A 280,729-nucleotide genomic window follows, 5' to 3' on the forward strand; every position below is an offset into this window, starting at 1 on the left:
TGCCCCTGATCTAGGGCTGCCCCCCTCTCCCACAGCTAGGATTATCATCTCGAAGATGAGAAGCGCAGATGAAACAAGGAATTGGAGAGCATTTCGAGAACTCCAGATGAGATGCATGCTCTGCTCGCCTTTTCATCGCCTGGTCCACTCCTACCTGGCCACTCCTGCTCTGTCCTCTGAGTGCTGTACCGTTGGTTCCACTCACACCTACACATGAGGATCCCAAAGGGCTGTGAGTGTCATGGCGACTGCCTGGGGGGGGGCACAGGCAGAGATTGGCAGCCTGGCAGGGGGGAAGAACCCAGCCTGAGAGTGAGGAAGTCTGGGTGCCGCTACTCATTGAGTGACCTTGGAAAGTAGGCACCTCCTGTGCCTCAGTTTCCTCATCTGTAACATGGGGAGATGAGCAGCATCTAGAAAGATCTGAGGGATTTCATTTTAAACAGGAGGAAGCGCAGGCGCCTCGGTGGCGCAGTCCTTAAGCGTCTGCCATCCGCTCAGGGCGTGATCCCGGCGTTCTGGGATCGAGCCTCACATCAGGCTCCTCCACTATGAGCCTGCTTCTTCCTCTCCCACTCCCCCTGCTTGTGTTCCCTCTCTCGCTGGCTGTCTCTCTCTCTCTGTCAAATAAATAAATAAAGTCTTAAAAATAAATAAATAAATAAACAGGAAGAAGGGTTCTGGCAGAAGAAATGGGCACAGGCTTTCCAGAAGGCACTTTGCACTGGGAGCTTTAAAGACATGTTACTGACTAATTCCCTGCAATATTGTTTGTAATAGCAAACGTTGGAATCAACCCCTCTATTGGTAGGGAGTGGGAATACCGAGAAGCTAGGAAAAACAAGTAGGAGGTTCTCTATGTCCTGATACTGATGTGGAAGAGAGAAGTGAAGGAGAAGGTGCAGGGTACACAGCGGCTGTTCAGATCCACGCAGCAGCCCTGCAGGTGGGTGAGAAGCTTGTAACATTCCTCCCTGCAGGGAAAGGGCTGGAGGGAAGGGAGAAAGGGAGGGGTGAGGTTTATTTTTGGACTACAGCTGACCCAGAACAACTCTGGTTTGAACTGCATGGGTTCGCCTATATGTGGACTTTTTTTTTTGGATAAATACTGTACAACACTGTAAATGACTTTTCTTCCTTATGATGTTCTTTTTTTTTTTTTTTTAAGATTTTATTTATTTGACAGAGATAGAGACAGCCAGCGAGAGAGGGAACACGAGCAGGGGGAGTGGGAGAGGAAGAAGCAGGCTCATAGCGGAGGAGCCTGATGTGGGGCTCGATCCCAGAACGCCGGGATCACGCCCTGAGCCGAAGGCAGACGCTTAACCGCTGTGCCACCCAGGCGCCCCCCTTATGATGTTCTTTACAACATTTTCTTTTCTCTAGCTTACTTTATTGTAAGAATACAGTATATTAATACATGTCACGTCCAAAAGATGTGTAGCTGACTTTATGTTCTCAGTAAGGCTTCTGACCAACTGTCGGCTATTAGTAGTTAAGTTTTGAGGGAGTCAAAAGTTATACGTGGATTTTTTCACTGTGTAGGGGGTCAGCGCCCCAACCCCTGTGCTGTTCAAGGGTCAACTGTATACGAATGCATTACCTATTCGTACATTTTTTTCAATTTTAAATTATTTGTGTTCTTTTTGAAAAAATAAATCAGCTACTTGGAATTTAGCCGAAGGAAATTGTTTTTGAAAATATGAGCCTAGGTACGTGTACGAGGATGCTCATTACAGCCTCGATTGTAAGGGCCAAAAATTGGAGACAAAGTCAGTATGGGATGGACTCCTGGCAGCCATCATAAGGGGGGAGCTGTTTTAATCCTCAAGCAGAGAGAGACAGCTCAATGGATTCGGTGGATAAAAAATAGAGCAGCTTATAAAACAGCATATTTATGGAGGCACCTGGGCGGCGCAGTCCTTAAGCGTCTGCCTTCAGCTCAGGGCGTGATCCCGGCGTTCTGGGATCGAGCCCCACATCAGGCTCTTCTGCTGTGAGCCTGCTTCTTCCTCTCCCACTCCCCCTGCTTGTGTCCCCTCTCTCGCTGGCTGTCTCTCTCTCCATCAAACAAAAAAATATTAAAAAAAAAAACCCAAAAACAGCGTATTTATGAAAATTCTCTGCGCACAGGCACAGCTGTGTGGAGGTAGGTTCTCATTCCACCGAGAAGTCCACTCTTGGTATTAGATGATTTCCACTTAATTTTTAGAACGCTTCTGCTGTTCAAAGTTGTTTTATTTTTCTCATTTCCTTTATTTTTAAAGATTTTATTTTTTAAAGTAATGTCTATATCCAACGTGGGGCTCGAACTTACGACTCCAAAATCAAGAATCCCGTGCTCTACTGACTGAGTCAGCCAGGTGCCCCTCAAGTTGTTTTATTTTTTCAATGAATGTGTATTAATACAAAATATGAAGAAGTGTGTGTAATACTCATAGAAAAAGACCATAAGGAAATACTGTTAAATGGTTTAATACTGTTTCTCTTTGGAGAGGGAAATATACATGATTTCTATTTTCTTTTCTCTGCTTCTCTGAAATTTTTCAATAGCATATATTACTTCTAGAATCAGTTTTTAAAAATCAATAAAGTGAATAGGAGAGAAACATCCAGTGGGAGGTCAAGCCAGGCCTGAAGGCCACATCTGAGTGGGGGGCGGGGAAGCACGGGCCAATGGGGCCTGGGGCTCACGGTCCCTCATTGCAGCTCTGGGGAGGATGGGAGGACAGGAGGCTGGGGCTAGAGCTCTTCTGGCTAGGCCTGGCATTTTCCACTCCCCCCCACCCCCAAGCCTGCCGGCTTTAGGCCTCAGGCTAAAACGAGCTAGATCCTGACAGTATTTCATGGGAATCTGCCAGGACAAGGCAGGGAAGGTCCCGATAAAGGTCACCATGTGAGGGGTCAGGAGTGTGTGTGTAAAGCTGCAGAGGAAGATGGCCAGCCAGGGGTCTCCCAGGAGCTTGGGGGCGGGGAACTTGGAGCTTCCTCCTGAAGACAATTTAGCAGGGAACAAACAAGGTCACATTGGTGTTTTTAAAGATTTTATTTATTTATTTTAGAGAGCGGGGAGCGGAGAGGAGCAGAGGAACAAACAGACTTCCTGCTGAGCCCCCCTTCCTGCTGAGCCCCAAGCCGAGCTGGGGCTCAGTCTCAGGACCCTGAGATTGTGACCTGAGCCAAAACCAAGAGTCAGGTGCTTAACCAACTGAGCCACCCAGGCGTCCACCCCCCTTCTGAAAAAGATTTTATTTATTCATTTGTTTGAGAGCGAGCAAGAGAAAGAGGTGTTTTTAAACTAGTTCTCTGCCTGCTGAGTGGAGAGTGATAGAGGCCAGGAGGAGATGGTCAGAACAATCCAGAGCTAGATGCTAATGTCTGCCCCTGGGCAGGAACCAGAGGCCTAGAGGGCCAGGTGGCACACTGAGCATGGAGGGGCCGGGAGCAGCAGGAAGGAGGGCTCTGGGGGGTGCAGCCTGGGAGAATGGGTGGCCCATGGTCGGCTTCCTGAGATGGATCCTGGGAGGGAAGGTGTCGTCTGTGGCTTGGAGACATCTGGGAGGCGAGGCATCCATTAGTCTGGCACTCAGGAGAGAAGGCCAGGCTGGAGGGGACTGTTTGGGAGTCAGGGCACTGGAGAGTAAGGGACACCATGCGATGGAAGGTGTGGGTGAGGGCAGGGACAGAGCAAGAGAAGAACGGAGCCCAGGGAGAAACAGGCCCATTCCAGGCAGAGGGGGCACCCGTGCCCCCCTCAGGAGGGAGAATCAGGGCGCAGCTGGCAGGCCACCGGTGAGGCCGGGGCTAGAGGGACGCGGGCCCTGTGGGAGGTGGTGGCGAGATGGTGCCCCGTCCCTCCTCCCCGGCTGAGAATGCCGAGGGAGAACGGGGCTGCGCGGCATCCACAGCGGGTGGGGTGCGTGCGAGCCGAGCCGGGATCGGTACACTCGGCCGGACCCCATTGGCTGGCGGGCAGGAGCCGGCGCGGAGACAGGCCACGCTGATGCAACGTGGGCCTATCGTTGCAGGCCGGGCCAGGGGATGCAGCTGCGCCGGCCGCTGCCCAGCGGTTCCCGCAGGGAGGGGGGGCGGCTCTCCGGGGCGGGCGGGAGCTCTAGGCCTGCAGCCCGGCGGCCTCCAAGGCTGTCTGCTGTGCGTCTGTTCTGACTCACGAGGGAGGCACGCCTTTCATGGAAGCACCCAGAGCCCTCCGCTCGGTGCGTGTGCGTGCGGGCGCGGGTGGGCCCCGGGTGGGGGAGGGGCCGCGAGGGCTGCGCACGCTCAGCCCTGCCTTCCAAGCCCAGCAGCCTGAGGCCAGACCGGGGAGCGGGGAGCGGGAGCAGGGGTGGGGGAGGAGGGAGCTGAGCATCCCACCCTGGCTCTCCAACTGTGCTCAGCCTCTGACTCTGTACAGGACTTTGGGCAAATCCCTCATCCCTCCGAGCCTGTTTCGCCATGGCTTTGGCTGGGACAGAGAGTTGTGGAAAAGAGCTCGGAGATGGGGGGCTGGAGCCGGAAGGGGGTCACCGGGGGCACAGCTGGCCGGTCTGGGCCCCCACACCAGGCGCAGAGGAAAGGGAGGTGGCATTTATGAGGCCCGCTTGGTGCATTCTCTGTTAAGTCCCATAAGCCTGCTGTAAGGTAGGCATTTTTAATTCCCACTTTGCAGATGGGGAAACTGAGCCTCAAACAGCCCAGGAATGATAGAGCTTGGATGTGAAGCCCGGTTTCCCTTGCTTGGAGTCTGGGGTTCTGTCCACTGTAGCAACTGGGCCGTCCCTGAGAGCGTCAGGAGCCTGGCGCTGGCATCGCTGACGGACAGAACTCAGAGTTGCCCAAGTCTTGGACGCTTTCTGTTCTTAAGCAATGAGCCTCACATGGGATACTCAGAGGTATGACTGCAGAGAGCAGGGAGAGGGCATTTGAACCCAAAAGCACCTCACCCCATGCAGGGATGAGGGGCAGGGAAGACTTCCTGGAGGAGACTGCCTGGAGTTGAGAAGGTGCTCACAGCAAGCACAAAAGGCTTGGGGAGGGTGAGGAAAGTGAGGTGCTCTCCTCAGATGCACAATTAATGGCAACACCCAAACCCACAGTATTCAAGATAAGCAATGTTTTCAAAAATCAAAACCAATGCAAAAAAAAAAAAAATTCCTGATGAACAAAATCTCAAAGTTTTCAATAAAGCCAGGAACCAGGCCAACTTCCTGGTTGGGCAACCTGTGCAGTCTCCCAGGGCCCCACTCTTGGTTAAATGTTCTGCTGTGGCCATGTTGAAATTCTGGATAATTTTTGAGGAAGGCGCCGCACACATCACATAGCCAGTCCTGGGCTAGGTCGTTAAGATAGTACTGTGTCAACCCATGTTGGAGCCTGAGCCAAAAGAGAAAAAAAATGTTTAAGATTTTGGTATTTTGGGGGTGCCTGGGTGGCTCAGTCGTTAAGCGTCTGCCTTCAGCTCAGGGCTTGATCCCAGTCCTGGGATCAAGCCCCGCATCGGGCTCCCTGCTCCACTGGGAGCCTGCTTCTTCCTCTCCCACTCCCCCTGCTTGTGTTCCCTCTCTCACTGGCTGTCTCTCTCTCTGTCAAATAAATAAATAAAATCTTTAAAAAAAAAAAGATTTTGGTATTTTGTTCATCATGGATTTCTTTTTGCATTAACTTTGATTTTTTTAAAAAAATTGTTATTAAAAATATTGCAAATGGTATTTCTCTTGATTACTGAGGTTTCTGATGCCCCTTTTAATTTGCACCCAGGTGAGTGCCTCCTGGCCTCCCTCTAGTCCCAGCCCTGAGAGAAGTTGAGGAAGGGCAGCCAGCCCGGCCAGAGGGAGCAGCAGGGCAGTGGCCAGAAGCCGACCTGGCTAGCAGGACTAGCCTGTGAGAAGGTTCTGGCAAGGCTGGGGCCGGGGGCGGGGGGTGCAGGTGCACGAAGTCCTTGCAAGAGAGGCACCTGGAAGTCTCCCCGTCTTCCCATCAGTGTCCAGAGCCTTAGTGCCCTATCTGTGAACTGAGAACAAGGGTTTCCTTCACCAGCCCCTCTTCCAGGTTGTTCTGGGGACAAAAGGAAAAGAGAAAGTTGCTGAGTTTGAAACTGGAAAGCGCTGTAAATGGGAACGTGCGCGCACAAGTTCTGCGTTGGGTGCCACTCTGTTCCCACAGGCAAGCACATGACCGTCTCCCCACCCCCATGCCTCCGTCCCTCTGTCTCTCTGTCCCTCGGTCCCTCCATTCTGCTTTCTCACAGCCTGCCAAAGCCTCTCCCTTCCCTCGCCATCAGTGTGCACAGGACAGAGACCATATTAAGGCTTGCCTTCCTTCTTTCTTTCTTTCTTTCTTTCTTTCATGGAACAAATATTTACTGAGAGCCCATTACGTTCCAGGTACTGTTCTAAGTGAACAAAACAAGGCCTTTGCTCTCAAGGAGCAGCCTAGGGAGATAGGCTGTAGACTAAGAATCAAGTGTGATAACTTCGGGTAATGATAAGGGCTACAAAGAACTGAAAGCAGGTGGGGGGAGGCCAGGGAGGGGTGGGGGGCCAGCCTGAGACCTGAATGATAAGCTACATTTGTATCCTGTGGCTGCTGTAACAAGTCTCTGGGAACGCAGTGGCTCCTCACAAGGTAAGTTTATTACCTTACAGTCCTAATTGGAAGACTCAAATGGCTTGGCAGGGCTGTGTATCTTCTGGGGCCTCTAGGAGCAGATCTCCTTCCTGCCCTGCCGAGCTCCTGGAGGCCGCCTTCCTCCATCCGCAAAGATGGCAGCTCAGCAACATCCTGTCTCCCCCTCTCTCCGCCCCCTGTTGTGCTATCACACCTCTTTCTCTGACTCTGAACCCCTCTCACCGCCTCCCCCCCTACAAAGACCTTTGTGGTTGTGCGGGGCCACCAGGGTAATCTCCCTATCTTAAGAGCCATAATGTAATCCCCTCTATCATGTAAATGACCATATCCAAAATTAGGACAAAGACATCTTTGGGGGCCATTATTCTGCCTACCACAGAAGCCAACCTTGTGAAGGCCTTTGAGGGGAGGACGCAAGCACCCCAAGCAGAGGGAACTGCCTGTGCAAAGTCCTCAAGGTTAGGTATGTTCTCGGAATAGCAAGAAGGCCTCCCTTCTAGAAAGGAACGTTCCAGTTAGCGTGATTTTTATCAGCCTTATCCATGGGGCCAATCCCACCTCTGTAGTTGAATGTGGTGAGCTCCAGGAACCCTAAGCATCCAGAACAGCCCCTACAGAGCATCCCCTCGGCACTGAAGGTCATCTCCTCCATCTCCCCAGCTTCTAGCTGGCCAACCATTCACATGCTTAGAATGAGAGCCCTGGATGTTTGACGAAGGGGCCTGCCTGGGCAGTCCCCTAGAGCTGGAGGCCAGACTGACTCTGGTCAAGGAGTGGGCCCAGCTCCTGGTTCCTACGCATAATCCTGCTCTTTCTTCCTCGCTCAAGGCCAGGGCTGTGTGGCTAAGGGAGGATGGGAGCAGGAAAGGCTGGATCTCCAGCAGGGGCAGTGGCCTTCAATGACCGTATTGTTAGCTTCAGACTGTGGTGGGGAGGGTGCCAGGGTCTGGCTGAATGAGGCATCTGTGATCTCTAGGTCAGGGGCTCTCTTGGGGTATACCTCCCACCCCCCACCTCTGCCTGTACATTTGGCTTCCTCAGCCTCCCCTGTACATCCCACAGGGACCACAGCTGCCTCCCTGTGCCATTGGCTGTCGGATGGTGGTCTTTCCTGTCAGAACTGAAGCTCTGCGAAGGCCAGAAGCTGTCTGTCTTGAGCACGCCAGGGCCCAGCACCCAGCCCGGGGCTTGGCTCAGAGAAGGTGTTCCATAAATGTACGCAGTGAATGAATGAATGAATGAATGAATGAATGAGACTGTTGCCATCCTTGCTTCATCTAATCACCTCTTCCCTGGACCACTGCACCAGCTTCCTCACTAGTGTCCCTGCCTCTGGCCTCTCCTCCACACTGTTTCAGGGGGTGATGCTAACATGTTGTCTAGTTAAAACCCTGCAGAAGCTCCCTGAAACCCCCAGGATCCAGCCAAGCCGCTGCCAGCCTCACCCACCAATTCTCTTCCCTGCTCCTACACTACCCCTCGAGCACACCAAATACCTCCCAGCCTGTGTGCCCTTGCATTTGTGAGTTCCTAAGCCCAGAATGCCCTTCCTCCTCTTCTCCCCACCTGGGTGACTTGTACTCATGGTTTAGAAGACAAGCTCCTCCAGGAAGCCTGCCTGACTACCCCCAGCCTCCTCTGGGCTCCCACAGCCTCCCACTCCACTCCGCGCTTCCCGCCGTCTCAGCACCAACCCTGTCTCCCTCTCCAGACCCTAAGCTCCTCAAGGGCAGGCACTGAGTCTGACCCATGTTTTTGTCCTAGCAAGGGCCCTGGCCGTGGTCAGGCACAGAGCAGATGCTCAGCAAAGGTAGGAGCTCAGCCCCAAGAGAGTGGGCTGAGGCCTGCCTAGTGGGCACTTCTGCCCTCTGGTGGCCATTTTGGGTCACTGTGCTTTTCTGTGTCCTATTTATGAGCTTCACTAGGGTAACGGGCTGATTCCCAGAGCAGTGGTTTTCAGAATATACCGCCAGGGGGCGCCTGGGTGGCTCAGTCGGTTGGGCATCTGCCTTCGGCTCAGGTCATGATCTTGGGTTGGTCTTGGGATCTTAGGATCTTGGGATCGTGGGATTGAGTCCCGCGTTGAGCCCCACATTGGGCTCCCCACTCAGCCAGAAGTCTGCTTCTTCCTCTCCCTCTGCCCCTCCCCCCACTGCTCATGCACTCTCTCTCTCTAATAAATAAATAAAACGTTAAAAAAAAAAAAAGAATGTGGCCCCAGGACCACAACATCAGCATCGCCTTGGAACTTGTTAGAAATGAAAATTCTGGGGCGCCTGACTGGCTCAGTCAGTGGAGCAAGTGACTCTTGATCTCAGGGTCTTGAGTTCAAGCCCCAGGTTGGGCATAAAGCTTACTTAAAAAAAAAAAAAAAAGGAAAGAAAGAAAGGAAAATTCTTGGACTCCACCCCAGACCTATGAATCAGAAACTCTAGAGGTGGGGCCTAGAAATCTGTTTTAACAAGCCCTTCAGGGGATTCTGATGCAAGCTAGTTTGACAACCGCTTCCCAGGAGCCCCAGGCAATGGAGGAGACAGCAGGACCCACGTGGGAGGGCTGCCGGCTAAAACACAGGATCCCCAATTAAAGGGGCAATTCAGAGAAACAACAAAAGATTTTTATTGCAACTATTGCCCCAGACACATTTATACTAAATCATTGTTTGTCGTTTATCTGAAATTCCCCTTTAACTGGGTTTCCTTTTTCCCCCTTCTTAATCTGTCCGTCTTAAGCAAAGAACTCTTCTCTTGGTTTAATGCTCTGGTGTCACCATCTTGAAATTGTTTTTATTATTTTTTTAATTTATTTGAGAGAGCATGAGAGAGAGAGAGCGTACATGAGCAGGGGGGAGGGGCGGAGGTAAAGGGAGCAGCAGACTCCCCGATGAGCAGGGAACGGGATGTGGGACTGGATCCCAGGACCCCAGGATCACGGCCCCGAGCAGAAGGCAGATGCTTAACCGACTGAGCCATCCATCTTGCAGTTCTTAATAATTTTTGGACCAGGGGCCCTGCATTTTCATTTTGCACAAGTATTCAGTCATAGTAAGGACCCTTGCAAAGCCTTATCCAGAACATTCAGAACAGAGCTCAAAGTCTGACCCCCAGCAGCTGAGCCATGATACCCCCTCTTCCACATCCCTCATTGGTCCCCTGCTGGATGGGTCAAACCTTCATCTCCCCTCCCCAGAGATCACTACGTGTCTCCTCACTGTCTTGCTGCCCCCATCCTTACCCGTCCTCTTCCCCCTTCCACTCAGTGAAGTCTGCAAAATGTTTGCCATGTCACCCTTCCGCTCAAAACTTTTCTCAGGTGTCTTCTTGCCACTGTCTTTATTATAACAGCCATGGGCCATTACAGAGCAGCGGGCTGGGCGCTGGCCTCCTCGTTTCCTGTGTTCTGGGCAGGAATCCTGCCGGGCCGAGGCCTCGGGTGGGGGTGCTGTGGGCGGGACCTGCGGCAGCCTTGACTGGAAGGCTTCGGATCATCTGCAGCAGGGGCACGGCAGGAGAGCCGCTGCCCCGACTGCAAGAGGAGCGGGTGGACAGGCTGCAGAATGATTTACTGAGCACGTTCTCTGTGCCTGGCGCTGCCCTGGGTGGTGGGCATGATGCCGAAAGCAGCAGGTGTGAGCCCCACCTTCAGCGTAATGACTTCACGGGTCATGCCGGCTTCGATCTCAGGTTTATGCCCTAAAATGAGAGCCCTAACCAAACAGTAGAGGATGCTGACTTTTTTATTTTTTATTTTATTATTTATTTATTTATTTATTTTTAAAGATTTTATTTATTTATTTGACAGAGACAGCCAGTGAGAGAGGGAACACAAGCAGGGGGAGTGGGAGAGGAAGAAGCAGGCTCCCAGCAGAGGAGCCTGGTGTGGGGCTCTATCCCATAACGCCAGGATCACGCCCTGAGCCGAATGCAGATGCTTAACGACTGCGCCACCCAGGCGCCCCTGACTTTTTTATTTTTAATTTTTCAGAGGCAAGCAGGAAGTCGTTCTACTCTTTCTTGTAGATTTGATTCGAAATTACATGAAAGGGAGTGGGCTGGAGACAGATACAAAACAAGACGGGTGTGACCTATTGCTGCAGTGGGATGATGGGTGATGGGGGCTTATTATACTAATCTGTCTAATTTTATGTACCTCGTCCACATGTTTATTTTTTTCCTTTGGGGGAAGGCAGAAGGGAGGGAGAGAGAGAATCTTAAGCAGTCCACACCCAGTGCAGAGCCTGTGACAGGGCTCGATCCCACAACCTCAAGATCATGACCTGAGCCGAAATCAAGAGTCCGATGGCCAATTGACTGAGCCACCCAGGTGCCCTGCAAATGTTTATTTTTTTTAAACACAGTTCAAAGTAATATTAAAACACCAAAATCTTTCCAGTCTAGAATGAGACCTTTCTTTCAGGCTAGGCTTGCCTCAGAAACTGGAAACCTGGGGAGGGTGCTGCTCTCCCTCCATGACCATCTCTGGCTCCCGATGGCCCCTCCAGAGTGGAGTGCAGAGTGGGAGAGAGGGCAGAAAAGGTCCTCCTTGCCTGACAACAGTTGTAACCTGGCCTGCAGACCCTCTGGCCATGGTGGATGTCCCAAGTTGATCTTAACTCATGGGATTCTCCTGGAGATTTTTCTCCTCTGGGGACCTCTCACCTAGATTTCCCCTGATAAAGCAGGCCTCCTCTGGTTTCCCACTTCCCTGTCGGTTTCCAGCTGTCCCCACTCTGTAGGGTTCTCCTTCCCAAAGTGGTCCTCAGGCAGCAGGACACCAGCTTAGGCAGGTGGGCCCTCATCTGGTCCCCTTGAAAATCAGGTGTCCTCTGTCTGGTCTACCCGGGCAGTGAGCCATTCCCAGTAGGGCCCTAGCCCTCCCCACTCTGCTGCCACACATAGCCCCTTGCTGTTAGGCTGGGCAGTGTGTGAGATCCCTTCCGGTCCCGGTGCCTCCCAGAATCGAGGCACATATGTCAAGCTCTTTGAACAGTGCTCTGGAAGCCTTCCTCACTTGGCTTAAAGGAGGGAAGGGAAGCAGAGCAGAATGACAATTGTCTCTCAAACCACCCCTGTACCACGGGTGGGTGATGGCTGGAGGCTGGCAGGACAGGTCTGGGAGCACTCCCTCTGCTGGGCCCGCAGGAGGGGCTGACACTTCATTTAGGACTCTGGGTGCTGGGGCCCTCTTGTCCACAGTTTTTAGAGCTCCTGGTGAGACACCAGCCATCGGACAAGCCTTATTCCCGCCCCGCCCTATCACACGACTGGAGAACGCCAGACTTAAAAGACTTGCCAGAGGCTCCTTCATCACCTGGATTTGCCTGGCAAAAACTTGCTCCTCCACAAGCCTCCATTCAAGCTCTGCCTCCTCCAGGATGACCTCCCTGATTGCCCCCATGGAGCGCATTGAGACTCTCCTCTTCCCTGGTGTTCCCACCATAGCTCCTTCTGTCCTCCACTAGGACAGTTCTTGGTATTTTTGAAAATTGTCCGGTGTCCTGTTTCACCATCAGACTGTGAGTTTCTTTTTTGTTTGTTTGTTGTTGTTTTTTTTTAAAGATTTTATTTATTTATTTATTCGACAGAGAGAGACAGCCAGCGAGAGAGGGAACACAAGCAGGGGGAGTGGGAGAGGAAGAAGCAGGCTCATAGCGGAAGAGCCTGATGTGGGGCTCGATCCCGTAACGCCAGGATCACGCCCTGAGCCGAAGGCAGACGCTTAACCGCTGTGCCACCCAGGCGCTCCAGACTGTGAGTTTCTTGAAGAATCCCTGGATGGCTTCTGCTTTATCACTGGGTCCCTGTTATCCAGCACAACGGCTGCCGGACACAAAGGAAGAGTAATGCAAGAACAGCAATGATGACAACCTGCACTGAGTGTGAACTGTGTGCCAGGCCCTGTGCCAAGCGTCATGGTGCATTATCGCCTTCATCCTATTAGAGTCTTAGCTGGTATGTACTATTTTATGCCTGTTTTACAGGGGAGAAGACTGAGGCTCAGAAGGTGAAATCGCTGGCTTGAAGGCAGCAGAGCCGGGACGTGGCACAAGTCCTCCTGCGTGCGGGGCCCCTTGTGCTGTACTGAGCTGGGGCTCAGCCGTGCTTGATAGGCACCTGGGTGGGGGCAGGGATGGGTGGGCCCCCGTAGGTCAGCCTGATGGCCTCAGACCCCACCACACTAGGACTCTGTGCTTTCTTGGGGGTCGCAGGATATGCAGAGAGTCAGGGGCTACAGAAGGGTCAAGACAGGTGTGGGAGCTGCTGACTTTTGAGGCCAGTGCAAGGGCACTGCAGGATGTAATTGGGGCTGTCACTTCTTGCCAGCATTGATGAGCCCCATTTCCTTAATCTCTTAAGCCCTGCTCTGGCTCTTGAACAGACCCCAGGGGCTGGCAGCCAAGGCCCCAGCTCCCAGGGCTCCCGGAAGGGAAGGGAGAAAACCCATCCCTGGAAAGTGGCAGGTTGCAATGACTCATGGTATGGGTGCTCGCAGGGCAGCGACGGGTGCTGGCTGGGTCGCAGTTCTCTGACCACCTGTCCGGGTTTGCCCGTGACCGAGGGATGCGGGGCTTCCAGTGCTAAAAGCAGCTGTCACCTTGCAACATTAGAGGCTTCTGCTCATTAGCTGCTTCTGGGCCCTGGATGACACGCTCCTGGGAAGACCAGGTGGTGTGAGCACGCGCGGGGAGGTCGGCCTGGCTGGGGGTCCAGGGGCTGGTGGAGAGAGCGGGGCCAGCAGTTGGAGCCACCGGGCCTTGCACGCACTTCAGCCTTTCCCTGGCTGGGTGGCCTTAGGCCACTTGCCTAAATAACATCCCTGAGCCTCCTTTCCTCTCTCTACAATGAGGTGGGGAACATCCACTTGACCGGCTCTTGTGAGGATGAAAATGAGATAACCCAGCAAAAGGCAGGCATCATTGCAGGCTTAGGTTCACCTGTGAGCAACAGAGCCCCAGAACTGTTCCGGCTTAAACAAGAGTTTGTTTCTCTCTCATGCAAGTCTGGAAATAGGTGATTCAGGGGTGGTGGGGAGGCTCTGCTTCATTCAGTCCTTGGGCATTCAGGCTCCTTCTAGCTCGTGGCTCCTCCAACCCTAGGGTATGGCCCTTGTCTTCAAAGACCAAGATGGCACCTAGAGCACCAGCCATCACATCCATGTTCCAGGCAGCAGATGAGAGAAGGACCAAAGAAGTGCATGTCACTCCCCTTATAGGTACTTCCCAGACGTTGTACGCAGCAATTCTGCTTACATTCTGTTGGTCCTAACTTTAGTCCCAGGGTCATGGCAAGAGAGTCTGTGAAATGTACTTTTTATTCCAAGGGGCCCTGGTAAAAATCAGGAGTGTTATTATCGTGGAAGAAGGAGGGCACAGATATTGGGGAACTAGCAGAAGGGCCGGCCACGTGTACCTGGTACAGTGCCTGCCATACATCAGAAGCTTTAAGCGAATGTGAGCTCCTTCTTCCCAGCCTGAGAAAGCTTATGGCTCTAGCTTCCAAGCTGGCACAGGGCCTCCTGGGTGCCTCGATGGAAGCTGGGACCGGCTGGGATGTAAGAGGCAGGGACTTCCCTGGGTGGCCCTGGCCATCTGGTCCAGTACTGCAAGGCTCAGTGTGTTCCACCCCACATCTGAAGGCCAGCAGCCCAGGAACTCAGCAGTGGGGCTCTGGGTGGCGAGGAGCCCTCAGGAGCCAGTCCCGAAGCTGGGGGCCAGAGATGCTCCGGTAAGGGGAAAGGGCTTGACCAACGCCAGGCAGGACACCGGGGTCCACCCACATAGCAGAGATCAGGGCGGCAAGGCAGCGGGCGGGGCCCCTGAGAGCCAGGCCTTTGCAGATGGCCACCACAGAGGAGTCACACTTGTCCGGTTTTATTTTAGAAGCGAGCTAACAGATGTTAAGTAATCTAGGAAAAGCAGCCGTTGCCAAAAAACAGACCCAAAAACACAAGGACGATGAAATCAGGCAGGGCACCAGCTCTCGCCCAGGAGGTGGGAGCTTTTCCTAAGGACATGGCAGGGATAGTATCTGCTTCATGGCTACGTTAGGGTCGGTGGCTTAGGGGACCTCGTAAGACCACCCCAAAGCGAGGCTGCTGAAAGCCCCGCGCCCCACACACGCGGTTTGGGTATGGAGGCAGGGAAGCTTGCCTAAAGATGTCAGTCCAGTCTTGGAGGCTTGAGGTTTGCTGGGCACGTTCCTTCTCCCGGACCCTGATCCACAGCTGGCTATTCCGTCCCCGAGCTGCACGTCCATCCAAGCTGCATTGCCTGGCCCACTGGCCGGGGCCGAAAAGATGTTGCCCGGAGGCAGGTGGCTGGGCTCTGGGCCCTCCGGCTGCCTGATGCTTTCCACTGACCCCAGAGGCCTGCACATTCCATGCATGCATACCAGGACCTCCTCTCCTGCCCTCCCAGGCAACAGCCATGTGGCTTCTCCTCTGCCCTGCCATCTCCAAGACCCCTTCTCCACCCACATCCCAGCTGATGGTCTTGCCTCCTGAGTCACTGAGAGAATGAAAGAAAACAGAAAAGACTCCCCACAGGCTCCCTTCTCGCATCTTGTGGGTAATACTGTCCTCCTCCGGCTCAAGCCAGCCCCTCCCCCCAGGCAGTCTGCTCTCTCCCACTCCTTCAGCTCTTCTCTCCTCTAGATCCTTCTCTTGGGCATACACACATTCTAGTTCTAGCTCACAAAGGCCCCCTCTGTTTCCCTCCTTGGTCTTGTCTTCCCTTTCTTCCACAGCAGAACCCCTCAGAGGAATGGTGTGGACCACTGTCTCCAGTTCCAGCCTCCTGTAGTTCCATTTTTTTTTTTCTTAAGATTTTATTTATTTATTTGACAGCGGGAGAGGGAACACGAGCAGGGGCAGAGGGAGAGGGTGAAGCAGACTTCCCGCTGAGCAGGGAGCCTGATGCGGGGCTCGATCCCAGGACCCCAGGATCATGACCTGAGCTGAAGGGAGACGCTTAACAACTGAGCCACCCAGGCGCCCCCCAGCCTCCTGTAGTTTCTTATGCCCACCTTAACTAGTGTTTCTCCCGTCACTCCACCAGAGGTCTTTCCAAGGTCGCCACGACTTCCATGCTGTGGACCCAGTGGGTGACTCATTGCACACTGCTGCCTGACCGTCTTTGGGGTCCCTTTCCTCTCTTAAGTGCCAGGACCCCACACACCCTTGGGTTCCCTCCTATTTTCCTGACACCCCTCTCTGTCTCTGTTGCCCTTTCCTCCTCTTCCCCTGACATGGGAGCCTGGGGCTCAGTCCTTGACCTTCTCTTTAGCAGCCGCCATTTTCTTGCTGGTCTCATCCAACCTCGAGGCTTTAAATACCTTCTCTACGCCCCGACTCCCACGTTTCTGGACTCTCCCAGACTCCGGACACGTATCTCCAACTGTGCACCCACCATCTCCACTTGGATGTCCCGGGGACATCTGAGAATTAGCACATCCGGACCCGAATTCTGATGTGCCACTCCAAACCTACTGCTCCTGTCACCTTCCTCGTGACAGACCAGGGCCGCGCCATCCTTCTATATGCTCAGGCCAAGCACGCGGGGCCACCCTCGACTCCTCTCTCTCTGTCACAACCTATATTCAGTTCACCAGGAAGTCCTGTGGCTCCACCTGCCACAGACATCCCAGAATGTGACTCCCTCTCACGCGTCCCTGCCGCTGACCTCCCCTGAGCCACCACCACCTCTCCTTGGATTGCCGCATCTGCTCTCCCTGCTTCCACCCTACCCGCCTTGGTCTATTTAACTCAGGAGGCAAACACTGACGCCCTCTTGCTTTGAACTCGGTGGTGCCTTCCCAGTTCAACTGGAGCGAGACTTAAATTCCTTACCGTGGGCTCTAGGGCCTCCATGATCTGATCTCTGTGACCTCGTGGACCCATCTTTTCCCTCCCCGCCCCACCCCAGCCCCACCTCAGCCGCTCCATCACCCCCTTCTTCCAAGCCACGTTGGCCTCCTGGCTGGAACATCCTCACCTCAGGGCCTTTGCACCTGTGGTCTGCTTCAGGGTTTTTTTTACTCAAATGCCACATTTCCTGACCACTCCATTTAAAATGGTAACTCCCTTGCTGACCTTCCATGTTCTCCTCTGTCTATGGTGCTCTTTCTTTTCTCTATAGCACACATCTCATCTAATATCCCATTCTGTGCGTGTGTGTGTGTGCTTTCTGTCTATCTCCCTCCGCTAGAAAGTCAATTTCACGGTGGCAGAGATCTCTCACTGCTGTAATTGTGTAGAACAATGCTGAGCACGAGGTAATCACTCAATATGAATGTATTTAAAGAATGAAGAAAGGCGAGGCGCAATGACTACGTGAAGGAATCGCTCATCCCGCCCAGGAGGACTGGGCTGCCCAGAGAGGGCAGTAGAATGGGGCAACGATGACCATTGTGAGTACCAAGGTGTACCAGGTCCTGGGGGCTGGGGGGTGTGGCCTGGTCGAATCAGACACATACGCTGACAGTCACAGAGGCACGTGGTAAATGAGAGGACAGAGGGAAGCCCAGGGCCTGTGGCAGCCCAGAGGAGAGCTTACCCATGAAAGACTCTTGTCAGGAGGGGACACCTGAGCCCTGCCTGAAGTCCTACCTGGCCACTCTCTGTCCAGCTCCACTCTAAGCCCAGCAGAGATTTCGAGGCAGCCGTGAGATAGAGTAGCCTAGATGCGGGTGTCAGAACTACTTGGATTTGCATGTGGGTTTCCCGGCTGGGTGGCTTTCGGCAAAGCACTTCCCCTCACCAAGTCTCGGTTTTCTCATATGTAAAGCGTGCCAGCTGCTGAACCGAGCTTCTCCTAAGTTCCTTCCGACTTCAGGCCTCAGTCAGGGCATGGAAGCTTGCCACTCGGATCTCCTTTCATAAGAGCCTATGGCACAGAGTGGAGGGAAGCATGGGACCTCTGGGCCAGGGACAATAGCACCCATAAGACTGAATGACCATTCGCAAACCTTGATGTTTACAGTCAAAGAAACCAAGACCAAGTGTAGTTGTAGTAAACCATATCATTTGTTCTCCATTCTTCCTTCTACCATTGCCATGGTCCACCGAGGGTAGAGTGTGAACCTCCTTGCTCTGTTGAGGTTGGCTTGGTCGTGTGACTTGCTTTGACCCGCAGGATGTGACCAGAAGAGACTGTGTGATTGCTCGGAGCCCAGGCCTTAAGAGGCATCACGTGCTTCCACTCGCGCCCTGGGCATTTCTGTCATCCGCCTGGAGGAAAGCCTGCTCTGGGTAGCTAGTGATCCCAGGAGGGGAGGTATGTGGAGCAGACCTGAGCCTGAAAGACAGCCTGAAGTCTCCCCTGCCATCCCAGCCTGCCTGCAGACTGTGAGCAGGACAGAGGAGTATTGCTTCTAAGCCACTCAGATTTTTTTAGTTGTTTGTTATGCAACATCATCACAGCAGTAGCTGACCGATGCACCAACGTAAGAGAAGTCCTATCACAAAAGGTCACGTTAGAAGTCACAGTGTGTGAATCTTATCAATGCGATGTGCATAGAATTGTTTAGTAAAACAAGAAAAGTTCATCATATTATCGACAAACATCATCGTGACGGAAAAAAAGATACTTTTCTCTACTGATCGGTATGGGACAAACTGGGCAGATGGTCTGCCCAGCACCTGGTTTCCGAGAACTGCCTCTGCCCCTCCGTCCGCATTTACAAACATAGATACCACAGTCCTTTGCTCTCAACCTCCATGATGAGGAGTGAGGACATAGTCAATCTAGGCCACGTGCCTTCTTTTCAAGAATTTTGGAACCAGGACAGAGATAGAAAACTCAGTTTCTCTTTGGGTGCGTGGACCATAATATTAATCTGGGACCTGTTTGATGGCCCTGTTTTTGCCTCATCCTGAGGCCTGACTGCGCCCCTGCCCTTAGAGCTTGGGGGACTCCCCCATATCCTTCCACTGAATTGCCCTCAGTGCTGAAACTTGTTCTGTTACAGAAACTGAATCAGAAGAGAACTCTGTGGGAAGCAGTAGGTGGCATTTTGAGTTTATGAAATTTTGTTTGGCAAAGTTACTACCATGATGTGGCACATCTGTCTCCCCCCACTAAGCTGGACACTCCTCCAGGGCCGAAGATGGGGCCCGGTTCCATTCTGCATGTCCCCGTGCCGGCTTCAGGTCTGGCGTGGTCTGGGTGCTCAGCAAAGTTTCCTTGAACTGAGTCCTTATAGGAAGCCACAGTTAGCATCACCTTTCCCGCGGTGTTGGCTGGTCAGGGGTATTTCTAATCTTCTCTCCTGAAGAACAGCACCCATGTTGCCTCATTAGCACATGACACTGGAGACAGGACGTCACCTGAGTTACTCTCCTCTTTCTTCCCCCACCCCTGCTGCTCTCAGACCTAAAGGATACCCCTCTGTTCTTGGGCACACAGCCTAGTGAAAAAGAATACCAGATTATCTTAACTCTGGGTTTACCCCTTCCCAGCTGGGGGGCTGTGGGCATGCTACTTAGCCTCTGTGTTGGTTTCCTCATCTGCAGGTGGAAATAGTAATGGTCTACCCCACAGGGTTGTTACGAGGTTTAAGAGCAAAACGTTTGTCAACAACCAAAACAACCTGATTCAAAAAGGGGTAAGGGACTCGAGTAGAAGTTTCTTCAAAGAAGATATACGGATGGCCAATAAGCACATGAAAAGAGCTTGCCATCACTCATCATTAGGGAACTGCAAATCAAAACCACGAGATCATGCTTCACACCCATTGGGCTGGCTATTATCAAAAACCAGAAAGTAACGAGTGTGGGTGAGGATGTGGAGAAACGGGAACCCTGGTGCCCTGTTGGTGGGGCTAGAAAATGTTGCAGTCACTGTGGAAAACAGTATTTAATGCTTAGCAATACTTCATATTTAAAAGTTTAATTAGGGGCACCTGGGTGGCACAGCAGTTAAGCCTCTGCCTTCGGCTCAGGGCGTGATCCCGGCGTTATGGGATCGAGCCCCACATCAGGCTCCTCTGCTATGAGCCTGCTTCTTCCTCTCCCACGCCCCCTGCTTGTGTTCCCTCTCTCGCTGGCTGCCTCTATCTCTGTCGAATAAATAAATAAAATCTTTAAAAAAAAATTTAAAAAATAAAAGTTTAATTAAAAAATTACAAATAGAACTACTCCATGATCCGGCAATTCCACTTCTGGGTATATACCCGACTGAACTGAAAGCAGAGGGTCAGACAGGTACGTCTATTCCCACGTCCACAGAGCATGAGGTATGGCAGCCAAAAGGTAGAAGCAATGGATGAATGGAGAAAATTCATGCACTGGAGTAGTATTCAGCCCTCAACAGGAAGGACAGTCTGACCCACGTGACAGCATGGATGAGCCTTGAAGGCTTTAAGCTAAGGGAACAAGTCTGTATGGTTGCCCTTATATGAGGCAACTAAAGCAGTCAAATTCATAAAGACAGAAAGTAGAATGGTGGTGGGCAGGGGCGGGGGGATGAGGAATAGGGAGTCACTGTTTAACCGGTACTGACTTCAGTTTGGTAAGACGAGGAATGTTCTGGAGACGGATGGCGGTGATGGTTGCACAACATCGTGAATGGACTTCATGCCACTGAAATGGACACTGACAAATGGTGAAAACACACATTTTAAGTTATGTAAATTTTATCACAATTTTTTTTTTAAGTAAAATGCTTGGAACAGGGGCCTAGTACATAATACACGTTCCAAAGCAGACGCTGGACCCTTTCGGGTCCAAACTCCTTTGTAATGATCTTAAGGCATCTTTTGCCTTTTTTCACTGGGGTGATGTTTTGCAGATGGGGCGAAACAAGGGTGGTGCAACAGGGGTGCCCCTATACCCATCAGAGCTCCAAACTGTCCTAGAAATAGCCATATTCTTTGCTGCCATGCCCTCGCAGTAAAACACTGCCAACAGCACTCAAGAAAGCAATAAAATTATTGTATTGATGAAACAATAAAATGTATTCAACCCATTATATATTGACCCTTGAATATACACCTTTTTAATATTCTTTTTTTTAAAGATTTTACTTATTTATTTGACCGAGAGATAGAGAGCCAGAGAACACAAGTGGAGGGAATGGCAGAGAGAGAGGGAGAAGCAGGCTCCCCACTGAGCAAGGAGCCCAAATTGGGGCTGATCCCAGGACCCTGGGATCATGACCTGAGCCAAAGGCAGACGCTTAACCAACTGAGCCACCCAGGCGCCCTCCTTTTTAATATTCTGTGTGGCAAACGGGAAGCACCATAAAGGACTTGTGCTGTAGACAGAAGCACCATGACTGTCTCCAGGAAAAGCGTTTGTGCCATTGTTTGAATTGTGAGTTAAACTAGCCACTTTTTCTCATGGAACACCATTTTTATTTGAAAAAAAAATTGACAGGCAAATTATGGTTATGCAGACTTGAGTATCTGGCAGGCATTTTTCTCAAAAACGAATAAATGAACCTGTCATTTCAAGGTGGACTGACACTATTTGCTGCTCACGATAAAATTCAAGCTTTCAAGTGAAAATTAGAATCTTGGAAAACTTGTGTTCACCAGTGTAAGCTTGACAGCTTCTCAATATGTAAAGATTTCTCTAATGAGCTCTATAGTGATATTAATGAATTTGATTTTTTATATCATATGCTAAAATTTATCCGTATTTGAAAGATACCTTGGTGAACAATTTTTTTTTCCCTAAAGGCCAATGCATGCTGTTACAAAATCATGCATGGGTAAAAGATACGTTTAAAGTGCAAAAGAAGGGCACCCAGCTGGCTCAGCCGGTAGAGCATGTGACTTTTGATCTTGGGGTTGTGAGTTTGAGCCCCATGTTGGGTGGAGAGCTCCCTTAAAAAAATGCAAAAGAGACCAATGGATATTAATGTAATACGATTTCAGATTCTAATAGCAACTATCTGTCAAGAAATTTATAGAGTTTTGGTTAGTATCAAAGGAGAATATCCACAATTATTTGAAAAGGCCATGAAAATACCTTTTCTTTTCTAGATACAAGTCAGTATAAGCCTGTATTTTCTTTGTAAGTTTCAAACAAAACAACATATTGTGTCCAATTGAACGCAGAAACAGGAGAATCCAGCTGTCTTCTATTAAGCCAAGCATTAAAGAAATTTGTAAAGCTATGAAACAATGCCACTCTTCTCACGAGTTTTGTTGTTGTTGTTGTTTAGGAAAACACATTTTTCATAAAAATATGTTAAAATTTGGGGCGCCTGGGTGGCACAGCGGTTAAGCATCTGCCTTCGGCTCAGGGCGTGATCCTGGCGTTATGGGATCGAGCCCCACATCAGGCTCCTCTGCTATGAGCCTGCTTCTTCCTCTCCCAGTCCCCCTGCTTGTGTTCCCTCTCTCGCTGGCTGTCTCTATCTCTGTCGAATAAATGAATAAAATCTTTTAAAAAAATATGTTAAAATTTAATACGATTGTTATTTTAATGACGTAAATATTTTTAAATATCTGTTTTAACTTATAATACTGGAAATACCAATATAAACCATGTAAACAGAAGTTCTGTGGAGTCCTCAATAATTTTTAGGTGTGAAACAGTGTCCCAAGATCCACACGTTTGAGAGCGAGAGCTCTGGTGTTAGCGCTTTGAACTATTATTCTGCACCATCCCATATCAGACAGCAGGGGGAAGCAGAGGCAGTCAGATAAAGTTATCCCCGTGCCTTTCTTTGAAGCCATTAGGCACCTTTTGGGTGTGACCCGAGCCGCCGCGTGCTGCCGAAGACACCCAAGAAATCCAACATGGAGTTCATGGTCCCGTGATAACGCAGTTGACAATAGGGGAGCCGAGATCCCCCCTCTTGTGAGCATCGGGAGGTGCCGGTAAAGACAATGATCACTGTTGTTCCCACTGACAGGTAGCAAGGCCTGCTGGAGGGGAAGGAGCCCAGACGATCTGGGGTCAGAGAGGACCCCGAAGTTCCCCATCCTTTCAAGACTGGAGCCAAGGATCCATCAGCAGGAGAAGCAGGCCAGGTATGAATTTTTATTTACTCAACAGAGACATTTCCCAGCGCCATGCCCAATCCCTCCACCATGTGAAAGAGGCCAGTACAGATTTATGGCTCTCCCCTCTGTCTCCCTTCCACTTTCCAGGGCCACGCCTCCCAGCCTCCCCGCCTTGGCTCTTGCTTCACTGAGGCCTTCAGCCCTGACCTTCCTCACCTGCCCTGGCCCCACTCTAGCCCCCCCACCACCTGGAAGCGGGAAGTGCTGTCCGTCTTCAGTCTCTGGTCTCTCCGGCACACTGCTACCTTCTCTCCTTCCCATGGCTTTAGGCTTTAGGTCCTCCTCCAAATACAAAAACCCAAAGCCTCCACCTCTGCCTGCTGCCCCAGCTGCCACCTAAGTGTGCCCCCTTTGCCAGCGACCCTGGAAAAGGCCCCCCACACCGTGTCCACGTACACCCCTGCTCCTGTCTCCACCTCTCCCGGGAACCACCCTGTCCCCAGCGGCTGACCCCAATGATTCAGTCCTCAGGCTCCCGGCCTGTCCCCTTCTCCCCTTCTCTGACCAGTTTTTCTCTGACTCTGCCCAGGGCTCCATGCCCTGTGGGGTTTCCTGCTACACCCTTGTGAACCACATTCCCTCCCTGGCGCTGGTCCCCTCTTACCCCAAAGACAGGCCCAGACCCCACAAATTTTCTATCTCCCCTATCCCACATAGACACCATCAGTAGCTTGCCTCTTTCCCCCTTCCCCCTAAATGTTCTTGACCCCCCAACACCCAGCCCTGGGGCCCAGGCTCAGAGCCTCATCTCTCCTTGTCATCCGGGCTCTCAGAAGAGGCCCCAGCTGCTCTCCGTGCCTCAGTCTTCTCCAAAGGGCGACCAGGGCGAGCTCTGAGAAGCCAAGCTGACACTGTCCCCTGCTTAAACCCTCCCAACACGCCCCCCTGCTGGCAGCGCAGAAGCCAAACTCTGACAAAGACCTGAGGGACAGGTCTTCCTGCCTACCTCTCCAACCATGGGCTCTCTTGACCTTTCCGCCTAGGAGCTATGGGAGCCATGTGGCTCCCCCTCCACACGCCATGCTACCTCGGGCCTCGCTGACTGAGTGCTTTAGTCCTCACGGCCTTCCAGGGGCCGCCATTTTCATCTCCATCTTACTCACGAGGACACTGAGGCAGGGAGAGGGGAGGTGACTGGGCCAGCCCAAGCATCACGTCCCAAGTGCCCTACGCCCTACCGTGCCTCCAGAGCGGGTAAGTGACTCTGTTGCCACTCCTCCACCCCACCCGCTCCCCACTCAGCACACACTCTTACCCAGGGCCACCATGCTTTAAGGCCTGCCTCACCTGCTTCAGCGGACGATGCTGTGCTTCCCACAGGGGGAGTCGGGCAGGCTTCTCAGAGGGGCCTTGAAGGATGGAGGAAATTCCACGGCCAAGGATTCCAGGCTGGCAGGGCAGAGAGGTGGGCAAGCACCCCGTCTTGTGAGTTCCGCCGAGCCTCCCAGCCCCACCAGCAGGAGGCGGTGCGGCCTCCCCCTGAAGCTCCCCGTGTCCCCGCCAGCCCCAGAGCCACACCTGCTTGTGGTGGGTGCGCTGTCAGGATTTGTTGGAAGCAGAGCTCATGGGGTGTGAAGTCATAGACAATTTGGTGGCCCTACTTAAACAGAATGCAAGATTCTACTGGAGAGAATGTTAGCGTTAACGTGAATATTTATTTGCGTGGGAATACAGATGAGCAGTGTAATAGCGCGGTGGCTACGGCGGCTTCCCTGTTCCCCCTCCACTGGTCCGAAGGCTATGAGAAGGATGGGGGGCTCAGGGAGTGCCAGGGCACAAGGCCGACGAGGTCAGCCTCTTCGGTCAATCCCAGACGCCCAGGTTCAGAGCCCGCCTCTGAGCCCTCAATCACCCTCCCAGACAAGCTGCCACGACCGTGAATCTGTCCTGCTTTGTGGACCTCTCTGGTGGCAAAAAGGCCCGATTCTCCCAGCTCAGGAGACTTCCTCCCCTGGGAGGGTAGCCAGAGGGCGAATGTGGGTGTCTGAGAACTGTTTGCTGATCATCTCCTGGTGACCTTGGGCACTCTTCTCCTGGGCCTCAGGGGTGATGGCGGGGCTGTTCTGAAAGCCTCCTTTTCATTCTGGCATTCTGTTCATCTGACCGCCTAGGAAGCTTTCCCAGCAGGGGCGGCCAGAGAGCCGAGCTCTGAGAGCCTCTTTCATTCCCCAGGAGTTGAGGTCTTGCAGGGGCCTGCTCCTGCTGCTGGCTGCTGGTGGATGGGGGCCCACTGCCACGGAGGGGCTCCCAGCCCAGTGGGGCCAACTAGACATGAAATACGTAATTACAGAGCCTTCCAGCCAAGGGATCGCATACCAAAGGCAGACTCCCTGCGGGAGTCCAGGAAGGCTTCTCAGCCAGGAGACACTTGATTTGAGAGATGGAACATTCATTCAACAGTTATTTCCTGAGCACCTACTACGTGCCACGCTCTGTGCTAGGCTCTAAGGATACAGCCGGAAAGAGGATAGATGGCCATTTGCTCTAAAGTTCCTTCTCTTCGGTCCAGCAGGGAAGTAGAAATTACTCAGGAGAGAAAAGGAATATGGGATCCCAGGCAAGGGGAACAGTAAGAGCAACCCCATGGAAGGGACAGACTGCATCCTGCTTGTGGACAGAGGTGAGAGAAGTTTGGTACAAGGGGAGAAGGAAGTGATTGGGAGATGAGGCTGGTGACATTGGCAGAGAGCAATAATGGAGGGCCTGGACCACTAGACTGGGGATTTAGGACTTGATCATGCTGGCAACTGGGAGCCACGGAAGGTTCCCAGCAGAGGGAGAAGTCAAAGGTTTCTTAGTGAGATAGCCTCCTCCAGTCCTCTTGCCACAGCCACCAGTGTGAGCTTCCTGGAGCCAACCTCCCCACCCCAACCCCTGGACTTCGCTAAGAGAGGGCGCCCCCTCCCCCTAGCCTGGACTTCAGCCTCCAGCTCACCCTCTTCCTTGTTCTTCCAACCAGACTCTAAGGCTGGCGCACTCTCAAGAGGGGTTGAGGCAGGGCCTCTGGGTGCAGACCTCATTGAGGACTCCAGCCCTTCACTGTGTGGGCCCCAGAGCATTTGCCTCCTATGGGCTTTAAATGTTTTCATGCTACCTGGTTTCCCTACAAAGTCTTTCCCATATCAATGCCTGGCTTAAAAACTTCCAGGGCACCCCTCTGACAACCAGTGAGTCTAGGTTGGGGCCTCAGAATAACTCTGCTGGGTTTGGGATCATGAGCGAGACCCCAACAGAGTTCTTGGCCCTTAGAAGAAAGTCTGAACTCCCTCTCGTCTGGCCCCACCACACTGTTCTCTTCCCATCAGTTCTGCTGTTCCTTCCCTGGGTGCTCTAGCCACCCTGAACTTCTCTGGGTTCTTCAACAAAGGAATGCTCTCCCTCCCCTCCAGGGTTTTGCCCAGGCCGGCCTCTCCGTCCATTTCCTGAGGTACCCCCCTAACCTAGCTAAACCCGACTTCTGGCCTGAGCCAGCCTGTTACTCCCTCCTGGAAGCCTCCCCTAATCCTCCAGAATAGGCCAGGGGTCCCCAGGAGTGATTCCAGCCTTTGCATATGCTGTCTCCTCTGCTAGGAATACCCCTTCCTCCACCTTTTGAAGTCCCGTGCCTGCCCGGTCCCTGCCAAGTAGCAGCAGCTTTATATCCAGAGGCTCAGAAAGGTCAAGTAACCCAGTCAAAGCCACACAGCTCCGCCCTAGAAAGGGATAGTGATGAGTGGACAGAATCCTGTACCAGGTGTATGATCTTGGGAACATCACTTGGCCTCTCTGTGCTTTGGTGTCCTCATCAGTGAAATGGGGTACATACTCTGTAAGGTTGATGTGAGGCTTACAGAAAAGCTTACTGTGCGGCCTCCATTCCTTTGCTCCCCAGTCCAATTAGTGGCTTTCACATGGCCCCAGTGGCACATCAACACTCATTCATTCATACATCAAAACTCTCCGACGCCTGCCCTGTGCCCTGCCCTGTGCAGTCGACTGGGGACTCAGAGATGATCAGACGCAGCTTCTGCCCCAGGGCGCTGGGGGAGGGAAGGGAAGGGGAGGGGAGGGAAAGCGAGGGGAGGGGCTGGAGCAGACGGCAGATACGTCATTATTCAAGAAGAGCGTGTGTATGTATGTGTGTGTTACCCTCACACACTGCTTTTGACTTCGTATTTCTAAAACTGACAACGACTCTCCTTCCCGCGGATGGGAGCTGGGAAAGGGGAAATGTTGAAGAAAGATTCACTCTTTAAAAAGAAAGAAAAGATCTGCTCTTTATTTCCAAAAACTTGTTTTTCACCGCTTCCTGAAATCTGAGTATTTCACAGCTTCCAACGTTCACCTTCGCGCGCTGAGCCCTAGAAGTTGGGGGGAGAGGGAAGAGTACTGTGAGGGCGCTGTCCCACTACCCCGGAGAGCTCCCCTATCCCTGGGAGACTTCACTACCCCGGAATAACCCACCTCACCTCCATCCTGCTTCTTTTCCTACCCCAACCCCTGTTCTTACCTCCTGACTCCCCACTCCCCAACACACGGCAGCCCCACGCCCCCAAGCCCATACAAACCAGCCGTCATCGCCTCTCCCACCATCCGGGTCCCCAGGTGACCCTGTAGCCTGTTCCACTCTTTAAAAACCCCCACCCCTCCATTGTCCTCTCCCCAGCGGCAACCTCCTCTCTGTCTGCCCCGCCCTCTCCGGGGTAGAGTACACATTCCGCAGAGCGCCTCTCTTTTCCCACTCTCCCATTGGCTCCTGCTGCCGGACAGCGCGGGGCCGGAGGAGGGGATCTGGGCCGGGCCCGCCCCCTGCCCGTGGCTCTGGCGAGGGCGGGGCCTCGGGTGACCCCGCCCCTTTCGGTCTGGGCCGCGCCGGCTGGCGCTCAGGCGCTGGGCGGCGCTGCCTCGGCTGGGCTCGGCTCAGGCTCCGGCTGCAGCTCCTGTGGGGGTGGGCAGCGGGGATGACAGCAGCGGGGGTGGCAGCGGCTGCCGCGCGGGGCTGAGCGAGCCGCGAGCGAGCCGGGGGGAAGAGGAGGAAGTGGAGCCGCGGCCCGGAGCTCCGGAGTCAGCCGCCGCGCCAAAGTCCGCCCCGTTTTGCAGAGCGAGCCGAGTCCGGACCTGGGAAGACTTCCCCGCCGGGCTCCGGCCGCCGCGGCTGCGAGCGTCCTCGCCTGCGCCTTGCCGTGCCCCGCCTGCCCCAGCCAGGGGTTCTGCGCCGGGACGCTCCCAGCCCCGCGATCCCGGGCGTTGTGACCAGGACGCCCAGAGCCCCGACCCGATCCAGTGCACTGGGGCGGGACGCTCCTGGCCCACCATACGGGTCCATGGTTGCGGGCTTGTGCCCCACCTTTCTATAGTGTGTGTCGGAGCCCTCCGCCTGAGACCCGGTTAAGGCAGGTGCCCAACAGCCCCCCTCGACTGAGTGCAAAGAAGCCCAGAAGCCCCCAGCCTCGGGCTCCCGAGACCGAACCTTCAGCTGCCTTCGCCCGGGTGTTTCGGACTTGGGACCGTGCGAACGCCCAGGAAGCCCCGGCCCGGGTCCAGCGCCCCGCGAGGAGTCCCAGGCGGGTGGGCAGTCGGACTGAGCCCGACCGAGCTGGTGCTGCGAGCCGAAGCTGCCACCTTTTCTGCCGCCTCAGGCGAGGGGCTCAGCGCTTGCCCCGAAGAAGGGAGCACAGGACTCCCCCCTGGCCCCGCGGCCGGCGAGAGCTGAGAGCTGCAGGTGAGAGAGCCCCGGATGCCGGGCAAGGGCGGCCTTCGACCCCAGCCGGGCAGCGCCGGGGCCAGCTGCGGGCGTGTACCGGTCACTAGCTGGGGCTGGAGCTGGGTAGGAGAGGGCGCGGGAAAGGGCGGGGGAAGGGAGAAAACAGGCACTTATTGAGCGCCCATTGTGTGCGGGTCCGCGCCCCACCCTTGCGCAAATGGTCCCTCGTGTACGGCTCACTACTACTCCGTGAGATAGAAAGGTGTTGTGTATTGTTACGGGCTCTTACAGATGGGGAAGCTGAGGTTCAGCGGGGTTGAGTGGCCCTGCTCTTTCACTCTGGGTACGAGAGTGGGTAGGAGGGCTGGGGGGGAGAGGGAGAAAAGCGGAGAAGGGAGAAAGGAAGTGGAGAGCCGCCAGGCAGGAGGCCATGGGGAGGGGTCAAGGTGGGGCCACTGGGGCATCCAGGGCTGATCCTTGAGGCCCGGGAGGTAGCTTCCTCTGGCCTCCTTCCCTCCCACTCCATGGCCAAGTCACGTCCCAGGAAAGGTGACCCAGAGTTGAGGGCAGAGGTGGGAAGCTTCCCAGTTCCACAGCTTCCCTCCTTGTGGGCCCCTTGCCCCTGTGTGCCAGTCTCTAGGGTCCCTGAGACACCATGGCATCCTGAGATGCTGCTTACATGTTGGGAAAACTAACTCGAGGTCCCCGAGTCAGAGCATCTGAGCTGCGGGGGTGGGGGGGGGGGTGAGGCCTCTCAGCACTCACCAGCTCCCATCCTTCACATTATCAATGGGACATGGGAGGCTGGGGGGTGGGGGGTGCCAGTTGTCCTGGGGCCTAAAGTAAGTAAGTGGTTGAGGCAGAAGTACACTTTAGGAAACCTTCCCGAACATCCTTCAAGGTATCTACTCCCAGTTAGCATCTTCTGGGTGGGTGGCTGGGGTTTTCCCACCCGTGATGTGAGGTCAGGGTGACCACTTCTGAGGCTGTTTTGAGAGTCTGTGTGGTTGTCGCTGGGGCCTAAGACAAGCCAGTAACCCCATTGCCTTTGGCCCAGACTGAAGGTCCGACCTCAGCTTCTCCTGGACAGGGGAACCCGCCAGACACCTCTGGCCCCAGAGGGGAGGGGCTTGCTCAAGGTCTCAAGGCTGGGGCTGCCGGTCTGGGGCACAGTCCCATGAGTCTGGATTCCCAGGCAGGGGTTCCTTCTGTTGCCCCCTGGGCCTGTGCAAAAAGAGGGGTGTTGTGAAAGATAGCTTGGTGTGAACTCTGTGGGTTCTTGTTCTGAGTCGGGAGGGGGAGGGAATGTGGCCTTGGTCTGAGCCCTGTGGCCTTGGCTGGGACTAGTTAACCCCTGCTGTGCCCAGCTTCCTGGAGTCTAGGGGAAACCACCTTGGAAAGCCCCTGGGAGGTGGAGGACAGTGGAGAGGTCAGCTGAAGGCTGGAAGCTCAGTCTCAGGGGCTGGAGGGGTGGGGGGCACCAGAAGAGAAGGTAACTGAGGGGCTTGGGATTCCCCCCACTCCCATCGGTGAGGATTCAAATTCTCATAATAGTCCCTGGGTCTAAACAAAGCTCCTCTTTGGTGAGATAATTTCTCACCTGTGATCTCATTTCACGGTGTGGTGGAAAGAACCTGGAACCTGGAGTGAGGCAGAGTGGGGGTAGGGGAGGCACCTGGGACCTCTCCGACGCATCCATGGCGCCAAGTCTCACCTGTAAAATGGGGTCAAAGCAGGCTGTGTGTTACCTGCTCAGAGAATGGGGCCATCACATCTGGCAAACTGTCAAGTGCTCAAGAGATTTTCGTGTCTGCCAAGACTGGGCTTGTTACCAATCGCTACCACATGTGGGAAACTGAGGCTCAGAGGGATGAAGCCACTTGCCTAGGGCCTTTGAGTTTGCTTCAGGAACTGAGTGTCGACTCATGCCAGGTGCTCTGGAAGTTACCCAGATGGAAAAGGCAGTGGGGCGACTCGCTCCCGATTGGGTGGGCTAAACGGCCTCAGAGAGCGCTCAGTCAGACAGACCAGGTGGGCGTGCATCTGCTCGGCCTCCCACTCGCCATGTGGCGCTGGGCAGAGCACTTCACTCCTCAAGCCCCAGCTTCTCTGTAAAGGAGAATCTCTCCTTTACAAGGTGGTTATGAGGATGAAATGAGATATAAATATATAGTGCTTGGCCAAATACCTATTTCCTTCCCTATAAAGCAAGGAAGCTTGAATTTTGACCAGGAAATTCTCAGGCTTGCCTTAGATTAGAAGGCTCTGTTGCAGGCTCACAGACTGGGGTTTGCTCAGCTGGGACCCCTGTATGGGTCACGCTCCCCTGGCTGCTTCCCTGGTCCACAGTCCTCGAGAATCTGCTTGGGGACCCTGGCAAGGGGCTCTAGATTCTGACCCCCTCACCCCAGGGCTGTTGGCTGCTGGGGTTGGGGGGGAGCTAGTGCCCATTGTCTGGCCTCCCCAGGCACAAAGGTGCCGTGAATAATTTATGTCTCCCCTCAAGAGCTGGGAGGCAGGCTCAGGGAAATTGCTCTGTGCTCAGCCGAGCTTCTGAACCCCACCAGAGCAGGTGGGTGGTTCCCCTCAGTGGTATAAGAAGTCTTGGATATGGGGGGAGGGGGACAGGACAGGAAAAAAGTGGCCTATCATCAACCCTGGCTCTTTTCCTGTTGGGGGTGGGGGCAAGGTAGGCCCACAGGAAACAGTGGAAACCAGGCTAGATGAGCTAGGATCAAGCCGTGGGCCTCTGATTCCAAATGGGTGGTGGGGGCTGGCAGGGAGAGGCCCTTGAGGACTGGAGTAAGCCAGAGGGCTTCATCAAGGAGGAAGTGTCTGGGCTGGGACAAGAGGCAATTTGCTATAGAGAATAGGGGTCCCTACATCAGTTCAGGGCTGAATTCTGGCTATGCCACTGACCTACTGTGTGAGACGGTGAGCAAGACACCGACCCTGCCAGACCTCTGTTTCCTCCTCTGTAAAAGAAGTGTAGTTATGGGCCATATACATAAAGCACATGGCGTGATGGGTACTTGGTGAAAGGGTGTTTCATTGTGAACATGAAACATGGGGTGGGCTAGCAGTAGGACAGATGAGAAGGTGTAGTAAGCAGAGGGGCGGGGAGAACTCTGGGGTAGTCATACTGGGGTTTGTGGGCTCAGCGAGGGGTGTGGAGAAAAGGGGTGGGTGGCCAGGGCCTTGGATGTCAGACAGAATTCACATTTCAGAAAGTATTATGGAGTCCCCATCTTCATCTCGCCTGTAAGATGAAGACCAGGCCCGTTTGTTGTGCATCGAGGCCTTGCCCAGCGCAGCCACTGCACGGACCTCTGGCTTATTCCTCATCACTGTCTCCTAGACCTATCCCATGCAGCCCCCTCGCTGCCCCTTTGCTGCTGCTTTGCTCACCTCCCTGTCTCTCTAGGCCCAACTCAGGTCATGATTTCCCCCGGAAACATTCCTGGATTACCTAACCGTCTGGTCACATCTCCTCTGAATTTTTAACACTTCACGGGAATAATAATAAATAATGCCTCCCCCTGCATTACATCTTACAGTCAGTAGAACGTATCTCCATGCTCATAACACCACGCTGATGATATTAACAGTAGCTAATGCCCTTGAGTACTCACTATGAGCCACTGTGCTGAGCACTTTATAAAGATTATATTTATTTGTCAGAGAGCGCGCACACAAGCAGAGGGAGTGGCAGGTAGAGGGAGAAGCAGGCTTCCTGGAGCCCGATGCAGGACTCCATCCCAGGACTCTGGGATCAGGACCTGAGCCGAAGGCAGATGCTTAACCAACTGAGCCACCCAGGCGCCCCTGTGCTAAGCATTTTACAGACACTCTCATTCACAACTCTGGGCGGTAGCTACTGTTATCACCCAGAAACGGCTCAGAGAAGTCCATTGTCTTGTTCAAGGTCACACAGCTAGACAGCGGGGAGTGAGGAATCAAGCTCCTATCTGCCACTGAACAAACGTCCTGTCTCCTTAACTTTGCCCAAGTACCTCGAGAGGTCCTTTGCATGTAAAACACCTGGAAATGAGCCTTCTTCTCAAGGTCAGGTATCCAGGCCCCGGGCGTGTGACTGGGGGGGGTGAATTAGGCCCCCTCTGTGGTCCTGTTTGCCCATGTCTGTGGCGAGTGGGGTGGTGTGTGAGCCCCAAGAGCTGTAGCCTTCTGCAGTGTCCTCTGTGACTCTGGAAGGTAGAGGAGGAGACCACAGCAGCAGGGCCAGAGGATGTGGTGTGACAGGCAGCTGTGATTTTTGGCCTGGCTGCTGTCTGGGCCGGCAGGCTCTGTAGTTAGCTGCTGTCTCCCCTGAAGGAGGGTGGCGGCCTGGGCTGCTGCAGCCTGGTCATTAGCCGGGCCGAGAAGACCCTGTGATTGGGAGCCGACGGGGCCAGGCCAGGTTGGCAGGGCCGGGGCCAGGCTGGCTGGGCCACAGTGGGGTCACTGGCAGGGCAGCCAGCCGGGCAGCTCTTTCTCCTTCCTCCACGGCCTCCAAGGTGGTAATAAGTACTCACTGGGCACCAGGACTTTGGAGGCCAAGGCTTGCCTTTCTTCCTGTCGTGGTGGTCACGGGAGTCGAGCAGTGAGGATTCTAGGCATGCCCGAAGATGCCTCCTTCTAGAAGCTTCCACGACTCCTCCCAAGCAGGCGGAATCTGAGCCTCCTTCTCTGCAGATCCACAGCCCTCACTCACGGACTGTGGTCTGGGGAGGGGGGCCGTGTAGGTCTGTTTCCCTTGCCACCTGTTATAACTAGATTCTCTGCCCCTCCAGGTCTGCGCTCCTGACTGACCGCCTGGCACTGTGTAGCACCCCCCCGCCCCCGCGTCAGGGGAGGCAGTTCAAGCTGCCCTTTGGGCGAGCCACTCAACCCCTGTACCTCTGTTCCCTTCCCTGTAAAATGGGGCTGATAATAACAGTGTCGAGGGGCAGGGGCTAAATGAAATGACACAAGGGAGGGGCCCAGCCAGACCTGGCACACAGGAGGGTGTTCGTTCAGCCTGAGTCCACTCCCCTGTCCCCTTGGTAGCCCCGTGAGCGAAGTGACTCAGAAAGAAGCTGATTGAAGAGTCCAGGAGGACTTCCCAGAGGAGGACACTTTGCTGCCTGGGGGAAGACTCTGTGTCAGCGAGCTGGGGTTCCCATGCCTTCCCCAGGGGCAGGCAGCTGTCAGACATGGAGGGCCTGGAGCTAAATTTGGGACGCTGGCGGCACCGGAAGGGCTGGGGACCTGGTTCCTCTCAGGCGGTAGCAGCAGCAGGAGCCCAGTTCGGAGGGGCCCTCTGGGTCCTACAGGTAACAGAGGCTGGGCGAGAGTGAGTCCTTCCTTAAAGGGAAGTGGTGTTCATTTATTCTCTCTGTCCGTCTGTCTCTTTCAGGCTCACCCATGCACATCCAAGATGTAGTTCGAGAGGAGATTCTGGTCTGGGGGGAGGGTACAGACATTAAGCAAGTAAGCACTCATACACAGATCCAAGTTGTGAAGGGTGAGCTCCTGGGGCAGGGCCCGCCCCATCTCTGTTTGTGGATGGTCATAGAGTCATGCTCAAACCACAGCCTGAGTGCACGTACTTATTAACCATGTGACTGACTGGGGCAAGTGATTGAACCTCTCTGGGTCCCAGTATCCCTGTCTGTAAAATGGGGACAATAATAGCACCTGGTGCATAAGGTTGGGGTGAAGAGTAAATGAATTATACACATAAAGCTCTCGGAAAAATACCTAGTACGCAGCAAGCACTGGATGCCTGCTATTGCTAGCCCTACCCCCAGCACCCAGCAGGGACTTTTGCCAGAGCTCAGGAAAGGCCTAGGGAAGGAATCCCAGGCAAAGGGCAGCTGCTCTGTGGAATGAATGAATGACCTGGGAGGGAAGGGAGGACACAGGAGCAATGACAACACAGCATGGGACAGAATGTGGCAGGGAAGGCTGGCGGCTGGGGTTGTCCAGTGCTGGGTGGGGAGGGTGTCAGGAAAGGCTTCCTGGAGGTGGTGCCCCCAGAGCTGAGTGTGAACGTATCATTTAACACGCACGTGCACGCGAACGCTCCTAAGGACCGTGGTGCCATGCACTTCCCTGTGGGGTCAGCACTGGGGGTTAAATGAGCTCAGAGAGGAGAGGGTCCTGTCCCAGGGGAGCTGGCTGGGGCAGAGCTTGGGCAGAAGCCAGATCTGGACCCCACAGGCTTCCCCCTTCCCACCGCCACACGCTGTCTCTCCATCTGCGACATTCTGCTCTGAGGGCACGAAGAAGGCAGGAAGGCAGGTGGGGAGGAAGTGTGGGCTGTCTGAGAGTCTCAGCTCTTCCCAGGCCTGGGACAAATCTCCTACAGAAAAGAATAGACAGGCCTTGCTCAGAACTGTTTCATATTCTTGCTTCCACAGCACACCTGCTGGTAGAGGTGGTCTTCCAGCATTAATCCCGTGGCTGTTTAGTTTTTGAATAAGTGGACTCTATTAAAAGAAAAAAATGCCGTGAAGAATCTGTGTCACCCTCCCCCCACCAAGAGGCTCAAAGAGAAAGTTTTCTTCCCTGACAGGAGCCAGGATCCCCAGGTATCTTCGAGGAGTTCCTGGGATCCTGAAGTCAGGGGTCCCTCGTGCTGCCTGTGCTTGTGGTTGCCTATGGGGCCTTGAGGACACGACCTCACTCCTTATTGTAAAACGGGCTCTGAGTGATATAGCCTTTCCCTTCTTCAAGAGGCAGACGGGGAGCTTGTGGGGTGCGGAAGGCTCTAGTGGGTATCTGGGCCCATGACTCTCAAATTTTGCTGCACGCTAGAATCATTTAGGAAACTTTTAAAAGTCCTGCCTGGGCCAAAGAGCAAGACATTAGGAGTTTTTAAAGCTTCCCAGGTGATGTCAGCTCCCCAGGCTTGACGACCAGCCACCACCCTCTGTGGCCGGTGTTGTTCAGCATCTCATACCTTCACACCCCCCACAAGCAGGAGCTCAGTGCTTCCAGGCTGCGCCCTCCTTGGGGGCACTGTTCTCCCTGGGAGCTCCCTGCCTGGAGACACAGAGTGGGACGGCTTTACAGTCTGATAATCCTGGGTTCTAACCCTGCTCTGCTCCCTGCTTGGTATCTTCTCTGAGCCTCGGTGTCCTCATCTGAAAATAGGAATGCCAATAATCTTTCTCTGGAAGGGCTAGAGAGACCACAGGAGGCCACGCACAGAAAGCCCCAGGGTGGTGTCTGACGAGTCAGCAGTGTGCAGTAGGAGGTCACAGACGGTGGCGGAGCAGGGCTACAGCCAGACTCTGGACTCTCCCCTCCGGCCCCCCATCTCTCCCCACGTTCCCCCACCCCCATCCCAGTGCTGCTTCTCCTGCCCCAGCCACCTGAGGCTGGGTGTCTTAGATGGAGGTGTGAGGAGGGATCAGCCCCCTGTCTCGGAGCCTTTACCTGCCCCCCTTCTCTGAGAGATAAGACAAGGCAGCAAGCATTTTCTTTTGCTAGGATTTGTTTTAATGGCCAGAGCGTCAGGCCCTCCTTAACAATGAAGCCTTGTCTGAATCTGCTTGTTTTTCCAACCTGGACACCCAACTGCCCCGCCCGCTTGGGGCCCTGTCCCACCTGGGAGAACTGAAGAATGTCAGAAGGGTTTTTTTCTTTTTTGTTTTTTTGTTTTGTTTTGTTTTTTCATCTAGGGGAGGGTCATGGGGAGACATTGGAGGCCTCTGTCTGGCCCTCACCAATAATTGACCCCATTTAAGTCAGCTGCCTCTGTTGGAAGCCAGTTCAATGAGATTATTTCAAGGTAGTTACCAGCATGGGTTCTGTAGGCCGAAACACCTGCATTTGAGCCCCGTCTTTGGTCACTCACGGGCAATATGACCCTGGGTGCGTCATTTCAGCTTTTTGAGCACCGGTTTTCTCTTCTGGAAAAGACCTAGCTAGGATGTCCTTCTTGGGCTCTTGTGAGGAGTGAATGGAGCGCCAGGTGCCCCCTGTAGAGCGAGCACTCAGAAACTGTCCTCGATTGTCCTCCTTTGGAGCCGAACGCAGCCTCGTGGCCCTCCCTCCCCTGGCCTGGCGCCGCCCCTGCCTCCGGCTCACTGCATGTGCGGGCCGGGCCCAGGCTGAGACAGGGCAGGCCTGCGCGCTCAGTTAACAGTAACAGCATTCCCGTAGCTGCCCCGCTCTGCTCGTTTGTTCCGTGTGTGTTTAGAGACGACCCCAAGGGCTGTCCAGGGAGAAGGCTGCAGAAAGGGGGTCATCCGTGGTGGTGTTTGGTCTCCTCTGCTCTGGCCCCGCCGGAGAGGGTGTCTCAGCCCAGGGTGAACGGCTCAGGCGAGAAATAGGGGTGTGGCAAACCAATGAACAGTGGGCAGCACTCAGAGCTCACAGCCCCAGCTCCAGGCTCCGAGGCTGAAGTGGGCCGAAGTTGCCAGGGGAGGAGGTGTCCAGTGATAGGGACCGGGGCTGTGGCCCGCAGTAGAGGCAGTCAACCCAGGAGACCCTGGGGGGAAAAAGCTTCAACTGTCTCTCTTCCTTCCTCCAATCTCCCACCGGGGCTTCCCAGTGGCACGGAGCCCGGTGCCGCCCGTGAGGGTCCGCCTCCCCAGCTCCAGGCAGCCTGGGGAGTGGGCCTGGAGGGGCAAACGGAAAGTATTCCTCCCTCGCTCCGTCGAAAGCCACGGAGCCCAGGGGACCCTCCCTCCCCAGGATGCAGTTTAAAGATCATGTGTTATCACTCGAGCACCTCCCTTCTGAAGGGGATCTCAGCCCCCCACCAAAGACGCACCAAACCTTTCCAACTGCCACAATCCTCCCAGAGCGAGGAGCTCTGGGGGGGCCTATCTTTCCATTTCTGCCTTCCCAGAGAGGCCTTAGTCCCCCTTTGAGAGTGGCACCTGGGCCCCTGCCTACCGTGCCTCCCTCTCTGTCCAGCTCCACACACACGGGTGCTTGCAGGACCCGGCCCTGAGTTTTCTCTAACCTGATCACCCGAACAGCCTGTGGCTCTGTCCCTCTTTGTCAGGCAGGGTGGAGTCGTGGTTAGAACACAGGCTCTGAAACCAGACTTTTGCAGAAATCCTGACTCCACCATGAAAGCCTCGAGAACTACACAGTGTGCCCCTTAATCTCTTATGCCTTGCTTTCCTCAGCTGTGAAATGGGGGTAACAGAGAGTACTCAGGGTTGCCGTGAAGACCAGACGAGTGAATAAACATGTAGTACTTGGGACCTGGCGAGCAGGGAGTGCCCAGGAAATGACAGCCTTTACCCTGGTCACAAATAATACAGTGGGAGCCCAGAGCTCACCGTGTGGCTGGACCATTAGTGGGAGGACGGGGACTGTCACCGCCCTCAGTCTAGACTCTGCTCCAGTGACAAGGCTATCATAGTGTCATGCAGCCTGGCCACACTGTGGACACTCACCTGCCGGCTCTCCGCCCCTCCCCCCAGTCCTCGGCTGCAAACCATGTCCCGTGAGAAATGGCTTCTCATTCTATCAAGGCTCAGTTTCCCCATCTGTGACAGAAAGCAGTTGGACTGGATGTTCCCAGGTTGTGCCCCCAGGTCCATCTGTGCCAGAAGAAGGGTTGGGTCGTCCCTGCGATGGAGGAGCCTTTGGGGAGCGGGGTAGAGGCCAGTGGTCAGGACACAGGCCAGTTCTGTTCCTCACGGGCAGGCTGGGCAGCCATGAGCAGGAGGCAGAGGTGAGAACAGGAGCTCGGAGGAGAATGAGAGAAATCAGGGAGGCTTCATGGCAAAGCGGGTGTTTGAAATGAGTCCTAAGGGTAGGCTAGGACCTCCGCTGGGCCAAATTGGATGGGAAAGAAGGCATGGCCCCAGGGGAGCAGCGAATGGGACCTGTAGCTAGCAGGGCACCCAGCAGGAACTCAAAGGGAGAATCGTGTGGTGGGGAATCATTTGGCTTCTGGATTCAGGCAAATGTGGGTTTGAATCCTGGCTCAGTTTCATATCGGTTCTTTGACGGCAGGCGGGTGGCTTGGCTTCTCTGACCCTCCATTCCCCGTCTGTGGAATGGGGCAGTGCTTACAGGGCTGGGGCAGTGCCGTGCAAAGTGCCGAGTGCGGCCGGGGGGAGTCAGCCTTCTCCTCCACCCCGTTGCTGTAGAGAAGTCAGGGAGCGTCAGGGAGCCGAGGGGCCTGCCTCGGTCCACGCCTCATCCCCCGAATCAGGCTGCAGGTGGCTTCCGGGGTGGCCTTGCCAGGGACAGCCTCATCTCTGGGGTGAGGCAAAGGTTGTGGGTAGTCTGGCGTCAGGTGAGTTCGGGTGGCCTGCCCTCCGTAGAGCCGGGCAGCCAGGGGTGGCCCAGGGGCCAGTCCTGGCCCTCACCAGCCTCTAACACCCAGAACGGGCCATGCCACTCGGAGCTTAGGTGGCTCTAGGGGGCCTCTAAAGACCAGGTGAAGGGAGTGTGGGGCCAGGCAGGCCTGGGACGCGCTATGCAGGGGTGATGGGGTGCCCAGGTGTGGGATTTGGGGAGAACATGGGGCTCCTGCCAAGCAGGGAGCTGGAGGCATGGTCAGAAGGAAGATGTGTTGGGGTGCATGGCATGGAAAGCACCCGTGAGGCCCCCCGCGCACGGCGTCTTGGGGGTAGCTGGGCAGGCCTAGGACGCGGAGCCCTTTCTTTGCAGCCCGCCTCCGCTGAGCACTCCCTCCCCCTCCTCCCACCCCCGACAGGAGCACCATGCATCTGCCACGGCTCGCCCTGGGCACCTGAGGAGGGGCAGTGAGCTGCCCATGGTGGGTGTGGTGGGGCCTTGATCCTCAGAGGCCTTCCTGAGAAGGGAGGGTGCGGGCCTCCAAGTCTGTGCTGGCTGCGAGGGCCAGCCCTGCCGCTTTTGATCAGAACTTGGAAGACACCGGGCAGGTCACTCCAGCTCTCGGAGCCTCGGTTACTCACCTACGAAACGAGGGCAGCGGCTCTTACCTTGCAGGCCTGTCTCGCAGCTAAAATGACCCAGGATGAGATCATACCTCCTGTGTTAGAGGAGACTCCACAGTCATCCTCGTCCTGCTCCCTCGGACCATTCTTCATGCTGCCTCAGGAAGTTCTTTCTTGTGTTTAGCTTAGATCCATTGTGCTGTAACTGGAACCTCCTTCCTCTCGTTGAGGGCTCCGCAGAGGCGGACTGCATCCTTCCTCTCTATCAATGTGCCCCGTCAGTATCTGCAGTGAGGGAAGCAGGGGGTGGGGCGGCTGGGGGGTGGTTCTCACCTTGGGGCTTGGGGGCCTACCGGCCCGTGGCGAGCACCTCCTGACCACCGGGGAGTGGGGGTGGGTGCATCATCTTGACTGTTCACACTGTTCTTCCTTTCTGTGCTCAATCCATGTTCCAAGAGGGATGACTCTGGGGCAGTGGAGAGAGCCCTGAGCTGGACCTAGAAGGCCTGGGCCTGGTACCCACTTGACCTGTCTTGCTGTGTGGCCCGAAGCCAGTTACCGACCTCTCTGGGCCATGGTGAGGATGTCTGTGCCTGGGGTTCAGCTCTCCCCCGTGAAGATGTATGCAGTTCTGCCGAAAGACCATTTTCCTACTTCCCCCCACCTGGGCCCCAGTCTGCCTGGGAAGCCAGCAGATTAGGGTCCTGCTGGTGCTGGTGAAGGCTGAGTCCACTCTCAGACCAGGGCTCCCAAGGGCAGCCAGGGAGTCCAAGTTTAGATGGGGGATTCCTGGTGGGTCGGGTAGCACTCTCCTCTTCAAAACCAGGGATTTTGAGAGCCTGGAGCACCCCCTACCCACCCAGCTAAACTCACCCACCCAAGGAGTTCCTCCTTGGAGAACATCTTTCCCCTCATGAAGCCTGTTTTAATCCCTCATGTTGTGGGGGGAGCCTGAGGCTCAGAGAGATGAGAAGACTGGCCCGAGGCCCCACAGCCTGTCCGTGGGGAGTGGTGAGGGAGCCCAGGGCTCCTGATTCTGCCTGGCCGCCCGTGGCACCTGGGCCACGCTGTGCCCTCTAGGTCCTTGACTGGGTGGAGCACAGGGGAGCCAGGTGGTCATGAGCAGGGCTGTTTCTGGTCTGGGGTGGGGGTGCTGGGTAGAAGTTGGCCAAGGAACGGAGGAGGCAGCGGGGTCAAGAGCCCAGGAGACCCGAGCCGCGGCCGGTCCTGAACGCCCCTGTGAGCTTCGGTGTTTGGTTTCACGGAGGAATCAAGATTTGTTTCTTGTTGGCTTTGGATACCTAATAGTTTACCTTTTTTAAAGCACTTTGATATCCATGGTGTCACCAAATCCTCACGGCAATCAGTGAGAGGCAGCCCGGGGCTCATCTGGGAGGGCCGGAGCGGGTGAGCTCTGGAATCTGACAAACCCGGGCTTAAATTCCAGCTCCCACCAATCTCTCCAGCAAGTGAGTACCCGCTGAGTCTCGGTTTGTTTATCTGTGAAAGGGACAATCATTCCCTATAACAAACAGCGACAGCTGTCTCGCTGGCTGTGCTCACCAGGTGGGAGAAGGTCTGCAACCACCGGTCCAGTGCCAGGGCAACATAGTATCACCCCACTTTATAGAGGGGAAGATGGAGGCTCGGGGAAGGAAGGTGACTTGCCTGAGGTCACGAGGTCATTTGGCTTGGTCCTCCAGACTTCCCGTCTGTGGCTTTTTCCTCCAACATTTCCCTTTCTGTCCTCAGGTGACCTCACACCTCATTTATCCAGCCTTCAATGTGTGATGCTATCTTATGAGGCCCTGAGTCCACCCTCCCCCACCCAAGCACCTAACAGCACTTGCCTGGCACACAGTAGGCACTTTAAAAATGTTTGTCCCGGGGCGCCTGGGTGGCACAGCGGTTGAGCGTCTGCCTTCGGCTCAGGGCGTGATCCCGGCGTTCCGGGATCGAGCCCCACATCGGGCTCCTCTGCTATGAGCCTGCTTCTTCCTCTCCCACTCCCCCTGCTTGTGTTCCCTCTCTCGCTGGCTGTCTCTATCTCTGTCAAATAAATAAATAAAATCTTTAAAAAAATAAAATAAAATAAAAATAAAAATAAATAAAAATAAAAATAAAAATGTTTGTCCCGCGCACAAATATGTTGATAAGTTAGTAGAAAAATGTAAGACATTTTTCCAGGCAGCTAAGCTTGTGTCCCCGAAGTTTCCTTCTGCTCCCTTATCCCCTTTAAAAACAACCCTTTAATAGTTTGGGTTGGAAACCTTTGTGAAAAGGATAGATCACTTCCTTTCCCTGCACAATGCCGACTGACATGGTTAACCTCTCAGGGACGGGCCTGGGGAACGCGGACTGCGTGGCTGGGAGTGCCGAGTGGCCCAGTGGCCCCGGGCTGCCGCGCCCGCTCCGCAAGAGTGTCTGCTTTTGCAGGTTTCTGGCTCTTCTCACCCTGACCTTCATTCTGCTGCCCACGGACCTGCCTCCAGCAGTCCAGTACCTTTCTTCCCTTTCGCGCACGCGCGCGCATGTGTGTCTGTGTCCTTTCTGATTTACTGCTTCTACCAGTTGGGGACTAAGAAATGGGACAATTGAATTTATTGGAATTGGTTTGTTCGTTCATTCGTTCATTCATATCTATTCAAATAGACCCATTGTGGGTCTTACTAGGGATTCATTCCATCCATCCATCCAAACACCCACCCACCCTCCTTCCCTCCCTGATTGAGGACTTCTGCAGTGGCTTGGGATCAATCCAGCCATGACCACAGCCTCCAGGCAGTGCACACAGGGCAAGAATGATGTACATAGCAAATGCTGGTCCAGGACCTACGGTTTATAATCTGCCTCTGCGTGCATTACCACGCTGCGTCTTTACAACAGCCCTGAGAATAGCATTAGCCCCGTTTTGTGGATGATTAAAGCAGAGCTCAGCAAGATGAGGTCTCCTGCCCAGTGGCCAGCCGTGAGCACAGAATTGCGATGGGAACTCAGGTCTCCAGCCTGGCCTGTCACCTGTTCCTTCTGCTCTGTGCTCCACTCGTAAGCTGTACGATGCCCCTTTCATTTTCTGCTTCTGTCACAAAAGATCGGTGGTGGCGGTTTAGGTCAGACCTGTGCCTCTGTAAAAAGGCCAGCTCAAGGAAGTGTGGCCTTGGCACCAACGCCCTTCGTGCACATCCCTCGTCTGGCAGGGGATCTGTGCACAGCATCTAGTCCTCATTTCCCAAACTGTGCTCTGAGGAGCCCTAGTTCCCTGGGATGGTCAGGGTCCTAGGACGCATGTGCGTACAAATTCGGGAAATGCTAGGTCACATCCATGGAAACAGGACTTCTCAGGGCTTTTAACGTGTTGATGTAAATTAGGGATCCCAACAGGAGGTACAGTGTACAGCCAGCCTTTCCCAAGCTTGCTTTAGCCCGCAACTCCTTCGTCACAGAGCAGAGTCTGGGACCCGTCACCTCGAGGGAACACTTTGGGAATGGCTGATGTACTAGTGCTCACTTCTCTGTTTTGTACCGGAGGCCTCCAGCTAGAGCGTCTTTCCTGCCCGGGGCTGTTTGCATTTTGACGGAGGATCACAGGGAGCAGGGTTTAGCCCCAGGAAGGAATTGGTAATAATGGTGGAGTTGCGGGCATCGGGAGGAAGTGCAAGGTGGAGATCCTCTTATTCTTTCATCCACCACGGCACATATGTCAGACATCTCCTACATGCCAGGCACAGAGCCAGCATTTGGAAATGCCAAGACGAGTCTGACTAAGAACGTTCCATTTCATGTCCCCGTAGCCATCAAGGGTTTTTAAAGAAAGACAAATACAAGCCCTAAAATGAATAAGTGATTCTTCTCATTTTGGGGGGTGCTTTGTGGTGGGTGGGCTTTAGTCCCAGGTCTTGAAGGGTGTGAATGAGCCGCTTCCAGGAGCAGTTACCCTGGGCAGAGTGCACAGACGTTGTCGGGGAGGGCAGGAGTGGGGGGAGGCTCAGAAGGGGGAAGGAGGGAGGGAGGAACATTTCCCCTGGGACTGGCAGCCTGAGCTGGGGAGAGGACAAGGGCAGGCTGTGGGGATCTCCGCTGAGGCTCTGCAAAGAAGCACAGAGGTTATAGTGGGAGTTGTGGGGGTGGCAGGCTCTGGCCAGCTGGGAAGAGCATTCTTAGGAAACAAGAGCCTGACCTGAGCAAAGGTAGAAAGGTGGCAACAGGTGTGGTACGTCCTCAGGACCTTGTAAGGAGCTAGGGTGGTGGGGGAAGAGGGAGGAAAGGGGGTTCGTTGGAGATGGGGCTGAAGAAGCTGCCTAGGGCGGGATCAGGAGGGTCTGAACACCAGCTGAGTGGGAGCATCTGGAAGGGACAGACCGCGTCACACTCATCCCTGTGTCCCCAGCACCTGGCGGTGCCCAGTTTGTGGACTGCCTGGATGGACTCTTCCACGGTGGGAACTTGAGCAAGTCCTTCTCGCCTCTGGACCTTGAGTTGCTCACGCTCATGTCAGGCAAAGTCACCTAGCACTTCCCCTCCACCTCTGAAGGACTCTCAGGAATTCTTGACGTGTGTGCAGGGCAAGACCAGAGCATTTCTCCCTCCCCCGCCTGAGGTCCGCTGGGCTGCCCCAGTTGGGCAGGGGCCAGAGGCTCCCTGGGTGGGGGGCAGCCTATTTGCTGGGGCGGAGGTCAGGCTGGCTCTGCTGTGGAATTCGCTCGTCTCTCTCCCTTCAGCAGTTGGGCACTGGGCTCGGGATGAAGTGTCTTGGCGTCCTCACTGCTGGCTCTTCTAAGGCCCCAGACTGTGATCCGGGGGGAAGGGGAGTTGAGCCAGCCTAGGGTTGAGGCTTGTGTACGTGAAGCAGTTTGGTGCAGGGTAGGAAGTTCTACTTCTTCCTTCTTTGGAAAAATGGGTAAGTTACGTAACTTAACCTCTGAGCCTCGGTTTCCTCATCTGTAAAATGGGAACAGTAGTAATTCCCACTGTGGCCTTTTGTGAAGATTCCATGAGATGAAGTGTATGAAAGTGTGGAGGAAATTCACTTACCCCACACATGTGTAAGCCATTCTTGTTGTTAATAACATGTATTTGTCCAATTTGCACGATAGCCCAGGCCTCTGGCCCACTCACTTCTTTCCCGGAAGTGCCCCCCGGTAGCTGCTTACTGTTCACTGTGTGGCTGTCTCGTGCTGAGTACATTTTATCCAGGCCAAAGCGATAGGAGCCCATGAATTATGTACAAGCAACACACGCCGGCCAGGGCTGTGTTTGCACTCCTGTGTCTGCGTGCATTCCAATAGGAGGAGAAACAGCCCTGCCCTTCCTGTATGCTGGGCCCTGGACCAGATACTGCCCCCTGTCCCGCTGCTTCCCAGAGGTCTGCAGCGTGTTGGGTCCTGGTCTCCGGGGAAGGGTAGGAGCACATGTAAGGAACTCCTCCTCCCCAGCGTACCTGTCCTGTTCGCGAGGCTGGGTCCAACAGGGCCTGCCCACCTACAGGACACTCTGGCCTGGGTCCCTGGGTAGGCCGGGGGGAGGGGAGTGGTTGGGGCCCATGGGCAGAACAGGACAGTCACCCCTCCCTCCCCTCCAATTCCCGGTTGGTGCCAGGAGGTGTCAGTCAGGGCGACTCAGATCTCTGGCGTGGGTGCTGCTTTATTTCAGCGGGGCCTAGGTGCCCGCTCTGGGGTGGGGGCTGGGGGGCTTCAGCTTGTCACACAGAGTGCTTGGTCAGAGCCACTCTGCCCACGTGGAGGTGCAGGGGGATAGGACTGGGCTATGCCCAGCATCCCTTCCCGCAGAGTTCCGAGGGTCCTTCTCAATGCCCTTTGTTCCTGGGAGGCTCCCAGATGGTGTCCTGGCTCCAGCAGGGCTGGGGTCTCCGCAGACAGCTGGACTCAGCGAGCACCCAGAGGCATCGCAGATGCACCCTCTGCTGAGGTTGGCATGGGGGCAGGGTGGAGGGGACAGGCAGGGGGAGGGGTATAATGGCATAGGAACCTAAACTTCAGCAGTTTATTGAAAGAAGAGCCAGGAACCATAAGCATCAATTCTCCCCCATCCACAAGGCCTGACGCGCCCCACTTCCTGTCCAGCTCTGTCCAGGCCTGTGCAACCTTGGATTTGTGACACAGCCTCATCTGGAAAATGCTCATGACAAGGCCACCTCACAAGGCTACTGTAAGGTCAGATCACACCACCCAGTAGGTGGGACATTCAGTAAGGTGCCGGGCACATAGTAGGCTACCGATTCGCAGGGAGGATCTAATTATAGCCCAGAGCAAAGAAATCGGGTTTTTAGATACTCCCCGTGGTCTTTCCGCAGGAGAGAGAACATTTCCGTTAAGCGCCTTGAAAAGGTCAGTGCAGCTTAGCCATGTTCTCGCACCTGTGACCCCAGCAGAAGAGCTTCTAAGTCACCAGGTGTCGGGGAACTTCCTTCTGGGACCAGGCCAGACTCTGCAGCCAGGCCACCCAGGGTGCGAGGCGTGGCTCTGCACGTCTGCCCGTGGCCCAGGGAGAGTCCCTGGTGTCCGCATCCCCGTAGAAGGGAGGGAACGGGCACCTCTCAGCGCGGTGAGATTCAGGTGAGAAATGACCTGTAAAACTCTACTGGGGGGGGGGAAAAAGCACAGCTGACACATAGTGGGTGCTTGGGGGGGATGGTTCTGCAGGAGGGTGGCCCGGGGTGCAGGCCAGTGGCTCAGGGCAGAGAACCCAGCCTCCCCTTCCCTCCCGGCCTTATGGCTGTGCGCTGCAGCCCCCTCGCGCGCGGGCTCTGGTCGGGTCAGGGGCCTCCGGCACCTCCTCGTGGTTATGATTGACCCCCAGGCCTGCACCACGGGGCTGGCAGCGCTGATGGCAGCTGGCCAGGCACTAGGCCCCTGCTCAGCTAAGAATAGAAGGCTTTGTGTGAGTTAAGTAGCAGCCGGAACCTATCCGTCCTCCCAGCCCGGCCCACGGGGCTTATTAAGCAGGATCTGGGGCCATCGTCGGTCCCCCCGGGTAGAGGAGGGAGAGGGTGGGTGAAGGGTGCTTGGGCCTCCACGGGCTTCCCCGGGACTCCTCTCGTGTTTCCACGTGATGATGATTTGATTTTTTTCCATAAGTAAGGCTCATTGCTCCTCCCTTCTCGTCCCTGGGGCTGGCTAGGAGCATCACCCAGTGTTCCTGGGGGAAATCTCTCCGAGAAATGTTCAAACAAACAAGCTGGCCTCTAAGAGGAACGAACAGATCAATGGAGATGGCTTTGTCTTCAAGGAGAGAGCTGATGAGGGCGGTCATTCATTGAGTGTCTACTGTATGCCGGACCCTGGGCTCGGTGCTTGTGGCCTTGCCTCATCTAACCCTCACAGGGGTGCTGCGGGGAGGTGTCCTCCTCCCCACCATGTGCGTGAGGACACCGAGGACCAGCGAGTACTTGGCAGAGCTGAGACTAGAACCAAGGACTGTCCCACCTCGTTCCTTCTGGGGGCAAAAGATTCGTGAGTCGGGGGAGAGGCGAGAGTCCCAATTCCTGGCGAGAGCCCTGGGCACGGAGGACTTGGTCTTGGCACAACAAACTGTGCTTTAGGTTACTCCAGAACCGGATTGGGAGGACTTAGGGTCCCATCACAAACAGAGGAGGTGTGGGCACCTGTTTGTGGAGTTGGAATGAACCCACATCCCCTTGGGTCTCAGACTCCTCTTCTGTAAAGTGGACAGAAGCTGCTTGGGACAGCATCATGAGGCCAGAGCTCCAGATTCCTGGTCTTTTGAACAGTGAGTGTCCTGGTCCGTCCTCTCTGCAGGTCCCTGGGCCCTCCCACCACTCCCTCCCCTCAGAGACTATTCCCAGGGTGAGAACTGGAAGGAATCCTGGGTCATCCTCTGGTTGTACACGTGGGAAGAATAGGGGCTGGCCTGAGGTCATGAGGTAGGTGGGCTGGGAGCACATAGTGGGCATTTAATTCTTTCTTCCAATGCCTGCTCCCCTTTGGGCACTGCTCTTGTGTGCCGATCTGGAGGGCTGGGGTGGGCTGGGGATGGAGTCAGCCTGATCCTAGGAGGGACGGAGGGAGGCAGGGGCCAAAGCTGTGAGCCTATAATGCCCCAGACCTGTCTGTGCTTGCCCAAACCCCGCCCAACTCAAAGCCCCCTCTTCTGTGAAGCCTGCCTGGACTCCCCTCCCTAATTGCCCTTCTAACCTCCCTCTCTACCCCAAGAGTGGGAATTTTTTTAAACTGTAGTAACAAACATATAACTTAAAATTTACCATCTTAATAATTTTTTTCCTAAAGATTTTATTTATTTATTTGTCAGAGAGGGAGAGAGAGTACAAGCAAGGGGAGCAGCAGGCAGAGGGAGAGGGAGAAGCAGCCTCCCCACTGAGCAGGGAGCCTGATGTGGGGCTCTATCCCAAGACCCTGGGATCATTCAGCAGATACTTAACCGCCCGAGCCACCCAGGCGTCTCCCATCTTAATAATTTTTAAGTGTACATTTCAGTAGTGTTAACTTCATTCACATTGTTGCACAATGCATCTCCAGAACTTTCCAACTGGCAAAACTTGAAATTCCCAGGGCCCTTGGGGGGCTCGGTCAGTTAGGCTTCGGCTCAGGTCATGATCTCAAGGTCCTGGGATGTAGCCCCTCGTTGGGCTCCCTGCTCAGCGGGGAGTCTGCTTCTCCCTCTCCCTCTGCCCCTGCCCCCACTCATGCTCTCTCGCTCTCTCAAATGAATAAATAAAATCCTTAAAAAAAAAAAAAAACCCAGAAATACCCACTAAATTACAACTCCCCTTTCCCCCCACCCCCCAGCCCCTGGCAACATCCATTCCATTATGAATCTGACTGTTCTAAATGCTTCATATCTGTGGAATCATACCGTATTTGTCTTTCTGTGACTGACTGACTTCGCTGGTGTAATGTCGTCATGGTCTGTCCATGTTGTAACGTGTGACAAGATGTCTTTCTTTTTTTATGGCTGACTAATATTCAGCTATATGCACATACCATGTGTTTACCCATTTGTCACTGCACATATGGCTGCGTCGCCTCTCGCTACTGTGAAGCGTGGGAGTTTTGCGGGTGAACAGGCCGGTTTGGACCCTGGCTTCCAGCGTCACTTGAGCTGGGAGTCTCAGTCCTTCGTCACTTACTGCTGAGCCTGGCGGGGTTGCAAGGATTAGAAATTGTGCACGTAAAAATGCCCGGCAAGGCGGGTTTCCAGTGAGGGGGGAGGGCATTCATCCTCGTTATGCACTTTCCATCTTGGGATGGATCCCTTTTGGGATTTATGGGACCCACATACCCAAGCTCACCTTAACCCTCCTCCACGAGGCCAGCTCAGCATCTGGTGACTCTTAGAGCGGTGGAGCTGGAGAGCACCTGGGCCCAAAGAGGGGCAGGGACTTGCCCAAGTTCGCACAGCCTGTCAGCAGCCGTGCCAGCCTTCCTGCTTGGGGACCTTCTGGCTTCACTCTCCAGGATCCACAGGCCTTGTGCTCCAGTGGGACCGGCTCTCCAGGGGCCTGTGTATAATCCTGCAGCGTGCAGGCTAGGGAAGGCCGGGAGCAGGGCGATGAGCATCTCAGGCTCCTCTGCGTGGGGCCACAGGCAGGTGGCATCTGCCAGGCGCCTCTGATGGCCTCCTTGTCCCGGGGTTGTGGATGGCAGCGCCGCCCAGCGATGAGGGGATCGGGTCAGATTCATCCGCGGGGCTCAGGCTTGCCCGAGGTCCTGCCTCACACCTGGGAGCTCATGCTCTGCTTTCACTTACCTGTGTTTGCTTATTCCTTCCCTCGGTCGTTTCTTCAGTAGATACTCCCTGAGGCCTGCTGGGGGCCTGGGGGCCAAGCAGACCTGGAAGACAGTCAGCGTGGCGTAGCAGTGAATATTGTGCATTCTGGGGCTGACCTGCCTCGGTTCAGATCCTGACCCTGCCAATTACCAGCTCTGTGACCTTGGCCAAATTGCTTACCCTCTCTGTGTTTCTTCCCTAAAGCGGAGATAATGATGTTCCGGTTACGATTATTACAAAACAAATCACCTCAAAATTTCGTGACTTTATAGAAGAACACCCATTTTATTATCTCCGTGTGTAGAGGTCAGGAATCTGAGGTGGGCTTAGCTGAGCGGTTGTGGCTCAGGGTTCTGACATGGTTATAGTCGGATGGCAGCTAGAGCAGCGACGAGCTGGGGCCGCTGGAGGTTGGCTGGGCCTCTCGCGCTGTTCGTGTCATTGCAGGGCTCCGTTGCTGGCTGTGGGCTCATCTGGGCTTCCCCACAGAATGGCAGGCTCGGAGCAATCAGGTTGACTCCCCGGCGGCCCAGTGCTCCAGCAGGAATATCCCAGTGAGCACAGCAGAAGCTGCGCGACATTCGATGAGCTGGCCTGGGAAGCCTCGTGGTGTCACTTCTGCCATTAGCCCCAAGCGCCCCTGCCCAGATTCAAGTGGGGGTAGCATAGACCCTACCTCTCCCCGGGAACATTGTAGAAAGAGCATGTGGGATGAAAGATACTGCTGCAGGTGTCTCTGAAAATACAGTCTGCCACAGTTGTGAGACTTAGGCGGGTCAAAACGTGGGAGCAGTCTAGGACAGTGATTAGGCATTGTAGAGAAGTGATAGCTGTATGTAGTTTGGGTGATTTTGACCATATGCAACTTACTCATGGTGTGCTGACTTTAAGATCTGATTCCCAATGCAGAAGCCAATTCACTGAACTGCAGCATTTCCCATTTGGGTACTGAGGGATCTATAGGAGTTCAGTGTGCAGAGGGAGCTAGCTGTGTAAAGGTATGGCATGAGAAGTTCCTGGGGCAGAGACTTAGCTCCAAGTGGCTGGGGCTCCCCTGAGATGAAATGGGGAGGTGCTGGGAAGGTGAATTGAGACCAGGTGGAGAAAAGCTTTGCATATGGGGTTTCTCCCAAGGGGTTCTTGGCTGTTTCTCAGGCAGAGATACGAAGGGCTAGAGAAGGGGCCTGGCCAATGAGGGAGCCACTTCTGAGGTGCGATCAGCAGGATTTGGGAAGGTGCTGGCCTTAGGGGGTGTAGGGAGAGGACAGGAATGATGGGACGCACGCATGCCCCGGTGTTTGCCCAGGGCATTTGCACTGGTTTTGCACGTGACATGCATATCCACCCTCACTTGGCTTTTCTTCCCTTAAGTATATCGGATATTAAGCAGTTTTCCTCTGCTGCAAGGGAAGGTAGAAGGGTGGGAGGGTGCCTGGGTGGCAGAGAGGGCTGGGGAGCCTAGCAGCTACCGGAGAGAAGCTGGCAGGGCCAGAGAACACCCAGTGGCCTCCTCCTCTGGCCTCGGCCCCATCTGTGCGGAACGGCCCCCCGCACCTCTCCTGGCCTCTCCTTCCAGCACCCCTTCCTACTCTGCAGCCTCGCCGGCTCCGAATGGAACAGATTCCGAGGGTTTGTAGTGTCCACCTCCCACTCATATCACAGATGGGGATACTGAGGCCCGGTGACTTGCTTCAAATCCCAGAGCAAGTTAATAAAGGAGCCAGCTCAGTCCGTCCACGTGGCTACAGCCAAGCACCGCGGCACTCAGGGCTGCCTCGGATTCCGTTCGGAACAGGTGCTCTGCAGGTAGAGAGAGGTTCCTGCCTGCGACGCCCTCCAGCCCCCGCTCCTGCAGCTTCCCCGCAGCCACTCTGAGGCCAGTGCTCCCTCCGGAGGGGCATGGTGGCTGGGAACAGGATTTCAGTGGACGAGAAGAAGGGGTTAGCAGCCGTGTGGCCCGGGAAAGTCATCTGTCTCTCACCTGTAAAGGACCAGCACCCCAGCAGGACTGTCCTGAGGGCCAGATGGACTCGTCAGGGCTGGGTTCTACCTCTGATGTTAGTGTTGCCTCTGGGAAAGGGAAGGGCCTAGGGTTACTCGGAGGGGCATTTGAGCCACCCTGGGGAGGCAAGGCTGGACCAGGGCTGGGGAAGGGGACTTAGTCTTGATCCTAAAAGCTCTGAGCTGGCCTGGTCCAGCCCTTCCCTTACCTGAGAAGGGGCCCAAGGCAAAGATCAGGGTGGGATCTGGGCGGGATCCCCTCTAGGCGCCACCTCCCCACCTAGCACTGAGAGGGTGGGCTTCCTGGAGGAAGAGGTTATGGAAACTGAGGGGGAAAGAAGGGCTGAAGCCACAGAGCTGTGTGCTGTTGCTGCTGCCCCTTGCCCCAAGCCCCTGCCCTGCAGCGGTGAGAGCCAGCCCCGAGCCCCCACCAAGCCAGCCTTGACTCCTGGCGCCCATGGTGCCCATGACGGAAACAGAGGCCCAAGTCCACGCTGCCTCCAGGTTGCTGCGTCCGTGGGCCTGTCTATGTCTCCATGAGCGTGTGTTTGCGCCCGTGCGTCCGTGTGCATTTGCCCGGGCTGCCTGTGAACGTGTGCTCTGTATCTGTGCGTGTCTGCCTGTGTGTGTTTGTGCACGTGCTCGCACACGTGTGAGAGAGGCGCCTTGCTTTCCTGCAGGCCCCGTGGGGTCTCTCCTTATATGCCAGACAGGTTAGAATGTGTCTGCATGGGGCTGAGAGCGCGTGTGTTTCAAGCCCTGAGGAGGGGCGGAGCAGAGACAACCCTTGCCCTGGGAGGTATGTGGGCAGAGGGGAGATCCAGATCTCACCAATGGGGCAAACTCAGCAGAAAGCCAAGTTCCTCAGATTTGGGGACTCCCTCCCAGGGACTCTTGTGTGCAGAACTTGGGCTGGGTGCTGGGACCCACAGTCAGATCAGGCACTGCCCCTGCCCTTCCAGAGCCAGCGAGGGGCATCAGTATGCAGCTGGACACAAGCATGGCTGCCCAATCGGGCTATGCAGGGCTCAGCAAAACAGGAAAAGGCATGCCTGATCTCCCAGGAGAGTCAAGGAAGGCTTCCTGCAGGAGGAGTTCGAACCAAGACCTGAGGGCTTTGTGGTGGGAGGTTGCGGGGGAAAAGGGTGGAGAACAGGTCTCAGGGAGGCTGAGGGGGCTAGAGGAAGGTGGGTGGGAAGGGTGATTCTCATCTGCCAGGCCTGGAAGCCTGGAGAATGGAGGTGCCTTGAGATAGGGCACGGGCGGAGGAGGTTTAGGGGAATGCGATAAGTTCCCATTGGGCCACCGCAGGTATGAGGTTCCTGTGGGGTGTCCAGGCCAGGATGACCAGGGGTCACTGGATACTGGGGCTTTGAGCTTGGTCCAGGAAGAGACAGCCGTGCTGGCTGATTTTGCACAAGGCGTACGAAGGGCAAGGGAGGACAAAGGGCTTGGGAGAAAGTGCTGCATAAAGCCCAGGCGGGGGCGGGGGGGGGGGCTGCCGAGACAAGGAGGGCAACCAGAGCAAGTGGTGTCCTGTATGCCAGTGATGGAAGATGTTTCCAGAAGGAGGGTGAAGCCCACTGTGTCAGGGAGGACTGAGAGCTGCCCAGTGGGCTCACTCGCATGGAGGTCATGGTTGAACTTGGCAGGAACAGAGGGCCATGGGTTTAGCAGCAGGTGGGAGGGAGGAAGTGGAGACATGGGTGTAGACAACTCTTTTGGAGGTTTGGGTGAGAGGGAAGAAAGGAAAGAGAGTGCAGGCTGGAAAGGGGTGGAGGAGAAGCACAACTGGGTGAGACTCAGGCCAGTTCATTGCCTTCTGGAAGGACCCAGCCCAGAGGAGGTGCGAGGGAGGAGCAGGGTGAGACCATCTATGAACACCTGCTCTAGGTCTCTGCAGGGGCCGCGGTGTGTGTGTGTGTGTGTGTGTGTGTGTGTGTGTAGGGTGTCCTGGGGGGGGTGCGATTTTCCTGGAAGGATGGTTGTGCAGAGCAGGGGGGAAGGAGGTGGCACGATGGCAGCCCTCAGTCCTGCCCTGAGCTCTGCCAGGCTCCAGGGCTTCGGTCCACCTGGTGGGTGGGAAGATCGGGGACCCTTTCCTGTGGAGACTTTTGGCCTCCTAGGAGGCAGAAGCCCCACAAACTCTGAGCATCCTCATAAAGCAGGTTCCAAGTGAGTGGTAGAAGCTCAGAGCTGGGTGGAGTTGGCCTCCGGTGTTTTTCTGTCTCCGGGGCTCTAGGGGTGGCTTCGGAGCTGCTTCCAACAAGAAAAGCCTGGGAAGGTCAGGGCATGGATCCTCCTGCTTCCAAGGAGGACACACCCAGCTCCCTGCAGGGCAGGGGGTGTTGGGCCGCAGGGAACTAGAGGTGTTCACAGCCCGAGTCACCCTCCTCCTCCTCCCCGGAACCTCTTCGGGGCTGGCTCCTTCCAGGCGGCAATGGACAGACCTGAGTCTCACCCAGTTTGTCCCCCTCCACCCCTTTCCAGCAAGCACTCCCTTTCTTCCCAATTACTGGGAAGTTCTTCCTCTGGGTCTAGCCGAAGTCCATCCTGCTGTGTGTTCCCTTCTGGTGAACTTGTTCAACCCTGCTCCGTGGAGCCAAGCTGATCAGCCGGCCGCTTTGAGTGGCGGCCAGTGTTTTTACAACTTGTTTTCATAAAGTTGGTTTGAAGTCTCCCTGCATTCCCAGAATGTCAGACCCGCCCTGATTCACAAGGATTGACCAAAACAGGATCTGAGCCAACCAGAAGAATCTGAGGACTTAGTCATCCCCCTTGGATCATCTACAGATCCTCCTGCTTTCCTTCTAATAAAAAAAATGAAAGTTAGCTCAGATGGCCAGGAGGGGACAGCGTTGAGGGCTGTAAACAGATCAGATGATGCTGGCAGACAGAGGGGTCAGGGCTGAGGCTTTGCACAGGGGCCACCTCAATTTGAGTCTGTTCTGCTGCTTGCCACTTGGGGGAGCTTTAACAACTCGAAGTCTGAGCCTCAGTTTCCTTGTCTCTGAAATGGGAAAATTAATGGCACGGACCTCATAGCTGTCTGAGGTTGGGTGATCTGGAAGCAGACCCTGAGACAAGGCTTGAGGTGAGAGTGGTTTATGAGGAAGTTTTCCAGAAAAGAAGCTGCTAAGGGCATAGGGAAAGTAGAACCAGAGAGAGAAGAAGCAAGAGTGGAAGGGCGCTTGGCTCGGTCTGCACAGGAGCTCTGAGGACATGGGGCCAGAGCGGACTGCCAGAGCAAGGGTGCTAGAGAGCTTAGACCTTTCAGGGGCTCACTGGTAAAGGGGCCCCAGGGAATGGCCATGCCCACACACCTCCACAGATGTTGGCTGCTGGGAGGGCCCACGCAAGCCGGTATGCCCCGGAACAGCAAAGTGATCCCAGGGGACGTGGGTGGAACATGACAGAGGCCCCTCCTGAGAATTAGTCCACGGATTATATTCCGATAAAGCGTATGTGGTGCTGATTATGTGGGGCCCGGCCCAGAGGAAGTTCCGGTAAGTGACAGCTCTTCGCACCTGTTAGAAAGGGGGTGCAGAAGAGGTGCCCCAGGACTGTGTGGTCCGCAAGAAGCAGGACCTTCTGAGAGCTTCCTTGTGCTCCCCCTGTTCCCTCAGGCCCACATGCTCTCTCGCAGCTTCCAGAAGCAGAATCCCACAGAGCTCCCCAGCTGGGAGGCCTGGCTCCAGCCCCCAAGGTTCTCCCTGATGACTTGGCTTTGTGCAGCCTCTCCAACCTCGCCCGAGTTGCCCTGCCATAGTCCCTTCCTGAGAGGTGTGCCACCTCCAGCCCTGCCTGCACGGAAGCGCGGGACCCGGCAGAGGGCCGGGGCAGCAGTTAGCTCAGGGCCGTGGAAGCAGTGAGCAGCACAGAGGAAACAGGCTCCTGGGGCCCATCCCCACCTGAAGTGAATTTCGCTTTTCTTCTAAGCCCACCCCACTCCACCCCTCTGTGTTTACTGGGCTTTTTCCCGTAGAAGGTGTTCAGGGATTGCTTGGGGGACTCACATTGGTCAGCGTGTCCCAGGAACGAACCAGCAGAAGTTGTGCTTCCAAGAGGCTTGATGGCTTTCAGGGGTGACGTCAGCTGGGGTTGGCCCCGATGGCCCCAATGGAATCTGCCCCAAGCCCTCTCCCACCTCTGTGACAGCACGAGGGATGGCACCCACAGTCTGGTCTCCCCACTTACTAAGGCTTGTAGGAGTCTAGCTCCACAGTGCGTGACAGGCCCGGGTCCTAGTTCAGACCCTGTCACCTGCTGTGTGACATTGGCCAAGTCAGCTCCTGTCTCTGAGCCTCAGTGCCCTATGTGTCTAACCAAAGTGTTGTACCCACCCACCTCAAGTCGGCTGATTTCAGCATGGTGTTAAGTCCTGTTTGGCTGATACCCAGAGAGGCAAGGTGACTTGCCCAGATCACACAGTGAAAGGGTGGAGTGAGAGGGCCAGGACCTGCTCCCTGCCCCCTGGCTGGTTAGGTGAGCACCTTACCCTTTACCAGCTCTGCTCTGGCCCCCAGCGCTGTCTAATTTGGAGCCTGAACTAAATTCTCCATGATCAGGGTGGACCGAGCTAGGTATCCGAGCGGTCAGTCACTGCTGCTCATTGCTAGCACGTCGGACAGCCATCTGCGGAGCACGTACTGTGGAAAGGGTCCTGCTTTCACCAGGCTTAATGACGAGTACCCCGCAAGACCTATCCTGAGGCCCGGGCCCCCCTGCCTGCCCTGCCGAGGAGTGGGGGTAGACAGGCCCACTGCGAGGTGTGCAGGGTCCCGAGCAAAACTACAAGTAGAGGCCCATATAGCTCTATCGGACAGTTGAAGGTTATAAAAGAAACCCAGAAAATAATTTGATTTTCTCGCCTAGACAATTGTATCTTCGTAATATAAATTGAAACGTACGTGTAAAGTCATGAATTTATACAACTAAAAGTGACAAAATAGCAAAGAAGACTGAATATAATTATGAGTACACATCTGGATGTTTCATTGGTGGGCCGGTGATGTTCTGATGAGTGATAAGACAGGGTTCATACATTACTCCCTATTTCTTTCATAAAATATATTGTGTTCATTTTAGCGAGAACACCATAGTTATAGTGTTTTAGTCAAGATTTGCACATCCTTTGGAAGTTGGTATCGATAGTAAGAATCTGAAGGATCAAAAATAAAATGCAGTTATAGTTACGGTGCACGGAATTTGAGTGTATTTCCATCAAAAATGTAAATGAATAACTACAAAGAAATGAAAACGCGTATCTTCCAAAAATTGTCGTTATGCCTTGAAATTATCCATGGAAATCAAATTATGCACGTGATAATCGATGAGTATCAGATTTTAAACTAAAATCATTTGAATGAGATGAAATATTCATATTTTTGAACATTTATAAACTTGAAATTATTCAGTCCCAGCCTTTCTTGTCCCCCTAGTTGCCAATGCAAAGAATTAGTGTCACATTTCGTGTTCCATTAATTGGAGTAATATGAACTCTAAGATACTGTAAGACGTTCTTCGGCTCCTTTATGCATTTATGGGGGATACCACACTAAGTCATGAGTACTCTTAGAACCACACATTGGAATAGGGAGAAAACCCAAAACATAATAATAATAACGTTGCTCGGCATTCCTGGGAAACAGATACTTGAAGCTATGCTCATTGCTGTCCGAGAAAGGATTTGACAAGTTGAATTTGCCCCTAAACATTCCTGCCTCTTTGTCCCCCCTCCCCCGCCACGACCACCTAGTGTCCCTCTCCCCCATCAGCAACAAAGCGACCCCCAGTTCTTCATCTGGACAGAATCACCTTTTGTTCTTCATGCCGAAGGAATGGAGGAGGATTTTAGCGGGGCCTGAGTGGCGTTAGGGGAGCAGATGACACTCACGGGTCCCACGGATGTCCTGTGCAGAGGCTCCCGTATGTTCTCCACTACGTTCGCTTGTGAGCGTGTGTCTGTGATGTGTGGGCTCCGGGCGGTGGCCCTTCTTCTCTGTGCCTCAGGGTGATTCAGTGGGTGGGAGGAGATCTCATCGGTGAGATCTCTATCATCCAGCTACAACAGATGAATGATGGAGCCTGTCCTAAGGCTGGTGTTTAAATCTGTGTGTCTGCATCCACTCATGCCTTTCCTTCATGCAAGCATTTGCTCATTTATTTAAAACCCACATTTGCTTCCTCCAACCCTTCATTTCATTGTGGAATGCCAGGCCATAGGGCTCCTGGGTTTTTTTTGGTGTGGTTTGGTTTGGTTTTTTTACAATTTTATTTATTTGTCAGAGAGAGCGCGCGCGCGCGTGCACGCTTCCTACAAGGAACCTGATGTGGGACTCGATCCCAGGGCCCTGGGATCATGACCTGAGCTGAAGGCAGACGCTTAACCCTTCAGGCAGTCTTGTAGTGTAGCCCCACATCCTGCTGAAGAGGGAATAAAGGCTCAGAGAAGGGGACTGATGTACTAAGATCACACAGCAGAAAAGCCCCCGGCCATGTTTCACAGTCCAGAAGATGGACGCCATGTTCGAGCTTCAGGTAAAAATCCGAATAGGAGTTACTATATCCCCGTCGGCTTCGTCAGGCTCTGCTCCCCCAGCCACCTGCCGCAGGGCCCTGGGGATCCTGGAGGGGTTTTCAGCTTGAAGAGCCACTTCCTGTTTGGGGCCAAGCACTTCCTCCCAGTGACTCAGAGGCTCCCACTGGCCCCGTGCTGGGAAACCAAGGTGGGGGTGGAGCCAGGCCCAGGCCATGTCACCTTCTGCCTGGCACCCCAGCTGGGTGACCCCGAGACCAAGCAGTGCCACAGACTGGAGGTAGGAGATGGAGATGGAAGGAGGCCTCCAGACTGTTCTCACCCAGCCTGCGGGGCAGGGGTCTGAGAGCGGCCATGGTGGACAGGGGGGTGGCCTCCACATCCCGCCATTCCCACTTCTGCCTTCCAGGCTGGCTACCGCCCATGTACGGGCTGACAGCTGAGGCCGGGACGCCTCAGAGAGAATGGGCGACACTTTCTCTTCGGTGCAGAAGGGCAGTTAGGTGGAAAGAACAGGAGGCTGGGAGTCATGAGCCTGAATTTCTGACACCAACTTTCTCATGACCTTGCCAGCTCCCCACCCTTCTCTGGGCCTCAATCTCCACGTGCGGGGGAGGGCTTGCTGCCTGTGACATTTCGTGGTGGCTTGGTATCAGGATGTACATGAAGAGATTTGGGGCTGAATTCTGGGTTTGGCAACTTGCTGGCTGCGTCCGTCTCTCAGAGTCTCCATTTTTAAATTTGAAATAATAATCACTTTAAGCATTTTACATAATTTAATCCTCACGTCAGCCCTATGAGTCAGGTTTAATACTGTTGTTGTCATTGTTACTATTTTATAATAAGGAGATGGAGGCACAGAGAGGTTAGGTAACTTGCCCAAGTTTACACAGTAAGAGTCAAGATTCAAACTGGGACAGGTTGACCCCTGTGCCCATGCTGTTAACAACTGTGTTCCTGCTACTCAAATTGTGGCCCTTGGACCCGCAGCACCAGCATCAGCTGGGGGTTGGTCAGAAATGAAGAATCTCAGGCCCCGGTCTAGACCTCCTAGAAAACACAGTGTCAGACTATGTTTTAACAAGGTCTCCAGGTGATATGTTTGCACACGGAAGTTTGAGAAGCCCTGCTCTATTTATATTCCATCTGTCACTTAGGGTCATAACAGGAGACTTAGGAAGTAAGTATGCTTCGTAGACGGAAAAGTGCAGGGCTCTCGGAGCACTGGGAGAAAGCTGGGGACTGCAGGAAGACGGAGGCAGGGTTGGGGTGCCCCGGGGGGTCTGTGTCTCACGAGCTGGGTGTCACTTCAAAGCTGTCTCTGCATCCAGGTCGTCCGCCCTCTGGTGTGAGGCTGAGTCTTGGCCGTGTGTCTCTTGCCGGCGTGTGGTTCCAGGGCCCAATCGGGTTAGAGAGTTCTCCTGTTGGCATGGGCTCGGGCAGCGGCACTGAGCCACCGCTGTCATGGGTCTGCAGGGCAGCCGGAGGCCCCCAGCCATGCCAGCCTCGGTGTGCCCTGGTGGGCAATGTGGCAGCATCCTCGCAAGCCTACAGCCCTGCCTCAGAGCTGCCTCCCCTCTGCTTTTCTCCCCAAGGCCTGTTGGTGTCATCTCGCCTCCCAGTTCCTGGGCAGGAGGGCTGCCCTGCTGGCTGTAGGAGCTGGGGATGGGGGAGGCAGTGCGTGAGTCAGAAGTTAGCCACATAATTGCCGTGCCCCAGACGCCGCCTCCAGCCCCCTGGCCCTCCCTCAGTGGCTGCCTCAGAAGAGCAGCTGGTTTGGCGGCTACCTCCAGAGAAGCAGGTCTCTGGGCTGCACAGAAGGGCCTCAGCCCCCCAGGAGCCACACGCAGCCCCATTTCTCTCCAGGGCGGCTGGGACTTGGATTGCGTTTCCGTGGGTTCCAGAGGGGGCAGGAGGGGTTCGGGGTACAGGTTGTCCCGGGTTTGGGGTTGGGGCCAGTTTGCGGGCAGCTCGCATGGAGGTAGGATTGCTCGTGCGGGGTCTGGTGGCCCACAGCTGGACCACCCGCCGGCTCGGCAGCTTCCCGGGGCAGCGACAAGGTGTGACCCATCCCTGGGGCCCATACCCAGCACAGGGTGGGCACCGCGTGGGGACTCAGGAAGGGTCAGGTGGGAGAGGAGAAGGCAGCGTGGACTGATGAGTGATCTGATTGGGTTTGTCCCCTTGTCCCCTCAGCTGTCCCAGGGAAGTGACATCGCCACCTCCGTGGACCGGACATCCTCAGGAGCCCCGCTCACAGCCACTGATACCTTCTTCCAGGTAAAGAAAAGAGAAGGGAAGGGTGGGGGGAGAAAGGAGTCAGAGGCAAGGGACGGAGGACAGCACACTGGCTGCTAACGGTGCTTGCCTCTCCCAGGGGGACAGTGCCTTACAGTTTACAAAACAAAACAAAGCAATAATAGTAATAATCATCAGAAGCCCTCAGTAGAGGGGCGCCTGGGTAGCGCAGTCGTTAAAGCGTCTGCCTTCGGCTCAGGGCGTGATCCCGGCGTTCCGGGATCGAGTCCCACATCGGGCTCCTCCGCTGGGAGCCTGCTTCCTCCTCTCCCACTCCCCCTGCTTGTGTTCCCTCTCTCGCTGGCTGTCTCTCTGTCACATAAATAAATAAAATCTTAAAAAAAAAAAAAAAAAAAGAAGCCCTCAGTAGAGCCCTCTGGTAGACCACTCATTCCCAAGTACCAGGGACTTACCTAAGCCCCCAACAAGTATTAGCTTGTTTCATCCTCACGACAGCCCATGAGGTGGGTACTGTTATTATCCCCACTTTATAGATAAGGAGACTGAGGTCTGGTGGTATTATACCAATTAGTAGGTGGTAGGACTGGGTCTCAAACCCAGGCAGACTGGCTTTCGTTGCACATTCTCAGCCCCTGTGATTTCCTGCCTCTAGAGCCATGTATTAAACTAAGGTTCCTTGACCTCCAATTTGGAGGTTTAAAGAGCTCCCATTTCCAGGGGAGATCGGTATTTTAAAAGATAATCCTAGAAAAAGTGATGCTTCAGCCAAAGGAATGAATAGCAAATGGTGAAATTGGAGGTCTTGAATCACAGAATTGGCATGAACCTTCAAGGCCTACTGGGCCAGCAAATTCCTGCGGCTTTCTTCCTCAGCATGCGAGTAAGTCCAGTTTTCTTTGGTTACGGAAGGGAGACTAAGACATTTGAAAGGAGGGAAGAAAAGGTTAGGCCCCAGGTTCTCAGACGTGCCTGGAAGGAGAGAGGCCCCTGTCCTTCACAGGACACCACGATGAAAGAGACGGAGTGACAGGAAGTCAGTGTTCTGTGCTTACGCTGAGGTCATCTTATACGGGACCTGGAGCAGATGTGTGCAAACAGATATCAGGGGGTTAAGCAAAAATTGTGGGAGAAAATACTTAATTGAGACTTTTTTTAGTAACTTTTTTTCCCTGTAAATTGGGAGAGGCTAATTATCATTCAGGAGCAGAAGTGGAAACGGGCTCAGAAACGGCTCTGCAGTCGCATGGTTTAAGAGGCTCTGATCTCTTTCCTTCCACCGCACGTTTCACCAGCTTTTCTGACTGACAAATAAACCAGGGCCTCCTTGGTGCCAGGCCCAGTGCAGAGACACAGGCCCCCTGCACAGTGACTCCTCGAGCAGAGATGGGGCCTGGGGTATCTTCTGTCCCCATCACCCGGTACAGGGCCACAGACACTGGGGCTCTTCAGAAAAGCTTGGCCAGATGGCTCTGAAGTCTGCCTGCAGAAGCTCCCAGCCTGGTGGGCAAGGCAGCTACGGAAGCAGATAATTACCGGGCACAGAGGCCTGCGATCATGTCTCGAGAGTTCTGCCGGATGACGGGAACACAGAGACAGGAGGTGGTGGGCTTCTGGGGGGTGGGGGGATCAGACCAAGCTTTGCACAGGGTCCATTTGTCAAGATGGATAGGACTTGAATTGGGGTGGCGGGGAGGGCTTTCCTGGCAGAGGGCCCAGCATGAGCAAAGGCATGGAGGGGGCAGACTGGGTATGGGTGTGCTTGGAGCAGAGTGGAGAGAGGAGGGGCAGGGGGAGGTGAGGCTACACAGGTAGGTGTGAGGGAAAGGAAGCAAGAGAAAGAGTCCTTAAATGGTAGGCCTTGCTTCTCTTCCCATCCCCCGCCTGCTTGGGAAGCCCGTGTGTCTGATAAGTCTGCTGTTTTACGTAAGTAAATAAAATAAATCATTGCTCTCCATTCCCTCCAGGGGTAAAAACTGGGCAGGGACAGGTTTGCTCAGTGCAAGTCTCTGCCAGACTCAGCTTTCTCTTTTTCCTCCCATTCGGGTCCCCCCCTCCCACCCCCCACTTCACGGAACCCAGGGAGAGGCCTCAGAAAAAGTCAGCCTGGTCCCTGTGACTGAATCACCATGCTCCTGGGAGGGACTGGGGTGTCAACCGAGGTAAGAGGTTGATGAGAGGCTCCTCCTCTCCAGGGCCCCTGGCTGACCCCTGAGGCCCCGCCAGAAACCCTGAGAATATTTGGCTCATTGCCTGCTCCGGGGGAGAACCAGTGCCAGTCGGGGAGGAGGAGTAGGGGTCCGGGCAGCTTCAAGGGGGGAAGCACTCAGCCCTGCAGGGAGGGAGGAGCCTGTCACAGGATGTATGCAAGCCTACTCAGGCCACCCCTAAGAGCTGTACCAGGGGTTTCTGCATGAGAATCGTGGCTGGATGGAATGGCTCCAGATCTTTCTCAGTGCTGACATTTGAAATAGTCTGAAATCCAAGGATAGTCTGAAAATCCAAGGATAGTTCTTAGATCCCTGTTGGACTGCACCAGGATTCCGTGATTGTGTAAGTCTTGACTGGGGTGATTCCAGTTTAGAGAGCTTGTAGTAGAGATTTTGAGTTCTGAGATGCTAAGCTCCGCATTCTGGGCAAGACCAGGTCACTCCCGGGGACTGCTCAGCCCACACTTATAGTCCCGACTTGGGAAACAGTGGTCCTGCCTATGCCAAGAGAAGCCAGGTCTCCTGGGCAGGGTCCATTCCCGGCTCCTGTCCAGTCTGTAGCCCCAAACACGCCCTAGACACGCGGGTCTGTCCCCGTAGGGCCTTCACTGAAGCTCAAAACACCTATGCTGACCTCCCCCAGCCTCTCTTCCCCGTTGGTCAGTAAACCCGGGGATCCGCTTTCCTGTGGAGCTGGCCAGATGCTTCAGTGAGCGGATGCGCGGGGGCCTGCATGCACCAGAAGGCCCTGTGCGCGGGGTGTCGTTGACGCTGCCGTTGTACTGTGAGCTTGTCTCCTTGAAAGGAAGGTTTGTGCCTGATTCCCTGTGAATCACTCTTGGCTCCCAGCAGGGCCTGCTACAGAGAGCGGATTCTTCTTAAACATTGACTGAGGCTGCTCAGGAGCTTTAGGTAGGGGAGAAGTCGTCCCAGAGGCCACAGTTCCAAGAAAGCCGTCCCTTCCCGAGGGAGGAGCAGAGAGCCCTTTCTGCAGGAGGATGGCCAAGAGGGGCAGAAGAACTGGGGAGCCCACCGCTGGGGTCGGGAGCCAAGCCGCCCGGAAGATTGGTCCAGCTTGGCCTGCTCGGAGGGGAAGGGAAATCAGAGGTCTCCTGGCATGGAAGTATGGGATACACAGGCAGCCCTGGCACCACTGTGGGAAGAGACTCATAATGACCCTAATTATGGCCTGATTGATTCTTTGAGCGCCCCTGCAGAGCCCAAGCCTTGGCCACTGAGCTGCTTTTCTCCAAAGAGCGAACAGGCGCACCAGGGCCCCGGGCTGCCGACCCGCCTTCTCGTTTTACCTCCCCTGGCCTCTCCCCACCGGCCGCTGCCTCCGTGACAGATTCCGTCCTGCCGGGTATCTGTCTACCTTCTCTGCTGGCTTCATTAAATCTCGGGCTTTGCGTGAGGCCCAGAGAAGCGGACTGACTTGCCCGGGGCCACACAGCGAGATGGTGGCAGCCAGATCTCTCCATCCTAGCCATCTGATGAGGCCCACAGCCGGGAACAGGGTAAATGCGGGAGTGCCCCCCCAGAAGCTAACTGCAGAAAGCTAGGCCTCAGGGCAGTGGGGCTGGGGCTGGGTTTGGCTGGTCCCATTATCAGCCCTGTCCACCCTGGCCCCTGCCGGCCCCAGCCCTGGGGTTTGGTGGCTTGATGAGATGCCTGGAGGTGTCCTGCTGCCCCTGGGCTCCCAGAGGGCGAGGAGTCTCCTATTGGGAACAGGCATCCCATCACTCCCACTTGGAGCCCCCATGAGGCTTAAACTTGCTGGCTGGAGTCTGGGGCTGCCCTCAGCTCGGCAAGAGGCCCTGCTGAGGCCTCCCTGCCGCCAGGCTTTCCTTGTGCTGCCCCCCAGCCAGAGCCCCCCATGTTCCCCCACTTTGCCACAAATCCTTCCTTATTTCTGAATTCCCCTTAGAACCCCCTCTCCTAGAAGCCACCCTGCTGTGATCAGTGCTGGCACCCAAGGAGGCACAGAAGTTAATGGGACCCAGAAGAGACCCTGACCCGGGCAGGGAATGTTTCCTGGAGGAAGGGTTGTTGAGCTGAGCCCAGCCGGAGTTTTCCAGGCCTTGAAGATGGGCAGAGGGGCCCAGAACGAAGACCATTCACAGGCACACCCGCACTGGGCACAGGGGATGGGCAGGGCAATGAGGAGGAACCACAGGGAGGCCTGGTCTACCTCCAAGGCCATGATCCCTGAGCACAGTGGGGAGGCATCCTCATAGCTCCGTGCCTTTCATGCCTTGGGTTTTACTCTAGGGGAATGTTGGGATCATCACTGTGAGTTCCCAAGCCTGGGACTACCTATACCCTGGTCCCCATCAAAGATGGTGGAGGCACCTTGGCAGGGGCAGCCCTGGCCTGGGGCTCAGGGCGACTGGGCCTCTAACCATGGCACAGGCCTTCCGGCAGCTGTCATCCTCGTTTTGACTGTTCTAGGCAGCAGCAGGCTCAGGGTTCCCAGCCCTGGGAAGGGAGGGGTCTTTTCTCCTCAGACTGGGCAAGGACAGTGGGGTTTGTCCTTCCCTCCTTCCTGTCCTGCCCCGTCTCTGCTTTTCTCCTGAGGATGAAGAGAGAGCAGGGGGTTGAAAGGTTTTAGGGTGTATGCCAGAAAGGCCCTGGGGGATCATCTGGTGGCATGCATCCCATGATACAGACAAGAAAGCCAAGGCCAGAGCCTTGCAGGGTCACCCAGCTTGCTGGTCACCCAAGGCTGGGCTGGGGTTGAGGCCCGTGAGGGCAGCTGTAGCCAAGGAGAAAGGGGGCTGTTCCTCGTGCACGTGTGTGCCCTGCCTCCCTCCCTGGGGCCCTGGCAGGCTGCTGGAGAAGCTCAGGTCTCCTCGTCCTCCAGCTCTGCACTCATCAGGGGTTTCCCTTTTCCTCCCTGGGTTCTCAGCCCCATTCCCTGCCCCTGCTCCCCGGTGCCAACCAAAATATTGGGCTTGGCCCTTTGTTGTGCAGTTTGCAGGGGTATGGGCGTTGTGGCCGGCACAGACGTTTAAGGCAGCGGGAATGTGGGCTGACCTTCCCTCTGGGGCTGGTGCCACGGAAAGACTCGGCAGTCCTAGGTTCAGATCTTCCCTTCTCCCCAGTTAGCTGTTTGGCCTTGGCTGAATCACTTAGTCTCTCCCTCCTGCCTGTCTCTCTATTTATCAATCGATCGATATAGGTATCTAAATTGAATACATAGATATTTAATTAATAGCCTTTGGGGAACATTTTTAGGTTTACAGAAGAATCAATCAGAAAGCAGAGAGCTGTTATCTACCCTCGCTCCCCCCTCACAGCTGCCCTCGTTAACACCCTATGTGGGGTGCTACGTTCATTGCAGCTGATGAGACAATGTGGACACAGGATTATTAACCGAAGTCACAGTTTCCACCAGGGTTCACTCATGGTGTGGGACATTCTGTGGGGTTTGACAAATGTCTGATGACATGCGCCCATTATTACAGCATCGTACGGAATCGCGTCATTGCCCTAAAAATCTCTGCGCTCCTCCCGCCCCCGACCCCTGGCAACCACTGATCTCTTTACAGCTCCCATGGCTTTGTCTCTTCCAGTGCGTCATGGAGCTGGAACCATACAGCATGTAGCCTTCTCAGACTGGCTTCTGTCATGGAACAATAGGCCCTTAAAGTCTCTTCATGTGTTTATGTGGCCGAATCACACATTTCTCTTTGCCGCAGAGAGCTCTTCCGTCGTCTGGGTGGGCCGGTTGGTTCATCCATTCACCTGGGGCCCATGTTTCTAATGCGTGAAAGAAGGCAGTGGAGCTCGACTTTGGAAGATTGTCATCAGGAGATGACGGAAGTATAATCCATGTCACTCTCTGTGACTGGCTTCTTCCACTCTGCACCGTGTTTTCAAGATTTATTCCTGTGTAGCATTTATCCATGTTTTATTCCTTTTTATTGTAGCCCTGGGTCGTTTTTAAAAAAAAATTAATTTTTTAAAAGATTTTATTTGTTTCGAGAAAGAGCATGGGAGGAGGGGCAGAGGGAGACGGAGAGAGAGAATCTCAAGCTGACTCCGCGCCAAGTGTAGAGATCGATATGGGGCTCGATCTCACAACCCCGAGATCATGACCTGAGCTGACAGCAAGAGTCGGATTCTTAACGGACTGAGCTGGGTCCTTTTTTGTGTCACTCCATCTCGTCCCCATTTCTCAGGCTAGTAAAGTAAATGTCAGAGAGAGCCAGTGAGCCATCTGAGGTTACACAGCAAGTCAGTTGAAGACCAGGCTGGAACCCGGGCACTGACACCTGGCCTGAAATTCTTTCCACTCTCAGGAAAGAGAACAGACGTGGGGGCCACAGGCAGTATGGTCCAGGGCAGTGAGGGTGGTCACTTGAGGGAGGAGCAGGGACATTGGTCAGGTCCGTGCCCAGGATGTCAGGATGGGAGAGGACCCTAGAGGTGCCAGTATCCTGCTCTGTAGCAGGTGTTCACGCCACCCCAGGCCCAACCCCTTGCAGGCCCTTCCGTGTATAAAACAGGAGGCTGTGAAAGTTCAGAGCAGGGGCCCAGAATTCGGACAGAAAATGAACCTTTGGATTGAGGGGCACTCTTGAATATCAGGCTTAAAGGTGAGGGCTTTCTCTTATCCCAGAGCCCGGAGAAGCTCCTGGCTAGGGATTTCTGGGGAACTTGGCTGATATCAGCAGTTCTGGAGGTGGCTTGGAGAAATCGATCAATCCTAAGTAATGTCATTAGCCCTGGCAGGAAGAGGAGGTGTCGGGGGAGGCTGGGGAGAGTCTGGTCTCTGGGAGCTTGTCTGCTCAGTGTTGCAACAGCACATCTCTTTAGCAGAACTTCAGGCCTCCACACAAGTCCAGTCAGGCAAGTCCCCAGTGCCCCCACTGCTTGTGGCTGGTCACTGGGGACATGGGAATAACCCAGGCATTCCAGGGGGAGGCAGGGCCATCCACCGTGCTCACACGCAGTGCCTGGGAAAGACGGGGACACTGAGGGCTGTGGGAAGCTGGGAAACCTTCTAACCCACCTGGAGCTCAGGGGAGGCTGCCTGGAGGGGTAACATCTGAGGTGAGACTCAAAGCATGGGGAGGTGTTCATCGGCAGAGGGACAGCGGTTTCTGGAGGGTGGAGGCTAGGAGGGTCAGAGGCCAGATCGTGGCCATGTGCCTGTTAAAGAGCTCACTGTGGCCACAGGCAAGGGCTCGGATCGGTGGGCTGTGACCTCCGTAGGGAGGCCAGAGGATTTTCTATCTAGAGGAGAGGTGAGACCTGGGCCAGGCCAGTGGCCCAGGGGCTGGTGAGAAGATGCTATGAGGGATGTTAGAAGCAGACTGGGGTGGTAAGGAGGTCAGGGTGGCCTGTGCTGGGTCTGTAGGGCCTGGGGGACACCCCTGGAGGCAGCTAGGAGCCGCTGGCTGTCTCAGTCGGGAGGCAGCGATTGCGTGGGCTTGGCCACACCTGGTAACTGAAGCCCCCAGGAGAGCATGCAGAGGAGAGAGAAGAGGTTTGCCTCCCCATGCGGCCCCCGCAGTTACGAATAGTGTGAAAATTCACCAGGCAGGGGTGTGGGGAGGGGAGGCGATTCCCAGAGCCACCATCAGCGAAGCCTGGGCTGAGGCCTAGTGCAGGCAGTTCTGCTTCCTTGATGTGAAGTGGAATCCATTCCTGGTGCCTTGTAATGATCAGTTTTTTTGTGGCGGGGGGAGAAAGGGGGAGGGCAGAGGACATGTGGGAATCAGTCCTGGGCTCAGCGAGTCCCGGGAAAGAAGTGAGCACAGGGGAACCTGGGTGTTGTCTTCTGTTCACAGATGCCCACCTGCCGTACCTGGGTCTCTGCAGCAGTGTTGCCCTCCTGGCACCCTCCCCCCCAGTCTGGTCTATAGGAGTCAAGGCAAAGGCTGTTACCCATTTTACAGATTGAGAAACCAAGGCTCAGGGAAGAACCTTGGAGGCCCCAGCCACAGAGCAAAGGTGGGACAGATGTGATCGATCTGACCAGTAGAGGCCCTAATCTGGGGGTAAGGTTTGGCTCCCTGGCTGTGTAAGATCTGGCCTTCTACCCCCTCTGGAAGGCTGCAAATGTGGGAGTACACGTGTGAGCACACACTCCTTCTGGATGGAATAAAGTAAAGCTGAGAGCATCCCCCCCAAAGCCCCTCCTCTCTCCCCAACCCCATGGGACCTAAGCCACCAGCACAGCATGCCATACTGCCCCTAAGCCCGGGGCTGGCTTGGCTCAGAGAGCCCCCAGCAGCTGCCTCCCCAGGGAGCCAAGGGCATAGAGGCTACACCAGACAATTCCCAGCAATTAGGAGTCAGTCGATATTCCCAGCAAGGCCCTAATGCATCTCCTCCCTCCTCTTACCGACCAGAGGCTGTAATCCCTGTGCTGATGTGACTGTTTGGTGGGGGATGGGGTGGGGGATGAGTGTAGGTAGAGGCCCTGAATGAGGCCAAGGTGAAAGTAGTGGGTGGGCCTGAGGCCCAGCCTGCCCCTGTGGAGCGGCCCCCGGGGCACTTAGAGACAGGCCTCAGGTCCGGGCTGCCTTCTGGAAACACGGGACCCTCCATGCACAATGCTAAGTGCCCACAGCCCACTTCTACTCTCTCCAGAATACCAGCTCATGAGCCACTGTGACCAGCCCGGTGGCTGCAGGGGTCAGCCGACTGCCCCTGTCGAGGGCTGGGCAGTAAGTTCTAGGCTTTGCGGACCGTTCGGTCTCTGTTATAATCACCCCCCTCTGCAGTTCCTGTTACAGCAGCCGTAGACAACACATAAACAAGCGATCGTGGCTGCAGCCAATAAAGCTTTATTTAAGGACACCGAAACTGGACTCTCCTATAATTTCCGTGTGTCACAAAATATTCTTGTTTGGACTTTTTGCCCCCGAACTGTAAAAATATAGAAAAGCCATTCTTAGCTTGTGGGCCATATAAAAATAGGTGGCCGGTCGGATTTGGTGCCTGAGTTACAATTTGCCAACCCCGGGGTTAGAGCAAGGCCCCTGGAGCCGGACCGACAGGCTCTGCTGTGTGACCTTTGGCAAATGGCTGAACCTTTCTGTGCTTCAGATTTCCTTCGCATCTGGAGAATGGGGGTGATAATGATAATACATGGGGAATGTAGAATGGCGAGCTGCTGTGCTGTTTTTATGAAACGGCTCTCAGCCCGTTCTTCAAAAGGTTAAACACGGAGTCGCCCTGTGACCCGGCACTTGCGTTCCAAAGCATGTCTGCACGAGAAATGAAAACACGCTCACGCGAAAGCTTGTTCATTAGTAGTGTTATTCCTAACGGCGAGAAAGCGGTAACAACCTAGATGTCCCTCAGCTGACGAATGGATAGAATGGGCTGTCCGTACAGTTGAGCGCCATTCAGCCCTACGGAGGAACGCGGTACTGACTCCTGCTACGACAGGGTGAGCCTCGAGAACTAGTGAGTGAACGAAGCCGGCCGCAGAAGGCTGCACATCGTGTGATTGTAATGACAGGAGATGTCCGGAATGGGCAAATCCATAGATCCAGAAGGTACATTAGTGGTCTCTGGGGAGGGGGTGGGGGAGGGGTGCGGCGGTGAGTGCTAATGGGTCTGGGTGTTTTGCTGGATGATGGAGATGCTTTGGAACGAGCGGTGACGGTTGCACAACTTTGTGACGACACTGAAAACGGAATAGGCTCAATACTGAATTGTACCCTTTGTGAATTTGATCTCGATAAAAAATAATACCTCACAGGGTCGCCGTAAGAGTTAGTACACAGTAGGTGACCGGTTTTGTCCCCCGCTGGTCCTGTGGAGCCCTGAGGGCATCAGTGTGCCTGTCCCATTCACGTTGTCTCCGAGAGTGAGGACAGGACCCCATACGTAACATGTGGCTTTGAGTCTCTGGAGTCCCACAGACCCGGGGTTGAGTCCTGACTCCTTGGGCCAATCACTGGGCTGCTCTGAGCCCCAGGCTCCTCGTCCTGTAAAATGGGGTGATAAGAACAGCAACGACAGGGATCAGAGGATGCTTGACGTCAGGGTGTGTGAGGCGCCCGAGCCAGGGGCCGTTTGGCCGATGTTAGCCCCGAGCGGCTCTGCCCCCAGCAGGCATCTGCAGGGTGCCGCGCAGGGCCGGGCCCGTTGCTCCTGGGGCAGCAGCTCAGCCCACAGGACACCTCTCATGGTCCAGCCACCACGGCAGGACCCCCTGAGCCCAAAGCCGTGAGGACTTTGGGGCACGAGAGCAGATTCTCAGATTGGCTGCACCCAGGTATTGGACTGCGTGCTGGGCACTGTCCCTTTCTCTCCCTGACCCTCAGTTTATCCAGTTATCAAACGGCTTCGGGACATAATACCTGCCACGCGAGGTATACAGTGTTCACACCGTGCCTGGTCTATTTTAAACCAAGTACATTGGGACATGATAGAGAAAATAAGGCTGAGAACGGCTGAGGGCGAATGGGAAGGGTTGCAGTTTTATAGGAGGTGGCCTGGGAAAGCATGGTCGAGAAAAGAACATTTGAGCAAAGGCCTGAACAGAGGAGGGGAAGGCAGGTGCCCTGTGGGGCTCGAAGGGAAAAGCATTCCGGGCAGAGGAAGCGGCGGCAGGTGTGGCTGGGGGTGACTGGGTCGGGGGTGAGGGGCAGGAGACTGGCCCGGGGGGAGCTGCAGGTGTGCGGGCCTCTGGCTGTGTCAGCCTCCCTGCAGGGCCCCGGGAGGGGACTGGCACCTAACTGGGCGACAGTGACTCTTGCCGTGTGTGGGGCTGAGTCCCTGTGCCTCCGCGGCCTCACAGGCCTGTGCTTCCTCCTGCAGGACCAGCCGGGGGCCTCCATGGGAGCCTGAGGGCCGGGCGCCAGGGCGGCGGGCGAGAGCATGGTGAGACACCAGCCGCTGCAGTACTATGAGCCCCAGCTCTGCCTCTCCTGCCTCACAGGCATCTACGGCTGCCGCTGGAAGCGCTACCAGCGGTCCCACGATGACACCACGCCGGTGAGCCGTGCTGGGATGGGGGCGGGCAACCTAGGGAGCCCCAGGGCCTGGGGGCCAGGTCTCAGCTCCGTCACTCTGCTGTGTGGCTCTGGACAGGCCAGTGCCCCTCTGGGTTGCAGTTTCTCCTTCTGTAAAATGGGCCCATGGTCATTCCTGAATCTGCCTCACTAGATGGGCAGGGAAGTAGGCCATCCTGTCCTGGATGGAGCTGGTGAACTTTCCTCTGACACATGGGACCTGGGCTACTCCTGAGGTCTGGGCAGAAAGGAGTGCTCCGGGGGGGACACTCCAAGAGGAAGGGCTCGCCCCCGAGGTGAGCAGACGTTTTCAGCTTCCTGGCAGCTAGGCAGGCAGGTGCTGGAAGGGAGGGTGAGGAGGGGGGCCAGGCCATCCTGGAGCCTGGGAGCTGGCAGGGCTGTGGCCTGGCACCAGGGTCCCGTCACCTGAGCCCCAGCCCTGTCAGAGCTGGCAGCAGGTGCTCAGCCGGATAAAGAAAGCCTCCCTCAGTGTCCGGTACCCCAGGCCAGACCCAGAGCCGAGCCGAGCCCGTGCTTCCATCCCTGGGGCACTCTTAGCTGCTGGATCTAGTTTCTTCTCTGAAGGAACCCAACGCCTTCAGGAGGGAAGGGAGGGAGATAAATAGTGTTTATCTAAAAGCTTTGCTGCCTGGAAAACAGCTCTCCTCCTCTCTCCTGCTTGTCTAAACAAAGAAGCCAGCCTCCAAATTGAGCCAGCCTTGAAACAGGATGGAGTGGCCAAGGGTGCGGGTGGCAGCCGAGGTCAGAGGCCAAGTGTCACCAGGCTCTCCGGATGGGGAGGATGGGGAAGCCCGTCCACCTTCCCGCCCTCCTTCTCTGCCTGTGCTGGGGACCAACAGAGCACTAGCCTGAGTCAGGAGCCTGGGTTCATGACCCCAAGTGGTGAGAAGCAGGTGTCACCTGGTGAGTACACGGTCTGACATATTACCAAGTCCCCACTCCCAGCACAGAGAAGGGGACAGGCCAGACCGAGGCAAGGGAGAGGGAGGGGCCTGCCCCAGGCCACCGCCTGGGTCCCTGCAGTGCTGGGATGGTAGCCCTCATCCCTCCTCAGGGACAGGGGCCATCGGCAGGGCCTCCCCGTGTCGGGAAATGCAGGAACTCAGCAGGCAGCTGGCACCGGGTACAGTGCTGAGCACTGACATGGCCACTCTCATTTCTCCCACTGAGCCCACGAGTGAGATGCCATCGCCACCACATCACACGGGGAAACGGAAGCCAGGGATGGCAGTGAGGGGACAGAGCTGTGATCAGGCCCCCGGGGCAGTGTGGGTCCAACAGCTCTGGGAGGGAAGACCGCTGACGCTGAGGGAGGAGGATGGCTGAGCTCCCCAGCAGGAAGCCCCTTGGCCGTCGGGTAGCTGCGGGAGGAAGGCATAGCTCCCGGGACATCAACGTAGCACAGCCCTCCGTTGGCCCCGGGCAGGCCCATCCCAGCCTTCAGAGTCAGGAAGTGCTAGGCCTTAGCTGCGGCCCGCACAGGGCCCAGGGTGGAGGAAGTGGTGGGCTGAGGCCGGTTTTGAGCTGACTGGGAGCCCAAGTGGTGCAGTCTCTGCAAATGCCGAGGCCTGGGTGCCAGGTATGGAGCAAAGGTGGGAGGGCTGCCGGAGGCCGCAGGCCAGCTTGGCTGGGAGGGGGTTTTGCAGCAGCTCTGGGTGTCAGGGCCTCTGTGCAACAGGCTGAGCTCACCTCAGGCGACCCTCCGAGACTCCCAGCTGAAGACGAGCTTCCTCCCCCTTCCCTGTCACTCACCTCGTTCCACTTCCCCGCCCACTTCCTGGGTGCCGGCCTCAGCCTGCTCACCCCTTCTCTCTCTCTCTCTCTCTCTCTCTCTCTCTCTCTCTCTCTTCTCTTCTTTTTTCTCCCCAGTCCCTCCTGAGATGGCCGGGTGAGGACCATGGTGGGGGCTGGGCTCTCTGGCCTGACACAGGGAGGGGAATAGTGATCGGCGTTTCAGAGTCGGGGCTGCTGCAGAGTGGGTGCTCCGTAGCTTTGCTGGACAGGCCCCGGTGAGCTCCGGGGGCACAGGTGGGGTGTGAAGGAGCATTGCCAAGGCAGTAGAGGAAAGGCCCCCAAAAGGGCAGGGGCTCCAACTTTGGGCCCGTGCCTCTTCTCATCCCGACCTTCCCCTCTGACTTTGGGGACCCCTCCCCTCCCCCTGCCCAGGCACTGCCTCCCCTAGCACCTCCCAACTCAGACAAGCCCTGGGTCAAGTTCTTCTGTGAAGCCAGACCTCTCTGATCCTCTTCTGTGAAATGGGGTGACAGACTGGTGAGTCACAGAAGCCTTTCATCACGATCCTGCTCAGGTTGGGAAATAAAGCATGAGAGCAACAGTTCACATTTATCGAGCACCTGTTGTATGCCAGGAACTGAGAACTTACACGCGTCACCCTGTTAGGTCGCCGCTGTGGGGCGGGTTTCACCGTGATACCCACGGAGAACTTGAGGCTTCCAGCCACGTCACACCTGGAGTCCAGGATAGATTTACAAAAGGAGCCGCAGGAGGATGAAGGCTGGAGGGGAGGACACGCGTGTTTTGAGTATGTGATTACATGAGAACTTGCCAGAAGGGGAAGAAAGGAGAAGGATTTGGGAAGTTGCCGGCTGGAGGAAAAGCGTGAGACCAGGAGCGTGCCGGACAGGAGTGGGCGTGGCTTGAATGCCAGCGTCGGAGCCCTCCAAGGTTCTGGGATGAACAGTGGGCCCACAGTACTGGAGTGGATCCTGGGGAGCAGGGAGAGCCCCCTCCTCTACATCAGAGCTGGCAGCCTCCTTCCTGCCCCCCCCCAGCCCAATCCTTCCTGTCCCCCCAGCCCGACGCATTCCCAGCTCCTCCAAGCCTTTGCTCTTACTGTCCGCCGGCCCCAGGACACACACCGGACACATAAGGAAACAGGAAACTGAGGACCAGACCGGAGAGGTGAAATGCCCTCTTCTGCCCCCAGCCCCCAGGGAGTGCGGGAGCCTGGCAGCAGGAGGCTGGCTCACTCGACAGCTAGGAAGGGGAAGTGCAGCTTTTTATAACTGGAGATAATTAATTGGTTGTTGTCTGTGACTCATTACTCTAATACTGCCAATTAAGGACTGGGTAGGACAGAAGACAGTTCTCAGGCTGTCCCCCAGGGCCCCCTGAAGACTGCGTGTCTGTGGGAGGCAGCACAGTGTCAAAACCAGCTTCTCGTGGAGCAAGAGGCATACAGGTCAAACACGTGGGGCAGCTTCCCAGCCCAAGACCCTGAAGGAGACAGGTGGCGACTGTCAACTCTCTTGTATTTCTGTAGTACGTTTGCCTTTCGAGGGCTGTTTTAAGCTCGTTTGACACCCCCCCCCCTCCGTCTCACAGAGAGAGGGCTCCAGGAAGAATAAGTGATTTATTCAAACCACGGAGTTGGAGGCCCGGTGTGCGTTGCCCTCTCTGCTCACCTCCCCAGTCCTGTGCCCCTCGTCTGCTCCACACCAACGATCTTGTCTGGGATGCACGATTCCTTACTTCCTCAGCAAGAACCAACACACCCAGGCCACCCAGGGTGATCCCTGCCGGGGCTCAGGAAAAGCCCAGACAGGAGAGCTGGCCCGAGAGCTGATGTCTGAGAGTTAGTCCTGTCTAGCCAGATGGGGAAGTGTTCTAGGCACGGGGAGCTGTGGGTGCCCGAGCTTCTTGTGTTTGGGAACTGAAAGCAATCTGGCCTCAGCCTGGCTCCTCCGGTGTGAGAAGGGGAGGCTGTTGCTAGGCGGCCTGAGCCTGAGGTGTGCTGGGGAGCCTGCTTGCCATCCTGGGCGGAGGGAGCGCAGGCAGACCCGGGCTGTGTGAGGACCAGTCTGGTTACGTTGTGGGGAGTGCACGGAGACGCTGGAGTGGAGAAGACGGAGGCCTCCCCTGCGGGAGGTGTATGCAGGTTCCTGGCAAAGGGGGGGATTCTAGAGACACTTGGAAGGTGTAATCAACAGACTGGCTGTGGAAGAGATGGAGGGAGTCCCCATCACCCCATGATTTCTAGCCTAGCTGGATGAGGGCATTCCAGAGATGGAAATGGGAAAGCATGCTGTGTCCGGGGGTGGGTGGGAGGGGAGAGTGGTCCCCATAGAGTCCAGGAGGAGCACAGTGGGGGTGGGACACAGACAACAAAGTCTCCCCACCCCCAGTGGCCTAGCTCCTATGACCGGAGCCCCTGCAGCCAGCACCCCCTGCTGGGGGAAGTCCACCATTTCCCCACCCCACCCCCTCCCAGGATAGCCTCACCTGTCATAGCCCCGGGCCTGTGGTCAGGCTCTCCCCTGCTCGGAATGCCCCTGCTCTCCTTACCTCTCAAGGCTCATGGCAAATGCCTACTCCTCTAGGAATTATCCCCCTTAAACAGAAAAAGATCCAGGCTCCCTCCCCTAGGTTCCCATAGCACCTCCGGTCTGGGCTGCCCCTGTGGACTGTGACTTTCTGTGTCTCCCAAGGGACTCAGCGTGGTGAGAGCAGGGCCTGGGGCTCGGGGGAAAGCCGGCAGGGTGACTGAGGCAGGGAGCTAAAGAGTAGCGAGGAAGCCAGTTAGGGATCGGGCCTGCTGTCCTACTGATTGCGCTCAGAGGGGTAAGACCTCCGATGAGCTCTTGGGTATTGGCTGGTCTGGGAGGGGCAGGCATACATGTGTGGACAGGTGCATGCTGTCCTCTGGCGCTCTGGGCTGTGGTTAGCAGATGAGGGTGCGGGCTTTGCCACGGGACCTCCCAGGCCACCCTGGGAGCTGAGATCGGCCTCGGCCGGTGGGTGCGCAGGAGCACGGGGGTGGAGACTTTCCCAGCCCAGTCCCCACCTCACTGTCTTATCACCACCAGGTGGGCTTCCAGGGGAGAGTGGATCCCACTCAGAAATCAAGGTGGGCTCCCTGGATAAAGCAGCCTTTGCCATGGGCTCCAGGGTATCACTGGAGTCAGCCGAAAGTGCCAGGGCATCCCTGGCCGGGGGACAGCGACCTGAACTCTCCCCCGCCTGCATCAGTGACTTAGTGTGTGACCCTGTAGGCAAGGCCAGACCCTCTCTGGGCCTCAGCTTGCTTATGGGTTAGCTGGACATACAGAGTCATGCCCCAAGGGACACCAGTGCACTTCACGTCTTGTACAAGAGAGACCGCTGTCCCAACCTTGGGGAAAACGTGTTCACCCTATAAACTTTCAAAAGGGTGGCTGTCCCCTTCTCTGGTACTTTGGCAGGAAGGGGCCCAGCAGGTCAGAGGGGCGCCTTCTGATCTCCAGTTTTCCCGCTCCTAAAGTGGGGATTAAAAAAATAAAATAATAAGACAAATAAAGTGGGGATAAGACCTCGCGTTATCCTATAAGCGTGGCAGGGTTGCCATGATGATAGCAAATGCGAGATGATATTAGTGCGTCCGTGAGAGAGAGGGGAGACCGGCAGAGCCCCAGTTTTTTGCAGCGCAGGGAGCTGAGAATTTATCACTGCAATAAAGCCATGCCGTCTCGGCTTTCAGGAACCCCGACGCTCCACCCAGCTCCTCCCTGACTGATGCCGAGGGCGCCTGGCGTGGCCATGCCACACTCCAGGAGAACCTTCTGTGATCGCCTTGAGTGTCTGCTTAGAGAGTGTGCATGGGGCAGGAGATGATAGGGTAGCCGCAGGGGGCACAGGCACCCATCACCCTGTGACCCTGGCAGGGCCCCCTGAGGGCCCAGGGTAACCCTCCTAAGGTCCCCCCCCCTCTTCCACTCCTGCCTCCCTGTGAGCTGATATAACCCACAGGATGCGTGCAGAGAGGCGGGGCGCTCCGGGCTGGGCCTGGTTTCATCCTACCGCCTAATGAGCCGCTCTCGGTGCACCCCCAGCAAAAGCAAGGGCAGACAGAGGCCTAATTGCCTGGCGCTCTGTAGCCCAGAAAAATCAATCCGGCCTCTTAGGCTGTCAGGAGCTGGCTGGGGGTGGGGACTCTAATCCCTTTCCCTGCTTGACCCTAATGCTCTAGTACATCTCAAACTCCCCAGGCCACCCCCTCCCCCAAATCTCCTGGGTCAGGGCCAGAGTAATCCTGCCAGGGCCTGTCTCTCCCCTGGGTGGAGGGGGGAGCTCCCTGCACCCTTCCCAGCTGACATATCCCAGGCCTTTCTGGCTCATCAGTCCCCCCACTTGGCACGTGGCAAGGGTAAAACAGGCTGATGACAGGAGGAGCTGGCGTGCCTGAGACGTAGCGCGCACGAGGGCACACTCCGTGGGGAGGCACCCCTCAATCTGTCTCCTGTCTCTGCTGAGAACCTTAAAGCGCAGTGGGGACCCCACAGGCGGCGCGGGGCGCGGAGCTCAGCCGCGAGGGAGGCGCGCCGGGCAGCGCCCACCCACAGGGAAGGGCTGCTGTGGGACAGACGAGAAAGCCCAGAAACATCTGAGGATGTGCCGTGCGCTGCACGAACACGGAAACGATGGCAGACTTCACAGACCGTGCAGGGACAGCTGAGGTGCCCATTTGGTGGAAGTAAAATTAGATCTCTGCCTCTTACCTCACACCCAAATACATTCCAGATGGATTAAAATGTATTTTTTCCCCTATTTTTAAACTCCTCTTTTCTATTTAGGAAGCACACATTTGTTGAGAAAATTCGAACAACTTGGAAAGATGTGAACTAGAAGGAATTCTAATCTTAACGCTTGAGAGAAATGGCTTTCTAGCCTCTCTCCGCTCACGCCTCTGTCCACGTGGAGCCACAGACGTGGCGGCCAGAGAGCTGGGCCGATTACAGATTTGAATGTAAACAACGAAGCCAAGAAATTATCAGTATAAAATAGGGGTCAGATATATAACCTTGGGCTACCTTTCTTAAACACAATACCAAAGGCAAAACCTATAAAGGAAAAGGGGTAGATTTGACTACATGAAAATTAAAAAGAATTTTAAAAAAATTTTTTTATTTGTGAGAGAGAGAAAGTGTGTAAGAGAGCACAAGTGTGGGGGGAGGGGCAGAGGGACAAGCAGGCTTCCCACTGAGCGTGGAGCCCAGTGCGGGGCTCGATCCCAGGACCCTGAGATCCTGACCTGAGCTGAAGTCAGACACTTAATCGACTGAGCCACCTAGGCACCCCGAAAATTTAAATTTTTATACAAAAAGCATAGTAAATAAAAGTAAAATGATCAAATAAGAGAAAATATACAGTATAGATGAAGGTAAATACTCTTACATAGAGAAAGCTTTTATACGCCCACAGGAAAAGAAGCCAGGTCCCCCAAAAAAAGCTGCCCAGCTCTGTGCCTTCATACTTCTGCTCCCTCCCACTGCCCCAGTCCAGGCTCCCTGACCTGTCATCCCAGCAGGCCCATTCCTTCCAACTTTGCTGCAGGTGTCGCCTCCTCCAGGAAGCCCTCCAGACTGTCCCTCCTCCTGTAATTGGCTGTGGGCTTCCGAGCAGCCCATGCTTGCTCCATTCACCACACTGATTCCTAGGATTGGAGTTGCCTGCTGTCTGCTCAGTCTTCTGTGGGGGTTGCTCAGAGGGGATTCCAGGCCTCACTCACCTCCCACTGTGCAGGGCTTCGTACATGTGTCTGGGGTGACTGAGGAGAGTGGTGGCAAAGACACGGAGGGGAGCTGCTGGGATTTGGTTTGGTATAGGATGTAAGGTAGGGGTCTAACTCTTTACCAAATGGATGTCCAGATGTTCCAGCACCATCTGTTGGATTCTCCATCCTTTCTGTACTAATTTACCGTGTCTTCATCTTGCGGCCCTGTTTCCAGTCTATCCCCCTTCTTTGGGTCTCAGTTTCTCCATTTCGGAATTGGATCTGTAGAGGATGAGGCGAGACGATCTCTGAATTCTTCTCTAACTGAAATTCCAGGGTTCCTGGCCTGGCACTGCCTATGACTCACTTGCTGACCTTGGGCCAGGCCTTGCCCTCTGAGCCAGTTTCCTCCTTGGTCGGACAAAGGTAGTTACCTGTCCTGGTTACTGTTGCTCTGGGATAGTTGGCGCTGCTGAAGGCACTCAGACCTGGGTGCGAATGCTGGCTCCACTATTTAGGTTGCCCTTTGTGGCCTTGCCAAGTCACTTCCCCTCTCTGAGCCCCGCTTGCCCCCAACTGTAGCGCCCGCTTTGCTGAGAGAGCTGAGAGAAGAGAGGATGAGAGGCCATGGAGCAGGTGGGGGGCCTCAGAGCGCCCTGCCCCCACTCTGAAGAGCTCATGCAGGGCTCTGTCCTCCCGCAGCCAGCAGTGCAGGGCTGGGAGCGGGCACGGGCAGTGGCTGTACCAGGGTCTCCTTCCTTCATCTGTGCCAGCTCCTAGGACAGCAGCCCGCAGACCTGGGCCGGCCCTTTGCACCCCGCCGACCCTGGCACCCACCCTGGGCGGGGGCGGGGGGGGCAGGTGAGCTACCAGCTGTCCTCAGCAGCCCAAGAAATTTGGCATAGAGCAGGGGGCGGGGGACGTCTTGATCACTGTCTTCGCATAATTAAAGGGCTGTCAGATGCAAAATGATAATTATAGGAACGACCATGGATTTGGCGACTTACAGCTTACATCTGTAATCACATGCGGGCCTGGCAGCCCTCCCATGAGGTAGAGGTGATGTCATCCCTCTGAACAGAGGAGGAAGCTGGGCCTTGGTCCTGAGTGAGTGGCCCACAGCCCTGGGGCTCATGGGGAGGAGGGCTGAGAATTACCACCCAGCTCTTGCTTGTATTCCCCCACGCCCCGGTCATTTGACCCCAATATTTCTTGCGCTTTGGCCAGACCTGTTCTGCATGGTATCAGCCCTCTTCACGGTGGCTCCCGGGGAGGCAGATGTCAGCGGCACCTCAGGGAGGGACGGAGGGACACGCAGGTCCTGCTGGTCTGCGCTGCCTGCCACCCCGCTGTCCCCATTTTACAGAGCGGGAAGCTGGCGCTCAGGAAGATAAACACGTGTCTTGTCCAAAGCCACCCATTTGGTAGGTGGCCAGCCTGGGGTCCGAAGCCAGTGTCGCTGAGCTCCCAAAGGCAGCATGTCGCTATCTGGCTGCCGTCTTCGAAGGAAGGACGTTCAGTCCAGAGGGAGAGTGCCAGTCCCTGGAGCTGCAGGAGCGAGGCGGGCTGGGCTCCTCTCCTGGGGGCTGCAGAGGCCATCTCTGCCCCGGGGTGACAGGGGGGAGCAGGAGGCCGGCAAACCAGCGCTGGCTCTGCAGTCCTGTGACTCCGCAGTCTGTGGCCCAGCCGAGACAGGAAGGCGGGCGTCTGGACCCTTCGGGGCCCCAGGGGTGGGAGTGGGGTCTGTGTGCCTCCTGGCCTGGGGCTGTGGTGCGGGGCGGGCCCACGCGTCCTGTGTAGGGCTGGGTGTGTGGCTATGAGAGCCCCCCCCCCCCCCCCCCCCCCCGCTGCTTATAAGCTCCTGCTGCACGTTTTTTTCTCTGAATGCAGAAGGCTCTGGGGTGGGCGGGACAGACGAAGAGGGGTGAGGAGAAGACGTGACAATCAGCAGGAGACAGTGAGGAGGAGCTGTGGCCTCTGGGAAATTGGCACACTGTTGCTTGGCACGGGATGGAGGGACCAGTCTTTCTGGAGGGTGGGGACAAGCATGGGAGGGGATGAGGCAGGGGGCGAAGGGCTTGGGCCTTGGGGCTGGGGCCTCTGGGGTTCTCTCTCACCCCCTGCTGCCGGCACAGGGATGGAGCAGCCTGCCCAGCTCACAGCCAGGGCCTGTCCCCTTCCCCCAGCTGCTCTCCGCCTCCCCTCGCGCCCGCTGCTGCCCAGTCAGCTCGGGGACTGACTACCTGACCTTTGCTCCACTCCGGGCGGCTAGAAGGCTCTGAAAGGAAGGAGGCTGCATATCACAGGAGCTCCTTCCCTTGGTTCCTTGAGGCCCGAGGGTTCAGCCTGAGGCTGTGTCTGGGTTGGACGATGGCCTTGTCCGCTGGTGGCCTGAAGCCTCCCTGGGTCAGTCATACTGGCTTCTTCGGTTCTTCACAGCATATCCGAGCACGGCCTTGTGCTCTGCAGGACGTGGGCCCAGGGCACGCAGACCTAGTTCAGCCATGCCTGCCCTGAAGGAGTCCACAGCCCAGTGAACGGTCCCCTTCTATGCACCGACTGTGTGCCACTAGACAGACATCATCTCATTTAATACCAACTCTCCAAGGTAGGGGGTTATTTTTCCCATTTTACAGGTAAGGAAACTGAGGCTCAGAGGGGTTAACTTGCCCAAGGGGCAGAGACTGGTCCATCTGCCTCCTGAGCCCAGGCTCTTTCCATCTCCAAACTTCAGAATATGATTGAGGGCTAAGTTGCTGGGTACCGAGAGTCTGTGCAGAAGTGCTCTGGGAAAGGAGGTCTTCACAGGCTGGAGGGATGGGGGGCTCGCTGAAGGAGAAGGAGGTTTGGCCCGGGGTGGAGTCCAGGGAGAGAGGAGCAAGGAATCGCAGGGGGCCAGGCTGGGCCTGGGACTTCTATACTGGGTCCCAGCTGGCAGGGATGGGTCTGGGGGAGAGCTGTGCAGGGCTGGCTCTCAAGGGGACCTGCAGAGGACTGGCTCATGGTCAGGACACCTGGGTCCAATCCCACCTCCCTCTTCCCCTACTAGGTGACCTTGGGCATGTGGTTCAGCCTCTGACTCCCACACATACTTGAGCCTTTGTGCGAATTAGAGAAAGGCTCCCCTCCTCCAGAACTATGTCCAGCATCTGCTGGAAAGGGGCTGTGAAAAATACACATACGGACGGTAACCATGACATGAGTGCCGCTTCTTAGTGGTGGGGTCCAAGCTCGCTCGGCTGAATGTGCTGGCCCTCCTCTGAGGCTTGGGGTCTTCATTTGCTCTTGGATGGGGATAAAAACCCACAAATAGCCCCAGGCCCCGTGCAGACTGGGAGAGGTGAGGGAGGGCCGGGGGTCCACCATCCCTCGCAGCTGGCCGTGACCTCGGAGCCTGGACCTCCTGGGAGCGGGCCCGGGCCTCTTTCCTGTAGTGGCCCCGACAAAGGACCCTTAGTGCTGTTTGGAGCCTCCTTGTTGGTGGAGCTGCAGCCCGCCACTTCCTCCACCAGTTCCTGGCCTTCCCCTCCCCTTTCTTCCAGCCCCTGCCATCCAGATTTTTCCTCCAATTGTTCTTACAGTGACCTGCCACCTCCCCACTGGGGTCGGGCCTCTTCGTCCCCATCTATGGGCTCCCTGGTGCCTTGGGGCCCCCAGCTTCTAGCATCCAAGATTTTCATCTCTAGGTGGCCCCCAGCCCCAGCTCATGGCTGGTTCTGGTAATGGGGTTCCCAGTTCCTTGTTGCTTAGGCCTGGCCCCCATCTCTGCCGTGCCCTGGGTTCTCACCCACCTGCCATCTCTAGTTTTCTCATCCGGGCCAGTGTCCAGGCCTGGGGCAGGGTAGCGCTTCAGTCTTGCCCTGTCCTTCCTGCCCCACTGTCAGGATCTGGCCAAGTGGGGACAGTGGCCCTTAGTGCACAGGACCCCTGTCTGCTGTGGGCCCCCCAACACCCGTGGTCTTCCTGGCCACCTGTCAGAATTGCCCCTGGGTCCTGCATCGTACCTCACCCTAGGACCCCTCCCCAGCCCCTGAAACAGGTTCTCTAACCTGCCACGGTCCCTGAATTCCAGGCTGCTTGCCTGGGACAGGACCCATCATCAGCTGAGGCTCACCCCTCACCCAGAGCCCTCTCGGAACCTTGTCTACGGGCCCCCGGTGCAGCAGCCTTGCCCGTGCTGACCTAGAGCAATCTCGTGGACAGGTGGCTGCCCGCCGCTGCCAGCCGGGCCCGCACGGAAGCCCACGGACCCCTCCGTGGGGGTGGGGCGGGAAGCCCCCAGTGAAATCTCTCTTGGGTGGGCATCCTCATGCTGGAGCAGGAGAAAGGGTCTTTTCTCACCTACCGTCTCATTATCAAATCTTCTTTGAGTTCCCACTCCCCCCCCCCCACCCAGATCTTGAAGGCGCTTCCAGTATAGCGGAGGAGACCGACACGCAGAACTGCGGGGTCCCTGCCCCAACAGACATGGGGTCCAGGGCTCTGGAAGCTCTGTGGAGAGGAGATCCTCCCTGGGACAGGGAAGGCCTCGGGGAGGAAGAGGGTCACCACATGGACTAACCAGAGAGGGACTGCCTTCTAAATGGAGGGCGTGGCTTGCGCGGGGGCGGGGCTTGAAAGAGCCGGTTTGAGGAACTGCGGGCGATTTGGGGGCGTCGTGCCTGGGTGAGGGCACAGGTGAGGGCTGAAGCCAGGGAGACTCTTGAGCTGGGGCATGACATGAGCAGAGGGGGCTCGGTCTTGGAAGACCGATGTTTAAGCTGGCCCGGGACCAGCCGGCTGCACTCTGCAGGAAATGGGGGGCCAGTGAATTCTTATGTGTGAGCAAATAAGCACTGGAGGCAGCAAGAGGGACTCTGAGAAAGTCGAGGCCCGGGGGGTGCTGGCTCTGACGGGGCATCCCACAGCCCTCAGCCCCATGGCTGAAGCATGGCCCTTCTCTGCTCCCCGAGCAGTCACGGCCATTCGTTGGTGGCTGTCAGGGTTCCAAGGCTCCAGGAAGGCCCAAGGCTTGCCCTGCTCCCATCTGGGGTGTCTCCATTCCTGAGCGAGGCTGAGCCTCGCGGGCCTGGAGCTGGGGCTCGTGCCATTCTCTGTCTGGGCGGGACAGACACAAGTGGGCGACCGTCTGAGAAGCCACCCACCACCACCTGCTGGAAAGATGGTTTCAGGGAGCTGTCACCTCCTTGGCTCTGTTTAGATACAAAGTGGGGCGAAGCAAGGCCGCCTGGCCCTGTACTTGGCTGTGAGTGGAGGAGGCTACTTTCACTGTCACCTAAGCTCGGACCCTCTTGCCCAGGGCGAGGCAGGGAGTGGGTGCTCTGTGTGGAGCTTCCTGGCTCCCCGGCTCTGAGGGCCTTTCCCGCGTGCCGGGTGAGGCGGAGCGTGCTTGCAGACATGCTGCTGGGGCGCTGACTGCTCGCGGGCCTGGTTCTGAGCACTGGCTCGTATTATCTCATTTATTCCTCACAGCGACCCCATGGTGTACGTACTCTTACTGTCCTCACCGCACACACGAATAAACTGAGGCACAGAGGGGTTATGCCAGTTTCTAATGCCTGAGGTGTGCGGCTTGGTAGACAGGGAGTCTGGCTCAGACACTGTCTGCATCAGCGCCCCACGGTGGTGTCTCTTGGTGGCACAGGATGGAGGCGTCCTGGGCAGTGAACGAAAGTTCCCTCCTCTTGTACGTGTGTTCCTGCCTGAAGTCTAAATTATAAGGGGGTGTCCTTGCAGACCCCGCAGTAGTTTGGGAGACACCGTCCCATGAGCAGATCACGGTGCACAGGGTGTGAATTTAAAGACGGGGCACTGGTGCTGGGGGAGCAGCGTGGGTGGCGGAGGTGGAGTCCAGGAAGACTTCACAGAGGAGGTGACATTGGAGCTGACTTGAAAGGTGAATGGGAATGTTAGGCAAATAAGCCAGGGGGCAGCAGCTCTAACAGGGTGAGGGAGCTGGTGGGGGAAGGGGATGAAGCTAGAGAGGTGGGGGCAACACCCCCAGAGGGGCCTCCCTGCTTGGCTAAGCAGTGAGGAACCATCGAGAGGTTACACAGGGGTTAGAACCATGCCTCTGGGCTGGAAGGGTCAAAGAAGCCCAGGGGAGCTGCAGGGAGCCCGCAAGGGTTCTGGGCGGTGTCCAGGCAAGAGATGCCGGGGCCACCCGAGCCCTGCAGCCCCTCAAGGTGGGGGTGGTCTTGGTTCTTTTCTGCACCGACTTCCCTCGCGCACTGTTGGATTGTTCGGACGATCTCAGCAGTTTCCCGGAAAGCAGGGTGTTCCCAGCTTGCTGTGCTTCGGAGAAAAGGGGACAGAGGAAAGCAGGGATCAACCTGAGGGCCCAGCCGGAAGTGCCTGCAGACCTCTCCGGAAGTAGCAGTGTCGGGGGAGCCCTACCTGCATCCCTGCAGGAGACAGGGGGCCTATGTGGCCCAGCCCTGAGGGGCTAGTGCCTGGTACGGGGCGGGGGGGGTGCAGAACACTGTGCGTCAAGTCCAGAGACTGGGGCGCTGGTCTTTAATCCTCTGCTAACTTGCTGTGTGACTAGGGCAAGTCGCTTCACCTCTCTGGGCCTCGGTGCGTCTCTGAGTAGCATGGGGCAGAGGTGAGAAGGAACACCTGCCCTGCAGGTGTGTGTGAGAAGGGAAGGAGGTGAGGGATGTGACCTCACAGACTACAGAGGCCATGCCAGTGTGAAGACTTAGGACAGACGTGGCCTTTGCTTCTGGGGGCCATCACCGGAATGGGGAGACTGGTGCACCTGGAAAGGCCTCAGCCAAAGGGGCAGAGAAGACCCCTGGGGTGGACCCCTGAATCCGCTCCTATTCCCTACCACTTTGTGGCTTTGGGCTCTGTGGTGTTGGGCAGGTGGCTTCCCTCTCTGAACCTCAGGTCCCCACCAGGATGGACCTGCCTGGCAGGTCCAGCTATAAAGGGGGAGGGGGAGGAACATTCTAGGTGGGAGGTGGCCCAGGGGTCCAGCCCCTGACCTCACTGTCCCCTCCTTTCCTTGCTCTGCTCTTCCAGTGGGAACGCCTCTGGTTCGTGCTTCTCAGCTTCACCTTCGGCCTCACACTCACCTGGCTCTACTTCTGGTGGGAAGTCCGCAACGACTACGATGAATTCAACTGGTGAGTGGGGGGGGCGGGACACGGGGGCCTGGGCCCTGCTGGGCTGGCACTGGGGGGCTTTGGTTTGAACTGTCTCCCAGGCTGGCCCTCAGAGCTCTCTGTGTGGCTTTTGGGGACAGAGTCCTCTGGAAAGCACAAAGGCCCAGCGGGAGCTGAGACCGGCTGGGGAGAGCAGGGGACTCCTTCCTGGTGTGCTGTCATGGAAAACAGGAAAGGAGGACCTGGGCAGGGCTCAGCCGGGGTCTGGGGCCTCTGGACCTCATCGTAGACAAGAACCCCAAGGCCCAGAAAGACCAGGGCCTTGGCAGAGAAGGTGACCCCAGATCCCAGGTGTCCGAAATCCCTGAGCAAGACCTTGGGCAGCTGGCAGATGCTATGGTTCTAGGATAGCTCAGGGTCCTTTATGGGTACCAGCCTCGGGTCCAAGGGCAGGGCCATCCGCGGCTGGTACCTGGTACACACGGGTACCTGCTTCCTCACCCCCTCCATGGCCTGCCTTTGTCAGACAGTGAAAGGCATGGGAAGGGGAGCAAGTTCCCTGGGTTCTAGTGTGGAACTCCTCCATTGACAGGTGAGGAAACTGAGGCCCGGGTCACACAGGCAGTGGGAGCAGAGGTGGGGCTTGGAAGCCAGGCCTCTTCGCTCCCCATCCAGTGCTGTTTTCCTTCTGGTTAAAAGTTCAGCTCAGTTCAGTGTGACCGTGAGCACACTCAGTCGAGCCCCTGTTAGGCTCAGTTTCGTCCTCCAGAAAAGGGTAACTCCCCCCGCATCGGGTCTTTCTGAGGATGGAAGGAGATGATGGCCGTGGGAGGGCTCAGAGCTCCGCGGCACCCTCAGGGCTGCTTCCTGAGCTGGAGAGAGGCCATGAGGTGAGCATGTGGGATTTCAAGGACTCTGGGCTTCTGATGGGCTGTGGTTCTAGGATTCTGGGACGGTCCTGAGATGCCGTTAATGCGGTCTGGGCATCCACTCCCCTCTGCACGGCGAGCGGCTGTGGCCCCGCTATTAATGAGCACAATAAAGGATGTGCTGCTGTCCCCCGGCAGCCCGGCAAGATGAGCCTGAGTCCCAGAGGTGGCCTCTGGCCTTTATTAAATGCCATCAATCAGTCATTCATCCTCCCATGTATCCGAAGCACGGCACTGTAGAGAGTGAATGGAAACACTGCGTGCTGGCCCTCCACTGCAGACCTCGGACAGCTCTGCAGAACTGGAGCGCTGCTGCCTGGGAGATCATCGCGTCCACCCCCATCACATATGGATGGGGAAACTAAGGCCCAGAGAGGGCAGGACTCACCCACGGCCAAAGCCACTTAGTGCCAAAACAGTTTGAGGACCGTCTGAGGAGACTGAAGCTCAGAGAGGTTAAGTAGACTTTCTAAAGTCACACAGCAAGATGCAGGCTGATCTGGGACAGGGACTTGAACACGGCTGACCGTATCACGCTGTCCACAGAACGACCTCAGAGAGTGAGCGCCCTGTCACTGGGCCATTCAAGCAGAGTGCCTGCCCTGTTAGAAAGGCTGCAGGGGGAAGGCCTGCCTGGGACTTAGGGATGGCCTGAAGACCCGTAGCTCCCTCAGCCTGTTACTGCAGTTTCTTGGAGTCCGTGCTGGGATTCAGGAGACCCTGGCCCGGCCCTCCTGGTCTCGACAGTGTCTGCGGATCGTTCACGCAGTGAGAGGACGTGAGTGAGAAGCCGGTGGTTGGGGCTGGGTACGGAGAGCCAGGGAGGGGCTGTATGAGCTGTTGCTATCCAGAAGGGCTCCCTGCCAAAAGTGAGAGACAAGTGTCACCAAAACATCTTTCGGAAGTCCTTCCCAAGGAGCGGGTCCTGCCCCTCTTTGGGCCTCAGCGTTTCCAGCTGTACGGTGAGAGGAGTGCATTCAGTTGTCTTCTAAGCAGATTTTCCCCTGGAATCTGAGGATGAGGGCCAAGGGAGGGTGCAGGAGAGGGCAGGTGCCCCAGAGTGTCCTCCTGGCGTCCCCGCCCAGCCCCCTGCCCAGGCCTGGTGCTGGCTCCCATTCTCTCATTACCCTGAGCCTCAGTGTCCCCAGCTGTCCAGGGAGGATGCGGGTGTTTCACGTCTTTCTGGAGACCAATTAAGCGGCAGCTATCGGGAGCCTTAAAAAGTTCATTTCCTTTGGCCCTGTAATTCTATTTGTAGGAGCCTATCCTAAGAAAATAATAACACAGAAAGCTATGTGCAAAATTTCCTTTTTTGTGTTCATTTATAAGAGTGAATCATTGGAAACTGTTTTCATTAGTAGAAAGTTGGCTACATATGGCACATTAATTCAGCAGACCACATGGCTGTTCGAAAGGCCCGTTTCCTTGGGATTTTTACTGACATCAGTAAATTCTTGCGTTAATAACGAGAACAGAATTGATTGAGTGCTTACCATGTGCCTTGTCTCACTTCGTGCTCAGCAAGCCCTGTGAAGGGCACTTTGTTCTCTCTGTCCTATAGAAGAAGAAATGGAGGCTCAGAGAAGTCAGGGATGACAGCTGATCAATCCTAGGACCCCCAAATTTTCACATTTTAGCATCGAAATGGAGATGAATGTCAGAGTCAGTGGCATCCTGGACTCAGGGAAGCCTGTCCCCTCTGCAGGGTCCTGCAGGCCAGTAAGAGGCAGAGTGGGGATTGGAACCCTCTGCGCCCCCCTCCGAAACCAAGCTGAGCACGTGCTGGACGTGGCAGGCTCCTGGCTTTGCTGGTCTACAAATACATAAAACCAGGAGAAACCCACCGGAAGGACCACCTGCAGAGTCTTGGTGATGGTTCCTTCTGGGCTGTAGAATTACGGTGAATTGTTGTTTTCTTCTTTATGCCTCGTGGCCTGCCCGGGTGTCCGCCGTGAGCCCCGGACAGGCCTGCCTGGGGAGCATGGAAACCGTGACGGCGTTGCTGAGCGGTGCCGGGCCTGGTCGCTGAGTCTGGCTGTGAGAGCGGACGGCCCGTGGGCCCCGGGGAAGCTCCGGGTGCGGGTCTGACGTCTTCCCCTCCCGGCAGGTACCTCTACAACCACATGGGCTACTGGAGCGACTGGTCCGTGCCCATCCTCGTGACCACCGCTGCGGCCTTCACCTACATCGCGGGCCTCCTGGTACGTGGGGCTGTCCCGGAGGGCGGGCGGCCCTGCTCCGAGGGGGAGGGAGAGCCACCCTGGTCGAAAAGGGGGAAGCTGGCTTTTCCCAGGGCCGCTCAGCCTCCTGCACCGTTATGGCTTGGTCTCCTTTAAGGTGGGAGGTCATCTTGCTCTTGCCCCATCCTGGAACGTTTTCCTCCTGACCCAGTGAGAGCCATCTTGCTGTTAGGGCCCACTGTAGACTGTCTCTTCCAGAAGCTTCTGCTTTGGTTCCTGCTCCCAATTCTCTACTCCCTCAGACGGGTCAGTCCCCATGCTGGACTGGGGGCTCTCAGGGGACTGGGCCCAAGTTGGCTTCAGAATCCTAGGGCCTCGAACCCCCAACACACTCACTGGGCAACCCAAGTGCAGCAGGGCCCAGTGAGCTCTCGAGGGAGAAATAGAGGAGGAGGAGCCTAGAGGCCTAGAATCATCTGGGAGGTGGCCAGGCTTGGGCCGGGGCATTCCCATGGAGGGTTTGTTGACGGCTCCGAGCCAGGCCCAGAGCAGCAGTGGGCAGCAGGGTGTCTGGGAACGAGCAGAAACCTTCAGGTCACACGTGGCCCCTGACCGTCCCCTGCGGGTCCCTGCTGCAGGTCCTGGCACTATGTCACATCGCCGTGGGGCAGCAGATGAGCCTGCACTGGCTGCACAAGGTAAGGCGCCTCCGCGGGGCTGGGGGGAGGGAGACGGGGCTGCAGGCCCAGCAGCAGGGGAAGAGCTTGGACGCCCCGTCCCTGCTCCTCGGAAGGAGGCCATTCTCCCTCTGGGTCACCGCGACAGTTGTTCCAGCAGCTACCGGAGTACTCGCTCCGCACCCGCTCTCATACGCTGGCCTCTGCTAACCCGTTGGACCCTCACGGTAGCCCTGTGATGTGGGTAGTGCTATCATCCCATCTTGCAATTGGGAAAACTGAGGTTCAGCGAGGTTAAGAAAGTTGCCCAGGGTCTCCCACTTAATAAGATCCTAGCTCCGTAGCCGCTGACTGGCCAGCACAGGTCACAGCCGCAGCCCCCTCCCCTCCTCGTTCTTCCATGAGCCCCCATTGTGAAACTCAGCCCGCTGATGTGACTCCCAACTCAGAGCCCTTCCCACCACTCCCCTTGCTCCCAGGGTGACCCCACCTCCCCGACGCCAACACCTCCCAACTGCTGTATGGGACGGTCACCTCAGCTGCTGCAGTACGAGACAGCCCAGGCCCTCCCAGCACCGCTGCCTCTTCTCCGCCTTACCTCTTCGCTCTGGCCCTCCCTTTCTTCTCCTTGGGACTCCTTCCTTGGTTCGCCTCCCCTACCACAGGCTATTCAAGATCCCCCGGCCCTGGCGGGCTCCCCCGCCACAGTCCTGAGCGGCTGTGCTGTCCTCTTCCGCCTGGCTCCCCCACCCGTTTCCCCATCTGGGAGCTCCTTGCAGGCCAGATTGGCTTTGCCCACCTCCGTGCCCCCAGCGCCCCGCTCAGGACTGGGCCCCTACACACATTCCGAGCCTCAGCGCTTGCGTGGTTCATTGCACGCGTGGTTGCTGAATGTATGTGGCCGATGCCTGCCCTTGCTGGGGTGTCAGTGGGCATGGGGTGTGGCACAAAGCGGATCGAGAGCCCCTGGTTCCCCAGAGCACGTGGGCCTTGGAGGGAGGCTGGGCATTTCTTTTTTCCCAGAGGTCGGAGTGAGCATGCTGTTTTGGAAGGGGCAGAAATGTACAGAAGTACCCATGAGCCCGTGAGAAGGGTGCAGAGTGACAAGGGGAGGGGCTCACTTCCTGCTAGAAGGGGGACGAGGGGCAGGAACCAGAAGAAGGGTGGGGGGCAAGGAGCTGGGGCTGGGCAGAGTGGCAGGGGCCAGTGGGCATCCAGGGGCCCTCCAAGGTCAGGTGCTGGGGAGTCAGACCCAGGGGACTGAAGTCTGAGAGGAGTGAAGACCTACCGGCAGCCTTCCCCCCTTCCTCCTGCCTGTCACTCTATCCTGAGGTCTCCTCCGGGCTTCTGAAGTCCCCCCACGAGGCACTTTCTTCTCCCGGCCGGGCAGCTGACACTTGAAAGAACGGTCCCAGCCGGTGCGCCAGATGGGGCCACTGTGGTCACCTCCTTGGGCTCATGCCTGCTTCTCAGCAGGCCAGGTCGCACCTGCTTGATCCTGGTGGAGAGGCCTTCGGAGGCACGGAGCCAGCCCGGGTAGCAGATCAGTACAGGGAGTCGTCCCCTGGGGCTGGAAGGATCAGATCCCTTCAGGCGCACCACGGCCAGCTCCGGGGGCGCCAGTCCTGCCTTCCTCTCCCTTCGGTCCCCTCCCGCGAGATCTCAGCGTGAGCAAGGTCTTTCTAGGCAGAGCTGATCTGTAGCTGGACCTGCTGCACGGGGAGGGAGGGAGTTCCTGGGGGCTGGGAGGATTGAAGCAGGGGCGGGAAATTCTGCTGTTCTGCTGCAAAGATTCTGTCACTTGATTCTAAGATTCTAAAGACTCCTATTCTTTCTGTTTTAACCAATGTTTGACCATCTGATACATTGACACGGTTCAAAATTAAAAAGGAACTACAAAGTATGCAATGTAAATCTCCCTGCTATCTTCCCAGAGATATTTTAAGTGCGTGCAAATATACATGCACATTTCCTATTCGCCTCCTTTCCCCACAAGTACTAGCCTGCTCCCTCTTCTGCACCTTGGCAAAACCAGGGCTCCTTGCCCTTCGTGCACTGAGAGCGTCGCCATCGGCGTCCACCCCTCGCCCCGGCCCCACCCGCTCATCCCTGGTCCCCGTGGCTGATGGGGCTCCCTGACATCCCCGCGTGCTCATTTCGTTGCCAGCACAGCGTGGCGGCGGGCTGGGCGGGGAAGTGTGCGGTAAAGAGCGTCACTTTCACTCGTTCTTGCCACGTAGCCTCCTTGACCAGTGCCACCGATCCACGCCCCACAGTCTGGGCATAAGTAACGCCCTCGCCAGAAAGCGGTCACCGATTTCTTGACTTTGGCCAATCCGACGGGGGAAGATGCCGCTAGTTTAAGGCACATTTCCCTCTCGATGAGTTCGACTCGGAGTTCGACTCACCGTCTTCCACGTGCTGGAGTCCTTTACATTTTCTTTTTTGTAAACGGTCTCGTCCTCTTTTTTTGTCCTTTTTGCAATGGGATTTGCTTTTTGCTTATTAATGTGCAGGAGTGCTTTAGAGATTCGGAAAATTAGCCCTTTGGCTGATGAGCTGCAAATAATTCTTCCTAATTCATCTCTCAACTGGGCTTGTATTTTTGCCATAAGAACTTTTTTATTCCTCAGGGTGTGAATGTGTCAACTCTTTGATGTCTCCCGGGGTTTGTGTCAGACTTAGAAAAGTCTTTCCCAGAAAAAATCTCTCTGCCGTTATCACTTGGTAACTGTAGGTTTTTACTTTTTTTTTTTTTTAACATTTACCTTTTTTGTCTTTCTAGAATTTATGTGGGGGCATAGTGTGATCTTTGTTCTTTTTTAGATGGCTTCCCAGGTCCCGACTCTCTGTTCAGTAATCCATTCCTTCCCTCTAATTTGAGATGACACTTTTTATATTAGACTAATTTTTTTAGTGTATTTAGATCTGGGGGCGCCTGGGTGGCTCAGTCAGCTAAGCACCTGACTCTTGATCTTGGCTCAGGTCTTGGTCTCAGGGTCGTGAGTTCAGGCCCCACAATGGGCTCCACGCTGGGCAAGGAGCCTACTTAAAAAAAAAAAAAAAAAAAAAAAAAAAGATCTGTTTCTGAGCTTTTTACTTCCTTCCACTTATCTCTCTGATCTCATGCCAGTGTTGTACTGCTTTACCTACAACAGTTTGAGGTTTTAATCAGTATCTTTATTTTGAGAGTCTCTGGTTCCCCGGGGTCATGAGTAGGGCGGGCCACAGGACAGAGGCGCCCAGGATGGTGCGGAGAGGGAGCCATTTGGGGCGGGCAGGGTACTGTGAGCAAATCTGGGTGTCCACTTGGGGACCTTCCCCCTTCCTCCCCGGTCCTCCCAAAGGTTCTGTTTCCCAGAAACAGGAGCCAAGTCCAGGGGCCCAGAAGGTAAGAAGGTCGAAGTGTGCTTGGGGCTTGCCAGTAAGCAGGAGGCCCTTTCCCTGAGGTGCCCCCCTTCTCACCCCACCCACCACTCCAGAGTCGGCTCGGCCCACTGCTGTGAGGGGCTTGGATCACAGATCCCACCTCCTCAGGCTGTTCCCCGTCCTGGCACCGGTCAGACCCCACTGCCCCCATCTGTGGCCTCGCCTGACTCCTCTGCGCACAGCGGCAGCAGCCCCCAGCCCGGGGCCTGCCTGGAGGAGGCATCCGCTAGTGACCTGAGCTGCGGCCCAGGGAGGAGGATGGGGCACCGCACACCCCACCACCAGTTACCGAGTGAGCTGGGGCCGGTTCTGTGCTTCTGCCCCCAGCGAGGCCCCCGCAGCGCCTCTGGGTGCCATCCCACCACGTTCCCTCCAGCAGCACTCCCTGGGGATTCGGACTTCCCCACACACAACCAGCCCGGGCTCCCCGGTGCTTCCTGGTGTCTGGCCCCGTCCGTCCAGCTGCAGCTCAGGAAGGCACACTCGTGCCAGGCGCGGCTCATTGCGGTCGCCGTGGCCATCGTGTCCTCGGCACTGTCCACACGGCATGTCGTTTACTGCTGGTCATAGTCGCGTTCATTCGGGATTCTGGCCGCTTTTTCAAACTCTACCACTAACATCCAGGAGGCGTTTACTACCTGGGTGCCAACCACCGTGCTTACTAGCACGCCACCTCTCTCCCCCTCGGCCCCACACCCCTTTCAGGCGGACACTCACTCTTCCCGTTGCGCAGCCCAGCAGACTAGCCTCTCCCATAGGGCCGCAGAGCTGGGGTCTGACGGAAGGGTGGGACGTCTGGGGCCCCGCACCCTGGCCAACCATGGGCCATGTGGACTGCAGAGCCCCGCAGAGCCCCGCATGCAGCCGCCCCGTGAGGCCGCCGCGCGGCCCCTCCGCAAGGCTGTCTTGCAGCCCCTCGCTGCACGGACGGGCTGCCTGTGCCCTCCGTCCCTCCCGCTGTCCCCGCAAGCCACAGCCACCTGTGCAGAACACCCAAGACCACTTTCACAGGAGCAGAACGGGCCGTCGCCGGGCCTTCTGGGTGGGCTCTATCCTTTCCGGTCAGATTTGAGCAACAGTGGTCATGCTGGGCATCGGTGCTGTTATTGTGGCTTCAGGAGACGGGGTGGGGGGACCCCACAGACACTGAATGCCGCAGTAACACTGCTGAGAGCCATGGTTGCCACGACAGCAACGGCAAGACTCGGAGAGAATAACAATTTCAACTGCGTTAGGATTATGGGAAATTGGTGTTATTGCACGTCTTTCCACTAGCAGTTAAATGTAGTAAGACTGTCAGAAGCAACCCTTCAGAGACCTTTGCTGTGCCCAGGGCCTGCCTGGAGGGGGCAGCGGTGGGAGGGGGGGCAGGGAGCCCGTGTGTGGAGGGGGGATTCTCAGGGACAGGGACGGCGAGCACACTCCTTGGCCCCCCTCCACTGCCGGGTGACGTCCCAGAAAGAGCAGGACCTCTGAGACAGGCAGGAGGGAGCTTGCTTCGGGATCTGCCCCCCCCCCCAGAGCTGCACGGCAAGCAAGCCCTTCTGCTGAGCCGTTTCCCGGCGTGTCAAATCAAGCTGATCATGTCCTCACCTGGGACGTTTGAAGAATAAACACGAGGAAAGCCGAACATCTCTCCCCTGCCCCGGGCACACAGGCCCTCTGTCTACCCGTGTCTCTCCCCTTCTCGTGTCCCCCCCGCCAGTCTGTTACAGCCCATGAAGGCCCCCACCATCTCAGCCTTATTACTGCCTCGTATTACGGGAACACTCTTTTCCAGGCTGATGGGCTGGAATGACAAACCTCCAAAGGAAAACTTGATCCCAGGCAAGAACGAATCTTCCCTGCCTGGCAGGGAACGAAGGGGGACCGAGCGCTTGCTGCCCTCACCACCCGAGCCCGTTCAGCTGGGTGGGGGGGGGGCTCGCAGAAGGCTGCTGCCTCTAGAAAAGGCACCGCAGGAAGAGAAGGGGGGCAGTGGGGAGACAGCTTGCAGCAGCAGCGGGGCAGGGCGTGGTGGCCTTGACTGGCCCCTTACGGAGGGGGGCGGTTGGGGGGAGAGGTGTGACCTGAGCATTAAGGTGCCAGGCTTGGCAGTGAGGGGAAGGTGGCTGGAGTGGGGGAGGCGTTGAGGTGGGGGGCTGGGGGCTGAGTAGTCAGAAACCAGGCTTCACTTAGTTTTGGGGGAGCACCTTGCATCGCATCTACCCCGAAGCTGTCTGTCCTGTAGAGGTTCTATCTCGTCTCCCTGGGAGTCACGCTCCTTGCTTTCTCCAGGAGGCAGCTCAGTAGGAACCCCCCCCCCCACACACACACAGTAGAAGCTGGAAGCTCGGAGGGGGGTGCTGGGAGCAGGCCTGGGTAGCGGGACGGTGGGGCAGAACCCCCCCTCGCTTCTGCTTGCTTCAACCTTGGGGGCTACCCGCTCTTGCAGGGGACCTGGCTCCGCAGCCTTCTGCCCCCGTGGCCTGGACAAGGCACCCTTCACCCCAAGGGCTGCTGGCAGGGCTAGGAGAGGCCTTTAACGTGACCAGGTGGGCCCGGGAGAGGTCCCCACTGGCCGAGTGTCTTCCTTCCTCACGCCCTCGGTGGGGCTGAACCCTGGGCCACCTCCCCCGGCTTCCTCCCACCTTCTCTCCAGCCTCCTTTCTATTCTCTTGAGGTCCGCCTGCCTCCTCCTGCCTCTGTCCCTCACTGTCCCTTTCCAGCCATCTCTGGCTCTCTTTCAGTCGTGCCTCTTTCCCGCTTCCCCACCTCCCTGCTTCGTGGGTCTCTCCTGCACTCTCCATTCCTCCCTGTGTCCGTCTGTCAGCCTCTCCCGCTGCCTCTGCCCCCCTCTCTCTGACATAGCGGGGACACTCGGGCTGTCTGGGCACATCCGCTCTGACCCTCTGTCTGCTGACTCTTCCCCTTCCAGATAGGGCTGGTGGTCATCCTGGTGTCCACGGTGGTGGCCATGTCGGCCGTGGCCCAGCTGTGGGAGGACGAGTGGGAGGTGCTGCTGATCTCCCTGCAGGTGAGTGGTGGGGGACGTGGGGTGCTGGGCAGCTGCCTCCGCAGCACCTTCCAGACCAGGCAGGCTTTTTGTCGCTCACGTCTCTCCAAAGGCCCAGAGGGGGCAGAGAGCGGTCTAGGTCACTTAGCCAGTCAGAGCCGGGTGGGGGGCTACAGCTCGGGGTTTCTGCACCCCAAGTTTCCTCCATGGAAAAATGGAGACAGAGTTGCCTGCTCCATGGGTAGAGACAGGCTGTCAGGATGTTGGTGACCAGAGGGTGTGGGCGTGGCTGGGAGCCAATGGTCCCTCTCGCCCCTTCCCACACACAAGGGCACAGCACCATTCCTGCACGTGGGGGCCCTGGCCGCCATCACCGCGCTCTCCTGGATCGTGGCGGGACAGTTCGCCCGGGCTGAACGGTCCTGTAAGTATGACTGCCTTCCGAGTACCCAAACCGGCTTGTCCTGCCCTCACTTGGACCTCACCTAGATGGCCTGGGGATAAGGTGTCGCTCTCAGCGTGGGGGTTCCACTGAGGGCTGCAGCCCCGGTCAGCCCTGCATGTTTCCTCCTCTGTGCACCTGTCTGTGTGGGAGTTTGAAGTCAAGCTCACCTTCCCAGCGAGAATGGGGGCTGCCCGTGGTGCAGAGTCCCCGCAGAGCATCTGGGTCCTGACAGGTGGAGGGAAGAGAGGTCCAGCACCCCCCCACCCCCAACCTGCCAAGGGTTCATGGGTGGGCATCTGGGAGCCACAGGGCTCACCAGGCAGCCTCACTCACGGCCCATGTCTGCAGCCTCCCAGATGGCCATTCTCTGTACCTTCTTCGCCATGGTGTTTGCCTTCTACCTGGCGCCTCTCACCATCTCCTCTCCCTGCATCATGGACAAAAAGGACCTGGGCCCCAAGCCAGCCCTCATCGGCCACCGCGGCGCCCCCATGGTGAGTGCCACCTGAGGGTCCTAACAGCAGGGTGGGGTGGAACTGCCATTCTGGGAGAGACAGGCCAAGACCTATCTCCTTGTAGAGAGGACCTTGTAGGGAAAGGGATATAATAAGCATAGTGTAGTAATAGCAATAATCTTTAGCCATTTTGGAGGGTATCTGGGAAGAACTGGTGGAAACACTGGGGAGCTTAGATGGGACTGAATCCTGAAGTGTCCTGAAGGCATCTTGCTAAAAAGATTTAACTTTTATCCTGAGGGCCCTAGAAAGATGCAGGAGGGCTTCAGGCCGGGACCAGACCCGGCCAGTTGTGGGTTGGGAAAGCCCAGGAGAGAGAGGTGCCAGGTGTGGGGAGAACAGCAGGGCCCTGGGATGCAAGAGGCAGCAGAAGCACCTTCCAGACTGTGGGGGGCGGAGGGGACTGGTGCGGCTCAGAGCCCACTGCTAAAGGGAAGGTAGCTGAATGGGGTTGAACTGGAGAAGAAGAAGTCAGAGTCCTGTGACCCCACAGGAGACCTTCCACTTGAGAAGATGGCTTCAGAGCCATGCTCCCTCGGCCTTTTGGCGGCTGTGGGAGCCTGGACCAATCCCTGTCTGCTCTGTGCTGGTTTCCTCATCTTGTGTCCTGGGCTAATGAGTGTCTGCGCCGGTGGGCCATGTGAAGCAGGACTTAGCACGTGTGAAGTGCCCAGATATGAGCCTGGTGCACAGAAAGTAAGAGGTAGACATTCCTGCTTTCTGGGGCAGGCCCTCTCCCTTCTCTGGACCAGAGGTTCCTTCTCCAAGAACCCCTTGAACTTGTGTTCTTAGCAGAGGCAGTACCACTTCCAACCTCCAGGGGGCGCTCGAGGACTTCGTGAGAGCTTTTTCTTGGTTTCTGTAGTGATTAAGAGTGCCATGATGGCATTGAATTTCAGGGTAGTCAAGGTGGCCTCACAAAGTAACTTGTAAAAGGAGGTGTTGAGTCTGATGGGGCTGTGAATCACCGTTAGGTTCTTCCCTACTCCCTGTGCCCATTTTCTAGATAAGATTCAGACACCTGTGCCCAAGCTGGACCCTGGTGCCCTCCCAACATACCCTTTGCTAGTCCCAGCACCTCCTGGAGGAAACCAACTGGAAAGGCCATGGCTTTGGAGTCTGGAATCTGGATTTGGGGTCCAGTTTTACCCAATGTTGCCTGTGTGTCTCGGGGGGTCACCAGTCCCCTCTGAGCCTTATGCCGCAAACTCTCATGAGTATAACTTAGAAATACAGCCTCTGCAGGTGGGTGGGGCCCAAGATGACAGCACCTCGTCCGTCCAGGACCCAGATTACCCACCCCGCCTGCCCTGGAGGCCAGGGGACAAACTTGTGCGCTGAAGGGGTGGTGCTAAGCCAAGGGTGGCCCCAGCATGGATCATTTTTTAGTAGGAAAAATTTCGATTATTCATAGAAGTTGCAAGAATGGTATAAGGAATCCTAGAACGAAGAATAGTATAATGACTCCAAGACCACCTTCAACATGTCAGTACTCTTGCCGTTCTTGTTTCATCTGTCTCCTTTTCTTTTCTGCTGCAATATTTTATTTTTAAGATTTTTAAAAAAGATTTATTTATTTTAGAGAGAGAGCACAAGGAAGAGGGACAGAGGGAGAGAGAATCCCAAACAGACACGGCACTGAATGTGGAGCCAGATGCGGGGCTCGATCCCACAACCCCAAGATCACGACCTGAGCTGAAACCAAGAGTCAGATGCTCAACTGACTGCACCACCCAGGCGCTCCTATTTTAAGATTTTTTTAAAAGTTTATTTATTTAAGCAATCTCTACACCCAACATTAGGTTCAAACTCTGGACCCGAGATCAAGAGCTGCATGCCTAGGGCACCTGGGCGGCTCAGTCGGTTGAGCACCGGACTCTCGGTTTTGGCTCAGGTCATGATCTCATGCGTCGCGGGATCAAGCCCCAGGCTGGGCTACCCTCTACCCTCGGCATGGAGTCTGCTTGGGGTTCTCTCCCTCTTTCTCTCCCTCTGTTCCTCCCTCACAATGCTCTGGTGCACGCATTCTCTCTCTCTCTCAAAAATAAATAAAATCTTAAAAAAAAAAAAAAAGCTGCATGCTCCATAGACTGAGGCAGCCAGGCACCCCTCTGCTGTGGTATTTTAAAGCAAATCCCAGACGTCCAGACATCATATCGTTTTGCCCACACATATTTCAGGATATATCTCTAATCCATAAGACTTTTTTTGTTCTAATATAATGACATCTACAATGCTGCTGTTACACCCAACCAAATTAATAATTTTTTAATATTATCTAATGTTGAATCCATGTTTAGTCTTCCTTTGTTATCTCAAAGATACCTTTTTATAGTTGAGTTGTTAAAAATCAGGATCCGAATGGGGTCCACTTGGTGCATCTGGCTGACATGTCTTCCAAGCATCTTTCGGTATATAGCAGTCCCCCTCCCTTTTTCCCATATGCTGTTTATTTGTCAAAGAAACTGAGTCATTTGTCCTGCAGAATGTCCCACGTTGTGCATCTGGCTGATTGCGTCCTCGAGGTGGCTGCTGAGGGGCTGGCCCGCGTGTCTGGCACAGCCCCCGGGTGTCACGGTGGCTGCACGTGTATCGGTGTCCACACCTGCGTGTATCACGGCCTCTGGAGCCACACATGTGTGTGCGACAAGCCCAAGTGCACACTGCTGTCTCGGAGACGGTGTCCGTGTGCCCTTGGGGATATGGCTCCTATATGGGTGCACCTGTGTGTGTGTGTGTGTGTGTGTGTGTGCTCTTTAACGTTTGGTCAGACTAACGCCAGCGCTGGAACTCTGAACCACAGTGGCCTGCCCTTGTGACAGCCGTCCCTCCCATACACACTCAGAATGCCACTTGGGCTTAGGCCTGAGGCAGGTAGGGATTAAGAATTCGCCCTGAGATCCTCTGTGCTTCCTGGAGCCCTCCTGGGGTCCCCAGGCTGGCCAGGGAGGGCTAGGTTTCCATGGCTCTTTCTCCAAGAGGCCAGCACCTACCCCAGGGAGACCTGCGTTTATAAAGCCTCTGCCCTTCCCCATCACTTCTCGGCTCCCCAAGGGTCTTTGTAGCCCCTGCTGTGCTCCTTTGTGTCTCCCCACAGTCTACGTTCTGCAGCCTCAGCCCACAAGGGAGCTGTGGCACCTCTTAGGTGGTCACCTGTGAGAGGCCTGGCCACAGGACATGTAGAGGCGAGACAGGCAGGAACCCCACTGAGTCTTCGCCTGTCTCTAATCCCTCTGTGGCCCTGTCCTGCCTCTGGGTGGGGCCTCACACCGCCCACCTGACTGGGAGAAGGGAGCCACGTCCCCCAAAGCACTCTGCCCCAGGGCAAGGGGAAGAAAGGAACTCAGTTATAGAGACTGCTGCTGTCTCTTATCTCACCTATGAGCTTGATACCACTAGCCTGTTCATAGCTAGAGAAGCCAGGGTGCAGAGGAGGTGAGCAGGACATGGGAATCGTTTCTTCTCAGCCCCACAGCCCTTGCCGTGCCAGGCTGCCTCCCAGAGGAAGGGGATGTGTGGGAGCGGCATGGCCAGAGGGAGAGACGATGGGCACGAGTGTGAGGGAATGAGATCAGCCATAGGAATCCCTCGCAGCCCATCCCTTCACTGCCAGACCTCCCTTCCTCTTCCAGCCCACACTGCGCTGAGTCCTAGCCCAACCCTTGGTGTGGTGGTGACCCCCAGTGGTGGCAGAGGGTATGACAGAGTCTTCAGACCAGAGAGCAAGGGAGGGAGACTTGGAACTCTGACTCTCCCAACTGGAAGGACCCAGTGAATTTGGAAAACACTGAATATGCAGCCCCCAAAGGGAAAATGGGGAAATGGAGTTTCATGGGAGAAAAAGATGCTCTGATGGTCACAGAGCTAGTTTATGGCAGGGCCAAGACTAGAAGCAGGACCTGATGTGTATGCGATAGGATTAATAGTTACTTATTAAGCACTTCCTGCGTATCAGGCAACATGTTGGGGGCTTTTAATCCATGTAACAGTCTAGGGGATGGTCTCATGTCTGTATAGATGAGAAAACTGGGCTCCCTGTGGAAACTCTGCCGTCCTGCATACCTTCTCCTCTCCCTCGGGGATCTCACCCAGACCCAGGGTATAACGAGCTTGCAGCCCCAGCCCAAGACTGCCACAAGGCAGAGGACTGTATAAAAGCCCTCGCTTTTATATACATCAACGCTAACCACCCCTGCCTCCCCACCCCCTCCCCAAAAAAACCTGTAAGGCAGGCATGATTAACAGATGAGGAAACCGAGCCTCAGGGGAGCTGTGTGGGTGCCCAGGGTCCCAAAGCTACTGCCTGGAAGAGTGGGAACTAGAACCAGGCCTACTGCAGCCTCCCAACACGGAAGGTTCTACACTGGCTGGGGAGGTATACATCAGCTAAATCTTGGCTCTCCCCTCCTGCCCAGCTGGCCCCAGAGCACACGCTGATGTCCTTCCGGAAGGCCCTGGAACAGAAGCTGTATGGGCTACAGGCTGATGTCACCATCAGGTAGGTGTGGGGGTTGGGAGGACCACGACACCCCTCACCCCTGCCACATCCACATCCGGGACTCTGCTGGAGGAACCCTGGGTCCCAGAGCCTCAGACATGGGAGGGCCAAAGCTTGGATTATCCACTGCAGGGCCCACACCCTGTCTGTGCCAAATGCCAGGCTATAAAATAGGGAAATGACTAGATGCTCTTGGTTCAAGCAGGGGTGGGGGAGCGGGACCTGGAGGCCTGCCACAGCTCCAGGTGAAGGAAAGACTAGATCTACATGGCTCAGCAAGACGGGGCTCGAACACGGATAAGTGAAATACGCACACTGCAGAGCGACAGAGTCACTGTGATGTCAATTATCTTTTAATTCGAAGGCCACATAAAATGATTTCTGTGTTCTCAACATGTAGATTTTAAAAGTATCTATTCGTACCAATCTCACAACAGATTACCTCTGAGAAGGGGAAAGAGGCGGGGCCGTGACGTCTGTTTACACAGGCGGTGTAGTGCGTGAATACGGGCACCACGCATGGGAGGTTCCAAGTGTAGACATCACTGTTAGATAACCCATCATTCCCAGGGTAGCTATCACAGAACCGTGTGTTCGTCACTTTCTAGCAGATGGTGGTAAAATGCCTTGAGGAAGGGGCACATGGGCCCCTTAACGTTTCACATGATACCACATGGGCTACTAGCAGCCCCAGTGGGGTAGACCAGGATGGTGGTAAGGGGAATGTGTCCAAGGGGCCTGCATTTGTCCTGTCCTATTATGGCGTCACATGAACTGGGTTCTAAGGTTCTACCACTTCCTGGGTTAGTGGGCTTGAGCTAGGTACTTCCCTCTCCCAGCCTCAGTTTCCCCATTATCAAATGAAGCAGCACCTATCTGCTATGGTTGCTAACAGGCCCAGCCCTCCCTCTTCAGCAGTCCCTACCCCCTCTCACCCTCACAGAGAGCCAGGCGGAGTCCCCCTTTGTCCTCCCCGTGCACACAGGGAGCCTGCGGCCCAGAGAGGAGCAAAGCCTGCTTGGGTCCCATGGGGGTCGGTGTAAGTGGGTGGGAAGGAGTGTATGGGTGTTGGGGGCGGGATCCTTGGCAGGCAGGTGAGGGACCTGGGTGGACAGTGACTTGGGGGTCCCACTTTCCCGCAGCCTGGATGGCGTGCCCTTCCTCATGCATGACAACACCCTGCGGCGAACCACCAACGTGGAGGAGGAGTTCCCGGAGCTGGCCCGCAGGCCCGCCTCCATGCTGAACTGGACCGCCCTGCAGAGGCTCAACGCCGGCCGGTGGTTTCTGAAGGTCTGGCTGCACCCGTCCCAGCCCGAGGCACGGCAAACACAGGCAGGGACCGCACGGAGTGAGACGGGGTGGCCAGCAGCTCAGAGGGCCCCCAGTCCCCTAGCATCAGTGACCCACAGCCACTAGTGGCTAGCGGCCACTTAGTGGCCTGCGCCGGCTCCTGCCACTGGAGCCGGATGTTGCGGCCGCCACTGCTTATTCTGGCTCTGTTCTCCCCATCGGGAGGAGGTGACGGTGATGATAATAGTGAACAGGTAAAAACTGAACTCTGTCAAGCTCTAGACGGACATCGATTCCTGGTCTGAAATGCTACTAAAGGAGAAATGTGCTGGAGTCTGGGAGAAGTTCCAAGCAAATGACCTTCAGGAAACGGGTGGCATGGGGAAGTTGGGGTTGGGGTCCCCGAGACTGCCCACGGGGCCGCAGCCGTCAGTCGGCCTGCCCCGCACACCAGCGGGCGCTGGCAGCTGGGGGCTCTGGGCTCGGTGGCTGGTGAGGTAGCCGTGCGTACCCTCTCGCTACAGACGGATCCCTTCTGGACGGCCAGCTCCTTGTCGCCCTCCGACCGCAGGGAAGCGCAGAACCAGTCCATCTGCAGCCTGGCAGAGCTCCTGGAGCTGGCCAAGGGCAACGCCACGCTGCTGCTCAACCTGCGGGACCCGCCTCGGGAGCACCCATACCGCGGCAGCTTCCTCAACGTCACGCTCGAGGCCCTGCTGCGCTCCGGCTTCCCCCAGCACCAGGTGAGGGCCCGCCTGCCGGTCCAGAGCCGGCCCCCAGCACGGACGCGCCACACCTGCCCGTGGGGACCTCAGCCTCCGCACGCGGAGGGAGGCGGTGGCGTGACCCTCGCCTTCCTGACGGCAGCGTCATCCTGGGGGCGAGAGGGAAACAAGAAAGTCCTTTAAAATGGACAGAGGGCGGCAGCAGGTTCTCTGAACGCTGCTATTTCCGCACCCTTGTGGTGTAATACTTGGAGATCAGAGAAATTCGAAACCACTTGACGGCAGCACACGGACCGGTGGCCAGCTACGGAGTAACGTGGGTTATCAGTCTTGTGACGGGAGAGCAATTTCATAGCCTTGGCCGGACCACGTTGTCCCCTGTCGGTGATTATCACACGCAGGCCTGTGTGCCCTGTCCCATCGCTTTTAACCCTTCCAGGGGCTTTGGGGAGCTAGACATGTAACCCCAGGTGACCGAAGAGAAATCTGAGGCTGCCCCCTCCTGCCCGCAGGTCATGTGGCTGCCTAACCGGCAGAGGCCCTTCGTGCGCAAGGTGGCTCCTGGCTTCCAGCAGACGTCGGGCTCCAAGGAGGCGGCCGCCAGCCTGCGGAGAGGCCACATCCAGAGGCTGAACCTGCGTTACACTCAGCTGTCCCGCCAGGAGCTCAGGTGCCCGGCCCGGCTCACGCGGGGGCCGGACGCGCTGGCTCGGGGGTCAAAGAGTAGAGGCTGAGAGCACCGGGCAGATGTGGGTTTCGTCTGAGCTTGGTCCTCTGGGATGGAGAGTCCTTTCTCCAGGGACCGTTGGAGGAGAGCAGTTTCTAAAGGGGGACATGCTCCAGACGCGTCCCAGCTGGGCCCGAGGCCCCACTCCGAGGGCTGACAGCCTCTGTCCGCCTGCCCTGCAGGGACTACGCGTCCTGGAACCTGAGCGTGAACCTCTACACGGTCAACACGCCGTGGCTCTTCTCCCTGCTGTGGTGCGCAGGGGTCCCCTCTGTCACCTCCGACAACTCCCACGCCCTGTCCCAGGTGCCTTCCCCCCTCTGGATCATGGTGAGTTGGGGAATTATTGGGGGGCAGACGGTACCTGGGGGTGTGCAGAGAGAGCCTTGGCACAGGGTGGGGGGCAGGCTCCGTGCTCGGGACTCTGTGAGGTCTCAAGGGTGGGGAGCAGTGCCTGAGGCGGCTTTTCGTGGCCTCTGGGGTCTGCATGAAGGTGCTGGGGGGTGGGAAGAACCTGGGCCAGCCCAAGTGAGAAACATCACTTAAGGGCCCCAGAGGAGTAAAGTACTACTTGGGGTTTGTGTTTTGGGGGTTATGTTTTGTTTTAAAGAAGCGGAAGGCCTTAGAAAAAGAGTAACAACAGAACAAGGATAGGGGACATTAAATGCTGTTCTGAGAATAGAGCAAATAAAACCAGTTTTTACCTGGCTGATCACGGACCTGCTGGCCGGCCTGAGCTCCAGTCCCAGCTCTGCTACTTGGGGCTCAGGGCGCCCTTGAGCACCCCGCTGAGGATGTGACAGCCAGTCCAGGGGTCTTGTTATGGCTGCAACAGTGTCAGGGTCACTGAATCGGATCTAGGTTTTGGATGGTGTGTCCGGCCACCTGCCCGCTGTCCTTGCACAGCTGCAAGGGCTGTGCTTGGAACAAGGTGAAGTGACCTACTGACCAGCAGCAGCAGCAATGAGCACACTCGAATTTTCGGGTCACAGGAGCTGACCGACAGCAAGGACTCCTGGCGCAGCCCTGTCCCTCCTCCAGTTTCCCTGAGGTCCAGGGCCCCGGAGGCCTGGCCACACTAGAGGCTTTGTCCTCCCTGGCCCCTGGAGGGGGAGCCCTTGCGCTCCACACCCTACGGTGACACGCGTACTTTTACACCCACACAGCTGCTGTACGCCTCTCCACACACACCCCTGCATACCTGCTCGTGGATTACACCTTCACATTCAGCTGTGTGCCTTCCATTTACTCACCTTCTGCTCGGAGCCCGCTTAGCACACAAACCCTCCCTCCAGGCTTATTAACACACGCCACCTCTACCCTGACTGCCCCATCTTTTATCCTACACACACAGGCCCACAGTGCTGAGCCTCTACTCCTATAACATACAGTGTCAAGGCCCCGAGCCCCGAAGCCCCCTCTAGGTCGTCCCTAGCCCTTCCCTGATGGTGACGTGGGGTCCTCCTGCCCACGGACCCTCAGTCTGCAGCTCCGATATGGACCGGCCATGACTGAAAACTGGCCACGGGCCATCTGTCCACAGCCCCCAAACGAGTACTGTCTCATGTGGGTCACCGCGGACCTGATCTCCTTCACACTCATCACTGGCATCTTCGTGCTACAGAAGTGAGTAGGCTCTGACCCCCTTGCGCGCCCCACAAGCCCAGCCCCTGCCCCAGCCAGTCGAACCTCCTCCTGAGCCCTGGGCCAGGAGAAGCCCTGACGAGGCAGCCTGTTCAGGGTAGAAGGACTGCCCGGCAGGCCCCCCAGCCCATCGTCCTCAGCCAGAGCTCAGTGGCTTCTGGAACGAGCACCCAGCCGGGAGCCCAGAGCCAGGCTCTGCCATGACTTGCTGTGTGGACTCTGGCGGGTTTGGGCTCCTCTCCGGCTTGTGCCCTCACCCGTTCCCCAAGGCCTGGGCTGTCACCAACACTCGGCACTCGGGTGTGCCATGCTGGAGCCCTCCTACCTGTCAGGGTAGCAGCTGGGACGGCGGTGCAGTGGGGAAGTGGGGTTGGTCCGGGGGAGGGTTTAGGGCCAGCTAGGGGCCCCGATGCAGCCACAAACAACGGGCTGTTTGATTCCTGACTGACGTTCTCTCTCTGTCACTCACCGCTCTGATCCGGCGCATGTCCCTCCTCTCTCTCCCCACCCCCCTCTCTGCTGCACTCTGGCATCTCACAGCTATCACTTGATCAGGTAATTCTGGTGTGGTCTTCCTCTCCTGTTCCTCTTTCTCCCTCTTCCTCGCCATCGCTTTCTCCAGTTCCATCCGAAAACCTGCCGTGCACCACGCCTGTGCCTGGGTCAGGGTCCCTCGCGGGTCACCCTCCCAGACACCTCCCCTCGCCTGATGCCCCCTGCTGCCCCCGCTCTCCTTCTCTCCCCATCTCGCCATGTGTGCGCCCCGCCCTCTGGTCCTCCTCGCTGTTTCTGTGGACGGAAGCCCGTGCTTCCTCGCAGGTTGCTGACCTGGCCTCTCAGCACCAAAGCGGCTCCCTCTGGGAAGGGACTGTGCCTGGCCACCCCTCCCAAGGCCGGCACTCGCAGGGGCCTTCACCACTGCCCCGTGCAACCCCACCAAGTTCTGTCTCTCCCTTCCCATCTCTTGGTGTCTCCTCCTGGCCTCTGCCTCTCAAATCGCTGCTTATCTTTCTGTGTGGCTCTCATGTCTCTCACTCTTTGTTTCTGACTCCCACCTACCCCTCCGGCCTTACACAGCCTCCCTGCTTTCCCCTGGGGGAACCCCACAGGGGTTGAGCTTCCTGTCCTAGATGTACCTGGCTGCACAGACCCTGGCCTGACTCCTTCCTCTTGGGTTTACTGTGAATTTCCAGCATGAGTCCCAAGTCCTGTGGACCCAAGCCCCACCTTGGGCCCTTCTGTTTAGACAGCTTCACAAACTGCTCCCTGGCAGAGGGACGGAGCCCAGCGAAGGGACATGTACCGGTCCTTCCTTCATCCTCTCCATCAGCAGACGCCTCCATGCGCTGCTGCTGGGCTAGGCCCCCAGCAAGGAGCCAGGCCTTCACCCTCGGAGCTCCAGGGTGCTGAGGGGCAGCTGAGGTGGCAGCTGAGGTGGCCCAGATACTGGGATGGACACGCCAGGCCCGTGACATGGTCTCCCTGGGGGTCAGGAGAGGACTGACAGAGGAGGGGACCCTGAGGGAGACCATTCCCTGCAGGCCCCCTCCCTCCACTCCTACACTCAACAAATGCTCTGGGCACCTGCCCCACAGCAGGCACTGAGGTTGGTGCCAGGGACACTGTGACAAATCAGAGACCCAGTCGCTGTCCTCGAGCGCATGTAGGGCAGCCAACCCAGCCAGAGCACAGGCTGCCTTCCCCTCTGCTTCTTGCTTTCCCCTGTCTGCTTTTTTCATCCACCCACCTGCCTGTCCATCCGTCTGTCCATTTCTGCTGTGCTGACGCCATCTGGAAACAACTGATTTCTCATGGTGTCTGGGCTCCCCGCCCCCCACCCCAGCAGGGCTCAGTGCCTGGGGGGTTGGGTTCTTGTTTCCAAGCTGACCCCTGCTTTTCTCGGTGGGAGTGGGGGTGGGGTCCAGTGAATCCGTCTAGTTCGTAGGAAAAGTGTTAAGTTCGGAGACCAGGGACTTGAGGCTGGGTGAGGGGACTGCAGTAGCAAACACTGCCCTGGGCTGGGCACAGGACCCCAGGTCCCCAGCTCTGCTGGCCCTTGACCGCCCTGGACAGCCCCACCTCTTGCTCAGCCGTTTCCCTTTGTTCCCTGCCTCCCCACAAGCAAAGAGGCCACTCTTCCAGGGCTGTGGGAGCAGAGCAGCCTCTGGCCTGCCCACGTCACTCTGACACCCTTGCCTCTGACCCTGCGAAGACAAGGCCCCCACAGGCTCCCCCGCCCTCCCTCCCCTCTTTCACTTCCCCTCTGGGCTCTCCCCACTGGTTTCACTCAGCCTGGCCCCAATGTGGGAAATGGAGGATACAACAGCTGGGACTCTCTGAGATTGGGGTGTACCCCACAGTGGGTGTCAGAGTCATGCCTAAGCTCCCCCCCAATTTGTCCCATTCAGAGTCCGTGTGCAACTGTGGGCACCTGAAACACAACTCACCAACCCCAAACAAACCATCTCCGGGGCAGAGGGACCTGAGCTCAGATTCCGGGGACAAGAGGGAGGCCGGAGAGCCTGGCTGAGAGTCAGGAGGCTCCGATTCAAGCCCTAGCTCTGCCTTTGTCTGGGCCTCTGCTTCCCCATCTGTAGTCAGACAAGAGTCCTGCTGGTCCCTCAGGCCAAATCCAGACAGGCTCTGGGACTGGGCAGGATCCCTGCTCCAAGGAAGGGTGGGAAAGGACCTGTGCCCGTGGGCCATCTCTGCAGGTGGCGCCTGGGTGGCATTCGGAGCTACAACCCCGAGCAGATCATGCTGAGTGCTGCGGTGCACCGGACCAGCCGGGATGTCAGCATCATGAAGGAGAAGCTCATCTTCTCAGGTGGGCAGCGCTGCAAGTTGAGGCAGGCCGTGGGCTCAGTTATCTCTACCCTCACGTGCACGCGAGGGTGTGTACACGCATCTGCAAGCAACGCATACAGGCAGGGACACAGCACGGACATACATCTACCCACCCAGTTTCACATGCGCCCTCCACATGCTGTCATCAACTCCAGATCAGCTGTCAGCCCCATGGGTGGTGGACAGGGGTGACATGCGGGGGGGGGGCTGCTTTTAAGGCTCACCTCCCTTTGCCTAGTTTATACACCATAAATATAGATCTTTCACTCCCGCTGGCTGCCAGCCCCTGTTGGCATTCCCAGTCTGATGGAGGAGGCCGCTGTATAAACAAACGCATAGACAACCCGGTGCCGCTAGAGCTCTAGCAGGCGTGCTGAGCCAGAGTGGGGTGCAGAGAAGAGTGGTCAGCAGTGAGGGTCCTGGGGCCCACTTTGCAAGGTGACCTAGCTGGAATGGGAAAGATGCATAGGAGGGGCCTGGGTGATGGGTTTGAGGTGAGGGCTGACCAAGCAGAGGAAAGGAAGGGAATTCAGGCAGGGAGAGCAGGTGTTCAGATAGTGAGGGGGCATGGCTTACTGGGGTACCAAGAACTATCCGTCATTCCATATGGCATGAGGGGTGGCCTTGCGCTCGCTCACCCCAGGATGGCACTAGGGAGGCACTCGGGCCTCGAGTGTATGGTCAGGAACTTGGGCTTCACTTTGAAAACAGGGTAGGGTCATGGGCAGACTTGTCCTTGTTACAGTAGGGCTGTAACAAGCACCACAAACCGGGTCGCTTAAACAACAGAAATTTCTTGTCTCAGTTCTGGAGGCTAGAGGTCCCAAATCAAGGTATTAGCAGGGTTGGTTTATTCTGAGGGCCATGGGAGAAGGATCTGGTCAGGCAGGCCTCTCTCCTTGACCTGCAGATGGCCATCTTTGTGTTGACGTGGCATTCTCCCAGTTAGCATCTCCGGTCCAAATTTCCCCTCTTTATAAGGACACCAGGCATATTGGACTAGGGCTCACCTTAATGACTTCGTCTTAACCAATTAACATCCGCAACAACCTTATTCTCAAAGTCACATTCTGCAAGTACTGGAGGTTAGGACTTCAACCTATGAATTTGGGGGACAGCACAATTCCATCTATAACAAGTGTGGACGGTGACGAGAGGGGGAAGCTGGAGGCAAAGAAACCAGTAACTCAGGGGAGAGACTGGATATGGGAACACAGAGGAGAGGAGAGATTTGAGGGATATCTAGGAGCCAGATGGGCTGGGGTTCAAATCCCAGCTCTATCCCCAACTAGATATGTGACCCAGAGCACATCGGGGTCAGACTCCTCGCGTGTAAAAGGGACTGGCCCCCTTCACAGGGTGCTTGAGGGCTAGCCCCACGCCTGGCCCGGAGGGACGCTCGGTGAGCACTGTCTGAATGAACAAGACCCCCGTGGGGGTGACTGGTTTGGGGGCTGGTTCTCAGGATTCTGTGAACAGCCACTCATTCATTCTCTCCTTTATTTAACTCGTCCCTTCAACAGCTGAACGCCAGGCACTGTTTTAGGTGCTTAGGATTCAGAGATTCTTGCCTGTGGGGCCCTCGCATTCCTCCTGCCTTGGCTCAAAGGGAGCCTTCCCTGAGCGCCGGGGGCTGGGTTGGAGCGCCTCCCCTGGTGCCCGCAGCCCTTGAGCCACACTGGGGAGCTCCTGGAAGGAGGGGCCAATCGAAGGCACCTGGGGTGCCCAGGCTCCTACAGCCTGGCCCAGAGAAGTCAGAAGAGGCAGGGAGAATGAATGGAAAGGAAGAGGGCAGCCCCTAGGCCCGGCAGGTTCTGCGCCTCCAGGCTCCCACCTCTCCTTCAGTGCCAAATGCCATTCATCGAGCACCTTCTGAGTACGGACTCTGAGGAGCCAGCCACAGTCCTCACCCCAACCTGCCCACTCCAGGTTGGAAAGTCCTTTCCAGAGACCCTCAGCCTCACCAAGGCACCCCGAGTCCCCTCGGGGTGGGCTCAGCTCCACTCAGCAGACCTTTTCTGAGCCTCTGGTGTACGTCCAGTGCTGTGCCAGAGAGTGGGACACAGATGCCCGGACCTCACCCCTGTGCTTGAAGTATTCCAGCTGGTGGGGGCCACAGATAGTGACAGAACAGGAGGTGATGGGGCGGGGGGAAGCAGGGGCTAGGGTGGCCACGAGGAGTCCCCATCCCAGCTTGGGGGGCTGGGAGGTGCAAGGTCAGGGGAGGCTTTTAGGAGTCGGTAATAACAGAGATAAGAAAAATGGAGCCAGATTTTAAGGAAAGGAAGTGTTGATAGGGTGGTCACTCCCAGGAGAGGGGCCAGTGTGTACAAAGGCCCTGAGTACAGTAAACGCATGGGCACCAAGATTAGGAGGGTGCAGATGGTTTTCTGTGGCTGGAAGGTAGAATTCCAGGGGAGAGTAGACTGAGGTGCGGCCAGAGTGTTTGCAGAGTCCAAGGAGGGCCTTGAATGCCAACCTCAACAGCAAACCTGAACCCAGTGATTTCATCAGCCTCTAAGTGCCTGACCAGGACTTGCTGCTGGCTACCCTTCCCACTGCGTCTGCCAGCCATCCGCATTGACCCCTCTTCTCCCCACTCACACTCTGCCTCCCTCTGGCCCCACAGAGATCAGCGATGGCATGGAGGTCTCCGATGAGCTCTCTGTATGTTCAGACAACAGTTATGACACGTACGCCAACAACGCTCCCACCCCTATGGATAACCGAGGCGGTGGCCGCCGCACCAGGACTCTCGCAGACCGGAGCGGGCGCTAGCTGAAGACTGGTCTGGCCCAGCCTGTGCCCGATGTGGAGGCCAGGGAACCCGAGAGAGCTGGCAGAAGCATGTCTGGACTGGGAGTGCGCTGGGAGCTGGCTCCACAGCCACCTTGTTCGCTCCAGCCCTCTGTCAGCCACGGCCTCCCTTGAAGGGGGCTCCCCTCTCTCCTGAGGCCCACTTAGGTCAGAACTCCAGCCTCGCAGATGCCCCTGCAGGCCTGGGGCTCCTTCTGGAAAGTTTGGGGCCCAGGGCCTGGTCTTCCTCTGGAGGCCTTCCCTTATATCCTGATCTGGAAGCTTTGCTGAGTCACTGGGCTATGCCATGCCCCCTGTGGCAGCCAAGAATGTGGATGTCCACGTGTGCCCGTGTGTGTCCATCCTCCTGTCTATTCTCAGAGGCAACCGACTTCTCTGCATGTCTCCTGCCTTGAGGGCCTGGGCTGGGCCTCTGCCCCCAGCAGCTCTGTTCTTCATGTCAGTCTCAAAAGCACAAGGATTTTCAGCCCAGGAGGAAAGCCTGCTGCAGTGGTGGAGACACTCCTCTCCGACCGGCCTCCTACCACCACTGGCCCTGCCCCAGGAGCAGCTGGAGGTGCCGGAAGAGCAGGCTTAAGGCTGCTTCTACCCCTTACCTAAGTGTCCAGCAGGCCTGCAGGGCAGAGTGGTGCAGAGGCCCGGCAGATCCACAGACTGATACAACCTCAGGTTTCCACATCAGTGGCCACAGCACAGTGGCCACGTGGGAAGAGTGTTCTAGGCAAAGCCAAGGGGGGGCATATGGCCAAGGAGGCCTACGGCAGAGTGAGCCTGAGGGCCTTGGCCAATACGATTAAAGCTGCCATCTTGACGTGTGTTGTCTCTGAATGGTCTGTGGGAGGGTAGGGAGAGAGTTTGCTGGGTTTGGGATTCAATTTTGGGCCAATGATTTGAGGAGGAAGCATTCTCAGAAATGAATGGAAGAGCGCAGGGTGCTTGGGCCCCTAGCCAGCATCACCAGGACACTGGGACTTCCTTAACAGCCCTAGGGTTGGGGACCAGTACCCCCATATTGTGGTGGGGGGAGGTGGTCCTGGAGTGGTAAGATGACATCCAAAGCTACACAGCTTAGAACGGACAAAGCCAGAAGCCCGGCCAAGCTCTGACCCCGGAGTGTATGCATGCCTCCATAACCAGCCAGAGTGGCAAGGCCGATGGGGAGGCCGCCTGGGTCTGATGCAGGGCTGGGTGGTGGAACTGGCAGGTCCCCTCACAGCCATATGGAGGCTTTCTGAGGTTTTTCCTAGGAGCCAAGGGATATATCTCTTCTACAAACAGGGGTCTTCTGGATAGAATTCTTGGGGTCTGAGCAACTCTGGCACCTTCTTGGAGGAAAGGAAAAGAAACCCCTCTCAAATACTGGAATCCAGACTGGGCCCCCCACATTAACCTTCTGGACTGCCCTCTGGGAACTGAGGGGATTCACCCTCCTTTCCTCCTACTGAACATCTGTCAAGTGCATCCCTTCCTGGGGCAGAGGTCAACTCCCACCTCTCCCTGGGCATGAAGTGTAAGGGAAATCCTGAATGGCCGGATCAGCGATGGGGCACACTGCTCTACCCAAAATGCCCCAGTAACCTCTCCAGCCTCTGGCAGACCCATCCAGGAAAGTGGATTTGACCTTTCATTGCAGCGCTTCCCTGTCCCATCAGTGGCCCAGGCCAGAATATTCCAGGCTCGTGGCCACACCTGGGCAATGTGAGACATCCCAGAGCCTTCAGGAGCAGGCAGAGGGGGCTGGGAGTTCTGAGTGGGACAGCTAGTTAGCATCCCACTCTACCAGGGCCCTAGACCGTACCCACCAGTCTAGCTGCCTCCCCTCACCCCAAACAATGGAGGGAGGATGGAGGCCATCCCCTAGCTGGGCAGGCAGGGAGCCAGTCCTCTCTCCACCCTCAGCGGAGCTTGCAACCTGTGGTCAGTGCTGGCTCCTGTCCCTTGACCTGAAGAGTTACTGAGAACCCCGCCTTCCTGATGCCATCCCCACATTCTCCCCTTGTCTGTGGAGGACAGACAGACTGCCCTGTTCATAGGAAAACCAGAGACAGGGCCCCTTCCCTTCCCACTTCTTCCCTCCTTCCGTGGACCTCAGGGGTGCCGCCCCCGCCCTCCACCTGCTCCAGGGCCTTCCTTCCCAAGTACAGAAATAAAGGGGCCCAAACCTTTCCTGTCCTTTGACAGCAACACACACTCCTTTTTTAGGGAGAAGAGACATATACCATCCCCTGGCGTGGGGTACACGAAACAGAACCTGCCCCCAGACCTCAGGACACACACTTGGCCAGCATCACAGTGACCCCATCACAGCTCCTTCCACAAACTCAGCCTGCCCGAGCTGGCCAGGCCACGTTCCTGCAGCGCCCAGGCCTCATGGACTCCACACGGCACATGGCTTTCACTGCCAAACCTCTGAGTGTCACAGCAGCCCAATAAGATGAGGCAGGGCAGGAACTGCGAGCCTGGGTTCTGCCGAGACGGAGAGCGGGGCCAAGGGATGGGCAGTGATCTGTCTAGGGCTGCATGCCGAGTCGTGGCGGTTCCGGGACAAGACCCCAAGTGCCTGGGCCTATCTGGGCTCTTGTCAAAGCAACCTCCTCCCAACAACTGTCCTATTCTGTGAAAGCAAATCTCCTCACTGGCCTCTCAAATACCAGGCCTTGTGGCCCTTGTGGAGGCAGCAAATGATCTGGGACCAGCCTGTGGCGTGGTCTCCTCTGGCTCCAGGAGGCCAGGCCGGCCCAAGCTGCCTCCTCTCATCTACCCCAACCAGGCCTGCTCAGTACCAGCAAGGCCCACCTCACTGAGTCCCCTCCAATGTGGGTCCGTTGCTGAAAACCACCTCAACTCATACCATGCCACGGGCGTAGGACACGCACGGGCCACAAGACACAGCCCCCTGTCCTGCACAGACAGACCCACGTCACACACAGGATCACACAGATACAAAGAGGGACACACTAGGCAGACAACCAGACACATGAAGTCCTACGATGACAATGTCTGCTGTCAAACAGGAACACAGATAGGCTGAGTCACACAGAGGCAGGAGGGAATCCGAGACCCCTAAGCTATGCAGCCACAGTGTTAGTCACACCCACCACGTCCCCGTGTGCTCCCACACTCACATACGGGTACCCTGGAACACCTGTACCCTCACAGCCACCCGGATACACCCCGGCTCCTTAGGGCAGTCCCCCCACACACCTTCAAGTCCATGCATTTACTCAGGGGCGCAGCCAGTACCAGATCACCCCCAATCCAGGTACAAGGATCCCCGAGATGCACGCACAGTCAATGCCACGCTTACTCGCGCCTCCTTCCTTCCTTCCCTCCCAGGGCTGGTCCAAGAATGGAACAAAAGCCCAACGTCCCCTCCTCCCCTTCTCCCCCTCTCCTCTCCCCTCCCCCCTGGCGTCCAGCCCCTTTGTCCTCCTGCAGCTGAGCCGGAGCTCGAGTCCAGGCAGAGCGGCAAGGACACTGGAGCCCGGACGGCCAGGGGTGCAGCAGCAGGACAGACAGCAGTGGTCACTATGAGAGCAGCAGCTGCAGAGCACCCGGGTGAGGCCATGGCCAGGTAAGTGTCAGGTACATCCGGGGACTTAGCCCCTCAACCAGCAGGGCTATGTGGTGTCTTACAAGGCTGAGTGTGTGTGTGTGTGAGTGCGTGTGTGTGAGTGAGGGTATGAACAAGAAACAGGGGGGCATGTCAACTTCTAGGGGCTAGACCCCTTAGTATGCATCAGAACTCTTGGCTGGAGGCACCTAGATTCTTCGCTAGGACGGGAGAACGTCCAGTAGAGCCCTCCCTGGGAATCCCTACCATCCACGTCGCAACTGGGTCTTCTGGCCCCCAGACTGGGAATTCCCAGGGTGGAAACGGAGTCTGATATCCCAGTGTGACCACAGTGCCTGGCACAGGAGACAGCAGTAGAAAGAATGAAAAAGTACTGGTGCACTTCCCGGGAGGAGACCCTCTCTCCGCCCCCAGGCAGCCCCTTGTGCTGCAGGGAGAGGTCCCTCCTTACCCTGAAGAGACCTGCCCTCCTGGATCTCAGCTCAGGGACCTGCTTGCTAAGAAAGCAGCCAGCAGAGAATGGAATGGGGACAGCACGCTCCGATGACCTCTCTCACCTCCCTCTGCTGGTCCTGGGCTGCTCCTTAGGACATGCCCTGACCCTGGCAGGTGTGGCCGAGCAGCTAGGCATGCAGAGTCTGGAGCCAGGTGGGTTCAGGGCCCAGCCCCTCTACTTGGGCATAGTTAGCCTCCTGGGACCCTGCCCACCAGGGAGCTCATTTCTGTAACCCTGACATGGGGATCCACCACCCAGGATGACCGGGGCGTGAGCAGTGAAAGCCAGACTAACAATGGTCAAGATCTGACCTCCAGGGCAAAGCAGTCTCAGAGGAGGCAGAGCACGTGGGATCAGGAGCATGGAGGGAGAGGCAAGAGGTAGAGGGCAGAGTTGTGCTCCCCTGGAGTAAGTTGCCACATACAGAAGTGAGCTCCCTGTCCCTGGAGGTATGCAAGCAGAGACTGTGTGTTTATAATGCCAAATCACAACCAGCCCAGTACCGCCCCCTAGTCTGTAGAGTGCCTTCACAAACACCCTTCCTTTGATTCTCAGCACAACCTCCGAAGGGCGGGTTTCCTTTTGTGCTTCTTTCCTTAGGACAAACTGAAAGAAGGGCGGGGGCATCTAAAGAAAGGCTCAGGGTTGTGAGGATCAAATGCAATTCCGTACATAAAAGCAGCCAGCGCACTGGTGTGCTCCCTTCCTCTTGTGTTAGCTGAGGCTGTGCTATGTCCCTAGCATTTTCATATTCCACTTCATAAGCACAATGTCACAATCCTACGAGGTGGGCATTAGGATCCCATTTCAGAAGAGGAGCCTGAAGGGGAGTGACTTGCACAGCTCCTGCAGTGGGTCAATGACAGAGGCAGGTTTAGAACCCGGATCAGTCCTTAGAGCCAGTTGTTTCCATCTCCCCACAGCACTTCCTTGAGAACACGGGGAGAACATACTAGAGAGAGGGCTAACTAACTTCCCTCTCAGCCTGGGTTCTAGTCTCCTGCCCTCCTTCCCTCTGGGCCTTCGCAAAGATTGTTCTCTAAATGGAGACATCCTCCCTGCACTCCCTTCCCTTCTCCTGGCTAAGTCCCCCTATGCTTCTCAGTCTGATGATCCGTCAGGGGGTACCTTCCCTGACGCCCCTGCAACAGGGTCTAGTGCCCCTTCGATCGGCTCCCACACTCCCCTCTGGGACCCCCACCAAGCTGTGAGAGCCAGGAGAGCAGGGTCTATGCCTGTCTTGCTCACTGCCTGACACAGAAAAGGCTCTAAATACATGCTAGCTTAACACATGCACTCAACCTCAAACAGATATTAACTGAGCACTTGCTGTAGGAGAGGCAGGTATTAAATAATCAGGGGGCGCCTGGGTGGCTCAGTCGTTAAGCATCTGACTTCAGCTCAGGTCATGATCTTGGGTCCTGGGACCGTGCCCAGTGTCTGGCTCCACACTCAGCGGGGAGTCTGCTTGTCCCTCTCCCTCTCCCTATGTCCTTCCCCCCACTCCTGTGCGTCCACTCTAATAAATAAAATATAAATAGATAAAATCATTAGGGTTTGGTCAGTGGGGAGCACCTACAGGAGATCCGGAGACAGACTAGGGTGACAAGAGGGAGCAGAGCTGTTCCTCCCCACACCACACTAGGTCTCTGTGGGGCAGCCTGAATCCCTTCCACAGCTCCTGTCAGGGGGCCTTCCTATACAGATATTTTGCGCAGGTTCCTGTAACCTCCCAGCCCTCCCATTCCGGACGTTGGAGAGGTAAAGTCTCCATGCTGTTGGCGGCCACGGGCACTGCTTTACCCCTTGTGGGAGGCCCTAAACAACGTCCACGTGTTTGTAAATCATCCCCTTATTAGACAATCCGCAAATTAGCCCATTTGAGAGCTTGCCATCTGTCTCCTGCTGATACTGATGAAAGTTTAACGAGTCTGAAGGACAGAAGGAGTAATATGGCTGCAGTGGGTAAGCGAGGAAGAAGATGATAGAGCTAAGGCAGGGACCACCTGCAGGTAGGCAGGGACTAGATCCCTGCAGCCATTACGCCTCTGGATGAGGGATGGAAGGCAGAGCAGCTGAGTAAATGAAAGCACCTGCGTTACATGCATGCTTGCCGGCTTGAGTAAACCAGGGAACGAACAACAACGGAATCGACGGATGAGGGGTCTCCTGCCCTCTCGCCGACCCAGCCAGGTGGTTTTCCGACGCTGTTTGTGTTCTTTACCTGGCAGGATGCTGGAGGGCCCAGCGCTGGAGGAGTCGGAGCCCGGCTCCCTGGCGCCGTGCGCGGGGTCCTGCCACGCGCAGCGCGTTCTGCAGACTCTCAACGCGTACCGGCGGAGCGGCACTCTCACCGACGTGGTGCTGCGCGCCGGCGGCCACGACTTCCCGTGCCACCGCGCGGCGCTCAGCGCGGGCAGCGCTTACTTCCGCAGCCTGTTCGCGGCCGGACGGCCAGAGCGCGCCCTGGCGGTGGTGCCCGTGGCGCCCGTGGCCTCGGAGGCGGGGCCGGGCGCGGCGGCGGCGCTGGCCGTGGTGCTCGACTACGTGTATGGCGCGGGCGTGCGGCTGCGCGCTGAGGACGAGGCGGCGGCCGTGCTGGCGCTGGCCGAGCGGCTGGGCGTGGCGGGCCTGCGCGAGGCCTGCGCCAGCTTCCTCGAGGGCCGCCTGCGCGCCGCCAACAGCCTGGCGCTTCGCCGCGTGGCCGCCGCCTTCTCGCTCGCCTCGCTGGCCGAGCGCTGCGGCCGCGTGCTGCGCCAGGCCTTCGTCGAGGTGGCTCGCCACGCCGACTTCCTGGAGCTGGCGCCCGACGAGGTGGCCGCGCTGCTGGCCGACCCGGCGCTGGGCGTGGCGCGCGAGGAGGCCGTGTTCGAGGCGGCCATGCGCTGGGTGCGCCACGACGCGCCGGCCCGCCGCGGGCAGCTGCGACGCCTGCTGGAGCACGTGCGCCTGCCCCTGCTGGCGCCCGCCTACTTCCTGGAGAAGGTGGAGGCCGACGAGCTGCTGCAGGCCAGCCGCGAGTGCCGCCCGCTGCTGCTCGAGGCCCGCGCCTGCTTCATCCTGGGCCGCGAGGCCGGCGCGCTGCGGGCCCAGCCGCGGAGGTACGGCCCCCTGCCCCCTTGCCTTCCAGCCGCCCTCATCCCCGATTGTGCAACCACTCATACCTGCGGTGTCCTTTCATTCAATCACTTAATCGAGCCTCTGGAATGAGATTTGCTCATTCATTCAGCACATACTTCACGGGCTTAGTATTGGGAATTCTGCCCTTGAAGAATTCACAGTCCAGTGGCGGAGGGGCAGGGGTCTCACACCTAGCACACATCCTTCCTCTTGCCCATCCATCCATAATTCTGAGTGCTGCTTCTGTGCAGATCTTGTGCTGGGTGTCTGGGACTTGGAAGTAATTGGAAATACCCTTTACCGTCCAAGAGCTCAGTCTAGTAAGGGATAAAAATAGGGCCTGGAAAAAAAATGCAAGAGGCTTACTCTGGAACAACAGACCAGGAGACTTTGGGTGGAGTAGTCCAAGATGGTCTGTCCCCCTCCCGGGGATAGAAGACAGGACACCTCTGTATAACCACACTGTGTCTCCAAAACTAAGCTCAGGGCCTGGTATGAAGAAGATGCTCAATATTTGTCAAAGGAATTAGGTAGGAAGCCGGTGGCTTGGTTTGGAAATTCTGGTGGGGTCAGAAGCCTGAGGGGTTGGTTAGTGGGAGGGGAGAATGTTTTACTGAAAGAGTGTGTATCCTGGTCCAATGGAATTACTAATTAAGGAATGGGTTTAGGAGATGGTTATAGTAGGAGGTAGGCAGCAGAATTAGCAGTCGGGGATGAAGGACAGAAAAGGGTAAAGAGAATGGGTTAGTGGCAGCCAACCTGGGCTTGAATTCCAACTGTCTCACTTATTGGCTCCATGACTTACAGCAAGACAGAGTCTGTGAGCCTCTGTTTCCTCCTCTGCAAAAGGAATTGTAATCCCTGCCTAATAGAACTATCATAAGAATTAAACGAGGTGACTTTTCTAGGTAAGGGCTCTGTAAAGATCCTTTCCCTGTAATTTAGATGTCAGTAGACTGGGGTTAAGGATTGGTGACTCTCTTCCCATCGATACTAGGAAAGGAGGTTGGAGGTGGCAGAGTCCCGCATGGGACGGGGAGGCACGGAGTACAAAAGGGCATGTCCAGCATGGGACTGGGAGGCAGGGAGTACACAAGGGCATGAGGGCATGGAAGGGCAGCAGGACGGTACAGTGTGGTCAACAAAGGGATGAGAGAGGGCCAGAACTTGGGTGTGGGTCAGCAGGCATTGGGCTTATCCCCACGCCAGATTCATGGACCTAGCTGAAGTGATCGTGGTCATCGGCGGTTGCGACCGCAAGGGGCTCCTGAAGCTGCCCTTCACCGACGCCTACCATCCAGAGAGCCGGCGCTGGACCCCACTGCCCAGCCTCCCAGGCTACACGCGCTCCGAGTTCGCTGCCTGTGCTCTCCGCAATGACGTCTATGTCTCTGGTGAGGGCAGGGCTGCAGCGGGAGCCCCACAAGATTGGCTCTTGGCCTCCTTCTCACGCCTCTCTTTTCTCCCCAGCCTTGAGGTGGGGGTGGGATTTCCCCCGATAACCTACAGCTATTGGCTGAAGTGGTATGTCGTCCTGCAGGGCCAGTCGCTGGTATGACTCTGACCTTCGTTCAGCAATGTCCACTTCGATTCGTATTACTATTAATCACTTCTCTTTATTTAACCAACTATGTGCAGAACAGAGTGCTACACAGCTCGCATTAGTTCATCAATTTTCCCTACAACCCCATTTTATGGGGAGGTTAAGAATTTTACCATTATCTCAAAAAATGGTAAAGCTAGGGGAAACACAGATCGATTTGATACCAACGGATTGTGCCCTCCCTGAGGTCCAGGCCCTAGATAGCGAATAAAACAGTTCCTGCTCCCCTGGAGAAGGGGAGACAGACTTCACTTTACCACCAGACTTTTCAGCTGGACCTTGAAAATCTGGAGGGAACAGCACAGGCAAAGGCATGAAGACAGGAATGTGCAGAAAGGAATCCCAGGTACCCGGGTCTCTAAAGGGTAGGTTGAATGCACCTGGGAGAGGGGGGGAGGTATTGTAGATGAGGCAGGAAAGGGAGTCAAGTCAGATCAGGGAGGCTTTGACTCCAGGCCTAGGTAGACTGCACTTGTTGTAGGGAGCTGTGGGTGTCTGGGAAGGATAAAGAGCAGAAGAATGAGCCAGAAAGGCCTCAGGGAACATCCAGGCCACACTTAATTACTGGACAACTTATCCAATGCTACTGATGGCCTGTGAACAACACGTAGGGCCTCTGCTGGGTGCTGGTGGGAATACACAGAGTCAAGGGCTACAAAACAGAGCTGGGGCTTGAGTCATGGGCTCAGGCTGAGGGATGCTGTCATGGTTGTCCCTGGGAAGGCTGCTCCTGAGAGGTAAGTCCCTGGTCAGTAATCCCAGAAGGAACGGGGAAGAAGAGTCCACAGTCTGCATTCCAGGGCCTAGCCCCACTGGGCGTACCAGTGCTCAGCCTGGGAGACTAGATGTTCTAGTTCTGGTCATTGATCTAGAGTAAAAGGCCATGGAGCCTTCAGCAGGGCCTTCCTGGTCTCTAAGCCACATCTGAATTTCCTGTCTGTAAACATGTCCAATAATCCTAACACTTCCTGGAGGGACGAGAACAGACATGAAATCATAACCCTGAACGAGGCAGGGTTACTGAGTCACTCTCTACCTTTGCCCATCGCAGTGCAGGTGGCCCTGCTTTGCCTCTGTCCCCCACACATTCCTGATGCTTGTCTTGGGCACACTTTGCACTCTAATCTCCAGCTGAATTCTAAGTGACCCCCTCTTTGCTTCCCAGAGTACAGAGCCTGGCATAACACCATAAGGCACCCAGTGAAGATCAGCTCCTCCCTAAATCTCTCAGGCCTCTCCCCTCAAAACTCCCTGCCCCTTGTCCTAACTCACACCTTCCCACCATTTGTTCAAAACACATGGTCTACCCTTAACTCTTCCTTGGATCTGGGGACCCTTGTTTCTAGGTCTTTAGGGGTGCTGTTGACCCCAAGAGGGCCTGGAGTCAACAGCTGCTTCTCTTTCCCTAGGAGGCCACATCAACAGCCGTGATGTGTGGATGTTTAGTACCCCTCTGCACACCTGGATCAAGGTGGCCTCGCTGCTCAAGGGCAGGTGGAGGCACAAGATGGCAGTCATGCAGGGGCAGGTAGGGACATACAGCAGATGCTGTCCTGTGGCTCAAGGTACAGATCAGTGGACTTCCTGGGGGAAGGTCCAAAACACAGTCTCTCTGAAAGATGGGATCTTAAGCACCAAAAAGGAAAGATACTTGCCCAAAGTTACATGATAATGCTAATAATAATACTAATTATGGTAATAGTACAGTCTAGTGGTCAGGGGTCAAAAGTGTGGGCTCTGGGACCAAACAGACTAGGTGTAAACTTTGACCCTGCCACTTAAAAAAAAAAAAAATCTATCTTTGTAAGCTACATCCCGAATTCAGAAAAGAAAAGTGCTTCTTCAGATCACTTAAGTAAGGTGATAAACCCTCGATAAATTACTAGCTATTATTAAGCATCAGCTTGGTGCTAGATATTTGACAGGTCTAATACCCATCCCAGAGATGCATATCATTATCCCCCGTTAATAGAGAAAACCCGCCGAGGGAGGCCGCCCGGGCGCTGGCGGTGCTGGGATGTACCCCCTGTGTGTCTGGGTTTCTCCACACGTAGCGGAGACGGTGGGGCTGAGACGCAGAGAAGGCCTTGAGCCCCCGCGGAGGCTCCTTCGGCACCCCACCCGTGCTTGTCCTCATCCGCAGCTGTTCGCGGTGGGCGGCTTCGACGGCCTTCGGCGCCTGCGCAGTGTAGAACGCTACGACCCCTTCTCCAACACGTGGGCGGCGGCGGCGCCCCTCCCCGAGGCCGTGAGCTCCGCGGCAGTGGTGTCCTGCGCGGGCAGCATCTACGTGATCGGGGGCGCCGGGCAGGACGGCGTCAGCACCAACAAGGTGGGCGCGGACAGGGCGCTGGAGGCCTGCCGTGTGCCGGGCGCAGAGCTGGCACTTTCACGTCCTCGTGCGCTTTCCGCTCAGCAGCCCTGAGGAGTGACCCCATGTTTCAGCAAGGAAGTGACGTCAGAGAGATGACCCCTAGGCCCCACAGCGGGTCCGGACCCGAATATTTGAGCTGGTGCCATATGGGTTTCACAGATTTAAAAAATGAAGTTAGGGCAGGGGTGGGATCAAGTAAAATGTTTTTCCTTCGTTCAAAACAAACCCACACACTATGGAAAATTTAGAAAACACAGAGAAAGAAAAAAAAAATCACCCATGATCCCACCACCAAAGGATAACTACTCTTAATATTTTGGTGCATTGCCTTGCAGGCCTCTTCTGAATCTACTTTTGTGTTTTCGTTTTGTGTTACTGTTAGTAAAATTTTGCAATCTGCTTTTTATTCTCATTTAAAGGTAAGCATTTTCCACATATTTAGAAACTCTTCACAGCCATCATTTCAATGTGTAATAGTCTTTGGGGTGGATGAACCGTAGTCCATCAACCAAACTTTCTGTTGCTGGACATTTAGGCTTTCTGTGAATAAAAATCCGTCTTCTTGACAGCAGCTTCCTCCCTCCCCTGATGGCCTCGCAAGTCTGTGGTCCTAGGATCTGCATCTTTAAACTGGGATCCCTCACCCCTCCTTATTCCGCACCCCCCTGCCACACACACACCTACCCCTTCCTGGGGCTGGCGGGGGGCTGCCCTCTGGCGCATTACTGATTCATTATGGGCCACTCCAGGAGCCTCCAAAGAAACAACTGAGCAGACGAAATAAAGGTGAACGGGAGGGTAGTATAAGCTCTCCGAGACTCGAAGGTGTAGACACCCGTGCATCTGGGAAGCCTGTGGACAGCTGTAGGGATTCCAGCTGCAAGACACCCCAGCTGGAATCTTGGCATGAGCTCAGAGCACCAGGGGGAGGGAAGAGGGCTGACAATGTGTGCAATAAGAAATGCATCTCTATGGAGGGCCTGCTCTCTGAGGACTTTCTACAGCACTAGTGCAGCTGGTACTTCCACCTCCTGGGATGCAGACCTTGCTTGAAAGATGAGGCGGCTTTGGACAAAGGAAGTCCAGGGCTGGGGCCAGAATGTGGAACCAGACCGAGCACACTTGAGGGCAGGGATGGTAGGTCTCTGCCCCCCGCCCCCCCATGCTAGCTCAGGTGTGGTAGACACAAGCGAATGTGTTGAATGAATCCCCCTGCTGGGGAGGTGGGAGGATGTGGGCAGCAGGGAGGCTGGGGGGTGAGGCTTCACCACAGCCCCTCCTCCTGCCCCTCAGGTGCAGTGCTTTGACCCCAAGGAGGACCGGTGGAGCCTGCGATCGCCGGCACCTTTCTCACAGCGGTGTCTCGAGGCTGTCTCCCTTGAGGGCAGCATCTATGTGGTGGGGGGCCTCATGAACAAAATCTTCACCTATGACCCTGGCGCAGATGTCTGGCGGGAGGCAGCTGTCCTCCCCAGCCCTGTGGTAAGTAGAGGCTCCCGGCCCAGCCTTGGTACTGGTTCCATTCGGGAGCACAAAGTCCCACGTCTAAGGACGTGGAACTCAGGTTGTGCGTGTGTCTGGCTCCATGCTAGGCAGTTACACACAGTTCCCTAGCTTTGTCCTCATTCGGAGAATCAGCCTTGTGTTCCGCAGATGAAGAGACCAGCCTGAGGGAGACTGAAGCCTCGCCCAAGGCCACCAGTTAAGCCGTGTTAAGGCAGAGCATGGAACCCCAGTTCCAAGTGCGTTAGCCTTGGATGAAGGTCTTGGTCTGAATGACCCTGCAGTCTCTTGTCCTGAAGGCCACCAGCTGGCAGCCTGTTGTGGGGAGGTCAGGGTAGGGAAGGGACGTGGTAAGTTCCCCTGCCCTAGTAATATTGGAGCAGGGAGGTCGAGGCCCAGGAGGCTCTGGCCCCTGCATTCCTGGCCTCCCCCCCTCTTGTCCCCTTCCCTGAAACTCCAAAGAGACTACATAAGGGTGTGGTTGGACTGGTGGTCCCTGCCAGTTCTGACCTTCAGTGATCCTAAGAGCTTGAGATTTCTGGCATCTCTGAGTCTTAGGGCAGTGGCAGTGGTGGTGGTGGCGGTGATTGTGGTCACTGTTCCTGGAGTGCTTACTGTCTTCCTGGCACTATGTAAAATGCTTTACATGCTTACCCCCATTAACTGTTAGGCAACCTTATGAAGAAGGTACTATATTCTTACTCTGCAGGGGAGGAAACTGAGGCCCAGAGAGCTTGAGTGACTTGTCTAAGGCCATTTAGTAAGCTCAAGCTCCACCAGAGCTTGAACTCAAATCCACCCAGTTCTTGCCTTTCTGCCTGCCTTGCCAGACTGCCTGCTCATATTCTGTGGGTCAAGGTTTTAGTGTCTGGCCTGGCCAGCTAGGGACAGAGGGAGCCCCACACTGGACCCCATAGCTTATTATCTGTTTGTCTCCCCAGGAGAGCTGTGGCGTGACTGTGTGTGACGGGAAGATCCACATCCTTGGTGGGCGGGATGATCTCGGGGAGAGCACCGACAAAGTCTTCACCTTTGACCCCAACAATGGGCAGGTGGAGGCCCAGCCATCCCTACAGCGCTGCACCAGCTCCCATGGCTGCCTCACCATTATTCAGAGCCTGGGCAGGTAACTCAGACTTGAACAGCCTGAGCCAGGAAGCAGAGAAAGGAGGGTTTCAGGCTCACCACGGCTCCCCTCATGGTACCTCCATGTAAATAGCCCCTTAACTTATTGCCCCCCTTTCTTATAGAAATAAAACCTTTAAGATTGGGTCTGTGTTCCAGCTCAAGCCTCCTTTGTCTGGAGAAGTAATGCCCAGTGTCTGCTCCCTGCTTTGACTCTTTACAAAGCTCCCTCATATATTACCTTGTTTACCTTCAAAATGGCAGTGTGGGTATGTTTTAAAAATTATGAAATATTTCATGCATAAAAAGTATATATTTTTGTACAGTTTAAGAATTACAATAAAATCTGTTTCCACCATCTAGCTTAAGAAATAGATTGTTACAAATGCCTTTGTAGGTACCTCCATTTCCAAACCCACTCCTTCCCACATTCCTCCCAGAAGTAATCAGTCCTTAAATTTGAGGTTACTGCATTTTTTTTAACTTTTAATAAGCTAGTTATTAAGATTTGTATCTTACAGCAAAGGAACTGCCTTAAAAGACGAGGAGACTTGCCCAAGATCACATACTTAGTAACTGGCAGAGTCCATGACTCATGAGATTCCGTGAAGCTTCAGAATCTATGAAGCACTTCTGGTCAGGATGTTTCTAAACCACCCTCTCCAATTCAAACACTTAGCAATAACAGATAAAATTAAAAGCCAAACAACTAAAAAGATAGAGGCTTGGGCTTACAAGTAAGCAAACATGTCCAAGGACCAGAAACAGTGGAATTATAAAACCATGAGAAAGGGTGAAGCTCCAGCTCTGGGGTTCAGACTCTAGGATAAAGCTTTAAAAAAAGGGGATTACAAACCAGCCTCACTGCTAGAAGCCAGGGCCAAGGTAGGGCTCCCCACCTCATCAAAGAACTAGAAACAAAACCGAAAACAGTTGTGGGATGCTGAGCAGCCCTGAGGCCAAGGCTCGCAGCAAACTGCAGGCCCAGGGTAGCAGGCACCGGAGCCCCAGGCCTGAGAACCCAGCCAGCCCAGCTCTGCACCTGGACCTGTGAGATCCCCCACATCGCCAGCGGGCCTGAGCCCCTCGTGCCATCATAAGCACCCAGGTGGCCTGAGGCTCTACAGGCAGCAACAGAAAACTGCTAGAGGGGGAGGGATGAGCTCAGAGGAAAGAGGGGACAAAAGATGTCACATATTCTGTGAGGCAGAGACCCAGTGGGTTCAGGTCCTATGCCTGTGTTTCTGAGGCCCAGAGGAGCTGGCCAGGTTCCATCTGGGGCTCCCCATCATGTGCACTCAGATTGCCTTTTGAAGAGCTATCATCTGCTCCTCGCATCCCCTCCGGCATAGGGCCAGCTCCATGCCCCTCCCTGTCTTCCAAAGCCCCAGGGTCCTATCTGTGGGGTCTCTCCAGCTGGGGCTGGCCCATCACAGCCCAGCACAAAGGCCTGGGTCCCAGCTGAGCTGCTACCCTCTGATTATCTCAGATTAGGAAGCCTGTGACCATCTGGACACAGCTGATAATGGCAGGAGGGGAGGGGAGTGGTGGGGATGCCCAGCCCCTCAGAGCCTGCCTGTCCCCACCCCACAGATAACACCCAGGACAAAGCAAAAAAGGTGCTGTATTGTTTGACCACCCAAGCAAAAGCCTGAGTGGTAAAGGGGCAAATTCAGGGTAAGATCTTGAGAACGTGGGTACCTCACCCGGGCCGGGCACTTCCTGTGTGCCAAGCAGACCACCCCATTTCCCCACCAATGACCATTTATGCTCTCCCATCCAAGTGCCAGTGCCCTTTCCTGCTTTGTGCCTGGGCAGATCCTGCAGCCTCTGCTTCAGAGCTGACTCCTCTCTCCTTACGCCCTTCCTTATCTGCCCCTCTTTCACCACCAGGCATGTGGCCAGGCCTTATACGTGACATGTCTTCCCTGACATACCCATAGAATGCTTCCTGAGGAAGGAAAGGTGTTAGCTTTATTTCTCTATCCCCCAGTGCCCGGAAAAAGAGCCCACCCCGCTCCCACCTCAGTATGCTGTATCAAAGCTTCCTGGATTTCTATTTTATACCCAGGAGGTAGGTACTATTGCCCCACTTACCAATAAGGAAATAAGAGACTCAGGGTTGTGAAGTGATTTGTCCACTAATGTCACTGGTCTGGTGAGTGGTGGCAGAGCCAGGATTCTACCCTGGGTCCAGCCACCTCCAAGGCCTGCTCTCTCCATGCAGCCTCGCCCAGGCTCTGCTAATCTGAGAAAGCTAATCTGAGAAAACAGCGTTGAGGGCTGCACATGAGTTATTTAGAAGTAGAAAAGACAGTAGTCCTCCCTTCTCTGTGGGGGATACATCCCAAGACCCCCAGTGGATGCCTGAAACCACAGATGGTAGCAAACCCTGCACACTGTTTTTCCTACATATACATACATAACTAGGATAAAGTTTAATTTGTAAATTAGGCACAGTAATAATAGATTTAAAGTAACTAATAATTAACATATAAAAGTTGTAATACACTATAATAAAGGTTATATGAATGTGGGCTCCCTCAAAATACCTTTTGTGCTATACTTATCCTTCTTCCTGTGATGATGTGAGATAAAATGCCTACAGGGTGAGATGACATGAGGTGAATGACATAGCCATCATGATGCGGCATTAGGCTACTACTGACCTGACCTAAGTCAGAAGGAGGATCGTCTGCTTCCAGAATGCGGCTGATCTCGGGTAGCTGAAATCGCAGAATGTGAAACCACGGATGAGGGGGTGGGGGGGAACTACTGTACATCATTTCCACCGTGGGAAATCCCAGCCTCTTGGGATTTGGTCCCTGCCCTTAGGGGCTTCCAGTTGGATGAGTGGGGAGACATGGTTCATCTCCCCGGTGAGTGAGGCTCACAGAACACAATACAAAGCAAAAGGTTACACACCCATGTGTCCTCATTTCCTAGGACTGTGGGTTTGACCCAAAACCAAATATGGTCGGCCTCCCTGGCTCCTAGCCCACTGCTCCTTCAGCCCACCTGGGCTGCCTGCTGAATGGGAGGGACTGTCACTATCCAATAGGAAACGAGACCACAAGTTCTGAGTATATGACTCCCTAGCCACGTGGATTTGCCATACTCTCCCCAGCTGAGAACAATTAACTCTTCATATGCCATCAGAAGCCATGGGACCCAAATTTAGTTTTTAGTTTCTTTTTTGAGAAGTTCTAACTCTTTGTAAGGATTGTTATTTTATCAGTTATTCTTAGTGGGCTTCTAAAAAACAATGAGGAATTTACTTACCTTTCAAAAAAGACATAAAACTCATTCTCTCTTACAATCACCATATGGATTCATTAGGTGCTTTTATAAATCTAAAGTATATTATGTGATCATGATGAATTTATTTTTCCTATGTCTTTAAAAATTTTGCTATTTCTTTCATCCTAAAAATTATTTCATGTTCCTCATCAGTTATTCCCAAACAAGACTACAATGACAAAATGGAGGATGGTACTGCCCAGAAGATGGACTAGTAAATATACCATCACTATTACATCATCCTTCAGTTTCCATACTGTATTCCCTAAAGTACTATAGATCATCTTTCAAGAAGGTATGAGTCCAGAGATGTTGGCTGAGAATTCAAGATTTTCATTTTCCACCCATAATGACAGAAGAAAACGGACAGAGGATCTTTCACACTTAATACAGACAAATCAGAAAATGAATGCAGCCACACACGGGAGCACTCTTAGTCTCTGAGGATGGGGACATTGTTCATATAAGCAAAATCTTTCCTACATGAATTTTCTTAAACTCAAGAATTGGTGAGTGAACAACGTATTTCTAAAAACAGAAAGGAAATACAGCACTTTAAGTCATTCGACAGGAAGGATTTCATCGCACAATATTTTCTGACAAAGACCTGTACCATCCTGTTTTGTACAGTATTCATCTTTTATGATGCCTATGCCCCCAAATTTACTTGATATAGTTTGTTACAGTTCGTAAGTGGAAACATGCTGAGGCAGCTGTGTACTAGGGTGACTGCGGGGAAACAGTTGCTGCAGAGATTTTAAAAATTCATTAGATTTGTCATTCAAATTGATCTTTATAAATCCAAAATCAAAAATGTTTTAAAATTATGGAACAGAGAAAATGACTGTCCTCTCTTCAACATTATGAGCCATCCAAAATTTTTCAAGTGTTCCATGTTGACAAGGCAAGTGCAAAACTAAAGAAAACCGAAACCAAAATCCCAGAAGGAAAAAGCTAGAGCCTACTAGAGATATATTTGAAACCTGGGACCAGTAGTTATAAGATCAATACATTCCAGCTTCACACATAGTGGCTGATGAGCATTTAACTGCATTCAAGGGACCGTGCTCTTTTTGGGTATACAGGTCTTCCGGGCAAGGAAAATACGAAATCGTTTGCTGTTTTAATTCATATACATATGTACGTATATACACATTTACAAGTATCTATTTGCATGAACATATGAATGGCAGTTTTATTGAGATGTAATCCATATCTCATAAAACCCACCCATTCAGTGTTTTTTAGTATATTCAGAATGATGCTGTTACTGCTTGCTAAAATTTTATTATTTTTTCTTTAAAGATTTTATTTATTTACTTGACACAGAGAAAGCGCACAAGCAGCGGGAGCAGGAGAGGGAGAAGGAGGCTCCCTGCCAAGCAGAGAGCCCGATGTGGGACTCAATCCCAGGACCCTGGTATCATGACCAGAGCCGAAAGCAGTCGCTTAACTGACTGAGCCACCCAGGTGTCCCAAAATTTTAGTATTTTTAAATACTTATCTGAATACTTGTAAAATTTATAAAATGGTTTTCCACTTTCCCTTTATTCTCACTTCTGTAAATTATCTGTAAAGTGACTTAAAATATAAAAGGGAGTGTGTCTATTAGACTCAGATGGTAAATAGCGACAGCTATTTTTCCTGTTGTATTGAGGGAAAACCAGTGAGCAAAGCTCCATCACCTCTGGTCTCCCATCCCTGAAGGGAAAGCGGCCTTATTGCTGGGTCTCTGCTTTCTCTCCTCCCTCTAAAAAGCAAAAATATTCTTAAAGGCCAGGGGAGCCCTATCCTCTCTCAGCAATTTGGGATTCAAAGGGTCCAGCTCCTCTGGCTCACCAAAGGACTGGCGGGAGCAGGCTGGTCATGGAGGGTGGGATGAACCCATCACAGCAGCCCTCCCCCATCAGTGGTCGGAGGCCCAGCTGCACCTGGCTGGCCAAGCTGCTAGTACAACACTGGACTGAGAAGCAGAGGCATGGTCTCATTTGAATTTGAGCCACGGGGACTCTTATTTGTAAAAATGAGGGTTTAGAATCAGGTAAGTTGTTCTCAATCTAGGGCTCCATATTGGTTCTCAAACTGGAAGTAGGGATCTTGACATAGTCTAAATATTTTCCAAAGCCTAAGAGAAATCACACATTCCCCTAAGATGTATGATGTGGGTTAAAGTTCATATAAAATGTAGTAATGCAACTGGCCCATTACAGGGATGTTCAGAAGATTAATGAAGTGTTTACAGCAAGCTCAGGGAGGTAACAGTTATTTCTCACCAAGATCACGTTGCTTATCAAGTTATAAATGTAGTTTCGATCAGTAACAACTAGGGAAATGGTTTGTTTCATAGATAAAGTAACATCAAAGTCTCATGTTCCTGAGGAAGAAAAAAGTAGTAAGAAAACCTATCTTTTGAGGTTGAAAATGTTGACTCTCAAAGATCCTTGAATGCTTTCCTGCCCTGGTGTTGGCAAGCCCTAACACGTAGCAGCTACATTAATACACAGCAACACCGGAGCTCAGGAACATTCACAGGTGGAACATGGCATGGTAAAAGGCCAAATTCACCACCTGTAAAATGGGGTAGTGAGACCTGACCAGCGATGCCCACTTCACAATACAAGCAGAAACCACGGTTTCTACGGTCAGAGCCCTTACAGTTAGGATGGGGAGAATCCAATACCATGAAGTTAAGCTATTGATTCCCAAGAGGACATGCTTAAGTACTCAATAGTAACAACATCTAACATTGACTGAGGACTTCCTATGGGTCAGGCACTGTGCTATGAAATCACAGGCAGATGAGAAGAGGCTCAGAGATGTTAACTGATGTCCCCATGATCATTCTGCTATGAGACTGTGAACCTGGTTTTGAACTCAAGAGTCTGGCTGGAAGGCCTGGGCTCTTAGCTGTTGTCTCCAGAGATAATACGCTAGATGATAAACACTACAGACAGGTATTGATAGTTAGGTCTTCTTTAACTCCCAACAGCCCTGTTGAGATGCTGAGGATCGGGAAGATTCACCCTCGGCAGATCAGTGCTGCTGTCACATTTGAACCCAGGTCTGATTGCAAAGCTTAGCTTCTCCCCACCTTTCCAATCTTTTTAAAACACTCTGCAGAGAAAGGTATCCTCCACTCCACCAGGCTTGAACATTTCCATAGCCTTTGCTGATTTCCCAGCTAGAGGGTTGGCTGATTTGAGGTGAGGAGCAGACCCCACACATCACCCTGCTGTAGGCTCCAGAAGAAGATTCTGTCTGGAGGCAGATCCCCAGACCCCCAAGACACCCTCTACCCATTGTCCTCCGATGCCACCAGCTTCTGTACTTCTCCTGGTTCTCCATATTAACAGTGCTATCCATTGGTCCTGGACCCTTGCTTGCCCCCTGGGCCTCTTTCCAAGTTCTTACATCCTACCAGCTATTCTGTCCTTGCCTGATCGACAAGCTAATCAACCAGCTCCTGCTTGAAGCCCCTGTCCTGGTGCCGGGAATCCTAATGACTAGAACTTAACTCTTTAGAGCTGGACGGTAACCTTTTGGTGAAAAGTCCACGAAAGGATGTCATTTGCTTCCATGTTGCCATCAGCCAGATTTCCACCAGTGGGTTCCAAGGGCCATTCCACAAGTTTTAGCTGCTCAGCGTCAACACCTTGCTATTGAGGGGAGTGCAAATCTGGGCCCCACCTCTATATGGAAACCAAGGGGCTAGCTATCTTTCTCCCCAGCTCAGGCAGCTGGATTGGACACAGGACTAACCAGTCAGATATTCACACCAGGAACTCTCAACTTTAAAGGGACTGACACAAAGGAGGCAGTGGAAGAACTTACTGGAAGTCCAGGGGTGGTGGTAACATCCTTTAAGGTAATGTGCATTTCTTCATGGGCTGTGGTTAGTGCTTACCTAAGCTCTGCATTTCGTATGGTTTTTTGAAATGGCTAAATACCCCAAAGCCTCTCCCTTTCTTTACCCGAGTAATGGCTATCCAGGGGCGTTCATACTGTTAATTCAAACTTTACCCGTGCACACTAATTTGCATAGTTTTCCACAGGGGTACACAATTCAATGAGTTTTACTTTCCTTCCCCAAGCTACTACCTTGGCGCCTATGTCCTGCTACAGCACCCCCTGGTGGGACATTAACAGCACTTCTGAATCCAACACACCAACTTCCAGTTTTAAGTAGATTGAAAGTAAGGGATTTAAACAATCACATAATGTGATACACGAAGACCTGTGACTGGCTGTGCTAGTACCAGCCGCTGAGGTCCTACAGGACCACGACTGCCTTAACCGGTTTCCAGCACCCAGTATTCTGGATGCTCATACTAGCTGAACTACCTTCATAACAGAAAATCCCCTCGCAACTGAACTACAGAAGTCCAGCAGTACAAGAATTAAGAAGCCTAGCTCAAACGCTTTTTAGTAAAATCGCAAAATGCTGTTCGTTTTACCCAGAAGGGATAAATAAAACCTTATGATAGCTGCCTGTATTGCATCAGACTTGGGGGTGGGCACAGAATCATTTATTCAAGGCACTCAAATCTCTTTACGCATGTGCAGTACTGAGGCCGCCCAACACCAGCTTGTCTACTCAAAACCACCTCACCTTCAGCCCTTCCTAGAAAACTTTCATCAGCCTGAGAGACTGTCACCTCAAGGTGAGGGCAAGCATAGGGAAATACAGAATATTTCCATCTTCTTATTCAGGCTCTAGTTCTTAATAATACAATAACTACAATATACAGTCCATTCCCTAAAACACAGCAAATGTACATTAACAGATTAGCTATGCCAGAGGCTAGACTTCTGAAGGGGAGTGTCTCTACTAATGATACGTGGTCTCAGTTCCATTAACACTGACAAAAACAGTAAGAAGTTCCAGTCTAGATACAGTATAAACATCAAAGGTCCTGGAAGGAGAGGGGCAGAGATACAATTTGTCACTGTGCTCCCAACAGAACTCATTCGCTATACAGTCACGTAGGATTTTCATGCCACCTTGTCCCGCACTAGTTTCACCTGAACAAACGAGGATGACCCAATTTCTTATAGCTAGCAATAGAAAACACTTCAACATGACAAACTGTAGACAATGTAAATGCTCTTTACACTCTTCTCGAGTAAATGGCTAAGAGGACTAACAGCTCTACACTGCTTAGGAAAATGTACTTCTGTTTCAGGCTCTTCAGAGGAACAAGCAAATTCCCTTCATGCTTCAGAGATGCTCAGGATGAAATGGAGAATTATGTAAAAACTACCTATATAGCGTAGAATGACCCAAAATATAGTGGACACTGTAATTTTTTTTCTATGCACAGTAACATTTCCTTATGGGCTCCTGGGTGGCTCAGTGGATTAAGCGTCTGCCTTCGGCTCAGGTCATGATCCCAGCGTCCTGGGATCCAGTCCTGAGTCAGGCTCCTTGCTCAGCAGGGAGCCTGCTTCTCCCTCTGCCTGTGCATGTGCTCTGACAAATAAATAAAATCTTAAAAAAAAAAAAAAAAAGATTTCCTTATGCACCAGGAAAAGAAAACCATCTTAAACATATATATCTATCCCTCTTCTAAACCTACAACCCCAAACTGCAGGTGAATTAATCAAGGTGCTGTGCTGTTAGCAATCAGCCTTCGCTTTCACCAGATTTACAGGATATTGCTCTGGTTAGCTCTCTTTGGTCCTCCTGTTCTGGCTCTGGCCTCACAAGCACAGCTAAAACCAAGGATTTCAGGGAAAGCAGGCAGGGAAAGTGAGCCAGGCAGCCCTGAAAAATCAATCAAGTAATGTTCCCTTGGGGCAATAGAATTCTCAGACCAAATAGTGCACATTACAATCTTATTCACGCCATGTTGTCTTTCTCGAACATTTTATTAAAGGTCTTTATAGATTAAAATCCAGCCTCCAGATCCAGCTGCCAAAGAGACCCTGAAACCAAATAAAGCAAAATAAGAACAGAATCTTCACCTAAATATTGGATTCTTTCATTTCCCATTTAGGGTTTGCATGAAGAATACATACACACGGAACACCTAGGAACAAAGGTACTGGGCATACAAGAGGCTTGGTGTTACTGTTTTAGCTGCTTAAGGGGCTGATGAAAACCAGATAACGTATTACTAACAAGAGTGCCTTGACTTTAAGCAAATACAAAGAAAAATCTTGTTTCAAACACAGTGGTCAACATAGGAACTTCTTAGGAGACCAAGACAAATACCCCTCCCTACAGAATCCCTGGTTAAATGGGCCCCTGGCTCCAATCTGTGTTGTAAAGCAGTATAGTCCAATGTTTATGTATCAAGTGCTTGCCACAGTACGGGATATACTATCAGTAGGAAGACAAGGGAAAAGGGTCCTACCCCACCCCAGGAAGCCCCTAGAGACACACCTGTTATGCTGTGGGTACCGGCTGTGGCATCGCAGGTGGCTCTGGCTTCCCACCCTTCTGTTCCGAGATGGGGGTGGTGGGCAGTATCTCATCTTTGGGCTCCACGATGCTCACGTGATCCGGCAGGGGCTTCTTAGGGCCAATCTTACCACTCGGGTCCCAGGGAAGCATGATCTTCACTTTGATGCCCAGCACACCTAGAAGACGCCGTGATTAGTGTCTAGCTGCGGCTGCGCTGGTCCCACGATTGGACAGGGCAGAAGGAAGACAACAGCAGGTTACTCAACACCCCTGGGTCTGGTCCCTTCTCAGACAAATGCCTCTAATCAATCAATGAACAGGACACTTTTGCAAAGGAACCCATGCACAGCACCACAGAACGTGGCACTGACAAGGACCAAGAGCAGGACGTGACCTTTCTGACTCGTCATCGTGTCATCACTGAAGGGTACACAGGTGGCTGAGACAAGAGCAAACCAACTCTCAGATCTGACTGATCTCAGCACTCTGCTTCTCACAGTGCAATACAGCTCACCAATAACCCCAACTGGAGTATAAACATGCTCCGCTACTCCCAGAATGAATTCCCCAACACGGAGCTGTGCGTGAAAAACCGCATCTGTGCTAGAGGCCCTTTGCCTCCAGCGCTCCCAGCTGCTCACCCTGTCTGAGCAGCACGTGGCGCACAGCAGTGTCAACGTAGTAGTTAACAGGGTCCCCACTGTGAATCATCAGGCCATCCACAAACTTCATGGACTTAGCCCTCTGTCCTCGGAGTTTCCCAGACACCACGACCTCACAGCCTTTGGCCCCACTCTCCATGATGAACCGCAGCACACCGTAGCAGGCCCTTCAGGAGAACGAGAGACAGATATCCACCTGTTATCACCAAAACAAGACTGTTCAAGCCTACCCACACCACGTTAAAAAGAACAAAAACACAAGACTCACTAGTCTGCACGAACTTCAATGTTCCTTTAATGGAGAATAAATTTGACCATAGCCTGGCAATTCTCCTTCACTCCCATCACACCTCATCTTAAGATGATTCCTTAGGGAATACATGCCTATTCCTTCTAACCAAGTGCTTCCCAACCTTGGTTGCACATTAGAATCACCTCAAGATTAAAATAAAACAAAAAACACCTGTAAAGTCAAGGCCTCACACCAGGCCAATTAAATAGGCAATTATAGACTCAAGAATATACTGTTATTTTTACTTATTTTTTATTTGGGAAAGGCGGCATGCACGAATTGGGGAGGGGGGGTCTTAAGTAGGCTCCACACTTAGCACAGAACTGGATGTGGGTCTCAACCTAATGGTTCTTAGATCATAACCTGAACTGAAACCAAAAGTCGGACTTTAAGCCGCAGCATTTCACAATCAGGTAAGCAATCAGTAAGAACCCAGAAGTACCCCAGTCACTAAGTGGCCCCTTTATGGTTTACTAAATATTCCTCAACCTCCAGAATTTATGTTCATTAGGAACTCTACTAACGTAGGCTCCTAGCTCTCTTGACTAGAGTGCCGGAAAAAGGTATTTCTAGGCCTAAAAAAGTGACAGTAAGCCTTAAAATATCATCTCCCCCCAACTCATTTATTACTGTATACCCTAGGACATACTAAGAGCTAGCTGCCATCTTCAACAAGGAAGGTAAAGCAGGTCCCACCACTCTAGGCTCCTTCACATCATTTAATCAGCACAAAAAGGTGAGGTGGATATAATGACCCCCATTTACAAATAGGAGATCCAAGGGCCAGAAGTTCAGTAAGTGGCTCAGGTCTCAGAACTTCCAAATCAAAAACCACCTGGACCAGGTTGCTGGGCCACACCCCCACTTTCCATTTTAGTAGGTGGAGACTGAGAATTTTTATTTCTAACAAGTCCTTCGATGATGGCAGTGATGCTGGCCCAGGAACCAAGCTTTTGAGGACCGTGGTTCTAACTGATGTAGCTGGCATTCACAGCAGACAGCCAGTCTTTCTTGTATGTCCCTACCTACAGCCTTTCCTGCCACCCATCTCCCCACCAGGTCAACCTTCCTAAAGCACAGCTCTCATGTCCTTCCCCTGCTGAAAAACCTCCCAGGACTCTGCAGGAAGTACCATCTAAATTTCATACACCCAGGCAAAGCATTCCAATTACTTCACAATAGTGAAATTGCACAAATAACTCCTACTGAAATCTCATCAGTAGGCCCACCTCCAGAGCCAATCTAGCTACCTCATGCCCTTTATAGTCACCCCTGTTCACATCACTACCTACATACTGCTCATAGATAAGCTCCCCCCCTCAGGACTAGGTCTCACCTCTTTATAATCCCCACACTTAATGGAGCCGAGTAACTTCAACAGGAATCGTAACCTCCCCTCCCTGGAGTTGTTTCTGTTCTATTCCCAAAGCACCAAGAAGAGTACTACCTTTACAGCGCTGACCACTCTTTAAAACATAATTATTAAAAGTCTCAGAACACTTACCTCCGCACAGCAAGGCCTCCTAGGAGTTTGTAACGCAGAGACTCTGCCTGGGCAATAGCACACAGACCTCTTGTGGCCACCTTTTCGGCATAAAGCTTTAAGAAGGAAACAGGGCACACCCTTAAACCTGTTAACTTTCCCCACTGTTTTCAGTAAAGAAATCACTGCATTCATCATACAAGCATGTTATCACTGTGGCATCCCTCAAGTACTAAAACACTTCAACTACCCCCACGTAGCCTGCACTTTGTGACATAGTCTGAATCTCTCCTTATTGTCCTCCCACCCCCAGGCTCTTTCTACAGCTACACCAACTGATGTGGTAGCCAATCCCTCATTTGTACCATTACTATTACCAAGTTGAATGCAAAAAATCCCTTACCCACCAGAAATGAGCAGAAAAGGACTATAAAAGGAAGTCCACTGCTTATTAAAGTAACTTCAACAAAATACCAATCCATTTACAATACTCAGTGATCATAACTAAGGTCTTCATGACAGTACGGGTTTGTAAACATACCATCCTAAATAACCATTTCCAGGACCACAGTAATCTCTGGCATAAACCACAATCACTCACCTCTACACTGCCCTCAGGGAAACCAAACCTCTTCTGAACCACTGCAGTCAATTCCCGGATCCGCCGGCCCTTCTCACCAAGAACATTCTGCGTCCTGAAAAAATACAAATCAACAATTTAAAGCTCTCATAAAATTCCAAACATGGCTTTAAATTTTACATATATGTGAGAGTAAAATCTCATTCATCTAACATAGAATATATAAATTTTGGATGACAAGAACTAGATAGAGTCAGATTTAAAAAGCAGTTAAGAAAATTTACATTTGCAGGGCGCCTGGGTGGCTCAGTCGGTTAAGTGTCTGCCTTCTGCTCAGGTCACAATCCCAGGGCTCTGGGACAGATCCCAGCATCGGGCTCCCTGCTCCCTCGACAGGGAGTCCGCCTCTCTCTCGGTCCCTCCACCCCCCCCAACTTGTGCTCTCGAATAAATAAAAATCTTCAAAAAAAAGAGAAAATTTACATTTGCGAAGGCCAATACACTGGTTGTCCCCTTAAGTTTACAGAATACACCATTCTAGTATATACAACAATTACACATGACAGCCAAGAAAATGAGTTTTCACCTGGTGGCCAAGATAATGATTTCTGTCCTGGTTGGTGTAACTCGAACCTCAACCCCGGAGTAGCCATCTTCAGCAAGCTCCCGAGTGAGGAACTCGTTCAGTTCAGCTTTGAAGATGCCGTCAGCGACAAACTAACCAAAAGGGAAAATTCAAAATTAGAACATGGACGCAGGGTCCTTTTCCTGCCTAGTCCTTCTGCCAATCCAACTCTCATCAAAATTCGACACCTTGAACAAACAACCCACTCTATTACCCTTGTTCCAATATTAATGTAGGAACCCTTCTCAGACAAATGCCTCGAGGTCGTCTTTTGGAAGTTACTTTAACCCAGGGGCCCTTAAAACCGCCACAGAACGCAGCAAGGAGTAGGGGCCACATGGCAAAGATAAGACCTCCAGTCAGACTCGTCATCGTCTCTTCATTGAAGGGTTTTCAAGACTTGTTCATGTGTACGTACACACGCTAAGCAAAAAGCTGCTCTTAAAATGGCACATCCACAACTCATTCATTCAGTACAGCAGAGATGCTACCCTTGTAACTAAGAAAAATACACTGACTTAAGTAGTCTCACTGGTAGACACAACTTGGACCATCAGGAGGCTCCCAGCCATGTTATCTTGCCTTAAAGTACGTCTGTCTTGCAAAACTGGTAAATCCTGCCTCGAGAAAGGACGTGGAGTAACACAGTATCATGTACATACAAAGTGACAAGTTAGCTGCCCGTTTCTAACGCAAACTGACTTTACACAGTTCTCGCCCACGGAAAAGCGAAAAGTTAAATCTCGATGAAGCAAGCGCTCTTTCCAGGTCTCCTCCATTAGCCCGAGTTTCCTTGGGGTCCAGACGGACCAAGAAATCGTCAGCAGCCTTCCCAAACCGAGGTCTTTGGGGTCAGAAGGCCGCACCCTGACACGCAGAAGGCAGGAACACGCTGCTACCTCCCCGTCCCAAAGTCACGACGTGAGACGTGAGGGGAAATGGCTCAACCTCTCAAAATACCGCATGTTTACTAAAGCTATTTGTTGACCAAGAAATGCTCACAAGCGCTTTGTCCCGGGCAGGAGGGGCGCCCGGCGTTCATCTCTGCTCTTCGCGCAGAAGCGGCAGAAATCACTCGCTCCTCTCCGCCGTCAAACTGCGCTCGCCCGGCTCGGGCCCCGCGTTCAATCCGCCCCCATCCGCGGCTCGCGGGAATGCCACGCGGCCCAAGCCGCTTCCCGAGGCACGGCACGGAGCTGCAGGTCTCGCGACGGCATCTCCACAAGCCCCAGCCCGCGCGCCGCCAGAGTTCCCCGGACCTGGGCCCCAGGGTCTCACCTTCCTCTTCTTGGAAATTTGCACCGCCATCTTGCCGCCGCGCGCCCCGGAAAGGAAAGGAAGTAGCTCGTGGGCGGAAGTAGGTATAAAGGGCGCGAGCGACGACAAAGAACTGCGCGACGTCGACGCCTGTAGGCGCTCCTGGGAGTTGTAGTTTTTAGGAAGGCATTAAAGCAAAAAAGAAGGGTAATGGAGACACCTATAGGCAGAAACAGGAAAGGGAGCACATCAGTCAGAACTCGAGAACTGCAGGGGAACCTGCTGTCCAATTTCTACTAGCTTAAAAGTGAGCAACGTGAGGCACAGAGATGGAAATTACAGGTATAAGCTCACACAGTAACAGCGCGGAATCCTGCTCCCTACACTCTACACTCAATGAAGTTCGTTTAGGTCCAGCCCTTCTAATCTGTGTCCATTTTCTCCGTTCCAAATCATGGCAATATTAATATCTAATTTTTATTAAATATTCTAGGGACTGTTCTATACCCTTTATATTAACTCATTTACCTCTACCTCACTTTCATAAAGTCCGTTAAAACACGTAACGGCGGACACAAAGTAGTGGTTCGCAATTATTTTTCCATTAAAAAAATTACTTTTCCAGGGTGCCTGGGTGGTTCAGTCGGTTGAGCTTCTGCCTTCGGCTCAGGTCATGATCGCAGGGTCCTGGAATCAAGCCCTGAGTCAGGCTCTCTACTCAGCAGGGAGCCTGCTTCTCCCTCTCCCTCTGCCCCTCCACCTGCTTGTGCTCGCTCTCTCACTCTCTCTCTCTCAAATAAATAAAATCTTAATTAAAAAAAAAAAAAGAAGTGGATGGACCAAAGAAAGAGGTAGGCTATGGACCTATGTATCTTTTTTTTTTTTTAAGATTTTATTTATTTATTTGACAGAGAGGCAGCGAGAGAGGGAACACAAGCAGGGGAGTGGGAGAGGGAGAAGCAGGCTTCCCCTGCAGGGAGCCCGGTGCGGGGATCGATCCCAGGATTCTGGGATCATGACCTGAGCCAAAGGCAGACGTGTAATGACTGAGCCACCCAGGCGCCCCTGGACCTATGTATCTCGGTGATGGATTGAGGTTGAGGGGAATTGAGAAGGACACCCCAGTTTCTGACTTCAGTGGTGGGCACTTGGTAACACTGAGATGAGGAACCCAGGATCAGGCTTTTTTCTCCATGTGTTGTCTCCCTGTGCTCTTCACTCCCTTCCTCATCCAGCTCCATGCTCTGTTAATTCCATCGTGCCAGGCTGATAAAGTCTCCACCCTGGTGAGTCTGACTTCTCTGTGCCCTCACTAGGCATGTGGGTGCTGTGGGACAGCAGCACCTGGCGTGCTAGGGTCAGCATATTTCCTCATTCAGGTATGCCCCTCATTCTCCCACAGTTCCTGTTCTAATCTTTGCCAAATCAGAACCTCTTCCTCACTCTCAACAATGAACTTGCCTCCTAGCTCTTTGCCCCCAGGTAGATTTGTATAATCTACCTGGGCACAGAACCAGGCAAGAACCTACCAGGCAAGAACTGGTACCATCCTAGAATTGTGTGTGTCCTTGGCCATCCCTCCCTGCTCAGGCAAGAAGAGATTCTTGCCCAAGGTCAACCTCCCCTGTGTGTTCTGCTTTCTCTTCTTTTGAGACCTTGCTCTAACAGTCATACCTTCTCTATCCTGTGATACTATTCTTTTACTGGCTCTTTCCTTCCCCGTGCTAGATATGTCACTTCCTCTTAGTTGCTCCCATAACTGTAACCCCTCATCTCACTGGGTCGGATTGGCCTGCTGATGTCCCACTAGACCACCAAGACCAAACACATTTTGTTCATTATATCCAGAGCCTAGGATGTGGCCTGGCTCAAGCTCAATGTCAGTAAAAGTTTGATGAGCAAATAAATCAATGCATGGATTCTGGTTTTAGACCATTTCCTAATAGCATCATTCATATGAATTTGCTTGCAAGTGCCATTTCTGAACCAAGCTCTGGAGACTCAAAGCTAAGCGTTAGGCCATGGCACGTAAATCCTGCTGGAGGCTCCATGGTCGCTCATCTGCTCCTCCCCAATGACACTAAGACGTTGCCCACCTGGGTATTGCCCTCTGGTTCCAGAAGGAAGCCCACAAAGGAAGTCTTTGTCTTTATCAGGATGCCTTACATTTCATCTAAGACTGTTATAAGGAGATACTGTATTACTCAAACTAACGCCATAAAAATAATAGTGGTCACAATACACTGAACTCTAATCCAAGCAGGGACTGTGAGAGTGACTTAATCTCCCCCTGGGTATCTGAAGTGTAGACAGGGCTCACTGTGTTGAGCCCACGGTGCCGCAGAAGTGCCCCCAGAACTGGGAAAAGGGAGCCGTGTGTGTGAGAACACATATGGCCTCGTGGCCCCACGCTGGCCATGCCTGGGCTCTGTGATCGCCACACGGGTACTGTCCTGAAATTCCTCAGAACTGAAGGTGAGATTTGCCCTGGTGAAACAAATACACCTCACGGTTTTGGAAGACAGTTTAGTCCCTTGAAGACCAGGACAGTGGAATCTCATAGAAAGCTTTGAACTTCCTGGGCTCCCACTAGAGGAGTTCAGCAAGAAAAAAGTGCAAGTGGGGGCACCTGGGTGGCTCAGTTGGTTAGGCGGCCAACTCTTGGTTTTGGCTCTGGTTGTGGGATCGAGCCCCGCCTTGGCCTCTGGGCTCAGATGGAGCCTGCTTGAGAGTCTCTCTCTGCCCCTCTCCCCTTCCACTGCTCACACAAGTGTGTGCGCTCTCTTTCTCAATGAATAAATAAAATCTTTCAAAAAACCAAATAAATAGTGCAAGTGAGGGGGGAGTGCCTGCCTCCCTGTTCCATGAGCACACGGCTCTGAATGAGGTGGGCTGAGGGCAACTCCGTTCTCACAGGTGGTCTAGGTCTCACTTCCCTGAGGGCCTCTCAGGGGGTGAACCCCTAGGTGGGCTGAGTGTTCAAAGATTTATGGGGTTCTTTTCCTATAAGACCTCCGAATAAGCTTACAACTTCATCTAGTGTTTGACCAAAGAACTGGAGATCCTTGCCAGTCCCGGAGGAAAAATGGAATTCACCGAGAGAAGGTGCATCGGTCTCCAATAGGGCACTTCTTGAGGGATCGTTGTGCGGGGGCAACAGCCACCACATTTGGTCATCACTCACTTTAGATGCCAACACCCCACAACAGGACATGATGATGCTGTCACATTCTCGGTGATTTCATTAAAATTCATCAGTGACTCACTCTGGGCCTGGAATTGAGTCTCCGGATACGAACAGAAGAATACTGTAGAATAAATCTCCAAATAATTTTTTTTACTGCTTTTGTATTACTAAAATCTGATACCCCTCCTTATAATAAAAATCCGATCCAGTGTATGACCGAAGGGTGTGAGAAACCCCGGCACTGAGGGGAGGAGGGGGTATGAACCGAGGTTCTTTGTGGGGGGGCAGTTGATGGCACCTGCTATCACTTAAGACGTGGATGTCCCAGCAAATACACCCCTTTTTACCTACTCCAGAAAAACACCTACACAAACGTACGTGGACGGAAGGGCAAGAACGCTCATGATAGCTGTATTACCAATAGTGGAAAAATACATTAAAAACAGCCAAGAGTCCTTCAGTAGGGAAATGGCTATGGAATATCATCTGGTTATTAAAAAGAGTGAGGTGATTCAACATATGCAGATGAAAAGAGCACCAAGAAATACTGCTACATCAGAAAACCAAGTTGCAGAACAAAATGGACTGTGTAATATCTTTGTACAATGAAATAAAACATATGCATATAAATACGTGGAAGGATCTACAGCAAAGTGCTAGTTGGCTGGGCCTACCTCTGGGAATGGAACAGTATTGAGGGAGGTTAAGGGGCAATTTACTTCATTACTTCCCTTATAATAAAAATGTATTCATTACTTGTGAACTTAAAAACAAACACAAAAGAAAACAAATGCAAGGGCCACATATGTTCTGGATTTCTGATCACTTGTGAAACAATGTGAATGTTCTAGCCTCCAGCACCAAGTGCCCTCATCCTTTCTTCTGAAAGCTTAAGGCAAAGACGAGTTTATTTTCTTAGATTATAAATCTGTACTGTCCCATACAGTAGCCACTGGGCTCACGGAGCTACTGAGCACTTGAGATGTGGCTGGTCAGAGTGGAAAGTGCTGGAAGTGTGCAATACACACCAGATTTCAAAGTGTTAAAAAAAAGAACATCTCATTAATATTTTTTATATTGATTACATGTTGAGACAATAACATTTTAGATATATTGGGTTAAAAATAGGCTATTGAAATTAAGCTCACCTGTTTCTTTTGCTGGTTTTTTTTTCATGTGGCTCTTAGAAAAACTAGAATTCCATATGTGGCTCCCATCTGCGGCGCTTACAATTCCGTTGGACGGTGCTGCTGGAGTCCTTTTGACTGCAGAGGTCAATGGTGTCTGATTCCTTTTGGTTCCCCTGGGGTTGGGCACGGTGATTGGCAGAGCATGGCACTCAGTAACTGCTCACAGACCTAACGAACACAAGATAGCTGACGTGAAGTGTTACATGCCAGCCTTGTTTCTCTGTCTGGGGCCTTGGGAAACTCAAAGCTAAATTTCATGCTTGGTTGAGATCCGAGGACCCCACTCTGTCCCAGATCCACTCGAGACAGGTGGAAGAGACCCATCGGGGAAATTCAGGATTGTTCCTGCTGTCCTCGAGCCAGGAAAGTCAGACTGTCACAGCCCCCTTCCACATTCACACATCCTTTGTCTTCTTTCTATAAACTGCGGCCCATGTGGTCCAGGGAATGAGTGGAGATGAACTCAGTGAGCTCAGTGAGAGCAACCATTTAACCTCATTCATGTTTTTCTGAGCAAACTGCCTGTGTGGTCACTAGATCCACACGGCAGGCCGGGGTATCGATTTAAATCCCTGCCTTTGGGGTCAGCCAAAACACTTTTCACATGGAAGGACACTTTGGAGAAACTCCAGGTCTCCTCGTCCAGCAAAACTTTCCCAAGCTGTCTTTTCAGTGTAGCATACTGTTTAAGGTCACGGACTAGAGCCGATCAGCCCGGGTACACACCCCTGGTCTGGCTGTTTACTAGCTCCGTGACCTCAACCAAGTTCTCTCTGCATAAATTTCCTCATCTGTAAAATGAATGAAAATAAAAGTAAACCCACCTCACGGGACAATTGTGAGAATAAATAAATTAATACAGGCAAAATGCTTAGCACATAGCAAAGCACCTAGAACATAGGAAGTGCTCAATTAGCATTAGCTATTACAAGGGTCCACAGCTTATGCCAGATCCTGGGGAAACTGATGAATCGGACTGAGCCCCTGCTCAGATCTGGGGGTGAGGGGGGGATACAGATAAATAAGCATCATAAATGTCATGATGGGGACAGTGGAGTACTGAGGGGGCAGAGTGTTTGAAAGGACGTCACAGAGACCCAATCCTTGAGCTAAGGCTCACAAGACACTCAGGTGTTTGCTAGACCAGTGGATACCTCCGGCAGAATGAATGGGCTGAACGCTTTGGGAGCAAAAGAGGGACCGCTCCCATTATGCAAATAGTTTTCTGATTCAAAAAACAAAGTACATTAAGGAAAAAAACCTTTGAAAAGAATAAAGAAAATAAAAAGGACACTGTTCCCTGTTCTGGTTAAGCAGTGTAAACATTTTGGGGCACATTTCCTCAGATCTCTCCTTAGGCAGTGGGATATATTGTGATGGACAGATGTGCACCTGCAACGTGGCGCAAATAGTGTCACCGCGATGCACGCATTCCAAGAAGGATGCGGGTGCTGCGCCAGGAGGGTGCCGAGGGAGGGGTAGCTGGATCAGAGGTGGGGCACTGGGGAAATAATGAAGCCGCCTCAATCTGTTCCATATCCCAGTTCTGCCGCTTACAAGCTCTGCAATCTCAGGCAAGCCACTTAACCTTCCCGAAGCTCACATTCTTCATCTGGAGAGAGGAGAAATTATCATTACCCTCACAGGATCTCTGTGAAAGGCACTCAGTATAGTTCCCAGCACGTGGAAAGTGTGTGTTAAGTGGGGCAGAGTATCATTGCTTTTAGCACAGATAAAGAACTTGGCGTTTCGGTTTGCCTTAATCTTCAGTGCTTTTGGTTAAGGTGGGTTATCTGGCCAAATACTTCCCAACAATAGCAGGTGGGCTCACACTTCTTTGCAGAAGACCAGAACAGACTAGCACCTTTCTTTTCTTTTTTTAAAGACTTATTTATTTGAAAGAGCCAGAGAGCAAGAGTGCTCGTGCAAGCTGGAGGGGAGGTGGAAGCGGCAGAGGGAAAGAATCTCAATCAGTCAACAGCAGACTAGGCGCTGAGCACAGAGCCAGATGCGGGGCTTGATCCCAGGACCCTGAGATCATGACCTGAGCTGAAACGAAGAGTCGGGAGCTCAAGCGACTGTGCTACCCAGGCGCCCCCACACTGGTACTTTTCTTTCTCCCACATGTCAGGCACAATTTGACTATTGGTAAAAAGACCATACTACTATAATGTATAGGGCAGAGAAAAGTCCCTTAAAGGGAAGATGTGGAAATAATTGGGCCAAAGCTAAGACTGCTGAAGCAGAAAAATGGGGCCATGGGACAGAAAAAGGCCAAGGAAGCCTCATCCCATCGGGTTCCTCCAAGGGCATGGGATCAGCATCTGGTCTGGAGAGGCGGGACCCAAGGTCAGCTGTAACAGGGACCAGTAAGGGTGGGGCAAGCAGGTAAGAAAGACTGGCTAGACCCTTCCTGAGAGGGTGTTACCAAACCCAGCTAGGGGAAACATAACTGAAGTATCCAGAGACACTGTCGAGTTTGACTTTAGGAAGTGGAAATTCCACCTTTCTGAAACTAGCTCTCCCAAAGCTTTGCTTACTTTGCCCTCTGGTGGCCACAGTCTGCAACTACAGCACTTTGGTCAACGTCTTTCCCAGAAAGGAGTGGGGCCGGTCGGTTGGTCTTCCCAGCGGGTACTTCTTACCTCTTCAATTGGTAGGCTAACCAAGTGGGCATCTTTGGTAGTCAAATTCCGGGGGCTGAGAACGTGGGGAAGCACACAGCTTTAGGTGGGCATGCTCCACAAACAAGAGGCAGGAGGCTGGCTCCCCCGGATTTGACTAGTGAAACCCACACATCAGGGACTGAATTTACTCTGACTCCACCGGGGTGACTGGAGGACAGGAATGAGATGGTAACAAGCCAGTGCTGCCAACCGCCCAGTTTCCTGCCCACAGCAAGGCTGTGTGAACAGGCGGCTGGTTAGCTTGGAGACAAAGGAGGAAGGCAAGAGCCAAGAGCTGGCATGTAGCCATCACTGCTCAGAGGCCGGAGCCAGGCCTAGGGTATGACAGAGCTAGCTGTGAGCAGAGAAGGCTCCTTCTCAGAGGTGGGTGCTTTGGGCTTTTGCAGAGAGAAACCATTAGAACCGTTTGATCTAGTTCTCCAAACCCTGATCCTATAGGCTCGTTTGATCTAGTTCTCCAAACCCTGATCCTATAGGCTCGGGAGGCCTGGAGTTCTGGCTGCAAGTCCCCTCTGCTTAGCCTTTTGCACTTTCCCAGAGAGACATGGACATATCTGCTTCCTGAATGTTGCAGACCTCCACACAGTCATGGAGCACCGGGGAGGATTCGCAGCAATGGATTTCGCCTCCGTGCTGGGGGCCGGGGGGAGGGGGTGGGGAATGTCATTTAGCATAGCTGCTTTGGAAAGTTTGGGATCCTTAAGGAATGTCATTGTGCATCCCCAAACCTCAGCCATTCCACTCCTGAGTGTGCAGCCTAGACCCCGGTCTTCAAAATTTTGTGCTCACATCCTCCCTACAAGAATTTGAAGGATGCGGTTGTCCTTTGTACATTCCAAGTTGTGTAGAACTTTACATAGGTAGAACTTTTCACCATAAGTTTAAATAAGCTTCCAGAGACTATAATTTCCAGCACTCTCATAATGTCAACACCTTAAAATACAGCAGTTAGTCACTCTTTTAAATGTATCCATAGGAATATAAATGCCACAGCGATTTGATACCCACAATTATCCACTTTAAAAATACACAAAGAAGTTTTTCTCGAACGGCTGCACATTTTATATTGTTTCAATCTCTCCTTGAACTTATATTTTTATTGTGCACAACCCTGGGAATGCCTTCCAGAGGTCCCTTGGAGTGGATCCATGACCCCTTCCCGTTAACTCTCCTGTCCTTAGTTGGCCAAGCTGACTCAGGTTTGATTTAGCTTGGTGGTTTTCCAGGAAGACCCCACACCAGCTGGGTGCTTTCCTAGTAGCTCAGTGACCTGCTGAAATCCTTCCTTCCCATTACCCCTTGTTTACTCATCAAAAAGGGCCTGCAAAAAAAGGAAAGAAAGAGAGAAAGAAAGAAAGAAAGAAAGAAAGAAAGAAAGAAAGAAAGAGAAGGGTCTGAACCAAAGTCCTACATGCAGGGGCACAATCTTCTAGCCACAATACTCGTAAAAGATCTCCGCTTATGTAAACAGCAAGTAATTTTTTAAAAAAAGATTTTATTTATTATTCATTCGACAGAGATGGAAACAGCCAGCGAGAGAGGGAACACAAGCAGGGGGAGTGGGAGAGGAAGAAGCAGGCTCATAGCGGAGGAGCCTGATGTGAGGCTCGATCCCATCACGCCGGGATCACGCCCTGAGCCGAAGGCAGACGCTTAACCGCTGTGCCACCCAGGCGCCTCAACAGCAAGTAATTTTATATACTAACAGCTGCACGTATTGAGAGCTTATAATGTACCAGGCACTAAGTACTAAGTGCTAAGTACTTCGTATACATTTTTGCCCCATAATCCTCATGATGCGGTTTAACCTGTTTATCATGCTATCAACCCATTTTGCCAACCAAAGGAAACTGCCTTCTAAGGCCAGACCAAAAATCTAGCCCCCTAAAGAAAATTACTTATTAGCATCCAGGAATTTAAAGGGTTACAAAAATAGTGATAATTTCCCCCCAACCAGGAGCCACAGTTGGAGAAGAGCTTACCTAATACATCTTAATTGTATTGAGACCTGTTGAGAAGATAGTAACTGGGGACCAGGACATTCCTTAAATTCTTTCTGTAAAGTGACTTTGAATTAAAACAAAACTAAAATCAAAACAGGATAGTACATGAATGGAATAAATGGTTTGGGACCATAAAGTGTTTCAGGATACCAAGTCCAGTCCAGTCCAGTCCCACCTCCAACGATGAAAGGTCACCGAAGAGCAGGACAGCTTGGAAGAGGAGCCAGTAGAGGGCGGCAGAGCACAGCGGACCCGACAGGTGGGGGGGGAGCCTCAGCCTCTGTGCTGTTGCCTCAGATTAAAGAGCATGGAGGTGGGCACCTCTGGCTGCCCAGTCCTCACCAGACACCGCCACAGCTTCTCATGAAGGGGAGCAGAGGCAGGTGCCTGGAGGAAGACTAGGGACCAGCCCTGTCCAGTAGAAATGTAATGTGAGCGCATACATAATTTCAAGTTTGCTGGTAGCCATTTAAAACAAGGGGGAAAAAGGAACAGGTGATGTTAATTTTAATATTTTTAATTTACCCCATATATGTAATTCATATGAAAATTATTGAGATGTCTTACTTTTCTAATTAAGCCTTTGAAATCCAACACGTATTTTCTATTTACAGCGCTTGGATGAGCCGCATTTCAAGGGTTCAATAGCCGCTTAGGACTATAGACTATAGACATTTCCATCACATAAGTAAGTACCTCTTGCAGGGTAAGAGCCCTACGAGGATTCCAGTAGTCCCAAGAGAGACTGGTCCAAGGACGTTTCCCCGGCTCTGCCTACAGCCTTGACCTACAGCCCCACCCCTCCCCCCACACACCTGCCACAAATATTTCCCCTAGGGCACTGTGGTCTCTCTCCCCACCTGTCAAGGGCATTCTTGCTACTTCCTAAAATGTAAGCAATTGTCATGCCCCAGGTTAGGAACCCTCCATGGCTCCCCGTCCCTTCTGCTCCCCTCTGGTCTGAGACCAAGGCTGGTCAGGCCTGAGGATTTCCATAGACTGACGTCAAAAGAGCTCAGTGACTGAGAAGACAATAACTTGATTCTAGATCCGGTTGCCCATTGAGAGAGGCAGATCTTCAGAGAGGGGAACCGGCTCTGGCTCGCCGAGCCTGGTGAAGATATCCGATGTGATGGCCTTGGGCAAATGGCTTAAAGGTCTGTCGGGGTTTCCTCAACTATAGAACAGGGATCATACTAGTACTTATGCGATAGGCTTGTGAGGATTCCACGATAGTCTTCTAACAGTGCTTGGCACATAGCAAGAGCCAAGTCAATGTTAACTCTGAAAAACCTCCGTTTGCATGACAGCATTTCAACACTTTTAAACAATTGTTTTTTGGCAAAATATGTAAACTTCTGGGAACTCTCTCAGCTGCTGTGCTGCCAGATGGGCCTGGCATTGCTCTGATCAAACCCTTACATGTGGTCTCTGTGAATCAGGCTGTTATGACGTTACCTCCTGTCGCCTTCAGCTAAATGGATCCCATCAATGCCAGGGGGACCCAACTACAATGTGTAAACAACAGAAAGACAAAGATTACCAGTTAAAATACCTTTAAACACAATTTAGTTATTTGCTAATACATGGCTAATGCTTTCAAATGCTTGCAGAGTTTCAGGTGTTTTTCTTTTTTTTAACATGCTTTAAGGCATTTAATTTTCACACCAACCTTATGAACTTGAGTCTATATTTTGCGTATGAAAGGGCAGGTCACACAGCTAGGAAGTGGCTGAAGTAAGATTCAAACCCAGATGTTCTGGCTCCAGAGTCTGAGCATGGGACATCCTTTCTGCTTTTCGCCAGCAAAATTTATTCCTTCTGCACACACCCCCCCCCCCTTTGACTTGCCCTGTGCTCCCGGGCCTATGTTCCCAGGCGCTGGGTCAGGCCTCCAGCTGGACACCTGTGAGCCATGCTAGAATGTAGTTCCTCATTCCAGGGTGTCAGCCTCCTGCCTGGTGACAAGGCCCAGGCCCAGGGGAGGGAGCCCGACAGGCCAAGGTTTGATTTCTGGCTCCGCCACTTACGTCATGGGTGCCTTAAACAAAAGGCTTACTTCACTATTCCTCATAGGTGTCATGAAAGCTTTTGGCACTATGTGTAAAGGTCCTGACATGGAGTAGGTGTTTTCTAAATCATGGTTTCTTATCATCAGAGACAATGATTATGCTACATTTTTTTTTGTGAATTAAAAAATAAGTTTCTTTACAATCACAAAATGACATAATCAGCAAACTGATATGGCATGCAATTTGGTTACAAACTTAAAGGTTTTTTTTTTAAAGATTTTATTTATTTATTTGACAGAGAGACAGACGGCCAGCAAGAGAGGGAACGCAAGCAGGGGGAGTGGGAGAGGAAGAAGCAGGCTCCCAGCCGAGGAGCCTGACGTGGGGCTTGATCCCAGAACGCCGGGATCACGCCCTGAGCCGAAAGCAGACGCTTAACGACTGAGCCACCCAGGTGCCCCAAACTTAAAGGTTTTAAATACACTTGCCCTAGCTATACGCACTTCTGGCAAATTACCTGCAAATATATTCCTCTAAGTGCGAAACTGCATGTGCACAAGAACACACTTTGTAGCAAAAGATTGGACGCCACCAAAGTGTCCAACACTAGGGAACTGTTTAAAAATTTTATTTATTTATTTGAGAGAGAGAGAGAGAGATCAAGCATGAGTGACGAGGGGTGGAGGGAGAAGGAGAAGCAGACTCCCCGCTGAGCAGGGAGTCCAACACCGGATCCCAGGACTCCAGGAGCATGACCTGAGCCGAAAGCAGACGCTTAACCGACTGAGCCACCCAGGCGCCCCCAATGCTAGGGAATTGTTTAAATGAATTGTAATTTATCCATCGGATTGGCTACTATGAAATCATGAACAAGAAAGAAATGGCCCTATGTATAGGGGAGTGAATCACTTTCCAGATTAAAAAAGAAAAGAGCAGAACGGTGTGGAAAATGTTATGTTTTGAGTAGAAACTAAAGAAGGTTATATATGTGAGCACTTACACATGCACTGAATATTTCTGGAAGAAAATCCCAGACACCGCTTCTGGATGCGGTCTCTGGATGGGAGACTGCAGAGCAGGGCTGCAGACACGGAAAGGAGGCTGGCTTTTCACTGACCACTCTTTTTGAATGCTGTAAGATGTGCATGCATATTGATGAAATTTTTCATTAATTTAAAAATAAAGATGAACACCCAAAGATATTCGATCTTGGTTGTAACATTTTTTTCAAAGACGATAAACAAACGGCCCACAGACACGTGAAAAGATGCTGGGCATCACACATCATCAGAGAAATGCAAATCAAAACCACAGTGACATAAAAGCAGCACCTCACACCTGTTAGAATGGCTATTATCAAAAAGACAAGAAATATGTGCTGGCGAGGATGTGGAGAAAAGGGAACCACTTCTGGAAATAGATCCAAAGGAAGTGAAATCACTGTCTCAAAGACATATCCTTAGCCCGGTGTTTATTGCAACATTATTTACAATAGCCAAGCAAGCCATGGAAGCAACCCAAGTGGTGGTTGATGAATGAATGGGTAAGGAAGTGTGATATACATTTGTATATATCATGTGTATATTGATATATGTGTATATTTCAACACAAGGAAGGAAATGCTGCCGTTTGCAACATGGATGGACCTTGCGGGCATTATGCTAAGTAAAGGAGGACAGAGGGGGGAAAAATACTGCATGATCTGATTTTTTTAAGATTTTATTTTTAAGTAATCTCTTAACCGAAAGTGGGCCTTGAACTCACAACCCCGAGATCAAGAGTCACATGCCAGCCAGGCATCGTCTATTGTGTGACCTTCCTTCTATGTAGAATCTTCAAAAAAAAAAAAAGAAAAAAGAAAGCACCCCAAACTCGTAGAAGTGGAGAGTAGATGGGTGGTTGTCAGAAGCTCAGGGCTGGGGGAAATGGGTGAAGGTGACCAAACGCTCAGTTGTAAGATGAGTAAGTCCAGCGCGGTGACTGTAGTTAACAAGACTGTGTTGTACACGTGCAGATTGCTAAGCGCAGATCTCTAAGGTTCTCACCACACACATACACACTCACAGGGTAACTATATGAGGTGATGGATGTGTTAACAAACCTTATAGTGGTGATCATTTCACAATATATACACGTATCAAATCATGCCGCTGTGTACCTTATACTTACACACTGTTATATGTCGATTTTATCTCGATAAAGCTGAAAAAAAATAGTTGTAATAAGGGAAATGCAAAATAAAACAATGAAATTATAATTTTTGCCCATCAGATTGGCCAGCATTTTCTTTTCTTTTCTTTTCTTTTTAAGATTTTATTTATTTGTCAGAGAGCGAGCACAAGCGGGGGAGGGGCACGCAGAGGGAGAAGCAGGCTCCCCCCTGAGCAGGGAGCCCGATGTGGGGCTCGATCCCAGGACCCCAGGATCATGATCTGAGCCGAAGGCAGACGCTTGACCGGCTGAGCCACCCAGGCGTCCGGGGCCCGCGTTTTCAAGCGTGGCGTCGGGTGTTGGCTCACACTGGCTCTGTCAGACCTTGTTGGTGGCAGAATAAAACAACACGGCTACCTCTAAAACAACCTGGCCGTACCTAGTACGGTGCATTTGCCCTATGACTGTGTGATCGCATCTTCCAGTGTCGGTTCAAAGCCAAGGGCAGAGCCAGGTCCCTGCCAAGGCTCCGCGTTGGCCCTGCAGGAGTGGTGATCCCCGCGGGCGCTGGGCCCGGACTGGAGTTGCCGGTCAGAGGACACTGGCCTTGCTGTACTCTTGCCAGTGTTTTCTAACACAAGGAGAATGTACTCTTGCATTACTTATGTAATGAAAGTTTAAAACATGTGAAGTATTTTATGAACAAGACTCTCAAGAGAAGTGTGGGAGAAGAAAAAGAGAAAACGAGAAAAGGAGAGAGGAAAGAATGTCTAGGCCTAAGGTAACCACCTCGACATTTTACATTTTCCTTTCATTGAATCTTCTGGTGCATAGTTTCCCCCTGTGTGGTGCTAAGAGGGAACACAAGTTCATGTCCTGTTGTTCCCATTAACCTTATAACTTCACACTGGTTGTATGACAGGGCCATGAGTCTCTCTCCGCTTCTCTTAATGGCCTGAGGGGGAAGGCAGGTGCTTAGGGGTAAAGAGGGGGAGGTGGGCCCTGGGTATGGCTCGGCAGAGGTTCATTTGGGTCTGGATAATTCTTGGTTGTGGGGACCTCTCCTACACACTGCAGGATGTCTGACACCATCCCCGGCCTCTGCCCACTAAAGACCAGCAGTACCTCCCTTCCAGTTGTGACAACTGAAAATGTCTTCAGACATTGCCAAATGTTACCTGGGGCTAGGGTTGCCAGATTTAGCGAGCAGAAATAAAGGATGCCCTGTGAAATTCGGATTTCAGATAAACAAGAAATAATTTTCTACTATAAGTATACCCCAGAGACACACTGGGTAGGGGACATACTTATACTGAAAAACTACTTGTTTATCTGAATCTGAAATTTAACGGGCGGCATATATTTTATCTGGCAACCTGGGGGTGCGGATGGAGGGCTCACCCTCTGCTGAGGGCCCTTGCCACAGGGGGCCAGACATAGGGAGCGGACAGACGAGACCCTTGTTCTGTGGGGCTTACGATCTCATTCAAGATGCTGTGTTGAGGGGGCCGTTAAGGTTCCTCAGGTGCCTGACTGGACTGGGCCCTTCAACTCCTGCTTCTGCTTCTCTCTCCTCCTACTCAAACAGCTCTCTGCAAAGCCTTCCATGACCCATTCACGCTCTGTCTCCCACAGGCAGAAATCACTGAGACCCAAAGAACAACACCGAACCTCCAGTGGGCAAGTGCAAAGGCCCCGTGCCTCCTGCAGTCTGCGCCCCCGCCCCCAGGAAGCACACCTGGGAGTCTGGGAGAGCTTTGAGGCAGGCTCCCAGGGCCTCCCACACCCAGGGTCTGGAGAGGTGGGGGCCTGGGGGGTAACCCGCTGAGCCTGGCGGGGGTCACTGTGAGAGGGGAGCAGAAGCAGAACGTGGAAACAGTGGATGAGACTGTCCCGTCATCTGCTGAAGTTTATTTATTGAGTGCTCACTGCGTGCCAGGAGCCGTGCTAGAGCGAGGGAGGCAGCAGCTGACAGGCCGAGCTGGTCCCTGCTCAGGTGGGCATGGATGGAAGGTGTAGGCAGGGAGCGCGCTTGGTGCTGTCTGGGAGGAGGCGTCCAGAGGACCAGCTTGAACTGGTCTGGGGGGCAGAGGGGTGATCAGTGGGTGGTGAGTCGGGCTCTGGACATTTGTGGAGTCCAAGGTGCCTGAGACATCTGGGGTCCAGGGAGCAAGAGAACTGTGGATCTGGGCTCCAGAGAGAAATGTGCTCAGAAGCCCTGGGGAAGGATGGCAAGAGCTGGTAGGAAAGAGAGAAGAGGGTGGGGACAGAGCCTGGGAGCCTCTGTACGCAGGGGCAGTGATGGGGACTTAGAAGAAACAGTCAGAGAGCCAGGTAGGGCTTGAGTCCCGAGGGCCAGCAGAGAAGAGAGGTCCCAGGATGGAGCGGTGGGCAGCCAGCAGCACTGCAGAGAGGGCAGGTGGGCTGGGGGTGGCAGTGGGGGGCACTGAGGACACAAGCCAGCACAGTTCTGGGCATCCCATTTCTGGACAAATATTCATGAGAAGAGAAGATTCGGGGAAGGGCCGGGTGTCATTTGGGGAAATGTTTGAATGAACTGGGGAGGCCAGCTGAGAAGAGAGCCTCCCAGGGTCATGAGGGCCCCATAGCTGCAGCCCTTCACACTCAGAGTGTCTGGAGTGGTAACACTGGTACCGCCTCTGCCCCTGGCTCACTCTGCTCCAACCCAGCTGGCCTCCTCACTGTTCCTCAGATACACCAGATGGGCTCTCACCCCAGGGCCTTTGCACCCGCTGTTCCCTCTGCCTGGAACACTTCCCCAATACATCCTCATCTCCTTCAGGTTTTTACTCAGATGTTAACTTCCCTGTTGGACCTTCCCTGACAATCAATTTAAAATAGTAACATCCCCCCCTGTATTACCTAATTCCCTTCCCTACTTTATTTTTCTCCATAACACATTTATCACCACCTAATAAAACCAACATTACATTTTAACAGTTGTTTTGTTTTGGTTTGAATGGATAATATGCTCCCACAGTTCAGATTCAAAGTTGTGTCCAGTCTTTTACTAGCACAACTAGTACTGCAATGGATAACCTCATGCCTAGTTCATCTTACTGTGTGGGTGAAGTTCTAGGCTACAGTCCCAGAAGGGGGGTTGCTGGGTCAAGGAGTAAACGCACTTCTAATTTTATCTTACTTATTAATATTTTTCCTGCTCTCCCAACTAGAATATAAGTTTCAGTATCCCCAGTGCTTTAAACAAGGTCCGAGGCATCGTAGGTGGTCAATAAGTACATATTGAATGAATGAGGAACCCATTGGAAGCCTGAAGATACGCTCCTGATGACCATCCCAGCATCTGCTGCCTTCCCAACCTCAGCACTACGGATCCTTAGAGAGCCTTGTGTGTACGGTACATAGTCTGTAGGGGTCCCATACACCCTTCAGAAATCAAAAGCCTTTTCCTCAGCAGATCCCTAAGTCTGCTTGTTTTCCCCCTCTCTTTCCCCTACTTCATCCAGGAAGGCATTGAAAAAAATATGTCTACAAAGCAACATGCATTATTTTACCTGTAAATTCCCTTTCCTGGCTACAGTCTTCCCTTCTCTAATAATTTACAAAATCGCTGAATATTGGAAGAATTGTCAGGTGGCCGAGAAAGTGGGCTCGTTTTCAAAAATGGGATTCACCCATAGTGTTTATGTTGTGCCCAACCCTGTACTGGCAATGAGAGTGGACAAGGAGAACTTGACGGAAATCATGCCTGCCAGCCTGGGTTCAACATTCACAGGCAGAGAACATTCAGGAAGTTTCCTTGAGGGCAGGGACTCGGTGTCTGGCTTATTCAAGATGGACAGCCCCCTCCACACACACACACACACACACACACAGATTAGCTGGTTAATGTTTAAGTTCCCCATGCCTCTGGCACAAGAGTGAAGAAATTGACCTGAATAATTCTCCGATTTTTCCTCACCTGTCGAAAAGACCGTTTTGTTGTTGTTGTTGCTGTTGGACGGTCGGGTGACTGTGGTTTCATGTTTCCGGGAGTGTCTGTTTGTATTTGTCTGTGTCAACGGTTTAACTTCAGGAAACTTGGCCATTCTAATTCCAGGCGATCCCCTTTGAACTCCTCAGGTCCCATTAGGATTTTCCCTTTGGCTCCCAGGTGTTTTAGGATTGGGGAAGGAGAAAAAGTGGGTAACATACGGAGCCAGACTAACCTGGGTTCAAAGCCTGGCCCAACCCATTGGTAGCTGTGAGGTCTTAGGCAACTGAGATCCAAACTCCCTTCATCTCGTGTTCCAGCCCCACCTATCCTTCCTGCCCTTCCTAGAATCAACCACCTGATAAAGAGGAGGGAGGGGGTAAAGTCCAGCACGGATGACCCAGGCAGGGTTGGGCTGGAGGCAGAAGGTTCCAGGATGGCAATCCTCCTGGTCAAGTGAGCAATTTATAACAAAAACTGGGACCCATGGGATCATTCCTGGGGGGTCTTTTGTGGTTACAGCTCCAAACACCTTTTGGCTCCTAACCTAGACTTTCTGGATTTTCTGAGAAGCCCAGATATAAATTATAGCATTGTTCGGATCTCTTTACTCTCATCCGGCACTCGAGTATCCATAGCATGTTTAACCAGGGGAGCTTTTAATAAACTTCAGTAAACAGAGAAGTCCAGAAGATTTCTGGACATTAGACACCTGCTTCAGTGTTTATAATGGAATGAGGAATCCCAAATTTCTGCATGGACTGGGTCACCAAGAAAAGGTCCTTTAGAACCTCAAGATAAAGCACCTGGAAATTCTTTTGAATCCAAAGAAACTGAGGACTTGAGAGAGCTTGAAGCAGCCTGAACTTGAAGATGACCCAGTGGTTATTCCAGGAGATGATATTGATTAAGACAAAGGATTTGGCCTTAAAGCAAGAGCAAAGCAACCCCTGCAGATCGTAGATGGTGACTGGATCAGGAGAGAAGGAAATGTCATTTCAATCCCTAAACTGGTACTGTCCAAAGTGGAGTAGCCCAGGGCAGGTGCAGAAGACAGAGCAACTAAATGCCATATGCAGACCTTGTTTGGATCCTCATTCAGACAAATCAACTATAACAGAGAAAACTGACTGGGTATTTGAGATGGAGCAGATCTTGATAACCATTGAAACTGAGGGATGGGTACATGCAACTGAAACTGCTATTCTTTCTACCTCTGCATATGTTTGCATTTTTTCATAATAAAAGTGAAAGAAAATAAGACCAAAAAAAAAAAAAAAGACTATTTCAAATGTTAACACCAAATGCTTCTCTTTCCTTACATATCAGTCATTAAAATCATGCCACATTTTTGTTTACTTCATCCTGGAATCACAATTTTCTGGTACAGTTTTGTGTTTTTCCTAGAGTTTCTTGGCATCTTTCCCATTCCTTTCTGAGAGACGAAACATGTTCCTTCTTTATCGTATGACTAAGAGCTTCTAACTTCTTAATTGTACAATCTATTAACTGGAATTCAATTTATTCTTGAAGACATTTTTAAGACGCTGTTATCAGAGCCTATGTTTTCCTGTTCTAATTTAAATGAAATACTTCTAGGCAAATAGTTATTACCCTGGAGGTTCTTTTCAATGCGCATTGGGGTTGGTTCTATTGTTTCTTGGCTATTAGGTCAGGCTAGCCAGAAGCAGAGCCTGAGGCAAGGATTCTGGTGTAAGACCACTCCCCCAGTAGATCACCATATCCAGAATAAAGCAGGGGAAGAAAGCTAAGCAAGGAAGTATTCTTGGTTGGAGTGTAGCTTCAGCGGGGTTCCATGAAGACTCTGGACACTGTCTCCCCTTGAGACTGGGTTGGGGGAGAGAGGGCAGTTTCATTTTATGCGGCAACTCACAGCAGCCAGGCAGTGGGGGCATCAGACAGCTGGAGGAGATTCGAGAGCACCATCCACAGCTCCAGTGGTTCTCAAACTTGTTAAAACACAGATCGCTGAGCCCACATCCAGAGTTTCTGATTCAGTAGGTCAGGGGTGGGACCTGAGAATGCGCATTTCTAACACCTTACCAGGTGCTGCCCCTGGAACTATACTTGCAGAATGAAAGCACTACATTATGTCTTCCTTTTTTTCTGTTTTCCTGGAGCACGAGCTCAAGTAACTTTTTCCAGCAAGATTGCATGGGAGGTAAGCTTTCTTCATTCTCACAAGTCTATTTGGCCCCTACACTTGTTTTTTAGTTTGGCTGGTTCAAAAATTTGCCCTGATTTTGCAGTCCATTGTTTCCTAGCTCCTAGCTCCGGAGAAGCCTGATGCTAATTTGATCTTTATACCTTTACAGATCATCTGTTTATTTGTTTTCAATTTCCGGGAACTGTTAGGCTTTCTGAGACCTCAGAAGACCCTAGGTATGCATGTTTTTTGTTTGTTTTTTATTCTGCTCCGTATTCAGTGTGTACTTTTAGTCTAAAGACTTGTTGTCCTTTCTCTGGGGAAATTTTCTTCTATTATTTCTAACTATTTTCCTTCCTCTATTTTTCTTTTTCTCTGGAAATTTCATTACACAAATATTAGGCCTCTTGAATTGATTCTTTGTGATTCGATTTTTGCCCCCTCTGAAAAAAAAATTTTTTTCTCTATAGTCCTGAAGAATTCCATGACTTTTGTTTCTAGATTTATTTTATTTATTTATTTTTTAAGGTAGACTCCATGCCAAGCATGGAGCCCAACACGTGGCTCGAACTCACAACCCTGAGATCAAGGCCGGAGCTGAGATCAAGAGTCATCTGACTGAGCCACCCAGGTGCCCCTGCTTCTAGACATTTTTTAGGTAATTCTTCTGTTTGGGAGTAATTTTAGATTTATAGAGAAGTTGCCAGGATAATACAGAGAGTTTCCATTGCCCTTCACCCAATTTCCTCTAATATTAGCATCTTACATTCCCACAGTACATCAAACTAAGAAATGAACACTCATCCGTTACTATTACCGAAACTCCAGATTTTTTATTCAAATTTCAACAGTTTTTCCACTAATATCTTTTTTCTCTTCCAGGACCCAATTCAGGATAGCATATTGTGTGTAGTCATGTCTCCTGAGTCTCCCCTGTGATAATTCCTCAGTGTTTCCATGGTTTTTGTCTTTTTTCTCTTTTTTAATCACTCTGGTAGTTTTGAAGAGTATGAGGTATTTCGTAGAACATCCCTCCATGTGGGCTTTTTTTCCCATGACTAGACCGGGGCGGGTTGCTTTGGGGGAGAATACCACCAAGGTGAAGCGCCTCTTCCATCACGTTGCTATCAGCTGGTGACAATACCCTTGATCACTTGATTAAAGCAGCGTTTGTGTGTCACATTTGTCCCCTGTAAAGTTACTATTTTTCCCCTTTCCATACTCTATTCTTTGGAAGTGAGTCACTCGGGACAGCCACGTTCAAGCGAGAAGAGACAATTAAGCTCCATCTGGAGAAGAGAATAGCTACATATGTTACTTGGAATAATTCTGCAAGAAAGATTTATCCTTTCCCTGCAGTTATTTATTTATGCAATCATGTAGGTCAGCCTAGACTCATGTATATTTGTTTTATACTCTGGGTTACCTTTCAGTACTCCACTATTTATTTTATTGCTCAGAGCGTTCAAGCTTTGGTCATCGAGACGCTCTTTCAGGTTGGCTCCCGTGCTCTGCGGACACGCCCTGTCGTGATTTATTTAAGCACTTCCTTACTTTCTGGCACTAGCTTCCAGACTTTTAAATTACATTTTTTACTTGGGCAATCATACTTTTCATTTCCCAGAACTCTCCCTGGTTTTTTTTTAAGACATGGATTTCTTGTTTTATGAACCCACAATAATCTTCAATTCGAATTTATTTCTAATCATAAGGTTGTAGGTGCTGTTTCCTGGGTTTACATGATCAGAATCACTCTTTAGATAAAGCATGAAAGACTTAATTATGGTTACAGGACACATGTAACTGTAACTCTCGGCAATGTAAAAGTAATGGTCTAACTGTCAGAGTCAGAACAGGGTGGCAGAGGGGCGAAACGGTGTACGGATGCTAACAACGTCTTCATTTTACGTAGTAAAAAGTATGAGATTTAGCTAACATGGATGGAACTGGAAATAAAGATTATAAATGATCATTGAGCTTGAGGAAATAATCAATAGAAGATAAACTAACATTATAACCAATACAATGTAGGAAGGTTTGGAAAATGAGCAGACTGTAAGGGGGCAGATTTCATCATTTTTTTCCTGAAGGGAATCACTAGCTATTAATTAGTTGATAAATCAAGAGATGAAGGTATCTGCCTATGAATCAGATTTGTGGCGAAAGTCACCACATCTAAAGGCAGAAGAGGTTGCTGGTTTCCTTAGAGAGGGGACATCGGGCAGGGTGAGGTACGGTGGTAGAGCAAAACTGAGTTTTTCCTTAGTAGCGTTCTATATTGAAACACTTAAAAAATGTATTACTTTCAGGTGCACCTGGGTGGCACAGCGGTTAAGCGCCTGCCTTCGGCTCAGGGCGTGATCCCGGCGTTGTGGGATCGAGCCCCACATCAGGCTCCTCTGCTCTGAGCCTGCTTCTTCCTCTCCCGCTCCCCCTGCTTGTGTTTCCTCTCTCACTGGCTGTCTCTCTCTCTGTTGAATAAATAAAATCTTTAAAAAAAAATGTATTACTTTTATTAAAATAATTTAAATGTATGTAAATGGTAGTGCATATTTCCATATAAATATCTATTAAAAAATTAAAAAGTGTATTAGGGTTGTATTGACCGATTTGGGGAGAATAGCAGACGAATATTGAGTCTTCCAAAACTATGAACTTGGTGTATTTCCTCGTTTGTTTAGATCTCCTTTGACTTCTCTCAGCAATGTTTTATAATTTTTAGTGTAAGGGATAAGGTCTTGCGTGTCTTTTGTTAAATTTATCCCCAAGTATTTTATGTTTTTTGATGCCCTGTAATAGAGTTTTTAATTTCATTTTCAGTTCTTCCCTGCTAGTATAAAGAAACACAATTGATTTTTTTTTTAAGATTTTATTTATTTATTTAACAGAGATAGAGACAGCCAGCGAGAGAGGGAACACAAGCAGGGGGAGTGGGAGAGGAAGAAGCAGGCTCATAGCAGAGGAGCCTGATGTGGGGCTCGAACCCAGAACGCCGGGATCACGCCCTGAGCCAAAGGCAGATGCTTAACCGCTGTGCCACCCAGGCGCCCCGAAACACAATCGATTTTATATATTGACTTCATTATTAATTCTAGCAGTTGTACATTTCTTAGCATTTTCTGTATTAACAATCATGTCATTTGCAGTTACAGGGCGGCTGTACTTTCTTCCCAATGTTTCCCTTTTATTTCTTTGTATTCCTTATTGCAATGGCTGGGATTCCTGCTATCCCATTCAACGGAAATGGCGAGAGCTATCTTTGCCTTATTCCTGATCTTAAGGGGAAAGTATTTAGTCTTTCAAGTTTAAGGATCATGTTAGCTGTAGGCTTTTCATAGTTTCTTTTTATTAATTTGAGGACGTTCCCTTCAATAGCTAATTTACTGAGTGAGGGTTTTTATCATGAATGGATGTTGAACTTCGCCAAATGCTTTTCTGTGCATCTATTGAGAGGGTCATATGGCTTTTCTCTGTTAATCCATTAATGCAGTAAATTACATTGACTTTAAAATGTTAAGCCAACCTTATGTCCTGAGATAAATCCCACTTGGTCATGATATATTGTATCTTTCATTTGCAGCTGGATTCAACTTGCTAATACTTCCAGATATTTTTTTTGAGCCCCTACTATGTACTACCCTCTGATAATTAAGCTACATTGCCCTCGTGTATAGTGAGGCTTATGTGGAATATTTATCTACAGTTTTTATTTTTCTCATAATGTCTTTCGGGTTTTGGTATCACGATGATTCAAGTGGTTAAAACAAGTTGGGGGGCGCCTGGGTGGCACAGTGGTTCAGCGTCTGCCTTCGGCTCAGGGCGTGATCCCGGCGTTAAGGGATCGAGCCCCACATCAGGCTCCTCCGCTGGGAGCCTGCTTCTTCCTCTCCCACTCCCCCTGCTTGTGTTCCCTCTCTCGCTGGCTGTCTCTATCTCTGCCGAATAAATAAAATCTTTAAAAAAAAAAAAAAACAAGTTGGGAAGTGTTCCTTCCTTTATTTTCTGCATCTGTCTGTATAAAATTAGTATTATTTCTTCCTTAACTATTTTTTTGGTAATTCACCACTGAAATCTTTTAGCCCTAGAGTTGTTTTGTGACAAAGTTTTTGATAATAAAACTAGATTTGGTTAGAATTCACATCTTCTTCTTTTTTTTTTAATTAAAAAAATTCTTTTTGAGAGAGAGAGCACAGGCATTCATGGAGGAGGGTGTGCAGGGGGGAGAAGGAGAGAATCTTAAGCAGGCTCCACGCCCAGAGAGCCCAACCTGGGGCTCAGTCCTGCAACTCCTAGATCAGGACCTGAACCAAAATCAAGAGTTGGACACAACCGACTGAACCACCCAGGCGCCCCTCATCTCCTTGATTTTTATTCTTATATTCTCATGTTTATTGTTTCCTTTCTTCCACTTGCTTGGGGTTTAATCTGTTCTTTGTGTTCTTGATTCCTAAGGTAGACCTTTAGGCGATTGATTCTAATCCTTTCTTCCTTTGTACTATAAGCATATAAAAATACACATTTCCCACAAACTGCTACTTTAACTGCATCCCGCAAGTGTTTATATGTTGCATTTTCTTTACCATTTAGCTCAAAATAATTTCTAATTTTTCTGGTGATTTCTTCTTTGACCCATGTCTATTTAGAAGTCTGTCATTTAATTTTTAAATGTGTAAAGCCCTAGATATCTTAATTTTATTAATTTCTAATTGAATTCTGTTGTGTTCAGATAATGTAGTCTGTAAGATACCAATCTTTTGAAATGTATTACGTTGTTTTGTTTTGTTTTGTTTTCTGGGGTCTTTTTGTAGCCCAGCGTAAAGTTTACCTTGGTGAATATTCTATGTGCATTTGAAAAAAAAAAAAAGTGTATTCTGCAATTGTTGGCTGCACTTCTACAAATGTCAATTAGGTGGAGGTAGTTGACGGTATTGTTCAAATCTTTTTGAATTTTGTTTACGCTTCTCTAGATGTTCTTACTACTGGCAGAGGAATGTTAAGAATCGCCAACACAGGGGTGCCTGGGTGGCTCAGTCGTTAAGCGTCTGCCTTCAGCTCAGGTCATGATCCCAGCATCAGGCTCCCTGCTCAGCGGGAAGCCTGCTTCTCCCTCCCCACTCCCCCTGCTTGTGTTCCCTCTCTCCCTGGCTGTCTCTCTCTCTCTGTCAAATAAATAAATAAAATCTTAAAAAAAAAAAAAAAAAAGAAGAATTGCCAACACAGGAGTGCCTGGGTGGCTCAGTCGGTTAAGGGTCTGCCTTCAGCTCAGGTCTTGATCCCAGGGTCCTGAGATAGGGCCCCTCCCTCATTCAGATTCCCTGCTCAGTCTGCTTCTCCCTCACCCCTTGCCCTCCTACCCTACCCCACCCCCTCCCCCTGCCCCTGCTCTTGCTCTCTCTCTCAAATAAATAAAATTGAAAAAAAAAAATCACCAACACAATTGTAGGTTTATCTATTTTTAAGTTCTGTGAATTTTTACTTTATGTATCTCAAAATTCTTTTATTGTGTACCCGTTTATGATTATGTCTTGAGCAGTTGAGCCTTTTATAGTTATGAAATATACCTCTTTAATCTCAGATAATAATCTTATCTTGAAGTCTCTTTTCTCTGGCGTGGATGTAACTAAATTAGCTTTCTTGTGTTCACAGCTTTCTTCTTATGCTTTCATGGTATATCTGTCCCCACCCCTTTATTTTCTATCCATCTGTGTCTTTATATTTAAAGTACAGCTCTTAAAAGCAGCATATAGTTGGAGCTCACCTTTTTTTCTTTTCCTTAAAATGTTGATTCCATTTTTGATTTAATGTAATTTTTTATATGATTGGATTAGGTTTACCATTTGGCTATTTGTTTTCTTCTTTTGTTCCATCTCTGTTCTGCTCCTCTGTTTCTCCTTTCCTGTCTCCATTTGGGTTAGTCCAATACTTTTAATACTTTAGCTCCATTCTCCATGTCCTATTGTCCCAATGTTGTCGTATATTTTACTTCTACATGCATTAAAAATCCCATAATAAAATCTTATTTTGGTGTTTAGCTGTCAGTTAAAAGTAAAGGGGAAAAAAGCCTTCTGTTTGTCCATATATTTACCATTTCTTTTTTTTTAAAAAAAGATTTTATTTATTTATTCGACAGAGATAGAGACAGCCAGCGAGAGAGGGAACACAAGCAGGGGGAGTGGGAGAGGAAGAAGCAGGCTCATAGCGGAGGATCCTGATGTGGGGCTCGATCCCATAACGCCGGGATCACGCCCTGAGCCGAAGGCAGATGCTTAAGGACTGAGCCACCCGGGCGCCCCTCTAGCACTTCAAAGATGTTACTCCATTCTCTCCTGGCCTCTGCTGTTTCTGATGAGAAGTCAACCCCCATTTGTATTTGCTTCACTGTATATAATAGTGTTTGCAACATGTTTTCTCTCCTTTGGTCACTTTCAAGATTGTCTCTTTATGTTTGGTTTTGGGTAGTTTCATTATGATGTACTTAGATGTTAGTTCTTTGTATCGATCTTACTTGGGTTTTGCTGAGCTCCTAGGATCTATAAGCTGATTTTTTCATCAAATTTGTGAAATTCCCAGTCATTATTTATTTGGCTCAGGGCGTGATCCCGGAGTCCTGGGATCCAGCCCCGCTTCAGGCTCCCTGCTCCCACTCCCCCTGCTTGTGTTCCCTCTCTTTTTTCCATATACCTCCCAACCTCAGACATGCATACCTTCCCCCACTATCGATTCCCCACCAGAGTGGCACATTTGTTACAACTGATGAACCTACATCGACACATTATAATTACAAGTCCACAGTTTACATTAGGGTTCCCTCTGAGTGTCTTACATTCTAAGAGTCTGGGCAAATTTGTAACAGTCTGTATCCACCATTATAGTATCATGCAGAGTATTTTCTTTTCCTTTTTTTTTTTTTTAAATTATTTATTTATTTGAGAGAGAGAGAGGGAGGGAGGGAGAGAGAGGATGAGCAGGGGGAGGGACAGAGGGAGAGGGAGAAGCACACTCCTTGCTGAGCCAGGAACCCAACGTGGGGCTTGATCCCAGGAACCTGGGATCACAACCTGAGCCGAAGGCTGAAGGCAGAGGCTTAATTGACTGAGCCATGCAGGTACCCTCAGAGTATTTTCACTGACCTAAAAATCATCTGTGCTCACCTCCATTCTTCCTTTCCCCCTCAATGCCTGGCAACCACTGATCTTTTTACTGTCTCCATAGTTTTGCCTTTTTCATGCCTGGCAACCACTGATCTTTTTTTGTCTCCATAGTTTTGCCTTTTTCAGAAGGTCATATAGTTGGAATCCTACAGCATGTAGCTTTTTCAGATTGGCTTCTTTCACTTAGTAATAGACATTTAAGGTTTCTCCAGACCTTTTCATGGCTTGGTAGCTCATTTGTCTTTAGCACTGAATAATAATTCATCGTACCCCAGTTTATTTATCCATTCATCTACTGAAAGACATTTTGGTTGTTTCCAAATCTTGGCAATTATGAATAAACTTGCTATAAACACCAATTCAGGTCCTCGTGTGGACGTACGTTTTCAACTTATTTGGGTAAATCTCAAGAAGTCCGATTGCTGGATCGTATGGTAAAAGTATGTCTAGTTTTGTAAGAAACCATCAAACTTGACTTCCAAAGTTGCATTCCTACCAGCAATGGATGAGAGTTCCTGTTTCTCCACATCCTCGCCTGCATTTGATGTCTGTATTTCAAATGTTGTCCATCCTAAGGGGTTCATAGCAATATCTTATTGCTGTTTTAACGTGCATTTCCCTAAAGACATAAGACATAGATCGTCTTTTCATTTGCTTATTTGCCATCTGTATATTTGCTTTGATGACATGTTACTTCTTTTTCTGTGGCCAAAACTACGTGATTTTGTCCAGGCCTCAGAGAGGACTTGAGGACAGTCTATATGCAGATTTGGAGTCTTAGCCCCTCTGTAGCTCCCTCCTTCCCAGGATATCCTCCCTTCGATTTCTAGCCATTCTAGCAGCCCCAAATTCCTTCTTCTAATACCTCAAACAGCTTTCAGCTCCCTCAAGGTTTCTGCTTGAGTTCTAGCTTCCCTAGAGGGGAAGTGCCCTCAGGGGAAGAGCATATAAAAGCAGATTTCCCCCAGCGTGGTTCCCATCTTTCAAGAGTAAAATCCCCTCCGGTTTTGGACTGTTTTTGTTTGCTCTCCATTGCCTTCAAATTCTTAGGGGTTTTTTTGTTTTGTTTTGTTTGTTTCTTTTCTTTTCTTTTTTTTTTTTTTTTTTTAAGATTTTACTTATGCATTTGACAGAGAAAGCCAGAGACCACTAGCAGGGTAAGGGGCAGAGGGAGAGGGAGAAGCAAGCTCCCTGCTAAGCAAGGAGCCTGACGCGGGGGCTCGATCCCAGGACCCCGGGACCACGACCTGATCCGAAGGCAGACGCTAAGGGCTAACCGACTGAGCCACCCAAGCACCCCAAAATTCTTGTTTTTATATTTTGTTCAAAGTTTATATTGCTCTCTACAGGGGTTTAGCCTGCTAGAAGATACTTCACCATTACGAGAATCCTCTCTGCTGTCTCTCTTCTTTAGAAAGCTAACAACACCACGACAACCTGGCAAAGGCCTCTCTGTTAGCAAGGGTATCTGCCCCCTCCTGTCGTGTTCTGGCTCTGAGATGTTCTTGTAACTCACTCAGCTGCATTTCACAGTAGAGAGGGTATTTGTATTTTTTGGCTACTCAGCCTCTAAATTCCCTTCTCACGTTTGCCCTACAAGTCTTGGAGTAAGTTAAAGGCTGCCTCCCAGTGTGGAAATCACAAAGGCCAATAACAGGTTCTCAGTGTCCTTGCAGCAAAAGCAGGATCACGTGACCAGGCTCAGCCAATCAGGGGGGATTTTGAAGCATGGAGGCCTTTGACTCCGAGACATAAGGCCAGTGAAGAATCATTTATGGTGACAGAGGTGGCAGTGGCCATACCTACTTTCTGGGGCCAGGCTTGATGCTGGCAGGAGCTGGTATGAGTCGTGCTGTCCCTTCCTCGGCAGTAGCAGCTATCTGAATATCCTGCCAATAAGTTCTTCGTCATGTTTAAGTCGGCCAGAATGGGTTTTGTCGATTACAAATGAGAGCCTTGAGTTATCCCCTTGGTGATAGTTAGATACCAACAATCCCACCATAAAGAAATCTTGTAAAACAAACTGGAGGTCTTCTTAGACCTGCCACACTGGGGAGCTGAGCCAGCTATGAGCCTGCTTCCTCAAGATACGGCCCCATCCTCCTTTCCAGTCCCACTCCTCCCCTCTCTGTGCTTTGGCCCCAGATCCGTCGGAATTCTTTCAAAGTGCTGTACCCTTTCCTTCCTGCCCGGTTCTGCAGCGGTTGAATGTCCTCTCCCTGGAATGCGGTTATCATCCTTCCCCTAAACTGCTGACGGGGTCCCTCCCCTCTGCAACCCCTCTGGCTCACATCCAATCCATCCTTTACACAACGGCCAGAGCCATCTTCTCCAAATACATGTCTGAGCATGTCACTGCGCTGCGTAAAATCTTTCAAAGCTTAAAATCTTCATTGATCTTCGGATAAAGACCAAATTCCTTAGCATGACCCTCCAGGCCCAGCATGGTCTGGCTCCTGCCGACCTGTTCAGCTCTATTGGGAGACACTTAGGAGATAGATGTCTGGGACCAGCTTGATAGGGATCAAGAGAGGAAAAGGAGAAGTCAAAGATGACACCTAGATTTCTGGTTGGGACAGAAGTAGGGAAGCTCCCTAGTGTATTCATCTTTAACATCTCAAAGGCATGGGTCCGTCACATCCTTGCTAAACAGGCAGCTAACCCCCGCCCCCATCCACTCACTCCTTCTTCAGTCTGACATTCAACTACCTGACCAGCTAAGCAGAGGCTTTAGGCTTGAGCTACAGCTCTACGTTCTATTTGCTTTGGCCTTGGCTTAGGCACGTTTCCGCTTAGAGGTTTTGTGTTCTCATCTATAAAGCAGGAATAATACCTCATTTCTCTCCTTCTCTTTGGGTGAGGGATTATTATTGTAAGTGGTGAACTTCAGGCCTGTGACTGGCCCAGGCTGGGCCATGGTTGGACATGACCATCTCCTCTGAGTAGTAGAATCTAGCTGCCTTTTAGAAAGACTAGTCTGGTTTGCAGATGAAGGATGTATGATACATGGGTTGAGACTGGAAGGAGGGAACGTCCAGGACTCTCAACCCTCAGTGCCCTTGAAGAAATGTGTGGGGAGGTGGCCTGCATGAAGGGTGGAATAAACAGACCTGCCCCAAACCTCAGAATAATCTTGGATCTTCTGCTGTCCACAGTTGGTTGCCCAGCAGGTGCCTTACCTCCAAATCTACATGAACCCCTTTACTTCTCATTTCTGCTGCCACCATCGTAGCCCAAACTACCATCCACTCTCTCTTGCCTACTGTGGTAACGGGAAGCCCTGCCTCTGGTTGTTTGGACCAAGACACCTCCAACCAACAGCCAGAGTGACTTTTGAAAATATAAGTGGTGGTGGGGGGGCACCTGGGTGGCTCAGTCAGTTAAACGTCTGCCTTTGGCTCAGGTCATGATCCCAGGGTCCTGGGATGGAGCCCTGCATCGGGCTCCCTGCTCAGCGGGGAGCCTGCTTCTCCCATTCCCGCTCCCCCCGCTTGTGCTTTCTCTCTCTGTGTCATATAAATAAATAAAATCTTTAAAATATACATATAAGTGGGTACTGTTTCTCATCTCCTACGTCCTCCACTGTCACGCCAAACTCCTCAGCTCAGCCACAAGCGCTGCTTGATCTGCACCACTGCCTCCCTGTTCACCAAAACCCAGGCACCCTGACCTTGTTCCTGGGCTTCAGAAGGGCCCAGCTTCTGTATTTGCTGCTCCCTGTGCCTGGGCAGCTGTCCTTCCCGCCACCCCCCACCCCCCCCCCCCCCCCCCGCAGTCCTTGCACCCCGCCCATCCCTGGGTCCTTACCTGCAGGTTTTACCCCGAGGTCAAGAGCCCATTTCTGAGTACACTTGCCGCCATCACTCTTTGTTTCTTCACTGTTTTATTTCCTTCCTAATTCTTAGTACTGCTTGAAATTAGATCATTTATGTTTATAGAGCTCTCTTCAACATACCGCTTTAACATTGTTAATTTTAATTTTGCTAAGAATACATTATACTGTCTGAAGGACCTGAGAGGTAAAGCAAAAATACCCCTCACCTCCTCTTCCCCCAACCCAGATCCCTCACTGGAATGACAGCTCTGTTTGTCCTACTGATCGCTGATTTTTAAGTTCCCAGAACCATGCATGGCATATTTGATGAACAGTTATTGCATGAAGAGTGAATCAAAGGCCAGCTTCTGGCTCTTCTTTATACCAGCTTCCCTTGGTGGTAGTGGGGGAGCTGGAGAAGGGGAGCTCAGAGGCCAAGGTCCACGGGGGACTATGGATTTGGCCAAACTACTTAGCTTCTCCAAGCATCAGCTTGCTTATTTATAAAACAGGGAAAAGAGAATTTATCGCACAGAATTGTGAACATCGAGCAGTGCCAGGCATACCGTTAACTCCCTCGTGAAGTTTACGGGCTAAGGAGGATGTACTTGAAATCATGCGTGCTGACCGCACAGCCCACCGATCTGTTCACTGTCCCCAGAACATGAGAGCCGTGCTTCCCAAAATGGGCTGGGAAATGTTGTGTGGGGGCAAGGGTTACCCAAAACCATCCGATGCATCTTCCTGGACCGCTTGTTTTACTTGGAAGTAATACACAACGTTACGTCTTATAGTAAACTAAACCCAAGTATTTCCTGAGTCAAAGGAAGAATTTGTCTGAAATTTAAAATCCAGGTGCTTTGGGCGTCACCCTGAGGAGAGCCGTTATAGATCACGTGGTTGGGCTGACCCCGTGTTTTCTAGGTGGGGAAACCGATGCAGAGAGTGGCAGAACCTGGTCTCTCCAGGCCAGTAAGGGTCCTCTCCAGGTCACATGAAGAGCCTGCTGTCATCACACAGGACTCTGGTGTGCTCCTCTCAAATTTCTGGCCTCAGCAGAAACAGCAGGTGGCTTCTCTCCTACGGGTGAAGCCCAGAGGCCAAGGCCAAGAGGAAGGTCCTGGGCCCTAATCCACACTGTCTTCATTCCCAACATTGCCCAGACCCTGGACTACCCTGTCTGCCCATCAGCACACCCCCTCCTCAACCACCTGTTGATCTGGACATAATTACAGTAATTTTTATTGGGATGTCCTTACCCAACGATATAGAAGCAACACAGGTAACCGCTTCTGAGCATAATTACAGGAGATGTTTACAGACCCACAATCACGTAAGAGTAAATGATAGCTTCTTTCCTCCCATTAACATGCCAGTATTAGAGATCTGCTGGTCTAATTAGCCAAATCCCAGCAGTGAGGGGCTGAGAAAGACATCATACTCTCCCACCACATGGACAGGAGGAAGGGGACTCCGACAAAGCAGGGTCCCAGCCAGGGTCTTACAGGACACCAGGAACTCTGCAGAGGGATGGGCTAACATCTACTGGGCTCCTACCATGTGACGGGCACTAGGGGAGGCCAGCAATCACCTGTGAACAATTCTGCAAGCTGTATTAAGTATCTCACCTTATGTGCTTGGAGCCTTTTTGAGAGGGATAGTGTCCAGTGTCACCCATAAAAAAGCCATGAAGCTTGGTAGGGGCCTGTCCATTGTGCTACCCTGCCAGGTCAGACTCCCAGGCCATAGCAGGCCAGCTCTAAGCTTCTTCCTTATCTCCTGTGCTCACTGCTTCCTCTTCCTGGGCAGCCACCGCCACCCCCCTGCTGGTCTCCGGCACCCCCCCCCCCAACAGCTCCCCAGCGATGATGGCTGCCTTCTCCTCCCCACCCCCCACCCCGCCCCTTCTTCCTGTCCCTGTAGGGTTGTTGGGTGTTATCTCTCCAGAAGGGCGGGGAGTTGGGGTGGAGGAGGGTGGGGCATAGGGCTAAGGCCGTGCCCGGCACCCGGGGTCTCCTAAAGGCCCCACCCCCACCCTACCAGGGGCGCCGCTGGGAGGGAGCTCGGCCTTGCGGTGGGCAGACCTTGGGTTTCCACCCTCCCGCACACACAAAAGGTTGCTCCGGGCTAGCGGGGGGAGCGCTCCTGCACACACGCACAACTGCACAAAGACGTGCACACCGTTCCATCACACGAACACACTCCCGAATCGGCCGGAGCACACGGCCGTGCACACGCACCGGCACACTCGCGTGCACACACGCGCACGTATAGACACCCCAGCGTGCGTCCTCACGTACACCACACACACAGCGGGGTGCACGGCGGTGTGAACCCCCAAATGCCGACCTCGGGGCCCTGACGCGCCCGCCGCCCTGCCCTGGCGCGCACACGCAGGCACACGCGCAGGCACACGCACCCTCCCGCACTGCTCCACGCCCCTGGCCGCGGCCCGGGCGCTGTGCGGCGCGGCGGGCGGGCCCGGGGCGGGGGCGGCGGCGGCGGCGGCGGCGGCGGCGGCGGGGAGAGCTGAGGAGGCGGAGCAGGGAGCCGGGAGCCGGCTGGCCCGCGCTCCTCCTGCCGGCCGGGGATTTTCCAGCCTGGGCGCTGTCGCCTCGGACCTCCTGCGGCCGCGGCGGACCATGGGCGACAAAGGGACGCGGTGAGTGCCGGCGGCGGCCCGGCCGGGTGCCCGTGGGGGCGACCCGGGCGAGGGCACGGGCGGGGGTTCCACTCGGTCACCCCGGGAGCGCCGACGCCTGGCTCCGCGGCACGCAGCTGTCCTGTGCCCGAGGTCTCCTGTGTGTGGTCGCTGGCGGGGCCGTGGGGGCCGTGGGGCCGTGGGTGGGGGTACCGAGAGCGAGGACCCAGCCGCCCCATCTGGCTCGCAGCTCCTCGCCGTCGCCGACACACACGCACACACACTCACTCGCTGCTGACACCCAGCACTGGCCAGCAGACGCGGAGACGCAAGGGGGCAGGTTACACACAATGGCACACACGCTCCCGGAGACACACAGGCACACTCATGCTGGCACACACACGGACATTCACTGCTACACGCTCATCACGTACAATGACACACCATCACACACTCACTGGTACACACTCGTGAACACATGCTTGCTGACAGTCATGTTGTCATACACAGGTCACACTCCAACACACATCAGTGCTACCACACCTTCAGGCTGGCACACACATGTTGGCCTACACTGATACACACATACACTGTCACTTGCACTCACTGTCACAAACACTCTGAGCCCCTCACACACTCATGCTGGCCCATAGCTCCCCGACGCGGTGTTTGGGAGACCCCACCAGCACTGACTCCCACAGACACTCAGACTAATGCCCACACAGACTGGCGCCCCATGGTCACAAGCCAGCAGACCCTGGGACTGCTGACACACTCACTCCGGTCCCCACATGGCAAGAAGTGGAAACACACACATCACACAGGGTGGCAGGCCCCCCAGAGCCTGGGAAAAATGCATTCCATCCACTCGGTTTCCTCTCCCTCTGACCTCCAGAGGCCTGGAGTGGCTGGCCACCATCTGTCTGAAGCTGGGTGGGGAGAGGGGTTCCTATCTTCTTAGGAGCTTGCCCTGGCTCAGAAAGGGAGAGGCTTCGCCTCTGAGATGGAAAACTGGGACAAAACAGGGGAGGAAGCTGGGGCAGGGCAGCCCCTGGGGACAAACCCCTCCTGTCCACGGGATCAGGCACTCTGGTTTGTCACCCGGTCATACCCCTTCACTCTGCCTGCTCCTTTAGGTGCCAGTAGAGGCTTCTCCCTCTGTCCTCCCCCTGCCTGTTCTACGAGCCCCTTTTTCATTTTTTTCTTTCTTTACCTTCTATCTTTGTGCCCCACTTCTCTCTCCTCTCTTCCCTCCCTGTCTCTCTTCTTGCCTCTAATAATTATTTATTGAGTGCCTGCTGTGTACTAGGCATAGTGTGGGGATCAAAGATGTGCAAGACCTAGTCCTTCCCCAAAGGAGCAGATAGACCAGGGAGAATGACCCCAGTGGTCATCGCGTTTTGTGACCACAACAAAGCAATTTCACACTGACTGCCGTCTGACACTCTTTTCTCAACAGCGTTAGAAAGATCCTCCAGAGATTATTTTCATTGTTCAGAAGAAGAAACTGAGGCTTGGAGGTAATTTAGAAACCGCTTCCCAGCCATCCTCCTGACAGCTCTTCAAGGAGGTTAATTTCCTCTTCCTGTTTTCCAGAAGAGGAACCAGAGTGTTAAAGGTTACCTGACTTGCTTAAGGTCAGGGGGCGTCAGAAGCAGGGCAGAGGCTGGAGCCCACTTGGTCCATTTCTCTGTGGCTTGCCCTTGGGCGCTGCCAAGCCCTTCATGGGCCCTGGGTAGAAGGCCAGGGTGGGGTGCCCTGCTCTGTGTGAGGGGGCCCGGGCTTCTGCATTCACCTTGATGACTAGTCCTTGTTGCAGCTGGCCGGCACTGTGACCAGGTCTTTGTCCTCAGTAGGAGGATGTGTGACTCTCTCTTCTGCTATGTCCATGTCCCCCAAAGCCGAGATCCTCCTGACCATTGAGATGAGACTTTTCTCCCCGTGAGAGGTAGGAGCCCTTGCTCTTCTCGTTTATTCCTCCTGTGCTGCTTCGCCATCAGGGTGACTCAGCCCCTCTTGGGCCTTGGTTTGCCTGTCTGTGACTCGAGGAGGAGTGTCATTGCTCCCCATGCTGGCTTAGGGTGGCAGCAGGATGGGGACCCTGTGAGCAGCCAGGAACCTGTTGGAGACCCCATCTTTGGGGTCAGGATCTTTTCCACGACTCCCCCTGCTTGCCTCTAACTCACTGGGGGCCTTGGACATTTGTCTCTTCTGGATCTTAGTTTTCCTGTTGGAAATTGGAGGAAATTGGAGTTGTCAATACTTAAACATTTCAAGGCTCTCTTGTGTTTATTGAATTTGCTGGACGGGGGAAGAGGTGCTGCCCGAAGCTTAGAGCCCAGGCTTGGCTAAAGTCCGTGTGATGGACGGTGGCCCTGCTGTTCCCCTCTCTCTCCCCTGTTACCCCAGGAGGCCTCCCTTCCCCTTCCAGACAGGTTTCCTGAGTAATTTGGAAGAGAAGGGCAAAAGCAATAATGGGCTGTACTGTGCCTCATTCCGTAGGCCATGGGTTTCTTGCTCCAACCTAGAAGAGGAAACTGCAAATACCCAATACTCTAGGGGTCCTGGCATCCATCTCTGCACTTGGACTCACCCCCCCCATGTGAAAATGACAGTGAGAATTAATCAGAAACTGTCACTGTCCTCCGGGAAGTCTCGGGGTCCAGGGGAAGAAGGGGTGAGACATGCCTAGGTGGGATTAATTACAGGGCAGGCGGTATGATGCCTGCTCTAACAAGGTGCTCTGGGAGCAATCATACATCCATTCAACAAATGTTGACTGAGTCCGGGGCTGGGGCTTCAGAGGAAGGGCCCAACTCTGTCCCCCAGGATTCAGAGCAGAGCGGGTGATGATACCGCAGGGTGACAGGTGCTGTGGAAGGCCGAAGGAGGAGTCCCCACCCCAGTCCCAGCAGGGGGCATGGTGAGGGACACTTTCCTGGGAAGGAGGTGGCTTTGGAGCTATTGAGCTTCATCTGGAAGGACGAGAAGGCCAAGGCGGTGGCCCTGGGGATGTCAGTCCTGGCCAAGGGCGCAGAACGTGCAAAGGCCGGGAGGCGTGAAGCAGCCCGCGAAGCCTGTGGGTTGGGCTGGTGATGATGGGTGAGCCTCAGGAGAGAAACACAGGCTAGTCGGCAGCAGCCTGGAGTGTCAGGCTAAGGAGAGAGTCCGTGGTGGTTCAGGGGGGCGTGTTGGGGGGGGAGGGGAGCAGATTTCCCTTGCAGAGGGATGCCTTGGGCAGCAGCAGGGGGCGGAGGGCAGAAGCAGGGAGCCCAGTGAGGAGGCTGAGGGGGAGCCTGGGAGAAGGCAGAATCTGAGCCAAGGCTGGGGAGAGGACACAACTGAGAAATGTGAATGAGGACGTGGTGTCCATCAGCCCGGCTGCTCGGGGTTCTGGTATGTGTCAGGAGACCTACATGCATGATCTCATTTGGTTCTCCCAGAGATCGTGTTAATGGAGGGATTGTTATTCCCTTTCACAGCTGAGGAAACAGACTAGGAGAGAGTAAGTAACTTGTCCGCTGCCATTCAGCCAGGAAGCTTCTGAAGCCAGCCTGTGTGGTCACAAAGCCCTCTGCGGCACCGTGCTTTCACCCGGAGGGACGGGGCTGAATGGCCCACGCAGCTGGCCTCCCCCACCCCCCTGGCAGCTCCACTCTCGAGCCGCGCCTCCCTTCTGGTCCTTGCTGTTCTTCCTAACTCAGCTGCCCACACGAACGATTGGAGTTCGGTAACAGGAGGGACTTCCCGAGTGGCAATGGGATGAAATGGAATTCTCGTGCCTACAGATGTTTATGAAGTTTTCTTTGTTGGAAGGGGAGGAGGGCGGGTGTGATGGGGACACGTCATCGCCAGCTCTCTGAACCTTGGCTGTCATCTCTCTTGGCGGTGAAGCCCTGTGTGACCTATCTTGGCTGGAGCATGGGGAAGTCTTGTGGCTTTGTGCAGGGATGCTTCTGGGGTTGCTGGGAGTGGCAGCATTGAACCTCACTTACCATCTCTGGTCCCCAACCTAGGCTGGCTTCTGGGCTTCAGACTTCGCCACAGCTCTCTCCCTTCCAAGTTTGGGCATCCTTGCCCGAGGCCGAAGTTTTCCATTGGCATGGGTTCAGGGGGCTTGTCACACCTCGGAGCCACGACAATGGAAAAACAACAGGCGGAGAGTCAACACCACCCCAGTGGCCCCCTGGCCTCAGCCAGGCCACCGTCTGCTGCTGCCAGAGTGACCATGCTGGCCATCTCGCTCTCTGAGGCCTGCAGGGAGGGGGCAGCTTGGCAGGGAGCCAGACTGGAAGTTGAGGAAGAGGTAGGCAGCCTTCTGTCTGCATGGATGGGTCAGGATCCTGGGGTAGGGATGGAGGAGGGAGGTAGGGATTGGAAAGTCTTGGGTTTAGAAGTGGCGGTTGCCTCGGGGAGTGAGGATACTGTGGTCAGGAAAGAGGTCTGGTGTGTGCAGAGAGAAGGGTTAGGGACAGCTGGGGCCTCAGAGAGCACTGATACCTGAGGGGGGAAGAGGGGACCGGCTTGGGCGAGACTCCTGGGAGTTAGCCAGCAGGCAGTGGCTGGTGACTTGGTGAGAGGGTTTTGATGGGGTGGTAAGGGCAAAGCTGGACCACAGGGCACAGGGGAGAGGGGAGGACTCTGCTTTTCCCTGTGCTTGGAGCTGAGGTGGGCCTCGTGGAGGAAGGGTGTGAGGCCCTGGGCGTGGGGTGGTGGGGACTGGGGCTTTGGGAACCTGGGGGGTCAGGCTCAGCTCGGGGTGGGAAGGACAGTGCAGAAATGTGAGCTGATCACAGGAGAGGCTGTCTGTGCTGGCTTCTGGAAGAGGGGCATCTGATTCAGGCCGGGGGTCTTGGGGAGGCTTTTCATGAGGAAGTGCCTTCTGAGCTAGGGCCTGGGGCACGGGGAAGGCCAAGCTGGCTGGACAGAAAATGCAGACTGTTGAGCAGGTGCAAGAGTGTGTGGCGTGTGGCTGCTGAGGGACACGGCAGCCCTGGAAAGTAGGCCTTGGGTGCTGGGTGGGTGAATTTCGTGGCCGTTTCTCACGCATTTATTCATACCCCAGGTGTTTTTATTCCCCAATTGGTGAGCTCCTTGTGGTTTGGGGGCTATTCCTTTTTCTGTTTCCTGGTCCATTATCCACCTCTGGGTCTGATTCATTGGAGATGCCTGGTAAGGGTAGTTGACTAGACCGAATCCTTTCTCCCCTCTAGCCTCTGCTATCAACCCAGGGGCATCCTAAGGGCTAATATTAGGTCTTTCGCATTAGGGAATTCTAAGAATGAAAGCCATGTTTCCCACATTAGACTAGGTTTGGTGAGGGGGGAACAGGGAGCCGGTTTCCTCCATCAGACTGTGAAGTCCTGAGGGAGGGGGAGGTACCATCCCTATCAGAATGGGGTTCCTGGGAGTGAAGCCGGTTTCTCCCCATTTCAGACAGGCTTCTGCAAGAGGAAGGCCTGTCTCCCACATCAGACTGAAGGCTTCTGAGGGTGGGGCATGTCTCAGTACTAATAGGTATTATCTCTGACGGTTTCATGCACCATCCCTGTCTCCTGTGTGTAGGATGGGTCCTGCCCCAGGAGTGGCTGGAGTCCTCGTAGGGGGGGTGTCCGGCGGAGGGGGTGGGGCAGGACAGGGTGGCTGCTTTGAGCGGGGAACAAAGGAGTCTGTTGTCCCAGCCCCCTCCCTCCCTCCCCAAGGGGCCCTGGCAGGGTCATCTCTCTGGAGACGCCTCCTCCTTCCTGGGACTGGCCCCATCTTTAGTCCACTTTAGAGGAACTGCTTGTTCCTTCCCAGGAGACCTGGTGCCAGATGAGGCCAGGCTCCAGCGACTGGACCAGACAGGTCCTGGACTTCTGTGTGGCTGAAGTCACCGCAGCGACTCCGTGGTTTTCCCTCTGCCCAGGACGGAGCTGGGCCTGGCTGGGACCACAGCTGATTCCATGGGGCCCCTTTGTACTTGGAGAGGGATCCCTCTGTTGGTTCGAAGAGCCTAGAACACGGTGGGGCTCTGTGGCTGATGTCAGGCCCGCAGGAGACATACTCCTCGCTCAAGGTCTGAGCGGTCAGTGATGGCACGGTGCACACCCACAGGTCCAGAAACGGAATGGGTAGGGGCCTGAGGGACACCAAAGGGCCCTCCCATAGTGGTTGTCGGGCTCCGGCCCCACAGCTGGTCCTCCTGGTCCTTTTGCAGCTTCATTCTCCTCTCTTCTCCTGTGCCATTAGTGGGCATGGCTGTGTTTTGACAAAGGGGCAGCGGCAGGGGTGGGGAGCAGACAGCTGGGATGTGCCATTGCAGGAGGGTCCCAGAGGTATGCTCTAATGCTTAATCATTGCTGTGTGACCTTGGGCACCACATTCACCCTCTCTGGGTCTTAATGTCCCTGTGGAAGTTAGATCAGCTATCATGTGCAAGGAGGTCACTCTCCTCGAGTTAGCCCTTTCCCATGTTCTGCTAGCGGGTTGGGGGGTGACCTCTCTTCCAGAGGGTGCCTGTCCAGGGCGATAGGGCAAAGTTCAGGCCTCTGTCACAGGCCAGTGGGACTGAGACTACAGGGGAGCTGGGCCTGGGTGACTGTGGATTGTGCCCTCAGCCCACTCCGTGATCTGATTACCACAGAATGATTAGTATAGTGGGTAGGCTTTAGGAAGAACCAGATTTCCTGGTTTCAGATGCCAGCTCTGCCACTTACCAGCTCTGTGACTTCTCCTACTATTTAACCCCTTCTCTGCTGTAGCACCCTCGTCTGCAAAATGGGGTAGTGATAGCGCCTGCAGAGTCAGTCGCCTCGAGGAGTAACTGAGTTGGAATAGATAAAGCTCGGGGACAAGTCCCTGGCCAAAGGGTAGTGTTATTTGAGGTCAGCTCCCTCACCAGGCTGTGAGCTCCCCCAGAGAGGGACCTGTTTGATTCACTCTTGAGGCCTCAAAGGTCTCGACACAAGCCTGGGTCATCATTGGCCCTTAGTACACAGGTGGTGACCTGACCCAACACAGTGCCCTTCTTGTCTGCCCTTCAAGGCCTGGATCACATATAGCCTCCTCCTCCAGGAAGCCCTCACTAATCACCAAGTACCTTGTGACTTTTTTTGCCATTCTTTCTTTCTGTCTCTCATTCTTGGCATTGATCCTGTCCCCCACGCCCCCTCACGTGTCCTGGTTATTTACCTACTTGTGATGTCCTCTGTGTGAGACCAAGGACACCTGTCCCGAGTCTGTTGTCCCTGTACTTCTGCAGACCTGGCGTGGCACGCTGAACTCCATAACGATTTGTTCAGTGAATGAGGCTGAGTGTAGGTGTTTCACTGGGAAAAGGCGTACTCCGGGGAGGGGGGGGCGGTATGGTTGGTGAGGACAGTGGGACATCTTTGCTGACTTTGAAATATCTACAAGTGATTATGTGCATGTGTGTGACCCAAAGGGCGGAGGTCATCGGATGAGGGGCTTTACCTCCCTAGGAGAATGTGTTTTCTGATAACCAGAGCTACCGGGCGTGGGGATTGGTGGCTCATTCCAGCCTTCTTGCTTTGTTTCTGCTGCTGCCCCCATTTAGCATGCTGCTTGTTCGCATCCTGCTTCCTCAGTAAGCGCCCCAGCCGTGGAGCCATCCCTTGCTGGCCCCCAGAGTGTGGGTTCCATTCATCAACCCCATCCGCAGACATTTCCTGAGCCTTCCTGGGTCTGGACTGTGGCATGGGCGAGTATGGAGTCTCTCTTTAGAATGGACATCTGGATCTGGCTACAGTATATCCAGTGTGGTTTGACCTGGCCTGAGGAGGGGACCACGGCTTCCGATGACCCACCGGTGATCAAGGAGCTCTTTATGCAGCTGGCGAGATCTCCCCATTGGCTTCCCCCTGGGCAAGTACTCAGAATCCACTAGTTACTGGGGACAGGGTTCTGGGCACAGAGTCCAGCAGGCTGCGGTCATGATCAGCTAATTAAACCACCCAAGAATTGCTCATTGGCCCTTAGGAGTGGAAGGAAGAAAGTGGGGGTAGTGGGGCCCAGAAGAGCGTGAGAAGGAGAGCAATGCTGTGAAGGAGGCTGCAGACATGGGGCCTGCAGGCAGAGCTGGGAAAAGAAAGCAGGAGGTGGGGAGAGAGGGTGAGGGAGCGGGGAAAGAGGCAGACAGACAAACGGATGAGAGAGAGTGCTATCTGGGGACAGCACCCAAGTGAGATAAATCAAGGACAGGGGCTCTGACCTGGGATACAGGGACCCCACTTCTTCACTGTCCCTCTGATACCATGGACAAGCTGCTTTTCCTCTTTGGGCCTCAGTTTCTCCATGTGTCAAGAAGGAAGGAGAAAGGGCTTTGGCCTAGGAGGGCTCTAGGTCGCTTTCCTTCTCAGTTATACAGCTAGAAGGGGAGAGGGCTAGATAGCAGGCTGTGCTCCTGCTGGATAGCTTGGCACTAGCCGCCCTGTCTTCTGGAAGGGCAGGCAGCACGTGGGTGTGATCCAGCCTGAGATTGCCTGCCTGTAGTTTAATCAGAAGGGAAGACTGTGGGTGGCAGCAGGCAAGCCCTCGGCCTCTGTCATGCCCTGTCCCTGTCCTCATGGCCATCCTGTGGCTCCCAAGCTAGCGTCCTCAGTGGTGGCCAGTGAGGGCTGCACAGCGCCTCCCAACAGTAGCACCCCCAGGTGTGTGGGGCTCCCCAAAGGTAGAGCCACGTGGTCTGGAGTGTGGATTTTAGAGTCACACAAACTCGGGCGGCTTTGCTGTCCCGCAGTACTGTACACCAGCTCCATGACCGTGGGGAAGGGTCTCAGGCTCTCTGGGTGCCAGTTTTCTTGTTTGTGCGGTAGGTGTGATAATATCACCTACTGCCTATGGTTGCTGTGGCCCGGAGGGTAAGGATTTGATGAAGCCCTCGCTGTCATTCAAGACCAGGAGCGGATCTCAGCTCTTCTGTCTGCTCCCCTGTCTCCCGCATCCCCTCCCTCCTGTCCTGTCTGGTGCTGTGCACACAGCTGAGTATGCGGGGGTGGGGGGTTGCACCGGGCTAGAGAAGAAGTTCAGATGATGGCAGGAAAGAGAAGTGAGATTGCCCAGGGCCAGGGAGAGGAAGAGCAGGGTGCTGCTGGGGCAGCCTGAGCCCCCAGCCTTTTGGCTCCTCATCCGTGGCAGATTGTCTAGGAGGAAGTGGGGAGAACCTTGGGGGGCAAGAAGCCAGGGGCAGGGGTGGGCCCTGTGGAGGGCCCCAGACCTGTCTCCCGTAGCTCAAGCCCCCAGGTGCAGCGGGGGGGGGGGTCTAGAGCCAGGTTTTCTGCCCGGGAAGCCGGCAAGCCACTGTTTCACACACTCTGATGACAACAGCCCTTCCTGGTCCCCAACCCCTAGCGGGGGGGTGGGGGGGTGCCTGCTTGGAGCTGAGAGACTTGGAAAGCAGCGCCTGCCTCCGAGGTCTGCTGAGGTCTGGAGAAGAGGCAGCAAAGGAGGGAAGAAAGCCGCCTCCCCCTCCCCCAGCCTCTCGCTGCAGTGCTGGGCTGTGACATGCCAGGGCCTCTGACTCCAAGGAAGCTGGTTACATAACTCGGCCCAACTCCCTGCTTCCTTCTTCTCTTCCTCCCCAGAGGGGCCCAGGAGGCCGGAGCTGCTTTGCTCAGGATTCCTAGGCCAGAGAGGTCAATGTGTCGAGCCCTCCTGCCTGGGCTGGGGGTACGTGGCGCCCACACCCTTTTGGGAGGAGAGCTGTATGTGCGGCCTTAGTGCTGGCCCCCGGGCTTGGCTCTGGGCTCTGCCCCCCTTCCCACACTCCTGGGAGCAGAGCTGCAAAGGGGAGAAGCCCTCATTAGAGGAAACAGGCTGTGTCCTGAGATAATTTGCCTGCGAAGTACCCCCAGAGGGGACCTGGCCTCTTTGCAGCCGGAGGAACAAATAGCCAGCATTTTTCAGTTTGTTCCACTCAGTTCCACAAACATTCTCAAGCGCTTGCTGGGTGCCAGGCCCAGACCTCCACTCAACACATGTCCCCACACCGCCTGGCCCAGCCCAGGGCCTTTCTCTCCTAGTGGGAGGCTGACCTGGGGAGCAGCTCTGCTCCTGTCTCCCACCTAAGACCCTTTCTCCTAGGCCTAGCCCTCGGATGCTGGGGTGGCGGGAACTTCATGATAGAGAACACCAGGGGAGTTCCTCCGGCCCGGGTGTTTACAGGGTCGGCTTATACCCGTTCTGTTCTGCCACCCCGGTCCTCCCAAGAAGGGACCTGTGAACGAACACTTCTGTGGATCTGCCACGTGGCGGGCCCTGGGCTGGGCGTCTGACGCCGGAAGAGGAGGAAACGCGCAAGTCTCAGCCCTGCTGCTGCTCCTGTCTTTTGGGGGGAGAGGAAATAGATCATCATAACACACTAGAAGAAGTGGGTAATGTGCGGTGGTTTATATTGGGGGCAGAGCCAGCTGAGTGGCTAAGGGTCAGAGGCAGCTCCTCAGAAGTGGGGGGCCGCTGGACCAGGCTCTGCGTGGTGAGTCTCAGGTGAGCCACAGGTGAAGCTTGTCTGGGTGGGGTCTGGGACAGGTGTTTTCAGCCGGGACTGACTTCCTTCATCAGATACTGGAGAACCTACTATGTACCAGGCACAGTGTCAGACGCTCACCTCAGCTGCTGTCAGTTAGGGGTAAGCTGCGGCTACAGATTGTTTTTAAACAAAAACAATTTTTAAAGATTTTATTCATTTGAGAGAGAGAGACAAACAGACAGAGGCCTCATGGGGGGTGCAGTGGGAGAGGGACAAGCAGACTCCCCGCTGAGCAGGGAGCCCAATCCTAGGACTCCAGGATCATGGCCTGAGCCGAAGGCAGGGGCTGCAAACTGTTTGAGGACACAAAATCTAGAGTGAAAGTCGAAGTTCTGCCCCATGGCATCACACTGAGTGTTTGGGTCTGGACAGAAGAAACGGGACGGGTATAGGTGGAGACGCCAGGTCCAGCAAACCCACCATCGGAAACGAGGTAGTTTGGGGGTCTGGCCCGGTCTTTTCAGGCCACCAGCGCAAAGGCTTTCTTCCAGGGGAGGAGACCCTGCAGAGGGTCTGATGACCTCCTGGATGGGCGGTGGACATGAAATAGGAAACCATGTCTTATGGGCAACAGCTCTAAGCTTTGGGGCTGTGGGGTGGCAGTGGAGGTGGGGACACTGCAGCTCTGAGGGTCTCTGCGAACACAAAGCCTGCAGGCCAGGGGCTGCATGGCAGAGAAACCCAGCGGGCTGGGCTTCTCACCTTCCCTCTACTGGTAGCTGCTTAGCGGCTCCAGTCGCTCCACGTCTGTAGTAGGGCTTTTCAGCCTCTGGGCATAAAGTTTCCGTTCTCTCTGTTGTATCTGTGCTAATGAAAGCACCCTGCACATTACCACGGTGATTTTATTATGGGGCTTTATAGCCCCAGGGCAGTGGAAGAAACCTGGAAGCATTTTTTTAAACTCCTTCTGGAGAACTTTTCCTTTGCAAGGGATTTTTTTAATACCCTAAAAATGACAAAGATGATCACATGGCGTAATGGAGTAGTTAATATGCACATATTCTTTTCTCATTTAGAGGGCTGACGTCAGCAGCAAGGCTCAGTATGCATTCTTGAGACAATCTGGTCAGTTCTGAGTTTCGCTCTTTTGCAGTCAATTTTGCCAAAAAAAAAAAAAAAAAAAAAAAGTAAAGGTTTTTGGTAAGAAGAACTTTCAACCAAAGAACCATGACCCAGTCCCAGATGGAGTCCTGTCCCGGGCCACACAGCAACCTGGCTCCCTCCAGCCTCGGCTTCTGTTGGAGTGTTTGGGGGCAGGGGTGTGCCAAGTTCCTAACCCTGACATCCAGGGCACCCAACCTGATGGTGGGGGATACACGTCCCTGTCACCAAAGTGCTTGTCCTCCCCGCATTCCACTGCCACTGGCTCAGGCCAAGCCCCGCTTCTGGCCTGGCCTGTTACAGTAATCATCTGGCTCAGTCCTGGTCCCTTTGCGCAGTCTCGTCGCCCCCCAAACCGTCCTCTTATTCTGAAATTCACATCGGACTCCGTTTTTCTCCTCTGGCTTCAAAACTGGCTGGTTACTCCCCATTTCCTGTAGGACAGTCCACATTCTCCAGGGGGCATTGGAGGCCCTCCACGGTCTATGGGCAAACTTCCTTCCCATGCTCTTTTCCCAGCTCTCCCCACCCCGCGGCCGACACCCTGGCTGCACTGACGTTTTTGGATGTTCCTCCACAGTGCCTTTGCACTGTGGCTTTGTTCAAGCCGGCCTCTCTGTCTGGAATGCCTTCTTCCTCTAACTGGTGACATCTCCCTTGTATTTTAAGGTTGAACCTCACCTCAGTATGGTTTAGTTGATCTGTCGTACTGAGCACCTGCTGCATACTTAATCATGACACCTCTCCGTGACCGCCCCCCCCGCCATGCCGCCAGTGCCCTCCTGCTTGCTCCCTTGCACCTTGCAGGCTTCCAGGTGGGCGCGTGCCATCGTAGTTAGCTGCTGACATGTCCGTTTCCTGGGCTAGCGGGCACCCCTGTGTCTGGAACTTCTGGGCCCCCCAGCTCCTGACCAGGCTGGCCTAGCCGCGAGGGGTCTGGGTTTGCAGAAGTCAACTGAAGCAAGAGTATAAGCCCCACACGCCATGCAAACACACACACACAGACACACACAGACACACACACACACACTTCTGACACACATGGCTGTGGAACTCAAATATGTAGGGGCCAGAATTGGGTGGGAGTGTGAGTCAGGGAAGATTCCCTGGAGGAAGTGAGCCCTGAGCTGCTGAACCCAAAGGGGAAGCACTCTTTCCCTCTTCTCACTTCCTTTCGGGCCAGCCCGGCCCTGGAGCTGAGAGAAAACAGCTGACACTGGCTGTGGAAGGGAAACGTCCTATTGTGAATTGGGGGTTGGGATCTCCTAGCCTGGAGGTGATTAAATCAGGCACGTGCCTCCCTCCCTTCCTTCCCTGCCCTCTCTCTCTCTCTCTCTGTCCTCCTCCCTCCTCGTAGTCCCTCCCCTCCCCTCCCCTCCCTCCCTCCTTTCCCAGTGTCCTTTATCTCCTCCCTTCCTCCTTCTTCTCCCTGCCTCCTGCCCTCCTCCTTCCCTCCCTCTTCCCTTCCCTCCCTGCCTCCTGCTCCTCTCCTTCCCTCCCTCTCCTTCCCTGCCTCCTTCCCTCCCTCCCCCTCCCTGCCTCCTCCCCCCCCTTCTCCCTTCCACATACATTTTCTGAACCTCTAGCACATGCCAAATACTGGGGGCTACAAAACTGATTAAATAAAACATACCTTTGTATTTTTCTGTCTTCTTAATGTTCATGTTGGAACCTGCCCTTTCCTTTATTTGTCTCAATGGATCCGAGTTCAAGTGTTGGCATGTCACTGATAGCCCTGTGACTCCAGGCAGGTCAAGTCACTTGTCTGAGCTTTAGTTTTCTTCTGTCTCCCGTGGAGAGGATAACACCCTGCTCCGAAGACGGCAGTGGATAATGTGTGTGAGGTGCAGAGCACGTGCCTTTGATATGGTTCCTCACTGAGTGAGAGCCGCTGTGCAGCTGGAAGCCACGTCCAGTGTTTCCTCAGTGACCAGCATGGGGCCAGGCACCCAGAACAGCAGCGCGATCAGTCATCCCGGTTTCCCTGGGACTGTCGCAGTGCATCTTGGGAAACTCCTGTGTCCCGGGTGAATGTGGACGGTTGGTCACCTGACACTGCATTCTCCATAAGGGTTTGGAGAATGCATGTATGAGTGACTGAATCACGAGGGAAGGAAGAGCTGGGACTTGGGCGAGCAAGGGCAAGCACTGGGCAGCGGCTTGGCGGGCGCGAGGTGGTCTCGTGATGGGTCTGGATGGCTGAGCAGATGCAAGGTGGGAGGTGGGCATGAGGCCTTCGCCGCTTGGCCCTGAGTCTGGGAGGCTGTCGCTTTTGACCGGGTTTCAGGCTTCCGAGGTCTATGCACTCTTCTCTGACACATCCAGAGAGGGGAAGGCGATCACCGATCTGCTTTTTCTAGGCAGGCCCGTAGTAAGCCAGCAGCTCCTCCTCTGCCTCAGGAACTGGAGGCCTCTTGTTCCTCACACGACACACTGTGTTCCGGCATGTCTGCCTCCTGAGCTGTGCGCCCCAGGCTACGCAGAGACTGGGCAGAGGTCTGGGCTGGGAGAGGGGAGAGCGGCCCCGTTCCCTGGTCCTGCTCCAGAGCCTGAGCGAGACCTTAGTTCCCCACCTGTTTCCTGAGGATCCAGCCCTTCCCGCCAGGGTGTCTGTGAGATGTCACTTGTGCAGGTCCCTTGGCATGTCTAGCCCCGAGCAGGCACACAATGAGTGTCCTCTTTGTCCCTGTCTGTAAATGGGAACAATACAGCTGGCTCTGCATACCCTCCAGGGCTGACGTGTGGGCCACATGGGATGCGGGATGTGGGAACACTTGGCAAACACTGTCATATCCTTCAAATATTTGGGGCTGGGGTTCTTGGTAGGGCTGTTTCTGCCGGCCCAGGGTTCCAGGCACAGGTGGGGATGACCCTGCCCATCCAGGCACAGAAAATCCTCCTGGGCAAGGGGTCCGGGCTCACAGAGAAACGCAGCGGCGCTGTCCACGTGAGCGTGCACACTCTGGGGGCCGGTCCTGCGCTCAGATGAGCTCTGCTCCTTCTGAAACCATGGCAGGAGGGAGACAGACACACAGACTTGGTCCAGTTGCAGGGAGGGTTTAGTCGCAGCAGGACGCCTGACGAGAAGAAGGAATGTCCTCCGGAGCCTCCTCTGTCTGTTGGGCTGGAGGCAGGGCCTTTGTGAAGGCGGGTGGTGTTCGGATCGCCTCTGGGCCCTTCCTCCAGCCCAGGGGCGGACTCACCACGAGGCTGGGGCGGCTTCAGCTTCAGGCCCTTTGTGCTGCCCCAGGACCCCTTCCGAGACCTAGCACTGTGTCCCCGTGCTCAGAGGGTTCGTGAAAGGTGCAAAAGGAAGATATTTTTGTACTCTTCTTCTTCTTCTTCTGTTTTTGTTTTTTTTAAAGAGGGCTTCCAAACTCTATGAACTCATTCAAGCCTGGATCTACCCCCCTGCTCAGGCCAGGTGGCCCTTTGTGCCAGGATGTTGGCGCCACGTCCCTGCGTGTGCTCAGGGAGGTCTCATCCCACACATGCGGACCTGGTCATCGGTTACAGCCCTCCCTGCTGAGGCAGGACCTGGAAGCCATCTGGGGGAGCCAGTTCCAGGCCAGGCCCAGCTGCGGGTCTCACTGGCTGTGTAAAGAAAAGACTGGAAAAGTCCTTCTGCCCTCAGTCATACTCATCTGTAACATGGACATCGTACCCACCTGAAAAGACTGGGAAAAGGTTTAAATAACGTACCATGGGTGCAAGCGCCTGGGAGAGCCCTAGCTTGTTGTGGGACCTCGGTAAAAGTCGGTGGAACCTGGATGGAGATGGGCAGGAGGTGGGGTGGGGAGGTGTGGGGGCACCCCTTCCATTGGGGTGGAGGAAGCCTGCTGTCTGTTGGATTCACCTGCACTGTGCTGTGCCTGGTGCTGGGTGCTGGGTGCTGGGATACGGACAGCTGGGCTGGGGTGCTGGTGGTCTGATGAGCTAAGAGGGTGAAGAGGGCATGTAGGCTGTGAAGTACAGTTTCCTGGGACGGGGCTGTTGTAAACTGAGGGGCCCTTTGGTGGGGGAGGGCAGAGTGGAAATCTGGACCGACCTTTCCTGCTCCTGGGGGGTGAGAGGTCACCAGCCTGACCGATTTTGTTTGAGAGAAGCACCCCAGGCAGGCAAGCCTGACCTTTCCTGCTTAGAAGGGAAACCAGGCCGGCAGGGAGCGCTGTTTCCCACATCCTGCACCTGGAGCCGAGTTGGGGAAAGGGGGAGGTAGCTTGATGGTGCTTCAGTACCCCCTTCAGGGAGGGGAGGGAAGGGCAGTGGGGTGGAGGCTAGGAGGAAGGAACAGAAGCTTGGGTGTGAGGGTATGTTTCAAATCGCACCACTATTGCTTACGTCTGTGACCTTGAGACAGTTATGTAATCTTTCTGAACCTCTGTTTTCCTGTCTTTAAAATGGGAGTGATAATATTCTCTCCCCACTGCCTGGGTTGTAGTAAGGCCTACAGGAGGTAATGGAGGGCTTAGCACAGTGCCTGGCACACAGTGGGTGCTCAATAAATACTGATTATCTGTCTCTCCTCCCTCATGACCCTCACCGAGCTGTCTTGCATTCTACTCCGTTATCTGTTTGTGCATACCCTCAGTTGGACGGGGCTCACGGGGAGCAAAGGTTATGTTTTATTCATCCATCATTACACCCCCAGCCCTGGCAGAGTATCTTCGAGACGCCTTGAACTGGTTGGTGAGAAGCTGCACTGGCTCAGAGAAAAGAGTAGTACGTTTTAGCCGGAAACTCACGTATTGCACACCTACTATGCGCTCCTGCCAGAGGCCTACTGGGTGGGCTGTGCCCTGCAGAGCTTGAATGGCCACTTGTAACTTGCTGTCACCTTCTGTACCAGTGACTTTGTTTTCTCTTCTTCTGGTCCCGGTAGCTGGCACAGGGGGTATCCATACATTTTTGTTGAATGAATGGCTGCCTTCCTCCCCATCCCCCCCCCCCCCGCCCCTTCTCTGAAGTCAGGCTTGGTGTCCTCCCAGCCCAGCCACTTTCCAGCTGTGGCAAGTCACCCTGCCTTATCCAGCTTCAGTTTCAGCTTCTTCCTCTTTAAAATGGGGAAAATAGTGCTATCAGATATCCAAGGGCTCAACCTTGCCTAAAACAAGGTAAGCACTCCAGAATGTCAGCTGCTGTTTTTCACATGATCTCCAAGGGTCTTCATCGTCTGGTGGGGGGAACATTCCATTCCTGCAGACCCTCTCTGCTGGCCTCACAATGGATTTGGAGCTCTGTGCAAACTGTTTATGTTTCCCCGGCAGAGTTTATTACCCAGACGGGCCTACTGCAATTAATTACAAGTAGAGCAAATAACTTGTCCCTGGGAGGCTGGGCTTGGCATAAACATTTACATCCAGCCAGGGGCCAGCCCAGGGGCTAGGCTCTTTCCTCCAGCCTCTGGAACAGAGGGAGATCCGAGGATGAGGGCCGAGGGAGAGGCGTGGGATGGGGTGGGGTGCGAAAGAGAAACAGCTTTCCTTCAATTGCTTTTCCTGGAAGACTCCTTAGCCCTTGAGGTGAGGGGCCTCTGCTTTCTCTTTCATCTCCCTCATTACCCCACAAGGGGAGTCCCTGTGTGCAGCTGGGGAAATCGAGGCTCAGCTAAATTAAGCAGTCTGCTTAAAGCCACACAGCTTGCAGGGGAGGCAGGAGCTGAAGGTTCAAGTGGTAGCCTTGTGGAAAAATAGACTAGAAAAGAGAGGCTAGAAGCTGGGATATCACCGAGGGATTGTTTTCTCGTTTGCTCGTTCACTCGTTCATTCACCACGTATTTGTCGGGCCCCTGGTGAAGGGAGTCTGAAGACTAGTGACCACGGAGACCGATTGCCTCCATACTGAATGCCAGAAACTCCCTCAGGATGATCCCATTAACGGTCAAGTGTGTGGCAGAGGTGGTTTCTTGGAGGGCGGGGAGGAAGTGGCCTCTCTGGATCTCTAGTGCTCAGAGCCACACCATCTCTCACACAGAGAGGTGGCCTCAAGGGGAGTAGTCTTCAAAAAAAAAAAAAAAAAAAAAAGGAAGGGTCCCTGGGTGGCTCAGTCGGTTAAGCATCTCACTCTTGGTTTTGGCTCAGGTCATGATTTCAGGGTCGTGAGATCGAGCCCCACGTCCAGCTCTGGGGTGGGCATGGAGCCTGCTTAAAATTTTTGCTCTCCCTGCCCCTCTCTTTCTGCCCCTCTCTCCACCTCTCTCTCTCTCTCACTTTCTCTCTCTCTCATTACCAAAAGCCCCCAAACCAAAAAAACCAAAAGGAAGGGCCCTCTGAAGTCAGCTCACTCCTCCCAACCTAAAATCTAGAATTCTAGAGTCCTGAGCCCCTACTTTTGGGCAGAGAAGGTTCAGAGAAGGTTTGGCTCAAAGTTCTAGAGCAGGAAGACATAGTGGGCATTCCAGGCAAACGGCTTTTTCTCATGCATTTATGTCTTACGGGTGAAATGACGGATCGGGAGGGGAAACTCTCATGGCTGTCCTGACCCCATGCCCCCTCCCCACTCCGTGGCTGGGAGGCCTGTGTTTTCTGGAGGCCCCTCTAGCTCGGCAGTTCCTGCTCTGCTTGGCAGTCTTGCTGTGGAACTTTCTAGAGCCTTCTGCTGGGGGCTGTCTTCCCTCGATGCTGGAGGAAAGCTGAGACTTAGGGAGGAAAAGGAGCAGGGTCCTCCTGCCCTGTACTCATTGTGGATGTGGTGTGCCTGGATTCTGGAACCTCTGGGGGTGGGCAAGAGCTCGTCTTTGCAGCTTCAGGCCCTGGGGGACCCTGGGGCCTCGCCTGAGCCATCCACTCTGTGTTGTCAGCACCCGGCCCAGAGCCTGGAGTGTGGTGATGTCCAGGAAAGGTGTGACTTGCAGGGTGAGTGAATGGCTGGTGGGAGACGAGGATATCTAGGGAAGGACACTCTAGTTTGGCAGGCAGGGGGCTCCACTCAAGTCACCACTTGACCACGGATGAACGTCAGTGTTGCTTCCAGAAAGGAGACAGGGCAATAGTCCTCACTGGAAGGGTCGTGGTGAGGATCAAAAGGCAGCCGAAAGTGGAAACAGATGGTCCAAATGTGCATCAGTGGATGATGTCTAAACCAGTTGTGGTCAGTCCAGACCATGGAGGAGTATTGAGTCATAACAGGGAATGACATAGTGGTGCTTGCTACGACAGGGACGAGCTTTGAAGACATTGCTCTGAGTGAAGGAAGCCAGTCGCCCAGGTCACGCGTTGTAGGATTCCATTTATATGAAATGTCCAGAATAGATCCATCCGTAGATGCCAGGGGCCGAGGCAAGGGGAGGATGGGGAGAAGAGACTACCTATGGGTGAGGCATTTTACTGTGGAGCCATGAAAATATTTTGGGGGGCGCCTGGGTGGCACAGCGGTTAAGCATCTGCCTTCGGCTCAGGGCGTGATCCCGGCGTTATGGGATCGAGCCCCACATCAGGCTCCTCCGCTATGAGCCTGCTTCTTCCTCTCCCACCCCCCTGCTTGTGTTCCCTCTCTCGCTGGCTGTCTCTATCTCTGTCGAATAAATAAATAAAATCTTAAAAAAAAAAAAAAAGAAAATATTTTGGAAATGGAGGAGGTAGGGTTTTTTTTACATATGGTGAATGTACTAAATGCCACTAATTGTTCACTTTGAAATGGTAACTTTTATGTTATGTGAATTTCACCTCAATACAGTATTTTTTTTTTTTAATGGCTTAAAAAAAAAAAGGCCACATCTGTTAGGAAGGGATTCTGGAGGTGAGACATGGGTGTAGGGGTGAGGCTCCTGGAGGAAGAAGGTGTGGGATTGAAGCCGAGAAGGGTGCAGGTGTCAAGTGGGAAGCAGTTGGGCAGACTGGTAGGACCAAGGGTTCTAGAACAAGACTGACAGGATTCAGAGCTATGTGGCGTGGGGCAGGTTATTTCACCCTTCTGTTTCGGTTTTCTCATCTGTGAGATGGGAATAATGACGTTTTTATTATGGGACTCATAATCTTTTATTATGGAAGTTATAAAATTTTCCCGAGGATTAAATGAGTTAGTATTTGCAAAGTGCTGAGAAGGGCACTTGGCATAAAGTAAGTGCTGTGTAAGTGATAGCTGCTGTTGTTTTTGCTCATTCACATTTTTATTTATTTGCTCACTTACTGAGCAACCAGGCCCGGGCTGTGCCCTGAGGGCCGGGCTGGGAGCGGACCGGGGTCTGCTCTCAGGGGCGCCCTCCCATCTTGGTGCCGGAGTCCGGCCCCGCAGTACCTCCTCCCCGCGCCACGCCCGTACCTCCAGCTGTTGATGAAAATCGTGCATCACCTCCTGAGTCTCGGAGCTGTCTGAGCCGGCACCGTTTCCCCTAGGACCTGGCAGGCTGCTTTCATGGCTTTTGAAAACACCCAGGTCTTGGGGGCTGGTGCCTTGGGCTTTCGGGAACGTGAGTAAGTCCCTGGGCCTTGGTTTCCCTGCTTGTCTTGGGAGAGGTCAGGCTGGCTGTGCTCTGGGGTTCTCAGTGTTTGTTAACCTCCAGACCTCTGAGCCTACGCTTGGGACGGGCCCGAGGTGTCACATCTGTTGAGATTTCATTTATAAAAAGTGGACGGTCTTTTTTGGGCTGGCATTCTGGACAACCAAGGTAGGGGGTTGGAGTGGGAGTCAGGGGTTCCTTCTGAGCGTCAGCCTTCAAGCTTCTGCCTCCTTTTGGGCCTGACCAGCCCCTGTCAGCCTCCCCGACCCTTCTAGCAGTCATTCGGGCTCAGAGTCTCGTGCACTGCAACAGTCTGATTAGAGCGGCCGCCCATCCCTGCTCTGTCAGCCCTCTGTGTCGCCGCCCCTCCCGCTGCCGTCCTCAGTCTGTTGCTCCAGCACCCAGCACAGTCATATGCCCCATCTGCTCAGCGTGGCATTCAGTCCACACACAATCTCCAGGTCATGGTCACTCCCGTTCACCCCCCGCAGAGTCTTGCTCAGCTCCTGTATGTACCCCCTTGCTACCACCTGCCTCCCTCAGCTCACCGCCAACCACCTGCCCTCCTCCCACCCAGAGGTCTGTCTCCACCTGCTGGCCTCCCTGCCAGATGCTTGTCACAGAGCTTGTCCCAGGGCGAAGGAGCAGAAAAGACATTCCAGGAAGGAGCTTGCTTTCTCTCTTCTTGTAAAAGCAAAGCTACATTTTAAGTAGCTTGAGTCAGGCTTCCAGAACTCCTCCCTGGTGGTGGGAGGATGGATAAAACAGTCGCCACTGAGCTGGAGAGCCTCCGGAAGAAGGTAGAACCAGAGTCGGGCCAGGCGGAGTTCTCTGGGTTCTCAGAAAGGGCTGAAATGTTTGTATCCCCTCTTCTCTCTCCCAGACACAGGCAGCGCTCCTACACACGTGCACCCTGGCCCTCAAGGGTTTGGCACGCTGTGATCAGGGAAGGTTTCTTGGGTAGAATACTCATTTATTCAGCCTTTCATTCATCCATGGGCCTTTGCTCAGTGCCAGGCCCTGTGCTGAACCCTGGGCACATAGAGTGGGGGCCAGACCAGGTGGTGAGGGAGAGTGCTGGGCACCCAGAAGGATACAGGGCAGTCTGATAAGTGCCATGGGTTCGTTTGCTCATTCAACAAAGGCTTGCTAAACACCTGCCACGTACCAGGCACCAATCTAGCACTGGGGCACCAGCCTGGAACAAAGTGGGCGAGAACCTTTACCTTCACCAGGCTAGCCTTCTGGTGCTGTGTCATCCTAGAGACAGAGTGACCAGCGTTCTGAGGGCACGTTGAAAAAGAACTAATATTTATCTTTCGATAACTACTTTTTTTAAAAAAATTTAAAGATTTTATTTATTTATATGACAGAGAAAGAGAGAGAGCACAAGCAGGGGAGAGGCAGAGGGAGAAGCAGGCTCCCTGATGAGCAAGGAGCCTGGTGTGGGACTCGAACCCAGGACCCTGGGATCATGAGCTGAGCCGAAGGCAAACATTCCGACTGAGCCACCCAGGCATCCCTCAATAACTATTTTTAAAAACACAAAACCTTCACATTTGGACAAGAAGATAGCAATCATCCATAATTTCATCACTTTGGAAGAACATTAAAAAGATTTTTTTTTCGTGTTGCCCTCGTTGCTATGCATGTGTGCATACGTGTATGTGTGCAGGTCCCTGTGTGTTCAGACGCGTTGTGTTTAAACTGTGTGTGACATCTGGACTAATGCTTTTTTTTCCTGCAGCATTTCCCCTGCCATTAACCCAGCATTAATAAATCCATATTTATTAATGACACATAGAGTTCCTCACGCAAGTGCTTGCAGTTTATGGAACCCTCCCCTTATTTGGCATGGACATTATTTCTAGTTTTTTGCTACTACAGATAATGCCGAAACAATGAGCTTCGAAACTATCCAGTGACTCTCTGAAGGCAGGATCCTGGAAGTTGCAAAGGTCGCAGGCTCTGCAGCTGCCGGTCCTCCCTCTCCCCTGCGCACCTTTCTTCTTGTGAAGGTGCAGCTTCTTGCCTGCGGGGGAGAGGAGGTTCCCGCCAGGCCAGGTCGGTCTCAAGACCAGTGGTTGCCTTTCTCTTTTGCTGCATGAACAATCAGCTGATAACTTAGTAGCTGGAAACGACAGCATTCATTTTTTTCTCTCTCCGGGGCTCTGGGTCAGGATGTGGGAAGGGCTCAGCTGGGCATGTCTGGCTCAGGGTCTGATGCGGTCGCCGCTGGGTGCTTGCAGCGGGACCTTGTTGATATTACCCCTGGGGTCTGGCCCTGTCTCACTCTCTCTCATGGCTGCCTCTCTCGTGCGGCCACCTCCGTGTCTCCCGTGGACGAGTGACACCAGCTGAACAGACAGCGCTCTCTGCGGGTCCGGGGTGCTTGCCGGCTCTTTACGTATGTGAAGTTGCTCATTGAACCCTTACCGCGACCCAAGGAGGCAGGCGCTGTGGTGATCTCGCTTCCAGCTCAGGAAGTGCAAATGTGGGATTTGAACCCAGAGCAGCCTTTTTACTGATCCTGCCCCCAACTGGCCTCCCTGCGTCTACTCGAGCCTCTCTGCCCTTCCATTTCCACCCGGTGGCCAAAGTGAACATACTAAAGGGTCATCACGTTGTTTGCGTCCATCCCCTGCTGACACCCTGCCAGCGTCTTATCATGGTGATGATATTATCCCGACTGCTGACCAAGGCCACCTGGTGACCGGGTGCTGCTGCCACCCCGGCCCCTGCTGGCCTTGCCCACCCGTCTCCCTCAGTACCTTCCATGAGGCTTGCCCCGGCCTCCGAGCCTTCCTGCCGCAGCTTCTGTGTAACGTGCCCACCCCTTGCCTCTGTCAGAGTTGTTCCAGCTGCTTCTTCAGCTCCTAGCTCAGATCTCACTCCCTGCAGAGGCCTTCTCGACGTTTCCGGCTGGTCCGTCACCTCTCCTGTGCTCTGGGAGCACTGTATTTGGAGCTGCTGTCTCCCCTGCTAGAAGGGAAACTTTGTGTAGAAAGGCCGTTGCACAAATCTGCCCTAGTCGCCATTTGTCCCTGGTGGTCAACAGTGTCTGACCTGGAAAAGGTACTCAGTAAATATGTGTGGAATATTATTGATAATAATAAGAGCTAATAGGTATTACCAAGCATTTAGTTAATCCTCAGAACAACCTTATGGGGTAGGCCCTCTTGCCATCCCCTCGTTTTAGATGAAGAAACAGGCTGAGGAAGGGGAGTCACTTGACTGATGTCCTCTAGCGAGTAGAAGGTTCACCCAAGGCAAACTGGTTTACTATGAGAAAAGAGGCAATGAGAGAAGGATCCCTCAATGCTAGCAGCTTAGAGCTGGTCAGATGAGGGAAAGCCCAGACGCACGTCATTGCAGTAAAGCTTCTCACACGGTGGTGAGGACCTATGTGTGGGGAGGGTTGTTTTCCTCCAGTAGGGAGAGAGGAAGGAGAGAAAGGGCCCCTGGACAGGAAGTGGATTTGCTCTGGGGCCACTCTCCCACTTGGACGCCAGGCCTGGCCACACTCTCCTGGCCACAGCCTCTGTCTCCCCAGCTCGCTGTCCCGAAAGGAAGGCCTGAGGAAAGAAGGTACCAGCCGGGACAGGGATGGGGTGGGACTCCCCCATGTGCTGAAGTCATACCAGAGGCCTCAGTTCTTACTTACGTGGAGTCCTGTCCTTAACCTGGTGCCTCTCCTAAGAGGAAAGGGGATAGGAGAATTTCCATTATACAGGTGAGGGAATGGAATGATCCAGAAAAGTCAAGGGAATGGTCTAAGTCCCAGAGCCCGGACCAGAACCCAGATCCCTGGAAGCCCCCAGGACTGTGTGCGTGTGTGTGTGTGCGTGTGTGTGTGTGTGTGTGTGTGTTTGTGTCTATGAGTGTGGAGTGGGGGTGGGGGACAAAGATGATGGCCTCCCCCTTCGTCAGTCCCCCAGCTCCTCCTGACTCCTTATCCCAGCAGCGTGTCCTACCAGAGGAAAAGGCCCCCATTAAGGCTCTGTGGACTGTCCCACAGTGCCTGCCAGTCCTGTTTGTCTGGGAGTCCAGAGTCGCCTCGGTGCCCACACTCCATCCGTTGAATTCCTTGGCTTTCCCACCTGACTGTGGGCTTTCTAAGGGCTAAGCCTTGACTCAGGTCAGATTTTCTGAGTTTCTGCTAAATCCTGTGCAGCCCAGCCCAGCCCAGCCCAGCCCAGAGGTTGGTTCAGGGGCTTGGGGCAAAGTTGGTACCCGAGTGGGTCTTGAAGGAGCAGTAGGAGTGACCAGGTAGAGTCCGTATCGCCTTCCTCTCTGAGCCCCGGCCCCTGTGGGTACAGAGCTGGGCGAGTGCTGGTGATTGATGGGGCCTCCTCCTGCCACCGCCCCCCCCCCCCCCCCCCCCCAGTTCCAGACCCTGAAGCTTCCAGAGACTCCAGCCCTGGGCGCCTGCCCTGCCACCGCCCCTCTGAGGCCCCAGCTTCTTTCCCTGTCTCCTTCCTCACAGGTCTGTCTTCTGGGGATTCTGTTTTGGTTGGAAAGAGGAGGCGGAGGTGTTTGCGTGTCTGGCTCTTTCCTCCTTTCTCATTCCTCCTCCCTTCCTCCCTCTTGCCTCTCAAGATGTCTCCTCTGCCAGCCTGGCCGCACTCCAGCCTCCCTGCTCTTCAGTAGCCGTCCTCTCCCGCCTGGGGCTCCTGTGGGCTGTGGCTTTCCCTTAATGCCTTCTGTCTCCAGACAAGGGGTCCAGGGGGCACATCCTTCAGGGTGGGGGCACACTGCCTCCTCCTTCCCCTACTGTTTAAAACCCACATGTCCTGGGAGAGGAGGCTGTAGGCCCGTTCTAGCACTGCCTCCTGCCCCGAGTATCCCTTTCCCCTCTGGGTCTTGGTTTCCTGCGGAGCCCACGGCATAGGCAGCCCCTTGGCATGGGAGCACATAACAGGCCTTGACTTCATTTCATAGTAGTTTTGTGCTGCTTTGCCAAGGATCTGTACCCCAGGCATGGGACCCTGGGGAGCTGCTCCCTCCTGCATGCCGGTGGCCTGGAATATAGAATTTGCACTACCCCCCCCAGCCCCAACCACTTTGTCATATCCCCAGCTGAGGTCCCCTCGTTCCCTGAGGACCCTCATGGACCCCTTCTCTGCTTCTCCTGGTGAGGTTCACAGGGTGAAGCAGACCCACACCCTGGCCTGCCAGAGCTAGGCCTGAGCTCTGTATCCTCAGCACCTTGCACCGTGTCTGGAGCAGGGCTGATAACTCAATAAATATTTGTCGAATGATCTTTGGAGGAGCAGCCAGCGAAGCAGAGAGGGGCATGACAGGGGGTGAGGAGGGATGAGGTGCTGAGGGGGCACTTCCTAATAGAGGTGACGTATGGTGTTTAAGAATGGGCCAGAGTTGGACGGAGAGCAGGGTGGGAAGGGCCTTCCAAGCAGAAGGAACCGATGGTGTGTGATCTGGGGCTTAGGGTATATGCGAGTAAGTAGAAAGAAGGGAGGCTGGAAAGAAGGGCCTGGATGTGGGAGGACCTCTGTTCTGGGGATGGGTGCCCTGGCCTTCTGGAATGGTGCCAGCACTTAGCCCCCTCGGCTGGGTCCCAGGTCTCTGTGCTGCAAGCCTGGGTTTGGGGAGGGGCAGGCAGGTGGTGGAGGGGGCGGGCCCTCGGGGCTTGCCAGGCCTTGCTGGGGCTTGGGACTGTGTGAACCCAAGGCCACTAGCTCTATTCCCCTGGGCCCAGCAGGTCGTGGGATTAGAACCTGTCAGGGCCAGCTGGGTGAAGCAGGCTTGTGACGACACATAAGTTAGAACCAGGGTCAGCTGTGGCCTCCGTAATTTCCTCTCTGTAACCCTGGGCATATCACTGACTTCTTTGCAAGAGGTTTCCTCTGCAATAGAGATAACACAAGCTGCCTCTCAAGATTGTTACAAAAATTAAGGTAACTTGCGTAAAATGTTCCCTTTTCCTCCGGGCTTCTCCCTTCCTCCCCCACACTCCTCCTTAGCAGGGCTGGCCCTTTCCACTGGAGGCCGGGGTCTGGTGGCAAGGCATCCTCAGCGCCGATAGCCCAGCCCTGTATCTGTCCTTCCACAGCGCCCTGGATTCCTAATGCCCCTGCTAAGTATGCGTTCCTCTGGGCAGTGGTTCTCAGTGTCTCAGGGCCACAGCATCTGCAGCGCCTTTAGAAATGCAGTGGTTGGATCCCCAGGCCCACCTCTCACCTACCGAGGGGGAACTCTGAAGGTGGGGCCCAGCAAGCTGGCGTTCAACAAGCCTCCCACGTGATTCTGAATCAGGCTCAAGGGTGAGAACCGCTGCCCTAGGAGACCGATGCCCCAGGGCCTCTCAGCTGGAGAGCCTGGGTTTGGGTCAGAAGTCAGAACACAAGGGTGCCCCTGGGTCTGGCCTCAAGGGGGTGGGGGACCTGAGCAGTCACACAGGGCCCCAGGCTCAGGAGGACCTCTGGATGGGTTAAGTGCTCTTCTGTTGCTGTCTCGACGTCTGAACAAGGGGCCTTGCATTTTCATTTTGCACTGGGCGCACAGGTGATAGCGCTGGTGCTAGGTGCTGGTCCCAGGCCAGGTCGGGGGTACTGGGTATCCTCGGGGAGTCAGTGTCCCTCCTGGTCTCATGTGCTCATCTGTACAGCAGGATGAGAAACCCCACCTCCTAGACTAATCGTGAGGATTCGGTGAAGCTTGGGCTCAGCAGTCGGCACCGTGCCTGGCCCAGGCGAGTGCAGAGCGGCCTCCTGAGGCCCCGTGCCAGGACTAGGTGTACCCTGGGGAAACCGTGGCAGCAAACAGACCCTGTCCTTGGCCTCATGGGGCTTTCAGTCTGGAGCACGGAGACAGCAAGAGTTCCCACTGTGAGGGGTACCCTGAGAATGCCTAAGGTGGGGGGCCCTGACCTAGTTGGGGGGGCCACCAGAGGCTTTCTGAGGAAGTACCCAATGAGCAAATCTCTGAGCTGAAGTAGATGTGAACTTGGCGTGGCGTTGGACAGCCTTGTCCAGACGGGGGCAACAGTATTATGCTGTGTTTATAGTTACTAATCGCGGATCTCTGGGGAGGCTGAGGCGGGGGAGAGGGCTTGGAGGGAGGAGATGGGCCACAGAGGCCAAAGGCGGTCAGGAGGCTGCCTTGGGGCCGCATCACAGCTCCGGCTTCCTCCCCTAGATGAAGGCTTTAGAATAGAAACAGCCCTTGCCCAGAGGCCTCCTGGAGCAGCAGGAGTGTGGCCTTGCCAGCTTGTGTGGCGGGCAGGTTACTGACCCTCCGCAAACCTCAGCTTCCTCTTCAGCAGAATGGGCCTCTTAGTGCCCTCAGCTGGCCGTGGTGATGGCCCGGAAGGCCAGCACAGTGCCGCCCTGCGCCCTGCGGTGGGTGGATTCCTCCTCCCTCCCGGGTGGAAGTGGGGAGCCCCGGTTTTGATCAGGAGTTCCTGTAGCCCACGCTGACTCCCTTGGGGGAGTCCTTTCTCTAACCAGAAGGAAAATAAGGCTGATAATCCCTTTCCTAGAGATGATCTGCTGAGATTAAGGACTAACCAGCTTTGGGGGCCCAGAAGCAGTAGCTTTGCAGACAGCTGAGTGTCCTTCTCTCTGGGGCTCCCCCACCTCGGAGTCCAGCCTGGGGGTTAAATTAAACCCACCAGCAGTATCACAGAGAGGGATGAGCTCCCCCAGCCAGCGCCCTGAGTCCAGACCCCGCTCTTCCAATGGTGGGAGCGGCTTTTGCTTCGTGCAGGCTTCTCGGCACCAGGTCCGGTCCATGCATTCATCAGGAAAGGCATTGTTATTTCCCTTTTATCCATGAAGATCAGAATGACTCGTCCTTGCCCAAAGTCACCCAGCTGGTGAGTGGCAGACCCCAAGCCAGTACCCCAGATTCCCATAGTGACACAGTGTGGGGCCAGGGGCAAGTCCTGTCCTTCTCTGGGTCTCAGTGCCACTACGTGCACCCTGAGGGGTGAGACCTAATGTTCCTGGAGGCCCCATCAGCTCCACTGCCCTGGGGTCTGCATTTCTGGGAGGGCCCATTCCCTGGAGAAGTTACCCCACCATACTCTGTTTCGCATCCAGGCTGCTTGCTGTTCCTTTACTATGTAGGAAATGACCGGCTCACTCAGGGCCTCTCAGCTCCAGCCTTCCAGGCCTCCTGCCACCGAGGGCTGACCTTTGGCCCTGCTCCCTCTCCCTTACCCATGAGGAGGAACAGGTGTGGCCGGGACCTATGTTTTTCCACCATGAGTGTGTGTGGCCTGGGGCTGATGAGGGGGGAGCCTCTCTCCTGTGGGAGAGTCCAAAGTTGTGAAGAGTTTGGTGTCTCCAGGGAAACGACCCAGGTCAGTGTGGCTGGAGGGTGTTGGGGGGGCCGGGGAGTGGGGGTGGGAGGGGAGATCGGAGGAGTGGGTGGGCCCGGATTGTGAAAGGCTCGTGGGGAGCAGTGAAGGGGTTTGAGGCCAAGGAGAGGCTTAGCGGGTCTGCATCAAGCATGACAGAAAATGCCAGCGACAGGAGACAGAGCGTCAGGCACACAGAACTCCATAGCCATTTGCCGTGGTTTCCTTATGTGGATCGTCATGAACACGCAGATTGCGCTTCTTAGCAGCTGTGACAACTCGAGCCAGTCATTAAGCCCCAGGGCCTCGTTTGCCCCACCAGTCCCGTGGGAGGAAGGATAAGGAGTCTTCCTCTCAGGGGTTTTATTAGGAGCAAAGAGAGAGAATGGGGAGATTTCATCTCATCGTGGTTAATCCTGCAAATTCTTGGCCCACTCAGCCCAGCTGTGTAGCCAGGGCCCTTCCTCCACGTCACACGCCTGCCCGCGTCACAGTTTGGGGGGGGGTGGGACTCAGTCACTGGCTCCAGGAGGCCCCAGCCATAATACAATCCCTTACAGGCAGAGTTTACCCTCCTCAGGTCCCCTCCCTCCTCTGTCCTCAACCGTGGCCCTGCAGTGTCAGACCCCTGCCTCCTCCTCAGACTTTCCCCCAGCCTTGAAGCCCTGGCCGAGGGTCTCCCGGCCTTAAGAGCCCGTGGAGATTCCCGGTAAGCCCACTGTGGTGTGGAGGGGAGCACGCAAGACCAGAGGAAGTCATGCGCCTTCCCCGAGGCTGTGTCCTCCTCTGCAAAACGGGAATGGGACAATTAGTCTCCGATTGCTTCTGTAACAAATTCCCACAAATTTAGTGGCCTAAACCAGCATAGATTTATCCTCTTATAGTTCTGGAGGTCAGAAGTTCTAAAGTAGGTTGGTAGGGCGGTGATCCTTCTGGCGGCTCTAGGGGAGAATCCATTCCTTTGCCTTATCTAGCTTCTAGAAGCTGCCTGCATTCTTTGGCTCCTGGTTCCATCCTCCATCGTAAGGCCGGCAGCACAGCATCTTTCAGTTTCTCTCTTGATGCTTCCCTCGGCATGACGTTGCCTTTTCTCTCTCTGACCCTCCTGCCTCCCTCTTATAAGGACCTTTGGGATGACACTGGGTCCACCCAGATAATGTAGGGGGTTCTCCCCTTCTCAAGATCCTTAACTAAATCACACCTGCCAAGTCCCTTTGACCACGTAAGGTACCATATTCACCGTTCCAGGGATTCAGATGTGGGCATCTTAGGGGGCTGTTCTTCAGCCTGCCACACATACCTTGCAAGGTGGTCGTGAGGATTAAGGAGACAAGAAATATGAAAGGCTCCAACAGCACCTGGGACATGGCAGTCAGTCCCCAGACATACTTCTTTGACCTCATCTCTCTGGGCCTCTGTCTTCCGATCCGTAAAAAGAGGCGCATTCCAGCTCCAGTAGTTGGATCCTACCTTCACTTAGAGCGAGTGGTAAGAACGGGCAGACTGTGCCCTTAGCCCAGCCTGGGCTTCATCGGAAGCAGCAGAATGGAGCCCTGCCCCCAGGACGCCCCCAGTGGCCCTTGGAAAAGCCCGAAGCCCGCGTTCTCCTCCTCCCTGTCTGGGGCAGGCCTCTGCAGGTTCCTGGCCTGCCGTCCATTTCCCATCATTCCCAGGGACGGCTGATGGGAAAGGCTGAGCTCACTGCTCCCTCGGGAGCGCGAGGGGTGGAGGGAGGAGAGGGAGAGGCTGCCGGCAGCTGTGGGAGCAGGAGAGAGGAGAGGAGAGTTGCAGTAGGAGAGGTCGAGGTTATCAGCGCTCAGGGGTGTGGAAGAGGGCGGGGCATGGCCTCCAAGCTGGGCCTCACAGAAGCTCAGCTCTTCCCTGGACTCTCTGGAACGCTGTTCTGTCCCTCTGCTGGCCGCGCTGCTGAGGGGCCGCGGGCTCTCCGGAGCAGGGTGCACGTATGTTGGGGCTGGGAAGAGGGCATCACAGACCAGCACGGGCAGGGAATGGGGGGCCACTGCCCGACAGGAATAAGAATAACGCCCCCTTCATGAGGAGAGGGCCTTGTCAGCCAGTGTCCACCCCTCACCCCTACCCTCTCCCCAGAAATCGGTCCCCATTTGCCCTTGGGCTCCTCATCTCTCTTCACCAGACCTTACTTTTCTTACTTGCACGTGTGTGAGGGGCAGTGGGAGGGCATTGTAACACCATTATGGGATTTGAGAGAATTAAATGAGACTTTGATTTTGAAATGATTTGGAAACATACAGTCTGCCCTAGAAGGAGGTGTAATTCCACACACACGCACGTCGCTTTAATGTTCTGTCTTCACCTTGATGACCTGGCAAACTCAATCACTCTCGGAGTCCCATCTCACATGTCACCTGTCCTCTGTAACTTCCAAGCCACTCCCTCCCTGGAGTGACTGTCACCTTCTTTATAACTCTCTCGCAGTGCCTTTTGCAGGATAGTTTTTGGCTTGCACAGCTGTCTCCCCCGCCACATGCGGGCAGTACATTCACCGCAGACCCCTCTGCTTCTCAAGGGCCCCGGGGTTGTGGTAGAACAGAGGCGGGATGGCGCAGGCTGAGGAAGCTGGCCTCCTGGGGTCTGGCGGGGGCAAGGCCCCCATGTGGCGGTCCCGTCCCTGGGGCAGGTTCCCACGACCACCTCCGTCAGATTTACAAGCATCTAGGTTGGGCGGGTGGGGCTGCTTCTGAAGTTGTCAATCACACAGATTGGTGGTTGAGAGGCGGGGGCCCTGTTCCTCCTGGCGGGCTTCTCACGCTTCCCTGGACAAGGAAGGGGAACCAGCGTGAGGAGAAGATGGAGGGTTTGGGGTGGGTATGGAGGTGTTGATTACCAAGCCCCAGGGTGTGGTTCCAGGAGAGGTTTGGAGATGCCCCCGAGGGCTCCTTCCTGCCTGCTGCGTCACCGAGGACAGGCACTCTTGGCTGGCCTTGCTGTGCCCACCTCATCTGTAGGCCTCTGTGTTCTTGGAAGTAATGGAAATGCATTTCTTAAAAATGCTTGACAATTCAGCCTTGTTCTCATAACAGGCCTTTGTCTCTGGCCTCCTAGGAACTCCTCATACCCATTATCTCCTCTCAGCTGCCTAGGCCCCTCAGGGTAACGTGACCCCCACTGAGAGCTGGTGAGCCAGTTGAGGCCGAGGTGGGCTGGAACCTGCTCAGGGCCCCCCAGCGAGTTTGTTTATTGTGATGGTTGGGATTTTCACCACTTTCAGAGCTCTCGCTGGGTGCCAGGGCCTCCTTTAACACTGCAGACGCTGAAGTGCGGGCTGATGAAGCCACAGGTCGGCCCGACCCCAAGCCCTTAACTCCTTTCTGATGCATCTTCTCTGTGCCAAGCACAGCCCCCCCCCCCCCCAGCAGCAGCTCCCACCCTGGGCGGGGCAGACATCCATGAGACACACCCACCACCAGGCCCACCAAGGTGTAGGAGGCAGGCTGCGCCCTCGAGGGAATAAGGGAAGAATGCCTTCTTCCTTGGCCTCAAGATTAAACATGATAAATATACAAAGCACCTGGCACGTAACAAAGAAATGATAAATCTTAAAATGATTGCTATTGTGGGTTTTTCTTGTTTTCTAAATTTTAATAAAGCCGCTCAGTTAAAAGTTCCAAAAGAAGGAGAACTGTAGGCGTGTCTGGCTGGCTCAGTCAGTTTAGCGTCTGACTCTTGATTTCAATTCAGGTCACATAGATCGATCCCTGCGTCGTGCTCTGCACTCAGCGTGGAGTCAGCTTGAAATGGTCTCCCTCCCTCTCCTTCTGCCCCTCCCCCAGTGCACGGGCTCTCTCTCTCTCTCAACAGAAATAAATAAAATCTTAAAAAAGAGAAATGTATTTTGAGATGACTGAGAAGCTTGTGTTGTACATTTGTAATACTGTTCTTTGAGAGAACCTCTTACGTCCTGACAATACCACAATATGTCCAATAATGAGTGTATTTGGTTTGGAACACAGGACAAATTGTGTCTTTCCAAAGTACTTAAGTCTTTTAAAATTCAGAAGCATTGTAATTATATTTTTACTTGCTAATTTATGAAGCAGATGGTTTGAGCTGCTTCCATTTCTTCTTTTCTGCTCTGTGACTTTGGGCAGGTTACTTAACCTGTCTGCGTCTTAAGTTTCATCCTGTGTAGAGTGGGATTAATAAGAGTATCTACCTTACAGCATTCTTGTGAGGATTAAGTGGGTTAATACACTGTTTAGAATAGTGCCAGGCTTGTAGTAGATGTGAGAAATATAATTAATAATAATAATAATAATAATAATAATAATAGAAAATATACCCAGGTCAAGTTACCAGATTAAGGTGTCTTCTCAGCAAACGTGTATTGAGCTGACATTTACTGGGTGCTGGCCCTGGACTTGTTTGAGCCTTGGTCTCGGGGCTCCACTGCTCCCTCCCTCTGCACAGTGGCCTGGGCCCCCAGTTCCATTTCCGCGTCTTGCGCCTAGTCCCCAGGGCCCTGGGTGAGGCTAAGCTCATAAAAAGTGTCGGCAAAGCACTTTGTGGATCGATGCTAACTAATAGCAGCTCCCGGGAGCTGGCACACGTAGGAAAGAGGCTCGTGGAGGCGGCTTGGACCGGGCTCAGGGACGGCACCTGGCACTCCAGGAGGCCAGTGATGTCCTCATGGCGGGACCTGTCCTTCCTCTCCTGTGCCTCCTGCCACTTTAGCCAGCAGTGGGTGCTGATTTGGGGGGTGGGAGGAGTGTTAGTGGCCACAGGGGGAAGAGGTTCGCCCAGCTGGTAGCAGGGCCAGGAGCAGAGACCCACCGAGCCTACACATCTGGTCGTGTCTAGGCCAGAGCTGGGTGCATAGCCTGTCCTGGGCATCCTCTAGTCAGGGGTCTCCCAGTCACCCCCTTCAAAATCTCTTGAGAAGTCAACATTCCTGGGCTGGAACAGACGGCTGCTGGACAGACATGGGGCTATCTTAAGTATGGCAAGGCATCTTTGGGTCAGTTTGAGGGCATGAATGGGAGGTTGGCGTGGGACCCTGCGCAAAGGACGATTGGGCAAAACTCTCCCTGGTTCTGCCCCAGAGGGAAGCCCTTCTCTGTGTCTTAGACTGAGCTGAAGTCTGTTCTGAGGACTGTTGTGGGGGCAAGCAGGTGGGGGGTGTACCCTCTGGGAACTCCTAGTCTAATGGAGGAGGCATGGCCCCATCTTCCAGGAGAGAGACTCCTGTCTGATGAGGGGGGAATGTGGCTCCTATTTCCTGGGGCTCCCTATTTAATGGAGGGGACATAGCTCTCTTATCCACTGGCAACTCCTTGTTTAAGGAAAGAGGCATGATTTTGTCCTACAGCAACCTCCTGTGATCGAAAGTCATAGTCACTTCCGTCAGGGAATCTTTATCTGATAGAGGAGATCTGACCTTTGCCCTCAGGAAGGTTCCCTGTCTGATGGGGGAGGCTCATCTTGTCACTCAGGAAGGCCCATCTGATGGCCTCTGCCCTTGCCTCCCTCCTCCCGGCTTCCCGCCCCCCCCCCCCACCTGATTTATGGGGAACACAGATCTACAGGCAGTAGCCACAGAAGGCTGGGCAGAGTGGTGGGGTGGCTGCTGTAGGGCAGGGAGGAAGGGAAGAGGGACTACAGAGGGAGTCCCTAACAAGTGAGGGTGACACGGAAGGCTTCCCAGTAGAGGTGCCTTTATGGGACAGTCTGATGGACAAGAGGTGCCTGGCCGTGATGAGTGTCCCCTGGGGATAATGGGTGGAGGCTCCCCCAGGCTGGGAAGGAACACTTGAGAGGTCACTCCAGGGAAGCCCCTGCTCATGCGGGCCCGACTGCTGGGCTGGAAAGAGACCTGGGGAGACCCTCACCTTCTGTCCGTGCACAGGCTCAGCGCTGCCAGCCCAGAGACATCCGCCCTCCAAGGCCTGAGAAGCCCAGAGGAGGAGAGGAAACAGGACGCGTATCAGGAACGCCTTTTCCTTTTCTTTGTAACTAACCCCCTCACTTGGGGCTGGGGAGAGCTGATCCTGAAGGGCCTGCCCTGGCCTGGCTGCTGCTGCCTCCAGCCCCCAGCTCTGGGTCCCACACAGCCCTACCCGCCCCCTTGGCTGCTGCTTCTGGGCCGGTCCCTTCACTTCACCGAACCTCAGGACTCTCATCTGTAAAATGGGGTAAGACTTCTATCTGCCTCACAGGGAAGTTTGTTTTTTTCCCTCTCTTTGTAGATTTACATAATTCACTCCTTTATTTGTGAGATGGGCATTGAGCACCTTGGACCTTTGGGGGGGGGCGGGGGCAGAGAACATAGGCAAGGAACAGGTGTGGACAGACAGGAAGTCCTTGTGGGACTTGTCTGAGGAGTCGGGGGACATCTGAGTGGAGATGTCACAAAGCTGCTGGGTGTGGGGTCAGAGAGGATCTGGCTGGAGGTAGAGGTTTGGACTTACCAGCCTCTAGTGGCAGCCGAGTGGCTGGGTGGGTGGAGTCACCCAGGGAACAGCTTGTCATGCGCTCTGGGAAGGGGTGGAGGGCCAGACCCTGGAGGCCACAGCCAGCTGGGCTCAACGTACGGAGAGCTGGACGCAGAGCTGGGATGGGGAACCACTCAGCCAGGGCTCCAGCGACCCGGAGGCTGGTAGGGAGGTGGTGTGTGGGGAAGGATGAGGAGGGAGTAAAGGTGAAGGTACTGAGACATCAAAGGAGGCGGTCCGTCAGGCGGCATCTTTGCTCTGTTCGTGATTTCAGTTAGTCTTTGCGGCCACAAGGGCACTCACATGTGTATTTGTGTGATGTGTGTATGGCCTGTGTGTGGGGGGGTGTTGCAGTGCGATGCGCGTTGCAGGTGTGTACGTGAGTGGTGTGTGTGCGGTGTGTTTAAGTGTCTGTGGGGTACGTGAGCGTCGGAGTGTGAAGCCTAGATGATTACGTGTGTGTGGTGTAACTGTAGCTGGCCCTGTGCGTGTGCCGTGGCGTGTGTGGTACGTGGTATGTTTTCTGTAGGTGTGCGTGGAGGGCGTGCGGTGTTTGCGTGGTCTCTGTGGGCAGGTGTGGGCTGTATGTGTCTGTGCACGTGTGTATGAGGTGTGTAGACTTTGTGCGTGTTGCCACGTTTAGATCCACGTCTGTTCCACCCTGCAGATGGCAGGCTGGTGCCGAGCCGTCTACCTGGGCTGGGAACTTACCAGCATCTCCAGGCTTGCGAATTCCCTTCTTTACTTAGGGTTACACCCAGTGGGGTGTCTTGGGAGCAACTGGCTGTCCAGAAAACAACAGAGGTGGGTGGTAGGTACTTGCCAGTCTCTGTGGCGTAAGTTCTCCCACCAAGGGGTTCACACCACTAAACTGATGTCACGGAACGCGGGGCTGGGGAGAGGTGCGGGTAGGACACCACCCTGCCACGTTCCCACCGGCCAGATCCAGCAGACGTGAAGGGCCGCAAGAGCATCATAGGGAAATTTAGTGAAATAATAGTAATGCTAAGTTTGGAGAATGTATTCCCTTGGTTTTTAATATAATTTATTTAACTGTGAGTTTCGATCAGGATTTCTCACCGTCAGTACTATTTTTTTCTTTAAAAGATTTTATTTATTTATTTGACAGAGAGAGGGAGGGGGAGAGGAGCACAAGCAGGGGCAGAGGGAAAGGGAGAAGCCGGCTGCCCGCTGAGCAAGGAGCCCAATGCGGGACTCGATCCATGACCTGAGCTGAAGGCAGACGCGTAACCGACTGAGCCACCCGGGCGCCCCCTCACCAACAGTACTATTAACACTCGGGCTGTAGAGTCTTGGTTGGTGGTGGGAAGGGGGCTGGCTGACCTGTGCCTTGTGCAGGCGGCATCCCTGACCTCTGCCCATCGGATGCCTCTAGCACCCCTCCTGCAGAATGTCTCCTGGGGGGCGCATTCAGCCCACAGTGGCGAGCCTTGGCAATGGCCGTGTTTACCCTCTAGCTCACAAAATTTCTCAGGAAGCACTAGGCTCTTAGGAGCCTAGACGAGCCTCCTCTCGCTCATCCCGGGCACCGTGTCTGGCTAACTAGGAGGCATGGGGTTTTTCCCCTAGAATTCTTCCTCAGGGAAGAGCTGCCACCTGAGGCCATAGGCTTCAGTCTGGACAGAGGCCCTGACCACAGAGGGCTCTCGGCCTCTGGCCCGCCCCAGAATCGGAGCTGCCCTGCCATAGCCATCTGTTGTCTTGTTTTATGACGTGTGAGAAGAGGGAAAAAAGCAATGCTTCTGAATTAATATCTCATTTCACTATGTTCTTCTGTAACCCTTAGAGTTTGTATGTGCGAATTGGCAAAACGAAACAAAACGACCAAACCCAAACAAATGACACTTTAAATAGAGCCTTCCTCTGGGACAGTCTGACGGCCTCGTGTTTGGGGCCGCCCTGTGTGCCCTCGGCTCCCGCTGAGGCCCACGCGCCGCCGCGCCTCCTCCTGCTGGCCGGGCTGCCCCCCTCTGATTCGCCACTTGGCCCAGGTCCTGTGTTTCCCCGGCTTCATGCTCAGGGTCTGGCTCTCCTTGATGCATTTATTCATTCATACAAAATATTTATTTAGCACCAACCATGTACCAAAGAAAGTGAATGACTGAAGGGAGAGGCGCCTGCTCTGTGCAGTGTTTCAGCGTTCCGGGGCTGGCCCCGAGGGGAGGGGAGGCGCAGGCCTGTGTGGCTGCCGAGGGGCCACAGGTGCTGGATGCAGGAGGGGGAGGGACAGGTGCTGATGGGTGTGGGGGGCTGTGTTGTGCCTGGAACCGAGCTGGACATTATACATCCTCTCATTCCACCCTCCCACTGTGTTTTGAGGGAGGGTTGGTTTATTTGTGGACAATCTGTCTCCTTGCTCCAGAGTATAGGTGCCCTGGGGATAGGGCGCAGGGGCCTGTATCTCCTGGAGGTATGTGCCAGGCCCAGAGATTAGAAAATAAAAGGGAGAAAATAAAGGAAGGAAGGAAGATGGATGGAAAGAGGGAGGAGAGAGGAGCAAGTACAGTCCCTCTGGAGATGAGAGGAGTCAGGGAGGGCTTCTCGGATGAGGTGACTTTGGGAAGAAAGAATTGCAGGTAGGAGAACTGATGGAAAGGCTAGTACAGAAAGAAGAAATAGGGCATGTCCCCAGAGATTTCTGAAATGTGAGGGTCTAAACTGGGAAGAGAACATTATAAACTATTGTTTTCCATCTGAGACTGGGAGGAAGACGGACAACTAGAAAAACTTGCCTGTCTCCAGCGAGGGCAACATAACTATCTCTTCCAAACCCAAGGCTTCTCACTTGAGGGACATTTAGGCAAGAACTCTCCCCCAGGAGGGGAGGGGAATGATGATAATTGTCATCATCATCATATTACCGATGATGTTGGCTTCCTTTTATCAATTCCCTGCTTTGTGCCAAGTCTTTCTATGTGCCTTCGACCTGAGAAGTAGATACCACCCCCGTATTCCAGACCAGGAAAAGTATGCCTCAGAGAGGTGTTGAACTCACCCGAGGACACACAGGATTCAGGCAGGTTTGCTTGCTTTGAGGGTCCGCGCTCTTTCCACCTCCAGCAGCCTTCCTTTCCTGCTTCTCAACCCAAGAGAAGCCTGGAGAGTATTCAGGTGCGGTCTGTGGGCTTTTCGGGATCCAGCGCCAGCCCGCTTGTTGAAATTTTTATTAGCCTTTGACTTTCAGATCTCCAGTTTCTTAGGTTACCAGCAAATGGGCCATGCTTCTTTAAGAAACTCTCCCCTCTCCCCACAGCCACCTGGTGGCTTCCCTCCTTCCTGACTGCACCCTATTGAAATCTCCAGAAGTATGGATCATGGCCAGAAAAGTGAACATGTGAATGGAGGCAGGAGGGGGAGGAATTGCTGTCTGCCCAGAGGCCGATGGGAAGTCCAGAGGCTGGGAGCCTGACTTGGTCAGAGCCCCCATCCACCACCCCTCACCCTGCAGCCCTGCCAGACACACCCCCTCTGGGCGCAGGAGCCCTGCCAGGTTTCGAGCTGGGATATGACAAGAGCACCAGAACCCTGGGGCTCTCCTCCCTGTCTGGGACTCTGTGCACGTCGCAAGTCTTTCTGAGCCAATTTCCTGGCCCCCGCACGAGACTCTTCCCTCCCTTGGGTTGTGATTTCTCCATCTGGGGAATGATGCAGGCTGCAATGTGCTCCCTCTGGCTCCCCAAATCTGTGAAAGGAGGGTGACATTTCCTGTCTTCCTTCCCCCTTCCGCCTCCTGGGCTGTCCTGCAGCAGGTGCACTAATGGTGGGTAAACAGGCAGGCGATGTTCTGACACAGGGTGGGCTGTTCAATTCTGCCAGAGCAGACGAGCTTGTACACAAATAACTCTGCTACCAGGGAGCGTGTGATAAGGGCCCTAGAAACCTCTTTGCTGCCATAGCCACCTGCTCTTCATGCCTCCCTGCTCCCTGATGGCTGTTCTCACACCCAGAAAGTGGGTCAGAATGTAGGGCAGAAGGAATGCCCCCTTGCGTGGTCCCCACCCTGCGCAACTGAGTCATGATAGCTGCCAGAGCAGAGATAGGGGAAATTCATGGGGTTAGGGGCACCTCTGTGTCCAGAATACAGTCCTGGCCAGTCATTCTTCCTCCCCCAAATGCCCACAGCTCCCTATTGCCTTCTGGTTATGGTCCAAGTTCCTTAGCTTGGCATTCAAGGCCCTTCTCAGCTAGCCCAGGGCCTGGTGCATGGAGGTGCTCCATGACTATCTGAGCAGTGAGTGGACCCTTCTCTGGCCTGTCCTCCTCCCTGATGCTCCTCCCAGGCCCGAAGCACACACTTCAGCCACGCCAGGCTGCCTGCCGCCTCCTGAGCACCCCGTGGACTCTGTCGCCCTCTCTAGACCTTGGCCTGCAGAGCTGTCGCCTCTTCACCTCTGACAGTTCCTCAAGGCCTTCCTCATTGCCACCTCCTCCCTTGAAGCCTTTCCTGACTCACTAGACAGAACCACCCAGTCCCACTTAGAAGGGATTGTCGTGAATGGTTAAAAGTGTGTGATCTCTGGAGCCAGACTGCCTGGGCTCCAGCATCTAGCTATGCCCCTTACTAGCTGTGTGACCTTGGGAAAATTAGACTCTCTCTCTCTGCCTCAGTTTCCTCATCTCTGAAACAGGGATGGAGTAGTACCTCCTTGTAAGGTCATTGAAGGAATGAGTTAATATTTACGATGTGCTTAGAGCAGTAAGTGGCACCTGCTTCCCCCCTCCTCCCCACCCCGGGTGAGTTTTCTGATGTTGACGAAAGATTGAGTAATATTTGAAGGTCTTCCCACATTCACTATATTCATAACATTTTTCTCCACTATGAATTTTCTGATGCTCATAAAGGAATGAATTGTAACCAGCACTCTCCCAGTTCACTGGTAGTGAATCCTCATTCATACTCCAGGACGAGGTTCCTGATATTGAGTAAGACATGTTTTGTCTAGGGGTGCCTGGGTGGCACAGTGGTTAGGCGTCTGCCTTCGGCTCAGGGCGTGATCCCGGCGTTATGGGATCGAGCCCCACATCAGGCTCCTACGCTATGAGCCTGCTTCTTCCTCTCCCACTCCCCCTGCTTGTGTTCCCTCTCTCGCTGGCTGTCTCTATCTCTGTCGAATAAATAAATAAAATCTTTAAAAAAAAAAGACATGTCTTGTCTAAATGATTCCCCATAAGTGGCCCATTCATGGGGTTTCTCTCCTGTATAAGTTTTCTGATACTGACTTCATGACTTTGGATAAGTTATTTATTGGAGCCTGAGGTCTCTCCTCTGAAAAAAATGGGAATATTGCGATGGAATAACATAATATTTAATGTGTGTGAAGTGCTTAGCGTAGCACTTGACTCCTAGGGCGAGCTTAATGCACGGTGGCCATTGTACATGGTGGCTTCCTCTAACTTGGCTATACCATGGTCATTTGTCAGCAGGGACCATGAATTGCCCACCTTAGTGCCCCCAGAGCCTGGCAGTGGCAGGGGCTGTGTGAAGGTAGGTAGGTGAGTGATAAGTGGGAGAGTTTTATCAAAGCTGAGCAGAGGCCTTTTTGGGATACATCCATCGTATTCCTGACTTAGCCTGACGGTTGCTGGGACCCTGCCCCTATGAAGCATTTTCTAAGCTTGATTTTCATGGATCCTGACAGCCAAAGGGAAGGACGGATAGAAGAAGAAATCTCTGGAGTCTGCTAACCCAGAGAAAAGGATCATCACCAACCCACCCTCTTTTTAAACGTCATCCATCCTCACTCTTGAGGATTCTCTCTTAGAGCATTCATTCAACAACATTCACCCCACAGTTATTTACTGAGCCGCTACTGTGCCCCAGGGATTGATAATGCAAATAAGATCTGTGCTCTCACTTCTGTAAGTGAAGCAGAAAGTAAGTAAACAAACCAGGGCAAAGTGAGGGAAATGCTGTGTGACTCACCACTGGATGTGGGACTTGGAGGAGTCAGGGAAGGCTTCCTGGAGAAAGAAACAGCTGAGCAGAAGACAGCACAGCAGCTCCCATAGCTGGCACAGCAGGGCCGGGAGGGATCTGAGCAATCACAGACATACAGACTCTCCGTTGTAAAATCGCAGAATCAGAGATTCTAACACCAAAGGATTCAGAGTAATAGGATCCATATTTCTCTACTAACAGTATTTTTTTCCAGGATCTTCTTTCACCAAGACCCAAGACATATCTTGTTAGGGAAGCCCTGGCATCTTTGTAAAGTAATTTATGCCTATTGCACAACATGGAAAAATCAGACCTATGAAGAAGTGGGTTGGGGGTGGAGGGAGTCTCCTTCAACCCCTGTTAATATTTAGCAGGTTTGCTTTCCTTTTGTTTATTTTTGGGGGGCTTGTTTTTAGTGTTATTTTTTTTTATTGGCATAATTTACATACCATAATAGAATTTTTGCATAAAATGTAGTGGTTTTTAATATATTCACAAGATCGAGTAACCATCACCACTATCTAATTCCAGGACATTTTCATCTCCCCAAAGAGAAACCCCAGACCCATTAGCAATCACTCCCCATTTCCCCCTCACCCCAGGCCCTGGCAGCCGCTAACCTGCGCTCTCTGTCTCTATGTGCTTGCCTATTCTGAACATTTCATGTAAGTGGGATCAAATAGTGAGTGGTCTTTTGTGTCTGGCTTCTTCGTATCACACGTTTTCAGGGTTCATCCATGCGGTAGCAGGAATCAGTATGCCATCTCCTTTTATAGCTAAATAATATTTCTTTGTATGTAGATACCACATTTCAACAGTACATTCATCAGCTGATGGGCGTTTGGTTTTCTTTTTCACCCATTATGACTGTTATGAATAAGGTGTGCTATGGACATTTATGTCCGTGTTTTTGTGTGGGCATCTGTTTTCAATTCTCTCGGGTATGTGCCTAGGGATAGAATTGCTGGGTCATATGGTAACCCTGTTTCACTTACAGAGGAACTGGCAAACTATTTTTCAAAGTGATTCCACCGCATTACATTGCCACCAACAATGTATGAGGGGGGTTCCGATAGCTACGCATCCTTGACAACACTTGTTACTGTCTTTTTTTGATTGTAGGGTATCCTGGTGGGTGTGAAGTATCTCATCGTGGCTTTGATTTACATTTCTCCAATGACTAATAATATTGAACATCTTTTCATGTGCTTATTGGCCACTTGTGTATCTTCTTGGAGAAATGTCTGTTTGAATCCATTGCCCATTTTTAATTGGGTTATCTGCCTGTTTATTGTTGAATTGCGATAGAGTTTTTATATATCCTGGACACTAAACCCTTATCAGATACATGCTTTGAGAATATTTTCTCTATTCTGTGGGTTGTCTTTTCACTTTCTTTTTTTTTTTTTTTAAAGATTTTATTTATTTATTTGACACAGAGACAGCCAGTGAGAGAGACAGCCAGTGAGAGAGAGACAATCTGGGGGAGAGGGAGAGGAAGAAGCAGGCTCCCAGCAGAGGAGCCTGATATGGGGCTCGATACCATAACGCCGGGATCACGCCCTGAGCTGAAGGCAGATGCTTAACGACTGAGCCACCCAGGCGCCCCATCTTTTCACTTTCTTGATAGTGACCTTTGAAGCTCAAAACTTTTTAATTTTCATAAAAGGCAAATTTATCTCTTTTTTAAAGTTGCCTATGCTTTTGATGTCATTTCTAAGGTTACCATTGCCTGATCCAAGGTCATGTTGATTTAAACTTAGGTTTTCTTCTAAGAGTTGTATGGTTATAACTCTTACATTAAGGTCCTTGATCTATTTTGAGTTAATTTTTGTATATGGTGTGAGGTAGGAAGTCTAACTTTATTTTTTTGCATGTGGATATCCAGTTGTCCCAGCATCATTTGTTGAAAAGACTGTTTTGAGTTTTTCCCCTCTATTGACTTGCATTGGCTCCTCTGTCACAAATCAATTGACCGTAAATATATGGTTTTATTTCTGGACTTTTCAGTTCTGTTCCATTGATCTATGTGTCTATCTTTATGCCAGCATCACACAGTCTTAATTACTGTAGCTTTGTAGTAAGTTTTGAATTTGGGAGTATAAATCCTCCAACTTTATTTTTTTTCAAGATTGTTTTGGCTGTTCTGGGCCTTTGCATTTCCATATGAATTTTAGGGCCAGTCTGTTCAGTGTTCGTTCGTTCATTCGTTCGTTCCTTCCTTCCTTCCTTTCTTGATTTTATTTATTTATTTGAGAGAGAGCACGACCAGGGGGAAGGGCAGAGGGAGAGGGAAAAGCAGACTCCCCGCTGAGCAGGGAGCCCACCTCCCTGCGTGGGGCTTGATCGCAGGACCCCAAGACCATGATCTGAGACCATGATGCTTAACCAACTGAACCACCCAGGAACCTCCAGCCTGTTCATTTCTGGGGGGACAAAAAAGCCAGCTGGGATTTTGATAGGGATTGCATTAAATCTATAGATCAATTTGGGAAGTATTGCCATCTTAACATGAAGTCTTCTCATTCTTTCTTTTGGTATTTATTGAGTATAACGTTGAGCTCATGCCAAATATATTATTTTGAATCCTGACTTATTCTATTTAATATTCTATCATAGGCATTTCCTTGTGTTATAAAAGATGTGAGAATAATTTCAATGCTATGTAATATTCCATTGTTTGGCTGTACCACAAAGAATCATACACTTTTGGTTTTTGGCTTATCTATCATGGGTCATCATGGTGAAGGCACAAACGGACACTGAGAGGCTAGGTGGCTCACAGAAGGGCAGCAGAATATTAAAGGTATCCCCTGCTGCAGGAAGGGAATGGGACTCACTGGAAAAGACAGTGTTCTGGTTACTGGAGGGCTGACCTGCCTGCCCACCTGGGATCACCACCCTGATGGAATCAAATCAGGAAACACGGTTTAACTGACTACACGACATTGGTAGGACATGTTAATTTTAGGCTTGTTTCTCTAGAACAGTGGATTAAAAAAATTTAAAATTTTGCAGCATGAAATCCACTTAACCTTGTAACTCAGTTATCCTGAGTTAATGAGGAAATGAAGGTTTCACTAAATAATACTTTTTTTGTGTGTCAGCCAGGAGAAGCTGGTTTACTGCCGTAACAACCCCCAAATCTTAGTGGAGTAAGAACTTTCTTTTTCCGTCATGCTACACATCTATCACGTAGCAGGAGAGCCCTGGCGTTTAGTTTACGGGAGTCTTCTCCCTCCCGAGTGTTGCTGGTTTCAGTGGCAAAGGAGGGTAGGGTAGGCAGAAGAATGGTGCCCCAGAGATGTCTACATGCTAATACCTGGAACCTTTGAGCATGTTATATCATGTGGGAAAGGGGAATTACAGTTGCAGAAGGAATTAAGTTTGCTAATCAGCTGACCCTAAATTAGGGGGCTGAATGTATTCATAAAAGTCTGTAAAAATAGAAGAGGGGGGCAGAAGAGGTCAGAATGATGCATAATAAGATGTAATAAGAACTTAACCTGCTGTGTTTGGCCTTGAAGATGGAAGAAGGGGCCATGAGACAAATGTGGGTGGCCTCTAGACGCTGGGAAGGGTGAGGAAACAGATTCACTTTGGAGCCTCTGGAAAGAATGTAGCCCAGCCACCATCTTGATTTTGACCCTGTGGGGTACATTTCGAACTTCTGACCTACGAAACTGTAAGAAAAATTCATGTTGTTTTAAGCCACTAAGTTTGTGGTCATCTGTTACAGGCTCTATAGGAAACGAAAATGTGTACTAGCCCTTAAATTGCTTCTACCCGGAAGTGACGTGGGGCACTTCTACTTCTATCTCATTGGCCAGAGCAAACCATATGGGCATGCCTAACTTCATAGGACTGCCTAGCCTTAGAGGGAAATGGAATATTGGTGAATATAGTAATACGTACTACACCCTTGCTATCTCTATGTCATGCTGATGTCTTCTACTCTATTCCATTAAAACGAAACAACGAAGTGCCGGCGGCAACTCTTTTAAGTCAATTTCATGATCGACTAATAGGTCCGCCACCCCCCATTAGTAAAGCCCTGCTCTGTAGACCCTCCTCTGCCCAAGGCTCATAGAACACATGACACGCCCTCGACACAGCTGATTGGTCCAGGCCGGGGCACGTGACCAAAGCTGATCAATCAAATTCCTCTCCTGGGAATTTGGAATTGGGCCATTCAGCCAGTTAACAGTGAGAAGCTGAGTGCGAGGCAGAGTAGAAACAGGGTCGGAATGAGAGCCACATGCAAGCCAAAATGACGGAGGAGCAGAAAAGCCCTGAGTAAGCAGAGAGAGCCGGTCCCCAGAGGCAATGGAGCAGCCGCAGGGAGAGCAGCACAGCCCCGAGAACATGCAGCCCCAGGGGGAGAGGTGGAGCGAGAGCAACCGCCTGAGAGGCTGATGGCTTCCCCGTTCGTGGCTCCAGCACTCCTGCGTCCTGCCTGCGCGTCCTTCCCGTGAGATTTTTGTCTCCTTATTGTCCTCCCTCCTCCTTTTCTCGAGCCACGCTCGCCGGGTTTCTGTTCCTTGTCTCCAGTGAGCTTTAATCAGCTAGAACACCCCCGGTGTCTCTCTAATGGGACTTAGCTTTGACTCTGAGAATCAGGCTGGTGGGGCACGGGTGGGTCTGGGGGCGCAAACCAAACCCAGCCCGCCCTCAATCTTGCACGTGTGTCTTCACGGTGGACAGGCAGAAGCCGTCTGTGTGGTGCTGCACAAATGCAGGGCCCGGGGAACTGGAAGCCCCCCCCCCCCCCAGCTGGGGGCCTTTTTCCTGACAGTGTTGGGGTCAGGAAGCCAGTGGGGTTGTTTCAGGGAGGGCTTGGCTGTGCAACAGAGCGGATGGGACATGGGCTCTGGAGACACATAGCCAGAGTTCACCGCCCAGAGCCTCAGTTTCCTCATCTCTGAAATGGGATTGTTGAAGGATCAGCAGTGTTCTGGGAAAAATACTGAGAGGCGCGACCAGGGCAGAGCATGTGCTCGGGGCATGGGAAGCTGCTGTTGTTGTTTGAGGAAACCATCACAGTCCTGGCTTCCTGAGGAGGTGGCCCCTGGGGCCGATTGAGTTAGCACAGGATATTCCCCACCACTGGCCATGTTTCCTGCCCTTGTTGCCCTCACTGTCCTTCTCGCCCCTTACTCACCCGTTCATCTCTTCGCTCTCTTCCGCCCCTCTCCAGACGCATTTCCCTTTTTTTCTGCCTTTCCCCGAAGCTGATAAAACAAAACAAAACAAAACAAAACACCTGCTTTAGGAAAGCAGCAGGGATATAAAGCACCTAGCCTCTGGAGGCAGACAGAATTGGGTTTGAATCCTGACTTAGCCTCTTGGCTTGCTCTGGGTTCCTGGACAAATTACTATGTCTCTCTGAACCCCAAGTTTATTATGTGTAAAATGGGAGTTCTAATGCCCATTTCACAGTGTGCTATGAGAAAGAACTAAATAGGCACTCAACAAATGCTAGTTCTGGCTGTCTTACTGCCCTTCCTCCTTCCCTCCCTCCCTTCTTGGCTATCAGTCCCCCCAACCTGGCCCCCAGCCCCCTCCTGGGTGAGGACGGCCCTCACTCTTCTGCTCCTCTCCTCCTCTCCAGAATCACCAGAGTGGCTTTCCCTGACTCACTTATAACTCAGGCATTTGTGGTCTCTCGTTTCTCTCAGGCCCCGGGCTCCGCAGAGGTGGACTGAGGTTTCTGGAAGCAGTTGGGGGTCCCTGTGACTTCTCTGGTCTCCTGGTCTCCTGCGCAGGTCCAGCCCTAGCTTGGGAGCTGCTGGTTCAAACTGTGTGATCTGTATTTTTTCTCACTTCAGCGATTATTGCACCCCAGCTGACGGTGGCATTTTCACACTCCAAACACTGATAAATATTTATGAGGAGGAGAAAAGCCCGGAACTAGGGGAGGTAGGAGAGAGAAGTGCCAGGCCCTTCTTTGCAAGCCAAGCTCAGCCCTCTCAGTGGTCCCTTGGGCCCCAGAAGTGAGGTTGGGGGTGCTGAGGAGGCAGCCCCCCTCACCCCTTCTGCGACTGTCCCTGTGGCACTGCGGGCCTCACCCTGCCTTGCCCTGGGGGCCTGCTCCATGCTCTGGGTTTTTGGTTTGTTTCATCTCTCATTCCATTTGTTATGCTCACACCTGCATGGCAGTGACCCTCTCCCCTCTTCTCCCTCCTTCCCACCCTCCTCCAGCAACTTCTCTATTCTCTGCCTCTTTCCTTTTTCTTCTCTCGTCCCAACATTACTCTGAGCAATTCTGGGACTAGATGATGGGGCTAGGTGAGGGGGTTTTAGGCTCCCAGACCCAGCTGGGGGAGAGGATGGGGAGGTTGCTGGTGGAGACTGCAGTGTGCTCTAGAAGGCCCAACGAGCACCTTGCAGGAGTTGGGGGCTGCGTGTCTACCTGACTCGGGGTCCAGTGCTCTGCTGTGTGGTCATGGGCACATCACCTGTCTCTCCTGGGCCTCAGTCTCTCAGTTGATTCCTTCACTAATTCATTCATGCACCGACTCAACTAATATTTGTCGAGGGCTTGCTACCTGCCACGCATTCATACAGATTTATTAAATGCCTACTAGGGTGCCATTCTAGGTACTCAGGACACATCAGTGGGGAAGAAAGACCAGGCTCTCTGCCTGGTGGAGCTGACATGTTAGCAGAGCAGACAGGCATAAGTTAGCAAGTCACTTGTGTAGCGGGTTAGCAAGTGGTGAGTGTTGTGGGAAAGTAAACTGAGCCAGAGGAGGAGAGGGAGTGCAAGGTGAAGTCTCCGTGAAGCCCCATCACAGAAGACATGGGGCTGGGCCAGCAGATCTGGGGTGGGGAGCATCCTGGGGCAGGTACTGCTCGAGCAAAGGCCCTGAGGCAGGACCCACCCTGGTGTGTTGGAGGAACGGCAAGGAGGCGCTGTGACTGGAGGGGTGAGGGGAGTGGGAGGTGATGTCCAGGGGTAAAAGAGGCAGGACAGACCACACACACAGGGCTTTTCTTCTGCGTGAGCTGGGAGGATTGAGCAAATGAGCGGCAGGGCCTGACCTATCTTTAGAGACTCCGTCAGCCTGCTGGGTGAGGAGGAGGCTGAGGGGCCCATGGCAGATCCCACAAGAGGTGTATTGGCAATAATGGGGCTCGGGCGGGGTCGCGCCGGAGATGGTAAGATCTGATGATACCAGACACTGCTCTGGCTCGCAAGGCTTGGACGGTGCCTGGAAATCAGTGCAGGCACTTGTCCTCTGGCCTGTGGGGGGCCTTCCCCTGGAGGGATGCGCTGATCCTGGCTTCCTCTCTGTCCACAGGGTGTTCAAGAAGACAAGCCCGAATGGAAAGGTGAGTCTGTAACGACCGCACCCCAGCGCCTCCCAAACTCTCGTCCTCTCTAGGGTATTTCTATTGCCCATGCAGGACTCCCCACACACCCCCATCTGTCCTTAGGAGCTGCCTACCGCAGGGGGAGGGGCCATGCAGGCAACATTCTGTCGGGGGGGGGGGGCAGTACAACTCCCCTGGCTTCAGGGAGCACTGCTCTGGGTTGAGACACAGCCTTTCTTAGAGAGACTTCAGTGCGAGTGTGATAATTAGACTAAGTGCCAAGGGCCTCAGGGCACCGAATCCCCTGGTGTGAGAGGCCCCTAGAGCCTCTCTGCTGAACCCTGGCACCACGTAGTTATCTGGAGCAGCTCCCAGGGCCTGTCCTGCTTTCTCTCTTTCCACAGGCCCCAGGCTCCATCCTGCTTTCCTTTCCGTTCAGCAAATAGATATTACTGACATCATTCCTTGTCGGGTACAGGCCAAGCCGGCGGGGACTGGGACAGGGTATACCAAGACAAATGAGGCACAGCCCGTGCCACTCACAGCAAGATGGGGGAGGCAGACACGGAAACCCATCACTTCAATATGAAGCGGCAGGGGTGAGATCAAGGGATGCCCACGGGCTGTAGGACGCAGCCTAGGCAGTTGGGCCAGCTTCTGTCTAAGAGGGATGCATATCCTGGCAAGGCAGGGTGAAGAAGGGCCTTCTAGGCCTGAACATAACTCACAGGGAGTGCGGGGGCATCGACAGCAGTTGAATCGGGGTGCCAAGAGGGAGGCAGGGGGAGCGGGAGCTGAGGTGAGGCAGGTTGCAGGGCGTAGGAGTTCGGACTCGCGGCCTGGGCTGGCAAATAGCACCACGTTGCTCCCACGTCTCCCTTTCTGCCCACAGCAGACATCTCCGATCTCTGTTCACCCTTTCCTGCTGAGCCAGGATTCCATCTTGGATGCCTTCTCCACCCAGAGCCCCAGGCAGCCCCCGAGCCATCAGAGCTGGCATTTGGAATGAAACCCATTTGTCATCATACCTCTGGGCACAGGAACCATTAGAGGGTTTTCAGATGGGACGAGCAGCATTTGATTTGCATTTTAGGATAACCAGTCCGGCTAAGGAGGGGAGAAAGGCCTCCAGTCCAGAGCATGTGAGGCTGCAGGCAGCAGGCCACAGAGGGGGCTGGCGTGTCTGGTGCGTTGTCCAGGCAACAGAGGCTGTGGGGAGGAGGAGGACTGGACTGAGAGAGCCGATGGAGGGAGGGGGCTCCGCCAGACGCGGGGACCGTGCAGGAACCGGAAGTGTCTTGGATGACTCTGGATTCTAGCTCTGGAGGTTTTCCCTGCAGGCTGGCTACCCAGCAGGACACCGGCTCCCCGTTCCTCATTTGCCTCAGAAAACCAGTCCTAGTATGAGCGGCCCCCGGCCAGACTGCACTGGGGGGAGGAGCAGTGAGGAGCACCCAGCTCAGGGTTTAGCGCCTTTGGCCCCGCCCTGGGTTGCCCTTGCTGTCTCAGAGATGCGCGCAGCACTCCCGGGCAGCAGACTTCTTTGCTGCTGCTGCTCTACGCTCAGTGGTGCTCGGCGTGAAGATTTCAGGCCTCAGTGTCCTCATCTGTAAAATGGGAACAATAACACCTAGGATGCATGGGTGCTTTCAGAGATGTGCGAGGGTTTGTTAGTATCGGGGCTGGAGCTCAGGTCCAAGTCCAGGTAGGCCTTTGATGTGGGTTCGGGGTGGGTGTAGCAGTTGCAGAGGCAGCTCCCAGGGTTTTCTCCAGGGCAAGCACCGGTGGCTTTTCAGGGATGTGTCCTCCAGACCCACAGCTGCTAACACCCCCTGTGCCTCTCTTCCCCAGCTCACTGTCTATCTGGGAAAGCGGGACTTTGTGGACCACATCGACCTCGTGGACCCTGTGGGTGAGTCCCTGTAGGCCGGGGAGGAAGGTGGGGAAAGGTGGGGCTGACCTGGCCCCTTCTAGAGAAGGGTATGTTAGGGCCACCCGGGAATAGCCCTCAGGTCTCCAGAGGGGCCTGGTGCCAAGAACAGGCTGTGAGTGACTTCCGGTGATAGTCGGCAAACATTTACCACATTTACCGAGCAGCTCCTTGTCCTTCAGCGAGGACCATGTGAGGGGAAAGTGCGGGCGGACTGAGGGGAGAAGCCAGGAGGGGGGCCGGGAGATAGTGAGGAGGGTAAAGAGCCACCAGTGTGAGGCTTCTTACATACCAGACACTGGGGTAGCTCCATTATTATGCCTGCTTTGCCACTGAGGAGAATGAGTCACAGAGAGGTTAAGTGACTTGCTCCAGGTCACACAGCTAGTGGGTTGAGGAGCCTGGATTCAAACCCGGGCAGCCTGGCTCCACAGAACCTTTGTTCTGCTGCATCCTGATGGCAAAGGTGGGAGATGGAAGAAAACCTTGGGGCTTATGAAATGGGGGCTGTACTCACCCACATGGGCATGGTCTTGGCAGAGGCTGGGCTGTGGCTAAAGGCACCTTTCAAAGTCTTACTCTGGCTGAAGGTTTCTCAGCCTCGGCACTCTTGACACTTTGGGCTGGCTAATTCTTTGTTGGTGGGGCCGTCCTGTGTGTTGTAGGTTGGTTAGGAATATCCCCGGCCTCTATCCGTTAGACCTTAGGACTACCCCCATCTCAGGAGGACAGTCAAAAATGTTTTTGAACATGGCCAGATCCTTTCTTAGGAGGCATAGTCACCCCTGGTTAGGATTCTTTTTTTGTTTTGTTTTGTTTTTAGATTTTATTTATTTATTCGACAGAGATAGAGACAGCCAGCGAGAGAGGGAACACAAGCAGGGGGAGTGGGAGAGGAAGAAGCAGTCTCATAGGGGAAGAGCCTGATGTGGGGCTCGATCCCAGATCGCCAGGATCACGCCCTGAGCCGAAGACAGACGCTTAACCGCTGTGCCACCCAGGCGCCCCTAGGATTCTGAGAACCATAGCTCTGGTTAGAAGAGCCTGACCTCACTGCCTCTTCCCACAGCTGTTGGAGGGAGGGAGGTATCTCCCCTGCCAGGACGCCCAGAATTATCCCTGATTTGCATATGGAGACAGTGAGGCCCAGAGAGGCGAAATATTTCAGAGGGACAACCAAAATGAGGCCAAAGGAGGTGGCCGATCGGGAGGATGGACACTGGAAACTGCCTGAGGTCAAGTCCAGGTGTCGGAACTAGATGTGCTGCCCGGGGAACATTCACAGAGAACGTGGCCTCTTACGTATCCCTGTGAGTTGTCCCAGGACCAGAGGGCAGAAGCGAGCGTGCAGTTCCAGAGCTGAGGTGGGAGCAGAGAGAGCACAGCTGGCAGGTTTTGGTTCACTGGGAGGAAGATCTTTGTGACAGTGGGGCAGGAGAACTGGGGAGTCCCCAGGTCCCTCTGCTGAGGGGGTGTGTGCAGGATTGTGGGCTGCAGAGAAGTCAGCTCCCCATTAGGCCCTCCTTTCCTGGCCTGGAGTAGGCCGGCCCCACCTCTCCTCCCCTGTGCTGCTGGGGACCCTGTCTCAGTATCCCCTCTGCCATTGCATCTCCTCCCTGAGCTGGCCTCTTGGAGGCAGTGAGCAAGCCTCCCTGTGTTTGCCTGGCCTGCTACAAAGCATAGTTTCCAGCAGACTATCTGGGGCCAGGGCTGTCCCTACCCATTGGCCTACTAAGGACAGCAGTGGGGGTGGTGTTGAATGGGGGCGGGGCAGGAGCAGGAGGTTACCAGCTCCCCCAGCACACACACCCTGAGAGCTGGTTCAGTCAGTGTGCACAGAGCACCTGCTTTGAGCCAGGCCCGTGCTGGGCCCTGGGGATCCCAGAGCTCTGGGGCACTGTCCAGAGTTGACCAAATGACTCACAGAGAGGAATACCTTGCCCATCACGACACTGAGCTGATTATGAATTCCCAATGAATAACTATCCCCCATGGCTCCCTGTTAGGCTCCAGGGCAAGTCTGAGCCCCCAGCCTTGCAGACAGGACACTGCAGGTCAGGCCTGGCCCTGCTTCCTCCATCACTCCCAGGATCTACTCCCCCGAACCTCAGCGCCACACCCGTCCCCCTGTCAGCTTTGCACTGCCCCGTAGTCATCTAACTGGTGACTCTTACTTGCCCTTTAAGACCTGGCTCCTGCTTCCGTCCCCCAGGAAGCCTTCCCTGACACTCCTGGTTGGGGGAGTGCCCTCTCCCCCAGTTTTATACAGAGCCCCTGGTGCTCAGGCACAGAGGAAACATGCACAGCAGAAGGAGGGAAGATGGCAGGTTCTGGGATGGGGCGGACCCTCCCCTGACCAGGTATCCCTTGGGCCTGCCCAGGACTGGATAGGACCAGGAGCCCTCTGGCACTCCCTTCAGGACATGGCCGCTAAGATTCCCTGAGAGATTGCTGTGCGGGCAGCGTGGGGGGCGGGGGTGGCAGTGGGCGAGAGCCAGGGGGAGAAAATTGTGCTTGTTCATGGGTATGGCTGGGTGAAGTTTGGCCAGGGTGACTGGGGATGTCAGGCAAGGAGGTGACCCCTGAGCCTGTGTTTCTGGCCTCCTGGGGTCCTGTGGGGAGAAAATGTCCTTTGTGTCCTGCCACGGCGAGGCCTGGGGACATTCTCCGTGGAATCGCAGGAACCGGGCACCATCTCAGCTTTAAACATATGAACTCAGTTAGTCTTCAGAGGAGCCCTGGGAGGTCGGCTCTATGGGATCACAACTCCTGGTGGCAGATCCCAAGTCCAAGAAACTCTAGAAGTCTAAACTTGCTCGGAAGTTTGAGGTAGGATTCATTTAGTGGCAAAACCTGACCTGAACTAATAGGAAACTAGCCTCTTGGTGCAAATACTCATGTTTCCCTGCGGCGGTGTTACGGAATATATGGAAGATAGACCGTGTGGCCTTTCCACAATTCAGAACCTCTAAATTCTAAAGTATACCCGATCGTAGGGGTTTCGGACCCATGTTGTCGTTCTTATGAACAGGGAAGAAACAGAGGAGTAATGTGCCCCAAGTCACCAGTTGGGCCCGTAAGGCTAGCCTGAGGGTAGGGGTGGGGCATGGCAGTGCCCTCCCCTCGGTGCTGGCCTCCCCATTTCTCTCATGAGGCTTTTCGACAGACAGATGGTTAGGTTTGGGTTTGGCTTGGTGTTTGGGGCTCAGGAATCTGAGGGGTCAAGTTGGAAGGGTCTGCTTACTCTCTGTCCTTCTTCCAGATGGCGTGGTCCTGGTGGATCCTGAGTATCTCAAGGAGAGGAGAGGTGAGGTGGTGGTCTCCACCTCCAGCCTGTGAAGGGGCCTCCTATTCCCTACCGGCCTCTAGCCCAGGGCCTCCCTGAGTCCCAGGCAGGACATCAGTTAGTTTTACGGCCTTTCCCTGCCCAGCCTCCACTGGCTCTCCCCTTTGCAACTCCTACGAGCATCAGAGCAGGTGCCCTGGCCTCCTCCGGCCTCGGCAGCCCACCCATGCCCATTTTAGGAGAACCTTGTCAATGCCCCAAGCACTCTCACATCAATATATCATGACTTCCGCAAGGCCGGGGATGCCCATTAGAGCAGGAATTAGGGTCTCATTACAGAAGAGAAAACTGAATCCCGGGGAGGTGAAGGGATTGTCCAAGGTCCACAGGAAGACACGAGGTGGGGGTTGGGCTAGGGCAAGACCCCATGCCTTCCAGACACCACTCAGCACTTGTTTCCCCCTCCCTCCGCTCTCTGCAGCCACAACCCTTCCCCAGCCCCACCCCACCCCCCCTTCCAATCCTGCCAGTCTACTCCAGCCCTCCCCCACCCTGTCAGATCATCTCCTGTGTTCCTCCGAGCTCCACTGGCAAGAGTGGGGTGCAGGGGGTGGGGAAGGACAGAACTGATCCATCAGTCAGCCCCCGCCTCCCCCACCCCACCCCAACCCTGGGGACAGGCCTGAGTGGCTCTCCTGGGTACCCAGTCCCCCCATCCCCAGGGCAGCACAGCCTTCCCCACAGGAGCTCTGGGACAGACCTGTGAGCTTCAGCTCCTGACCCGTGCCAGGACTCAGCTGGTTCTCTGGGGGGGCTTGTTTGCTGCCCTCCTGGGCCTATCCTCAGCGCCCCCTGCTCCCACAGTCTATGTGACGCTGACCTGCGCCTTCCGCTACGGCCGGGAGGACCTGGATGTCCTGGGCCTGACCTTTCGAAAGGACCTGTTTGTGGCCAACGTGCAGTCCTTCCCGCCAGCCCCCGAGGACAAGAAGCCCCTGACGCGGCTGCAGGAGCGTCTGATCAAGAAGCTGGGCGAGCACGCCTATCCTTTCACCTTTGAGGTTAGGGCCGGCCGGCCGTGCAGCCCGTAGGAAGCCCTGTGGGCAGGCACGTGGGGGCAGCACTCAGTTTCTCAGTGTACATTGGGACCTGGGGCACTGTCACTGATCCTGCCTGGTAAGTGTCTCTTCTCTGGCCACTGCCAGGGTGTCACCTTACCTCTGAGCTCCTTGGACCCTCCGGAATCCAGCTCATCAGTGGGAGAGAGCAGGCTGGGGAGAGGCCCCTGGGTTATGACGGAACTGTCTCCTCCCTCAGACCAGCTGCCCGCATGCCCGGCTCCAGCCTGGCTCATGAACGAGGGATGGCACGTAGTGATTTCCCTGCCCTGCCACTTTTCCAAATGGAAAGGCTCCCAGATTCTGGATTTTCAAATTTCCTGTTTCTCAGGCTCTGATTCTGAGATTCAGTGCAATCCGCTGGCTTTCTGGGAAGCTAGAGCAGGAGAGAGGATATAGTCATGCTGTTCAGAGTTGATGTATTGGTTTCCGGTGGCTGCTGTAAGAAAAGCCACTGCCAGCCTGGTAGGAATATGAAACATGGCCAGGAAAACACAAGTGCATGATCTTACAGTTTTTGGAGGTTAGAAGTCAAACACAGGTCGCACTGGGCTAAAATTGAGGTGTCAGCAAGGCTGTATTCTTTCTGGAGGCTCTAGGCCCTGCTCTTTCCAGCTTCTAGAGACTGCTCGAGTTCCTTGGCTCGTCACCTACCCCTCTGTCTTCCAAGCCCACCAGTGGCTGGCCAGTCTCTCTCCCAGCCCTCCACTCTGACACGGACTCTGCTGCGTCCCGCTTTCCCTGCTAAGGTCCCTTGCGGTTACATAGGGCACACCTGCATAATCCCAGATACTCTCCCCATCTTAAGATCCATAACTTAATCACACCTGTAAAGTCCCCTTTGCCATGTAGGGTCACAGTCACAGGTTCTGGGGATTAGGACGTGGGCATCTTTGCGGGGACCCTTGTTCTGTCTCCCACAAGCTAGGCGAAACCCTTCAGACAGAGAAAAGCACTGACATCCTTGGCTTTACTGGAGGGGCTTCTGGCCCAATGTGGGGCATCCTTGGCCTGGTCTGATGGGGGAGACATGGTCTGTCCTCTGGAGCCCCTAGTCTGATGGAAGAGCCATGGCCTGTTGCTAGGGGGCACCTGGTCTGACAAATGTATGTGGGGGTGGTGGGTGGGTAACATGGGTGGGTCAGGGGTCAATGTGCCAGGAGACTTATTCTGTCTGTCCTCTTAACAGATCCCTCCGAACCTCCCGTGCTCTGTGACATTGCAGCCAGGGCCTGAAGACACAGGGAAGGTGGGTCACCTCTCTGGGAGCATCTCTCTGGGTGTAGGACATTTGTATCCCCAGGGCCCTGGCTTTCTCTCTGAGAGGCACTGGAACCCTCTGTGTGGAAGCGTCCTTTTGTCTAGGCCATTTCAATTCTGCCTCAAATAAGCAGTCTCTTTTCATACAGGGAGGCAGAGAGGGTGTCACCCCCCCCCCCCCCATTCAGTTATGTGCAGTCTCTCCTGCTGCAGCAAAACCAGAACGTTCTCTGGACTACACCTGGCCTCACAGCCTCGCAGGGAGGTGCATTCTGTGTGGTTTCATAAGTGCGGAGACTGAGGCCCTGAGAGAAGTGACACCCCTAGGGTCACAGGCCCTGGATCTGAGCCCCCGTTTCCTCATCTGCAAAATGGAGGTGATATAGGATGTGGTGCCTGGTGCGGTTGAAAGGCGGGAGTGAGAGCTGAAGCACTGTAGGGTCCGCTCATAGTAGTCGTGCTCCCCGCATAGGGCCGCAGAGGCCCCGCTGTTATTTTCGGGTGGCTGCCTTGATGGGGACAGCCGCCCAGACCAGGCAGGTGTCCAGAGGGTGGAGCCCAGTCGGGCCAGTGTGGGACGACCCGTGTTGGGGCTGCTGGGAGAGCCCTGCGGATGGTCAGGCGGGGAGGCAGCTGCCCGCGGAGACAGCACCACCCTGGGGTTGAGCACCGGGTCCTGAGTCAGGCTGGGGCGGGGGTCGGGCTATGAGAATCTGGTGCTCCTATCCGGCGCCCTCATCTGTAAAATGAGAGGGTGGGATGGCTGTGCTGTGGGGACCCTGCCCTATCCAAGACCCTGTGGTCAGCAGCCCCTTCCCCTCAGGCCTGTGGTGTGGACTATGAAGTCAAAGCCTTCTGTGCCGAGAACCTGGAGGAGAAGATCCACAAGCGGTGAGAAGGGCGCGGCTTCCGCTGGGTGTGGGCTGCCGGCGGGCCGAGGGAGGGAGACAGCGCCCACGAAGTCTGAAGAAGAGATAAGTAACAATAGCTGGAAGTGTGCGAGGAGGGGCCGCACATTCCAGCCTCAGGAACTCAGAGAAGGGCACTCTGGAAGGCTGGCGACTCACGGGGGGTTTCCTGGGGCAGGTGGTGCAATGGCCCTGGCTCAGACCTCTCTGTTTCTCCATTTACGCCATATACGCCTCCGTACCTGCCTCCTCCATCTCTCTGCCTCTAGGCTTGCCCCACCAGACTTTATTTTGTTTTGGAAAGAAACAAAGTTCAGATAGTTTTTAACAGTGAGCAAGATTTTTCCCAGCCATCCTGGACCCGCATTTCCCACTTCTCCGGGGAGGCCATTAGCAGCAGGTGGTGGTTGGGGCTGGGTGGAGGAGGGGTTGTTATGGGGTCAGTGGAAGCTTCCAAGCAAGAGAGGGAAGGAGAGTAAGGGAAGCCACCCCCCTCCCCCACCGGAGAGCAAGGGGGAGGGTCAGCCTGGGTGTCAGAGAAGGTAGTGTTCTCCTGGGAGGCACAGCCCTGGGCAGACAGTCCGTGCTGGCAGCGGGAAACCTCTGGCCCTGACTTCTGAGATGGACTGCCCAGCCCTGCTCTCACGCCTGCTCCTCCTCAAGGCAGGCCCTGCCCTGCCTCCTGGCGAGGCTGGCCTGGGCTCCCGACTCTGATGCACCCTGCCTCCCCAGGCAGTGCGATCCCCCCAGGCGGGCTGAGGGAGGGCGCTGCGGCTTCTTAGGGAGTGGGCTGAGTTTGCCATCTAGTGGCCGAAGAGTATATTGCAGGCATCTCCATCTCCAGCTGGGGCAACCCTGGGGTGTGGGGAAATAGGACCCTTCTCCCTCGCTTCTCTGTCTTTCTTTTCTTCTTAAGACCTGAGACCAGGGGAAAGAAGGGGGTCTGTGGTTTTTTGAAGGGGGCCTGGCCAGATCAAGGAAGAGGAACAACACTGAGGTCCACTGCCTTCACCCCACCCCAGTGGAACATTTTAAGTCCACACCGGAGTTACTACTAATAATGATAAACTGTCATTTATCAAGGGCCTATTAAGAACCAGGCACTATTCAGAGTGGAACATGCACAAACTCATTGAATCCTCTCAGCAACCCTGGGAGGGAGGTGTGGCTATTGTTCCTTTTTACAGACGAGGAACCTGAGGCCCACAGGTGAATTTACTCAAGGGCATATAGTCAGTAAGGGGAGAGCTAAGACCTTAAGCCTGGCTGTCTGGTTCCAGGGAGTGAAGGTGAGAAATGGGGCTGCTGGGACATCCAGCACGCCACAGACACCGCCTCGGCAGGTCCCATCCCCTCCCCATCTTGGGTCCTTGTTTCCTCCCTGAGCCCCTGTCACCTGCACTGAGTCCCATCTCATCTCTCGGCTTCCACCTATTCACTGGGTCTCTGTCCTCTGCACTGACCTGCATCCCCCGGACTGAATCCACACCCCCTCACTGAACCCCGTCACCTCTCTGAGCCCACACTTCTTCATAGGGCCCCTCCGCATCTTTTGATTGAATAGACATTTGGAGGGCATTCGTTATACGGCAGGCCCTGTCGCAGGTGATGAGAACACAACGGTGAACAACGTAGATAAAAACTTCTCTCCTTAAGCAGTTTACACTATTAGGTAACATAAGGTGCATGAAGTGAAACACAGTGCCTTTCTTGCCATCCCGCTGTCTGTGTCACTGAAAAACTGCCACAGGGGAGGGGAGCTCTGATGGGGTGGGAGTTCAGACCAGGAGATCAAGGGAGCTGATCCAGGAAGGGTTCCTGGAAGAGGAGGTATTTAGCTCGGCCTTGAAGAAGGAAGCAAATGAGGGTATTGCAGGCGGGGGCCCAGGGCAAGAGAAGCTGCAGAGATAGGACGAGACAGGCCATCAAGGGTGACAGTGAGGAAGTGAGGGTGGCTGCGGAGTGGGGCCAGGCGGTGACAAGGCCCGTGTCCACCTCTGCAGTTTGGACCTGATTCAAAGGCCACGGGGAGCCACGGCAGTCTCCTGAGCAGGAAAGGGAGGATTACAAGGGAAAGGGATGGAGGCAGGTGACTCTGGCTCTCTTTTGCTCTGCCCATCTCCATTAGGAATTCCGTGCGCCTGGTTATTAGGAAGGTTCAGTATGCCCCAGAGAGGCCTGGCCCCCAGCCCACAGCGGAGACCACCAGGCAGTTCCTCATGTCGGACAAGCCCTTGCATCTAGAGGCTTCCCTGGATAAGGAGGTAGGAGGCTTGGTCTTGGCAGGGGGTGGGGGCTGTTCCGCGGGGGCCGGGACCTCCCTGCCAGCTCTTTCATGGTTGCTAGGGCTCCTGGGGTAGGAGCTTCTGCCCCAAGTCCTCAGAGCATGGGGTTCAGGGAATCTGAGACTTCCCTTGGGGGATGTAGGGAAGCCTCTGGGGGCTGAAAGGAGTGGCAGAGTGGGGCATGAGCCTGAAAGATGCGATCGACTTTAGAAGTCAGAGTACCTCTTGAAGGGACATGGGTCCTGGCCATCTGCCTGCACCCCTGGCCCCCTTTTGAAGTGTGGGTATGCCTCTCTCTCTCTCTGGGGACAGCCGAGGGCAAGTGCTGGCAGGAAGATTTGAGCTGAGGTCCTTCAGTGAGGATTTGGAGCCGGTTCCCTCAATGAGCCGGCCCTTCCCTACCTCTCTCCTGCTTCTTCCAGACCCTCCTGAGTCTAGAATTCCTGGCATCCAGAGCCAGCAGGCTCGATACACCCCCTAGTCCAAGTCCTCCATTGAACAGAGGGGGAAACCGAGGCTTAGGTAACCTGTCCAAGGTCAGGCCAACACTCATCTTCTTCATCATAATTATTACTATTGTTCTCATTATTTCCGGTGACCCGGTCAGGACTGGAGCCCAGGAATATCACCTTCTAATTCAATTATCTTTCAAAACCCTGCCAAGGCGCAGTCTAACATGCCCAGTGCCTTAGCATTGGTGGAAAGTGGCTGAGAAACTTGAGGCCAATGTCAGAGTGGCCAAATTCTGGGGAACCCCAGGAGATGTGTGTGGGCCTCTTCTCCCTCCCTCCATCTAGAGTTTTAGTACCCTCCGGTCCAACCCTTCTCCCTTCTTCTGCCTCCCAGATCTATTACCACGGAGAACCCATCAGCGTTAACGTCCACGTCACCAACAACACCAACAAGACAGTGAAAAAGATCAAGATCTCGGGTACCCTGGGCAGGGGGCCAACCCAGGGGCAGGCAAGGGGGAATCCTCCCAAGGGTTGGGGTAGCTGAAGGTTCTCCCGTTGTTAACAGCCCTGTGGATAACTACTGGCCCACAGGGAAGCCCTGGGGCCTCCTCTAAGCCAAAGGGGAAGGCTTTGAGGCTAGTAACACAGGCTGCTCATTGGCCAGGTAATGAGTTTAATGGGTAAGCCCCCTACTCTTAGCTTCCCTGGGTTCCCGGCAAAGCTGTCCCTGAGCGAGAGTTCTGGTGATGGAAGAGAATGTGCGTGTTTGGGCTACCCTTTGGGTGGCAGATGGGGGTGGTCTTTTGCCAAATCTCCCAGTGCACTCTGGCCGTTCCCGGGGCTGAACATCCCCAGCTTGAGGGAGCCTGGAATGCCTGGGAGCGGCAGCCCTGGCTCACACCACCTTGTCTCCCTCTTCCTCCCAGTGCGCCAGTATGCGGACATCTGCCTTTTTAACACAGCCCAGTACAAGTGCCCCGTGGCCATGGAAGAGGCCGAGTAAGTGAGCACAAGCCCAGCCTTGGGTGTGTGGGATTGGATGGGGAAACAAGAAGCCCTGGCTGCAGTTACAGGTGCACATGGTTCTTTTCCACGTGGCAGAGGCCTGGGCCTCAGGCTTCCTGGCCGCTCACGGTAGATGATCCCAAACAGCCTTTTAGCAAACATCCACTCGATTTAGCTACAAGAAAGAGCATGCTACAGTCAAGGGAAAGACCTGCTCAAACTAGAATGACATAATGAGAGCTAATGAATTGAGGGGGACTGGGGTCGTAATGACACTGTGCCAGAAACCTCGATCGAAGGGCAGACTTTGCTCTGAGCTTCCTGGCAGCCAGGGCAAAGAGGGTAAGGCACTAGGTACATAGCTTTTCTTGTCTGGTAAAAGAATAATCCAGCTCATTGGGTAAAAAGGGTTGTATGTGGGACGGTAGAGAATAATTCTATTTAAAAAATCTAGGTTTGAGGGCAGCTACTGTGATTGAGCATAGACTTTTGTCTTGAGTTTGCGAGCAGCTAAGGCAAGAGGACTGCTCTCAAGTGAAACGTCTTTTCTCACCTAAAGGAAGTCGTTGCTTCCATTAGAAGACACATCTGCTTTTTGTTTTTTGTTTTTTTCCTGGCCCCGCCTCCTTTGGGGAGGCAAGTGCATTTCATGTAACTTTCCGTGTGTGTTTATGGGCATCTAATGACACTCAGTATTTCGGAAAGTTATAAACATGTTGTAAGTGTTACTCTGTGGTCTTTGAGCTGTTGGACCGGGCTGGGGGTGACGGCTGGGGGGGTTGGCTCTGGGGCGGGTTTCCACACCCGCCTCCCTTCTTCCCAGTGACACCGTGGCTCCCAGTTCAACCTTCTGCAAGGTCTACACACTGACCCCGTTCCTGGCCAACAACCGAGAGAAGCGAGGCCTCGCCCTGGATGGGAAGCTGAAGCATGAAGACACGAACCTGGCCTCCAGCACCCTGTGAGGACCCACCCGCCCTCCTCCCTGCCCCCTAGGTGCTCCCTGGCACCAGTGCCAGTCCAGGCTGTGGTCACCCTCTCCACAACCATGCTCCCTGACTCGTCCTCAGGAGCTTGAACTGTAGGGAAACTGTTCCCTTACTCTCACCCCTATCCAGGGCTGACCCAGAGAGCCAGATGGGCCCCTAGACCCAGCTCCCTCTGTCAGTGCAGGGCTCTGCTGGATTGGCCGGCGGGGGGGGGAGGCTGGAGGGGCTTCCTGCAGGAAGCCGCAGCTCCTGACCCAGTGTCTTCAGTCAGATGGGGTGTGTCCCTGAGGCAGAGCACGAGCAAGGCTGGAAGGAAGGGAGCGGCTCTGGAGGGAGAGGATGAATCAGGAGGGGCGTGGGGAGTCTGGGGAGGTGTGGACAGTGAGCTGGGCTAGACCTGATGTTGGTGTGCCCCTCAGACGGATCCCTGGGCCATATGATCACTCCTACCTTGTGGTCATCACTGACTCGGAGGCTACCCTGCCCTCGTGGAGACCTGGGGTGTGGGGAACTCGTGTCACCCTGCCCACTGAGGTCTGGCCCTTTGGTGGGGCGCTGGCCCTCCTCTACAGCACCCCTGCCCCTGACTCCCAACGTGGACCCTGTGTTCCAGCCACATGGCTGTTCACCTGCATGCTAGCCCCTCACCTCTAAGGCTTTGCCCTCTTCCTCCACCCTGGCTCGAGTCCTACCAGACTTGGTTGGGTGGCCACCTCCTGCAGGGTCGTCCTCGATGCCTCCTCCCCCGCCTCGCCAACCTCCCTCTCCCTCTCTGAACTCTCTGCGTAGCCCTTTGTGCCCCATGGGTTGCTGAGTAGTGGGGGAAGCAGCATCCATTCATCCAAGGGTAGAAAGAGCCCACCCCTCTGCATGCTGCTGGAATTCAAGCCCAGGCGAGGGATTTTCACGGCCAGAGAGGGGACCCAGGGCTCCAGGTTCCCACCCACTCAGGGCAAAGCTTCCCTTTCTCATATACTGGGCTCTGTTCACACGTGGTGGCTAGTGGCCCAGGAGAGGGACAGATGGCCACTGCCCCGACTGCACCCCACGCCTGCCGTGTCTTTTCCACGCGCGACGGTCCATGAAGCTGCTTCCCTGTCACCTTGCAGGTTGAGGGAAGGAGCCAACCGGGAGATCCTGGGCATCATTGTTTCCTACAAAGTGAAAGTGAAGCTGGTGGTGTCGCGGGGCGGGTGAGTGTTCTAGCCCGGCCTGAGACTCCTACGTGCAGAAGGGGGTGTCCCAGACCGCCCGGAGCCCGCTGCCCCATTCTGCCTGTTCGCTGGACCTTTTTAGCTGCATCCACCAAGAGGGTAAACCAAGCTGGAGGACTTCCCGTTCCTTCTCTTCCTCCTTGTTCCTTTTCCTCCTCCTCTGTCTGCTTTCCCTCACCTGTTTCAGAGACTTTCGGCCCCTCCCCTGCTCTTGCCATGTCTCTCTCTTCCTCCCCCTCCCTTCCCTATCCCTGTCTGGGCACATGGGGTTGTTGTGGGGGGGAGAAGCTTCCTCAGAATCTATGCTGTGGGGTCTCGAGAGGGTTCTGTCCCCTCATTACGTCTTGGGGGCATAGCACCCACCCCAGCTCACGCCCATGCTGATCTGCTGAGGAAATGGTTAAAAGGGGCTCGGAATCGCAGAGCCGGATTGGGGTGTTCTGACTCTCCCATTTTACAGATGGGGAAGCAGAGGCCCAAACCGTTCTCCAAGCATTTCCTGAATTCTCCTCCCCTAACCTCAGGTCATAGGCTGGGCACTGGGGTCACTGCAGTGGACCGGACATACTCCCGCCCCGGAGCATAGTCTGTGCCCACTTCCAAAGGTGGGGCTCCGATAGAGCAACTTTTCCCCACAGATTGGGCCTGAATGTTGCCATAAACCTAGAATTCAGATTGCTAATTTGTCACGGGGCTTTCTGTCTGACTCATAAATTTCTGTGAAAAGATTTGCAAGCTAATAGCATGAGACATTAGAACGATGCCCATTAGAATAATGAGCTGGAAGTATCAAATAGGGACCACATATTATAGGACAGCTCAGAATTGCAAATCCCAAATCCCATGTCCCGTGACTCTGCAGGACCCACAGTCCACCTCGAGCACTTTCTTGAGGAACCCTCGGTGAATCCCAAATCGATTTCTCCTGCCATCACAGAGGCCTCCCCAGGGGTCGGTTGTCATACCCCCTTTGCAGAGGAAGATCCTGGGGGCTCCGCGAGGTCTCCCGTGAGGGGTTTTGGCTGACCTAGGCCTGGATTTCAGTCCCCCAGGCAAGGCTAATGCCATTTCTGGGTATCTCTGAATGAGAGGTCCCAGCCACAGCGGTGGGTGGGAGTGCGTCTCAGGGTCTGCCCTACCCCTGCGGGCAGCAAGGTGGTGAATGAACGTGCTTTCTCTTTTCTTCCTCTCTGAACTCTCTCCTGACCACCTCTTCTGCCTCCTCTGACCCACCCAGCCTGTTGGGAGACCTTGCCTCCAGGTAAACCCCTTCCCTTCAACCTGATCTACCCACCTTCCTGGAGGGTCCAGAGACCACTGGGCTGACCGTCCGGAACTGTAGGGCACAGGGTTGGAAGGAGTCTTAGCAGTCACTTTCGATGGCCAGGCTCAGGCATGTGCTGGGACTAAAATCCTCTCCAGAGGGACTAGGGAGATGCAGTTTCTCCTCTAAAAAACCTTGCCCTATTCTTCCATCCCACCCAAGTGACAGGAATCTTTGCAGACAACAAAGTCAGCTTCTTGGATCTGGGGGATCAGCCCCCAAAAGTCTGATGTTTCGGAGAAATGCAGGCTTCACGGCTTCCAGACTTGTACACTAGGGAGAATCAGTTGCTGGCCATGTGTTGCTGAGGAGAGGTCCTGCGGAGATGTGCTCCTGTTGACAAGGTTCCTCCTCCAGCCAGGTGGAGCCACGCAACCTTCCGAAAAAGGCCCATGCCCCACATGCCGTGTTTTTGCCTCCTCCTGTCACAAGATGGCAGTAGTGTTCATCCCAAGAAATCAGTCTGTTTGGAGGGGTGAAATGAATTCAATTGAGTTCAGTTCGGTATAATTCAGTAAAGATTTCCGGAATCCAGATTTATGCCCAGCCTTGTGCTACAATGCTGAGGTCCCAGGGAAGAATCAGACATATCCCCCGCCCTTGATCACTCATGGCCTGCTGGGAGGTTAACGTCCACGTTCTTCCATCCATATGCTGTATGGCTTTCATGAAGCTTGGCAAACTCATTCTTCCCTTCTGTTAGTTCACTCTTGCAAGTGAACCTGCAAAAGCAATCCCCTTTGTAAGCAAAAAGCAACCCCCCCTCCCCCAAAAGAGCCAAACTGTTTCAATAACCTATGAATCCTCCATGTCCCTATGGAGGAGAAGTAAAGATTGATTCTGGAAGGTACAAGTTTCATAGTTCAATCAAACCTTTTATGTACATCATCTCCTAGAAGTTCTAGTGGTTCTGGAAGATGAGCGTTGTTATCCCCATTTTCCAGATGAGCTCAGTGAGACCTGACGATGTAAAAGTGTCCCCCCAGACAGTGCTGGGCCGGGGGACGGACCTTTCTGGTTGCACAGCTTCTGTCTCTGCCTGCTCTGCTCTCCTCTCCCTTCCTCCCTGCCAACTGGGCCCCGGGCAGCAAGATCAGTAAGATGAGGTTGTGCCTGACGGTGCTCACAGTTGGCAGGGCCTCCTAAGTGACACCACCCCAAGCTGAGAGGAAGAGCTTTCCTGGCTGATTTCATAGGAGTCACCTCCTCAATTCAGAGCTGTTGTCACTCAGTGGTTGGGGATGTGAATTATGGAGTCAGAATCCTATCTCTCACTTCCCCAAAAAAAGAATCCTGTTTCTCACTTCCTATTTATAGTTGTGTGGCCCTGTGTAGTATATTTCTCCTCCTTGTGCCTCAGTTTCCTAGTCTATACATACGGTATAATAATGGGATTGTTGTGGAGATGAAACGAGTTACTCTAGAATAGTCCTTAGCATGGAGTCAGCATCACGTGAATGCTCTTGTTATTGTTTTGCTCGTCAGGGCCAAGGGGAGGGAAGTCCTGGTCAGAAGCACTGCCTACTGTCAACACCTCCATTGTTCTTCCCTACCACCCAGACCCTCCAGCCCTACAGGGCTTCAAGGAAGAGCTCTATGCACAATGTCCATAGCCCTGGGGCCTGGGCCCATACGACTTGAATTCGATTAAACTGATCCAGATGGCAGGGGGCTAGGGCCCCTGGAGCACTTTTACAAGAGCCTCACGGGGATGTTGGGAGGTGGGACTGAGTAGGGGCGAGGGGTGGAGGGCAGGATGGAAGTTGGGAAGGGCAGTGTTAGGGAAGGCTGGGCTGGCTGTGGCAATTTGAGGCTGCAGGGTCCCAGGGCACCTCTGGAGCCACTCAGGGACCCATGTGCACTCTGCCCTGGGCAATCCTTTTCCCACCCCTATCCCTCCTCTCAGCTCATGAGAATCCAGGGACCCTTATCAGGAAAAGAGAGGTTTCCATTTCTCTCTAATTAAAAATTAAAATTTAAAATTTTAAATTTTAAAATTGTTAAAATTTAAATTAAAATTTAAAATCGTTAAAATTTTAAAAAGCAGAAAAGGTCTTCTAATTCAACTCCTAGAGAGAGGAAGGTTCAGAGCGTGGCAGACCTGGGGCCTGAGTCCACAGTCCCTGCCTCCACTGAGAGCTGCCTCCTCTCGCCATAAAACCCTCCCCAGTCCTCAACTGATAGGGCCTGAGTCTTCCAGCCTGAGACTGAGCTTGACGCTCACTGGGTCTGGGTCTTGTTTCAGTGACGTGGCCGTGGAACTGCCCTTCACCCTAATGCACCCCAAGCCCAAAGAGGAACCCCCACATCGTGAAGGTAAGCAGGATCTGCAGGTCACCGGAGTGGGAGTTTCCGGGTTGCCGACCCCATTCTCCAGCTGCTGTCTCTCCCCATCACCCCATTTCAGTCTGGGTTAGCCTTCAGCCCAGAGTCACTCTTTTTCCTCAGCCCCCCCGGATCTCTTGTGAGGCTCACTCTCCTCTGTTTGCATCTGACTCCCCCGAGAGACAGAGAGGTCTGACTCCTTTCTCCATGGGGAGGGCAGCTGGGAGTGGAGGGGACCGGCTGGCTATTCTTGGAGCTCTTGTCTTGCATCCAGGTATAGGGAAAGGGGCTGCACAGATCAGGTGGCCCCTGAACACATCCGAATGACTTTTCCAAGTGATACCAGATTGGTCATATTTCCTTAAATCTAAGACTGTTTGAGTTGAAAGAGACAACACTATAGTATGTACCACAAAGAAAGAAAAATGTCCCCACAATTAAACTATGAAATGCCATTGATTGTAAAACACACCCCAAGTCCAGAGATGTGAAAGTGTGAAAAAAAAATAACGGTTGTCTTAACGCTAAACGAAAGCCCTATATTTGGGGAAAGAATCTAAGTCATGCAGGAAACATGCCAAAGGAGCAGGGTCCAGAGGTTTTTCTGTTCGTCTGCAGCCTCCTTGGACCCTCCCTGGACTCTCCTTCCTGCCTGTAGGATGATTTGGGGGTGTTTTCAAGACCAGGGACCAACCCTTCTTCCTCACTTCCCTTCTTCTTTAGCCCTCCCCATCTTAGCTTGGTTGCCCTCGGGTGGGGACCTGTGCCCACCTGCCCTCATGCCCACTCCCCACTAACCCACGGGCGTCCGCCCACCCTGTGTTCAGTTCCAGAGAACGAGGCGCCAGTAGATACCAATCTCATAGAACTTGACACAAAGTAAGCCAAACCCTGCCTGCAGACCTGAGGCGGGGGCGGGCCTGGGGCGGGGGTGGGGCGATGGGATCATTTGCATATATGCTTATTAACCCCTGAGGAACAGCTGGTCTAACCCCATCTGCTGAGAGCTGCCTCTGCTCGCCTCTTCAGCAACCCGCTTGCCTGCATGTGACTTGAAGGACCCTCCGTGCCTGTTCCTCTTCCTCCTGCCTTGGTGGGGTCTGTCTTCTTCCCTCGTCCTTGCACGTCCGTCCGTCAATCCGTTCGTCCATCCACAGCGCCTGCTCGGCTCTCACAGGGCTGGTTCGGTGCGGGGCCCTGGGCTGGGCTCTCCTGCTCTGCCCGCTCCAGCCAGTGGAATCAGGCTGTGGGGTGGGGAATGTTCTGGGAGCTCTTGTTGCTTCTGACTCCTGAGGACTGATGCGGATTTCCCTGCGGTCAAAGGCCATCACCTCACCGGACAGTGGCCAGAGGGGGAGGACCTAGGCTGACATCATGAACCACCTCCAGAGCCAAGCAGCTTTATCTCTCCAGCTCCAAATCCACCCTCTCCTTGTCCCTCAGGAGATATTTGGGATGTGGGGTCTCAAGTCATCCCATGAGAATGTCTCATGGGGCTGGCTGAATTCTGTGGGGTGGGGGACTTGGCTGGGCCTAAGTGTACATGGTATGTGATAGAACAGAACTCACTGTTCCTAGAAGCAGTCCTTCATCCTGAAACCCCACTTAGGCACCCCCTTACCCCACCCACCCTTCCTCTGCCCCACTATTCAGATTTGCTACCCCCGGATCCCCTCCCATCCAAGATTCCTCAGGGTAGAGTAAGCTGACAGCTCCCTGGAGAAAGGGCATTCATGGTTTTCTCTCCCACTAAGCCAAGCCCACGCTGTCCTGTGCAGAAACAGGAACGCTTCCTGAGGGTAGTTCTTTGGGTGGGTTTAGGGTTTCTTGGGCTAGTTCTGGGGGATTCAGAATATGCTGTGAAACTATTGGTGGCCTCTCATAGTAGGACTAAGTTCTTCCTCTGGCCCCAGCCCAGCTATACTGCACCCCTATCTCTACTTGATATCTCCCCCACCCTCAAATCCTTAAGAACCGAGTCCCTTTCCAGCTCTTAGGCATGAAAGTCAAACTTGTGCGTCCCTCTGGTATTTCCACAATTAGCTGGAGTCTGGATGCGACCAGTCCCACCGTCACCGAAGGCCATCTAGATGTGCTGGCCTGGCAGGCCTTTCTGCCCACGGTCAACCCTGGGGGCCGACCTCTGAGTCCCATCTGAGCCTCTGGATCTGTCTGCTCTCCCTGCCTGGCAAACACATCCTATTTTCCTTGTCTTTCCCACCAGCGATGATGACATCGTGTTTGAGGACTTTGCCCGCCAGAGACTGAAAGGCATGAAGGACGACAAGGAGGAGGAGGAGGATGGTACTGGCTCACCGCAGCTCAATGACAGATAGACTGGGGCCAGCCCTCCCTCCGGGCAGCTCCAGGTCCGCACTCATGCACTAGGATGCTTATTCGTCTTCTTCCTGTCCTCGTTCCCCCTCTCCCTTGTTCTTCTCGTTCCTACCAGGGGGGCCCGGCGGTCTTCCAGGTCACGGTGGTGAACCTCTGGCCTCAGGATTGGCCCCGCGTCGCCATGCCAACAGGGCCACGTGGACCACCTTCCCCCTCTCACCCCTCTCATAGGTCACCCCTCCAACCCCCCCTCTTTTCCTGCTGACCCCGAGAAAGGCAATCTAGCTCTGGCCTTGGGATTTGACTTGGGATGGGGAGCAGAATGGGGAGGGTGGGGCAGAGGGCTCGAGACACGTGAGAGGATGCCCCTGGCCCCAGGCGACTGGCACAGCTCTGGCAGCTAAAAGATGGCCACACTGAGGGCCGCCCTCTTCTGGCCAGGAGGGGCACTCCTGTGGACAGATTCTTAATACCTTTTTGCAGTTCGGACCCACCAAACACCTCTCCCCTTCCACCCCTCTGTCCCCATCCTATGTCCCTCTGTGTCTGACGGTGACATTGGTGAAGGTTCACAGACCCCAGGAGTAGAGAAAAGCCACTGGACTGACTTTCTTACCAGCAGTTACCCAGTCTAAGGCAAGCTGTGTGAACTAGCCCGAGTCTAATTCAGTCCTATCAGGATGTAACGTCCTAACTACCTTGTACCTTCTGTATGTGTCCTATCTATACACATGCACGGAGAGAGAAGTGACAGGTCTTCACCGAGCACTAACCGGCCACATAGTGAGCCCAAGCTCCTGGGGAGGTTTCCTGAAGGGTGGCTCCGAGAGATGGGGTTAGGGGCAGGAAGATGAGCATCTGCTCTGCTCCCTCCTTTGCAGACTTAAAAGCAATCAGTGGTCCCCCGGGAAGTAAGGCTGGAGGTCCAGGTGGGGCTGGGGACACTGGTACCCTACTACTTCCCCTCGCAGTTCTCCAGGGCTGAGCTGGGCTGGCCGTGCAGGCTGGGAGAGCATGCTTGAGGCCACCGTGACCACAGGCAAAGGGCCCCCTGCCCCGGGAGATGGCATGGCCCATCGAGATGCCCTCCCCTAAAAGGAAGGGGTCTGTGGGTAGCAAGGAACCCTTCATTTCCTTGGGGAGTTAATGCCCCCCCAGTAGCTCCCAGTGTCATGGATGCCCAGTACCCATTGGTTGGTGTTGGTGTGATCGGGACCTGGGGCATTTTTAGGCAATGGGGCAGGCGGATGATGAGGTAGAAAGTGATAAAAGGTGTTCATTCTTGTCTGGCCTTTGACACCCACTTACTGTGTGACCTTGGGCAAGTTCCATTCTCTCTCTGGGCCTCAGTTCTTCACCTAGAAGACCAAAGGGTTTGACCAGATGATCACAAAGGGACCTCCCAGCTCAGACCTCCAAGAATTTATAAATCTGAGTTTCTGGTATGATGGGTGAGCCAGATCCAGACCATTGACTCTGGTCTGTCTGCCTCCAGAGAGGATTCATTGGGCCCCAGAGGTAGCAGGGCCATGGACAACTCCTAGCCCACCCCTTCCCAGGCCCTTCTTGGGCCCCTGGGGGGCCATCTGATGTCAAGCTGCAGCCATAGCTAGCATGAGCTGCTCAGCCCTAGGGCCTGAGTATTATAGAAGCCCAAGCTTGGATTTGCTTATGACAAGGCCTTGGGTGCCTCACAGCTCCCTGTGGAAGCAGACCCCCTGTGGTTTACCTTATACCCAAGAAAATGTGTTGCTTAGCAGGGCAGGGGGATCTCTCCTCCATCCCTGCTCCCTTTTATCTCTGTCCCATACTTGCCTGAAAAAGGAGACAACAAAATGTTATTATGCAAGTTGAGACTCCACCCTTTTCAGTCCTGCCCCTCCTGGGGTAGGCTGGGTAACCAGTATCCATGGCGAGAGTATCCATTTCACAAGCCTGGCACTGCACCCCAGCCCTTCTGAATCTCATGAAGGTGTAATTCTAGGGAGCCCTACCCCGTGTCAGGCCCAAGTTAGCTTGTGGCAGCCATAATCTCCTGGCCAGCTCTGGGGTCCTAGCTGTGGGTGCCCCAGGCATCCAACCCCTACCAGAGCTTGCTGGCAATTCACACCTCATTGGACCGCTGGAGAGTTGATGAAGGGCTGGAACACATGCCAAGCATATGCTGTCCGGTGTCTTCCTCTAGAACCTTTGAGGCTGGTACGAGACCCTTTAGGATTTGAGGTCATCACTCCCCTACAGACCAGCCTCTTCCTCCATCCCTCACCTGTGCACATGAAAGACTTATCAGTCCGGTTTCTGGAGCTTCTTCACCTCAACGTCACACTCACCCCTTCAGGTTTATCCAAGTGTTTGAAATTTCTTCAGCTGCAGGAAGTATCATAGCCCCATCTAGACTTTTACTCTTGGGCCCAGGGCTGCAGAAGGACAGCCCCTATCCTCAGGAAGCTCATGGTCAGGTGAAAGTTCTAGGGGGAAGGATCGGGGGCCATTGCATTCAGGGCTCCTTGGCTGCTGCTAGCCCATATAGTGCCTTCATGTCACGTAGCAACAGTGCCCCTTCCAGGTGGACTCAGTCCACGCTAGAATGCACAGCTTTGAGAATGGCGCACAGGCTGGAGTTCAGCCCCCCTCTCCCTGGCCAGGTGCAGCGCAGGCCAGAGTGTTTCCTTGGGCCTCTTCCTGAGGGAAAGACCCAGATCATCTTTCGAAGCTTCCGGTTGGCTCCAGACCCCTCTCCAGCGGCAGCTCCCCAACCATGACCGAGTCTTCCTGTGCAGGGCCCCTGTCCCTCTGGAGTTAGCCTGTCTGGAGCCCGGTGAGACCTTGGAGTGAAACTGGGGGTGAAGGAGCCCCACCGGGCCGCAGGCACCAGCCCACAGTGTTGGCTCTGTGCTGACCCCACAGCTCCGCGCTGGTACCTTCCAGTGGCCTGTACGGGTGGCGTAGAGGGATCAGTCTGGGCAGGAAGGAGAAGCATGGCGCTGGGTGATAATCTACAGGCAGAGGCCAGCTGGGCTTCCTCAGCTTTCCAACCATGAGCAGAGTGAAGTCCCATGAAGAGAAGGGCTGAATTATTCAGTCAGACTCCATGGGCTGCCTCAGCCTCAAAGCGCAGACAGCGAGGGTGGGCACACCGGGGGTGGGGGGTTCCTTCAGCGGCTCGGCTGGTCGCTGACAAGTAGGTTCCCACATGGTACCGTGAAAAGCGTGCTGGCCTGGCAGCCCACGGTGTCTCCAGCCTAGTTGTCACCAACCAGCTGAGTAGCCTTGAGCAAGTCACTCAACCCCTTGGGCTCCGTTTCCCTAACTAGCAAATGAGACTGTAATCCCTTCCCCAACTGATTCAAGGAATCTGAAGCCCAGATGAGACGAAGGTCAGCTCTGTAAGTCACAGATGGCTGCACAGGCTGTGGCCCTGGGACGGCAGGGCAGGAGCCCAGGGTCACCCAGGAAGATGGCTGCGGGCTGTGCCTGCCTCCCACCAGTCTTCATTTCTTGCCCCTTCTCACTTAGGCAGATGTCACCCAGAAGGAGATGCAGTCAGTTTAACTTTGGTGACGTAGCTGAGAGAAAAATACAGACTACTGTTCAGGAATGCCTCTCCCACAGACCAGACCGTGGCCCCAGCAATCACGACAGAGACACAAGCCATGGCTATTGCCAGTGATTGGGCTAGAGGAGCAACCTGGACCCTCCTGGGTCTGGTGCCACCCCCATCTCCCATCTTTCAGATCCCACAGAGGCCAGGAGGCCTTGGCTCTGATCCCAGATTAGGGAGAGCTACCCACCTCCAGGCCCAGGGAGGGCTGAACCATTATTCCATCAAAGAACCCCAAGGGTGAGATGGAATAGAAATTGCCCTTCGAAGTAGAAGGTTCCCTGCAGGAGCAAGCACAGCCGCCAATGCTCCTTGGTGGTACTTGGAAGGGATGGGGGCCCAGGAGAAGCCAGGCCCCTTCCCCTGAGAGTTGAGCCCCTGCTGACCTGTTCGTTCCCCAGTGGTTCCATTGTCCCGCAAAGGCAGCTTCTCCTGCCAGTGACTGGGGACCGGACATTCTCCACCCATCCCAGAGGAAGGCATTGGCCCCAATCTTGAACAGTTATAGGGTCTCATGGGCACAGACCTATGTCTGTTCTGAAGTTTTTTTCTTTTTAAAGTCAACAAGGATCAAAACAGACTCTCCCGACCCTCATGCATAGGCCTGCGTCGAGCAGCCTGATGGTATTTTGCCATCCTTGTCCAGGCAGGTCCATCGCTTCTGTCCTCCTTCTAGGACTGAAGTGGCCCACCTGTGGGGCAGGGTCCCCACCTCTTCCACTCCCCTGAGAGTCCCTGCACAGTGGCTTCAACGAGAGGCCCATCGAAGGGGGAGCACCCCCCACCCCAAGCACTTCCTCCCAACTCTTCACTCTGAAAGGGAAATCAAAGCACAGGTCCCCAGGACCCATGACCTACAGACACTCTGACGCAGTGGTTTTCAAACCAGGTGCTGTGGAACCCCTGGGTTTCACAGATCTTCGCCAGGGGCTGCTAAGGTGGGAAGATGGGGGTGGAGGCAAAGGCTAGGTCTCCAGCGCTCCCCCGTCCCCACTTCCACCAGGACAACTCTGCTTTTATCTGTCTGGCCTCTTGAGGCTCCACCTTCAAACTTTTGAAAAAAAGCTTCTTCAAACCACCATTCTGAGGTTTGACCTTCAACCAGCAAGTGCGGGTTCTCTTCTTGCTTCTCATGTTGGAATGGCTTCAGCTTTCCAATACAAAGTGTCTTTGTATTGGAACTTGGGTTGCAGACGCAGGCCCAAGCATCTGCTCACATGCGCACACGCACACACACACACATGCACACACACACGCACACACACACGCACACACACACACTTGATGGTTTTGTAGCTCACCCACCCTGAAGCTGCTCTGGCCTGGGTTTGATTTGGGCAGGGGCCTAGGTGCTCAGTGAGGGTGCGTCTTACCTTGATATCAGCCCATGCAGGGTGGGGGACGGTGGAGCAAGGAACTAGGCCCAGCCCCCACCCCACGACTTGTGTCAGCACCCCACTTCCCTGGCCCAGGCCTATGGGACATGTGATGGGAGAAGGAGGAACTAGACTCTGGTTCCTCTTTACATACAGCCAGATGGATGGACATCTGGGTTCTTACAAAAGAAATGTTGAGGGAGGACATTATGACAGAAGTCCCTCCGTGAGGACACAGTCCCTCCAGAGACCTTTAAAGCAACCAGTTTCCCTTGAGCAATTCTAATAGGCTTCCACTCCCACATCTGTGGACAAGCAAGTGTGTGGGCAACAGGAAGGTGCCTGAAGAGATGCTGGGCCTCCATCCACAGTCTCCGCCAACCTGCCCCTCTGCCCGGGCCCCCCACCCAGGGCTGACTATGGGGTGGCACATTGGTGAGACCTGGACCAGCCCTAGACACAGAATCCTGTCTTGGCCCCCCAGTGAGGGCATTCTAGGTGAAAATGTGAGGCTCAGGGCACAGCAGACCATGTGGCATGGGAGAAAGTTCTGTGTTCAGTCTGAGTATGCCCTTGGGAACCCCACTGACCTCAGTTTCCCCGTGCCTAAGATGTGGCTTGTGCCAGGCTCTGCCCACCTCACAGATTACTGCAAGGGGAAGTCATGGGGGGTATGATAGGGGGTGTCCTATGAGAGGTGGGAGCCGCACAAAATTGGGGTGTGGTCGTGGCCTGCACTGTAGACCAGCAGAGCACATGGGGGAATGAGTATGGGATGTGCCAACTTCCCAGGGCATCTCTGCTCAGTGTTCAGGTCTAGCCACAGATGCTATGGGACACCTGCCTCTTCCTACCCAGTGGGAGCCAGCATTCAGCCTGGCACAGTGACTGTGGATCCTGGACGCAGGGAGTGACAGGTGGCTGGGACAGGTCTCCAGGTCTGATACCCTTCTGTTAAGTGATTATTTTATAACACCCTCTATCCTGGGCCACCTGCCAGGTTTACCTGTTGTACCTGTGGCATTCCTTATTATGTCAGATAAGTTATTACAGTTTATTCAACTCTAACAGGACAAATGAACAAGAGAACCATAAATAGGAGACCATTAAAGGTCTTTTGTGACAGATGCTGGGTGTGCGTTCATTTCTGTCTCATTAGCTCGTGGCAAGACGTAGATCAGCAAATCCTGTCCCTACTGCCTTGGAATGTTGGACAGGGCCTGTGTCTGGGTCAGGTGTTTTCTTCCCTTCTCTGTGACCCCAACTCCAACCCGGTTCCTGCACCCCCTTCTGGAAACTGCCAAAGAGCTTTCTCCTCCCCACTCCCCCCACCATTTATCAGTCTTCTGGCCTTGGGGAAGTTGCCAGACCTCTCAGACATCATTGGATCCCATGACCCCTGGTTTGCTCCTCAAGTAAGCCACCACCCTATCTTCTCTTTGGCACTACCAACCACTCCAGTTGGAAACATGCCCCTGTCCCAGCCCTGGGTCTTAGTTCTTGTCTCCTGCTCGGCTGGGTCTCCCTGAAGTCACTTCACTTTTCCATGATTTACTCCATGCCTGTTCCCAAAGAACACACGGGAGGAGTGGGGATATAGGTGAGGAAGAGTCAAAGTTCTAAATGATACAGGGACACTGAGGAAGGTACTGAGGAATTCAGACCACAGGAGAAACATGTCTCTGCTGGCGACCCAAAGCAGCGAGTGAGAGAAACGCTTCTCTCTTCCTGGCCCCTAACGTCATGCCCATGCTGACTCTTGGCACAATCTAATTAAAAGCTGATTTTCAAGGAATCTTGGGAAACGTGGTTTGCGATGGTGGGTGCCCCGCAATACAGAGCAGAAGGTCAGGGGATTAGATCTGAGACCAAAAGGCGAACCGCCAGCTCTTCCTCAATCTTCTCATCCAAAAAATAAAAATAATCATTTTGGCCTGGATACCACAATTGAGAAGGAGTGCCCTGACATCTAAACAGGACCGTAAATGTGGGAGAAATATTTATTTTTGAACCAAAACCTGATAGAACTGAATGGAGAAATACACGAATCCGCAACACTCCTCCCTCAGTGATCAGTAGAGCAGGAAGACAGGGAATTAGTAACGATACAGGAGACCCGAACAACACTATCAGTTAACTTGACTTAATTGATATTAATAAAATATTTCGCTCAAAATGATAAAATGTGCATCATTTTCAAGTGCACATGGAACAGTCACCAAGAAAGAGGCCCATTTTCTGGGCCTAAAAAATACCTTAACAAATTTAAAAACATTTAAATAATAAAAGCATGTTTTCAGACCATAACAGAATTAAACTAGAAATTAATAATAGAGAAGTATCTGGAACATTTACAAGTACTTGGACATTAAGCAATCTTGTAAATAAAGAGAAAACCACATGGAAAATTAGAAAATATTCTGAATTAAATAAAATGAAAACAAAAATAAGTAAATTTGTGGTATGCTGCTCAATTATTTCGATAGATGCAGAAACGGCACTTGTCAAAATTCAATATCCATCCTTGATTTAAAAATAACAACAACCTAAAGCCTTAGTGAACTTCCTTAATCGAATAAAGGGCATCTACAAAAAACCTACAGCTGACACCGTACTTAATGGTGAAACTGGGTGGTAGTGGTGAATGATTTTCTTCTAAGACTGGGAACAAGGCAAGGATGACTGTTCCCACCACTCCTATTTAATATCCTACTAAAGGTCCAAGCCAGTACAATGAGGCAAGAGAAAGATGTAAAAGGTCTACTGATTGTAAAGAAAGAAATAAAATGGTCTCTATTCACAGACACATGGTTACTTATGTAGAAAATCCCAAAAAATCTACCCCAAAAAGGTATTAGAACTAAAGAGTGAGTCTATATAGGTCGCAGGATACATGATCAATACACAAAAGTCCGTTGTACTTCTGGATAATAACATCAAACAATTGGAAATTGAAATTGAAATTAAAAAGACAATGCCAAATAAAAAGATAACACCACTTACAACAGCACCAAAATGGAAATACTTAGGTAAAAATATAACAAAATATGTGCATAATCATATTGGTGAAAGAAATCGAAGAAGACCTAAACAAATTGAGACATTTACCATGTTCATGGATTGGCAGATTCAATACTGTTAAGATTTAAGATATCAATTCTCTCCAAACTGACTATAGATTCAACACAATCTGAATCAAGATACCTTCAGGACTGGTTTTTTTGTTGTCGTTGTTGTTTTTTTTTTTTGCAGAGACAGACAAGCTGATTCTAAAATTTATATGGGGAGGTAAAGGAACTAGAATTGCCAAGCAATTTTTAAAAGGAAAAACAAAATTGGAATTCTCTACTACCTAATCTCCAGAATTATCATGAAGCTACAGTAATCAAGACAGTGTGGTAGTGGTGAAAGAACAGACATCTACATCGATGGGACAGAATCCAGAATCAAGAAATAGACCTCCATATAATGCCAATTGATTTTCCAAAAAGGTGCAAAGGTAATCCAATTGTCTTTCCAATAAATAGTGCTGGTGATGATGTGGAGACTGGAACACCCAACACTACTGGTGGGAATACAAAGTGTGTGGACACTCTGGCAGTTTCTTAAAGATTTAAACATATTTACATAAGACTTACATAAGACTTCTACTCCCCAAAGAAAAGTTATGTTCTCACAAAAACCTGTATGTGAACATTAATAATGGCTTTATTGTCAAACACTGGAGACAACCCAAATGTTCTTCAACTAAAGTGAATGGATGAACTATTGTACAGCCATACCATAGAATCCTACTCTGGAATAAAAATGAACTAACGAAACCTACAACAACATGGACCTTAAATACTTATGCTAAGCGAAGGAAGACAGACTTGAAAAGGACAAATATATATGATTCTATTTATATGACATTTGGAAAAGGCAAAACTATGAGGACAGAAAACAGACCACTAGTTACCAGTAGTTGGGGTTGAGGGAAGGTTGGCTATTAAGGGACTATAAGAGGGATTTTGGGGGGTGATGGAACTGTTCTGTATCTTGATTGTCAAAATCAACTGTAAGCCCAAAGAATGGATTTTACTTTATGCAAATATGTATCTCCATAAAAAAGCAAAAAAAAAAAGGGCAAAGAAGAAAGTAAACAATTTATATCACAGACTGCAAACAATATTTGTTGGGCATATTCCCTTTGCTGGAGTTTATGCTGGACTCTGAAGACACAAAGATAAATAAGATAATCCCTTTAAGGAGCTCACAGATTCATGGGAGGATAAGGCACGATGACAAAGGTCTGGAATTTCTGTTGAGGGATATTGGAGATGGGGCTGACATGTACTCGTGGCATGCCATGAGAGCACTAAGGAGGGGTCATCATCTTTAGCTGGGGTGGGTGAGATGAGGAATAAGGCGGGCTTCTCAGAGAAGAGGAGGAATTGCTTCAACTGAGTTTTGAAGGCCGAGAAGGAGTTAGGCAGGAGAGGGGAGGCTATAGACATCGGCCAGAACTGACCTCCCATCTGATATTTGAATATTCAGTCGCAGCACCTTTGCACTTGATGTTTCTTCTGCTTGGACAGATAGATCCTGCAGAGCTTCCCATCCTTCAGGGTAAGCGACCTTCTCAGAGGGGTCTGCTTGACTACCCTGGTCGAAGACATCTTTCCCTATCGCTCTTAGATCACTCTATTTCCCTCATAAGAAGTGTCTTGCTTGTTTATGGTATAAGCACATGGGCTCTGGGTTCTAAGCCCAATTTGGCCTCTTAGTGTGACTTTGAGCAAATCATTCACATTATGTGCCTTACAATCTTCATTTCTAAGTAGGAATAATAACTGCTTTGTAGAATTGTCATCAGGATAAAATGGGTTAATATAGATAATGTGCCTAGAACAACCCCCAGCTTCTTCCTAGCACTGTGCTTAGCACACAGTAGGCACTTTATAAAATACTTGAACAGATTCTGACTAAATGAAATAAAGAACTTTCTCATGCTCACCAGCAGACGGCGCATGCATGCAAGAAAAATTAAAACTGGTTCCACTCCGACACAAATTGGCCAGCAGATGTCGCTGCAGCTCTCTGGGTAAAGGAACCAAGACCTGTGGAGGGCTGAGCCAGTGGCCCCACATTACGCAGATAGAACGCTGGACAAATATTTCAAAGGGAGGGCCAGAAAGTTGTAATTGTACTAAAAAGCCAAAGTTGAGAAGCTAAGGCTAAATTGTGTTTTACGTGATTACATACTCTATAGCTGCATTTTCTTTCTGTTTTCTCACTTTTATCAAATAATAACAAGGGGCTGGCCATGCAAGTATCCTATATAACCACAACATCAGTTCAGTGAGGTGCGGGGTTGCGGGAATCTAAGGGAGTGGGCATCTGAGTGCAGCAGAGGGAGGCCGCGAGCCCTGAGTGATGTTTCTTCCCTGGTGCTGTGGATCTCTGCGGGGCAGGGACAGCGCCAGGACTGGGCATCGCCCAAAAGGGAACTGATCGGGTGTGGACAATGGGCCAGATAACCAATCTACACAAATAAAGGTCTGGGGGGTACAGTGATGGGAAGAAGAGGTGAGGTTAGGACAGCGGAGGGGACTCAAGCTGTCCTGATGCTCTCCGCACAGGGAAGGCATCTCAGGCAGAGAGTGCTATGTGAGCAAAGGTACGCGGCCTGGAATCGCTGGGCTTGGTTATTAAAATCTAAGTAGTTCAGTGTAGCTGGAGAATGGTGTTCAAGTATGTGTTTAGCATGGCTGGAGGATAAGGTCAAGGATTGGGAGTGTATTATTATTAGTGTTGGTAGACTAGCTAGTCTAGCAGTCTAGCACTTTTTCTTTTCCCCTCTAGTCTTGTCAAAAGTCACTGGAGTCCAAGGCCCACCAGCCTGGTACAGTCCTAAATTCTTCTTGTCCTGATTTAATTCTCAAGAGTGGCTTCTTTCACTCCCCAAAGGTTCCTGGATGGTCCCCTTATTTAGGGGCCCCAGGTGCTTCCATTGTTACCGTGACCCGGTCTTTACTGAGGACAGCTGCAGGACCTGGTCCATCTCATCAGGTGCTCAGCAGAAAATAGAGGCTCGGGAAGGATGAGTTTTATATCTGGGGACCACAGAGCTTGGGGTTCCAGAGCAAACCCCTCTCTCCTCTCAGGGAGGGATAGAGATGCCCCTTCCCCGGGGAAGGATGCCCAGCAGGGTTTCTGCCCGCGAGAGGTTGAAGCAGGTTTCCGAGGCCTGCCAGAAGCTGCTGTTGGAAGCTGAAAAGTCCTCCACACCCCTTTGTTGTTGGCTTCCCCCTCCCACCGCCTCTCATCTCCAGGCCACCGCAGGTGTGGGTCTGGCTGCAGGAGGCAATGATCAGAGGGGTGGAGACACGGGGTGAGGAGATAGGACAGCCTTGCCAGATACTCAGACCCAGAGCTGGACAGGGATGGCCCCGGGGACATCCTGGGTTCTGGATTTGCTCTGATTCTGGTTGGGCTCCTGAGCTCCCTGGGCCTCAATTTCCCCATCGGTACTATGAAGGGTGAGTTGGGGTGGTCTGCAAGGGACCAGCCAGTCCCAGTTGAATTGGCTTGAGGCAGGGCTGAGGGAGGAGGGGGTGGCAAGGGAGGGGTGGGAGGGGTGGAGGAGGGGACTCCAAAGGCTGCCAGGCACATTACCACAGAAATATTAACTGCCCCGTCACTTCTCCCAGTCTGGCAAAGGCCATGACCATAAATCAGGGCCGTGAGTCGGCCAGGCAGAGATTTAATGAAGAAGGAGATGAACTTCAGTGAGAGCAGGCAGTCCCTCTGGAGGTCACAAGGCCAGCCCCAGCCTGGACAAAAGGAGCCTGGAATCAGAGAGGGGCCTGGGGTGTCCACGGAGCCGGCTCTGCCATGTTCACTGCCCAACCCCCAGCACACAGCGCACAGTAGGGTCTCAGCCAGTATTTCTGACTGAGGACCACATGGCGTGGCCAGTCGTGTGAAGCTCAGACTGAAACCCAGTCCCTCTGGACTCTGTTCGGGCCCTTACCAGTTCCCACACCGGACCTGAGGGGCGTGGGGAGGAAAGGGGCAGCGGAAGTAAAAAGCTTCTCAAGGAGATGGAGATCGTGGCTTCCCTTTGTTTCTGAGAGGGAAGTTCAGCTTTTACAGGGCCACAAACCCTGTGAAGTCTGACGTGTTTCTCAAAGTGTGTCGTTTTGTGTCTATCACATTTCTGACAGTTACACACCTTTTCTCTCCCTCTGCGGCTCTTTAAGGGGACGTCCTAGATGGAGTTCTTCCCCCTGGCACTTGGCCCTTGCACCCCCCTGCCCGCCTCAGACCTCCAGCAGCATTAGGGTTAGAGGGGGAGGCTGGTTGTTCAGTGAGGCTTGGGCACTGCTGAGAGTGTCTGGAGTGGTGGGTGGCATCAGGGTATCAGGGTATCAGGGCCAGTCAGACTCCTCCCTGTCACCCTTTCCTTTCTCTTCTAGGCTTCTACAGTGGCCACCACCCTTGTCCCCCTTCCGTCTGGGCTCCCATGGGCATGGCTTTGTCTGATTCCCCTGTCTTCAGTGCCCAGCATGAGACCTGGCACAAAAGGAAGCAAAAGTAAGAGGCACTGGGCAGCTCTCCCGCTTCCCATATCCCGCTTCTCCACTTCCTTGGGTTCTCCTCTAAGGGCCCTCCTCTAAGAGGTCCCCCCAGAGCCTCCCAGTGAAGAACGTGGGGAGCACAGATCCATGTCACGCACACACACCCACCACCCCAGGCGGTCTTCCGTTCTCAGGCTCCCAAGATCTTCCTGCCTCCAGTGCTTCGCACAGAGCGGACACTGCTGACCCTTCTCTTCCTCAAAATCCTACCCACCTTTCAAAAGTCCGCTCACATGGGACTTCCTCTAAGTAGAAGTCTCTCTAGGCTGGGTCAGGGGCCCTTCCTCTAAGCTCTGTTTCCCGGGACTTCTCTTCTTTAGATCATGATTCAATACGATTCTCCCTGGGTCATTAGCTTCTCTAGAACTGGTGGAGTTGTATTCGGTAAAGGCGGAACGGCTGGCTGGGTTTGCAGAGGAGGCAAGGCCGGGGGCCCGAGGGACCTGTTGATAGTCCCATCAGGCCAAAGGCCACCGGGCTGCAGGAAGGGTGGCAGCCCAGAAATGACATTTAATGGGAATTGGTGAATGGCGCTCAGGTTAAATACCAACTGGCATACACTAGGCGCTCAATTAGTTGATTTTTGACAACTATTGATTCGGTACTTAGCTCAGCAGCAGCTCTCACATAAAACTCTCAAAGATTTTTGCTGACAACGAACCCACAGCTAACAGCATGTTTTATTTGCCAGGATCCACTGCAGTCTTAGGCTACGGTATGAGGGCATGTCTTTGGAACCGGGGAGGTGACCTCTTAGAGACACAGGTCTCTAACCTGTGTTAGAGACATCATTACGGATTTTGTCCTGGAGAACCGGGAGAGCGCCTGCTGAAGGTCATCCACAGGTGGGAACACTTCAAGGGAATGTGACCTCTTCTCACGAGGAAAGACTGGGAGTTTGCTGGGAACAGATAGATACTCCCGCGCCGTCTCCAACTCTGGGAAGAGCTGTGCTGGGTGAGGTAGACTCCTGGCCCCAAGGCAAAGCTGGGGCTGTCAGGGAGTTCCAGGCCGACTCTCCGGGCAATGAAAGAGATGCTCCCAGGAGGGGAGGGAGTGAGCCCCTCACCTAGAGAGGGTGCCCCTTGTTGAGAGGGCCTAGGAGGCTTCCCACATTATCTCTGACGTCCTTTTCAGTGTCTAAAAGGCACAAATTCTACAATTATGTGGCCCTAAGATTCCCAAATGCCAGAATTCTAGCCTTCTGCCATGTAGTTCTAGGGCTCTGAGAATCCGAATGCGAAATAATCCAGTCTGGGGACCTTGAGGCAGGAGATAAGCCTCTTTAGTGGTCCTGCTGGCCCAGAACCCACCTGTCTCCTTGCTCCACGTATCTGAAGGGGTCATTTTATCCATACTCACCCTGCTCTACTTCTTGGCTGCTGCTTCTCTCAGCCTCTCATGTACCCAAGGTGCAGTTCCGGTAGTCCTCTCCCCAGGACAGCATAGCATGACACAGGTTATAAGGGAGTGTCAGGTAATTCATCAGAGGGGATGACACCAAAGCGGCAAATAACGATCCCTCCTTTCCTGCCTGAATTAACTGCCTCTGATTCTCTGTAGCTGGATTTCCTCCCTGATGGCCTCATCTGATGCTAATGTTTCCAGTCCAACAGCACATCTCCCCCCGCCCCCCGCCCTGCACCGCAGTGATGAGGAATGACAGGGTAAAAGGACGTAGAGAAGTGTAGGATTCCACCCTGGCTATGGATGGCACCCTCTCAGGGGATAAAAGGCAGGCTGGTTTGGAGAGCGATGTAATCCCAGTGGGAAGTCCCTCCATGTGTCTCACCTCAATCAGAGTCTATTTCTTCTCCCATACGCCGGGAGAAGATACCAAAAGTCACTGCCTCACCTCAGGGACGTCCAAAACGCCCTCCCAAGTGTCCCCTCCCACCTCCTTTAAAGCCCCAAGGTCAGCAGGAATGATAAAGCACCACTTACAAGAATAGAGTATCCGAGATTATTGCAGACTTTATAGAAAACTGCCCAAGGGAGATCCAGATGTCTTGGGTGGGGGTGGGAAGGCAGGCCTCAAGCCAGTATGTTGAAGGGGGGGGACTTCCTGTGTGCAGAGGCAGCACAGGCCAGCCATTCTGCCTGACCTAGGGGATGGGAGTCAGGGAGAGGCAGCCCCCTCCCCTCTCACCAATTGTGCTTTGGGATCATGCAGAAGGCAGGGCCCTGAGGCTCTGATCTTAAACAGGATGACTTGTGCCTGAGACAAGAGATGAGGCCCCTCACCTCTTCTAGAAGGCATGGGGGAGGGGAGCATGGCAGCAAGGGATCTCCAGGGAAGAAGAGTCACATGGGTGGGAAAGAGCTTGTGGGCAGCAGCTCCCCGCCCTCCAAACCCTCCTCCCCTACCCCTCTCTGAGGCCACAATGTACGGGTGACCCCGGTTCTGAGGCCCAACCAACTACTTTGAACCCCTAGGACCCTCTCCGTCTCCATGGGGATCTACCAGTATGGTTGGGGGATGCTTGGCACCTGCACCTGTCTTGCAGGGCTGGAGAACTCATCCTAGGAGGAAAGGGGGGGTGGGCACACCCCAGGAATGGATTCCTCACTGGACCCTGACCCAGTGAGTGCAAGCGACGGGTGTAGGGGGTAGAGAGCCTAAGACTTGGGCAGGGGGATTAAACTCTGATCAGGGCGAACAGCTGAGAGTCTTGAGATTAGGGACAAGCACTGAGTATTGGGGGATCAGAGCCCCAGTGAGAAAGGCTGAGGATCGGTTCCATACTAAGGCTATAACAGGGTGTGACCGTCCCTGGGATGGGAGACGGATGGAGGTGAGTCCCAAGCCTGGGCCAAGGAAGGGAAGAGCCTGAGCCAGAGCTGGGGTGGGGGGCAGTATGAAATACATCCCCAGATTCGGGGAGAGTGCCCGACCCTCAGAGCCCTGGGATGTGGGTGTCTGCAGGATAGGAGGGCTCAGAGCTCTGGGGTGAGAAAAAGGCTCAAAGTCCACAAAAGCCTTCAGAGGGGTGCTCTGCTTCTGAGACCAGAATGGGATGAGAGGGTCCCTGAGCCCTGGGAAGGGAGTTGAGGTCTCCAAGCTGGAGATGGGAGTCAGGGATGTCTAGGGTGATGTTTCCCACTGAGAGGTCAGGCCTCAAAGCATAGGGTGGTGGAGGCAGTCTTAGAGCTTTCGGACTGAAGGACAAAGTTTCCTAGCCAAGTCTCAAAAGGGGGAGGGTGCTTTTGAGGGTTCAGGAGGGATGTGTCAGAGCCTGAGATGGGCAGGTAGGGTTTCTGGAATGAGAAGGGGATGTCTCTTGATCTTTGATGGTGAAAGCTCTCGGTGGTTGGGGAGAGGGGTTACAGCTTGGGGCCTCCGGGTGGGGGTGGGGGATGCCATAATCCAAAGGTCTCAGGCCGGTCAGGAGCAAGTCTCGAAGCCCCCAGCTCGCGGGGGTCTCATACCCATGGCTTCAGGCCAGGCCATCCCAGTGAAGTCCTCAGCTGGCAACCCCCAAGGGGGAACACTCAGAGGCCCGAGCCCGGGGAAGTGGCGCGGGAGCCGGCGGGGGCGGCCGGAGCCGGCGCGCGGCGCGGGTCGGCGTCCTGCTCATAACGGTAGTGGTAGCCCTCCATCTGGTCCCGGCAGGCCTCGCGCAAGTTGCGCATCCAGCGCTGGATGCCGCGGCGGTTTAGGTAGAGCACCATGAGGAAGATGAGGCCGATGAGCGCCAGCACGAGCCCAAAGAAGACGTAGGAGGCTTCCAGCTCCGGGCCGGCGACTTCCACTTCTTCCCCGCGACCGTCGGCGTCGCCGTCGGTGCAGCGCAGCCGCGCCTCGTCCAGGTCCAGGAAAGGCTGGTCCTGCAGCGCCCGCGGGGCGGCGCAGCGCAGGCGCCGCGCGTCGGGTACGCGCTCCGTGGCGTTGCGCAGCCAGGCCAGCAGAGGGCGCGCGGCACAGCCGCAACGCAGGGGGTTGTCGGCGAGCAGCAAGCGCGGCGCGGGGAGGCCGCCATCGCGCTCGAGCGCGCGCAGCTCGTCGGGGCCCAGGCCCGCTAGCGCGTTGAGGCGCGCGTCCAGCTGCTCCAGGCGCGGCAGGCGCAGCGCGGCGGGCGGCAGGCGGCTCAGCGCGTTGCCCGCCAGGCCCAGGAGGCGCAGCTCGTCCAGCGGGGCGAGCGCGGCGTCCAGCGCGCCCAGCAGCGTGGGGCCGCCTCGCGCCAGCGCGTGGTTGAGCTGCAGCGAGTGCAGCGCGGGCAGCCCGCGGAAGGCGCCGCCGCCCAGGGCGCGCAGCGGGTTGTGGCTCAGGTCGAGCGCCGTCAGGCTGGGCAGCCCGTCGAAGGCGCCGTCCTCCACCACCTCGATGTTGTTGTGCGTGAGGCGCAGCGCGCTCAGGAGCGGCAGGCGCACGCCGCCCGCCGCCACCTCCTCCCCGTCAGCGTCCCCGCCGGCGAAGGCGGCCGCGCGCAGCACCGTCAGGTTGGCGCCCACGATGGTGAGGTTGCGCGCGTCGGGCGGCACGTCCCGCGGCGGCTGCCGGAGCTCCGCGCCCGAAGCGCAGCGCAACAGCAGCTTGGGGCCGCCGAAGCAGTAGCACTGGAAGGGACAGGGTGCGGCGGGCCGGCTCAGCGCCGCCGCCACCAGCAGCAGCCCCGGCAGGAGCGGCCCCCTTTGCCCCGGCCGTCCCGCGCGCGGGGCCATCGCAGCTGCCCCCGCATCCAGCGCCCGGGCAGCCGCGCTCACCAGTGAGTTCGGAGCGCCTGGGGGGCGGGGAGGGGGGCGGGCGGGGCAAGTCCTTGACCCGGAGCGGCTGGCGGTCGCAGTCGGTCCGTCCGCTGGCTCTAAAGTCCGAGGAGCCTTCACTTTCCTGGCTGGGGCGAGAGGGGTCAGGCGGGGAGCAGAGCCCCCCGCCCCCGGTGCCCTCCTCGCCCTGCGCGCTGGCCTCCGACTTCCGCGGCCGTTCCGGGCTCCGAGCCGAGTGGGCAGGGTTTGTCTCCCCCCTCCCAGCCTCCCGGCCTCCTCCTCCTCCCCTAACGGAGTCTCCGCGCCCTCCTCGCCGAGAGGCGGGGTGGGAGGCTCCCGAGAATCAGGGCTTTAGGCTGCTGCGCTTTCTCTTTCCCCCCTCTCCGGCTCCGGGGCTGCTGAGAAGTTTGGCTCTCCCAGGCTCTGACTTGCTTCCCCCTCATCTCCCCCCATCCCCCCACGTTTAAGCTGGTCCCTTCCTCCTCCCTCTACGGCACGTGTGGGGCGGGGCCGGGCGGGGGAGAGCTGGCAGGTGGGTCAGCACCACAGAGCAAGAATTGGGGGGGAGGACCTTAGGGTTCCCCCTACAAGCCCAGGCAAGGATGAGGGGTGGGCTGGGAAAGTTATTCATCTTTCAGCCTCTTCCTGATCTATGTGACCAAGGCGAGGGCTGTGCTAGGAGAGACTGGAAAATCCCCAGCCCTGGTTCCCCCCTCAGCAACCCCAGTTACATTAGGCCTGGCTGGGTCACCACTCTTGCAGGTCCTGTGGGACTAGCGTTTTCTCGACCCCATCCTACCCTCACCCGGGGAAGGCAGCGACAACCCCCACCTCCTTTCCTCCCCCCTCCTCCCCTCCAACTCACTGGCTGCTCTGCCGGGAGTTCTTCCATCTGGTTTCCTCCAGCAGGGTGGACTCCTCCCTCAAGCACTCTCCTAGGCCCTAGGACCTGGTGGGTGTGGTGATTCAGCTCTTTGCTCTCCCCTCCCTGCTCCAGCACCTGGGCACCCCATTAGATTGTTCTGCTGGGTCTCAGGCCCCTGGGGTTGTTGGACATCATCGACTGCCCCTCCTCCCCTCTAGGGTATCCCACCTGTAAATGTCGAAAGGGTGGGAGGGTTTGGAGGCCTAGAGATTTGGAGAAGGGGAGCAGATTTTGCAGCCTTGGGGAGGGTGGTCTCAGAGGGGGCCAGGACTGAGCTGTTTATAGGTTTGTTTTGTTCTGGATTTTTTTTTTTTTTTCAGAACTGGGAAGCTCCAGACCTGATTTAAAGAGATATGCTCCTGAGAAGGGAGCACTCCTGGCCTTGGCATGAATTATTCAGGCTGGAGAGGCTGACACTTGATCCACAGGCCATTCTGGTATCAGCAGAGCTGGTTGGGATAGAGGCTCCACCCCCCCACCCCCCCAAGAATCAGTTAGTCTTTCTCCTGAATTAGGGACAGTTGTTGAGTTGACTTCTTCCCTGAGGTTATATTTAACAGATTGACCAACAGATCAATATCACTTAAGGAAAAGAGGCAGACCCTGCAGTGGCCTGGGTGCCGGGCAAAGACCAACAACCTCACGGTGCAGGTCTGTTGATGCTGGGGTGGGGGGGTGGGGGCTCCTCTCTCCCTTCCTTCTCTCTCCCCATCCCCGTCATCACTCCTGGGTGTTGGCAGGTGAGAACTGTAACTTGCACCTGCAGGATTGGACGTGTCTACACGTACATGTAGGCTGTACACACACACGTGCATGTACATGTGGAGGCACGTGTGATACGTGAACATCACAAGGTGCAGCCACATGTGAGGAAACACAGACTCGTGCTTCCTTGGATGCGCATACACGTGCGTAGGACCGTGTGTACAGGCCTGCCCAGGGTTGCAGGAAGGCTCAGATACACCTCGTGCAAGTACACAAAGGCTCATTCATACGTGTGCACATGTTAACACAGCTTCGCATCCATCCTGGTATGTGTCCATACATTCATAAGCACAGAAATACTTGAACATTCATATTTCTGGGACCATGTAGGTTCCTGGGCACATTCTCGGAGGGGCAGGCTTACAGACGCACACATGCAAGCACATGTATCCAGAGACTGGACAGCCTACTCGGCCCACTCCTGACCTTCACCATGCCCTTGGTCTGTATAAGTAATAGGCTGAGATACCTTTTTTTATATGGGCATAGGTGCTCAGACAGTCATTGGGGCTGTGCCCTCAGCTCTTGTGCTCCTCCGAGCTCTGGCCCACGTCAGCTCCTCTCGCTGGTGAGGGGCACTAGCTCTTCTCTATTGTGTTTCCAGTACAGGGACTAGCACGAGTGTGCAGTAAGTGTTTGTTTGTGGCTGGCTGGCTGGCTGGCTGGATGAATGGAAAGGTCTCTGCTTTCCTGTCCCCACTGCATAGAGCCTCCAGCCTCTGGGGAATCACAGACCAACTGCCAAGGCCAGAGTCCCCTCTCCAGGGCCCCTTGGTCGCTGATTCTTTGTGGGCTAATGGCCTCCTTGGGAAAGGGCAGCAGGCAGCCTTGATTGTGGGGGAGGTACCAGACAAGATTGGGCACGTTCAGGGTGATATGGCCATAGACTGATTGAAGGGTACTAGACATCTCAACTGGAGAAAAGAGGCCCAGAAAGAACCTAGAACCATCAGGTACCAGAGAATAAGGCAGTGACTGTGTTTTATAAGTGGGGAGTCTGAGGCCAGAGGGCCAGGGACTTGCCTCAAAGCCAGTGGCTGTCAGGGCTTAGCCTAGAACCTGGCCCCAGTCTCCTTGCCCAAGGTTTTGTCCAAGGTAGTGGCTGCATCCGAGAAGGGCCAGTGCAACAGGGAATTTCATCCTGACCCCAGGAAGCCGAAGCCAGCAACAACAGAGGTCAGGGTGGATGTGGTGTGACCTTGGATCTCTCTCCACCTCTGGGTTGTGGACTTCTACTTCTGGAAAGTAGATGGCCTTCTGAAGTCCTATCCTTCCTAGCCTTCTCAGGGCCGTTGTGCCAAAGTGAGTGGAAAGTGCTTTGAAACAAGAAAAGCCGTATCACCTAGGGTTTGGGGGACTTTACCATGTGACCGGATGAGGCGTTGCCCTTTTCTGAGACTAAGTAGCCCCCATGTCATTTTGCCCTGTTCCATCTTCCTCCCTCCCCCAGCGTACATAGCACGTTCATGGTAGATGGTATAAGGAGTGAGTCCCCACTTGCTGTCCTTGTGAATGCCTCTACCCAGCCTCCTCCCTGCCCCCCCCTCTTTAAGCAGCTGTTCCCCTTCTCTGTCCAGGTTCCCTGGAACGAAGTCTGTGAGCCATCTGAGGGCTTCTGTTCTCTGGAGGAACTTCTCTCTCCATCTTGTCAGTATTCCACATGCAGTAGGTGTTCAATAAATGTATGTCCAATTGTGTCTGGGGCCGTGTTCATTCTCTGATGCATCCAGTGGAAGTATCTTTGCTCAGATTGTTTGCCCCACTTGGGGTGCTGTCTCCCCTTGACTGTTTCTTCAGCCCAGCCCACTGATCCTCAGGGCTCAGCTTGAGTTCTGTCCCTTCCAGGAAACCTTCACGGCTTCCTTCTCTCTCCTTTGAATTTCACTTAGCAACCAGAGGGCTGGCGCTCCTCTAAGCCCCCTAACTGTCAACAGCTGGGGCTCAGGACTGGTCCGGTCTCCTGTGTTGTCAGCTCAGAGCGCAGCATGGAGAAGGCACCAGGGAATATTCATTGGATGAAATAATGATTTAAAATCTCTGGCTAGGTGAGGAGCCCCCCTCTACACTTTATACCAGGAGAGCCTCCCAGAAAGGTGAAGTGCTTTCCTCAAGGTTGCACAGCTGACTGGACCCAACCCTGACAGTAGCTCGGGTTTCCCATGCTCGTCTTCTATGCTGCAGCCCTCCCCATTCTAGGCTCTCTCTCTGGAGAGCGTGACTGGACCAGATCCCAGGGGACCCTGTGGGCAAAAAGCTCAGGCCCTCAGGGTTGCCTTAGGACTCAGCAAGCAAGTCACCTGAGTCCACCCAAGCAGAGTGATTGTCCTTTGCTGGGTTGAGTATCCTCGCCCTCCCCACCATGTCAAATACACTAGACCCCTTTTTTTTTTTTTTAAGAGAACATGCTCACAGGGGCAGGGGGGCAGAGAGAGAGAGAGAGGGAGAGTATCCTAAGCAGGCTCCATGCTCAGTGTGGATGCAGGGCTCTATCTCATGACCCAGAGACCATGACCTGAGCCGAAATCAAGAGTCAGACACTTAACTGACTGAACCACCTAGGTACCACTGAACCCCAATTCTTGAATTTATTACCCCCCCCCCAGGCTCCAGAGCCCCTCTCTGAGTCTTCCAAGGTACTGTCCCTCCCCTAAGTCCAGCTCCCTCACTGGGCTCCCTTTCTTTCCACAAAGGCCCTGCTCTCTGTAAGGTCCACTGAGCCTTGGTAGAAAGCCTACAGAGGTTGGGCAACTTCCCGGAGGTCACCTACCAGGGAGCCCCTTCTGTAGCTGCCTCCAGCTCTATCTCGCCCATCAGAGGTGCCTCAGTATTCCTAAAGTACTTAGGCAGGTCTGCTGTCCCAGATCTGTTTCCTTTCCCAGATCTCTTTCCCTGCAAAGAAGGTGTGTGTGTAGACAGGATGATCTTGGCTTTTAGTCCTGTGCCCCTTGGCCTTTTAGGGATGGGGATCGTGGAGGGGAAGGTAATAACTGTGATTTGCTCAATTTCGTGCCCCCATCTCAATGTATGACCTTGAACTTGACCCTACCCCAACTACAAAGTGGTGGTAGCATAGTCTGGCAGGGGTGGAGGGTCCTCCTAAGTCTGTAGCAGCCTGTAATAGCCAGGGTCCCTTTATCTTGGCAGACTCCCTTTCCCTCTGCTCCCCTTCCTCTGAGGCAACCTGGAGGAGCAGCTGGACAGGGCTGACATGATGAAGCTGTCATTAGGTAGTGGGGGAGGCCCCAGGTTCTCTCCTCTAGTGTAACTTCTGCACTGGCAGGGAGGGGAAAACTCCACCACAGGCTTTGCTGTTCCCATTTCTCATTTCCCCCTCCCCCCTGCTGCACCGACCATGAGACACAGGAAAATCCATAGACCTAAGATTCATTTTCTCCATTGAGTCAGCAGAGGCCACACTCTGCTTCTGAGGGGCCAGCAACTGGCTTTTAAATAACTCTCTGATATTTAATACCCTCCTCCTCCACTCTGCAGCCTCGGTCTCTGGGGAAAGTCTAGAATAAATGAGCTGGATGAGTCCTCTGAAAGTCGTAAGTGCTCTTGCCTCCACCTCCACCCACCCTCCCCCACCCAGACTTCCAGGCCATTGGGAAAACCTGATTCCTTACTAGCTTTGCACTGTGGCTTACAGTTTCTAAGTGGTGCCCCAGGCTGGGTCTATTATCCCCAGGTTAGAACTGGAAACTGAAGTTTAGAAAAGGGGAGTGACCCCATCTCGTTTTTTGGGCTTGGTCGACTAGTGGCTTGCTCTGTGACTGTAAGCAGGTTCATGTCTCAGTCTGGGCTTCTACTTCCTTATCTGTGCTACAAGGTGGTTCACTGGTGGGTTGTGGCTGGTTCCTCTAGCCGTAAAGTTTTTATGAGTTGCTGCCCTGATCTAAGTCTCCTCTCATGGAGCTACTTTTTGCCTCCACACTCCTCTTCTTGGGGAAGCTAAAGGCAGAGCAGACTGAAGCTCAAGGCCAGGCAGGCTTTGGCCCCAGGGTTCCAGTGTCTGGGGTTTGGCCCCAGGGTTCCAACTGAGTCTGGGGCAGGAGTTGATGGGGGAAAGGGGAAGGAGCAGTGTTGGAGGATTTTCCTCTTCTCCCCTGCCCTCACTTCCCATGTCCTTCCCTTCCCCCTTCTTCCTTTCTTCTGCAAGTGGAGGTCAGGACAGATCAAGGGCAGTAACCTATTTAAATCTTGGTTTCCTTAAAACTCAGGGTCTCTGCAGCTGTAGATGCAGTTTGAGGAGGTGGCAGCAAAACTCTAAGTTGCACCAGGTTCAGCCTCCTGATAATGGAAGTTAGTGGGCCCCATTCTCCTGGCTTCACAACTGTTGTCATTTAGACAATAGGAATTGATATCTCTGTTGGTTGTAAGAGAACATTGGGAGGTTAAGAGTGGTGCTTGGGGCCAGCCCAAATTCATGATGGAACAGGGCCTATATTATAGGTTTTCTGATTCCCAATTTGGTGCTCATGCCACCGTCCTGCATGCAGGAAATTGGGGGCTAACGGATGGGAATGGGGGAGACGGGTGGGTTCTTGCTTAGAGCTGCAAGTGACCTTAGTTGGCTTGACTTCCTTAGTATACTCTAGTTGGGTCCTCATAATCATCCTCAGCTACACCAAGCCTTCTCCTAGAATTACAGAATCTCGGAGTCAAAACATTGAATTATAAGAACTGCAGAGTTGGAAGGCCATAGAAGCATGGTCTGTTTGAATCAGAACATAAGACTCTTATGGTGGTAAATGAAACACTTAGAACTTGCGGAACATTGTTATATTAGTGTTCACCCAGTGAATCCTGCATATTTGTATCTATACTTTTAGGCTGCCCTTCCCATATTGACTGGTTTGGCCAAATAAATTCCTTTGGCTATTGAGACATCAGCAAATGTGATGCAAGCAGAGGATTTAAAAGTGCTTGTGTATTGGGGCTTCCCTCTTTCTGTTCCCCCGAGATCTCCATGTGTAGAAACCCAGCCAGGCTTCTTAGAGGAAGAAACCAGTAATGAGCCATCCCAGCTGAAGCCTTCTAGACCAACCAGCTCCCAGGTGATCTTCTAGCTGACGTCAGCTGCCTGAGTGACCCCAGAAAAGACTAGGAGAACTATCCAGCTGACCCAAGCCCAAAATTGCTGACTCACAGAATTATGAACAAATAAAATGGTTGCTGTTTGAAGTCATTAAGTTTGGGGGAGGGGTGATTTGTTACACAGCAGTAGATAACTGACTCAGAGGCTTAGAATTACAATTATAGAATCTTAGTCATAGATTCCATATACCCCTATGAGCATGAATCTTGATTCTTGGGACCAGGGACTAGAATCTTTGATGTAGTATCTAAGGAATAGAAGGGCCCTGAGAACTCACTTCTTTAACTCCCACCCAGTACTACACACTCTTTTACAGACCAATTGATAGACCGATTGAGTCACTCACCCTCTTCCAACCTGGAGCCCTCCTCCACCCATAGCCTCCTTTATTCTTTGGTATTTCGTCCATTCTGTCACAAGGTCTTCTTGCCCTACTCCTCAGCTGGCTTTTCAATCCCTTCCTTCTACTTTAGGAAGCCTTCCCATGTTGATCTGCTTGTTTGGGTCTTGGGAGCTAAATGTCAATGTGATGATAACTTGTCTTGTTATTTATCCCAGTTCCTGGCACAGTGCCTGGAACAGAGTGTGGGTTAATGGACATATCCCGAAGAAAACCGCCACCACCACCCTCCCACCAACTCACTTGTTCCTGCTGTCGTCCCCTTACTACAGTGTTCCTGGATCTGTCCGTGGTGCTGACTGTCTTTTTCCCCTTTGCCACTGTCTGCCTCAGAATGGCTACTTCCAAAAGGTAAGAATCGTTTCTATGTCCTGGAATTAAATCTCTCAGTCAATGCCCCCACCTTCCTTCCCTCCCTCTCCCTCCTTCTCTGTCTTCCTCTCCTTCCTTTCCCCCTCCCCATCTCCAGTTTCTCCCTCTCCACCTCCCTCCATCACTCATACAGATCATTAGCCTGGAACATTTCAAGAAAACTAATATGTGGTGATATACACTAATTAGAATTAGGTTCAGTGGTGTGCATCAGAATGCCCTGAACAACAGTCTCTTCAATGATAAAAAAATACAAGTTCTTTTTTTCGTAACAAAGCGCAGATGTAGCAGTTTAGAATCTGAATGGTTTTTCCACAGTCATGAGAAACCAATACTCCTTCCTACCTCCCACTCTGCCATCCCTAGAGTGTAGTCCTCATTCTTTGGTACACAGTGGCTGCTAGAGTGCCAGCTATCACATCAGAGAGCAGATGGAAACAAAAGATAAATAAGGGTGCCGTGTCCCATAATTTTATTCAGCACTTTCAGTTGTATATGGCCACATCTAACTAGCTTCAAAGAGCATGGTAAATAATAGCTTTTGAACTGGGAGGCAATGTGCCCAGCAAAAAGTTGTATTCCTTATTACTGAGAATGAAGGAGAAATAGCTATTGAAAAGTAACTAGAAATCTCTGGCATTAGTAATGGGACAGTGGCATTGATGGTGATAGTGACTGTGGTGTACTAGCTGTGGTGTTGATGGGACAACAATGGTAATGGTGGTGGTGGTGGTAGTGGAGGGGCTGATAATGGTAGTGGTGGTGGTGATAGCAGTGATAGTGATGAAGAAGATAGTGGCGAGAATGGTGATGATAAAACTGGTGGTCAATGAAAGCTCTGGTCCAGGAACACAGACTCACTCAAGCATCAGTGTGGACCAGGAGAATAGCAGAAGATGGACCCAGTGACTACAAGGCGTTTGGAGTTGGGGCCTGCTCCAAGCCACAGGGGCACTGCTGCTTTGCAGTTCATCAGCCTTGAGCCTTGAGCCTTCGTCACCCCCAGCAGAGCATGAATCAGATTCCTCCCATTTAGGCTGGAAATCATTCTGGAATGAAAACTTAAGGCCTGAGGGAGGTGAAGCAGCAAGGGCTGTATTGGACTTCCATTTATTAGACAATAAACAGTGATGGAATTTGTTGTTGCAGTCAAGGAAGGCTTTGCTGTGAAATACACAGAGAAACACATGGACACGTAGTCTCAGATATAGAGATAAGTGGATTCAAAGACAGACATACAGAGAGAGTTACAGATACGCAGAAAGAAACAGCCCCATAGTCATGGAGACACACACACACACTTCGTCTCGTAAGGAAGCATCAGGCCAACCCCTCTCCCCAGAGACAACAGGCCATCCAGCCATCTTATTCCACAGGACAACTTTCATATTACCCCTCGGTCTCATGGACTGAAGGTACCAAGGACCAGAAATGCCACTGCTGAGGGGGCTCAAAGCTCAGTGTGACCTTTGATACCCCTCCCACCTGGAGTGAGGTTGCACCAGTACTCCATGGCTTGCCCCAGGCCAGCCCAGGTTCTGCCACTGAAGGTGACCAGAGAGGTGGGACTTGGGTTGGATGGGGTGTGTCCTCCAGGATGTCTCTCCCCAGGGGCCCAAGGACACACCTGGAAGCCATTAGCAGAGGAGCCATCAGGCAGCAGGCTCTGGCTCCAGGTGAGAAGGCGTGATGAGAACATGTGGCAGCTTCCTGCCCGCTGGAGCTGGAGGGTGGAGGACACCTTGGCCTGAGTAATTTCCAGCATCACTCCCCTGGCCCCCATCTAGTGCGCAAAGGTAACCCAGACCTTGGTGCTCAAGATAGTTGGTGAACCCGCCTTCAGTTTACCTCCTAAACCTCTGATGCCAGATTTCTTGACCTTCACCGTGATACTTTTCTTCCAAGAAACCTTCCTGATGACTCTTCTGTTCTCTTTTGTCTTTTTCTTTCTCTGCTTCTTCTCAAAGCTCCCATATGACATCGCCCTGACCTGCCTGCCCTTTCCATTGATCTGTACTTCTTTTAAGTGGCAGGCCTGCCTGGCTCCAGCCACCGTGGTCCTCCTCTCTCTGTACCTCAAGCAGCTTTATTTCACTGTGGTTTCAGTCCTTTCTCAGCTATTGAAGAAGGGTCCCACCTTGGGTCTCGGCCCCCTTTGCTGCTAATCCTTGGCCTGGGATTCATGACTGACTTCTTTCCCATCTCTGGCGTGCTCGAGCTCCCAGTCTAGGAAGGAACCTGCAGCAAGCCCTGCTCTTTGTGCTTAGATCATCTGTTGCCACCAGACTAAGCCTCAAGAACTGGAGGTTCTTGCCACCCCAGAGCTTCCTCTGCCTGTCTAGCTTTACATTGGCCAGGATGATCTAGTGCTGGTTTCCCCCAGCAGATCAGGTTCTAAATCCCTAGTTTTCCCCCACGGTGTCCCAGAATGATAGAGAAAGCCTTCAGCTTCAGGTGTGTTGGGGTAGCTTTCCCCAGCTCTGGAAGGGCATGATAATCCCTGGGGATCTCTAGGGGCTCATCAGTCTCTGGAAAGCTGTGGGTGGGCAGGAAGATCTTGAAGGCTGGCCAGAACATGGATTATTGGATGCCCCACGTATTCCTGGACTTAGGACAGGAACCTCAAGGCAGATGCATGGACAGCCGCCTGAGCAGGTCCCTGTTGGGCCAGCCCCAAAGTCTGTGCCTCAGTAGCTCCCATGGCACAGCCGGCATAAACTGCTCTCACCCCTCCTTAGTGCATTGCCTGCTATGGCAGGGGCTTCAGCTTGGCCCTGCCAGTGTGTCCCCAGCCCTGCCCTGGGGAAGGAAAAAAGAAGCCAGTTGGAAGTTCAGAAAAGGAAAGGCTAAAAAGGAGCCCACAATTGGCCCTAATTAGCCACTGGGAGAGAGAAAAGGAGGTCAGAGGCCTGAGTCTACTTCTGAAAGAAAGCACCTGGCAGGCAGAGCCATGGCTGATCTGCACCCCCACACTACATAGCACGGAGCTTGGCCCCACACAAGCCCCTCTGATCCTGGCTAGTAGGACCCCCCGCTGGAGGAGGGCTCTGCAGCTACCTATAGACCTGTCATGGCTCTCTCCTCTGGAAGATGCAGCTGGCTATGGGGAAAGGGGAGAGGGGAGGAGGGAGGGAGGGAAGGCAGACAGACTTAAGTGAGCATCTACTGTATGCAGTGTGCTGAGTCGAGAGGTCTACATACATGATTCTATTTAATTTTGACAGTGGTCCTGAAATGGAGGTACTTTGGCTCCAGTTTTTAAATAAAGAAGTGGACACTCAGGTTAAGTAGTTGACCCAAGATCACACAGCTTAAAAGGGGCCGAGCGGAAAGTCCAGCTTAGGCTGTGTGCTTGGCAACCTGTGCTCTTGGTGCTCTAAAATGAGTGCTTGGAGGGCAGAACCCTTGCCTGCATCATCACTTGTGTCCCAGTGCACAGCCTGGGGAGGGGCAGGCGTGTGGCTAGTGCAGGGAAGAGCTGTTGTACTCAAGAGGCAGGACAGGCTGATCCAGGGAAGGGCATAAAAAGAGGGGGACGGAGGGACGGTGGAGGCACTACAGAGATAGATCACTTCTATCCTCTGGGACATCATGCAGGGGACCCCTGGGGCAGCTTTCCTGGGGCTGAGGACAGTGCGGGACTGAACATAGCTTGTGACCGGCTGTGGGGGAGGCAGGGGAGGGAGAAGTGCAGGAACAGCGTATTTCTTCTCCCCTTTTCTCCACTCCTCCTAGCCTCCCACCCACCCCAGATGGTTAAGCCAAAACAGAAAACAAAATGAAGAACCTTTAGCCTTTGCTGGAGCCAAGCCACCTCTGCTTAGCCTGGCCAGATCACCAGCAGGCCAGCTGGGCCAGAGCCAGGCTGGGGTCCAGAGCAGGGTGGGGGGCACTGAGGAGGAGAGGATACACGGGGCCTCCGGGCAGGGCCGCTGTGGGCACAGCGTTCCTCCACACGGGCTGGATCGTCCCTAACAGAGGAGAGAGGCAGCAGGATGGGGAGAGGGAAGGAGACCCCCCCAATTTTGGCCCTGCCTATCATCACCCCAGTAGCAACTGGGGAATAGGAGAGAACACATGTCAGGTCAGGTGGCAGCTGTCTTTATAATCACCACCCTCAAAGGTAGTGATTCCCAGTCCTGATTTTATTTTATTTTTTTAATTATTTTTTAGATTTTATGTATTCACTTGACGGAGAGCGAGAGAAAGCACAAGCAGGGGGAGCAGCAGAAAGGAGAGGGAGAGGCAGGCTCCGCCACTGGCCAGGGAGCCCAATACAGGGCTCGATCCCAGGACCCTGGGATCATGACCTGAGCCGAAGGCAGGCGCTTAACTAACTGAGCCACCCAGGCGCCCGTCAGTCCTGATTTTAAAGATGAGGAAACTGAAGCACAGATTGGCTAAGAAACTTGTCTAAGGCCACAGAGTGAGTAGGAGGAGGGCTGGGATTCCACCCCTGGCTCTTTGGCTCCAGGCCTGCTCTTAATCATCATCATCTCCTGAGAGGAGCAGCAGAAGCTTGCCTGTCTGCACCCACCAGCAATTAGGGGCCCCTCGGTATTGTGAAGACTGTCAGTGGAGTGTGTCTGATTAGGCTCCTCAGTGCCCAGCATGGGACACGTGTGTTTTTAAGATGGATCACCATTATCCTTGGCTGAAGAATTGCGTGGGGTTTTCTAATTACAAATTATTCCTGCTGGATTTCATTATGCTCCCTCTTGTCTGGCTTTTTGTGTTCTCAATCTTACAAAACTTTGAAAATCATCGTTGGCTGAGCTTCTTTTCTTGGCCTTAAAATATACAGCTGAGCTTTTATTAAGATGCAATGTTGTTATATTTTTAACGAGTGGATGTTTAACTCAGTATTGCAAGAAGACAGCAATTACTTGAATTTAACCATTCCGCCTTTATCACGAGTCAGAAGAACAGGATGGAAATCTACCTTTCTATAGAAAACCTTCATTCGTTTGGAAAAGCAGATTTCCTGTGGTAGCGGGACGTTCTCATTTAAGTGTTTTGAACTGTTTTCAGCCAACAGCCAACTGTTGTAGGCAAGTCGCCTGTGTTAATTTGATCATTTCTAAGTGAGACTTTCCACTGAAGACGAAAAATCCTTCAGATTTAACAGTACTAGCAAAGACGGTAGAAAGAGAATGATTTGCGTCATTAAAAAAAGAAAAAGAGGTCGTGCTTCCCAGGACCCAGCAGAAGTTTACGTAAAGAAAGCCAGGCTAATCTCCCCTCTCTCCTCTTTTTGGGAGAACCTGAGTGATAGATCAGGGGTCTGTCAGAGTCCTGAGAATCTTTTTTTTTTTTTAAAGATTTTATTTATTTATTCAACAGAGATAGAGACAGCCAGCGAGAGAGGGAACACAAGCAGGGGGAGTGGGAGAGGAAGAAGCAGGCTCATAGCGGAGGAGCCTGATGTGGGGCTCGATCCCATAACACCGGGATCACGCCCTGAGCCGAAGGCAGATGCTCAACCGCTGTGCCACCCAGGCGCCCCAGAGTCTTGAGAATCTTGATTTCAAAAAGGCATTTGGAACATCTCCCAAGGCATTTTTACGGCAAGACCAGGGGCGGGATCAAATAGTGATACTCTAGGGGAATCCCTCGCTACCTGGACAGCTGGTGGAGGAAAAGTGATTCGTGGATCACTGGCAGTCTGGAGGGCAGACTCCGGCCCTGCTCAGGACTCAGTCTTCCATGTTGCGATGCTTGGTCTGATGTCTTTTTGAAGGACTTGTTGAAGCCAAGTAAAAGATGTATATCAAATCTGCAGACTGTGACAGGTGGCAGGGCTGGGTTTCCAAAGGGTTTGAATTGACTTGATACATTGGTGAAGACCACAGGTTCAAGTTCATGAAAGTAAATGCCAAGTTCCTACTGGGGCTCAAAGGTCGGGATGGAAAGAAGGAAAGGAATTATTGAGCACGTACTGTATGCCATAACTTTTGCATAAGAGGGCTCACTTAGTTATGAAAACCCTCAGCGGAGGACATTGTTCCCATTTTATAGGGAAAGAAACTGAGGCCTTGAGGAGCTGAGCATTTGCTTGAGGTCACAGCTAGTAAAGGGTGGAGCTGAGCTCAAAACTGAGGCTGGTCAGGCTCCTAGGTCCAACTTCTTACAAAATGTCCAGGACAAAGGAGACAGAGCTTAACGGTAGTTATGTGAAAAGAAAAGAAAAACACGTATTTATGGGATGTTAGTCCCAAATTGTAATGCTGAGTCTTTTCTGAGCCTCTCTTTCGGGACCACTCTGGAGCGAGGCTTGGGGTGCAGAGATGAAGTCATGTGACCCCGAAGCAAGCTGAGCTGTTTGGGGAAAGAAACCCACACAACAACAGGCAAATATGGTACTGCTGGGCGTACAAGTGCCTCGGGAGCCCAGGGAAAACTGGGCCTCCTGCTTCAGGGAGTCCTGGCAAACTGCACAGAGGAGCCAGTACCTGGCCTGAGGCCTGAGGCTGGCTGGCTGGGGAGCCCAGGGAGCACGCGGCTTGCGGGGCCAGGCGGAGCGCAGCAGCCTGGGTTCTTCCTTCACCCTTCGGCTGTGGGCACCACTGTAAGGCCCAGGAAGAGTCTGGGCTGAGGAGGTGGGGAAGCTTGCCCGTTCTCCACCCCCAGCTCCCAGCTGAGGACTGGAAGGCGAGAGCAGGACGGGAGTGGGAGATCTGGAAGGCATCTGGGAACCAGAGTCAGGGATTTTCCTCTGGAATGCTGGGAGGTTCTGGAACCTTGGGCTCCAAACATGCCGGTTACTTTGTAACCACTGGCTGTGTCCCCAGCTATCCTTTCAAGGATTCTGAATTGGTGCTCAGGGCCAGGGGACATGCAAAGAACAGATGTCCTGGGAGTCATTGGGAAGAGGGAAGGAGGGTAACCCAAATCTTTGAACCCGTGGGGCGTCAGTGTGAATAGCATATGTAGAGGTCTGAGATCGGGGGATGGGCTTGGTGGGCCAGACACAAGAGGTCTGGAGATGGAGGAGGGGGGCTGTTGAGATACAGTTGGCGAGGTCTGCAGAGGCCAGGCCTTGCAGGTCTTGTTCAAGATTTTAACCTTTATCGCAAAGGCAAGGAGAAGCCACTGAAGGCTTTTAAGCAGAGAGGTGACAATTTTCTTTGCTTTTCGGAAAGATCGCTGTCACTCTGTGATTGAAGGGGGCCGAGTGTGAAAAGACAAATGAGGCACTTGCGGTATAGGTGGGAGACAATAGCGCTGGGGCTGGTGGTGGTGTGGAGGCGGGAGGGGTGGTGCAAACCCACCAGTTTGTCCCTCGGGGCCTGGTGCCTGGGTACTAGGGCAAGGGAGGGATGGCTCCGGGACGTCTGGCTTGTGGATGTTGGCACCATTCATTGTGAGAGTGAAGACTGGGAACAGGTTGGGCAGAGAGGGTGAACTCGGCCTCGGGGCTGCTGCATTAGAGACACTGAGGCATCCAAGATGAACGGGCAGTTGGATATTTAAGGCTGGAATCCACAGCCGAGTCAGGGCTGGAGATGCAGAGCTGGAGTTGTCAGTATTTAGGTGCCAGTTGAAGCTGCCTGCTCCAAGAGGCAGTTCCTGACCCCCGACCTTGCCCAAAGCTGGCTCAGGGCCCGCTCTGGGCTTGCACAGCTTTCTCACTGCAGAGTGTGGTCGGCGTCCGCCTCCCCCCTTCCATGGCCAGCTCCATGAGGGCAGGGACCACATGCATCTCTGCATCCCCAGAGCCCAGCACGGATCCTGGCACAGAGGAGGCATGGGGGCACTTTGATAATTGATGCATGAACCGACTCTCAGAGGAATGGGCTGCCATAGAAGGGAATGAGCTTCCCGTCCCCGAAGGCACATGAACAGAGGTTCTGTGGGCCCATGGGGGAGCAGGGGAGATTCCTGTTCCCAGCAGGTGTCCTCTGGGGACCCTTTCAGCCCTGGATTCTAGCTTTCCAGGACCTGAGTCATTTCCCCTAGGGAGTCCAGTTTGGGCCGGGACTCTCTGTGGTTTCCTCCTCCTCTGGAGAGGTTTCTGGAGCCTGTGCTGACCTCAGCAGGCACTCCCCTCCCCCTCAAGCCTCTCCACTCTGGAGCTCCACCCAAGCGTAGATGCCTTGCTAGGGTTTGCAGAAGCTGCTGAGGTAGCTTTGGCCGGGGCTGCTGGGGCTGGCCGCCTGCCCTGCCCAGCCTCCTCGACCTCGGCCTTGGCCTGAGCCCTCCTCCCTCCCTAGCCACGTCTGCTCTACCCCACTGCATCCTTCACTGCAGCAGCTTGGCCACTGCAAGAGCCAAAGTGGTCTTAGCCTGGAGATTCTGGGGGCTTTGCAGGAAGGGGGCGTACCTGAAAGGAGGAGGAAGGAAAGCGAGCTGATCAGATAAGAAGCTGGGAAGGGAGAGGGAGGGTCTGGGACGGGGCTAACGAGACACAAAATATCTCCACTGGGTTGGAAGACCTTTGAGAGTATCTGGCTCCCTCCCTTTGGCCAGGGAGAAACTGAGGGGGGGGCACAGGTGTGGGGGGGGGCTCTTCGGGGGTAGGGATTGGAGTGTGACTTGCCAGAGGATACACAGGGCATAAGGAACTTTCATATGGTTGGGGAGGTGGGGAAGGGGAGGGAGCAGAGGGCCATGGAGGCCAGGGAAGGCCGTGGCAGTTGACTGTCCCACCTGGAGTAGGGGTTGGGGAGGTATGCTAGTCCTGGGACAGAAAGTTCTGGAGTCAAGGTTGGCTGAGACTGAATTGGCCCCACTCTCTTATCTTTTCTCCCTATCACACTGGAACTCCTGGAAAATAGGGACTACCACTTCCATCTGATGGAGACACTCCTAAGGCAGGGAATAGTCTGGAGTCTCCCTAAAGTCGGAGGACTGGCTCCGCTACCGGACTGGGGCCAGGACAGGACTGAATCTCCATCCTCTGTCCATCCACCGCCCTGGGGGCCAGGACCATGCAGGTGGGGGAGGGGACTGGGGGCTTGCACTTCAGAGGGGCCTAAACTCTGCCATGACCGACCAACCCTGACCCATTCACAGAGGGGAAGGTGAACCTTGAAGACTGTGAAATGAGAGAGCAAACCAACAGAGAGGAGGATTCCAGCTTCAGGGGCCGACTCCTCAGAGCATAGCAGGGCCTGATAACATACACATTGTTACAAGAGGTGGGAATGTTGGGTTATTCCCACCCTGGCTCAGAGGGCGCAGCCTGAGATAACTGTGGTGGCTGCGGTGCATGCCAGCTGGGCCAGCTCTGGCAGCAGACGCTGCAGGGGACTGCCGGGCTGCCCCAGGAAACCCAGAACTACCTTGACTTCCAAACCGCCCTACACATGACTATGGGAACTTGAAAGGACCAAAACACGGCAGCAGCATCTCTTCAATATCCTTTTATGCTTCTTTTTAAAAAAGTCATTTTGCTTTTTTTTTTCAGAGTGCGCTCACTAGAGAAAATTTGAAAAATGGAAGTTGAAAGAAAAATAAACACACCCATAATCGCACTACGCAGAGACATTTTTGGCAAATTTCCTCCCAGTCTTTTTTCTATGCATATTTTCTCCATAATTGTGTTACCACTGCTCTCATCTTTAAAACTGTTTTACTTTTATTTTTTTCTTAAGATTTTTTAGGTAAAACATGCTCTTAGTTTAAAAAAAAAGGAAAGGGTAGGAGAACATAAAAAAGCAGGAAAAAATTACTCTTAATCCCATTATCACATTGTTGTGTGAAGACTTTGGAATAGTTACATCTAGTCATTTTTCTCTGACCCCATGTATTTTTTTTTAACATGTTAGGAACCATGGTACAAGTGCCCTGTTTACAATGTGGCAGACGGCATAATGTATTTATAACAACAACAACAGAAACCTACCCAAGGGCACGTGGATGGCTCAGTCGGTTAAGCGTCTGACTCTTGGTCTCAGCTCAGGACTTGATCTAAAGGTCGTGAGTTCGGGGCGCCTGGGTGGCGCAGTCGTTAGGCGTCTGCCTTCAGCTCAGGGCGTGATCCCGGCATTGTGGGATCGAGCCCCACATCAGGCTCCTCTGCTATGAGCCTGCTTCTTCCTCTCCCACTCCCCCTGCTTGTGTTCCCTCTCTCACTGGCTGTCTCTCTCTCTGTCAGATAAATAAATAAAATCTAAAAAATAAATAAATAAACAAACAAATAAATAAATAAATAAAGGTCGTGAGTTCAAGCCCCATGTTGGGCTCCACTTAAACAAATAAACAAACAAAAAAATCCTACCTGTACTCAAACCCTGCCTCTGTCACTTACTACCTGAATGACTTTGGGGAAGTTACTCTTACCCCTAAAACCTCAATTTCCTCAACTATATAATGAGATCAACCATCATCCGGTTAGAGAATTACTTTGCAGATCTGTGTATATAAAACTCGCAATGCATCCAGCACTTAGTGAGTCCTCAATAAACCCGTAGTGGACATCTGTCACATTTTTTGCTGCCTAAAACGAATCCATTTTTATATTTTGAATGAATCTCCCGGGAGGTGAATCCTTATGGAAGGTAGGACCCCACCTTCCACTTCAAAGCCAGAGGGGGCCAGATACTCTCCCACTGTCACCCCCTGGCAATTTGGCCAGCCATTTCTGGCTCAGGACTTTGATGTGACAGTGATGCTGGGTGGAAGATTGATCAGAATGTATTTTTGCTTATGTCATGCAGCAGTGCCGTATCTAGGTGCGTAGTGCTGTGGAGGTGTTCGAAGGCCATACCAGTAGAGGCGTCGGGACCAGCTGTTCCTATGGTGTGACCTTGGCTGTGAATTCAGGTGCCCACTCATTTGATTCTCTAGCTTTCTCATCCATTTTGAGCTTCCCAGTGGAATTGCTAATAATTTTTTTTTTTTTTTGCTTTGTCGGAGTCAATTTCTGTTGCTTGCAACCACAAAGGTTAGCTCCTAAATCTTTCAGCAGTAAAATAAATTTCAGGCACTCGCTTTAATTACCAGCCAAAGTTTTAATGCAGACAGGTCCTGGATGTGCTAGAAGTGTTGTGCTGACTGCTGGCCTTGTGGACCAAGAACAGGGTGATCCTAGGTCCGGGCCTCACTGCTCCGCCCAGAGCCAGCCTGGAGAGAAGAGTTACTCAGAGCTGCTGAGGGAAAGAATGAGGGGAGAGAGTGGGTAAAGGAGAGATTTCTGTATATTCACTTCTTACAGGCAGCTTGTGTGTGGTTCCCTTGAATTCCTCAGGCTCCTTGGACTTCCACCAGGGGAGTCCTGTGACGAGCAGCCTGAAACCTTGGCGGCTCATTCTCTTCTCTCCCGCCCTGGTTTTCCCACAGGATGGCATGGCCCAAGATAAAAACCCTGGCATGTCTCTCTAGTTCACCTCCTACACATTTCTTCATCCATACGTTGCCTCCATTCCCAGGATATCATCTCAGCTCATCACTGCTTCTCATTTTCTGAATTTGCTTATGGGGACCTTGCTCATCATAGGACTGGTCTTCAGGAGGCCAGTTAGGCATCAGGAGCAGACCCCCAGAGGCCATCCCAATTTTGTCCAGTAAGACTGCTTGCCTGGGTATCTTAGGCAGGGGCATGCAGCCAGGCCCAGCCAACAAGTGGAGCTCCAGGGAGACCAGGCTTAATCCCACCTGGAGCCAAGCTGGGATGATATAAGGGGGAATATTTGTGTGTCCTTCTAGAACTTCTGGAGGGCAGTGCCTGAGTCTCATTCATCTCTGTTTCCCCCACGCCCACCTGCTCCCAGTTCTAGAACAGGGCCTGGCATAATGTCAGTGTTCTCAGGAAGCGTGGATTGGTCAGAGACTCTGGGATTATTGCTTCAGTCCTTTCTTGGCATGCTATCAGAAGTGAGACCTGGACCGGGCTACATCTCCTGCCTCATCTCCCCCATTCCTACCTTATGCTGTAGACTCCATCCACACCAACTAGTTCCCTGAATGCGTGCCAAGCTGTCTCACTGCCATGCCTTTGTACATGCTGTTCCCTCTACTCAAGGCCCTCCCTCAACCAGGTCAGCCTGAAGAACTCCCACTAATCCGTCCTTCTTTTAAGGCTCACTGAGTGCAAGTACTGCCTCCTCTGGGGAGCCTTCTGGAACTGGCCCTGGGAGGTCTCCCTCACTGTGCCCCCTCTGCACCCTGTCCTTGCAGCCCTCTGTTATACCACTTAGCATAGAGTGTTGCAGGTATGTGTCCTCCTACACAAGGCGACACTTCTGAGGGAACTGGACCTGTTTCTCTCTGTACCTCCAGTGCCTAGCCAGGATCTGGCACAGAGGGAAAACCAGGACATTTTCGTTTCCTCTCTACCCATCCCACCTCCTGGAGGCAGGAGATGTTGAGGACAGGTTACAGGGCCTTAAATGCCAGGCTGAGGAGAGAGGCTTGGTCAGTTTTCATTGTTGAATGATCCTAGTGGCTGGGACCCCTCTCATTTGGGTTAAGAAGAGTGGCTTTTCACTTTGGCTCTCTCTCAGCCCAGAGAACAGGGGGTTAGTTCTCAGCAAGAAGATGGGAGATGGGCCTCTGCCTGGGGTTATCACTCCCCCTTCCCCTAGACTCTCTTGCCCTTTCTGCATTCACGCCTAAATCCTGAAGTCTCTCCCCAGAGGCCTGGGGTCTAGGATCCATTCCCACTACTCAAGGGCCAAGTCTAAACTTCAATCCCCTGTTATGTAAGTGAATTATCCTCTGTTCCCAACCAGCGCCAGCCAGATCTCCTCCTCCTAATTGATTTAATCTTCTCATACCAGAGAGCTGGGCGGGGTTGGGGAGACAGCATTGATCAGAAGCCAACACGTCAGTGACGTAGGCTCATTAATTACAGGGAATCTAGGTCATGGATTGGCTCTGAGTGGCTCTGATTCTCCCCCTCCCCAGTCACTTGGGTCTCTGAAAGGACATTTTCACCTCCTCCTCATTTCTTGAACCCCAGTCTTACATGGAGAGAAAGTTGAGGGTCCCATAAAACCCTACCTATTTCAAATTTCCCCAGACCCTCAGCTCTGGATGACAGAAATTCCCTGTGTTCCAATCTGAGCACAGGCATAGCTAAACATAATTTATTGAGAAATGAAGAGATGAACATATGATTTAATTTTGGGGTAGGGAGAGACCTTGGAGTTGTCTTCATTTACTTTCCACACCAAGCAAACCTTCACTTTGCAGCTTCTCTGTTAAAGGATGTCTAGATCTTGTATACCCCCAAAGACGGGGAGCTCACTCCCCCTCAAGATAGTCCTTCGCTTGTATGATGGCCTTTCTCACATGGGGCTGAGACATCAGCCTTGTGACTTCTGCTGGGACCCAGCTTTGCCTCTCAGGCCACAGGGCATGCCCCAAGACAACCAGCCAGATCCTGAGACATGGTGATTGCTCTTCTTCAGGCTGAAACCTGGCTCTTTCACCAGTTCCTCATTTGGTAGACTTTACATATTACTCCTCACTGTCTCTCTTATGTGGACAAGTCAGGAGATCATTACCTCTCCAGATGCACAGAGCAGAACACAGACTTCAGGGTAGTGTGAACAGCTCAGGGCAGGGCAGGACTGCTCCCTTTTCTGATCTTGATATTAGAGTTCCAGTGATACAGCCTGAAATTACCTGAGATCTTCTGAGGCTTTAGCACCCTTTTGACTCAGCTTATGCACAGAGTCAGCAAATCCCCATTGTCATTTTTCTGACATTAGCAATGGAAAGTCTCCATGCAACTGATCTTTGTGATATTAGGAATAGCTCCATGTTTCTTCCCTGTAATTCTTCTTTCCATCTACCCTGACATTTATCTTCTCATACAATCATGTAATTATCCAACCACTCATTCACCCACACAACTGTCCAACTATATGGTAATCCATCCATTTACCAATCCCACTATCTGCCTACATACCATTCCTCTCAGCTGCCCATAGATTCATTCATGCACTCAATCACCTGTCCATCCACCTACCTACCTTACCAGCCCATTTACCCATTTATACATTTCTATCCATCTATCTGAGCATGTACTTGACTGTCCATCCACCCATTCATCCACCATCAATCGATATAACCACACACACATCCATACATCCATCTCTTCATCTGTTCCCTCTCCCAGTCATCCATCCATTTATATTCATCATCATCCATCCATCCATCCATCCATCCATCCATCCATCCAGTACTTATTAGGATTCTGTTACATTTCAAACCTCTATTGAGTATTCTGAGTGATCCCAAACTGAGTAAAATATAGGTGCCCACTCTCTGGGAGCCCACAAACCAGATGATGGTGAGTACTGTAAAACAGGAACATAGAAAATGCTTTGGGGATTCAGAGGAGGGAGAAGTGGTATCTGGATAAGGTTAGAGATGCCTCTCCACCACAGTAAACTTTTGGTTTGGGCCTTAATAGAACAACAGTATTTGGACATACAGAAATACGTTGGACGTAATTCCAAGTAAAGAAGTAGCTAACTGCTAGAGGAGAAATGTCATATCTTATTCTTTATACCCCCACTAAAGTACCTAGTACAGAACTGGGCACACTTTAGTAACCTAATACATACTTGGTAATTAATATTTTCCCTTCTCTTTGCTGACAGGGATACCCCTAACACTTAATCAGGATTAGAGTTTATTCTTTCTCTTTAAGAGGATCCAACAGTTGCATTGCTGATGGCCTCGGAGAAG

At 53.5% G+C, this 280,729-nt stretch overlaps 5 protein-coding genes and 2 non-coding genes across 17 annotated transcripts; 3 read left to right on the forward strand and 4 right to left on the reverse strand.

Annotated features, from left to right (window-relative positions):
• Positions 1-854: 854 nt before the first annotated feature.
• On the forward strand, positions 855-112,105 carry GDPD5 (glycerophosphodiester phosphodiesterase domain containing 5). Of its 6 annotated transcripts, XM_057316690.1 has the most exons (19): positions 12,220-12,578; positions 22,490-22,607; positions 23,624-23,834; positions 59,704-59,787; positions 70,761-70,937; positions 85,491-85,594; positions 88,610-88,703; positions 89,321-89,380; positions 95,706-95,804; positions 96,114-96,207; positions 96,577-96,722; positions 101,159-101,241; positions 102,384-102,534; positions 103,059-103,277; positions 103,772-103,929; positions 104,169-104,316; positions 105,530-105,612; positions 108,345-108,457; positions 111,107-112,105. In XM_057316690.1, the coding sequence occupies exons 5-19, from the start codon at positions 70,821-70,823 to the stop codon at positions 111,253-111,255; spliced, it is 1,818 nt and encodes a 605-aa protein (XP_057172673.1). In that variant the 5' UTR covers positions 12,220-12,578; positions 22,490-22,607; positions 23,624-23,834; positions 59,704-59,787; positions 70,761-70,820; the 3' UTR covers positions 111,256-112,105. The 6 variants fall into 6 exon arrangements, with proteins under 6 accessions (XP_048073292.1, XP_044246835.2, XP_057172673.1 ...); XM_048217335.2 differs by lacking the exons at positions 12,220-12,578; positions 23,624-23,834 and adding an exon at positions 855-946; XM_044390900.3 differs by lacking the exon at positions 23,624-23,834 and having other exon boundaries at positions 12,217-12,578.
• Positions 112,106-117,596: 5,491 nt separating this feature from the next.
• KLHL35 (kelch like family member 35) lies at positions 117,597-125,094 on the forward strand. The gene is made up of 6 exons (XM_026518115.3): positions 117,597-118,465; positions 119,694-119,878; positions 121,497-121,615; positions 122,231-122,419; positions 123,755-123,943; positions 124,906-125,094. The coding sequence occupies exons 1-6, from the start codon at positions 117,597-117,599 to the stop codon at positions 125,092-125,094; spliced, it is 1,740 nt and encodes a 579-aa protein (XP_026373900.2).
• Positions 125,095-128,706: 3,612 nt separating this feature from the next.
• RPS3 (ribosomal protein S3) lies at positions 128,707-139,803 on the reverse strand. Its single transcript, XM_026518114.4, has 7 exons — positions 139,716-139,803; positions 138,399-138,529; positions 137,834-137,927; positions 137,254-137,348; positions 135,437-135,624; positions 134,775-134,971; positions 128,707-134,314 (listed from the first exon to the last, which is right to left on the reverse strand). The coding sequence occupies exons 1-6, from the start codon at positions 139,743-139,745 to the stop codon at positions 134,778-134,780; spliced, it is 732 nt and encodes a 243-aa protein (XP_026373899.1). The 5' UTR covers positions 139,746-139,803; the 3' UTR covers positions 128,707-134,314; positions 134,775-134,777.
• Positions 135,078-135,221, reverse strand: LOC113269550 (small nucleolar RNA SNORD15). The gene has a single exon (XR_003321478.1). It is a non-coding gene; the product is annotated as a small nucleolar RNA SNORD15 (small nucleolar RNA).
• On the reverse strand, positions 138,678-138,825 carry LOC113269552 (small nucleolar RNA SNORD15). Its single transcript, XR_003321479.1, has one exon. It is a non-coding gene; the product is annotated as a small nucleolar RNA SNORD15 (small nucleolar RNA).
• A 32,735-nt stretch (positions 139,804-172,538) lies between the features above and the next one.
• On the forward strand, positions 172,539-247,327 carry ARRB1 (arrestin beta 1). Of its 6 annotated transcripts, none has more exons than XM_044390957.3 (16): positions 172,539-172,673; positions 220,775-220,805; positions 221,266-221,386; positions 222,639-222,699; positions 225,980-226,024; positions 226,868-227,064; positions 228,311-228,370; positions 229,205-229,272; positions 231,418-231,553; positions 232,421-232,505; positions 232,956-233,028; positions 233,858-233,995; positions 235,133-235,216; positions 238,807-238,877; positions 239,714-239,765; positions 241,111-247,327. In XM_044390957.3, the coding sequence occupies exons 2-16, from the start codon at positions 220,798-220,800 to the stop codon at positions 241,220-241,222; spliced, it is 1,311 nt and encodes a 436-aa protein (XP_044246892.3). In that variant the 5' UTR covers positions 172,539-172,673; positions 220,775-220,797; the 3' UTR covers positions 241,223-247,327. The 6 variants fall into 6 exon arrangements, with proteins under 6 accessions (XP_044246892.3, XP_048073047.1, XP_048073048.1 ...); XM_057316610.1 differs by lacking the exon at positions 172,539-172,673 and adding an exon at positions 207,637-207,675; XM_048217089.2 differs by lacking the exon at positions 172,539-172,673 and adding an exon at positions 217,890-217,941.
• Positions 247,328-255,743: 8,416 nt separating this feature from the next.
• On the reverse strand, positions 255,744-258,800 carry TPBGL (trophoblast glycoprotein like). Its single transcript, XM_026518110.4, has one exon. The coding sequence runs from the start codon at positions 258,482-258,484 to the stop codon at positions 257,315-257,317; it is 1,170 nt and encodes a 389-aa protein (XP_026373895.1). The 5' UTR covers positions 258,485-258,800; the 3' UTR covers positions 255,744-257,314.
• Positions 258,801-280,729: the final 21,929 nt, after the last annotated feature.

This window comes from Ursus arctos, unplaced genomic scaffold (genome assembly GCF_023065955.2).
Source record: "Ursus arctos isolate Adak ecotype North America unplaced genomic scaffold, UrsArc2.0 scaffold_22, whole genome shotgun sequence".
In the NCBI taxonomy this organism is placed as follows: domain Eukaryota; kingdom Metazoa; phylum Chordata; class Mammalia; order Carnivora; family Ursidae; genus Ursus; species Ursus arctos.

What these genes read in the sequence shown, in the direction of transcription:
- KLHL35 (XM_026518115.3), top strand. Translation starts at nt 117,597, where the DNA reads ATGCTGGAGGGCCCAGCGCTGGAGGAGTCGGAGCCCGGCTCCCTGGCG. An exon ending in CTGCGGGCCCAGCCGCGGAG is followed by an intron (nt 118,466 to 119,693) that starts GTACGGCCCCCT and finishes TCCCCACGCCAG; the next exon opens with ATTCATGGACCTAGCTGAAG. An exon ending in CTGTCCTCCCCAGCCCTGTG is followed by an intron (nt 123,944 to 124,905) that starts GTAAGTAGAGGC and finishes TTGTCTCCCCAG; the next exon opens with GAGAGCTGTGGCGTGACTGT.
- GDPD5 (XM_048217335.2), top strand. Translation starts at nt 70,821, where the DNA reads ATGGTGAGACACCAGCCGCTGCAGTACTATGAGCCCCAGCTCTGCCTC. An exon ending in CCCACGATGACACCACGCCG is followed by an intron (nt 70,938 to 85,490) that starts GTGAGCCGTGCT and finishes CTGCTCTTCCAG; the next exon opens with TGGGAACGCCTCTGGTTCGT. An exon ending in CGCCCGGGCTGAACGGTCCT is followed by an intron (nt 96,208 to 96,576) that starts GTAAGTATGACT and finishes CCATGTCTGCAG; the next exon opens with CCTCCCAGATGGCCATTCTC.
- TPBGL (XM_026518110.4), bottom strand. Translation starts at nt 258,484, where the DNA reads ATGGCCCCGCGCGCGGGACGGCCGGGGCAAAGGGGGCCGCTCCTGCCG.
- RPS3 (XM_026518114.4), bottom strand. Translation starts at nt 139,745, where the DNA reads ATGGCGGTGCAAATTTCCAAGAAGAGGAAG. An exon ending in GGAGGCCTTGCTGTGCGGAG is followed by an intron (nt 135,625 to 137,253) that starts GTAAGTGTTCTG and finishes GTTCTCCTGAAG; the next exon opens with GGCCTGCTACGGTGTGCTGC. An exon ending in CCACGTGCTGCTCAGACAGG is followed by an intron (nt 134,972 to 135,436) that starts GTGAGCAGCTGG and finishes GGCGTCTTCTAG; the next exon opens with GTGTGCTGGGCATCAAAGTG.
- ARRB1 (XM_044390957.3), top strand. An exon ending in GGCCTGAAGACACAGGGAAG is followed by an intron (nt 228,371 to 229,204) that starts GTGGGTCACCTC and finishes CCTTCCCCTCAG; the next exon opens with GCCTGTGGTGTGGACTATGA. An exon ending in CTCATAGAACTTGACACAAA is followed by an intron (nt 239,766 to 241,110) that starts GTAAGCCAAACC and finishes CTTTCCCACCAG; the next exon opens with CGATGATGACATCGTGTTTG.